Source organism: Brachyhypopomus gauderio, chromosome 6 (genome assembly GCF_052324685.1).
Source record: "Brachyhypopomus gauderio isolate BG-103 chromosome 6, BGAUD_0.2, whole genome shotgun sequence".
Taxonomy (NCBI): Eukaryota; Metazoa; Chordata; class Actinopteri; order Gymnotiformes; family Hypopomidae; genus Brachyhypopomus; species Brachyhypopomus gauderio.
Window position 1 is genome coordinate 31968837 of NC_135216.1, and position 288358 is coordinate 32257194.

Genomic DNA, 288358 nt, shown 5'->3' on the forward strand with positions numbered 1-288358 from the left:
ATTAAGAATGCCTTTCATAGTTACGCATGAACGCGCTTCTGTCTGGGTCAACCTACTCAGAGTTGAGCGACCCTGATTACTTTAACTCCGATCCGCCGTTTTGGAACCGAAAACTCTGAGTATGTCAGATCGGGGTAAGACAACTCCGAGTTCAGGGTTAAGTTTAGAGTTTGTTAACCCCGCTTCTTGGAATACCCCCCAGGTGGAGTCCACTGCTCAAGACACCACAAGGTACAGCTTCTTGAACCAGATGACCTTTTAACTTCTCGTGACACTGGCACCTGATGTCAATTACGTTGTTGCGCCCTCTTCTGGAGAACCTGCAAACACACCAGACAAAACAAAAAGAAAACACAGAAACCCCTGACCGTAACATTATGGACTTGTAGATCTTGATGTATTCTGGGATGGACTTCAAGACACACTACCCATACTCAGTGGCCTGGCCACAAGATATAAATCAGTCATTGTGAGCTCAGCAGATGCTGAGCGCAGCAACAGCATTTACAAGCTGGTGTTATCCAGCCGAAGAAGATCTGTCACAAATGACAATCTCAAAGCCCTGGTCTTTCTGTACCACTACCAGAGGCTTACCAGTTTCCTTCGTTTGAGGACGAAGACTTTGAGGAGACCTTTGATGAGTCCTAAGTGTTTTACATTGTTACCTTTGTATGTTGTGTTGACGTTATAAATGTATTGACCAGTGATGTCAGTAACGCGTTACTCTAATCTTACCACTTTTTTCGGTAACGAGTAATATAACGCGCTACTATTTACAGTCCAGTAATCAGATTAAAGTTACTTATCCAAATAACTGCGTTACTATTTATATTTTCCCTAGTAAAATATATATTTTTGCTTTCTTCTTGGCTCAGTTCTACTTTTGCGTCTGACCGTAGCGCTCGACTCCGCACGCTGCGCGCGACCCTGTGAGAGCGCGAGCCCGTTTTACAAGTCATTCTGTGCAGTGTCCTCCCGTAACGATATGTGATAGTGTAAAGAAACACCCCTCAAAAACAGAGGAAGGAACATTTACCTGACCAATTTTAATGTTGCACTGTGTTCCACGTTTGAAAAGTGCTGGAATTTTGACTAACGTCGCCTACTTTAAAATGCTTGAAATTGTAATGGTATTTCGTTTCACAAGCTGTCTGACTGAACTGGGGTGGGTTTCCCGAAACGTTCGTAGCGCTAAGTACTTCTTAACCTCGTACGTTTCATACGAGGTTACGAAGTACTTGGCGCTACGAACGTTTCGGGAAACCCACCCCAGTTCGCTTGTATTACGTTTACAAATAAATTTACAAATAATACCGCGCAGCTACACAAACGTAATGTCAGCAGATACTGTAGCGACTCCTACTCCTCACGGTGAGTCTTGCCCTTTAAGTGACACTGGGGGGCGGAGCCTGCGCGCGCCAGGGTTGCGTTATCAATAAAGTTTCCCTCCTCGGGATTTTTGGATTAAGCAGTTTCTGCCTCGGTTACCGAACCTGCTTCAATACATTGTTACTGTTAAAAATGCACTGCCAATAAAGTGAGTATTGGAAAAATTTATTTTGCTGCTGAATGTAACTACTAAAGTAACTTGTAATCTAACGTAGTTACTTTTAAAATCAAGTAATATGTAACGTAACTTAGTTACTTTTAAAAGGAGTAATCAGTAATCAGTAATCGGATTACTTTCTCAAGGTAACTTAGCCATCACTGGTATTGACACTTTTGAAATTGAAGTCAGTGTTTATATAGGCTTAAATTCTGTTACTGAAAGTGTGTTATGTTTACAGTTAAGGACTTTACATTTTTAATTATTTTATTTTATTATTAAACAAGAAATGAATGGATGCTAAAAATGTAAACAATTTTTTTTATTTAATGTAGTCTTCAGGAGAGACTGCCTGCACTCAGGACTAGTATTAATAGGTTTTTTTTTTTTGTCGTTCTTATATGAAGGCTATATGAGTCATGTATAGTTTACAGAGGTATCAATTCCCTAGAATAGTACTGAAGTTTTCTCATTTTAACAGTTAAGAACTGTGTGCACTTTATTACTAATGGATGCCAAAATTAAGCCAACTGTACTGTATTTTCTAGGCAGCTTCAGACACTTACTGTGAGATAATGTTCAAATTTTGAACTGATATTTTTTTCTTTCTTTCTATGAAACCAGCTATTTCATTAGTTCATAATTATTATTTAATGTATTTAGCAGTCAGGATTGATTGTCTATTAAATACATTAAATAATAATTATGAACTAACGAAATAGCTGGTACCTATGTAAACTATACATGTCTCATGTCTCAAAAGCACATAGCTTTTTTTTTATTATATGTAGGCAGTTTTTGTCTTTTCTTATATGAATGCTGAGGCATTTCCTTTTGAATTCATTTCATTTAAATCATTAAGTCATTGTTTATGCCTGTATAGGTTTAAGTTTTCTATGGTGTTCATGACAATGTGCGATGTTTGCAGTGAAGGATTGTGTGCACTTTACATCATTTTTTACAGGTTTATTTGGGTAAATAAAGCCTATTTTTCAGATTTCTTGGAGGCCTGATAAAGTTGTGTGTATGACTAATTCTCAGTGTCTCTTCTTTTAATCAAGTTTTTCAGTAATAACTTTTATTACTTACATTTAACACTCAATTTAAATCACAAAAAGAGAAAATCAAAACAATTTCTCACAACTTTTACTCCCTAGTGCAATGTAAGCACAACAAAAACACACCGCAACTTGCATCGCAATTTTTTTTGAAAAACACCCGCAACATCAAACATTTTAGCCCACAACAATCACAAAAAAGGCCCACGAAATCCTGGTAGGACTGTCTAGTGACACATCGATTTCATGCAACATATGCACCAGCCACCAGAGGGCAACCTCTCCCAATTACTAACAAACAGAGTTTTTATGTTCTTTATGTAAGTTCGGAGCAATGTTTAATCCAACATAATTTGGCTATGTGACAGACTGTCATTCAGTAAGGTGGAGAGAAGCTCTGGCTGCTGTCAGAGTTGATTCTTTGGGCTGGTTGTTGGTACTCATATTTACCACCCGTAAGACCTGGGTTTGACCTGAGTTTTACCAGGCGTGGTTCTGGCCTATGTGATATTTTCTTTCAAATCCCCAGTGTTGGTTTCACTGTCTCATCAACCACTTAAATTTTGACACACTGTATTCCCCCATATCTCTTTGTCTTATGGAGTTTTGTTCTCTATTACACATCTATGTTTTACCTGTTATCACTTAAACCTTAACTCCTCTTTTATCTGTGTCTGTTAGATTGAAATACACTCAGTGTAAAGTTAAACATTTTAATTATTATTATTAGTAGTAGCATAAGTATCATTCTTAGATCTACTAGTTTGACAGGATTTTTTTGGTTTAAAAAAACTGAACATGCCATCACATAGTTGTGGCAAGTACATTAACCTCAAGGTAATAAATGTGAACAATTAATAACTTCAGCAGCAGTGTTAGTAATCGTGTGAGAGTGTGTTCAATGAGAGATCACAGTTTGATCACAGTGGGGCACAGATTTAGAATGATCTAGATGCAACATTTTATTTATTTATTTAACCTTTATTTAACCAAGAAGTCCCATTGAGATTCAAAATCTCTTTTACAAGAGAGACCTGGCCAAGGTAGCAGCCAAACCACAGATACAATATAAAAATACAAAATACAATACAATACAATATAAAAATACAAAACGTCTCAAGAAGAACAAGCACAAGTCTCCATCATTACATTCTTTAAGGCAGCTTTAAATCTATTTAAGGACATGAGTGTTCCTATTTTAAGCACTTTTTGTAGATTATTCCATCCCCAAGCTGCTGAGTAGGAGAATGCAGTTTTCCTAATTCAGTTGACACTCGTGGTACATTAAAAATCAACCACTTATTAGAGCGAAGCTGATATGGACCAGAGCTAACCGACAGAAGATTACAAAGGTACATTGGAAGTTTGCCAAGATAAAGATATACCAATGTTGTTGCCTACGAATTGTGAGAGATGTCCAACCAACTAAATTATAAAGAATACAATAGTGAGACTTGGAATTTGTTATAAAGCGTAATGAGGCATGATACACTGAATCCACCTGTCGCAGTATGTGGGATGCTGCATGCATATACAATATATCACCATAATCAATCACAGACAGAAAAGTAGCTTCTACAAGTTTCTTTTTAGCACTGTATGTAAAACAGGAGTTATTTTTAAATTAAAAACAGAGTTTAGCTTTAAGCTTTTTAACTAAATTCGTAATATGTACATTAAAAGACAGCTTGTCATCTATCCATATTCCTAAGTACTTATAAGACGACACTCTCTCAATGAATTTCCCTTCTAAGGACAAGATTCTGTAATTATCCAACTGCTGTGTTCTAGCTTTTGTAAAGACCATGAACTTTGTTTTCTGTGTATTTAAAGCTAGTTTTAGATTCAGAAGTGTGTTTTGCAAAACCTGCAATGCAGCCTGTAATTCGTGTACTGCTCCTGAAATGCTTGGAGCGCTAGTATACACTACTGTATCATCAGCATATAAATGTAATTTTGCTTGAATGTCTTTAGCTAAATCATTTATGAAAATTGAAAACAGAATGGGCCCCAAGATTGACCCTTGATGGACACCAAGAGTTAATTCAAATTCATGCACTTAAATACATGGAGTTTTGAACAAGATATCTATACATGCGATCTCACAAAGTCCAGTCCTTTATGGATAAAACTAGTGAAGGACAGCTGTCTTGCTTGCCTATGCCATTGTTGTACAAAGGCTATTTGTAGGATTACAAACATATTGTTTTGTGATGCAAAACTAGGCCAGCATTCTCTTCACTCATATCTCCAACCACACCCTTATATAATTATACTTGAGAGAAAAGATGGAAAACGTTCTACTCATTTCTAAACCTAATGTATTAATGTATTTTATGATGTGTCAGTATGGAATGTTGACGGGTAAGTGTGCTTTCATTAAACTATTCAAACTATGAACTGATCTGGATTATGTTTAAATGTGAATGTGTGCGCTGTATTTTCATATCTATACAAGTATAATTCAGCACTATCAAATGTGTACAGTGTATATCAAAGAAGGAAAGACCACCATATTTAAAATTCCACAACATTCAAGTGTTCTTTCACCAATCAGTATAATCTGGGATTATTATCAAATTCAATATGACAGATCATCACTTTCTTGTTCCAGTTATCAACAAATAGATTATATAAAAGCTGTTTCTGTACAACAACTTAAAGGCAAATATCAGAATTAAAGATTGTTGTAAAGATTGTCATCAGGAAAAGGATCAGAGTAGTTAGGAGATCCCAGTGGCCCTGTAATCTGCTCAAAATCACACTACATTCTTGTTTGTTACTGCCCTCTTTCTGTAAAGTGCTAATGCAGCTGGAATAAAAGCATCAGTAAAGCTGCATTTTATTTAAGGCCTTTATTTTGAGAGTTGCAGGAGACTACTGAAGAGCACAAAATGTGAATAGTTAAGTAAAGTTAAACATAGCATATTTAAGTTAGTTAGATGTACTGTAGCTATATTTGCTAAATAGTGATCTCTGAGGCACACCTGTGGTAGCACTTTCACTACTCAGGTCACTCCAGGAGGCCCTAGAAAATGAAATATGAGAAAGCGTGGAGAGCCATGGAGAGCAGGGTGACTGTTCATCTTGTGCTTGTGGTAATGGAGATAAAAGGCCCAATGGAGATGAGGGAGGTAGCATTGATGTCTATAGACCTGACAGCTCTGGGATGTTTAGGGTTGGGCTTGTAGTGGTGTCCAGTGTAGCAGTGCTGTAAAAAGTATACACAAATTATTATATAGAAGTTGTGTTTGAAATGATAAATCAGTCAGCAAAAAAAGGAGATCTAGACTGGTTTGATCTGATAGAAAGTAACAGCACAACAGGCATACACAGGGCTCTCAAGTTTTGGATTCATGTCAGAGTGTGAGATTTGTTGACGGGGACGGGGGGGGGGGGTGGAGAATGTTAATTGTAGAGTGGGGAGGGGGGGGGGTGGCGAACGTAAGTTCTTGAGCGGGGGGGGTTTTGTATTTTGCGATCACTCGCCAGTGGAGGGCGACATAGATATGGATCGGTAAATAAACTAGATTTTTTTTTTCTCGCCGTGTGAAATCGGAAGTGTGGCGTGTGAGCATGTGAAGATGGTCAAATGCGTGTGTCACACGCTCAATGCGTGAGACTTGAGAGCCCTGGGCATACAGGTGGTGGCGGTTGTGGTAGTAATGTATTGTTGTTATTATTATTAAGTAGTATTATTACTATTAGTAGTTCTATGATGTACTAATAAAAGTATTTTTTATTCTATAATGTGTTTTCTTGGTATTTCTCTGGCTTATTCTCTACTCCTCATGGAACTGTGTGACTCACTGACAGATGTCAGAACTCACCGCTGCACAGTTGTTGCTCTGCAGAAGGCAAAGGTGAATGGAGCAGTGAAGGAAGACCTTGGGGTAGTCATTAAAGGCAAACATTTTGAAGGAGAATTGGGAGGTTGCGGAGACACCACTCTGAAGGACTTGTACCGTTTTATCTTCTGGATTAGGACACCTGGAGATATTTGGCATAATTGAAATTATATTGCGATTTATATCCAGTTAGATTGAACAAGAATGGACAATATGCATGAAATGAAAAACATGAAAAGGATAAGTGTTCCTTCTTGTCTTTGGGTGTGCTAACTTGTATGCTAATTTATGCTATATGTTATGTGAAGCAGTTGGTTCAGCCTCTGATTCTGGGATCTGTCATCATGCAGAGCATAGTTCCAGGTTCACAGTAACAGGCCTGACTTTATCAAGGCTTTCAGAAGCTCCTGAATATTAGAGACAGGTGTGTTGGAGCTAATCTCTGCACCCTGTAAGTTTCTAAGAACCACACTTGGCAACCCCTGCTATGGACACAGAAAGTCAAAGTGTCTTACTGTTTAACAATCAGGTCCCAGCGGACACCATAGTCGGGGTCATTCTCAGGGGTGGCCCAACATGAATCAATCACTGTAGCAATCTGACGACTGTCCACCCCCTGGACGAACACTCCCACATAGACCCGCTGGTCCACCTCTACATATGCACTGCCATTATAAGGATGGGAGAAACCAGGATCCTGATAGGGAATCATCTTGACCTGGTACATCCCCAAAACACCTGGAAGGTTCTTGTGCACTATGCTGTAGAAGAGTACAACCACAGACTGATTAGATTTACATTGACATCAACATAAATTCTTGTGAGTTTACTTTGTTAAAGCTATTCAACAGTTTACATCAGTTCGATTTCAGGACACATTTATGAGAGAGCCAGACAGTGGTCCATCTCACCTCTGCAGAGGGTTGAGGTCTTTTACCATGTTGACGGTTTGAGTGAGTTGGTAAATGCAGGAGAACTGTAATACCAGAAATCTTTTCTCTCTGTTAATGGGTATTCTAGATGGTTCCATTCCACCCATGATTTTGTTCTCATAGATCAAGTGGGTACCATTGGCCTGTAGAGATTTGAATTTTAGATATTGTTAATACTTAAATATGTAGTAATTTTCCATAAAGGATATTCAAAGTTTTTACATTTATGAATTTCAAATCTCTGTTATTCTAAGACTGTATATAATATTCAAAGTCTATCTGAAACAGCATAACTAGTGTTTAATGTACCGTGAGGTTTGTGCCACAGATGTGATCATCATTATCAAAATGGAACACCAGTCTGCCATTCTGGACTGTTCCTCTGCAGCTGGGGTCACTCAGGTGTAAACTGTAACCAGGGAAACCATCTTCAAAGAGCTGACAGATGGAAAGTGATATGGAGCCAGAGCTGCCATCACACACTTCAACAGCGTCTGCAACGCAGAGACCAGAGAAATGTATGTAAGAAATTCTGATCAAATGTTGACAAACAGTACTTTGAGCATGTTTCCACATCAGTGCTTTTACCATAAGACTCTGGGTGGGGTCTAGGATGATGTTCATTACAGAAGCAGCCGTAGACACCGTGTATGTCCCCACACCACTCATGCTCAGTGCAGTTCAGCTCATCACAGGGGTCCACCTTCACTAAATGGAGCGAAGATAGAATGTAGAGTCAAGAGAAGCAGGACTGGGCATTGTGTGTGTGTGTGTGTGTGTGCATGTGTGTGTGCGTGTGTGTGTGTGTGTGTGTGTGATGCATCCAGGCCCTGGAAACTCCAATACCCATGATTCTGCAGCCTGGCTTACCAGATTCACCTCCCCTGATTACTGAATGCACACCTGTTCCACATTTCACCTATCCATATATACCGGGATTCAGTCTTTGAAACTTTGTGAAGTATTGCTGAACTTGTGTTAGCATACAAAGTAGTGCTGGGTGGTATGACCAAAATTCTAGTAAAACCTAGCAAAACCTTTTATTTAATACATTTTTCAGACAACATAAAAACTGTAGGTTTATACAACTTATGTGAACCAGCTACACACAATATTATAAATTGCACACCAGTTTGTTAATAACCAATAAGAGTTATTTAGACATGAAGCAGACCGGGCTGTTTGTCAATGGTTGTATTGTACTGAAAAGTCCCAAAAATATTACCTTTAATTAAATAACAATATTTAAACAAATAAATAATAACAGTGATCGAATACTGAGACAGTACCATCTCTTTTAATGTGATAAAAAGCTAATTATTTTGAATCATTTCGACCATATGTGTATTTGTATAAATATGTAACTTAATTACCATATTTTCCGGACTATAAGCCTCTACTTTTTTCCCCATGATTTGATCCAACGTGTTGTGCCAAATTCCGAGTCCCCTCATTTGCACACACTTAAAGACACTACAGATGATATTAGGGAGTTACAGTAACTATAACTTAGTTCATTGAGCACTCTAGTTTTGTCCTAACTAGATATTTAGACATAATACTGCTGTAATACTGCGAAGTCGTGGTCAGAGGTAAACTTAGGTATAGCTAGTGTGTATTTTATTTAAAATAATTAACACCCTTGAGCCAGTGTGGCTTTGGACATAGATAATGCCGTGCTGTTTGCTCTGATGGATAATTAAAGTCTAGCTCTTATTTATGCATAGAAACATAAATCGACAATATAATCTGTAGTGTCTTTATGCGGATAAATGAGGGGAGTCGGAATTCGACACAACACCGGCTGAAAGCCAAAACTGTATTACATGAAATGCTAAAGGCACTGTTCAGAAACTGATCAGTTCAGTTAAATGTACAGTCAGTCCCCGCTTAACAGATACTGAAAAGTCTGTCATAAAGCAGTTTTCGTCGTTAAGCATGACCCTAGATTTAGATATGCTTTGATCGTAAATACAGTTTAGAAAAATATTAACAATGTTCTTGTGCATGCGTACAGCGTGAAAAAGAATGATTGCGTTGCTGAGATGGGCTGCGGTGGAGGCTCCGCTGTACTGCCACTGCTCCTCCGCGCACCGCGCAAAATTTAAAAAAGTCGGTCATAACTCCAGTCCGTCGTTAACCAGACTCGTTAAGCGGGGACTCTCTTTATTCAGTTTAGTAGATATATGCGGCTTATAGCCCGGTGCGGCTTATACAACATTTTCCATTAAAAAAAACAACTTTGTAGGTGCGGCTTATATTTTCCTTATATTTAAACTGAGGAAAATATGGTAAGCTTAATTTAAATATTGCAAATATAACAGCGCTAAACATAGCGTTGAAGAGCGGAACTCACAAAGTTACAAAAATCGAGAGGTGCACAACCTCGTGATGCGACAGCGAAGCCACCGCAATTGCATAATTTTTGCCGTGTAGACCCTCACGCCAGTTGCGACGCATCAAGTATAAGCTAGCTTTATGGGTGGTGCAGCAGATTGCTCCTCTTACCACCAGTCGTGACAACATTTGCAGTAAGTGACTGTTTGGTCCAAGTCCGACCTATAAAACCCTATGTACTTCCTGACAACAGACATGGCTTCTTTCTTTGGCAAAAGTTCCTTTTGGTCATTATCTTTTGCTTCAATGTTTGGTAGAATTTCTGTTTCAGAACGTCCCTCGTTTTCAGCAAGCTAGACTTGCGCTCTATTGCTTAGCGGCGCACTTATAAAAAGTGTCTCTTGAGAAACAATTAATGACCGTGCTGCGTTCCAGACACGTTTAGGCTATTTAAAGTGGTGTGGCCGGTATATGAAAAATTATTATCATAACAAAAATAAACACCGGTGTGAACCGCTATATCACCTAGCATTAATATGAAGCATTATTGAATATTATTGGATTCTCTTGTGTATTTGTCCCACTCTACTTGTTTACCCTTGCTGTGTATTTGAACTTTGAGTGCTGTTGGCTCTGTCTCTGGATAATGTTTTGCTGGTCTGCCTGTTCTCTGGTTTTTAGCCCTGACTTGTCCTGACGTCTCATAATATGCTTCCTTGATCCTTGTGTTATGTCCAACACCTCACTGTGTGTGTATACCTGTAGTTGTTGTCTCTGTAGTGGTCGGTGGAGTAGTTGTGGTCGGTGAAGTAGTTGTGGTTGGAGTAGTTGTGGTTGGTGGAGTAGTTGTGGTCGGTGGAGTAGTTGTGGGTGGTGGAGTAGTTGTGGTCGGTGGAGTAGTTGTGGTCGGTGGAGTAGTTGTGGTTGGTGGAATAGTCGTGGTCGGTGGAGTAGTTGTGGGTGGTGGAGTAGTGGTTGGTGGAGTAGTGGGTGGTGGAGTAGTTGTGGTCGGTGGAGTAGTTGTGATCGGTGGAGTAGTTGTGGTCGGTGGAGTAGTTGTGGTCGGTGGAGTTGTGGTCGGTGGAGTAGTTGTGGGTGGTGGAGTAGTGGTTGGTGAAGTAGTTGTGGTAGGTGGAGTATTTGTGGTTGGTGAAGTAGTTGTGGTTGGTGAAGTAGTTGTGGTCAGTGGAGTAGTTGTCGTCAGTGCAGTAGTTGTGGTCGGTGCAGTAGTTGTGGTCGGTGAAGTAGTTGTGGTCAGTAGAGTGGGTGGTAAAGTAGTTGTGGTCGCTGGAGTAGTTGTGGTTGGTGGAGTGGTCGGTGAAGTAGTTGTGGTCGGTGGAGTGGTCGTTGAAGTAGTTGTGGTCGGTGAAGTAGTTGTGGTTGGTGGAATAGTTGTGGTCAGTGAAGTAGTTGTGGTCGGTGAAGTGGTCGGTGGAGTAGTTGTGGTTGGTGGAGTAGTGGTGGTCGGTGGAGTAGTTGTTGCCAGTGGAGTTGTCGGTGGAGTAGTTGTAGTTGGTGGAGTAGTTGTGGTTGGTGGAGTAGTTGTGGTTGGTGAAGTAGTTGTGATTGGAGTAGTTGTTGTGGTCGGTGAAGTATTTGTGGGCGGTGGAGTGGGTGGTGAAGTAGTTGTGGTCGGTGGAGTGGTCATTGAAGTAGTTGTGGTCGGTGAAGTAGTTGTGGTCAGTAGAGTGGGTGGTAAAGTAGTTGTGGTCGGTGGAGTAGTTGTGGTTGGTGGAGTGGTCGGTGAAGTAGTTGTGGTCAGTGGAGTAGTTGTGGTCGGTGGAGTGGTTGGTGGAGTAGTTGTGGTTGGTGGAGTAGTTGTGGTTGGTGGAGTAGTTGTGGTCGGTGGAGTATTTGTGGTCCGTGAAGTAGTTATGGTTGGTGAAGTAGTTGTGGTCGGTGGAGTGGTCGCTGAAGTAGTTGTGGTCGGTGGAGTAGTTGTGGTCGGTGGAGTGGTTGGTGGAGTAGTTGTGGTTGGTGGAGTAGTTGTGGTTGGTGGAGTAGTTGTGGTTGGTGGAGTAGTTGTGGTCGGTGGAGTGGTCGTTGAAGTAGTTGTTGTCGGTGAAGTAGTTGTGGTTGGTGGAATAGTTGTGGTTGGTGGAATAGTTGTGGTCGGTGGAGTAGTTGTGGTCGGTGGAGTGGTCAGTGGAGTAGTTGTGGTCGGTGGAGTAGTTGTGGTTAGAGTAGTTGTGGTCGGTGGAGTAGTTGTGGTCGGTGAAGTAGTTATGGTCGTTGAAGTAGTTATGGTCGTTGAAGTAGTTGTGGTCGGTGGAGTAGTTGTGGTCGGTGGAGTGGGTGGTGGAGTAGTTGTGGTTGGTGAAGTAGTTGTGCTTGGAGTAGTTGTGGTCGGTGGAGTAGTTGTGGTCAGTGGAGTATTTGTGGTCGGTGAAGTAGTTATGGTTGGTGAAGTAGTTGTGGTCGGTGGAGTGGTCCGTGAAGTAGTTGTGGTCAGTGGAGTAGTTGTGGTCGGTGGAGTGGTTGGTGGAGTAGTTGTGGTTGGTGGAGTAGTTGTGGTTGGTGAAGTAGTTGTGGTAGGTGGAGTGGTCGTTGAAGTAGTTGTTGTCGGTGAAGTAGTTGTGGTTGGTGGAATAGTTGTGGTCAGTGGAGTAGTTGTGGTCGGTGGAGTAGTTGTGATCGGTGGAGTGGTCGGTGGAGTAGTTGTGGTCGGTGAAGTAGTTGTGGTTGGAGTTGTTGTGGTTGGTGAAGTAGTTGTGGTCGGTGGAGTAGTTGTGGTTGGTGGAGAGGTCGGTGAAGTAGTTGTGGTCGGTGGAGTGGTTGTTGAAGTAGTTGTGGTCGGTGAAGTAGTTGTGGTTGGTGGAATAGTTGTGGTCAGTGGAGTAGTTGTAATCGGTGAAGTGGTCGGTGGAGTAGTTGTGGTTGGTGGAGTAGTGGTGGTCGGTGGAGTAGTTGTTGCCGGTGGAGTTGTCGGTGGAGTAGTTGTAGTTGGTGGAGTAGTTCTGATTGGAGTAGTTGTTGTGGTCGGTGAAGTATTTGTGGGCGGTGGAGTGGGTGGTGAAGTAGTTGTGGTCGGTGGAGTGGTCGGTGAAGTAGTTGTGGTCGGTGGAATAGTTGTGGTCAGTGGAGTAGTTGTGGTCGGTGGAGTAGTTGTGGTCGGTGAAGTAGTTGTGGTCGGTGAAGTAGTTGTGGTTGGAGTTGTTGTGGTTGGTGGAGTAGTTGTGGTCGGTGAAGTAGTTGTGGTTGGAGTAGTTGTGGTAGGTGGAGTATTTGTGGTTGGTGAAGTAGTTGTGGTCGGTGGAGTGGGTGGTGGAGTAGTTGTGGTTGGTGAAGTAGTTGTGCTTGGAGTAGTTGTGGTTAGTGGAATAGTTGTGGTCAGTGGAGTAGTTGTGGTCGGTGGAGTAGTTGTGGTTAGAGTAGTTGTGGTCGGTGGAGTAGTTGTGGTCGGTGGAGTATTTGTGGTCGGTGAAGTAGTTATGGTTGGTGAAGTAGTTGTGGTCGGTGGAGTAGTTGTGGTCGGTGGAGTAGTTGTGGTCGGTGAAGTAGTTGTGGTCGGTGGAGTAGTTGTGGTTGTTGGAGTGGTCGGTGGAGTAGTTGTGATTGGTGGAGTAGTTGTGGTTGGTGGAGTAGTTGTGGTCGGTGAAGTAGTTGTGGTCAGTGGAGTAGTTGTGGTCGGTGCAGTAGTTGTGGTCGGTGCAGTAGTTGTGGTCGGTGAAGTAGTTGTGGTCAGTAGAGTGGGTGGTAAAGTAGTTGTGGTCAGTGGAGTAGTTGTGGTTGGTGGAGTGGTCGGTGAAGTAGTTGTGGTCGGTGGAGTGGTCGTTGAAGTAGTTGTGGTCGGTGAAGTAGTTGTGGTTGGTGGAATAGTTGTGGTCAGTGGAGTAGTTGTGGTCGGTGAAGTAGTTGTGGTCAGTAGAGTGGGTGGTAAAGTAGTTGTGGTCAGTGGAGTAGTTGTGGTTGGTGGAGTGGTCGGTGAAGTAGTTGTGGTCGGTGGAGTGGTCGTTGAAGTAGTTGTGGTCGGTGAAGTAGTTGTGGTTGGTGGAATAGTTGTGGTCAGTGGAGTAGTTGTGGTCGGTGAAGTGGTCGGTGGAGTAGTTGTGGTTGGTGGAGTAGTGGTGGTCGGTGGAGTAGTTGTTGCCGGTGGAGTTGTCGGTGGAGTAGATGTAGTTGGTGGAGTAGTTGTGGTTGGTGGAGTAGTTGTGGTTGGTGAAGTAGTTGTGATTGGAGTAGTTGTTGTGGTCGGTAAAGTATTTGTGGGCGGTGGAGTGGGTGGTGAAGTAGTTGTGGTTGGTGGAGTGGTCATTGAAGTAGTTGTGGTCGGTGAAGTAGTTGTGGTTGGTGGAATAGTTGTGGTCAGTGGAGTAGTTGTGGTCAGTGGAGTGGTCATTGAAGTAGTTGTGGTCGGTGAAGTAGTTGTGGTCAGTAGAGTGGGTCGTAAAGTAGTTGTGGTCGGTGGAGTAGTTGTGGTTGGTGGAGTGGTCGGTGGAGTAGTTGTGGTCGGTGGAGTAGTTGTGGTCGGTGAAGTAGTTGTGGTTGGAGTTGTTGTGGTAGGTGGAGTATTTGTGGTTGGTGAAGTAGTTGTGGTTGGTGAAGTAGTTGTGGTCGGTGGAATAGTTGTGGTTGGTGAAGTAGTTGTGGTCGGTGGAATAGTTGTGGTCGGTGGAGTAGTTGTGATTGGTGGAGTAGTTGTGGTTGGTGGAGTAGTTGTGGTCGGTGAAGTAGTTGTGGTCAGTGGAGTAGTTGTGGTCGGTGCAGTAGTTGTGGTCGGTGAAGTAGTTGTGGTCAGTAGAGTGGGTGGTAAAGTAGTTGTGGTCGGTGGAGTAGTTGTGGTCGGTGCAGTAGTTGTGGTCGGTGCAGTAGTTGTGGTTGGTGAAGTAGTTGTGGTTGGTGGAATAGTTGTGGTCAGTGGAGTAGTTGTGGTCGGTGAAGTGGTCGGTGGAGTAGTTGTGGTTGGTGGAGTAGTGGTGGTCGGTGGAGTAGTTGTTGCCGGTGGAGTTGTCGGTGGAGTAGCTGTAGTTGGTGGAGTAGTTGTGGTTGGTGGAGTAGTTGTGATTGGAATAGTTGTTGTGGTCGGTGATGTATTTGTGGGCGGTGGAGTGGGTGGTGAAGTAGTTGTGGTCGGTGGAGTGGTCATTGAAGTAGTTGTGGTCGGTGAAGTAGTTGTGGTCGGTGGAATAGTTGTGGTCAGTGGAGTAGTTGTGGTTGGTGGAGTAGTTGTGGTTGGTGAAGTAGTTGTGATTGGAGTAGTTGTGGTCGGTGATGTATTTGTGGGCGGTGGAGTGGGTGGTGAAGTAGTTGTGGTCGGTGGAGTGGTCATTGAAGTAGTTGTGGTCCGTGAAGTAGTTGTGGTCGGTGGAATAGTTGTGGTCAGTGGAGTAGTTGTGGTTGGTGGAGTAGTTGTGGTTGGTGGAGTAGTTGTGGTTGGTGAAGTAGTTGTGATTGGAGTAGTTGTGATTGGAGTAGTTGTTGTGGTCGGTGAAGTATTTGTGGGCGGTGGAGTGGTCATTGAAGTAGTTATGGTCGTTGAAGTAGTTGTGGTCGGTGGAGTAGTTGTGGTCGGTGGAGTGGGTGGTGGAGTAGTTGTGGTTGGTGAAGTAGTTGTGCTTGGAGTAGTTGTGGTTAGTGGAATAGTTGTGGTCAGTGGAGTAGTTGTGGTCGGTGGAGTAGTTGTGGTTAGAGTAGTTGTGGTCGGTGGAGTAGTTGTGGTTAGAGTAGTTGTGGTCGGTGGAGTAGTTGTGGTCGGTGGAGTATTTGTGGTCAGTGAAGTAGTTATGGTTGGTGAAGTAGTTGTGGTCGGTGGAGTAGTTGTGGTCGGTGGAGTGGGTGGTGGAGTAGTTGTGGTCGGTGAAGTAGTTGTGGTCGGTGGAGTAGTTGTGGTTGTTGGAGTGGTCGGTGGAATAGTTGTGGTCGGTGGAGTAGTTGTGATTGGTGGAGTAGTTGTGGTTGGTGGAGTAGTTGTGGTCGGTGAAGTAGTTGTGGTCAGTGGAGTAGTTGTGGTCGGTGCAGTAGTTGTGGTCGGTGCAGTAGTTGTGGTCGGTGAAGTAGTTGTGGTCAGTAGAGTGGGTGGTAAAGTAGTTGTGGTCGGTGGAGTAGTTGTGGTTGGTGGAATAGTTGTGGTCAGTGGAGTAGTTGTGGTCGGTGAAGTGGTCGGTGGAGTAGTTGTGGTTTGTGGAGTAGTGGTGGTCGGTGGAGTAGTTGTTGCCGGTGGAGTTGTCGGTGGAGTAGATGTAGTTGGTGGAGTAGTTGTGGTTGGTGGAGTAGTTGTGGTTGGTGAAGTAGTTGTGATTGGAGTAGTTGTTGTGGTCGGTAAAGTATTTGTGGGCGGTGGAGTGGGTGGTGAAGTAGGGCTGGTCGGTGGAGTGGTCATTGAAGTAGTTGTGGTCGGTGAAGTAGTTGTGGTTGGTGGAATAGTTGTGGTCAGTGGAGTAGTTGTGGTCGGTGGAGTGGTCGGTGGAGTAGTTGTGGTCGGTGGAGTAGTTGTGGTCGGTGAAGTAGTTGTGGTTGGAGTTGTTGTGGTTGGTGAAGTAGTTGTGGTTGGTGGAGTAGTTGTGGTCGGTGAAGTAGTTGTGGTTGGAGTAGTTGTGGTAGGTGGAGTATTTGTGGTTGGTGAAGTAGTTGTGGTTGGTGAAGTAGTTGGGGTAGGTGGAATAGTTGTGGTCGGTGGAGTAGTTGTGATTGGTGGAGTAGTTGTGGTTGGTGGAGTGGTTGTGGTCGGTGAAGTAGTTGTGGTCAGTGGAGTAGTTGTGGTTGGTGGAGTAGTTGTGGTTGGTGAAGTAGTTGTGATTGGAGTAGTTGTTGTGGTCGGTGAAGTATTTGTGGGCGGTGGAGTGGGTGGTGAAGTAGTTGTGGTCGGTGGAGTGGTCATTGAAGTAGTTGTGGTCGGTGGAGTAGTTGTGGTCGGTGAAGTAGTTGTGGTCAGTAGAGTGGGTGGTAAAGTAGTTGTGGTCGGTGGAGTAGTTGTGGTTGGTGGAGTGGTCGGTGAAGTAGTTGTGGTCAGTGGAGTAGTTGTGGTCGGTGGAGTGGTTGGTGGAGTAGTTGTGGTCGGTGGAATAGTTGTGGTCGGTGGAGTAGTTGTGATTGGTGGAGTAGTTGTGGTTGGTGGAGTAGTTGTGGTCGGTGAAGTAGTTGTGGTCAGTGGAGTAGTTGTGGTCGGTGCAGTAGTTGTGGTCGGTGAAGTAGTTGTGGTCAGTAGAGTGGGTGGTAAAGTAATTGTGGTCGGTGGAGTAGTTGTGGTCGGTGGAGTAGTTGTGTTCGGTGCAGTAGTTGTGGTTGGTGAAGTAGTTGTGGTTGGTGGAATAGTTGTGGTCAGTGAAGTAGTTGTGGTCGGTGGAGTGGTCCGTGAAGTAGTTGTGGTCAGTGGAGTAGTTGTGGTCGGTGGAGTGGTTGGTGGAGTAGTTGTGGTTGGTGGAGTAGTTGTGGTTGGTGAAGTAGTTGTGGTAGGTGGAGTGGTCGTTGAAGTAGTTGTTGTCGGTGAAGTAGTTGTGGTTGGTGGAATAGTTGTGGTCAGTGGAGTAGTTGTGGTCGGTGGAGTAGTTGTGATCGGTGGAGTGGTCGGTGGAGTAGTTGTGGTCGGTGAAGTAGTTGTGGTTGGTGAAGTAGTTGTGGTCGGTGGAGTAGTTGTGGTTGGTGGAGTGGTCGGTGAAGTAGTTGTGGTCGGTGGAGTGGTTGTTGAAGTAGTTGTGGTCGGTGAAGTAGTTGTGGTTGGTGGAATAGTTGTGGTCAGTGGAGTAGTTGTAATCGGTGAAGTGGTCGGTGGAGTAGTTGTGGTTGGTGGAGTAGTGGTGGTCGGTGGAGTAGTTGTTGCCGGTGGAGTTGTCGGTGGAGTAGTTGTAGTTGGTGGAGTAGTTCTGATTGGAGTAGTTGTTGTGGTCGGTGAAGTATTTGTGGGCGGTGGAGTGGGTGGTGAAGTAGTTGTGGTCAGTGGAGTGGTCGGTGAAGTAGTTGTGGTCGGTGGAATAGTTGTGGTCAGTGGAGTAGTTGTGGTCGGTGGAGTAGTTGTGGTCGGTGAAGTAGTTGTGGTCGGTGAAGTAGTTGTGGTTGGAGTTGTTGTGGTTGGTGGAGTAGTTGTGGTTGGTGAAGTAGTTGTGCTTGGAGTAGTTGTGGTTAGTGGAATAGTTGTGGTCAGTGGAGTAGTTGTGGTCGGTGGAGTAGTTGTGGTTAGAGTAGTTGTGGTCGGTGGAGTAGTTGTGGTCGGTGGAGTATTTGTGGTCGGTGAAGTAGTTATGGTTGGTGAAGTAGTTGTGGTCGGTGGAGTAGTTGTGGTCGGTGGAGTAGTTGTGGTCGGTGAAGTAGTTGTGGTCGGTGCAGTAGTTGTGGTCGGTGCAGTAGTTGTGGTCGGTGAAGTAGTTGTGGTCAGTAGAGTGGGTGGTAAAGTAGTTGTGGTCGGTGGAGTAGTTGTGGTTGGTGGAGTGGTCGGTGAAGTAGTTGTGGTCGGTGGAGTGGTCGTTGAAGTAGTTGTGGTCGGTGAAGTAGTTGTGGTTGGTGGAATAGTTGTGGTCAGTGGAGTAGTTGTGGTCGGTGAAGTGGTCGGTGGAGTAGTTGTGGTTGGTGGAGTAGTGGTGGTCGGTGGAGTAGTTGTTGCCGGTGGAGTTGTCGGTGGAGTAGATGTAGTTGGTGGAGTAGTTGTGGTTGGTGGAGTAGTTGTGGTTGGTGAAGTAGTTGTGATTGGAGTAGTTGTTGTGGTCGGTAAAGTATTTGTGGGCGGTGGAGTGGGTGGTGAAGTAGTTGTGGTTGGTGGAGTGGTCATTGAAGTAGTTGTGGTCGGTGAAGTAGTTGTGGTTGGTGGAATAGTTGTGGTCGGTGGAGTAGTTGTGGTTGGTGGAGTGGTCATTGAAGTAGTTGTGGTCGGTGAAGTAGTTGTGGTTGGTGGAATAGTTGTGGTTGGTGAAGTAGTTGTGCTTGGAGTAGTTGTGGTTAGTGGAATAGTTGTGGTCAGTGGAGTAGTTGTGGTCGGTGGAGTAGTTGTGGTTAGAGTAGTTGTGGTCGGTGGAGTAGTTGTGGTCGGTGGAGTATTTGTGGTCGGTGAAGTAGTTATGGTTGGTGAAGTAGTTGTGGTCGGTGGAGTAGTTGTGGTCGGTGAAGTAGTTGTGGTCGGTGCAGTAGTTGTGGTCGGTGCAGTAGTTGTGGTCGGTGAAGTAGTTGTGGTCAGTAGAGTGGGTGGTAAAGTAGTTGTGGTCGGTGGAGTAGTTGTGGTTGGTGGAGTGGTCGGTGAAGTAGTTGTGGTCGGTGGAGTGGTCGTTGAAGTAGTTGTGGTCGGTGAAGTAGTTGTGGTTGGTGGAATAGTTGTGGTCAGTGGAGTAGTTGTGGTCGGTGAAGTGGTCGGTGGAGTAGTTGTGGTTGGTGGAGTAGTGGTGGTCGGTGGAGTAGTTGTTGCCGGTGGAGTTGTCGGTGGAGTAGATGTAGTTGGTGGAGTAGTTGTGGTTGGTGGAGTAGTTGTGGTTGGTGAAGTAGTTGTGATTGGAGTAGTTGTTGTGGTCGGTAAAGTATTTGTGGGCGGTGGAGTGGGTGGTGAAGTAGTTGTGGTTGGTGGAGTGGTCATTGAAGTAGTTGTGGTCGGTGAAGTAGTTGTGGTTGGTGGAATAGTTGTGGTCGGTGGAGTAGTTGTGGTCGGTGGAGTAGTTGTGGTCGGTGAAGTAGTTGTGGTCGGTGGAGTAGTTGTGGTTGTTGGAGTGGTCGGTGGAGTAGTTGTGATTGGTGGAGTAGTTGTGGTTGGTGGAGTAGTTGTGGTCGGTGAAGTAGTTGTGGTCAGTGGAGTAGTTGTGGTCGGTGCAGTAGTTGTGGTCGGTGCAGTAGTTGTGGTCGGTGAAGTAGTTGTGGTCAGTAGAGTGGGTGGTAAAGTAGTTGTGGTCGGTGGAGTAGTTGTGGTTGGTGGAGTGGTCGGTGAAGTAGTTGTGGTCGGTGGAGTGGTCGTTGAAGTAGTTGTGGTCGGTGAAGTAGTTGTGGTTGGTGGAATAGTTGTGGTCAGTGGAGTAGTTGTGGTCGGTGAAGTGGTCGGTGGAGTAGTTGTGGTTGGTGGAGTAGTGGTGGTCGGTGGAGTAGTTGTTGCCGGTGGAGTTGTTGGTGGAGTAGATGTAGTTGGTGGAGTAGTTGTGGTTGGTGGAGTAGTTGTGGTTGGTGAAGTAGTTGTGATTGGAGTAGTTGTTGTGGTCGGTAAAGTATTTGTGGGCGGTGGAGTGGGTGGTGAAGTAGTTGTGGTTGGTGGAGTGGTCATTGAAGTAGTTGTGGTCGGTGAAGTAGTTGTGGTTGGTGGAATAGTTGTGGTCAGTGGAGTAGTTGTGGTCGGTGGAGTGGTCATTGAAGTAGTTGTGGTCGGTGAAGTAGTTGTGGTCAGTAGAGTGGGTGGTAAAGTAGTTGTGGTCGGTGGAGTAGTTGTGGTTGGTGGAGTGGTCGGTGGAGTAGTTGTGGTCGGTGGAGTAGTTGTGGTCGGTGAAGTAGTTGTGGTTGGAGTTGTTGTGGTAGGTGGAGTATTTGTGGTTGGTGAAGTAGTTGTGGTTGGTGAAGTAGTTGTGGTCGGTGGAATAGTTGTGGTTGGTGAAGTAGTTGTGGTCGGTGGAATAGTTGTGGTCGGTGGAGTAGTTGTGATTGGTGGAGTAGTTGTGGTTGGTGGAGTAGTTGTGGTCGGTGAAGTAGTTGTGGTCAGTGGAGTAGTTGTGGTCGGTGCAGTAGTTGTGGTCGGTGAAGTAGTTGTGGTCAGTAGAGTGGGTGGTAAAGTAGTTGTGGTCAGTGGAGTAGTTGTGGTCGGTGAAGTGGTCGGTGGAGTAGTTGTGGTTTGTGGAGTAGTGGTGGTCGGTGGAGTAGTTGTTGCCGGTGGAGTTGTCGGTGGAGTAGATGTAGTTGGTGGAGTAGTTGTGGTTGGTGGAGTAGTTGTGGTTGGTGAAGTAGTTGTGATTGGAGTAGTTGTTGTGGTCGGTAAAGTATTTGTGGGCGGTGGAGTGGGTGGTGAAGTAGGGCTGGTCGGTGGAGTGGTCATTGAAGTAGTTGTGGTCGGTGAAGTAGTTGTGGTTGGTGGAATAGTTGTGGTCAGTGGAGTAGTTGTGGTCGGTGGAGTGGTCGGTGGAGTAGTTGTGGTCGGTGGAGTAGTTGTGGTCGGTGAAGTAGTTGTGGTTGGAGTTGTTGTGGTTGGTGAAGTAGTTGTGGTTGGTGGAGTAGTTGTGGTCGGTGAAGTAGTTGTGGTTGGAGTAGTTGTGGTAGGTGGAGTATTTGTGGTTGGTGAAGTAGTTGTGGTTGGTGAAGTAGTTGGGGTAGGTGGAATAGTTGTGGTCGGTGGAGTAGTTGTGATTGGTGGAGTAGTTGTGGTTGGTGGAGTAGTTGTGGTCGGTGAAGTAGTTGTGGTCAGTGGAGTAGTTGTGGTTGGTGGAGTAGTTGTGGTTGGTGAAGTAGTTGTGATTGGAGTAGTTGTTGTGGTCGGTGAAGTATTTGTGGGCGGTGGAGTGGGTGGTGAAGTAGTTGTGGTCGGTGGAGTGGTCATTGAAGTAGTTGTGGTCGGTGGAGTAGTTGTGGTCGGTGAAGTAGTTGTGGTCAGTAGAGTGGGTGGTAAAGTAGTTGTGGTCGGTGGAGTAGTTGTGGTTGGTGGAGTGGTCGGTGGAGTAGTTGTGGTCGGTGGAGTAGTTGTGGTTGGAGTTGTTGTGGTTGGTGAAGTAGTTGTTGTTGGTGGAGTAGTTGTGGTCGGTGAAGTAGTTGTGGTCAGTAGAGTGGGTGGTAAAGTAGTTGTGGTCGGTGGAGTAGTTGTGGTTGGTGGAGTGGTCGGTGGAGTAGTTGTGGTCGGTGGAGTAGTTGTGGTTGGAGTTGTTGTGGTTGGTGAAGTAGTTGTGGTTGGTGGAGTAGTTGTGGTCGGTGAAGTAGTTGTGGTTGGAGTAGTTGTGGTAGGTGGAGTATTTGTGGTTGGTGAAGTAGTTGTGGTTGGTGAAGTAGTTGGGGTAGGTGGAATAGTTGTGGTCGGTGGAGTAGTTGTGATTGGTGGAGTAGTTGTGGTTGGTGGAGTAGTTGTGGTCGGTGAAGTAGTTGTGGTCAGTGGAGTAGTTGTGGTTGGTGGAGTAGTTGTGGTTGGTAAAGTAGTTGTGATTGGAGTAGTTGTTGTGGTCGGTGAAGTATTTGTGGGCGGTGGAGTGGGTGGTGAAGTAGTTGTGGTCGGTGGAGTGGTCATTGAAGTAGTTGTGGTCGGTGAAGTAGTTGTGGTCAGTAGAGTGGGTGGTAAAGTAGTTGTGGTCGGTGGAGTAGTTGTGGTTGGTGGAGTGGTCGGTGGAGTAGTTGTGGTTGGTGGAGTAGTTGTGGTTGGTGAAGTAGTTGTGGTCGGTGAAGTAGTTGTGGTTGGTGAAGTAGTTGTTGTTGGTGGAGTAGTTGTGGTCGGTGAAGTAGTTGTGGTTGGAGTAGTTGTGGTAGGTGGAGTATTTGTGGTTGGTGAAGTAGTTGTGGTCGGTGGAATAGTTGTGGTCGGTGGAGTAGTTGTGATTGGTGGAGTAGTTGTGGTTGGTGGAGTAGTTGTGGTCGGTGAAGTAGTTGTGGTCAGTGGAGTAGTTGTGGTCGGTGCAGTAGTTGTGGTCGGTGCAGTAGTTGTGGTCGGTGAAGTAGTTGTGGTCAGTAGAGTGGGTGGTAAAGTAATTGTGGTCGGTGGAGTAGTTGTGGTCGGTGCAGTAGTTGTGGTCGGTGCAGTAGTTGTGGTTGGTGAAGTAGTTGTGGTTGGTGGAATAGTTGTGGTCAGTGGAGTAGTTGTGGTCGGTGAAGTGGTCGGTGGAGTAGTTGTGGTTGGTGGAGTAGTGGTGGTCGGTGGAGTAGTTGTTGCCGGTGGAGTTGTCGGTGGAGTAGCTGTAGTTGGTGGAGTAGTTGTGGTTGGTGGAGTAGTTGTGGTTGGTGGAGTAGTTGTGATTGGAGTAGTTGTTGTGGTCGGTGATGTATTTGTGGGCGGTGGAGTGGGTGGTGAAGTAGTTGTGGTCGGTGGAGTGGTCATTGAAGTAGTTGTGGTCGGTGAAGTAGTTGTGGTCGGTGGAATAGTTGTGGTCAGTGGAGTAGTTGTGGTTGGTGGAGTAGTTGTGGTTGGTGGAGTAGTTGTGATTGGAGTAGTTGTTGTGGTCGGTGAAGTATTTGTGGGCGGTGGAGTGGGTGGTGAAGTAGTTGTGGTCGGTGGAGTGGTCATTGAAGTAGTTGTGGTCGGTGAAGTAGTTGTGGTCAGTAGAGTGGGTGGTAAAGTAGTTGTGGTCGGTGGAGTAGTTGTGGTTGGTGGAGTGGTCGGTGGAGTAGTTGTGGTCGGTGAAGTAGTTGTGGTTGGAGTTGTTGTGGTTGGTGAAGTAGTTGTTGTTGGTGGAGTAGTTGTGGTCGGTGAAGTAGTTGTGGTTGGAGTAGTTGTGGTAGGTGGAGTATTTGTGGTTGGTGAAGTAGTTGTGGTCGGTGGAATAGTTGTGGTCGGTGGAGTAGTTGTGATTGGTGGAGTAGTTGTGGTTGGTGGAGTAGTTGTGGTCGGTGAAGTAGTTGTGGTCGGTGCAGTAGTTGTGGTCGGTGCAGTAGTTGTGGTCGGTGCAGTAGTTGTGGTCAGTAGAGTGGGTGGTAAAGTAATTGTGGTCGGTGGAGTAGTTGTGGTCGGTGGAGTAGTTGTGGTCGGTGCAGTAGTTGTGGTTGGTGAAGTAGTTGTGGTTGGTGGAATAGTTGTGGTCAGTGGAGTAGTTGTGGTCGGTGAAGTGGTCGGTGGAGTAGTTGTGGTTGGTGGAGTAGTGGTGGTCGGTGGAGTAGTTGTTGCCGGTGGAGTTGTCGGTGGAGTAGCTGTAGTTGGTGGAGTAGTTGTGGTTGGTGGAGTAGTTGTGATTGGAGTAGTTGTTGTGGTCGGTGAAGTATTTGTGGGCGGTGGAGTGGGTGGTGAAGTAGTTGTGGTCGGTGGAGTGGTCATTGAAGTAGTTGTGGTCGGTGAAGTAGTTGTGGTCAGTAGAGTGGGTGGTAAAGTAGTTGTGGTCGGTGGAGTAGTTGTGGTTGGTGGAGTGGTCGGTGGAGTAGTTGTGGTCGGTGAAGTAGTTGTGGTTGGAGTTGTTGTGGTTGGTGAAGTAGTTGTTGTTGGTGGAGTAGTTGTGGTCGGTGAAGTAGTTGTGGTTGGAGTAGTTGTGGTAGGTGGAGTATTTGTGGTTGGTGAAGTAGTTGTGGTCGGTGGAATAGTTGTGGTCGGTGGAGTAGTTGTGATTGGTGGAGTAGTTGTGGTTGGTGGAGTAGTTGTGGTCGGTGAAGTAGTTGTGGTCGGTGCAGTAGTTGTGGTCGGTGCAGTAGTTGTGGTCGGTGCAGTAGTTGTGGTCAGTAGAGTGGGTGGTAAAGTAATTGTGGTCGGTGGAGTAGTTGTGGTCGGTGGAGTAGTTGTGGTCGGTGCAGTAGTTGTGGTTGGTGAAGTAGTTGTGGTTGGTGGAATAGTTGTGGTCAGTGGAGTAGTTGTGGTCGGTGAAGTGGTCGGTGGAGTAGTTGTGGTTGGTGGAGTAGTGGTGGTCGGTGGAGTAGTTGTTGCCGGTGGAGTTGTCGGTGGAGTAGCTGTAGTTGGTGGAGTAGTTGTGGTTGGTGGAGTAGTTGTGGTTGGTGAAGTAGTTGTGGTTGGTGAAGTAGTTGTGATTGGAGTAGTTGTTGTGGTCGGTGATGTATTTGTGGGCGGTGGAGTGGGTGGTGAAGTAGTTGTGGTCGGTGGAGTGGTCATTGAAGTAGTTGTGGTCGGTGAAGTAGTTGTGGTCGGTGGAATAGTTGTGGTCAGTGGAGTAGTTGTGGTCGGTGGAGTGGTCGGTGGAGTAGTTGTGGTCGGTGAAGTAGTTGTGGTTGGAGTTGTTGTGGTTGGTGAAGTAGTTGTGGTTGGAGTAGTTGTGGTCGGTGGAGTGGGTGGTGGAGTAGTTGTGGTTGGTGAAGTAGTTGTGGTGGGTGGAGTAGTTGTGGTTGTTGGAGGGGTCGGTGGAGTAGTTGTGGTTGGTGGAGTAGTTGTGGTCGGTGAAGTAGTTGTGGTCAGTGGAGTAGTTGTGGTAGGTGGAGTATTTGTGGTTGGTGAAGTAGTTGTGGTCAGTGGAGTAGTTGTGGTTGGTGCAGTAGTTGTGGTCGGTGGAGTAGTTGTGGTCGGTGGAGTAGTTGTGGTCGGTGGAGTAGTTGTGGTTGGAGTTGTTGTGGTCAGTGAAGTAGTTGTGGTTGGAGTAGTTGTGGTTGGTGGAGTAGTTGTGGTCAGTGGAGTGGGTGGTGGAGTAGTTGTGGTCGGTGAAGTAGTTGTGGTCGGTTTAGTAGTTGTGGTTGTTGGAGTGGTCGGTGGAGTATTTGTGGTCGGTGAAGTAGGTATGGTCGGTAAAGTAGTTGTGGTTGGAGTAGTTGTGGTTGGTGAAGTAGTTGTGGTTGGTGGAGTAGTTGTGGTTGGTGAAGTAGTGGGTGGTGGAGTAGTTGTGGTTGTTGGAGTAGTTGTGGTCAGTGGAGTGGGTGGTGGAGTAGTTGTGGTCGATGAAGTAGTTGTGGTCGGTTTAGTAGTTGTGGTTGTTGGAGTGGTCGGTGGAGTAGTTGTGGTTGGAGTAGTTGTGGTTGTTGGAGTAGTTGTGGTTGGTGAAGTAGTTGTGGTTGGTAGAATAGTTGTGGTTGGAGTAGTTGTGGTTGGTGGAATAGTTGTGGTTGGTGAAGTAGTTGTGGTTGGTGGAGTAGTTGTGGTCAGTGAAGTAGTTGTGGTTGGAGTAGTAGTTGTGGTCGGTGGAGTAGTTGTGGTTGTTGGAGTGGTCGGTCGAGTAGTTGTGGTCGGTGGAGTAGTTGTGGTTGGAGTAGTTGTGGTTGGTGGAGTTGTGGTTGCTGGAGTAGTTGTGGTCGGTGGAGTGGGTGGTGGAGTAGTTGTGGTTGGTGGAGTAGTTGTGGTTGGAGTAGTTGTGGTTGGTGGAGTACTTGTGGTTGGAGTAGTTGTGGTCAGTGAAGTAGTTGTGGTTGGAGTAGTTGTGGTTGGTGGAGTAGTTGTGGTTGGTGAAGTTGTGGTTGTTGGAGTAGTTGTGGTCAGTGGAGTGGGTGGTGGAGTAGTTGTGGTCGGTGAAGTAGTTGTGGTCGGTTTAGTAGTTGTGGTTGTTGGAGTGGTCGTTGGAGTAGTTGTGGTTGTTGGAGTAGTTGTGGTTGGTGAAGTAGTTGTGGTCGGTGGAGTAGTTGTGGTTGGTGGAATAGTTGTGGTTGGAGTAGTTGTGGTTGGTGGAATAGTTGTGGTTGGTGGAGTAGTTGTGGTTGGTGAAGTAGTTGTGGTTGGAGTAGTTGTGGTTGGTGGAATAGTTGTGGTTGGTGAAGTAGTTGTGTTCCGTGAAGTACTTGTGGTTGGAGTAGTTGTGGTCGGTGGAGTAGTTGTGGTCGGTAAAGTAGTTGTGGTTGGAGTAGTTGTGGTTGGAGTAGTTGTGGTCGGTGGAGTAGTTGTGGTTGGTGGAGTACTTGTGGTCGGTGAAGTAGTTGTGGTTGGAGTAGTTGTGGTTGGTGGAGCAGTTGTGGTTGGTGGAGTAGTTGTGGTTGGTGAAGTAGTTGTGGTCGGTGGAGTAGTTGTGGTCGGTGGAGTGGGTGGTGGAGTAGTTGTGATCGGTGAAGTAGTTGTGGTCGGTTTAGTAGTTGTGGTTGTTGGAGTGGTCGGTGGAGTAGTTGTGGTTGTTGGAGTAGTGGTCGGTGGAGTAGTTGTGGTCAGTAAAGTAGTTGTGGTTGGAGTAGTTGTGGTTGGTGGAGTAGTTGTGGTTGGAGTAGTTGTGCTTGGTGCAGTAGTTGTGGTCGGTGAAGTAGTTGTGGTCGGTTTAGTAGTTGTGGTTGTTGGAGTGGTCGGTGGAGTAGTTGTGGTCGGTGGAGTAGTTGTGGTTGGTGAAGTAGTTGTGATTGGAGTAGTTGTGGGTGGCATAGTTGTCGTTGGTGCAGTAGTTGTGGTCAGTGAAGTAGTTGTGGTCGGTGGAGTAGTTGTGGTTGGTGGAGTAGTTGTGGTCAGTGGAGTGGGTGGTGGAGTAGTTGTGGTCGGTGAAGTAGTTGTGGTCGGTTTAGTAGTTGTGGTCGGTTTAGTAGTTGTTGTTGTTGGAGTGGTCGGTGGAGTAGTTGTGGTCGGTGGAGTAGTTGTGGTTGGAGTAGTTGTGGTTGTTGGAGTAGTTGTGGTTGGTGAAGTAGTTGTGGTCGGTGGAGTAGTTGTGGTTGGTGGAATAGTTGTGGTTGGAGTAGTTGTGGTTGGTGGAATAGTTGTGGTTGGTGAAGTACTTGTGGTCCGTGAAGTACTTGTGGTTGGAGTAGTTGTGGTCGGTGGAGTAGTTGTGGTCGGTAAAGTAGTTGTGGTTGGAGTAGTTGTTGTCGGTGGAGTAGTTGTGGTCGGTGAAGTAGTTGTGGTCGGTTTAGTAGTTGTGGTTGTTGGAGTGGTCGGTGGAGTAGTTGTGGTCGGTGGAGTGGTCGGTGGAGTAGTTGTGGTTGGTGAAGTAGTTGTGGTCGGTGAAGTAGTTGTGGTTGGTGGAGTTGTGGTTGCTGGAGTAGTTGTGGTCGGTGGAGTGGGTGGTGGAGTAGTTGTGGTTGGTGGAGTAGTTGTGGTTGGAGTAGTTGTGGTTGGTGGAGTACTTGTGGTTGGAGTAGTTGTGGTCGGTGAAGTAGTTGTGGTTGGAGTAGTTGTGGTTGGTGGAGTAGTTGTGGTTGGTGGAGTAGTTGTGGTCGGTGCAGTAGTTGTGGTCGGTGGAGTGGGTGGTGGAGTAGTTGTGGTCGGTGAAGTAGTTGTGGTCGGTGGAGTAGTTGTGGTCGGTGGAGTAGTTGTGGTTGGTGAAGTAGTTGTGTTCGGTGGAGTAGTTGTGGTCGGTGGAGTAGTTGTGGTCGGTGGAGTGGTTGGTGGAGTAGTTGTGGTCGGTGGAGTAGTTGTGGTCAGTGAAGTAGTTGTGGTCCGTGCAGTAGTTGTGGTTGGTGAAGTAGTGGTCGGTGGAGTAATTGTGGTTGGAGTAATTGTGGTCGGTGGGGTAGTTGTGGTTGGAGTAGTTGTGGTTGGTGGAGTAGTTGTGGTTGGCGTAGTTGTGGTTGGTGGAGTAGTTGTGGTCGGTGAAGTAGTTGTGGTTGGTGAAGTTGTTGTGGTCGGTGGAGTAGTTGTGGTCGGTGGAGTGGTTGGTGAAGTACTTGTGGTTGGTGGAGTAGTTGTGGTCGGTGAAGTAGTTGTGGTTGGTGAAGTTGTTGTGGTCGGTGGAGTAGTTGTGGTCGGTGGAGTGGTTGGTGAAGTACTTGTGGTTGGTGAAGTAGTTGTGGTTGGTGGAGTTGTGGTTGGTGGAGTAGTTGTGGTCGGTGGAGTGGGTGGTGGACTAGTTGTGGTTGGTGAAGTTGTTGTGGTCGGTGGAGTAGTAGTTGTACTCTGTGTAGTTGTTGTCTTTGGAGTAGTAGTTGTACTCTGAGTAGTTGTTGTCTGTGTAGTAGTAGTTGTACTCTGAGTAGTTGTTGTCTTTGGAGTAGTAGTTGTACTCTGAGTAGTTGTTGTCTTTGGAGTAGTAGTTGTACTCTGAGTAGTTGTTGTCTGTGTAGTAGTAGTTGTACTCTGAGTAGTTGTTGTCTTTGGAGTAGTAGTTGTACTCTGAGTGGTTGTTGTCTTTGGAGTAGTAGTTGTACTCTGAGTAGTTGTACTAGTTGTACTCTGAGTAGTAGTTGTCGTAGGTTTAGCTTTAGAAATTAAAAAAGGGTTTTTTTCAGTTTCATTTTAACTCAGTCTTGATAATAAACTGAATTGCCCCAGTCCTGACTCTCTGACTCCATTCAGTGGATCTTCTACATAATGAATTCCTTTGGATGCTTTTATAGTCTGCCTAAGGTTAAGGTGATGTCTCTGCTGAATCTAACCTTGTGTCTGGCCTGACTACAATCTTTCATCTTAGAAACTTGATTAGCTCAGGAAACTCTGGCTTTATATATCTTAATGCAATCCTTAACCCCAAAGATAATCATGTATTTCCTAAAAAGACATTTTGTATTTGGTGATGCCATCAGTGAAATTATAGGATTACCACATAGCACTAATTTTAGAGCCTTTTTTCTTCATTACTTCTGTTACAACCAGCCTACCCTGGTCACAGCACACATCTGCATAACCATCTCAATATAGGCATATTACATTTTGAATTGCATATATTATGTTACGGATTTTGATGTAACATTACCAGTAGGCTGTTCGGCCTGATCCACACGGAAAGCCCATCTGCCTGGAATTTTCACATTGCTGCTCCCTGTGAAGTCTGTGCATGACCCAGGAATTAAAAAATAGTCCCAGCCATCTGTGTCATAACCTGCCTAGCAGTTCAGGAGAAAAATAGTTAAACCAATATTCTAAGTGTGTTTTAGATATTAGATTGAGATAAGTACCTTTAACCACTATAGTATGCTTACCTGTACTTTCATATTGGTTGAAGCAATGTGTCCATAGTTCATCAGAATAAAGGAGAGTTGACCATCTGAAATCAGAACTACTTGAAATGATGTTTCCTGAAAAATAGCCATTTACAAAAATGTGTGAGGCAACACGAAACTTATGACATTTGAATTCTGTTGAATATTATAACAGTAACATTTAAGTAAATTGTTTATTATTGTTTGCAGTTAAGAGAAAATCTACAGCTGTCCTGGTGTCCAAAGTTTTGAGAAAATTCTCTTACGGTGCCTTTGGTGCCATAGTAAGCTACTTTGTCCCACGTTGCAACAAAAACCCACGTTGATGTGAATGTCAGTTTAGGGAAGTAGCGATTGATGTCCTGGGTAGCCTCCTTGAGAGCATTGCCACTAGTGTACTGCCGATAGTAGATTTGTCCATTTATTTGATTATTAAAATTTGCCCACAAAGGAGCTATGATGTTCTGACCCCCATTATCAGAGAACAGGTAAGGAGTGTAGCTGGTCGATGCATGGTCAAAGGTCAAGAACCCATTGTTGTTGACCTAAAAACCAATTTTAAGATGGAGAAAAAAATGAAATTAGATTTCAGTTCACATTAAACAAAAACATGTTATTCATACCAAATAAAGTAATTTCTTTGGAGACAAATCCAATTTTCTTTGCATATAATTATGTCATTAAATTATGAATGTATTAGTTCATTGCCAAATATTGTTTTATTTGAGTGTTAATTTTTTTGTGTGGACCATCAAAGTACAGACAATTCTTAGTAGAAATGTACGTAATGTATATGAGGTACGAGACTGAAATGTCATCACCATGAAATCATAGTGAGAATAAACGAGTGATTGCACAATGAGTAGTGAGAATAAATAAGTAATAGTGATTAAAGCACAGCAAGTGTTTTCAGATCATATTGCATATAGGGATCACACACACTCAAATGAGTCACCACCCAAATGAAGAGTGGGACCATGTCTAGTCACACTGAGACTGACTCACATATATTTGGTTGTACTTTCCTCTAAAGTATATAAATGTTTTCATAAGAGGAATGGCGGGTGAACTTCCATCATCTGACTTTTCAGTCGTTTTGTCATCATTTCCAAATGGATAGAAAGGCACTAGAAACAGATGTAAGCACCATGAATCAAAGATATTTAAATTTAACAATTAAATTATGAAAATGTAAGAAGAGTGGGAGGACTGTAATGTTTTTAGTACCAGAAGTGGAGACTGGAGTCACTGCCCCTGATGTGTGAAAAAAAGCAGTTTCAGGATTAATGTTATTCATTCATTTTTTTGTGAGTTGTATTACACTGATATGTTGTTGTATTTAGTTTAAATATATTGGAGGCTAGCTACACAGCAAGCTAACAAGTTAGTGCAGTTTAACGCGCATGCATAAGGTGTCAAAATTGTCCAAGTGACTACTGTATGTCAATCAAAAGACAACCATCAGGGCAGATGGATGGTAGCCTGTCATTCATTTCTTTTTTGTCAATCATCCCCTAATTTTCAATGTCATGCGATCTACCCACTTCCTTCGTGTTCGATTAGTAGATCGCGATCGACGTATTGGGCACCCCTGCCCTAACCCATAAAATCCATTCTGGTCCATCCAGTGACTAAATCCCCACTAGCACAATTAATGCATTAATCATTATTGACTTTATGGACTTTAACTTTCATATTAGCTACAGTTGTGATCAAATTTATTCAACCCCCAATGCTGCGAAGGGTTTTATGGAATTCAGTGCACATTTGTAATTGTGTTCATAATGAAATCTTACAAGGACTTGTTAAAGAACTAAATGCAACTAAGATAGCATCAATTTTTTTTGTCATAAAGTATTAAATGGCCTTTTTGTGATTTCTTCATTGACACAATTATTCAACCCCTTTACGACTACCACTCCTAAGAACAGAGGTTCATTCCAGTGTTTTCCATCAGGTATTGAAAACATCTGTGGATGTCAACGAGCAGCAATCAAGCATGATAAGCACCAATTAGGCAGATTTAAAAGGACTGTGATACTCAGCTCCTTCTAGACATCTACTGGTGTGTTTCCAAGCATGGTGAAGGCAAGAGAATGGTCCCAGAAGACAAGAGAAGAGGTTATTGCTCTTCACAAGAATGGCAATGGATATAAAAAGATTGCGAAGTTGTTAAATATTCCAAGAGACACTATCGGAAGTATCATTCGCAAGTCCAAGTTAAAGGGCACAGTGGAAACGTTACCTGGTCGTGGCAGAAAGAAGATCCTGACCGCGACTGCTGTGCGCTACCTGAAGCGTAATGTGGAGAAAAATCCCTGCGTGACTGCTAAGGAACTGAAAAAAGACCTGTCAGATGTGGGCACTGAAGTTTCAGCTCAGACAATAAGGCGCGCACTGCATAACGAAGACCTCCATGCCAGAACGCCCAGACGCACCCCCTTGCTGACTCCAAAGAACAAGAAAAGTCGACTGCAGTATGCCAAAAGTCATGTGGACAAGCCACAAAGGTTTTGGAACAGTGTACTGTGGTCAGATGAAACTAAATTAGAACTGTTTGGGACAATGGACCAGCGCTATGTTTGGAGAAGGAAGAACCAGGCTTATGAACAAAAGAACACCTTGCCTACTGTGAAGCATGGCGGGGGGTCAATTATGCTTTGGGGCTGTTTTGCTTCTAATGGTACAGGAAAGCTTCAACGTGTGCAGGGTACCATGAATTCCCTTCAGTACCAGGAGATCTTGGAGGAAAATGTGATGGAGTCAGTCACAAACCTGCGGCTTGGGAGACGTTGGACCTTCCAACAGGACAATGATCCGAAGCACACATCCAAGTCCACTAGAGCATGGTTGAACATGAAAGGCTGGAACATTCTAGAGTGGCCATCGCAATCACCAGACTTAAATCCAATTGAGAACCTCTGGTGGGACCTAAAGAAGGCAGTTGCAGTGCGCAAGCCTAAGAATGTGACTGAACTGGAGGCTTTTGCCCATGAAGAATGGGCTAAGATACCCATAGGTCGCTGCAAGACACTTGTGTCAAGCTATGCTTCACGCTTGAAAGCTGTCATAACTGGAAAAGGATGTTGTACTAAGTACTAAAAAATAATGTCACTAGGGGGTTGAATAAAACTGATAATGATGTGAGCACAGTAAAGACATTTGTGGTTATTCCATCATAAATATTATGTTATGTTTGTCTAATTTATAAATGCCTCTTTGATATAATTGTAAATAAGATGACTGAAATGATCAAAATCAATGTCAAACTGGCCAAAACACTTTATTTCAGTGGGGGTTGAATAAATTTGATCACAACTGTATATAGCAGGGGTATGTCGATCGCGATTGAAGGAAGTGTAGGTCGATCGCGAAGGAAGTGTGGGTAGATTGCATGACATTAAAAAGTAGTGGATGAATGATAGGCTATCGTCCATCTGCACTGACGGTTATATTTTGATTGACATACATTTGCCACAGAACGTTGGTAATTGATTTGACGAAGAAAAAAAAAACATTTCTGCAATTGAAAATCATGATTATGCTCATTTTTATGATGACTACAGAATGAAGAGTGACTTCCTAATGTCAGTTCAGACATTAGATTTTTACATTGGCATATCTAAAGTAGGTAACTGTAGTCAGGCCCGTTGACAGTCTTGCTGGGGCCCGGGACAAGAAAGTTTCATGTGCCCCCCCCCGGCTTACGTCATTTGAATTTCCTCTGTAGCAGACAATCCTTCTGTTAGGTCATATAGTATATAATATAGCCACACATCAAAGCTGTTTCTGACAGCTGACTGGTTTATACTTGACGTGTCGCGAGCGGCGCGAGGGTTCGCGCGGCGAAAATGACGTAATCGCAGTGGCACCGCCCGTGCGCGAGGGCCTCACGCGCTGTCGATTTGCGAGGTCGTGCACCTCTTGAATTTTGTAACTTCGCGCGCGCGCGACGCTTCAGCGCGATGAACAGAGTCAGGGGCGCAGATGGAAATTCTGAAGTGAGGGGGACCAAGCTGTACAGTATATACGTTTATGCTTGTAGATCAGGGGTAATCAACTATATTTTTCTGAGCGCCAAATTTGGCAGATAGCTCCGACTTGGCGAATGTAATTTAATGTGTTGAGCGGGGGGGGTGGCGGCTAACGTAACTTGTTGAGCGGGGGGATTTAGCCTAAATTCCAGCACTTTTCAAACCTGGAACACAATGCAAATTTAAAATTCGTCAGGTAAATGTTTTTCCTTTCTTTTCTGCGCTCCAGATTTCTGTATTTACTTTAACTACCCACCACTGTATTTCCCGCTGTTGGGCGGGTACCAGCCGGTTACGGTCAGTGCTGGATCAAACCATTTTTCAGTGGGAGGCGGGGGTGTATGCACTTAATGGAAACTATGCAGATAGGTAAAAAACATATATATTTTAGCCATTGAGCTTATTTTGAATACATTATTTTATATTAATGAAAGATTTCAAGATTATTTAAAAATTATAGACTTTAAATAAAAATAAATTGCTGGGCTCTTTGACGGGCCCCCCTGGCCCTGGGCCCCGGGACAACAGACCCGGTTGTCCCCCCCTGTTGACGGGGCTGACTGTAGTAATGGCTGTAGGAGATTTCTGTTGATTGTTCCATCTCTATTGATGTCGGTTCTCATTTTAGTTCTTGTGCAGTCAATGGCAATAGAAAATGGCAGTTTGTTTGGGTGCTGGACTTTTAAAAGAAACATTTCTAAACACTGGGTCTATACTTGAACATAACCAAGGAAATAACCTGTAACACACTGAGAGACATATGAACTGATATACTGGTAGATGTACATTGTAATGGAACAGGCTTTTAAACTTTAAAATGTGTGTACCTATTGTTACACACTGGAATGAAAACAACTTGAACAACCAATTAAATATAAATGTTATCTCTATGCTAGGGGCATAAACGTGATTTGAGCTCAACGTGTTGCTTTTAACTATAATTGGTTAATCTGACTGTCATTCAGGAAACTGGCCAATGACAACTGTTCGCGCCTCTCAGGTCATGTTTGAAAATATTAGCGAGTGTGCTGACGATGGACATTATGGTTGGTCAGCCTACAAGCTCTGGTGGCTAGCTAGCCAGGGGTGGGTAGAGTATTCAACAATTTTACTCAAGTAAAAGTACTGTTACTTGAAACATGTTACTCAAGTAAAAGTATGCATCCAAAAAATTTACTTGAGTAAAAGTAAAAAAGTACTTTGATTAAAAGCTACTCAAGTAGTGAGTAAATGCATGAGTACTGTCTCGTGTCAATAAATTACATCATGGTGAAATTGAATTACTGGAAACAATGACTTTTAATGATAACAAAAATTATTTATTATAAATATAATATATAAATAATATGTATTTTAGTTTGGTCCTAATTATTAGGCCTGTGTAACTTTAATGTGTTCCACAAAGGCACTAACTGATGAGACTGTCAGCCAATACGTGTAGCTACAACTTGACGCCAACTGAATCAATTTATAGCAAACTTAATCATCATATATTGCTAGTGTGTACACTCAGAGTGTGAACTGGTTTTTAGTATTGCACTGCGTTACATTTAATAATTACATTATACAAACGTTATGCCTCAGAGATCAGTGGCGGTTCTAGGGGTGGGGCCACAGGGGCATTGGCCCCAGCTGAAATCTGATTGGCCCCCTGAAGTGCTCCTGTTCTGTCACTCATCTGTCCTTTGCCCGAGAGCGATGATCCTCAGATTATAGGTGGATGCAATTCCATACCCAAAGACTAGTGGAGCCAAATCGGAATGTCCAGCGTGAATAAAGCTTACAGAAGAAGACTTGCACGATCCCGTGGAGAAAGTTTTTCTATCCACAACCGATGGCACTTTTGAGGAGTTGGTTGGGAAGTCATAAATCCATGTTTACTCACAGCTGTCACGTAGCTTAACATTAAATTTAAGATGCAAAACTTAAGATGCAAACAGTAGTGTTAACTGAGGCCCTACTTGTGTTTAGACATGAATGTTAGCATTTCGCTAATAAATGTAATGCGAATTCACGTTCTTCTTTGTAACTTAACATTAAATATAATGTTTGGCAATGATAGAGAGTATAAAAAGAAAGGGTCAGTGTCAGACAAGAATTCAGCAGTTTTTGGCCAAAAGATTGAGCCAGCCAGACGCTGAAACAGCAGAGAGAGAGAGAGAGGGAGCAGCAGAAGACTGTAGAACAGAGGCTCGTCAGGAGCAGGGCAACAACAGTTAATGCTGTAATGTATGATATTGTAACTTGTGAACTGGCACATAAGTTCACTGAATTCGTACACCTCATAGTGATGATTTAATGTAATGGCTTAAATTTTTATTGATTCTTATATCACCACATCCACCACAACTCGCTTTATATTTTAAGCTTTCAAGTCATTCCTTCAGCTTTAAATAAATAGTAATGTGGTCTTGTAGACAACATGGTTTCTGCTGAATAGTTTGTGACATATATTTGTATTTTAGCCACAAACTGGGACAGGACTCTCTCTGATAAGGACAAGCAGAGTGAAGTTGATGACTTAACTCCCCATTCTACTGAGCCACCAGAGTCACCGATCAGTGCAGATCCTACAGGATCTGATGGTAAGAGGCTCTCTTGGAAAGTAATAACTGATTGCGTGTGTATTGTGACACTAGGCTTATGTTAAATACACTGCTCAAAAAAATAAAGGGAACACTTAAACAACACAATATAACTCCAAGTCAACCACACTTCTGTGAAACCAACCTGTTCAGTTAGGAAGCAACACTGATTGTGAATCAATTTCACCTGCTGTTGTGCAAATGGAATAGACAACAGGTAGAAATGAGAGGCAATTAGCAAGACCCCCCCTATAAAGGAGTGGTTCTGCAGGTAGGGACCACAGACCACTTCTCAGTACCTATGCTTTCTGGCTGATGTTTTGGTCACTTTTGAATGTTGGTGGTCCTTTCACACTCGTGGTAGCATGAGACGGACTCTACAACCCACACAAGTGGCTCAGGTAGTGCAGCTCATCCAGGATGGCACATCAATGCGAGCAGTGGCAAGAAGGTTTGCTGTGTCTGTCAGCGTAGTGTCCAGAGGCTGGAGGCGCTACCAGGAGACAGGCCAGTACACCAGGAGACGTGGAGGAGGCCGTAGGAGGGCAACAACCCAGCTGCAGGACCGCTACCTCCGCCTTTGTGCAAGAAGGAACAGGAGGAGCACTGCCAGAGCCCTGCAAAATGACCTCCAGCAGGCCACAAATGTGCATGTGTCTGCACAAACGGTTAGAAACCGACTCCATGAGGATGGTATGAGGGCCCGACGTCCACAGATGGGGGTTGTGCTCACAGCCCAACACCGTGCAGGACGCTTGGCATTTGCCAGAGAACACCAGGATTGGCAAATTCGCCACTGGCGCCTTGTGCTCTTCACAGATGAAAGCAGGTTTACACTGAGCACGTGACAGACGTGACAGAATCTGGAGACGCCGTGGAGAGCGATCTGCTGCCTGCAACATCCTTCAGCATGACCGGTTTGGCAGTGGGTCAGTAATGGTGTGGGGTGGCATTTCTTTGGAGGGCCGCACAGCCCTCCATGTGCTCACCAGAGGTAGCCTGACTGCCATTAGGTACCGAGATGAGATCCTCAGACCCCTTGTGAGACCATATGCTGGTGCGGTTGGCCCTGGGTTCCTCCTAATGCAGAACAATGCTAGACCTCATGTGGCTGGAGTGTGTCAGCAGTTCCTGCAAAATGAAGGCATTGAAGCTATGGACTGGCCCGCCCGTTCCCCAGACCTGAATCCGATTGAGCACATCTGGGACATCATGTCTCGCTCCATCCACCAACCACAGACTGTCCAGGAGTTGGCGGATGCTTTAGTCCAGGTCTGGGAGGAGATCCCTCAGGAGACCATCCGCCACCTCATCAGGAGCATGCCCAGGCGTTGTAGGGAGGTCATACAGGCACGTGGAGTCCACACACAATACTGAGCCTCATTTTGACTCATTTTGATTACATCAAGTTGGATCAGCCTGTAGTGTGTTTTTCCACTTTAATTTTGTGTGTGGCTCCAAATCTAGGCCTCCATTGGTTAATAAATTTGATTTCCATTGAATGTTTTTGTGTGATTTTGTTGTCAGCACATTCAACTTTGTACAGAACAAAGTATTCAATGAGAATATTTCATTCATTCAGATCTAGGATGTGTTATTTGAGTGTTCCCTTTATTTTTTTGAGCAGTGTAATTTGTCATTTGCTGCTTTTTAGACATCTTCCAGTGTGGTACACAGAATCCTGTGCAGACGTCAAATATTTGTTCTGCTACAGTAGAACCTGATGGTTTGCTTTTCATTCTGTAAATATAAGTCTTTAAATTTCAGTGAAATATGCGCTCATTCACTTACTGTTGCTGAATGCCATGAAAGTTAAAAGATGAGGGATATTAACAATTGACTGTGTGCTATTGTGTGCAAGGATGTTGGACAAATACTTGGCCCCTCTATGAATATTGTGGCCCCTTGATGGCCCCTTACTTAGAAAAATCCTAGATCCGCCACTGTCAGAGATATAGCATTACACAAAATTATACATACGGCAAACTTATCGCATCGCAGGGTTGCGAACTCTCACGCATTGAGCGTGAGACACACGCATTTGACTGTTTTCACATGCTCTCATGCCACACTTCCGATATCTCACGCCGAAAAAAAATCTAGTTTATTTACCTCTGATCCATATCTGATTCAATGAGTTACACTGGATCGTGATATAATACTTAATTTGTGTCCATTTTACAACGCCCCCCCCCCGCATCGTGTTTCCTCATATTTGTTCTTGTAGGCTGAAATGTCCACAAGTTTTGGCAGACACAACTGACAGCGCATTATATAACTGTCCTTTTTACACGTTTGTAATATAAACATTGGCTGTATGAGGTCAGGGATGCTCGGGAGGTTTTTCTGTCACTTTCTTGCTAACGGTTGAGAAAGTTTGCGTATGTGATCACGTGACTGACCGGCTTCATTTGACTGGTCACTCATACTCGGGTGACGAGACGTTGGTCAGTCTTCTCATTGAAAAGATGAATTATTTACAAAACGAAAGTAACGGTAGCGCGTGGCGCAAATCCGATTGTAACGGAGTAAAAGTCGCGTTTTTCTCAGCACATATTTACTCAAGTAAAAGTAGAAGTCGTTCATAATAAAACTACTCTTACAAGTACATTTTTGTCCAAAAAGCTACTCGAGTAAATGTAACGGAGTAAATGTAATGCGTTCCTACCCACCTCTGTAGCTAGCTACGAGGATTATTTTACATCTGCCTGCCAAATTATTATTTTGAGTGGATTATCGTTGGATGATTCTACAAAATAAGATGGAAACGGGGCACAGAGGAAGAAAATTTAAGTGAAGCATTATTGGTGACATCAGGTAAGAAAACATCCTTAATTTATGTAAGCCAATGTTAGCTAGTTAACTAGCTAGTTAGCCCAATCTAAAAACACATTTCACTTGAATGGTCTCATTTTGAATTGGTTTCAAAGTGAGGTGAACCTTGAAATAGTTGAGCATTTTTAACATTAAGTCTAATTTACTAGGAACGTCGCCGACTATTCTATCGCTAATGATTAATAGTCACAATGACTATTGTAATGTAAATGATGTACAAATCAATGTGCTTAACAGTTCAACTTTCTCCATATGCCACTGATGTCGCATTTTGTAGTTGACGTCATTTCTATCATTTTTAGCACTTTGGATCTGGATTTTGGGTGGCAGACATTAATGGGGTTTTTTTTTTTTATCCGCCTCTATCTAGTCCTGCGTGGCTGAATATTGTACCGTCTGCCAATGGGCAGCGTTGAGGGGTGGAGTCTACAGGCCTCCCAGCAGGCCCCGCAGTGAGTTCCCTGTTTCCCTGGATGTGTGTTGTATGTGCGTTAGTGTTCCCCCTCCCCTTTCCCCTTAGAATCAGTGTATTTGGCACTTGTTTATGCTTTTAGTGTGTTGCTTATAAAATAACAGTTCACTAACGTTGGTGTCATGGCTCGTTCTTGTCCTTCTGACTCGACGCCGTTACAATATGTAATGAATATGAATAGACTTAAAACTGCAGTATTTTTTGTGAAAACCTTTCCAGATTAATGGAGAAAATCCTATGCAATTAAAATTCATGTTGCAGCTGGACCACTTCTCAGTTAAGCTAATGCAGATCTGCACTGAAGAAAGAAAGGGTGAAGGAGACCATTGGGATCATTGTGAAGATTTTGTCCATAGCATTTTAACCGTTAGGGAATCAATATGCTTTCTCATATGTTAATGTAAAGCAAAAAAATAATATGCACAAAGTTTTGCCTACATTTTGTTTACTGTACAGAGCAGGAGCGCAACACAGCCCAGAGCAGGAGCGCAACACAGCCCAGAGCAGGAGCGCAACACAGCCCAGAGCAGGAGCGGCACAGCCCAGAGCAGGAGCGGCACAGCCCAGAGCAGGAGCGGCACAGCCCAGAGCAGGAGCGGCACAGCCCAGAACAGGAGCGTCACAGCCCAGAACAGGAGCGTCACAGCCCAGAACAGAGCAGGAGCGCCACAGAACAGAGCAGGAGCAACACAGAACAGAGCAGGAGCGCCACACAGCCCAGAGCAGGAGCACTAGCTCACAGTACAAATCAATCTGGCCATTATTTTGAGGTGAGTGACTCTCCCTGCCTCACCACTACACTGGATCTTCAGGATCTGCCACCTCCTGAATCCCTCTTCACTGTTTATATGTGTTTTCCCAGATTAAGATGTCATGATTCAACATAACAGAGAAGTCTGATCCCTTTTTGAAATGGCTTTGCAGTTTTCATTCTTGGATGAAAACTGATGTCCAGATGTATAAGCCTAACAAAGCTCTGTAGGTTTTCAAAGGGACTCAGATAAGGTGAATGTATAACATTTTTGTCTCTTTGAAAAAGAGTTTTGTTAACCTGCACACTTGTGCCACTAGACATCAATTGTTTTCCAAAGATGAACTTTGAGTAGTAATTTCAATATCAATAAATTTTCTACCTGCAAAGATTCAGAATCTAACCAAGTAAATGATGATTCAAAGACTTATCATTTATACCAAATCACGGTAAATATTTCAGCTCATAAGAACTATATTTGTAATGTTATTGGCACAAAATTAACAGCAGCTAACTTTGGATTTTGACTGCAAGGCAGACTTCTGCTTTTCACTTCTGAGAGGCCAATGACCAGATCCTGCAGATTTCTTCTCTGCATCATACGGAGAATATGACCCTTTCTTTCACAGGAAGCTACCCAGGTGCTTGTACAGTCTCTCATCATCTCAAAGCTGGACTACTGCAACTGCTTACTTACGGATCTTTCTCTATGGGTCATCAGACCTCTACAATTGATCCAGAATGCAGCAGCACGACTGGTCTTCAATCTCCCCAAGTTCACATGTCACTCCAGTGCTGCATTCTCTTTACTGCCTTCCAGTAGCTGAAACAAGCAAGAGGCAAGGTGGCGTGACACCAAGCAGAGACAATAGAGAGATGGCTTGATGTTGACAACATGAAGCAGACAACTCAGCGGTGAGGCACTGCGTCTGTCGTCCTTATAACCACAGGAAGACAGGTGCGTGCCATCACCGTTGATTAGCCTGAGGTCTGACTCACGGGCTCCTCCTGGTGGCGACTGGAGGAGCCGCCCTGGGACCAGCCCTGACAAAAACGCCATGTTTAAAGTCTCACGGAAAACAAACTTCAAGACCTGTCCTGGCTGCGAGATAGTGGAATGAGCTTCCATTGGCTGTCCAGACTGCAGAGTCCCTAGCAGTCTTCAAATGTAGACTGATTGTTTAACAGACTAAAACTCTAGCACTTGTCATAATACTTTCCATCAGAGGTGGGACCAAGTCAGTGTTTTGCAAGTCTCAAGTAAGTCCAAGTCTTTATCCTCAAGTCCCGAGTCAAGTCTCAAGCAAAGACAGTCAACTCAAGTCAAGTCTCGAGTCAAGACAAGCAACCGTCAAGTCAAGTCCCAAGTCTGAAACTTGGAATTTCAAGTCCTTTCGAGTCTTTTTTTTTTTTACAGGCACCCACGCTTTACGAATGCTACGCTGATGCGATTCTTTACTCGTTTTGTTGGTGTTGGTGTCCACCAGCCAAAAGATGACAGATCATTTACATTTTATCTTCTCTTAATTACATAAATGTACTTAAACAAGAATGTTTTGTTACATCATTTTACACGAAAATAGCAAGCTTCATCGTAAGCAAAATGCTGTCATTACGACAGCATCTTGCTGTCAATGTTATTCTAAACATTTGGATAAAATGTATAAATATAGACTAATAAAAGGTTAGGGTTATTTTTTCATTGTTTTCTGTTATTGTGGGGTCACGGTGTACTATTGTTACCTGGAGATTCAGTGGGGTCACATATTCTGATGGCTGCCATCAGAATTGGTGACCCCAGTTAAAAAGGCTCACCTGTACATCCCATTCATGATTTCTTTGTTGGCTGCAATGGTGAGGGGATGGTAAATCTTGTTTAAGTACATTTATGTAATTAAGAGACGATAAATGTAAATATAAACATCTGTCATATTTTGGCTCGTGGACACCAACAAAACGAGTAAAGAAAGTGCATCAGCGTAGTTTACGTAGCATTCGTAAAGCGTTTGTGCCTCTGAACAGAAACTGTGAAATAGCGCCCCCTGTGGTCACAAAACTCGACGGTCACAGAATCTGGTGTAACGCCGGTCTGCGTCAGAAGGATGGAAATTAAATTAATGCGGCGCACTTTATAAATATTAATATGCGTTTTAAAATTTAGATTTGGGGTAAAAAAAGTCTTTGCAAGTAAACAGGTTCAAGTCCAATTCAAATCCCAAGTTATTGGTGTAAAAGTCCAAGTCAAGTCTAAGTCTCTGAATATTTTTTCAAGTCAAGTCAAAAGTCTTAATATTAATGACTCGAGTCTGACTCGAGTCCAAGTCACGTGACTCGAGTCCCCACCTCTGCTTTCCATTGTATGATACCTATGTGAATTTGCATTTCTTGTAGGTATCCATTTTAATTTCTGTAGTTTTGCAATAATCAGCCTATGTTTTTGTGTACTTCTAGGTATTTGCATTGATTTCTGTAGTTTAGTATTATTCTGGTTTGAGGGTATCTTGAATTCTGACCTATCTATATACTATTTAGAATTAATTCTGTGAACAGATGGCAAAGCACTTCGTAAGTTGCTCTGGACAAGAGCGTCTGCTAAATGCCCTACATGTAAATGATAATGAGTGTATCTTTCATTTCACATCAGTGTTATGTGTTTGTAGTTGTGTTCAGGCTACTGATATTGGTGATAGAGAAAGACACTGAGTACAGTCCTGGGGATTTAAATGATTAAAAGTGATGATGGAGGACATTGAGGTGCTCAACATTGGTATAATATACGTTTTCCATTTGTATAAAATAACTTTGCAATTTGCATTGCACATTTGAGTTTGTCCTGGAAGTCATGATGAATATGGACAGGAAAAATCTGTAAAATTACGGTATTTCTCTGCAGAACTTTTTGTGCTGTCACTCTATTGAAAGTGCTTATTTGAACAGCTGTGGTGAACGGAGTGAGAATGGCCCGCGGTGAGGTGCAGCGATCCCCGTGGCGGAGTGAGAACGGCCCGCGGTGAGTTGCAGTGATCCTCGTGGTGGAGTGAGAACGGCCCGCGGTGAGTTGCAGCGATCCCCGTGGCGGAGTGAGAACGGCCCGCGGTGAGTTGCAGCGATCCCCGTGGCGGAGTGTGAACGGCCCGCGGTGAGGTGCAGCGATCCCCGTGGCGGAGTGTGAACGGCCTGCGGTGAGGTGCAGCGACCCCCGTGGTGGAGTGAGAGCGGCCCGCGGTGAGGTGCAGCGATCCTCGTGGCAGAGTGTGAATGGCCCGCGGTGAGGTACAGCGATCCCCGTGGCGGAATGAGAACCGCCCGCGGTGAGGTGCAGTGATCCCCGTGGTGTAGTGAGAACGGCCCGCGGTGAGGTGCAGCGATCCCCGTGGCGGAGTGTGAATGGCCCGCGGTGAGGTACAGCGATCCCCGTGGCGGAGTGAGAACGGCCCGCGGTGAAGTGCAGCGATCCCCGTGGCGGAGTGAGAACGGCCCGCGGTGAAGTGCAGCGATCCCCGTGGTGGAGTGTGAACGGCCCGCGGTGAGGTACAGCGATCCTCATGGTGGAGTGTGAACGGCCCGCGGTGAGGTACAGCGATCCTTGTGGCGGAGGAGAGAGATCATGGCTATGAAAGTAATACAAAAATATATAGAGGAACTAAAAGACTCCATGAACATGATGTCCGGTGAGTTGGCTACACTGACTAAACAACAGACAACTATAACTGAACTATGAAATCAAGCAGCTTAAAATGCTAAACATGCAGCAATCTAAAATAATAGAGTCTTTGGAAAACAGAGTAGCTGATTTGGAGCAGTATTCCCGATTGAATGATGTCATGATAACAGGACTAGTAATAAAACCACGGAACTATTCACAGGCTGTGAGAAGGAGCAGGACTGACAACATTTCAGAACATGAAAGTACAACAGAGGAGCAGGTAGTCACATTCCTGCAGAGTAAAGATATTGACATTGAAATTGAGAATATTGAAGCCTGTCATACTCTATCAATCAAAAGTCAGAGAGGAAAGTCTGCTGTATCACCAATAATCATTCGATTTAATAACAGAAAACATAAGATTGATTTGCTGAAGCAGGGAAGAAATCTGAAAGGTACAAATGTATATATTAATAAACATCTCACCAAAAAGAATGCAGACATTGCTAAGAAAGCCAGATTACTAAAGAAACAGAATAAAATCCAGGCAACTTTGACAACAAACTAAAGTTTTTATAAAAACAAAAAATGCGTATAAGGGTCTATGGATTAGATCCTTAGTGCAACTAGAAAGGTTAGAAGATGATAAGTAGTTGGAAACACAACCATTCATTTTTCTTTTTTAAAATTAAATATGGTACTGTGTTATTGGACTTAGATAAATATAAAAATGAAATAAAATATGAATACTCATTGAGAATCAGAGTATAAAATATATGATGCTGATATTATGGGTGAATCAGATTTTTTTCCAGTGATTGAAGATTGTCAATATTATAATGAAGAGCAATTCAATGACAAGGAAATGGTAAATGGGGGTTTCTCAATTATTCATTTTAACAGTAGAAGTATGAATTCAAATTTTTCAAAAATATCAGACTATTTAAAACATTTAAACAGACACTTCAGTATAATAGCAATATCAGAGACCTGTTTCAATGAAGAAAATATAAATAATTATGAAATAGAAGGATATACACTATATTATATGAATAGGAGCAATAAAAGAGGTGGGGGGGTTGCGTTATATATTGATATTGAATTTAAGTGTAAAATTAGAAAAAAAATGTCAATAAGTGTTGATGGTATAATGGAAATGATTACAGTTGAAATAATAAATGACAATTCCAAAAATATAATAATTAGTTGTGTGTACAGGTCAACCGGTTCTAATATTGACGTATTTACAGACAAAATCACTGAGCTCCTGGAAAGTAGTTATAATAAAACACTTTTTCTGTGTGGGGATTTTAACATTGATCTAAGAAGTCAAAACGATTCAAATAATATTAGTATGTTTATCAATACAACGTATAGCTTAGGACTCTATCTTTTAATAACCAAATCAACAAGAATTACAACTCACAGTGATACAGTGATTGACAACATCTTTATAAATATAAGAAATGAAGAGGTGCTAAGTGGGATCTTGATAGCTGACATAAGTGATCATTTGCCAGTGTTTACAATTTGTAAAAAAAATCAGCACAGCAAAGAGACAGTTTTAATAAAAAAACAAATGATAAATAGATCAAAAAAAGCTATGGATAAACTAAAAGATTATTTAAAAAACAAAATTGGAAAAATGTGTATGTAAATGATGTAAATAGAGCATATGATGTGTGAATATTTTGGAAACACTATATGAAAAAATTGTATGCAAAAAATTTGTGTTAAGAGAAATGTTGATGATAAGCCATGGATGACGAAGGAGAAAAGAAATGCCTGTAGGAAAAAGAATTATTTGTATTCAAGCTTCTTGAAATTGAGAACAAAAGAAGCAGAAGAGAGATACAAGAAGTATAAAAATAAGTTGTCATGGATTTTAAGAAAACATAAGAAGGAACATTATAGTGCCTTACTACATAAAAGTAAGGGTAACATGAAAGCAGCATGGGGAGTAATGAATAGTGTTTTGAAAAATCATAAAACAACTTCAGGTGTTTCACAGTATTTTGTAAAAGATGATAAAGAAATATTTGATCAAAGTGAAATTGTGAATGAATTTAATCAATACTATGCGAATGTTGGACCAAGTCTTGCAGATAAAATACCAAAAGATGATAATAATACAAGCCATACACGCATGGGTTGTGTCAACAGCATCTTTCTTGGTGAAACTGATAAAGAGGAAATACTAAGCATGGTATTTACAGATTACAAAATTTACAGATAAAAGATCAAAATATTGGGCTAACATGGATATGATGTTAGTGAAGGATATAATTGATTGTGTTGTATATATATATATATGTAATTTATCATTTTCAACTGGAATATTTCCTGATAATATGAAGTTAGCTAAGATAGTTCCTCTCTATAAGAATGGTGACAAATCTCTCTTTAAAAACTATAGACCAATATCATTGTTGCCACAGTTTTCAAAAATTTTAGAGAAATTATTTGTGAAAAGATTAGATCAATTTATTGTTAAACAAAATATTTTAAGTAGCAGTCAGTATGGGTTTAGAACAAATAATTCAACATCAATGGCCCTCATTGAGCTGATGGAACAGATAACAATGGCTGTTGATCAAAAACAGTACTGTGTTAGCATATTTGTAGACTTAAAGAAAGCATTTGTCACCATTGACCATAATATTCTTCTTGGAAAACTGAATAAATATGGGATTAGAGGAACAGCACTACAGTGGGTATCTAGCTATCTGGAAAATAGAAAACAATTTGTACTTGTACTTGGTGTACTTGGTCCAAAGCTATTTATTTTATATGTGAATGATTTGGTGAATGTATCAAGACTGTTCACATGTATATTATTTGCAGATGATACCACATTTTCGTGTTCGGGGAATGATATAGAACGCATGCTGGATATGACACAGAAAGAATTTGTAAAAATACAAACTTGGTTTCAACTTAATAAATTATCATTGAATCTGGATAAAACAAATTATATGATTTTCAGTAATAGAAAGAAAACTATAGATATTCCATTTAGAGTTGATAGTGTTGAGGTACGTCGAGTCAGTGAGGTAAAGTTTTTGGGTGTCATCATTGATGAAAAGCTGACATGGAGACCACACATAAATCATATAAGAACAAAAATTGCCAAATCTATTTCACTGATGTACAAAGTAAGGGATTTAGTTAATGATAAAGCTCTGTATATGCTATATAATTCCATAATTGCTCCACACCTGAACTATTGTATTGAAGTCTGGGGTAAAGCATGCAAAACAATTATCAATCCTATTATAACATTACAGAAAATGACTGTACGACTAATCACCAGAAAACATTACAGTCACCCATCAAATACACTGTTTTATCAGTTAAAATTATTGAAGTTAAATGATTTGGTTGATCTGAATATTTTATTGTTAATGTATAAAGCACATAAAACCATATTACCATCAAACATCCAATTAAAATTTGTAAAGAGAAAGAGCTGTTATAACCTAAAAGGGATAGAATTGTTTGAAAAACCTAAAATTTGAACTAGCTTAAAGGAGCGGTGTACTGTAATACAAGGAATAAGATTATGGAATAATTTGAATAGTGATGTTAAAAATGCTAGATCCATATGTATGTTTAAAAGAATGGTAAAAGTGTATTTGTTTAAAAAATATGAAATAGTGTAATGAGCTGTTGTTAGAGAAGGATTTGATTTTGGTTTGTTTTTTGTTTAGTTTAGTTATGTTTTGTTGTTTTTTTTGTTTTTACAAAATATAGTTGTAACTATTCTTGGGAAATAAGGGGCAGATATAAGATTTTTTTCTTCTTTCTGCTGCCTTTCATTTCATGTGTGAATTGTATACTTTTTTCTTTTGTGCATAAGTTTTAATTTGTTTATAATGAAATGAATAAATCTAATAATTAAATAAAATAAATAAATAAATTGTAATAATTCAGGGAAAATTTGTAAAAAATTTTCTGTAAATTTATAGTTTTTCCACTTAATTTAAATCAGGGTTTTTTACTTTAAAATTAAAGTTTTTGTTTGGCAGCCGCTGCTGCCAGTCGTTGACCGTTTTTTTAAGATTTCTTTTTTTTTTTACAATGTATATCAGGGGTCGGCAACCTATGGCACGCGTGCCACCGTTGCTACGCCGAGGCATAATCACTGGCACGCACCACGCTGGACCAGCATCAGCAAAAAATAATTCTAAATATATATTATTATATTAATGGATTATACTTTTGCGAGTGACCGTAGCGCGCAACTCCGCACACCTCGCGCAAACCTGCGCGAGCGGCGGAGGCGTTTATACTTTGCGATCACAATATAATACTTAATTTGTGTCCATTTACACCCCCCGTCAACAACTTAAACTTGCCAACCCCCCCCCCCCCCCCCCCCCCCCCCCCCCCCCCATTTTATTTGTTGATAGTGGCACACTCATTGTCTAGACGTTAAAGTTGGCACTCCATGTCTCAAAGGTTTCCCACCCCTGGTGTATATAATAGTTATGTAATGGCTATTACATAGCTATATAACATGTTTCAGGTAGATATGATTTCTCAGTACTTTTAATAGCCTTCATCAATTCCATCTTTAATCCCATGACCTTTTTTATCATTTACTGCTGCACAGTAATAACTACCGAACTCTTAGGTGGTTGATTAAAAAAGTAAATAAAAATAGGGGAAATGTTTCCAAATGTCATTTTATTAACAATCAAATAGTAACTGCAGAGGTATTAAATACACATCTATAATGGGTACATTTATCTAGGAGAAATGGTAACAAATATCACAAGTAATATTATTCATCCACAAATTTAACTACAGCCTGCTGAAACATGTGCAATCTGTTGAATGATCTGTGATTTGGGTATTTTAGGTATACCATTATTTAGATAAAGGATATTTTTCCTCTAGTATTTCCATATATTAGTTACTGTCTCACAAGTACTTACCATTGAATGTCATCAGAAGTGGCAGTAGAATTAGGAAACGCATTGTGATGATCTGCTCTTAACACTATCTGCAAGACACACACCAAAATATGCCTGATACATTAGGATTAGGGACTACAGACCAAAACATGTCTGGAAAAAGTAAATGTCACATTTCAAAAGGTTTTACAAACAAAAGGTTTTACAAGGTTTTACATCTCATGAAATATCGACTTTTGAAGAACAATTTTTTGCAGGTCCATAATTCCATAAATCCTTAATATTAATAGGTTCACAAAAGCACATTTGTGGTTAATGTAAATTCTTTATATTTGGGTTGAATATTTAATTTCAATAAAATATAATACATGATTTGTATTAGTTAAAGCTTATTGTGCATTCATAGTTTTTGTGGGAAGTTGCAGTGTGATTATTAAGAAGCTCCAGTGTGAAAGATAACTAAATGAGTGGTGCTTACCAGAGAAATGTCTGCAGGGTCGTCAGTGGCCTCTTCTCTCTCACTCTGTCTCACTCTCTTCAGCAGTCATGTGTGTGTAGTAATGACTCTACTGCACCTGCATCTACTGATTCATTAATACGATTCCCTGTCACATTTATACCTCTGAACAGGTGATGACTGTATTATAAGGAATGTTTATATAGGGCTCCAAGGCAGTTCAGAGAACATTTCATTTTCATTTTGAACATTACAACCAGGAAACATACATGCATTTGTGACGGGCAGGGTGAGTGAAAATAAATGGAAGCGATCACGCCGAGTCTCAGGGAAAAAGGATGGTTTAATTGAGAAAGTGCACAAACGAATTAAGAATTAAGGATATAATAACCAGCGGTCAACTGGTACAAAGACAAGACATATATAGACAAACAAACAACCCTCAGGTGAGACGGATCGCGGGCTCCGCCCACCTGAGGGACAGTATTCAGTCCTTCAGTGAGTACATCTGTCAATCACTTATTCAAATGGTTGGCCAGTCATTATTCCAGTTATTTAGTCTTTCATTTAATCTGAACAGTTATGTTGGGATATTGTGGTAGCATTGTAGGCATTCCACAAAATGAATGAATTTCAACTGGCTAAAATCCACAACGGTGATGCACCAACTATTAATGACAATCTTTAAGTAAGTGTACTGCTTCAGGGGAAGGTGTAGGACAGTATCCTGTGAAAGGTTTAGATGTGGTGGAATTGTTTTAATATTACAGCATTGCAGCCCTGAGACAAGCAGAAGAGTCTCTGCTGCCATTTGCTAGGAGAACCACTGCATCTCCTACACTGATCCACACAATACTTCTCCACACAATACTGATCCACACAATACTGATCCACACAATACTGCTCCACTCTATACTGCTCCACTCAATGTTGCTCCACTCAATACTGCTCCACACAATACTGCTCCACACAATACTGCTCCACACAATACTGCTCCACTCAATGTTGCTCCACTCAATGTTGCTCCACACAATACTGCTCCACACAATACTGCTCCACACAATACTGCTCCACACAATACTGCTCCACTCAATGTTGCTCCACTCAATGTTGCTCCACTCAATACTGCTCCACACAATACTGCTCCACTCAATGTTGCTCCACTCAATGTTGCTCCACACAATACTGCTCCACACAATACTGCTCCACACAATACTGCTCCACACAATACTGATCACACAATACTGCTCCACACAATACTGCTCCACACAATACTGATCCACACAATACTGCTCCACTCAATACTGCTCCACTCAATACTGCTCCACACAATACTGCTCCACACAATACTGATCCACACAATACTGCTCCATACAATACTGCTCCACTCAATACTGCTCCACTCAATGTTGCTCCACTCAAGGTTGCTCCACGCGGTGCTGACCCCCCTCTGTGTTTCTTCACTCTGTGCTGATCCACTCTGTTTCTTCACTTGGTGTTACTCCACTCTGTGTTTCTCCAGCTCCACAGTGAGAATGCAGCTTTGTTTTCTTTGCCTTTCTCACTCGCAGCTGTGATTAGTGATCTAAATGGAGCTTCAAGGCTCTCCTTAAGCGCACACGCCTCTCGTGTCTTGCCACGGTCACAGGGGCTTTTCTCACATACACTGTGCAGATATCATCAGGGCATTTGACTTCTACCATATTGCCACATATGAGCATCGGCCTCAACACCAAATGTATGTTTGATTGATGACTCACCAATCTTATTATTTTCTGAATGCAACAAAGACATGTATCAAAGTTTTTGGTAGACGTGGCCCATAAATGGGTATAAAAGGTTAAGTGGATGGTTTGTTTTGGTCAGTTTAGGTTTTCAACTTGTTTTGTCATGCCGAAGACATTGCTCCGATTCAATTGACATAAACATCAATACAGGCGGTCTCCGGGTTACGAGGTTCCCGAGTTACGATTTTTTGTGGTTCGACACATCTCCCATTTACTGTATAAAGCCTTGTTTGGACGTAAGTGGTTCTGCGTCGTAAACGGAACTTGGTGTTTGGTGTGCACGGCGGACGAATACATGGTTACGCGGCTCGGGACAGAGGAGGACGGCGTCAGGATAGGCTAATATAGAAGTTATCGTTATTTATATTGAATAATCTCTCCACCGATCACAGACTTTTCTTCATTTAGTTTTAATACAGTCAAAGAAAAAAGGCTAATTTTTCTTCCATTTAAAATGTCATTACTTTTTTATTTCTAAACCAATGTTAACATGGATGGTGTTGTTCTGTTTGTATAAAGGCTCTATCCAGTGGTGTGAATTTGTGTTACGAATTGACCAGGCAGAGAGGGATCCAAATGCGGAAGAACACCGCTTTTATTGAAATGAGACGCTGGTACAGAAACAGGCAGGGGAATCACGAGTACTAGGATAAGTAACAGCTTTTTCTTGGCGTGGTCAGGACGGTCCAGGGTCATACCGGGGGAGCAGAAGTCAGGAGGTACAGAGGGACTAGGCAGGGGACAAGGTCGGGGACGTAAGCGAGGGTCAGAACACAGGAGAGCAGACAGGTAATAGAACGGCTTGGTACGCGGCATGAGTCGGCAATACTTCGCGACTGAGACGTGCTGGGGAAGGTGTATAAGTGTGACTGAAAGGGGGCGTGGTAATGAGGGGCAGGTGAGGCTGGTTAGGGAAGATCAGGTGGCATTCCTTACAGTACCCCCCCTCAAAGGAGCGGCACCTGACGCTCTACGACGTGCCGGGGGGCGACCGCGGCGCCGGGGGGCGACCGCGGCGCCGGGGGGCAGGAAAGTTGGGGTGCGTTGCGTGGAAATCAGCGATCATAGTGGGGCAGAGGACATCCCTCGCTGGAATCCAGGCCCGTTCCTCGGGCCCATATCCTTCCCAATCCACCAGATATTGGAGATCACCTCGCCGACGTCGGGACTCCAAGAGCTCTCGGACGATGTATGCCGGACGACCGTCGATCTCCAGAGGGTCAGGAGGTTTATCAGACACAGGGGGTACGGTGAACGGGCTGTAGTGAACCGGCTTCAGGAGAGAGACGTGGAAGACAGTGTTTATACGGTAATGTGATGGTAAAAGGAGTTTATAGGTAACTGCATTAACTCTGCTGAGGACTTTAAACGGACCAATATATCGTGGACTAAGTTTTTTGCTCCGTTGCTTTAGGTTGAGATTCTGTGTCGACAGCCATACTCTCTGTCCTGGGTGGTAAATCAACGCTGGGAGACGACGACGGTTCGCGTTGAGCCTGCGTGTGTGTAGAGCACATCGCAAATGTACATGTGCTAGTTCCCAGGTGCGGGCACTGTGTTTAAACCACTCGTCTAGGGCTGGGACATCAGCTGGTGTTTTGTCCCACGGGAAAAACGCAGGTTGGTAACCATATACACATTGAAAAGGCGTGAGTTTGGTAGCGGTGTGTACAATAGAATTCCGAGCATACTCTGCCCACGGGAGGTATTTGTGCCAGTCGTGCTGAGAAACGTAATATTGTCTGAGAAACCTCCCTAACTCCTGATTGTAATGCTCAACCTCTCCGTTAGACTGGGGGTGGTAGCCTGACGTCAGGCTGACAGTAATACCAAGAAGTTTGCAGAATTGTTTCCAAACCCGAGATGTAAACTGCGTGCCCCTATCGGAGACGATTTCTTCGGGCAAGCCATAAATCCGGAATACGTACTGGAAGAGGTCAAGAGCTGTCTCCATGGCAGTGGGTAGCTTGGGGCGAGGAACGAGACGGCACATTTTCGAGAACCGATCCACAATTACTATAACAACAGTATTCCCTCCAGATGTGGGCAAATCCTTGACGAAGTCGATCGCGAGGTGCGTCCATGGCCGAAGAGGAACAAGTAAGGGAAGGAGTTCTCCTGCTGGTAGCGTCCGGGGAGTACGTGACTGGGCACAAACGGAACATGCTAGAACATAATCACGAATATCGTCCTCCCAGGATGGCCACCAGTAACGTTGCGAAACGAGATGTTGTGTGCGTGTAATACCGGGGTGGTCTGTGCCCGCTGTGTCGTGTGCAAGCTGTAGGATACGCCCCCGAAGGGATACGGGTACATATTGTTTCCCCTCCGGGCATTCTACCGGACTGGGATCGTTGCGCAAAGCCTCGTCCAATTCTTTTTGTACGTCCCATCGGATAGCCGCGAGGAAACAGGACTCCGGCAGAATATGTCCAGGTTCGTGGGTTGCTTCGTCCTTTTCGTGGATCCGTGATAGGGCATCGGCTTTGATGTTCTTTGACCCAGGTCTGTAAGAGACAGTGAAACGAAACCGGGAGAAAAACAGTGCCCATCTGGCTTGTCGCGGGTTCAGGCGTCTGGCTGACTTCAGGTATTCGAGGTTCTTGTGATCTGTATATACAATGAATGGGTGCTCCGCTCCCTCCAACCAATGACGCCACTGCTCGAGCGCGAGTTTGATGGCCAGGAGTTCCCGATCTCCGACGTCATAGTTCATTTCAGCGGTTGTCAGTTTTTTGGAGAAGTAGGTGCAGGGATACAGTTTCGGCGGGTTTCCCTGCCTCTGAGAAAGAACAGCGCCCACTCCCACCTCCGAAGCGTCGACCTCTACGATGAACTGGAGTTGGGGGTCAGGAAGGTACAGTACGGGGGCCGACGTGAATGCCTTCTTAAGGAGTGAGAACGCTCGTTCCTCTTCAGCGGTCCAGGCGAATTTCCGAGTGCTCCCTCCCTTTAAGAGATTAGTGAGAGGGGTAGCCAACTCACCGAAGCCTCGGATGAAACGGCGACAGAAGTTGGCGAATCCCAGGAATCGCTGCAGCTCCTTTGTGGAACGAGGGGTCGGCCAGTTCGTGACTGCTTCCACCTTCTGTGTATCCATGGAGATCTGGCCAGGGGACAGCGTACATCCCAGAAATGTCACCGAGGAGCGATGAAATTCACACTTTTCCGCCTTCACATAAAGACTATGCTCCCGAAGGCGCTGTAACACAGCAGAGACGTGTTTGACGTGTTCTGAAACGGACGGGGAGTAAACCAGGATATCATCAATGTAAACGAATACGAAATCATCTATCAGATCACGGAAAATGTCATCCTTAAATGCTTGGAATACGGCGGGGCTGTTAGTTAGTCCATATGGCATGACAAGATACTCATAGTGCCCTCTGGCAGTAACAAAGGCAGTTTTCCACTCATCGCCCTCCCGAATACGGACCAAGTTGTAAGCGCTGCGTAAATCTAGCTTGGTGAAGATGTTCGCTCCCATCAAGCGCTCTTGTGAAGCAGTGATAAAGGGGAGAGGGTAGGCATATTTCGATGTGACTGCGTTTAGGGCACGATAATCTATACAAGGGCGTAATCCCCCATCCTTTTTCTCTACGAAGAAGAAACCAGCAGCAACCGGGGAGGTGGATGGTCGAATGAACCCCTTCTGCAGAGCTTCGGTGACGTAGGACTCCATCGCCAGATCTTCAGGGCGTGATAGAGGGTAAGGTTTCGTTTTACGAGGTAAGGGGGCTCCAGGCAGGAGGTTGATTGCGCAATCACAGGGACGATGAGGAGGCAGACAACAGGCACTGTCCTTGTTGAAGACGTCCGCAAACGCACGATACTGAGTGGGGATGACGTCAGAGAGAGGTGTGTCTGGGCTTTCCACCGAGGATGACCGGAGGGGTAGGTGAATGCACTTGCTAAGACAACTGTCCTTCCACCGTACGAGTTCTCGTTTTTTCCAGGAGATTTCAGGGTCGTGCATGGACAGCCATGGAAACCCGAGTATGATGGGGTCTCGGGGCGTGGATATGAGGAAGAACTCTCTCGTTTCACTGTGGAACAGACCTACACGTAGCTCCACGGGGCAGGTACGGAGTGTAATCACACCCTCTCCTATAGGCTGCCCATTCAGTGAATTTATTCTCAAGGGAGGATCTACAGGTACAGTGGGGAGGTGTAAGTGGTAGGCGAGGTCCTGATCTATGAAATCGCCTGCTGCTCCCGAATCCACTAAAGCAGACAGGTTTGTATCTATGCCGCCCCAAGATATTAGTACGGGTAAGCTAACTTGACTATATTTTTTAATAGGCAGGAATGGCTGACATGTTAGTGGGGACCTGCCAAGCTGCACAAACTCGTCTGTCATCTGAAGACTCGGATCACGTACATGGGAAGGTGGCGCACAGGACACAATGACAGGGATGTCGGTATTACTGGAGCGGTAGGTCAATAACAATTTGTCAACGTTAATGGACGCTTGAATGAACTCAGACAAGGTGAGGGCTTCACTTCGGCAAGCGAGTTCAACCTGAATGTCATTTCGCAGACCGCGGCGGAACACTGTTTTCAAGGCCGAGTCACTCCAACCGCTTCCTGCAGCCAGCGTACGAAACTCTCTCGCATACTCGGCAGCACTACGTTGTTCCTGTTTAATCTCGTAGAGCCGGTCTCCCACATCATGTCCGTCTGCGGGATGATCGAAAACAGCCCTGAGTACTGCGGTGAACTGACTCTCCGACTGGAGGGCAGGGTCTTGGCTTTCCCACAACGCTGTACCCCAGGCACCTGCTACTCCCGTGAGGAACGAAAGGATAAAGTGGACTCTCTGTAACTCGGCCTGGAACCGGGCTGGATGATGCGTGAAGTATATGGAACATTGCATGAGGAAATTTCGACAGCGATCAGGAGATCCATCGTAGCGCTCAGGTTCTGCTGCTGGAACACTCACGGAGGTAGAAGCAGAGGCTGTGACCAGGCGGACAGCTTCCTGGAGGGCAGCGGTGTTGATTCCTTGACTCCGTATGATATCCGTGAGCTGGCGGACCGTTTCGGTGAGAGTCGCGATTGTTACTTCTGCTGGATCCATGTCAAGGCGAAGTATTTCTGTTACGAATTGACCAGGCAGAGAGGGATCCAAATGCGGAAGAACACCGCTTTTATTGAAATGAGACGCTGGTACAGAAACAGGCAGGGGAATCACGAGTACTAGGATAAGTAACAGTGTTTTCTTGGCGTGGTCAGGACGGTCCAGGGTCATACCGGGGGAGCAGAAGTCAGGAGGTACAGAGGGACTAGGCAGGGGACAAGGTCGGGGACGTAAGCGAGGGTCAGAACACAGGAGAGCAGACAGGTAATAGAACGGCTTGGTACGCGGCATGAGTCGGCAATACTTCGCGACTGAGACGTGCTGGGGAAGGTGTATAAGTGACTGAAAGGGGGCGTGGTAATGAGGGGCAGGTGAGGCTGGTTAGGGAAGATCAGGTGGCATTCCTTACAATTTGCCATTTTTGGACTTAATTCTTTTGTAACAACTTGAAGCAGGTAATCTTATTGCTTATGTTTTTGCAATAGTGAATCTGATAAAAAAACAAGAGAGCTTCATACCTTTTAAAACTCACCAGTATTCTAAGGACTTAAACCAAGCAACAGAGGGTTTGTTTCTGATTAGTGAGAATAAATTGTTGATTCATTGTAATGGTAGCGACTTTCCCCATGAGTGGTGATAGGTAAAGCGTTCCAACGTGTGAGATCATCATCTATTGTTTTTATTAGAGGGATATGATTTAACTGCACTAAATCTAAAAGTCTAACAGAGATATGTATGCCTAAATATCTAATATTACCTGACTGTAGTGGAGGGTGATAGTGGGCAGCCCTACCTGGTCCCCCTCTGCAGTGTGAAGCTTTGTGAAGTGATATCGTTCGTCCTAACATGTGCATTAGGAGAGCTATGTAAGGTTTTGAACCCAGTTTATGAAAGATGAGACAAACCCAAATGTGTGTAGAACTGCTAATAAATATTTCCAGTTTACCCGGTCAAATGCTTTTTCTGCGTCTAAAGATACAACGGTAGTCTCTAATTTGTTAATTGTGCAGTAATTTATTATGTTTATTAGTCTGCGTGTATTGTTGACTGATTGTCTACCCTTGATAAAACTTGTTGGTCTGGATGTATTATAAGTGAGGTGATTTTCTCTAATCTTCTGGCAAGAGCTTTGCAAATAATTTATTATATTTAGTTATATTATTATATAATTATATTATATTTAGTTTATGAGTGAAATGGGGCGATAGCTAGAAGGAAGTGTAGGGTCTTTGCCTGTGTTACGATTGAAGGAAAATCAACACTAGGGTATAACGCTCGGTATGCAACATTGTTGGCAATACTTCGCATCTAGGAAGTGGGACAGAAGGGTATAAGTATTTTAGGAATGTGGGCGTGGTGATGGGGAACAGCTGAGCAGAGTGGCAATCAGGTGACATTCCTGACAGCTTGGCTTAAGAAGTAGGCTAATGTTAGCAGAATTCATGTCTGGGGATATTATGTGATCATTTTGAATTTGAGTTACCATTCTAAAAAAGGTTGGTTCTAGCACAGACCATAATTCTTTGTAGAATTCTACCGGAAATCCATCTGGGAGCTTTGTTATTTGGTAGATGCTGTAGGTGTCACGGTGACAGCTCCAGACCTCACCTTGTGTGCATGTCATTATGTCGTCTGCGTGCAGTTATGTCCATGTTTGTAGTTCGGTGGGTGTGGGTTGTTTGTGAGAGTGTTCGTAGTCTCACCTGTGCCTTGTCTCGTGATCACTGGGGAATGTGTTCAACACCTATTTAATGTGCGTTCGCGCAATGTCTCGTGCTCGTCTTGAGTTTGTGCCTGCGTGAGTGTCCGTGTCTGTGTGCTCACGTCACCGTGCTGAACTGCACTTTCGTCTGAATAAACGTTCTATGTTTCACCATTATTGTTTCGTCATGCCTGCCTCCTCCGACCCATCTCAGTAGGGCTTCGTGTAATTCGGGCAAAGCAAGTGGTGAATCCAGGGCAACAACTTTTTTCAGCTTTGGGAGATTTATATTATTAATACAATTCATCAATAGCTGCATCAGATGGATTAATCTGCGATGAATATAAAGCTTTATAAAACTCCTTAAATCTTTATTTGTTGTGGATCATGAATAATGTTCCCTGTTGAGTCCTATTCTGCAGAAGCGCCCCCTAATGGGACCGCCGGCGGGCCCAGCTCCTTTATGGCCTTATAAAACATATTAAACATTAATGAATCTCCGAACAAAAGCAATAAATTCAAAATTTCCTATCCTATCTACATGCCTACCGAGTTTCAGCCGTCTACGTGCAGTCGATCGCGAGATATCCGGCTTTGAAGTTGGCGACAAAAGTGCACCCGGGGGGGGGGGGGGGGGGGGTCTCCCAACATATCCATTTAAAAAACATATTTATGATGTGAGGTGTCTTAATGTTTTGTCACCTAAAAATCGTTTACTAATAAGGCTTTAATTTAAGACCTTAACATCGTATTTCTGTGTGGATAAATACCTTAAAAAGCTTGCTCACCTCACTGCAAAATTTTGCGTAATCCACTTCCTGGATGAGACGCTCCGACAAATCTGCCCCCTACGCGTCACCGAAGCGTTTTGAAAGCTGATTTGACCTCTTATTACAAAGCTGCAGCGGTTCTGCTTTGATTTGAGTGGTTTTTATTGGTCAGAAGTGGTGGAGTGACTGAGTGACAGGTTTTACAACCTCTCCCCGGCGAGGTGTGAAGGGGCGGGGGAGGTGGGGGTGGGCTCACCAATCAGCCTACTGAGACAATCTGGCGCCTTAGAAGTGATTGAAAGCTGTTCTAACCAATAGATAACTTCCTTCTGAAGCTAACCAGCCCTCGTTTGCCATGATTGGTCAATTATATTTTTAAATTGAGCCCTCGGAAAGTCGCAGTTCATTTCCAATGTGGGTCCGCTAGCATAGCAACATAAGCTTACCTTTGCTAACCTAAGCTAAGCTCCCCAGAACACACTGTTCGGCGAAACTGAAGCAGTCGTGGATTATTTTGTTCGTTTTTATTCTGATCGTGGATACTTTTGAACATCACAGAAAATAAAAGGATTACTTTTGGTGGAATATATGAGCAATTTTCAGAATTTTCGCCAACCCGGAAGTGGGAATGAACACCGGCTACGACGCGATTCAACGTACTCGTGAGTAAAAATGGATAATTTTACATAAGCGATTTTGTACAAAATATATAATATAATACTAAACATGATATTATAAACAGTATTGGAGCTTTTGAGTGCTGGAGTACTCGGTATCATGTCGGATGCTACCGGAGTTGGCGACGTAAGCTTACCTTAGCCTGTCGGACTATATTAGACATAAATATCATAATGTACAGTTCATAATTGGACATGGAATTTATTAATTGGATTTTTCTCGTCTTTCTGTAATATGTGCTTCGTTGTTGTTTGAAATAGCTCCTCAGTTTCGTGTATGGAATTTGTTAGCATGTTAGCTTGGTTGGCTATGGGTGTGTATCGGGTGTGTCGCATACTTAGCAAACTTGGACATTGGAATGTTGAACTTGACATACATTGGGACAAAGTGGAATAACTTTGCAATGCTTGCATGGATTTGCTCGATTTTTTCTGTGTTATTAGAAAATACCATAGCGAAATATATTGCAAATTTATAGACAGATTGGAATAACTATGTGAATATACATACTGGTCAATTTCAAGTTCAAGCTCAAGTTCAAGTTTTTTGGCCATGTTCTTCTGTAATATAAGCTCTCAAATAAAACCACAATTATGGAAATATAAGCCTAGAAATGAATCAATATGTTGGCCTAACTGTATTCTTCAGTTTGAGCCCTGAATGATCATTTTCCTATATGTACATATATGTACAGATATCTAATGTTGAAGTGTACTAGTACCATTCGCTCAGAAATGCAACCATTGGGCTGTAAAGCGTTAAAGGGGGTCATGCGATTTATCTGAATAGCAAGGAATTTTCCGGATTTATTGCTATGTTCAAAGTTCTGCCAACCCAGCCTTTGCAGTAAAATTTTTGTTTTTACAAAAATTTATTTCTATTATTTATTTTATAATCTATTATTTCATTTAATTCCAGTTTGAGTTTTCTCAGCTTGTTCAGTGTGTGTTCTTGTGGTGAAGCAGCATGGGCAGCTTCTAAAGATTTGATTTTTTCTCCCAATTCTAATACCAGTGTGTTTTCTTTATTTTTCTTATGTGTGCAGTAGGATATTAATTTCCCCCTCATTGCTGCCTTCCCTGCTTCCCAAAGAACACATGGTGAGGTTCCTGGCAAATCATTATTTTCTAAATATGTTGTCTATTCCTTTCTGAAGTAATTCATGAAATCTAGTTCTTTAAGTAATAATGTATTCTAATCTCCAGTTCCTAGTTGCTGGTGTAGTTCTTTTCTGTGTCAAAGAGAGACAAACCGGTGCATGATCACTGATAGTGATAGGATGAATCTGGGTGTCTGTGACATCTATCATAATAGAATTGCTAACTAAGAAGTTGTCTAAACGAGAATGTGAGTGGTGTACTGCTGAAAAGAAGGTGTAATCCTGGAGAGTGCAGGCACAGACACACACACAGACATATAGCGCAGATACATACACAAAACATACAGCACAGGCATACAACAGAGATGTGCAACACACACATCTTTAGCAAACATCCAACACTCAAACAAGTAGTTTCAACATGAGTTCACTGAAGTTTGTTACATGGAATGTATGTGGAACTGGTTCGAGAAAAATTGTGCTGAGATTGTGCTGTATGTCTATGTGTGTGTCTGGTATGCCTGCATGTATGTGTGTGTGTGTGTGCACATACAACACATTGCAGTCTTGAAAATGAGTGAACAAATCGCTGGATGAGTGCAGAAAGAAAAGGAGAGGGAAAGGGAAAAGGTGATATATATGCACTTTCAGTTTACGTAACAAAAAAAGGATAAACAATTAAGACTTAAGAAGGAGAATATTTCGATTACGCGGTACTATGCTATTTAGACCAGCATTAGTTATTTTATCTTAGACATGTCTTATTGTACTAGGCGAAAAGTGATACATCATAAAGAGTTTGAGTAAAGGCGTCAATGTAGATAAAGATCACCTGATTAGAACAGCCATGGTGTGATGCTTGTGTCCCGGTACAGTTGACCGTTAACGTAGAGTTTGTCTACTGATATTACAGCCCGGGAGCCTCCTTGAAAAAAACTCTTTTGGATGGGAAACAGGACCTTGCGTCACTCCAGGATCTCTTTGGGGAACTGGTCATTAATATTAAAGTCTGTTCCTTTCAGCTCCCGGCCACAGCTCTTTTGCAGCTCTTTATGTTTGTAGTGTTCAAACTTAGCCACGATTGGTCTGGGTTTTCGCGCATCCAGCCGTTTCCCCAGGCGGTGAATGCAGTGAAAACTGATGTCTTTAATGGTGTCCTCTGGGATCTTCAGGTGAGTTTGTATGAATGATTTTACTGTAATCTCGGGGTCTTCTCCAGACTACCTGAAAATATAAAATTGTCTCTGTAACACGTAGTGCACTGCGGAGCGATGAGGCGGACACAAACGCAGAGGAGAGTGAGATTTAATAAGGGGAATTCCATAGTCAAAGTCAAAATCACAGGCAGGGGTCAAAACGGGTGAGCCATCCAGATTGGATAGATACATTGGCATGACGAACACAGAACATTACGAAACCAGGCACGGTAACACAGAACAGAGAGTAAAACAACAGAGAATGCAAATACCAGGAGCAGCGATGACAAAACACAGATCCACAAAAACACCAAACCACAAAATAATCCAAAGGGCATAAAGGTCCTAGGGAATAAAAGGCCTGCCATAAGAACAAAACATCCATAACACCAGAAGACCAAGATAGAACCCCATTATTACCAGCAACTCTTACGCGAGCGCAGACGCATATACATGGCCAAGACGCAATTACAGACAACTATGGAGAAAAGCAAGAGGACTAAATAGAAGAACAATAAATTAAATGCAACACAGGCAGCAAAAAGAAAGCAATAACAAACCAAATTAAACGAAAGGTGTGGAAAACCAAGAAACAAACACACATACAAGGAAAAACACAAAGGAGGCAGACCCAAGGAGGGGCTACTCATTACATAGCCTCCCTTCTTCGCGGGCACTCCGGGGCGCACAACAATAGAGCACCTTACCCATACATCATGGAAAACATGATGTAATTTAGAAAACAATTACTTTTAATGATAACGAAAATAATTTATTATAAATAAATATAATATATAAATATTATTTATTATAAAAATCTGTATTTTTGTTTGTTCCTAGTTATTAGGCCTGTGACAACTTGGTTCAAATTAATCATCATATATTGCTAGTGTGTACACTCACAGTTTGAACTGGTTTTTAGTATTGCACTGTTAATAATTACATCATACAAAATTATGATAGCATAGAGATAATGATAGAGATAGCATTACACAAAGAAGTCAAAATTATACATATGGCAAACTTATCGCAACGTGTTTCCTCAAATTTGATGTTGAGTTCTTGTAGGCTGAAATGTCCACATGTTCTGGCAGACACAACTGACAGCGCATTATATAACTGTCCCTTTTACACGTTTGTAATATAAACATTGGCTGTATGTGAGGTCAGGGATGCTCGGTAGGTTTTTCTGTCACCATACTGTCTTGCTACTGGTGGAGAAAGTTTACGTATGCGATCACGTGTCTGACCGGCGTCATTTGAAAGGTCACACATAATCAGGTGACAAGACATTGGGCAGTCTTCTCACTGAAAAGACAAATTATTTACAAAACTAAAGTAACGGTAGCGCATGGCACAAATCCGATTGTAACGGAGTAAAAGTTGCGTTTTTCACACCACATATTTACTCAAGTAAAAGCAGTGCTTAATTTGTAAATCAAACGATGCCGGAACACAAACAGCGGCATGAGACAAGGGGTCACTGAGGCCAACAATGTCACCGGATCGCACACAAAACGCAACGCTTAGGCGCACAAATGTCAAAATAACAAGCCAATTTGTATATATAAATTACTTTTAAATGATTTACGTGTGTTTTATAAGTGTTTTAAGTGCAGAAGTGCATTTTAAGTGCATTTTCAAGTACTTTCGCCTAAATTCCAGCACTTTTCAAATCTGAAACATAAAGCAACATTAAAATTGGTCAGGTAAATGTTCCTTCTCCTGTTTTTGAGGGATTTCTTTATACTACCACATATCGTTCCGCCGTTCGCGGATGTTCGTGCGAGGTGGGCGGAGTCGCAAGCTACGGTCACTCGCGAAAGTATAACTAGCTTTATAGGGGAGACGCCAAAAGGCATTGCTAAAAAGGAGAGCTCTTATGTGATTTAGGAAGCCTGAATGTGGATCTAGTGTTTTATTTTAGTCTTTTATAGAATTATTTGTTCAATTAATTGGTTCAAGGCGGACAGATTTCTTCATAACTTATAATTAGTAGGCTTGAAAGTTACCGGATCGAGGCAGACAGTTCCCGGAACGCACCCTTCAAAATGAAAGAGTTCCCGGATCCTGTTCCTGGCTCAAATTAAGCCCTGAGTACAAGTAGAAGTCTTTCATATTAAAACTACTCTCACAAGTAATTTTTTTTTTCAAAAAAGCTACTTGAGTAAATGTAACAGAGTAAATGTAACGCGTTCCTACCCACCTCTCATGATAACTGTCAAAGCAATCATCTATATAAGTGAATGCTCCAGAGTGGTTGAGTTCGTTGAGACTTATTAGATTACAAAAAAAAAAAACTCCTACAAATAATTATTTACTTTTAGGTTGTCTAAAACTAATCTAGCGGGATATAAAGAATTTAGCCAATAAGCAGTGGCCTGCCGCCATGTTCAAAAGCTCCAGTCTGCTGTCATTTCCCATTGAAACTCTTACTCTAATGAGGACAAACTGATATGGTAATGTCATTGTAATTGTAGTTATACGTATCATGGCCTTCCCCCTACTCCTCCCTTGGGGGTGTGTCATGTGGATGTCGTGTCGAGTTCAAGAAACCAGAGATGATTCGCGCTTTATGACATGGTGCATTATCCTGCTGGAAGTAGCCATTAGAAGATGTGTACACTGTGGTCATAAAGGGATGGACATGGTCAACAACAATACTCCGGTAGGGTGTGGCATTGATACGATGCTCAATTGGTATTAAAGGGCCCAAAGTGTGTCAGGAAAATATCCTACACATTATTGCACCACCACCACCAGCCTGAACCATTGAGACAAGGCAGGATTGATTCATGCTTTCATGTTGTTGACACCAAATTCTGACCCTACCATCCAAATGTCGCTACAGAAATTCAGAGTCATCAGACCAGGCAATGTTTTTCCAACCTTCTATTGTCTAATTTTGGTGAGCCTGTGCGAATTGTAGCCTCAGTTTGCTGTTCTTAGCTGACAGGAGTGGCAACCTGTGTGGCCTTCTGTTGCTGTAGCCCATCTGCCTCCAGGTCTGACGTGTTGTGCGTTCAGAGATGCTCTTCTGCATGCCTCGGTTGTAACGATGGGTTACTGTTACTGTTGCTGTTTTATCAGCTCAAACTAGTCTCCTTTTACCTCTGGCATCAACAAGGTATTTGCGCCCACAGAACTGCCGCTCACTTGATATTTTCTCTTTTTTTTGACCATTCTCTGTAATCCTAGGGATGGTTGTGCATGAAAATCCCACTAGATCAGCAGTTTCTGAAATGCTCAGACCAGGCCATCTGGCACCAACAACCAGACGCTGGGGGGCTGGGGGACTCGGGGGCTGGGGGACTGCCCAAAGAGCTAACTGAGTTACCCAGGTGATATACTCCAAGGCACCATGTTGTGCGGCTAAGGCATGCTTCCCAGTGGGTCCCAAGGTTGGTGCGTGCTCTCTAGGTGAACCACCGAATGGTGAGCACATCACAACTGCTACGGAGTGGACTGAGTATCACCCAGGAACCTTAACCTTGGTGCATCCCCCTCACACTGGGCTTCAAACTCCAAGAGCTTCTTCCCATGGCCGCACTCCCAGGACTGCCACCCCAACTGAATGTTATTTATTTAATCTTGAATATTGAATGCAATACCACTGAAACAAGATTGTGAAATATGACATGACATCCTTCACTATATATCCAAATAACATTATATTCTTGTGTCTCTGGCTAATATTTTCACCTCACAACTCCTTTCGGACATATAACTAAGTTATAAGACATGTAACTAAGTAAGTTGCCATCTCCAGCAGCCAAAGGCCTACGCTAGAGCCCTTTTTGTAGATTTTAGTGCGGCATTTAATACAATGAAAACATATATTTTATTACAGCGTTTGGTAGAACTAGAGGTAAATGGTGGTATCATCTTATGGATTAAAGACTTCTTGACTGACCGCCCTCAACGTGTGAGCTTGAATGGGTCAGTATCAGATTGGATGGTTGTAAATAGTGGTGCACCTCAGGGATGTGTTTTATCCCCAGTGTTGTTTTCTATTTATACAAATGGGTTTGGAATTTGTGAATCTGGTTTTTACTTATTTAAATACGCAGATGACATGGCACTCCTCGGTTTATTTAATGGGAAGGAAGGCCATGATGGGGGACGGTTTCAGGAGCATGTTAGTGCTTTTCAGGAGTGGTGTGAGTTGAGTAGGCTGGAAATTAATGAGGAGAAGACAAAGGAGATGATTTTTCATAGGAGAGGCCACAGTGAATCCCAGCCTCTGGTGAGTATCAATGGGAAGGCAATAGAAGTAGTCAGTTGTTTTAAATATCTGGGCACAGTTTTGGACAGTGGTTTGGCCTTTGAGGGAAACTGTGAGTTTATTTATAAGAAAGCTCTGCAGCGTATTTATCTCATCAAAAAACTATGCGAGTTTGAGGTTAGTCCAAATATTGTGGAACTAGCATATCGCTCTTTGGTCGAAAGTGTATTGTGTTATAATGTTACAGTCTGGTTTGGGAACCTGAGCTGTAAGGGCAAAGGGAAGCTTATGAGAATAGTAAAATTAGGTAGTAAACTAGTAGGAAGAGGACAGAGACTTATGAAGGATCTTTATAGGGATCGTGTGCAAAGGAAGACATTTAAGATTATAAAGGATCCTCTACACCCAATGAACTCACAATTTGAACTGCTGCCATCAGGTAGACGGTATAGAGTGCCAAAAGCTACTAGGAATTTATAAGCGAGCTTTTTTATCAAATGCTGTAGAAATTATGAATGAATTAATTTTTTTTTTTTCTGTTGTTATATGTTAAATGTTATATGTTGTGGGGTGTATGCCATGAGTGATCAAAGATGAATTTCCACACTGTGGACAATAAATGTTATTCTATTCTATTCTATTCTAACTGGCTCAGTACACACTTTAGTGAGGGATTCCTGGCAAACAGGTGCTATCTTTAACAACTGTTTGTAATAGTGGAATATTAAAATAATTGGACATTACTGTACATCAGATACAGATACAAAGTATACAAAATCATCTCAACCAATTAACACCTAATCTTCTGTCTGTAGTGTAGTTGACGTAAAGCAAGAGATCTTCATCTTTCGTAATTTCACTCTGGATTTATCTTAGCATAATGTATTGTGAATATCCTGTCTTGGCAGGTCGCACCCTGGTGGTGTCTCATAGAGTGAAGCTTCAGTTGTTGATACTGGTCAGGGCCTGCTGTAGCGTATGGCTGACCCAACCCCATTCCATAATCAAGTGAGGGTGTGTTCAAAGCGAGATGTAATAATATGTTTACAGGAATAAGATGTTTATACAAATGAGACATTATGTTGCTTCCTTATCATGGCTTAGATGATAGAGAGATGTGGTATCTTGTTTATTGCTCACTAATTTCTGTACCAGATGTACTAATGTATGTTATGATGTGTTAGTATGGAATGTTGACGGGTAAGTGTGCTTTCATTAAACTATGAACTGATCTGGATTATGTTTAAATCTGAATGTATGCAGTGTATTTTCATATCTATGCAAGTATAACTCAGCACAATCAAATATGTACAGTGTATATCAAAGAAGGAAAGACCACCATATCCAAAACACAACACACCTCAACATTCAAATATTCTGTCACCAGTTAGTGTAATCTGGGATTATGATCAATCTTTATAACAAATGATCACTTTATTATTCCAGTTAACAACAATTAATAGATTAGAAATATCTCAGTAGAACAATTTTAACCAGTTAACCAGAAGGATTATCATAAATAACATTTGTAATCAGAGAGAGACACTAGCGGTGTGACACAAGATATGTTCTCTAACAGCAGACTGGACTATAGTTCTGTTATTCAATGTTTCTGCTCAGATTGTCACGAGAAAAGGACCTGGGTGGTCTGGTGGGATCAAGGACATGGGTAGTCTACTGGGATTAAGGATCTGGGTAGTCTACTGGGATCAAGGATCTGGGTAGTCTACTGGGATAAAGGATCTGGGTGGTCTGGTGGGATCAAGGACATGGGTAGTCTACTGGGATTAAGGATCTGGGTAGTCTACTGGGATAAAGGATCTGGGTAGTCTACTGGGATAAAGGATCTGGGTAGTCTACTGGGATAAAGGATCTGGGTGGTCTGGTGGGATCAAGGATCTGTGTAGTCTACTGGGATTAAGGATCTGTATGGTCTGGTGGGATCAAGGATCTGGGTAGTTACTCGGATTAAGGATCTGTATGGTCTGGTAAAATCTAGGATCTGGGTAGTCAGTGACTACTGAGGAGCCAAACAACGCAAGAAATATAGGAAGATGGTGACATCATCAAGGACAATATGTAATAGTACTATATCATGTGTCACTGACCTATTACTGCAAAGTGTTATGGGAATATAAGCACCAGCAAAGCTGCATTTCATGTTATAATCAAGAATTATAATGAAGAATTTTTTCTCCTTAGATGCTTATTCTCAATACTGCATGAAGCTAATGAAGAGCACAGAGTTTATAGTTAAATGAGAGAAGAATGTAGATGTGTTTAACACAGTGAACTCCGGGGTGCACATGTTATAGCACCATTGTGATGGTTCATCTTGTACTTCTGGAAGTCCTGATAAAAGGCCCTATAGAGATGGAGGAGGTAGCATAGATGTCCATAGGTCTGTGTTGGTATCCAGGATAGCAGAGCTGTAGAAAGCATATACAAATTATTATTTATAAATTGTTTTTGAAATTATGAAAGTCAGTCAGATCCTTTCCAAGAACTTTCACACCACTTATAAAAGACCTACATGCAATACGATTCATATTGATTTAACTGATAAAGCTGTCCAAAATGCCTCATATGCTAGCGTTACCCTATATCCATGTACCTTGATATACTACATTTGATATACTACTATATATTACGACTTTGAGAGACATATCAGAGACGTAGATTACAGAAATACTCTACAGACAGGAGCACTGTACATGTGTTTTTATTAAGAATACAAATGTATACAGTATAATAAGTTAAACCATGGCAATCATGTCAAGTATGTTTTGTTTATTTAGCCATGTGCGTATTCTGTCATTCATAATCGCTACTCGTGTTTAGTAACCAGGCCTTCTCATCATTGGTTTCATGTGTAGCTTGTTTAGTGTTTCTATATTTACTTTTTTTGTTTGCCCGTTCGTGTCTTCAGTGTCATATTACGATTTGCGCTTGTTTGTCTCAGTATGTCTATGTTAGTTTTGTGTCATGTTAGAACTTTCTTATGGATTTGACCAATGCCTGCCTTTAGGAACCAGTGCTTGGAATGCTGTTTCTATAAATGTCCTCTCAGCGCTTGTGTCTGCCTTCTTGCTCCCAGATGCCTGTCACGTCACAACTGGTCTCTTTATTAGGTAGACCTGTTCAACTGCTTATTAACACAAATATCTAATCAGGCAATGACATCTATCAATGTACAACACGCTGAACCTTGAAGCAGAGGGACTACGGCAGCAGACCACACGGGGTGCGGTTCCTGTCAGCTATAAACAGGCAGATGAGGCTATAATTTGCATGAGATCACAAAAATTATATGTTGCCTCGTGTGATGAGTCTCAATTTCAGCTGTGACACTTCAATAGTAGGTTCAAAATTTGGCATAAATAGCAATAGAAATCATCACAACACGACAATCACTGCAGCAACAGTGCAGACTGCTGGTGGAGGTGTAATGGTGTGGGGTTATTGTCACACATTGGGCCCCATAAAATCAACTGAGAATAGTTTATTACACCAAAGCCTACCTGACTGATGCTGCTGATCTGTCAGAATACTATGTCAAAAATACTGTGTCACAGGTATAATCACAGTACAACACAATACAATATACAATCAGACAGATCTTCTGGGGCTTCCAACAGGATAATAATGCACCATGTCACAAAGCTGAAATCGTCTCAGACTTGTTTATAGAACATTATAATGACTTCATTGTATTGAAATGGCCTCTGCAGTCATCAGATATCAATCCAGTAGAGCATGTTTGGGATGCCGCAGGTGTTTCAGTTCATTGATGGGCAGAAGGCAAGGCTGCAGCAAATACGTGGTGCCATCATGTCAATATGTCAACCAAAACATCTGAGCACCATGATAAATCACTGCCACGAAGAATTAAGGCAGTTCTGAAGTCAACAAAGGGGGGTACCTAATATGGTGAATATAAATCTGGCACAAACATAAGAATACATAAAGAAGAAAAGAATACATAAAAAGAATAAATTATTTTACATTAAGTACCTTTAAACCTTTCCTTTTAAAACATAATTGCAGTTTTTGATTGTGTGACTGTGCAAGGTATGCGGACTGACAGGCCCTGCCCTCATCAGAGAGGATGCTGGGTAATGTGTGGAGACTAGTTATTAACATTACTGTTAATGTGTTAATTGATGTGCAGTTATTCTGTTATTGAAAGTTATGGGGACATGGGAAACACGCTCGGGGGTGCTGAAGTGTCTGATATGTATAAATTGACACCATCACCGTGATGTGAATGTGGCTGAGTGAGGTGGCTGTCAGCACGAGCAGGGAGTGAAATTGAGTGGTGTATTGTAAATAAAAGACATTTGCTGTCGAGAATGAGCTCCTCTCGTCAGACTCCTTTCTTCACGGACATGACAATTGGTGTCAGAAGTGGGCCTCAGGTTGATCTGCACGAACTGATGGACCAGATCAACGAGGTGGACAGACAGCGTGAGGAAGAGTTGCTGCGACAGGAGCTGCGGGACCGCGCTGACGGTCACAGCACGGCGAGACCGGAGTGGTGGGAAGACGGCCTGCGGTTAACTGATCGTCAGGATGAACCGCGCAGCATCGTGCGGGTCGGAGACGCCCGGCCGGCGACGGCACAAGAGGCGGCGATAAACGGCAGACCCAAAACCGGCCGGCTCGCGGGTCTACCTTTGCCTGAACGCCACGACACCGCGACGTGGAACCCGGACCGGATTGCACTAAACTCGCCACTGACTCTGCCCCAGTTTGACGGGTCCGCCGACTGGGCTAAATTCGACGCGCAGTTGAGGGTCGCAGCGAGAACGCTGGGATGGTCGGAAAGAGAGACGGCGGCGCAACTATGCATGTCACTGCGTGGGCGAGCCAGACGGGTCCTCATCGAGTTGAGAGACGAGGACTTAGAGGAGCTGTTTGCTTTGCGTGGCGCACTGAGTGCGCGGTTCGGCGAGCAACCCTCGGGAGGCGCGGCTCGGCAGAGACTGATACAAAGGTGTCGCGCGCGGGGAGAACGTATTGTGGACCTGGAAGCAGACCTCTCACTGCTGGTGCGCCAAGTGTACCCCACTTTCCCCGAGGCAGTTAGGCGGAGCCTGGCGTTGGACCGGTTCGTAGAGGCCCTGGAACCTTTTGAACTACGACAGTACATGCTCCTGAAGGACCCAGCGTCGCTGGATGCGGCAGTGGAGGAAGCGGTGAGGGCGGAACTTGGGTTGCGGCGGAGCAGCAACACAGCCATCGCATCCCACCAGACCAGGATGGAGCCAACGGTACGGCGGGCTAGATCATGCTGGAGTTGTGGGTCACCAAACCACAAAGCGTCGGATTGCACGATCGGGACACTACCCTCCTCGCGCCGGCTGGGTTTCAACGGATTCTACACCCCCCTGGTCATAAACGGACGGCAGGTGAGTGCCTTAATTGATACGGGGTCAGCTGTGTCTGTACTACGTTATGGTACGTGGGTTATTGGGCCTGAGACGAGAATTATCACCGGGGAACGTCTAGACCTAGTTACGGTATCGGGAGAAAGAGTTGTGTTGAATGACCATACTATGGCGAGGGTGGACTTCGGACGGGGTGCATTCACACATAAGAAATCTAGACCTAAAATACATTTGTCACAGGTGTGGCCCAACCAAAACTTAAGATGGGCAGGGGCAACCATGCACTGTGGTTCCGGGACTGTGCTGTTCGATAGTGAACTGCCAGGGAAATACATGGAGTGTGAGCGGAACAAGCCAACGGCACAGGTTACTGGGTCGCCAATGTCCGGTTAAACCGTTCTACCAGGCCGTCCCCCTGCGGGTGCAGCGGGGTGGTCCTGGTCTTCTTCACCCCCAGCAGCTTGCACACCTCCCCCATTATTTCGGACACGAAATTCCGACCCTGGTCGCTATGCAGCATCTCAGGTACTCCAAAACGGCAAAAGAACTCATTCAACAGTACCGACGCAGTTGTGGTCGCGCTCTGATCCGCGATAGCATACGCCTCAGGCCACTTCGTAAAATAGTCCATGGCCACGAGGACGTACCTATTACCTGCCTCCGTAACTGGAAACGGCCCCATTACATCGACAATGACCCTCTCCATCGGCGAGCCTGACTGCATAGGGACCAACGGTGCTCTGGACCGCAGTGCTGGCCCTTTCTTTGCGGCGCACGTGTCACAGCAGTGCACAAACAGCTCTATGTCGCGTCTACACCCCGGCCACCAGAACCTTTGTCGTAGCCGACGGAGCTTCTTGGTAATGCCAAAGTGCCCACTGCCCAGTGCACCATGCATTGAGCTCAGGACGTCATTTCTCAACCCCACTGGTACCACATTCTGTAGGATCGACCTAACCGCGGATGGTTCTGCCCACTCGCCGCACAGTACCCCCTGTACTATCCGCAAGCCAGCCCAGTTTGACTTCAATGCTTTCGCCGTTGGACCTCGTCGGCATGCGTCTTCCCAGGCAGGCACAGACGCCGCCTCTAAGTGTCCCATGCACCAACCAATTTCCGGATCAGCTAGCTGGGCAGCCCTGAATTGTTTGGCATCGCAGGGCTCGAGGACCGGAATGAGCGGTACGTCAGGTCGTCTGAGCGCCGCAGCACTCTGGTTCAGTGTCGCGCGAATCGATTTTTATGCAGTGTCTGCATACGCGGATGGCCGCAGTAACCTGTGCCTAAAAGCAATGCCTGATTATATCAAAACAATACTGGTCTTCAAACTTTATTTGGATTATGTCACGGGTTTTGCGTTGGTGCACTTTATTCATTAACTCCTTCATTTTCAATGAGACTGGTGTGATCGCGTCCTTCTTTTACTTGAACACCATTACTGGTCACATCTGAACTTAATTTCTACAATAGATTTAATATTCAAAGGCTCTACACCAGGGGTCGGCAACCTATGGCACGCGGGCCAACGTTGGCACGCCGAGGCATAATCACTGGCACGCGACACGCTGGACCAGCATCAGCAAAAAAATTAATAATAAAAAATAGAGCACGATCCTCCAATCAAAATCGGTCCTCAACGCTCTGCTCGGCGGAGGTGTTTATACTTGTCGATCGATCGCGATATAATACTTAATTTGTGTCCATTTACACCTCCCCTCCACTATATATATATATATATTATGTACAAATGATGCAATACGTGCAATAAAGGAAAAAAAAACATTAAAGTGCCATTCCAGAATAACAAGTGATAAGTATTTTAAACTTTGATTAAAAATGTCTAAAGTCATGGCTTTTCTAATGTTTTTATTCAGCTACTTTTGTGTAAGAGCGGCATATACTTCTGTTTAAAGAGCTTCTCCGTGCAGTTTCCGCCTTCTTTTGGCAGATCTGTTCAGATGATTGGCTGCAGTAAAAAATGATTGACAGCTAACTCTGGCTGATAATTGGCTTAATAAAAATTGATTGACAACGAAAAGTCTAGTATCTGATTGGCTGCAGTCGAAAATGATTGACACATGCTGTGCCTTTTACCTACGCCCACCGGGGCTCCGGCATGCAGCATTACATATATGGAATTATGTGCAGTTTTGTTTATATATTGTGTGGTGTTTTATATATTTTAGATGTATTGTGTATATGTAAAGCACTTTGTGGCCTTTGTCTGTGAAAAGTGCTATATAAATAAATAAATTTTACTTACTTACTTAAAGCGCGACTTGGGCGGTCAAAAGACCACTGAGTCTTTACACAGGGAAGCTGGTACTGACACATAATTAACACTAGATGGCTTTTTGCAGAAAAGGAAGAATGAGCCGCCCAAACAAAATATTCGTAATGGTGACATTTGCACGTAACGTCAATATGTTAACAAATTAATGTGACTAAACCTTTTAGAATCAGTGCCTTGTGACCTTGTTCTCAGTAGCCCCCATTGTCAGTTTTGTTTAGTTTCATATTGCATTTCCTGGTTTGTGCGAAAACGTAAATGCAAAATATAGTTTCAGTTTTGTTTCTTGGTTAGCGTAATAGTTTGCTTGGTTAGTGTAATAGTTTGCTTATTTGTCTGTGTGTTATTCTGTTGGCATATATGTCACTATATTATCATGTACGTTCGCCACACCACTAACCCACTGGCCCGCACCCCCCACTGTGATGCGTTCAAGTCTTTTGTCTTGCTAATGCAACAGACTGCGCTGCAGCCTTCCACCCCCACGTCCACAGAAAGCTTGTTCGATACTCAAAGTAGCAAAGTGAAGCCCGCAGACCGAGCCAAAGCAAGTTTATTTGTATACTCAGTTAATGTTACGCCATTTCAAGTTTTAATGTCTAAACGTTGTGTATGTTAGTGAATTGCAGGCTATGGTGAACATAACAAATCTACAAATAAATGTCTATAATTTATTTATACTCAAATAAATAAATAAATAATTTATACTCAATTTATACTCAACTTTATATTTTGCTAGAACCTAAAGCCCTAAAATCAATTTGCTCACTGTTTGACTGCATAGATGATATACAGACATGGATGTCTGACAATTTCCTGCAGTTAAATAAACAGAAGACAGAGGTTCTTGTTCTTGGCAGTGATTCACAAAGGAATGATGTCCAGACTTATTTAAATCAAATGAATTCTGAATGCCAGACAATGTGTTAAGAACCTGGGCGTCACCTTTGATAATGAGCTCAGCTTCAAATCACACATCATGACAGCTTACTTTCACCTTCGAAACATCGCTAAGGTCCGAGATATGCTCTATCCTGCTGACAGTGAAAAACTTGTCCATGCATTTATCACATCAAGGCTAGATTATTGTAACGGTGTTCCATCTGCTCTTCCAAAGAGCTCTATTTCGCACCTACAGCGAGTTCAGAACGCGGCTGCAAGGGTTCTGACCCGCAGGAGAAAGAGAGATCATATTACACCTGCACTCCACTCACTGCACTGGTTACCTGTCAGCTTTAGAATAGATTTTAAGGTTCTAGTCATGGTCTTTAAATGTCTTCATGGTCTTGCCCCTCTTTACCTCAGTGAAATGATGGTTAGATATGTTCCAGTCAGGTCTCTCAGGTCTTCAAACAGTAATCTACTGGTGATTCCTAAAAGCCGATTAAAGATTGGCGAGGGTGCTTTTAGCCACTATGGCCCAAAGCTCTGGAATTCTTTTCCTGAAGAGCTCCGAGGCATTTCATCCCTGCATAGTTTTAAGAGCAGTCTCAAAACATTCCTGTTTAGATCCGCTTTTAGTTAAGAAACTCTCAATCTTATTTACTTTATTACATTATGTTGCCTATTATTTTCTAAATCTAATTATCTTAATAGTTTTATCTTATTTACTTTACTTTTATTATCTTTTTTTACTTCATTTTTTTACTTTTTATATTATTTTAATATTTTTATCTTTAATTTCTTTTAACATTTTCTTTTTGTCTTTTTGTCATATCGCCTTTTAATGTTTCTTTTTATTTATACTGTAAAGCACTTTGCATGTATGTATGAAAGGTGCTATACAAATAAAGATTATTATTATTATTATTATTATTATTATTATTATTATTATGTTTTGTGTTAGACAAAGAACAAAAAGCACAAATAGGCTAAATTAATTACAAAAATATCATTATAAAAGGTAGGCTATGTACCTTTGCGTAACAAAACGCAAAATTAGTAAAATGATACTTTTGATTGCTTCACGAATATAGTTGCCTCTCTCCTCAAGTCCTAACGACCGTGTCACCAGTTGTTTGAAGATGGAGGTTCACAAGCAGCGTTATCACCATTCGGCGATTTACATTTAGCTTATATTGCATAAATTTCGTTCCCCACCTAAAATTAAGTTCCATTTATGTAGTGAATTGTGAACTTGAGAATAAACCTCCGCTGCTGTGGTTAATGTTAATGCTCTGTTTGAACCGGCCTGCTTTCATCTTTCCCTAGATAGGGAATGGCGTTCAACATATATTTTGTTTCCACATCAGCGGCCACCCAGAACCTAATCCCAAATTTATCGGGTTTATTGGCCATGTACTGAGTGAAACGACAACGAGCTTTAGTTGGGAACAATTGCTCATCAACAGTTATGTTCTCACCGGGCGTGTAAGAAGCAATACTGTTTTTCACAAATTTATCAAATATCTCCGAGATCATAGCAAATTTATCAGTCGCAAGGCGGGCAGCCCTTGTGCTCTTGTCATCAAAGCGCAGATAGCGCATGATATCTGAATGTCTGTCTAGACTAGGGTTGCCACCTTTCACCAATGAAAATAAGGGACGCCCACCACAGGCCGTGACCAACATGGCCCAAGTTGCCAAACTCGCATTTTATGTTGTTTTTTTGTAAAGGGGTGATCAGGAAAGCAATTAGCCATGAATAAAATTAAATACTTTTTAATTTTTTACTTTAAAATAAATAACAAAGTCAATATACTAATACTATTGTATAGTACAGGGGTCACCAACATGATCACATAGATGAATATCATCAATATTAATAACAACATATAATTAAAGGTAAATTGAGCAAATTTGTGATTTTACAAGTGTGTATCCAACTGGTAGCCCTCCGCATTAATTGGTCCCCAAGAAGTAGCTCTCGGTTTCAAAAAGGTTGGTGACCCCTGGTATAGTAGTTTCAATAGGAAACTGAATCAATAATAACATAATGTTCTGTACCACATCAGTGTCTGATGACTGTGGTATGAAGAACTGTTTCACTGATGCCTGGCTTTTCTCAGCTTTTACATTTTTGCCGTGTTGCTCTCCTGATCCATGCTGCCTGATATCAGTCAGCCCGCCGTGCGACACTGAAAATACTCGCCGACAAACCTTACAATTTGCTTTAAATTCATCCCCAATAACGCTATTCAGCCATGGATGCGCCTCTTCCCAGTCACGTTTGTATCTCTGCAAGCGCTTTCGTTTCTGGGGACGTGGTGGCGTGTCGGGTGTAGCAGAAGACATTTTTTCAGAGGCGCGGGACGGGCGTGTGGCTTGACGCCTGCTAGGAAACGGTGACAGTAGCGCCAGCAGCAGGTAACACTGGTCCGTAGCAGGCCGGGGGTCCTAAGAGGATCCATGACCATTTTGCTGGCCTTAGTATTTCCTGTATTTTATTTTATGCATAATTGTTACATTTATTGTTGATGTGTGTGTGTGACAGAGATGAGCATTGGACACTTTTGAAAATATGGAACAAATCGCGTCCCGTATCGGTTCAATACGGGACGCAACATTTAACTGCCAAATACGGGACGATTCCGTATTTTACGGGACGGGTGGCTACCATTGTCTCTTTGAAAATGGAATTTCCCAAGTCAGCAGACCAGTATTTCAAGCTTTTACCGGCTGTTATAACTCTCAAATAAATGAGACCCACAAATGCTGTCAGTTCGTCAGCTGTTAGTTTGAACTGAACATTATTTTGTTCAGCCTCTGCCTCTGTGTCAAACACAATAAGCTGGTCAGTGGACTTTTAATTTTGTCCTTGGCATAACACGTAGGCCCTGGGGTTTCTCTCACAATATTGCACTCTTGTGTTCTACCCCGAGGCTTGCCAGCAGTTTGTTCAAGCCATACCGTACCGTCTTTGGCCTGAAATGAGTCACCACCACACTCAGTTTCAGAGTTCGATTCCAAACCGAGGAGTCACACAAACTGTGTTGCTGTTTGATCACCCAAACCGAGATTTCAAGCAAACTACGTTGCTGTTTGATCGCCCAAGCTATCTTTACTCAAACTGTGTAGCTGCCAGACAAATTTATAATTCACGTTGCCTCATGAATGCTATTGTGAATAAAGTGTTCATAACAGCACCGCCCATGCTATCATCTCAGTTTTACATCGCTCGCAATGTTATGCATTCATATATGTAACTTGCATTCTAATTCATTCATTTGTAATGCCAGTGTGTCAAAAGCAGCCATACATAATGTATGTATCTAACAGCTAGCCCTGGCAAAGAGGGATTAAACCCGAGAGATTATTTCTTTGAGATATTGACTTGATAAGTAGGTTACCATTCGCAGAATTCCTGCAAACTACTAAAGCATTTATTAGGCAAAGCAAGACTCACTCACGGTTTGAAAACCGTTGATGTAAACTTATATACAGTATATATTAAATCATATTAATAAATAAGGTATATATTTTAAGACTTTGGAAAGTGAAACACTTTCACTTTCGTTCAACAGATGAATTCCGTTTTTTTCTTTACACATAATCAGTTTGAACTTTGTGATTAATTTAGTTTTGAAAACTATTGATCTTTATTTAGTTATACTAAATATTAAATGACATACAAATCTTTGCGACACCCGCTGGTAGAAAAGAGAATCACAGTCTTGAAGTGTAGGCGACGACGACAATATTACAGAGATATGAGCAAAATCGATTTAAACTAGCCTGTACAGGTTTTCTTTTAACAATGTAAAAATACTAGTTTATTAAAAGGACAATTCTGGGAAAAGTCATGAAAGGAGGGTTCTGAAATTGGATCCAGTGCAAAGATATTATTTTTGTGCTGCTGCAGTCAAGTGACCGGTGCTCTGCGCTTCTAGGTATAATTAGGTCAACCAGAGGCGGCGCTTCTAGTAGACGTCACAGCGGTCAAATGACCGGAGCTTTGGCGCTTCTAGTGGTAAAAACTCACAGCCTGGTTCATTACTCAAAACCACAATCATGGATAAGACTGCCGACCTGACTGCTGTCTAGAAGGCCATCATTGACACCCTCAAGCAAGAGGGAAAGACACAGAAAGATATTTCTGAATCAATAGGCTGTTCCCAGAGTGCTGCATCAAGGCACCTCAGTGGGAAGTCTGTGGGAAGGAAAAAGTATGGCAGAAAATGCTGCACAATGAGAAGAGGTGACTGGAACCTGAAGAAGATTCTGGAGAAGGGCCGATTCCAGACCTTGGGGGACCTGCAGAAGCAGTGGACTGAGTCTGGAGTAGAAACATCCAGAGTCACCGTGCACAGGCATGTGCAGGAAATGGGCTACAGGTGCCACCTTCCCCAGGTCAAGCCACTTGAACCAGAAACAGCAGCAGAAGCGCCTGACCTGGGCTACAGAGAAGCAGCACTGGACTGTTGCTCAGTGATCCAAAGTACTTACATGTCATTCGTAAATCAAGGTGCCAGAGTCTGGAGGAAGACTGGGGAGAAGGAAATGCCAAAATGAAGTCCAGTGTCAAGTACACACAGTGAGTGATGGTCTGGGGTGCCATGTCAGCTGCTGGTGTTAATCCACTGTGTTTTATCAAGGGGGGGGGGGGGGGGGGGGGGGGGGTCAATGCAGCTAGCTATCAGGAGATTTTGGAGCACTTCATGCTTCCATCTGCTGTAAAGCTTTATGAAGATGAAGATTTAATTTTTCAGCACTACCTGGCACCTGCTCACAGTGCCAAAACCACTGGTAAATGGTTTACTGACCATGGTATTACTGTGCTCAATTGGCCTGCCAACTCTCCTGACCTGAAACCCATAGATGATCTGTGGGATATTGTGAAGAGAAAGTTGAGAGACGCAAAATCCAACACTCTGGATGAGCTTAAAGCCGCTATCGAAGCATCCTGGGCCACCATAACACCTCAGCAGTGCCACAGGCTGTTTGCCTTCATGCCACGTCGCATTGAAGCAGTCATTTCTGCAAAAGGATTCCCGACCAAGTATTGATTGCATAACTGAACATAATTATTTGAAGGTTGACTTTTTTTGTATTAAAAACACTTCTTTTATTGGTCGGATGAAATATAGTACATTTTTTTTGCCAAAATCATCAATATTAAAACAATAAAAGGCTTGAACTACTTCAGTTGTGTGTAATGAATCTAAAATATATGAAAGTCTAATGTTTTTCAGTACTGTCACGGTGAGGACCCTGGCCCCTCCCTTTTGGGCATGTGTTTACGTTGTCCACATGTATCGTCTGCGTCTGTGGATCTTCATGGTTGTGGTTACGTCTTGTGATAATCTGTCTCACCTGAGGCTCGTCTCGTAATCACGTGGGGCTAATGTGGTTTGTCTATTTAATGTGCGCTCGCGCAGTGTCCTGTGCTCGTCGTTGTCTGAGTCTGAACGTTTCATGTTTATGTTAATGTTTTTACGTGCGCATATGGCGCTATTCGTTGTCTCAATAAAAGTGACGTCCGTGACCAAGCCTGGATTTGTGTCTCGTCCTTCAAGCTGCACCCGACGTCACAGAACGACGAGCCTTCTGAGACACCAAAGAATGCCAGGCTACACGACGCAGCCAAAGAAGGGCCAGCGCCCCAGCAAGCGGCATCACTGTGCCTCTTCCTCGCCTGCATGCAGTACGTGACACATATGCAAATCACGTTTTTAAAGCAGGACGCAGTATTTATTTTAATCTATTGATTACAGGACACACGATTATAAAGGAGTGCGTGTATAAAACATAGTGTGTGTATAAAACACATATAGTATATACAGGCATGAAAATCTGTCACCTTTCGGCGAAATTCGCCGTTTTGAAGTTGAAAAGGGTGACCTACGTGAATCGTGTAGATCCGATGAGATTTTTATTTAGGGGGGGGTCGGGAGATTATATGTACATATTTTAATTATCATATTGACTTAAAGCAAACAGCACTTCCGAAATTGGCAATTTCAATGACAGTGGCCAGCAGTTTCCGCCCAGAACCTTCATAGAGGCCAAATAGCGTTTCAATCATACAAACGTTCTTCATTCATGTTATTCACTTACTGCTAAGCGGGACGAGAAGCAGGACCTAGTGCTACACCGGGGACAAGTCAGAAGAGCGTACATTTACCAGATCGTACATTTACCACTACATTTACCAGATCGTACATTTACCACTACATTTACCAGATCGTACATTTACCACTACATTTACCAGATCGTACATTTTTAAGTGGGTGGATTTAATTGGGATATTAATGGTTTCAATCGTTTTCATATTTTGCGGTAAAACAAAGTTACTGCCGTTCGCTACAGCGTTGAACACTGTCAGATCTAACCACAAGCTCTTGTGATAAATAGGTAGATAGATGGGCCTATTAAGTTCGCGTCAACCCCGTGTAGTTAACGGTGACATAAAATAAGAAACAAGATTTTTTTTCTAGTGTGTCTGTAGTTGTAACTGGTGAATCCAGGGACGTGTGAGGATCACATTCGCACCAGGGCTGAAAAGGTTGAAGATGAAGTTGTAAATGCTTGTCGTTTGAGTCTACCCTGTGCTTTAGCCCAGGTTAGAAAATAAAAACACGTGAACCTGGTATTTTTACACTCATTTTCGCCGCTGATGTATTTATTGGTTCATTAAGACGTAATGGTTTTGACTGAGCCATCCGGAATGGCGAAAGCGGCTTCTTGCGTTTACGGATTGCGTTTACATTGAATCCATTGACATGACAGTCAAAAAAAATTTTTTTAATGGATTTTACTATATTTTACGGAGCCCGTAAGGTGACATCATGTAAAAAATAAATAAATAACGCGTGGCCACGACTTATTAACGCGTGGGAACGAGATACTAACATCGCCTTTCACACATGGCAACAAAGTTTATTTTTTCACAGCAAAGCAAGCAGATCCCAGGGATGTTCGCGAACTGACTGCCCAAGGAAGATAAACCTGGCTTTATATAAAGTAATACTTAATTATCTTGTTCGCACGCGTTAGTAAGTCGTTCGCATGCGTTAGTAAGTCGTGGCCACGCGTTATTATATTTTTTACATGATGTCACCTTACGAGCAATATTTGGCATCACCTGTCGCTGTATCCCCTATCCCCGTACAGCAGCAGCCACCTCCCCCCCCCGTCGCAGTATACCCATGACGTCACATATCAAACCCCCCCCCCCCCCCCCCCCCCCCCCCCCCACATGTCAACGCCCCGTCGCCGTATCACCATGACGGCACATGCCCCCCCCCCCCCGGTCTTGTCACCTTTTTAACCCCTGACCCATTTTCATGCCTGTATATAAACCTAAAATATTTATGTAATTTTTTTACTTTTTACCCCAGACCCGAAGATCAAACAGGAATTTAAAAAATCATAACCAATAATAGGGTAAACGCTAATTTATTGCAGATGTTTTTTAACAAATGAACAGTATTCCCTCCAAAAATAAACATCTTAAAGTGCGGGACATCCAGAGACAGCCACTATTAATCTCTCCTCCATTTTGCAATCGGAACAAATAATCAGTAGGAACCAAAGTCAGAGGTGCAGTTTCGGAGGAGGGTGCAAACATACTTTCTGATTGGTAGTCGCCGCCGCGCATCACTGCTCATTTGCATAAAGTTGAGCCAAGCTCAACTTGTTCGCGTCGCTCGAATCGCTTATGCACAGTAAGTAGGTTGAACAGAGGCGGCGCTTCTAGTAGACGTCACAGCGGTCAAATGACCGGCGCTTTGGCGCTTCTAGTGTTAACATTACTGTTAATGTGTTAATTGATGTGCAGTTATTCTGTTTTTGAAAGTTATGGGGACATGGGAAACACGCTCGGGGGTGCTGAAGTGTCTGATATGTATAAAGTGACACCATCACCGTGATGTGAATGTGGCTGAGTGAGGTGGCTGTCAGCACGAGCAGGGAGGGGAATTGAGTGGTGTATTGTAAATAAAAGACATTTGCTGTTGAGAATGAGCTCCTCTCGTCAGACTCCTTTCTTCATGGACGCGACAATATTATTATTATTATTGCTAGAAAAATGTGTGATGTTGGTTTTGTTATTGTAACCTACAGTATAACCCCTCCCCTCCTGTCAATCATGTGTTTTACTTCCTGGTTTTTAGTTTTGTTTTCCCGTATGTGGAAACCCCTTGTTGGCCTATAGCCATTACTCCTGTCACCTGTGTCTTCAAATTAGTTCAAATTCCTCAGTGTAGTTTTACCTTGTGTATGCATCCTTTGTTGTTGGCCATGGCCCTGTTCTTGTGATCATCGCATATGTCTTGTGCTCCGGTTTCATGTGTTTTGAGTTTACATTGTGTTGTTGTAACTTTGAGGTTTCTTAGTTTGATGTTCTGATCCTATTTAATTGTGTTATTGCTACCTTTGTACTCTCTTCCCGGTTGTTGCTGTAACTTTTGGGTTTCTTAGTTTTATATTTCTAATCCCATTTTGTCTATTGTGTATCAACAGGAAAAAAGTTGAAAGTCTCACACTTGTGGTTCTGACTGTTCCAAAAAGTAATTGTAATAAAACACACCACTCTATGCAATTGTGTCCACCTTCTCTGCTTTGCAAACCTATTGTTACAGTTATATGCTGTTATTATTAATAGTAGTAGTAGTAGTAGTAATATAGTATTATTTAATTTTAATATCAGTAATGGTAGTATTAATAGTTTTATGAGGTAGTACTACTATTAGAATTTTTATTTCTGTAATATATATGGCTTATATGGCTTATTTTCTACTCCTCATGGAACTGTGTGACTCACTGACAGATGTCAGAACTCACCACTGCACAGTTGTTACTCTGCAGAAGGCAAAGGTGAATGGAGCAGTGAAGGAAGACCTTGGGGTAATCGTTCATCTCGAAGGAGAATTGGGAGGTTGTGGAGACACCACTCTGAAGGACTTGTACCATTTTATCTTCTGGATTAGGACACCTGGAAATATTTGGCATAATTCAAATGACATGCAGAGACTTTTTTGTCCAGTTCAGTTGAATAAGTGTATAGGCAAAGGAAAACAAAACAGAATAAGAAGAGTTTGTGGGATGTTGATTATATTGACTATATGCTAACCTGCACTATGTGCAGTGTGATGTAGAGTTATTTCATCTTCTGGTTCTGGATTTGGTATGCAGAGTTTCAAAGAATCTTACCGTTCAACAATAAGGTCCCAGCGGACATAATAGTCAGGATCGCTCTCAGGGGTGGCCCAACATGAATCAGTCACTGTAGCAATCTGACTACTGTCAACCCCTTGGACAAACACTGACACATATACCCGCTGGTCCACCTCTACATATGCACTGCCATAGTAAGGTTGGGAGAAACCAGGATCCTTATAGGGAATCATCTTGACCTGGTACATCCCCACACCACCTGGAATGTTCTTGTATATTATACTGTAGAAGGGTACAACCATATATTAATTAGTATGAATGAAACTTTAAAGTTCACGTTACAGTTTACACAGTTACAAACTTTTACAAGCATTCATAAACTGGCAAGAAGTAGCAGCCAGTTGCACACAGCGTACTCTCCGCCAGAAACCTCAACACTTACATGGCGTACTCTCTACAGGAAACCTCAACACGCACACATCGTACTCTCCACCAGAAACCTCAAAACACACAGCATACACTCTACAGAAAACCTCAACACTCACACCGTAGTCTCCACCAGAAACCTCAACACTCATACAGCATACACTCTACAGGAAACCTCAACACTCAAACAGTGTACTCTCCACTGGAAAATTCCACCCGCTGGTGGACCCGATTCAGAGAGAGGACAATACCCAAGACAGAGCACTATGCACCACTGGGCATACAGACACACATTCACGCACGCACACTCAGACAACTGTTTATTAGAAATATTAAGAGAAACACACAGTCACACTGAGAGAATTTAGTAGGGACAGCAAACAGATAGATAGATAAATACTTTATTGATCCCAGAGGGAAATTCTTGGGAAATTTACCTATCCATCATTTTTCGGACTGTGGGAGGAAACTGGAGACCCCAGAGTAGACCCAAGAGGAAACCCATAGTGACACAGGGAGAACATGGAAACACCACTCATATAGGAACTTGAACCCAAGACTCAAGACCCTTGTACTAAGAGGCAAACATGTTAACCACCATGTTGCCCAAACTGGAAACATGATATATATAAAAGCTATTTTTCACATATGAGAGATGTCACAGACCTCAAATAACTGTCCATCTCACCTCTGCAGATGTTTGTGTTCTGTTGCTATATTGACGGTTTCGGTGAGTTGGTAAGTGCAGAAGACCCGTAATTCCAGAATTTTCTCTCTGTTAATGGGTATTCTAGATGGGTCAGTTCCACCCAGGATCAAGTTCTCATAGATCACGTGGGTCCCATTGGCCTGTAGAGATGTTTAGATATTGTTAATCCTTAAATATTTAATAAGGATATTCAGTAGAGTATATTATTTCCATTCATGAAGAAATCTATCTGTGGGTTGTAGCACTGTATATGATATTCAAATTGTATCTGAAACAGTCTGCATAACTAGGGTTTAATGTACCATGAGGTTTGTGCCACAGATGTGATCATCATTATAAAAATAGAACACTAGTCTGCCATTCTGGACTGTTCCTCTGCAGCTTGGGTCACTCAGGTGTAAAGTGTCGACAGAGAAACCATCTTCAAAGAGCTGACAGCGTGACAGAGTTATGCGCCCAGATCGGCCCCCACACACTTCAGCAGCATCTGGAACACCAAGATGGGAGGTGAAGGAATGGAGGGGAATGAGAACTAATTTTGATACAATGGTGTCAAACACAGTATGTTGCGCATGTTTCCACCTCACTGTATTAAAATGTGCTTTTACCATAAAACTCTGGGTATGGTGTACGATGATTCTCATTACAACGGCAGCCATAGACACCATCCATTTCCCCACACCACTCATCCTCAGTGCATTTCAGCTCCCCACAGGGGCCAACTATTTCTGTAAAGAGGAATAATTAAGCTTAAATAGAATGTAGTCTCATTTTTCTTTTCTAAAATACATCACAATGAAAATGTTTATTATACTGTATATAATACATTCCCTTACTTTATTTCAGATTTTTTAATGAAAGTACATGAAACAAACATTTTAACAGAGATAATCAAGTCATAGTAAATGGTTTTATAGCCTGACATCTATCACTTCAAGAATGTTTGTAACATAAACGGAGAGGGATCCTTGGGCAAAAGCACAATCCTTTTATGTTGAAATATTGGTACAATGTTAGTGCACGAGTTGGCAATGGAGGAATGAAGGTTAGCTTGTATAACTATACGGGAGTAGTCAATCCGGTCCAACGTCGTAACGAGATGGCAGAGTCAGAGAGGCACCAGAGAGCTAGGCAGGACACAAGGTCTAGAGAACAAGCAGAGGTCGGTACACAGGAGAATCACCAGGCAGAGAGAACGCTCGGTACGCAACATAGTTGGCAATACTTCGCAAGGAAGGAAGTGAAGTGCAGGTGTATAAGTATAGCTGGGAAACTGGGCATGATAAAGAGAAACAGGTGAGACTACTTAGGCTATCAGGTGTTATTCCTAACAATGTTTTTGAGGATAAGAGAAGCAACCGTACGTATGCATCCATAAACACCGTCTGTCTCTCCACTAGTGTTGCCACCTGTCCCGGTTTTCACGTGCCTGTCCCGGTTTTCCCGGGCTGTCCCGGTTTGTCCCGGTTTTTCTTCATTTTAATATTCGGTCCCGGCAAAAAAACTAGGTTAGTTCAAACCACGATTCAGACTGTTTCTGCACACTGTTTGTTTCATGTTTTTTTTTTCTCACTGTGTCCATTTTAAACCCCTCCGGTAATATTTTACGTTCGCCGCCCCCCCAGGTGGCAACCCTACTCCACACCACTCATCCTCAGTGCATCTCAGCTCTTCACAGGGGTCCACCATTGCTATGAAGAGGACAAATATTAACTACAATGTGGAGGGAATTTTTTTTTCGTTTTATAAAAAACCCAACAATGAAAAAGATAAAAATGTAAAACCAATTAAGTTATTATCTAAATAAGAGCAGCAAGACTGCGCAACTTGTGTCTACCTGAAGTAAAGACTGTTGTCTCTGGAGTTGAGATCATTTCAGTGGTAGCTGATGACTCTGTAATGGTATTCAGTAGTGTGTTAGGTGTTGTCGAAGTAGTGACGTATTAGATATGTTTGTAAGATGGCTTTTACCGTAAGGTTCTGGTTGTGTTGTAGCATGAGTTTCATTATCAAAGCAGCCATAAACACCATCTGTCTGCCTACACCACTCAAGATCAGTGCAGTTCAGCTCCTCACAGGCATCCACCCACGCTAAATATATTAATAGAAATACAATAATTAAATATTGTTCAGGAAGGTTTTATAGTTCAGGAGGGTTTGAGGATAAGAAAAGCCACCGTACGTAAGCAGCCATAGACACCGTCTGTCTCTCCACACCACTCATCCTCAGTGCAGTTCAGCTCCTCACAGGGGTCCACCATTGCTATAAAAACGAAAAGGTAAGACTCTTAATCCAATTAAATTATTATCCAAATTTAATAAGAGCAGCAGGACTGGAAATGTTGCATTTACATGTAGTGGCAATTGTTGTCTCTGGAGTGGAGGTAATTATAATGGAAGGTGTTGTCTCTGTAGTGATCATTCGAGTGGTAGATGGTATCTCTTTAATGGAGGTTGTTGTCTCTGAAGTTGTACCTGTTGTCTGTATATTGGGGGTCTTTATGGTGATATCTGTCATCTCGGGAATGGGGGCCAATGTCTGTGCATCAGTAGCTGATGTCTTTTCAGTGGAGGTTTTTGTTTGTGGAGTAATAACTGTTGCCTTTGTAGTGGAGATTATTAAAGTGGTATATGTTTTTTTTGGAAGGGTACCAACTGTTTCTGGAATGGGGGTCACTGAAGCTGTAGTGGATGGTGGTAGAAAGGTAATTCTTGTTTCTAAAGTGGATGCAGTTGTCCCTGGAATATAGGTTTTTATAGCAGCGGTCATTGTCTCTGGTCTGGAGATTATTTTCTCTGGAGTGGTATCTGTTGTCTTTGATATGGACGTCATTGGAGTTTTAGCTTTTGTATTTGAATTGGAGATCAATGGCTCTGAAGATGTAGCTGTTCTCTCTGTAGTGGATATCATGTGAATGGCATTCATCTCTGGAGTGGTTGTCCCTAGAATGGAGGTTGATGTATGTGGAGTGGTAAATGTTGTATTTGTAGTGGGGGTCGTTACAGTGAGAGCTGTTGTCTCTGGTTTGGTACCAATTGTCTCTGGTGTGGAGGTCAACAGATTGTTAGCTGTTGTGTCTACACTGTTGTTAACTGGAGTGACTAATGTTGGTTCTATAGTGGAGCTGATAAGAATGGTAGCTGAAAGGGAGATCGGTGTCTTAGGGGTGGTAGCTGTTGAATCTTTAGTGGAGATTGTTGTTTCTGGAGTGGAGGCTGTTCTCATTGTAGTGGAGGTAACTAAAGTGGGAGCTGTTGTCTCTGGAGTGGAAGTAATCAGAGTGTCAGATACTGATGATGTATTGTTAATTAGAGTGGCTACTGTAATTTTTTTAGTGGAAGTCATTAGAGATGTATCTTTTGTCACTGTATTGGAGATTGCAGTTTCTGGAATCATAGCTGTTGTTTCTAGAGTATAGGTTAATAAAGTGGTAGTTATTGTCTCTGGAGAGGAGATTGCTATTCCTAGAGTGGAAGCTATTGTTTCTGGAATGTAAGTTGATGTCTCTGGAGTGGTAGCTGTTTTCTTTCTTGGGGAAGTCATTATAGTGGAAGCTGTTGTATTGGGATCGGTACCATTTATGTCTCTGGTGTAGTTTATCAAAGTGTTAAATGTTGTGACTGCACTGTTTGTCACAAGAGTTGATATTGTTGTGTTTGTAGTGGAGGAAATTATAGAGGTAGCTGATGTCTCTGGTGTAGAGATTGTTGCCTCTGCAGTAGTAGTTCTGTTTGTAGTTGAGTTGGTTGGAATGGTAGCTCTTATCTCTGGACTGTCTGTTGGTAGAGTGGTAGTTATTGTGTCTGGAGAGGAGACTGTTGTCCTGAGAGTGGTAACTATTGTTCCTGGAATAGAGGTTGATGTCTCTGGAGTGGCAGCTGTTTTCTTTGTAGTAGAAGCCATTATAGTGGAAGTTGTTGTATTTGCATCGGTACTGTTTGTGTCTCTGGTGTAGATCTTCAAAGTGTTAACTTTTGTGTCTGCATTGTTTGTCCCAAGAGTGGATGCTGTTGTGTTTTTAGTGGAGGTCCTTATAGAGGTAGTTGTTGTCTCTGGAGTAGAGATTGTTTCCTCTTCAGTGGTAGCTATTCTGTTTGTAGTTGAGTTGGTTGGAATGGTACTTTTTATCTCTGGACTGTAGGTTGTTAGAGTGGTAGCTATTGTTTCTGGAGTGGAAGTTGATGGCTCTGGAGTGGCAGCTGATTTCTTTGTAGTGGAAGTCATTATAGTGGAATCTGTTGTATTTGGATCGGTACCATTTGTGTCTCTGGTGTGGGTTGTCAAATTGTTAACTGTTGTGTCTGCATTGTTTGTCCAAAGAGTGGCTACTGTTGTGTTTGTAGTAGAGGACATTATATAGGTTGTTGATGTCTCTGGAATAGACATGGTAGCTTCTTCAGTGGTAGCTGTTTTATTTGTTGTTGAGTTGGTTGGAATGGTACCTCTTATCTCTGGACTGTCGGTTGGTAAATTGGTAGTTATTGTGTCTGGAGAGGAGAGTGTTGTCCTGAGAGTGGTAGCTATTGTTTCTGGAATGGAAGTTGATGTCACTGGAATGGCAGCTGTTTTCCTTGTAGTGGAGGTTATTATAGAGGGAGCTGTTGTACTTGTACTGGAACCATTTGTGTCTCTTGTGGAGGTCGTCAGATTGTGAACTTTTGTGTCTACATTGTTGGTAGCTAGAGTAGTGTAGAGTAGAGTTCTCTTTGTAATGGTACCTCTTACCTCTGGAATATAGGTCATTAGAGTCATAGGTCTTGTCTTTGTAGTGGAGATCTTTGTTTCTAGAGAGTTAGCTGTTATATTTGTAGAATTTATTAGAATGCAAAATGTGTCTGGATTGTCACCAGTTTTCTCTGGACAGGAGGTTTCTTGAGTCTTGGCAGACTCGTTGTTTGTTAGAGTCACTACTGTATTTTTTGTAATGGAGGTCATTAGAGGGCTACCTATTTTATCTTTAGTGGAGATTCCTGATTCTGAAGTGGCAGCTGTTGACTCTGGTATGTAGGTTGTTAGAGAGGTAGTTGTGTTCTCTAAACTTGAGATTGCTTTCACTGGAGTGTTATCTGATGTCTTTTTCTGTGTGGCCATTATGGTGGGTACCGTTGTTTCTGTACTCAACGTTGTTAGATAAGTAGCAGTTGCCTTTATATTAGAAATGTTTGTCTCTGAAGTGGTATATGTACTATTTGAAATGGAGAGTGGTGTTTGTGGAGTGGTAGCTGTTTTGTGTGCATCGGTTGTTAGAGTGACTACAGTTGTATTTATAGTGGATTGTGTTAGATATGTAGTTTTGTCTTTAGTGGAGATCATTAGAGAGACAGAGATTTTTGTTGGATTGAAGGTTGTTGCTTCTGGAGTGGTAGCTGTTCTCTCTGTAGTGTATGCTGTCAGAGTTGTAGGTTTTATCTCTGGAATGGCGGTTGATGTCACTGGAGTGGTAGGTCTCCTTACTGTAGTTGAGTTTATTGGAGTGGGAGTTGTTGTCTCTAGATTTGTATCATTTATTTTTAGACTGGAGGACATCAAAATGTTAGCTGTTGTGTCTGAATTATTGGTTGATTTATTGGTTGCTGTTGATGCTGTAGTAGAGTTAGTTTGATAAGCAGCTGATGTCCCTTTAATAGAGACTGCTGTTTCTGGAATGGAAGCTGTTTTCATCTTTGGAGTGGACATTGTCTCTGGACTGGAAGCTATGCTTCTTCTAGTTGAGGTTGTTAGAGTGGTACCTTTTGTCTCAGATGTGATGCCCGTTGTGTCTTGAGCGGGGGACTTTAGAATGGTAGCTATTGTGTCTGCATTCAAGGTAATTAGAGAGGTAGATGTTGGCTGTACAGTTGATGTTTCTGGAGATGTAGATGTAGTCTTTGAAGTGTGGGTCATTACACTGGTAGGTTTTATATTTGGAGTGGACATTGACTCTGGACGGGAAGCTGTTCTTCTTCTTGTAGAGGTTGGTAGGATGGGAGGCGTTACCTCTGATGTTGTACCTGTTGTCTCTTGCGTATGGGAATTTAGAGTGGAAATTATTGTTTCTGGAGTGGTAGTTGATGTCCTTGTAAGTGAGGTGATAACAATGGTAGCTGTTGTCTTTGGTTTGGTACCCGTTCTTTCTGATGTGGTGCTCTTCAGAGCAGTAGCTGTTGTATCTTTAGTGGACATTATAGTTTCATCAGGGTTAGCTGATGTCTTTGTATTGGAAATCATAATAGCGGTAGCTGTTGTGTCCAGTTTGTTTCCAATTATCTCTGGAGTGGAGGTTTTCAGACTGCTAACTAAAGTGTCTGCATTAGGTGTCATTAGATGGGTAGTTGTTGGCTTTAGAGTTGATGTTGTTTCTGGAATTGTAGAAGTAGTCTTTGTAGTGGGGGTAATTAGACTTGTAGGTTTTATATGTGGAGTGTACATTGTCTCTGGATTGGAAGCTATTTTCACAGTATAGGTTGTTAAAGTGATAGCTGTTGTCTCTGAGGTGGTCCCTGTTGTGTCTTGAGTGTTGGAATTTAGAGTGGTAGCTGTTGTCTCTTCAGTGGAAATTGTTTCTGGAGTAGTAGCTGATGTCTTTGTATGTGAGGTGATAAAAATTGTAGCAGTTGTGTTCAGTTTGCTACCAGTTGTTTCTGATGTAGAGGTCTTCAGAGAGGTAGCTGTTTTATCTTTAGTGGACATTTCATCAGTGTTAGCTGATGTCATTGTATTGGAAGTCATAGTGGTAGCCGGTGTGTCCAGTTTGATTCCTATTGTCTCTTGAGTAGAGGTCTTCAGACTTGTAGGGGTAGTTATTGCCTGTACATTTGTCTCTGGACTGGAAGGTATGCTTCTTGTAGTATAGGTTGTTAGAGTGATAGGAGTTGCCTCTGAAGTGGTGCCTGTTGTGTCTTGAGTGTTGGAATTTAGATGTGTTGCTCTTGGCTCTTTTGTGGAAAACATTACTAGAGTGGTAGCTAATATCTTTGTAAGTGAGGTGATAATGGTAGCTGTTGTCTCTGCTTTGGTACCAGTTCCTTCTGATGTCAAGGTCTTCAAAGTGGTAGCTGTTGTATCTTTAGTGGATATTGTTGTTTCTGGAGTGTTAGCTGATATCATTGTTTTGTAAGTCATAATAGTTGTAGCTGTTGTATCCAGTTTGGTTCCAATTGTGTCTGGAGTGGAGGTCTTTAGGCTATTTCCTGTTGTCTCTACATTGGAGGTCATTAGAGAGAAAGTTGTTGGCTGTGCAGTTAATATTGTTGTTTGTGGATATGTAGATGTTGTCTTTGTAGTTGGCGTAATTTGACTGGTAGGGTTTATCTTTGGAGTGGATATTGTCTCTGTACTGGAAGGTATTCGTCTGGTTGTAGATGTTGTTAGAGTGGTAGGTGTTGTCTCAGAAGTTGTACCTGTTGTCTGTTTCAGGGAGGACTTTAGAGTGGTGGATGTTGTCTCTTTAATGGAGAACATTGTCTGAGGAGTGCTATACATTTTTCCAAGGGAAATTGTTGTTTCATGAGTAGAACCTGTTGTGTTTGTACATGAATTCATGAATTCATGAGTTTGTACTGTCGTCACTTGTTTGGTATCAGTTGTTTCTGATTTGGAGGTCTTTAGATTGGTAGCTGTTATGTCTTTATTGGAGATTGTTGTTTCTGGAGTACTAGCTGATGTCTTTGTATTAGAGGTCATAAAAGTGGTAGCTTTTGCCTCCTCTTTTGTACCAGTTGTCTCTGCAGTGGAGGTCTTTACAGTGGCAGTTCTTGGCTCTTTTGTTGTTTCTGGAGTATTAGCTGATGTTTTTGTACTTGAGGACATAGCAATGTTAGATGTTGTCTCTGGTTTGGTACCAGTTGTTTCTGATTTCGAGGTCTTCAGAGGTGTAATGGTTGGATACTTAGTGGAGATTGTAACTGGACTGGAAGCTGTTCTTCTTGCAGTAGAAGTTTGTGTATTGGAGATTGTTTGGTCTGCTGAAGTAGCTGTTGTTGCTTTATTGGAGATTGTTGGAGTGGTAGCTGTTATCTTTATAGTTAAGCATTTGATGTGATGTTGGTTATATGGGTTAGAACTGTAATTTGTTGGAAGATTCTCATTATTAAAGCAGCCATAGAGTCCGTCGGTCTGATAACACCACTCATGCTTAGTGCAATTCAGGTCTTCACAAGGTTCCACCCATGCAAAATAGAGGAAAAATCAAGAAAGTTAAATAAAGGTGGAATGCTTTAAAATATATTTATAATAAACATCTTTTCTCAACTTATATTTCTTTAATAAAGTGATTCACATAAAAAATTCAATATTGATTGAAATCAAAATTGTAAATACTAATTTTTTTCATAACCTGACATCTACAATTTTTGGAAGGCTTTATAGACAGGTTCTTCTAAAAAAAATTAGCATATTTTGATAAAGTTCATAATGTTTTTCTATAATGGAATGATAAAAATTTTTCTGATTCACTGTACACCAACTGAAATATTTCAGGTCTTTTATTGTTTTAATACTGATGATTTTGGCATAGCCTACAGCTCATGAAAACCCAAAATCCTATCTCACAAAATTAGCATAATCATGAAAAGGTTCTCTAAACGAGCTATTAACCTAATCATCTGAATCAACGAATTAACTCTAAACACTTGCAAAAGATTCTTGAGGTTTTTAACACTAGAAGCGCCGCGCCTCATTTACATACTTATACCTAGAAGCGCGGAGGGCCGGTCATCTGACCGCTTTCACCACCTCCTACTAGCGCTGTGTTGTTTTCACCTACTTAAAGCGCACCTCGAGCAGTCAAAAGACCGCTGAGTCTTTACACAGGGGAGCTGGTACTGACACATAATTAACGCTAGATGGCGTTTTGCACAAAAGGAAGAATGAGCCCAAACAAAATATTCGTAATGGTGCACGTAACGTCAATATGGTAACAAATTAATGTGACTAAACCTTTTAGAATCAGTGCCTTGTGACCTTGTTCTCAGTAGCTACCCCATTGCCAGTTTTGTTTAGTTTAATATTGCATTTCCTGGTTTGTGCGAAAATGTAAATGCTAAATATAGTTTCAGTTTTGTTTCTTGGTTAGTGTAATAGTTTGCTTGGTTAGTGTAATAGTTTGCTTATTTGTCTGTGTGTTATTCTGTTGGCATATATGTCACTAGATTATCATGTTCGTTCGCCACACCACTAACCCACTGGCCCGCACCCCCACTGTGAAGCATTCACGTCTTTTGTCTTGCTAATTCAACAGACTGCGCTGCAGCCTTCCACCCCCACATCCACAGAAAGCTTGTTCAGTAATCAGAGTAGCAAAGTGAAGCCCGCAGACCGAGCTAAAGCAAGTTTGTTTGTATACTCAATGTTACGCCATTTCAAGTTTTAATGTCTAAAAGTTGTGTATGTTAGTGAATTGTAGGCTATGGTGAACATAACAAATCTACAAATAAATGTATATAATGTTTTGTGTTAGACAAAGAACAAAAAGCATAAATAGGCTAAATTAATTACAAAAATATCATTATAAAAGGTAGGCTATGTACCTTTGCGTAACAAAACGCAAAATTATTAAAATGATACGGATGGCTTCACGAATATAGTTGCCTCTCTCCTCTCTAATGTTCACTTTTTTATCTCGCCGTATTGTGTTGCCGTTTCAAATGAGGTGTTTGATCGGTGAATAGCCGATGTCGATGTGTGATCCCACGTCCTAACGACCGTGTTATCACCGAGCGTTATCATCATTCGGTGATTTACATGTAGCTTATATTGCATAAGTTTCGTTCCCCACCTCAAATTAAGTTCCATTTATGTAGGGAATTGTGAACTTGAGAATAAACCTCCACCGCTGTGGTTAATGTTCATGCACTGTTTGAACAATATTTATTAATTACAGCCAGGTTTTAGAGGTTGTAGAACACAGCTACAGGCCAACAACGGGTGCATCCCGTCTCTCTTTAGCGTATATTGAATAAGTTTCGTTCCCCACCTCAAATTAAGTTCCATTTATGTAGTGAATTGTGAACTTGAGAATAAACCTCCACCGCTGTAGTTAATGTTCATGCACTGTTTGAACAATATTTATTAATTACAGCCAGGTTTTGGAGGTTGTAGAACACAGCTACAGGCCAACAACGGGTGCATCCCGTCTCTCTTTAGCGTATATTGAATAAGTTTCGTTCCCCACCTCAAATTAAGTTCCATTTATGTAGTGAATTGTGAACTTGAGAATAAACCTCCACCGCTGTAGTTAATGTTCATGCACTGTTTGAACAATATTTATTAATTACAGCCAGGTTTTGGAGGTTGTAGAACACAGCTACAGGCCAACAACGGTTGCATCCCGTCTCTCTTTAGCGTATATTGAATAAGTTTCGTTCCCCACCTCAAATTAAGTTCCATTTATGTAGTGAATTGTGAACTTGAGAATAAACCTCCACCGCTGTGGTTAATGTTCATGCACTGTTTGAACAATATTTATTAATTACAGCCAGGTTTTGGAGGTTGTAGAACACAGCTACAGGCCAACAACGGGTGCATCCCGTCTCTCTTTAGCGTATATTGCACAAGTTTCGTTCCCCACCTCAAATTAAGTTCCATTTATGTATTGAATTGCACTATGCAACCTTTCAAATGCCCAAACCGAGGAGTCACGCAAACTGTGTTGCTGTTCGATCACCCAAACCGAGCTTTCAAGCAAACTGTGTTGCTGTTCGATCACCCAAACCGAGCTTTCAAGCAAACTGTGTAGCCGCGTGCTGACGAATTTATAGCTTGCGTTGCCTCATGAATGCTATTGTGAATAAAGTGTTCATAACAGCACCGCCCATGCCATCATCTCAGTTTCGCTCGCAAAGGTATGCATTTACATATGTAACTTGCATTCTGCTTAATTCTTTTGTAATGCCATACAGCCATACATAATGTATGTGTCTAACAGCTAGCCCTGGCAAAGAGGGATTATACCCGAGAGATCATTTCTTTGAGATATTGACTTGATAAGTAGGCTAATTACCATTTGCAGAATTCCTGCAAACTACTAAAGCATTTATTAGGCAAAGCAAGACTCTCTCATGGTTTGAAAACCATTGATGTAAACTTGTATATAGTATATATTAAATAATATTAATAAATAAAGTATATATTTTAAGACTTTGGAAAGTGAAACACTTTCACTTTCGTTCAACGGACGAATTCCGTTTTGTCTTTACACAATAATCAGTTTGAACTTTGTGAATAATTTAGTTTTGAAAACTATTGATCTTTATTTAGTTATACTAAATATTAAATGACATACGAATCTTTGCGACACCCGCTGGCAGAAAAGAGAATCACAGTCTTGAAGTGTAGGCGACGACGACAATATTACAGAGATATGAGCGAAATCGATTGAAACTAGCATGTGCAGGGTTTCTTTTAACAATGTAAAAATACTAGTTTATTAAAAGGACAATTCTGGGGAAAGTCATGAAAGGAGGGTTCTGAAATTGGATCCGGTGCAAAGATATTATTTTTTTTGTGCTGCTGCGGTCAAGTGACCGGTGCTCTGCGCTTCTAGGTATAATTAGGTCAACCAGAGGCGGCGCTTCTAGTAGACGTCACAGCGGTCAAATGACCGGAGCTTTGGCGCTTCTAGTGTTAAAAACTCACAGCCTGGTTCATTACTCAAAACCACAATCATGGATAAGACTGCCGACCTGACTGCTGTCTAGAAGGCCATCATTGACACCCTCAAGCAAGAGGGTAAGACACAGAAAGAAATTTCTTAATCAATAGGCTGTTCCCAGAGTGCTGCATCAAGGCACCTCAGTGGGAAGTCTGTGGGAAGGAAAAAGTATGGCAGAAAATGCTGCACAATGAGAAGAGGTGACTGGAACCTGAAGAAGATTCTGGAGAAGGGCCGATTCCAGACCTTGGTGGACCTGCAGAAGCAGTGGACTGAGTCTGGAGTAGAAACATCCAGAGTCACCATGCACAGGCATGTGCAGGAAATGGGCTACAGGTGCCACCCAGGTCAAGCCACTTGAACCAGAAACAGCAGCAGAAGCGCCTGACCTGGGCTACAGAGAAGCAGCACTGGACTGTTGCTCAGTGATCCAAAGTACTTACATGTCATTCGTAAATCAAGGTGCCAGAGTCTGGAGGAAGACTGGGGAGAAGGAAATGCCAAAATGAAGTCCAGTGTCAAGTACACACAGTGAGTGATGGTCTGGGGTGCCATGTCAGCTGCTGGTGTTAATCCACTGTGTTTTATCAAGGGGGGGGGGGGGGGTCAATGCAGCTAGCTATCAAGAGATTTTGGAGCACTTCATGCTTCCATCTGCTGTAAAGCTTTATGAAGATGAAGATTAAATTTTTCAGCACGACCTGGCACCTGCTCACAGTGCCAAAACCACTGGTAAATGGTTTACTGACCATGGTATTACTGTGCTCAATTGGCCTGCCAACTCTCCTGACCTGAAACCCATAGATGATCTGTGGGATATTGTGAAGAGAAAGTTGAGAGACGCAAAATCCAACACTCTGGATGAGCTTAAGGCCGCTATCGAAGCATCCTGGGCCACCATAACACCTCAGCAGTGCCACAGGCTGTTTGCCTTCATGCCACGTCGCATTGAAGCAGTCATTTCTGCAAAAGGATTCCCGACCAAGTATTGATTGCATAACTGAACATAATTATTTGAAGGTTGACTTTTTTTATATTAAAAACACTTTTCTTTTATTGGTCGGATGAAATATAGTACTTTTTTTTTGCCAAAATCATCAATATTAAAACAATAAAAGGCTTGAACTACTTCAGTTGTGTGTAATGAATCTAAAATATATGAAAGTCTAATGTTTTTCAGTACTGTCACGGTGAGGACCCCGGCCCCTCCCTTTTGGGCATGTGTTTACGTTGTCCACATGTATCGTCTGCGTCTGTGGATCTTCATGGTTGTGGTTACGTCTTGTGATAATCTGTCTCACCTGTGGCTCGTCTCGTAATCACGTGGGGCTAATGTGGTTTGTCTATTTAATGTGCGCTCGCGCAGTGTCCTGTGCTCGTCGTTGTCTGAGTCTGAACGTTTCACGTTTATGTTAATGTTTATACGTGCGCATACGGCGCTATTCGTTGTCTCAATAAAAGTGACGTCCGTGACCAAGCCTGGATTTGTGTCTCTTCCTTCAAGCTGCACCCGACGTCACAGAACGACGAGCCTTCTGAGACACCAAAGAATGCCAGGCTACACGACGCAGCCAAAGAAGGGCCAGCGCCCCAGCAAGCGGCATCACTGTGCCTCTTCCTAACCCCCACGCCGCAAAGCCACACCGTCTCTAGCGCAGCTGGAGCAGGACCCGTTCTGCAGGGCCATGCTGCATCAGGCGTGAGAAGCCTGCAATGCTAAGCAGGCAGAGAGCTTTCGCGAAGCCGCGGAACGGTGGTGGAGAGAGCAGCACCTCTCTCCATCCCGAGACCTCTCGCGCCTGAGGGTGGGTTGCCTCAAACTCTGCTCTACAGAGAAGACCCCCGAGAGCGAGTTCGAGGCGGAGGAGGCGGAGGAGTCGGAGGGCGAGGAGGAAGAGGAGGGCGAAGAACCTGCTCCCTCGGTCTGTTCCGCGCCTACCATGGACTACTGTGAGGGAGAGGAGGAAGACTACCCTCCGTCGGTGTGCGACGCCTCCACCGTGAACTACGATGAGGAGGAGGAGGAAGATTACCCTCCGTCGGAGGGCTCCTACACCGAGGAGGAAGAGGAGAGCCCCTTCCCCCCTCGGAGCTATCTGCCAGGACTGTGAAACGGAGGTGGACTCCAGAGGTGGGCCCATCCTCCGATCGCTCCGGAGGAGAGGAGATGGACTACTCCCGGGGTGGCAGCCCGGAGCAGCCCATGAGTTGGAGCCAGGGCAGCGAGGCGATGGAGATGGAGGGGAAGGACCACACTGTCGGCTCCAGAGGGCGGTTGCGAGGAGAAGGGGGAATGCCCTACGGCTCACCGAGGAGAAAGACCGGCTGCGCTGCACCAGACGCGTCCGCCAGTCGTGCTGCACCAGGTGGAGGGTTCGCAGCGAAGGCTGGAGGAGGACCGTCCCCCACAGCACCTGCAGCTCCCGGTTACTCTCCCCTCCTAGCTCTCCTCCTGGTGCGCAGCCTGGCGCCTGTTTCATGTTTGTCTGTCCCTGTTTTCGTGTTTGTTCCCGTATGTTTGCCTAACCCCCTTTTCCCGTTCGTGCCTATGTGTGTGAATGTGCCTGTGTGTGTATTCGTGTCTGTTCCATTGTGTTTGTCTAACGTCTTTTCCCCCGTCTTCCCAGGGAGGGTGTTCTAGGTGGTTCGTAGAGGACGCTTCGCCGAGGGCGGTCACGTCCCAGACGCAGGACTGAGCGTGTCGGATCCGCCCATTGACGTGGGTTCGGGGCACTTAGTCCTGTTGGCACCCGGGGACGGGTAGTGCCCTTGGAGGGGGCGTCTGTCACGGTCAGGACCCCGGCCCCTCCCTTATGGGCATGTGTTTACGTTGTCCACGTGTATCGTCTGCGTCTGTGGATCTTCGTGGTTGTGGTTACGTCTTGTGATAATCTGTCTCACCTGTGGCTTGTCTCGTAATCACGTGGGGCTAATGTGGTTTGTCTATTTAATGTGCGCTTGCGCAGTGTCCTGTGCTTGTCGTTGTCTGAGTCTGAACGTTTCACGTTTGTTAATGTTTATACGTGCGCATACGGCACTATTCGTTGTCTCAATAAAAGTGACGTCCGTGACCAAGCCTGGATTTGTGTCTCGTCCTTCAAGCTGCAGCCGACGTCATAAGTACATTACAGAAAATAATGAACTTTATCACAATATGCTAATTTTTTGAGAAGGTATACTGTGTGTATATATATATATATATATATATATATAGATATATATATATACACACACACACACACACACACAGGGGGTACGTCAGTACCGAGGTACCGAGTTACGATGATTCGTGGTTACAACACATCTTGTTTTTTTTTTGGCCCACCTCCACACCCCCCCATCTTTGGAGGACAACTATGTTTTTATGTATGGATCAAATGAAAACAATTCTGTATAATACAGTACAATAGTGATAACAATAATAATAATTACTTATATAAGTAAATTAGACAGTCACTGATATATAAAAATATAAAACAATATACAAAGTTATAATACTTTGGAATAATACAAATAAATACCATCCACTTACATAGATAAAGAAAAAAATGTACCGCTCAAAAAATAAATAAAAAGCAAACTTACAGCAGGATAAGTCAGAATGCCAGTCTGAGATCTGTAGTTGTAGCATGGAACAAGCAGCCTTATAGGCCTCCAAGGCTGAACACAGCATGTGATTGATTGATGGGTAGGCACACAGGTCATACACACAGGAAGTGAAGTAAGGGGCAGGGTTGACATGGCCATGGCAGAGGTGGAAGGGTCCAGTGGTGTTAGTGATGATGCTGCAGATGTCCGAGTACTCCTCTCTGTGGTGACACTCATTTATATCTTGTGTCTGATTTTTTGCACCACATCTGTAAAAGATGAGATGTTCAGGAGTTTAAAATAGGAAGTTTATCAAGATGCTTAAACAGGTATGGTAGAATATAGGTACTTAAAAATAAGCCCTTTGAAATAAGCCCTTTCTGTCAAATGTAAAAATAGCCATCTACCGTGGGCTGCTGGAATTTGATTTCCAACTGTTTCCAAAAACAGTGTCGTTGGAGGCCAGAGCTCCACTGGGCAAAGTCTTGTCATCTGATGGGTCTCCATTATTGTTTCCACACATTCCACACACAGATCCATGGAAACTTGGGCCCAGTCTCACTGAAAGTGTAGAACTACCATCAAAGTGGACCAGGAGCTCACGAGATACATTCACAACCACAAAATTTAGCTCCTGGTGAACATCAGCAAGACGGCCTATTTGAAAAGCAGATGAATTCACAATATTGCCGTCAACCTGCAAAATTGAAAAAGTCAGTAAGAATAGAAAGATGGAAAAATGTCATTTTATAAGCAGGGGAATACAATGCATAATATTAATGAATACCTTCACTCTCCCATTTTGCCCAATGGAGATCTGTGTGTGCTGAGCTCCTTGATTTAGCCACACATCCACTACAGACACAGATGACATGTCCATGTCCCCATGGTTTATGTTAGTGGCCACCACACGAAATCCCAGGTCACTGTTACCCACAAACCCACAGGTGTGGGAAATCTCATATGAACAAGTGCCCTGGAAGAATAATTTCAGGATGTTTTAGAGGTGAACAGCTTTCTATTCAAAAGTTATCACGTGATATCCAAAGAAGAAGCTAAATTTCAGGGCACATTGAGATCATATTACTTTAAGGCACAGGACTTTATGTTTGTAATTTTATCATCCATTTATGTGTATTTTTCATTGTTTTTTTCAGCATTTAATGCACCTGTTTGTAAATATGCCATATTGTAATATTAGCAGTTTCTCCAAAGTAAACTCCGAGCAATGAAATGGCCCGTTCTTGCCTGAAAGGTGGTGAGAGCTCCATCAAAGGTGAGGTAATGGGAGTCTCCCCACACCATGCAGGAGGACATTTGGCTGTAGCAGCCACGCTGCCCATTCCTGACTGCACACTCCTCAGAGGGAGAGCAGGAGGTGGAGACGCAGTTCAGCTCATTGGGCGCAGAACACTCACAGTGCTGGGAACATCCTGGAGTCCAGAACTGCTCACCTAGCTGCAAGAAATAAATCCTGATGCCATGCTAATGAAAATACTGTAGGTTTTTACTATAATACCAATGTGTCCCCACTGTAAGATGGTGTGAAGCAAAGGAGGTTGTTTAAGGTTTCACATTGGGGTCACACTTAAGATGCCCCTTGTGACTTTATAACCATTCTGAGGCAGAGAAAACCATTTAGATCTGTCAGGCCTAGCTCGGATGCGGCTCCTCCGGTCACCACAGGAGGGAGCTCATGAGTCAGCACTAGACGGAGTCAGCACAATCAGCTGTGATCTGTCACACCCAGAGGCGGTCTTTGCATAAAGGCGTGCCTTGGGCCCCTCCCACTGTAACCCACTGTAGGGGCCTCCTGATTAGCTGACTTATTTCTCCCATATTAATGTTGATGGGCCCCCTAGCTAATTTCGCCTTGAGCCCCCATATTGCTAAGGCCGCCACTGGTCACACCTGCTCTCCTCCCTACTTAAGGAAGTGAGTGACAGATCACTGCTGAATCGTTTTGGTATTATGCCTTTGTGCTCTCAGCCTTCTCTTGCTCTTTGTCATTGCGTTGCATTTCAAGGTGTCTCGCCACCTCCCTCTCTCACTCTCTCTTTCGTACCTCTCTCATTTATTCGGGTCTCTATCTGCTGTGCCGCGGCTCGGCCCATCTCAAGTTTTACTACCACTGTTCCATTCCTATCTGTTCTACTTTTAGTTTGGGAAGGTATGTATGGGCAGTCATGGCCTGGTGGTAGGGAACTGGTCTTGTGACCGGAGGGTCACAGGTTTGATTCCCAGACCTGAGGCCATGACTGAGGTGCCCCTGAGCAAGGCCCTAACCCTCAATTGCTCACTTGTATAAAAATGAGATAAAAATGTAAGTCGCACTGGATAAGGGCATCTGCTAAATGCCATAAATGTAAATGGAAGGGTTTTTTGTTTCTTGCGACATTTGCCAGCCAGCCAGTTACTTCCACTGTTGTCTTTGGTTTGTTTTACACGCATTGAGTTTTCCACGTCTTTTGAGTTCTTATTATTATCTCCCATGTTTCTTCTTCTTCTTTCTTTCTTCTTCTTCTATCACAGATCAATCAATCAATCAAATTTTATTTATATAGCGCTTTTTACAACAGTTGTTGTCACAAAGCAGCTTTACAAGTGCCGAGTCCTAGCCCCCAGTGAGCAAGCCAAGGGCGACAGTGGCAAAGAAAAACTCCCTAGTTCACCCCAGACACTTTATGCTATCCACCCCACCCTGCCTGCACTCTCTTCCACTTCCTCCATTACTCTGTATCCTCGACCCTAAGTAGGTAAACTCGTCAACCTTCACCAAATCAACTCCTTGTAACTGGACCAGTCCACTGTCTGCCCTCTCATTCACACACATGTACTCTGTTTTACTCCTGCTCACTCATTCCCCTGCTCTCCAAAGCATATCTCCATCTTTCCAAGCTCACCTCCACCTGCTTCCTACTCTCACTACAGATCACAATGTCATCAGCAAACATCATAGTCCAAGGGGATTCCTGCCTAACCTTGTCCGTCCGTCTGTTCATGACAATTGCGAACAGGAAGAGACTCAGTGCTGATCCCTGATGTAGTCCTACCCCCGTCTGTCATTCCTACCTCACTGCTGTCACACTGTTCTCATACATATCCTGCACCACCCTCCCATACTTTTCTGCTACTCCTGACTTCCTCATACAATACCACAGCTCCTGTCTCGGTACTCTATCATAAGCTTTGTTCTGTCCTTCCCTATACTTTTACACTCTCAAAGCAAACATAGCATCTGTGGTGCACTTAGCTGGCATGAAACCATACTGCTGCTCACAAATCTCTACCTCTCCTCTAAGCCTAGCTTCCACTACTCTTTCCCAGATTTTCAGGCTGTGACTGATCAACTTTATTCCCCTGTAATTACTAGAGCTCTGAATGTCGCCCTTATTGTTGAAATTCGGCACAATTATGCTTCATCTCCACTCCTCAGGCATTCTCTGACCTTCCAAGATTCTTTTAAATAACCCAGTCAAAAACTTCACTGCTGTCTCTCCCAAACATTTCCATCCCTCCACTGGAATATCATCCGGTCCAACTGCCTTACCACACTTCATTCTCCGAATTACCTCTGTCTACTTTCTTCATCTCGCTGAAAATCCCAATTCTTTTTAACAAACCACTTTCCTCTCAAACTTTCCTGAGCTTCCTCATTCCACTACCACGACTCCTTGTCTATCTTCCTCTGTCCAGAGGTCACACCAAGTACCTTCCTAGCCACATCCCTCACTGCATTTGAAGTCTCATCCCAGGTATCCAGACCACCACCACAATTACCCAGTACCTGTCTCACCTCATCCCTGAATTTTACACCACAGTCCTCATCCTTTAACTTTCACCACCTGATCTTAGGTTCCGCTCTCACTCTCTTCCTCTTCTTCACCTCCAAAACCATCCTACATATCACCATCCTATGCTGTTTAGCTACACTCTCCCCTGGTAAAACCTTGCAGTCACTAACCTCTTTCAGGTTTCGTCTCCTACAGAGGATATAGTTAACCTGTGTGCATCTTCCCCCACTCTTATACGTTACCCTGTGCTCTTCCTTTTTCTTAAAGTAAGTGTTAACTACAGCCATCTTTATCCTTTTAGCAAAATCTACCACCATTTGTCCTTCCGTATTCCTTACATTAACACCATATCTACCCAACACCACCTCATCACCACTGTTCCCTACACCAACATGTCCATTTAAATCTGCTCCAATAACCACTCTCTCTTCTTTAGGAACTTGCAAAACAACTTTGTCTATCTCTCTCCAGAATTCTTATTTCTACTCCACATCACAACCTACCTGAGGAGCATAAGCACTGATGACATTCATCATCACCCCATCAATCTCTAACTTTACACAGATCACCCTGTCACTTACTCGCTTTACCTCCACTACAGTCTTACTAAACTCATCCTTCAGGATTACCCCTACTCCATTTCTCTTCCTGTCTACACCATGGTAGAAGAGTTTGAAGCCACCACCAATGCTCCTGGCCTTCCTCTCCTTCCACTTGGTCTCCTGTACACACAGTATATCTATCTTCTCCTCTTCATCTCAGCTAGCTCTCTCCCTTTACCTGTCATAGAGCCCACATTCAACGTACCAACTCTAACCTCCACCTTCCTGCTCTGCCTCCTCTCCTTCAGCTTCAGAACCCTCTTCCCCCCTCTCCTCCTCCTCCTTGTCCCAACAGTAGTCCAATTTCCACTAATGCCCTGTTGGACAACAGCACCAGTGGCGGTCGTTGTTAACCCAGGCCACGACCGATCCGGTATGGAATTTCTATTTTTGATCCGCATCATTTGATTTGGCGGTTTTTACACCGGATGCCCTTCCTGACGCAACCCTCCCTATTTATCCGGGCTTGGGACCGGCACTAAAATACACTGGTGTGTGCACCCTAGTGGCTAGATTAATCACCCGTGTTTCTACGGTTGAGTTTATTTTATTATGGACACATTAATTGTTATATGTTTATTTGGGGGGGGGGGGGTGTCATCAAATGGACACATTAATTATTATATGTTTTTAGGTTTCCTCTATGCTGTGCCTAAAGCGATCAATCACCAGTGGTTGGCACCAGAGCGAACTTGTAACACATTGAATCATAGATGTAGATCAGAGATAAATAAACTTTTTTTTTTCAGCGTGAGAAATCGGATGAATGGCGTGTGAAGACGTATGTCTCATGCTCATTGCGTGAGAGTTGGCAACCCTGTGTCTGTGTCCATTGGTGTTTGTCTGCCTCACTATCTCACTGACTAGTGGCTATAGTCATTTATTTATCAGCTTCGACCAGCACTTGGGTCCACCTCTCTCTCTGTTTTCATGCGGTGTGTGCGTTCACGTACTCATCGCATTATAAGATCAAGTTACTGACAGCCTTTTCATGCACATCTTAATAATACAGTTGTCGAAGAGAAATCACATTTTTATCAAATTTAAGATTTAATTGTCCAAAGGTTTTCCAAAACTAAACATTTGATCTCTGAATTTAATATCTTCTTACATAGAAGAAGGACAAAGATGATGACAATGATAAGTTTATGACCTGGAAAATAAAATAATCACATGAAAATTAAATAGCTGTTCATAATGTTATGCTAACTGTAAATATTAGCACATAAAGCTCTGTCTATACTATTGTAACCCCATCACAGAAATCAACAATTGAAAGCTTCCAGAATCAGAAATACTTTATTGGATTAGGCAGGCATGTAAAAATTTTATCTCCTTAGGTGAGAAAAATCATTTCAGCTAAGACATTAGTAACTCATGTTCTTTCAAATATCTAAAGTTATAGCAGGGCACTGTACCTTAAAGCAAGTTAAAAATATGTAGAAGTCACCTGAAAGTAGAGTCCTCTGTAGAGGCAACCACACTGGTCCACTGATACACACAGACCTCCACTCTTCATGAAGCCTTCATCACAGAAACAGCCCTCTGAACACGTCCTCTCACATACAGCCTCAGTGCTGCTGGCACAGGTGTGCCCACAGTCTGTGCCACACAGCTCATAGTGACTGTTCACAGGACAATCCATGCCTGAGAAATAAAAAATCAGAATTACAAAACTCACATACAATGCTTCTGTATAGATGTTTGTTTAGCTACCATGAGCCTGGGAGAATGACCATGAATCATCGTTGCATGGAAAGCCCTGCCCTACCTACAATCTTTTTGGTTCCTTATCTACTACTCCAATCCTGGATACATGCCAACATTTTACATTCTCATTGATATATGCAGGCTGGGATACACTGTATAGGAACCTCTCTAAGTTCTCATAACCTCTAAGTTACTTACAGCAGGTTGTCTTCTCTCTCCAGGGGTAGATAATTGCATTAACAGACTGGCAGGCACTGACATAGGTCTGGATGGAACGGCACAGTACATCGTTACTGTACTCAGACAGGCAAACATCAAATACGCAGTCATTGAAGTAGGCTTGATGGTCCACATAGTCATGGCAGAAGCTGAAGGGACCCTGTCTGTCCCTGATGATCTCACACTGAGTTTGTGCCCTAGTTTGGTCTGGGCATGATGAACATGAGTCTCCACACCCATCACTGCACACTGTGTCATTCTCGACTCTCCAGCTGGCTCCAAACTGGGAAGCTGAAGTCTCCAGTGCACCTGAGCTTGTGAGGAAGTCGTCACTCGTCTGACCGTTATAGTTACCACACAGACCACACGTGGTTCCACTGTAATTTCGTGGGACAGTGATCCGTGCCACCCAAGAGCCGTCGTAACTCACACTAAGGCCAAAGTCAGTTGTAATGAAAGTGTTCAGTCCACTGGAGTAAATGGACACTCGGCCAGAGTCGAGCAGGACAGGAAGGTTCCTGGTCTCATTATCAACCTGATGAAAACAAAAGGAAAACTTTCAGTTTATTATAGAATTGGCATTTATTTCAATATTTAGCTCTTATGCAGAGTGACACATTAGTCAGTTTGAAGTACATGTACAGATCAACTTCAATGACATTTACTTTTTTTGACTGAACTACCCAATTTCACAAAACATTTTTTCACAAGAAGAGGCAGGATGCATGAGTCCAACATCTAAATCAGAGAACACGTGGAATATATACAGCCCAGGATTGAAAATGGAAGGAAAATGAACACACCAAAGAGTAATGGCAGGTGGAGGAAGAACACATAGCGACATAGAAAAGAATGTAAACAAAAAGCAGATGGAGACACTAACACAAATTAAAACCAACATGATAACACATGGAGTCACATGGATGAGGAGATAGAAAATGTCCATGTGACAGACTATATTTGAAAAAGGTCACACTAATAAAATTTTATATTTAATATTGCTAACCTCAATTATGCCACGCATGTTGTCTGAGATGTATACCAGATGCCCAGTGATATTGACGTACATGTCAACAGTGAATGAATCTAGAAGTCTGTTGCATGCTTCACTTCTTATTGAAACTTGGAAGTACGGTAGCTGTTGAATATCATTGCATACAGTTGCCAGAATATATTGGCAGCTGCCCTGGAAGTCAAATTTGTGGCCATCAAAAGAGATGTAGTGCAGGTGCCCTAAAACAGAACACGTGGCACAGAGTTCAGGATGGCAGGAGAATTCTTCCTCGACAATATCACAGGTCTCTGGAGTAGTTGTACTCTGAGTGGTAGGAGCCTGTGGAATTGTTTTCGGTGGAGTAGCTTTCAGTGAAGTCCTTTCCTGTGGAGTAGATGCTTGTTGACTAGTTGTCTTTAAAGAAAATGTCTGTGGAGTACTTGCTTGTGGAGTAGATATCTGTGGAGTTGGTGTATGTGGAGTAGTTTCATATGGAGTAATTACCTGATTAGTAGGTGCTTGAGCTGTAATAGTTGTCTGTGGAGGATGTTTTTGAGTAGTTCTCTGGGTAAAGGCTGTACTTTGAGGAGTACCTGCCTGCAGTGTCATTGTCTGTGGAGTAGTATTTTTTTGTTGAGCATAGGTCAGTGGAGTAATGGTCTGTGTAGCAGTTGTCTGTGGTGTAGTAACTAGGTGTGGAGAAGTAGTTACCTGTGCAGTAGTAGTTTTTTGTGGAATAGTTGTGTGTGATGTGTTTGTTGTCTGTGAAGTATTTGTGTTTGGAGATGTTTTTTGTGGAGCAGATGGCTGTGTAGTAGTTGACTGAGGAGTAGAAGTTGCATGTGGAGTAGATATTGGCTGTCTAGTAAGTGTCTGTAGAGTAGAAGTTTTCTTTGGGGCAGTTGTCTGTGGAACAGTTGTATGTGGACTAGTTGTATGTCCAATATTTGCCCTTGAAGTAATTGTATGAGCAATGATGTGTACATTAGTTGTCTGTAGATTAGTAGTTTGAGCAGTAGTTTCCTCTGGAATAGTTGACTGTGCAGCAGTATTTATGTGTGGAGCAGTATACGTCTGTGTAGTAGTTGCCTGTCTAGTTATTTTCTGTGATGTAGTTGTCCATGGAGATGTTGCTTGTGGACTCATTGAAAATGTACTTTGAATGTTAGTGGTATCTGGAGTTGTAGGATAGGTTTGAGGAGTAGTCTTCTTTGAATTAGCTTTACTTTGATAAGTAGCAGTTCTTTGAGTAGTTGTAGTGTCTGGAGTAGTAGTTGTACTTCGAGTAGTCTCTGCATTAGCTTCACTTTGAGTAGCAATTGTAGTTCGAATTGTTGTAGTCTCTGCAGTAGTTTTATTTAGAGTCACAAGTCTTGCCCTTAGTGACGCTGTTGTCATTGTAGTTATAGCTTCATAAATGTAAAAAAAAGAAAATACATTTTTATTTCACTTATTTATTTGTTAACGTGATCATCTGAATTTTGCACCTCTGGAAGGTTCACAAATAAGGTCTAACATCCTAGAACAGCCTCCTCCATGCTCACATTTTAAACCACAGATTTACTGTTTTATCATTCCCAGTGATGTCAGTAAGGCATTAATTCTAATGTTAGCACTTTTTCCTTAGCGAGTAATATAACTGTAACACTCGAGGGAGGAGGCACGACGAGTGTTGATTGGTGCAACATTGAACGTTTAATGGACAGAAAGACACTGCAAGCTCCGTGCGAAGTGCAAATACATGTGAACGAATCTCACACAGGCACGAAACTTTAGACAAAGATGAGCACAAGACATTGCGCGAACGCACATTAAATAGGTGAATAACACATTCCCTCGTGATCTCGAGACAAGGCACAGGTGCGACTACGAACATGTTCACAAACGACCCACACCCACGGAACTACAAACATGGACATAACTGCACGCAGACGACATAGCGACACGCCCAAAGGGAAGGGTCCGGAGCCGTGACCGTGAGAATAACAAGTTACTATTTCCATTCCAGTAATCAGATTAAAGTTACTTATCCAAGTAACTGTGTGTTACTATTTTTATTTTCCTTAGTAAAAATATATATTTTTGCTTTCTTCTTGGCTCAGTTATAGGCCTACTTAGCGCTCGACTCCACACACTGCGCGCGAACCAGTAAGAGCAGCGAACGCATTTTACACGTCATTCTGTGCAGTGTTCTCCGTAACGTTATATGGTAGTGTAAAGAAATATCCCTCAAAAATAAATTTTGCATTGTGTTCCTGGTTTGAAAAGTGCTGGAATTTTGGCTAACGTACTTAAAAATGCTTGAAATTGTAATAGTATACTATAAAACTATAAAAGTGAACTGTACAGAAGAGAGAATAACTTCTCTTAATAAAAATAAAATAAAGCTTTCCTTTTCCTTTCACCCTGAGCCTCATGTTAATTGTTTATTGTCTAACAATCACATCTCTCAGGAGTGAAACTGCTAATTGTTTTAAGGCTAATTATGAGAAGATCAGGGTGAAAATACAAGATGGGATCAATACAACATCAGTAAATAAACGTGGAAACATTTTACTGTCACAGTATTGCCGTGTGTTTATTTAAGCATGTGTCTCTTCTTTGTTCTTTGTCAATTGACTCTGTGAGTGTTGTCTGTTCTTGAGTCAATTAGCGCTTAGCGCTATTCTCTCTATAAAAAAAGATTCGAAGCTCTCTTGACGGTATCCTACCTCACCCCCTACAGGTTCCAGTTTCCAACTGTGCCCCTTTAGTACTATTTCACTCTGGGTTAAGACAAGGACTATGTTAACAAACCAATAATATCTGTAGTATTACAGTATTTAAAACACACATATAATAGCTATATTTTGCAAGAGACTGTTGCAAAAATCAAAAGCAATATTATTTATCTACAGTTGTAACTTGATTGTCATGTGATTTTGGTATTGTAGGTATTCCATCATTGTTTAGAGGAAAAAAAAAAAACATTTGCATACGGTAGTTACTGTTTCATAAAAACTTACTCATTACTGTTGGCAGAAGTGCCATGCACAGCAGGATTAGACACCTCATTGTGATGATCTGCTCCCAAACCTATCCGTAGGATCAGGGATATGATAAATATGAGATGATATTTATCAAATAAGAGTTTATACAAAATTTCTATACAACATAATAAAACACAAGACATACTGAATGTCTATTAAACTATCTATTGAATGACTCAATATTGACTGCAAAGATCCTTAATTCCTTAACATTTCACAGGTATATAAAAGCAAATTTGTTGCTAATATCTGTAAATACTGTTTGAGTTATCCAAAGTAGTTATACTTCTAATGAATTATTTGAATTAAATGTGTTAAGAACATTGAATATTTATTGTTGTAAATTATTAACATAAATTATATTAACCATTAATTATGCATTTATATGCTCTATGGAAAATTGCAGTATGAAAATCAAAAAGATTAATGATCCTTACCAGAGGAACCTCTGCAGTGAGACCTCAGTGTGATAATATCTATCTATCTATCTATCTATCTATCTATCTATCTATCTATCTATCTATCTTCAGTAGTGTCTTCTGAGTATAATGATGATGTCACCAGAGCCCTGTCACATTTATATCCCTGAGCAGGATTGGATTCTGAAGAATTTTTAAATTGGCCTTCAAGCCAGTTTTTTCATTTTAGAGATGTCATCACTTGAATAGTTCACATCTACAACAAAGATTTTGAATAAAAGGGTTATTAATTGCATATCACTGTAATGTAGTATACATTTTAATTTTGAACATTTATACATGCAAACTAGAAAAAACATGCATTCTCTCTCCATTTCTCCCCCCCTTTCTCTCTCTCTCTCTCTCTCTCTCTCTCTTTCTCTCTCTCTACCTCTCTCCTATCCCTGTGTATCTCAAATTCTCACTCACTATGTTTCCATGGCTACTTGGAGTGACACTGGTCAACAATTATTTTGCTTTTTGTAAAAAAGAATTGTTAAATTTTTGTATGCTAAAATCCAAACATTATAAATATAACAATAGAAATAGATATGTACATATAACAAGATAATTTACGAATACATAATATATTTCATGTACCATATATTTGTCATGTATCTTTTAAACCATGCATGAGAAAAACTAAATACTAATTCAAATTCAGCATTAAAAGTATTATAAAATCCCCCTACCTTAGATTGTTAAGCCAACCATTTTGTTGTCAGTGTAGTAAGAATAAGAATAATACCTACTTAAATAATTAATAAAGGCATTATTACTGTTGTGAGGTTGTGGTAATTAATAATAATTATTATAATAATGAATAAGAAGAAGACCTCGTCTCAGCTGGAGTTACTGCTCTCACTGCTTTGAGCTCCCTGTAGTCTGATCAGGCTCATCTCTCTCTCCTCAATAGAGGGAGGGACCTTCAACTTACTGAAGCAGCAGTTTCATGTCTTTAGGTCTTACCGTTCTGTACCTAGAGACCTAGGGACATGAAACCACCGTCAGGCAAGGGAGTCCGTTAGTATGTCGGTCATTCACTCAGATGTACTTCAGTAGTTAAGTAATCCAGTAATTCAGTCAGTGGGTCAGTCACTTGGTCAGTCATTCAGTCAATTGATCTGTTTTTTCTTTATTTAGATGGTTGGTCAGTCAAGTGGTCAGTTATTCGGGACAGTTCTGCTGGGGTAGTGTGGTAACATTGTAAGCACAATGAAAAGAAAGAAAAAGAAAGAAAGAAAGGAATTTCAACCATCGAAGTGGTTAAGACCTACAATGGTGATGCGTCAACTAGGCAGTGACGACCTGTAAGTAAATGTACTGCTTCAGGGGCAGGTGTAGGGCAGTTATTGCTTCAGGGGCAGGTGCAGAGCAGTTCACTGTGAAAGGGGAAGATTTAGGACAGTTAACTGTGAAACATTCAGCTGTGATGGAATTGTATTGTTTTCAAAGTGGATATTTTGCAGCCTGAGTTAAAAGGTGTTTGGCAAACTGTAATAATCTCAGCTCTGAAGCTCTGAACAAGCCAGTGTGAGAGGTCTAAGACGAAGAATATTAGTGAACAGTTAACGTCTAAGACTGAACTGAAGCTGCTTTGACATCCATCGTTCTAAGAATAAGGAGAATATTAGTGCAGTTTTAATCAGAGGAAGAAAAGGTTTCAACTGTTCAACTCATACATTGTGTTATTAGAGAGCATACCCTGGAGAATGGTACCATCAGGGCAATAATTTGCCTTCTACCATAATCCCACATATGAGCATCGACCTCAACACCAAATGTCTGTGTTAGCTGCAGTGGACGTTGTTTGTGATGAAGTCACAGCAGGACGCTGCAGGGGTGGCTGTGGTCTGAAGGAAGAATTACAGGCCAAACTATCAGATGTGATGCTGATGAAAATCTCTGAAGCCAGTTAATAGGAGTCTTCAGTACATCAGTAGTTTTACCGTGTAACATGTTTTTTTCTTTTACAGAAAAATTACACTTTAGTAAAGCCTTAATTGTCAATAATAAAGCAGAAATTCACTCAAAGTAACAACACCTAAAATTTAATACCTATGTAATGCCAAAGGACATCTATTGTGGTCGCATTGATGTATTTGCTAAAACATTAAATACTTCATAATAAAATGCCTTAAGTGTGGCTGAGCTAAGTTAGCTGAGCAGTTTATGTTGTAAAGTTGAAATGTAAATGCCCATGGAGACTGTTCAAATCCTAGTTCAGGAGGTCTTGTTCTCTCAGGAGGTCTTGTTGTATAATTGTGCAGAACCGTAGAACGCCAAAAAGAAAAAAAAAACCCCATTATTATATATATATATATATATATATATATATATATATATATATATATATAATGCAATACACATGTGTACACACACACACACACAAACACACATTTACAACAATTTTTTAGTCCCTGCTCTGTTTTTGTCTTTAAAACACGCACTGAGGGCCAAACATTTTTGATCTTTTGTAGTCTCAAGTCTTTCTCTGTCTCTCTCTCTCTCTCTCTCTCTCTCTCTCTCAGCCACACACACGTTCTCTCCACCTCTCCTTTAGGTCAAAGTCAACCTCTCTCGACCCCTCCCACCCTTGTTGGAAAACATCATCCACCAAAATGACTGACGTCTGACGCCTTCTTTTAATTTTTCCTTCTGACAAACTGATGATCACTTTAGGCCATAAAGATCAAAACTAACCATTACCTGCTCTTTCCTTTAAACCAACCCTGGTACATGAGAGGATGTAAGATTTTTTTAGTTGAGAAATAATGAGGCATATTATCACTGGCCTATTTGAAAGCCAGTCTGATTGCAAGTGGTAAGCTGTATGATATTAGTGTCATATGCCCCAGTAGAAAGGACACTGTTCCTGAGGCAAAACAGCGTCCTTTCGCAACACACCCCATATAGGTCATACAGAAGTCTATAAAATCATCTAGTTAATTTACATTTGTTTGTAAATTTTGCAAAGACGATAACATTTTATAGAATCTCACTGACAAAACTAGCCTGGCTCAATATGGTTAAGATAATTCACCAGTATAGAGCATGTTCATTGGAGTTTGATGGTGTAGATGGTCAACTAACATGACTTGCTTAACCACGTTAGACTGCTAGTTTACCTAGTAGACCATCAAAGGGAATGTTTTTGTGTAGTCCAGCTGTAAATCCAACTGGTCCATCAACTTGATCATGAACAACAAAGACTGAAACTAGATACTAAACAAAAGCCAGTCTTATCTGGATTTTTCAGATGAGATTAACAGCTGATCCTCATTATACTTGTTCATGTCATGTTCAGAGAGGCATTAACATTGTGACAGATGAGTGGAGATCTCTTCAGGGGAGTTCAGAAGAAAGCTACAGACTTCTTTAGAAAGAGCTTGCCAGATGTTTAGTTTGATATTTGGCACATTCAAGAAAAAGAAAACCATTCCGCACATATCTTAAAAGAGCATCTAAGAAATATAGAATGGGATTAATGTTAATTTAATGGGAGTACTGTTTACAGAATGGGATTAATGTTAATTCAATGGGAGTAATGTTTATAGAATGGGATTAATGTCAATTGAATGGGAAAACTGCTTATAGAATGGGAGTAATGTTTATAGAATGGGAGAACTGCGTGTTCTTGAGTGCCTCATAAGAAAATATAATGCACAAAAGTGTCTAAACATATTTTAAGACTGAGCTGTTTCTACATTTGAATGATAAGTATGTTGAATACTTTATGATGTAGGCTTAATTAGGTATCACATATGTGTTTTGTTCATATGGACAAAAATGTAACACTTGAGGGAGGAGGCATGACGAGTGTTGAACGGTGCAACATAGAACGATTTATTAACACAAACACGGTAAGCTCCGTGCGGAGAACAAGAACAGGCAGACCACTCTCGCACAGGCACGAAACTTTAGACAAAGACGATCACAAGACGTTGCGCGAACGCACATTAAATAGGTGGTTAACACATACCCTCGTGATCTCGAGACATGGCACAGGTGAGACTACGAACACGCTCACAGACAACCCACACCCACGGAAGTACATACATGGACATAACGACACGCAGACGACATAACAACACACCCACAGGGAAGGGTCCGGAGCTGTCACCGTGACAAAAAAGCTGTTAAAAACAAGTGTGTGCAAATGTTTTTAACTTGAAACAATGTGTCTGTGATGTTATTCTTATATATATTAGTTGGAAATTAAATGTTTTTGACAGAAATGTAAAATCAAATGCGATGAATATATGAATGCCATGAATAAATATAATTGATTCAATTTCAAGGAAAATCTATCCCAGGGTATGATGCTGTAAAGCATACATCAGATATATTACAGTAATACATTTCAGTAAGGCATCTAATAACTGGAAGCAGTTGGAAAATACTGCATAACCAGAACAATTTTATTCTGTTGGTTATGCTGTACTGGCAAAATGTATCTCAACCACTTCATCTTCCATCTTCCATCTGTAGTTTATGGGCTGATGGAGTTGATGTTAAGAAAGAGATCTTCAGCTTTGATAATTTCACTCTGGATTTCTCCCAGCCTTATGGCAGTGTCTGCCATCACTGTATTGTGAATCTCCTCTTTGGTCAGACCCTCTGGTGGCATCTCATGGAGTGACAGCATGGTTAAGAAGGCATAGTTGTAGGTGTGGATCAGAGCCTGGAGCACTGTACTGCTGGACTGTACAGTGGGGCAAGACGGGGCAGGAACACGTGGAGGAACAGAATCCCGGCACAGTCAACTTGGATGAGACCCTGTGAAACTTCCTGGAAGGGAGAGATTACTGTCACAACCCTTGAGCTGTAATCTGGACTGGAACAGTAAATCATAATACGAAGTGATTTCATAATCATAACATAAATCTGAAATGGGTAAAGTTTTAACATCAGATTTATAAACACGAAAAATGGATTTGAGCCGCATTGTGGATGAAAGTGTTGGGCAAATGTAATCTGATCCCCCCCCAAACTGAATTTTTTATGCTTCTGGATTGTGGTACAAAACTAAACTGGAAAGTTCTTGTCAACTGTGACTTGACCCTGCTTGGTTTATTATTATACTTGTTTGAACATGAGTTCTGTCTTGATCCATTGGATTACTTAACCATTTACTTGAGGAATGATTTTAGAGTCAATCAGAAGAATTTATTAGTGGTGATACAATGGTTACTTGCAACATTTTCACGAGCTACCAGAGGGCAGCCTCTCCCAAATTCTAACATAAGAAGTCTTTGTGTTATTTATGATATCTGTCAGTTTTGAGCATTATATACTGTATTCCTTCCATATCACCTTTTTCATTCTGAAGGTTTTAGATACTTTTCCTCTATAGAAGTGCTCCACCTGCAGGATTCCCAGTGAATAACTGAACAACATGGGTGTGTGAGATACTCCCCTATCCTGATATGTCAGCTGTGTAAAGGAGTTTGCAGGTATCACATGGGCCCCAACTTCACTCCAAGTACATCCTCAAGTCTACTTAGCAGCCACAGTGTCTGGCAACAGTACTGTGTTCACTTTACCCAATATTTGGACACACAGTAAGTAGGCTTAAATTGAGAGAGTATATATATATATATATATATACAGTGTATATATATAAAAGTGATGGTTGGAGGAGGCAGGCACTACGAAGTAAGTAGTGGTGATACACACAAACTTCTCTAGAACACCCTCCCTGGGAAAACAGGAAAACACATTAAACACGGGCACGGTTACGAACACACACACGGGCACATGAATCACAAAAGGCACAAGAGGGAAAAGGGGATTAGGGAGAAACATTGGGATTGACACACACACAGGCACAGGCAGCCACGAAATCGCTCTCCCCGCCTGCAAGAGCGCAGCCAGCGGCGCAAACCCTCCTAGGGTCGCAGGACAGACAGGAGGCAGAGTCCCTCCCGTCTTCGGGTGCGATCCCCCAGCGTGTGCAGTGCTGGTTGTCTCCCCAGGCCAATGTGTGCCCTCTTGCTTTGCTCGAGGCACTTCTGCCGCTCTTCTGGGCACCACCGGAGGATTTGCCTTTCGCTGCTTACTGGCTGCTTTACGAGGCGCCTCTATGGCCAGGCTATGCATCCAGCGCAAAGAAGGGGAAGAGAGCCAGCAAACACCATCACGCCTCTTCCCCTGTACACCGCCGCGATGCCCCCATGACTGTCGTAGATATGCTGCAGGACCCCGTTTTTGCGAGCCTGCTGCCTCAAGCTCAGGAGGCCGAAACGGAGTCGAGTGTGGAATGCTTCCGGCTTGCCGCACAGAGGGTATGGAGTGAGAGGCACTGCACTCCGACCAGAAACTCCACCCCCCCGAGAAGGAGTTCGAGGGACAGGAGTCTGAAGAGGAGGAGAGCTCCCCTCAGTGTACTCTGCCCCCACAGGAGGGTTTGCAGCAAGGGTAGGAGGAGGACCGCCCACTGCACCACCTGCAGCTTCTGAAGGGTTTCCCCTCTTGATAGCCCTCCTACAGGCGCGAAGCCTGGCTCCGTTTGTGTGTGTGTCTGTGCCGGTGTTTGTGTCCATCCCTGTGTTTCTCCCGAATCCCCTTTTCCCTTTTGTGCCTCTGTGTCTTAATGTTCCTGTTTGTATTTTCGTGAACATGCTGTTTTGTGTGTTTGTGGCGGACTCTCCACCGAGGGCGGTCACCTCCCAGACCTAGGACCGAGGGCTCCAGACCTGCCCATCGGTGTGGGTTCGGGGCATTCATCTGTAGGGGTTTTAGTTATGAGATTTAACTAACCTACCCGCTTGCCTACAACCAAGGACAGAAATAGGTACAGAAGAAGGATTGACGTGCATAAAACATAAAATATCTGACTCCAAATTATAGTAAGAATCTAAAAGAACTCACTCCTCAAATATATCAGATAGATAGATAGATAGATAGATACATACTTTATTGATCCCGAAGGAAATTTAGCAGCCAGTAGCAGTTACACCAAACAGTTAAGGAGACACACAGCAATTTCACAAAAACGTATATGACATTCACAAACAATACAAAGACTATACAATACAAGTGTACAATTATCCAGTATCCCGACCAGATTGGTAAAACTGGAAAAAAATGTGCAATGACCAGTAGTGCAATGAATGGCATGTGCTTAAAAGTGTCAAAGTGTCGAAAGTATAAAAGTGTAAAAGTGTCAAAGTGTCGAAGTGTCGAAGTGACCATGATGGAGTGTCATCTGTCCCCCTCCCTCTTCCGACTCCACTGGGAGGAGTTGAAGAGTCTAATCGCTCTCGGGACAAATGATTTTCTGAGTCTGTCTGTGGAGCTGCTCTGTGACAGGAACCTGCCACTGAACTTGCTCCTCTGGTCCATAATGATGGTGTGCAGTGGGTGACCATCATCCTCCATGATGGAGAGCAGTTTGCGCATTGATCTCCTCTCCACCACCATAACCACAGAGTCCAGCTCCACACCAACTACAGACCCTGCACGCCTGACCAGCTTGTCCAATCGCATCTCGTCCCTCTTCTTGATGCTCCCTCCCCAGCACACCACAGCGTAGAAGAGGCAGCTGGACACTACAGTCTGATAGAACATCTGCAGGAGCTTCCTACAGATGTTGAATGACCCCAGCCTCCTCAGAAAGTAGAGCCGGCTCTGCCCCTTTCTGTACAGGAAGTCTGTGTTGGTAGACCAGTCCAGCCTATCATCCAGGTGTAGACCGAGATACCTGTAGGTCTTCACCATCTCCACATCAACCCCCTCAATAGAGACAGGCTGTGTGGGTGGTCTGGTCCTGCGGAAGTCCACCACCATCTCCTTGGTCTTGGAGGTGTTAAGCAGCAGGTTGTTCCTGTTGCACCATGCTGCAAAGTCACCCACCAGGTGTCTGTACTCCTCCTCCTGTCCTCCTCGTACACAGGCCACAATGGCAGTATCGTCCGAAAACTTCTGCATGTGGCACGTCTCAGAGTTGTACTGAAAGTCTGAGGTGTAGAGTGTAAAGAGGAATGGAGAGAGTACAGTCCCCTGTGGAGCTCCTGTGCTGCTGACCACAGTCTCAGATGTACAGTCCTTCAGCCTGACGTACTGAGGTCTGCCAGTGAGGTAGTCGGTGATCCAGGAGACTAGGTGCGGATCCACCTTCATCCTCACCAGCTTGTCTCTTAGTAGGAGGGGCTGTATGGTGTTGAAGCCGCTGGAGAAGTCAAAAAACATGACTCTCACAGCACTGCCCCCCCTGTCCAGGTGAGAGTGGGTCCGGTGGAGAAAGTACAGTACGGCATCCTCCACCCCCACTTTTTCTCTATAGGCAAACTGCAGAGGGTCCATTGCATGTTGGACCTTGGGTCTGAGCTGGTGTAGAAGCAGACGTTCCAGGGTCTTCATGACGTGTGATGTAAGTGCGACTGGCCTGAAGTCATTGAGCTCACTGGGGTGCGGTTTCTTTGGTACTGGAACCAAGCAAGATGTCTTCCACAGTGTGGGGACCCTCCGCAAGCGCAGACTCAGGTTGAAGATGTGCTGTAGGGGGGCCCCAAGCTCAGCAGCACAGGACTTCAGTAGTCTGGGACACACCCTATCTGGTCCAGCTGCCTTCCTAGAGTGGAGTCTCCTCAGCTCACCTCTGACCTGTTCTGTAGTGAAGATGAGTGGAGGGGGAGACAGGGGGGCTGCAATGGTCTGCTGGGTGTGAAGAAGGTGAGAAGAGGGGGGAGTGGGGGCTGTCCTGTCTCTGTTGTCTGCCCATGGGGGGGGTGCATGAATAACAATAGGAGAAGGTGAGGTGTTGATGTCCAGGCAGTCAGAGACTGAAGTAGCAGGAGAAAAGATGAGGGGGGAAGTGGAGGAAGTGTCAGCTGGAGCCATAGGGTCTTGAGCAGGGCAGTCAAACCGGTTATAGAAGGTGTTGAACTCGTTGGCTCTCTCACCGTCACCATCTGTGGCACTGTTCACCCTCTGCTTGCAGCCTGTGATGGTCTTCATACCATTCCATACCTCCCTCATGTTATTTTCCCTCAGCTTCTGCTCCACCTTCTTCCTGTAGGAGTCCTTGGCCTCTCGCAAGTGGACTTTGAGCTCCCTCTGTACACTCCTAAGCTCCTCCTGGTTGTTGTCTTTAAAGGCCCTCTTCTTTTTGTTCAGAAGGCCTTTAACACTGCTGGTTATCCAGGGCTTGTTGTTGGCAAAGCAGCGTACAGTTTTCACAGGAACAACCACGTCCATGCAAAAGTTCATGTAGTCAGTCATGCAGTGTGTCATCCCCTCGATGTCCTCTCCGTATGGCTCCTGCAGAACACTCCATTCAGTGGACTCGAAGCAGTCCCTGAGAGCCTCTTCAGCACCAGGAGACCATTTCCTGAAGGAGCGTGTTGATGCAGGTTGTCTACGGACCTGGGGCGTGTACTGGGGCTGCAGGTAGACCAGGTTGTGGTCAGATTTTCCAAGAGGGGGGAGGGGTGTGGCAGTGTAAGCTTCCTTTACATTAGAGTACAGGAGATCAATGGTTCTGTTTTTCCTAGTGGGACAGTCAACATACTGGTGGAAAGCAGTGAGTACTGAGTCCAGCGTGATGTTGTTAAAGTCCCCGGAAATTGCTATGTAGGCCTGCGGATAGCGAGTCTGTAGTCTTGCGATGGATGAGTGAATGACGTCACAAGCGATCTCAGCGTCAGCACGAGGAGGAACGTAAACACAAACAACAATGGCGTGCGATAGCTCTCTGGGCATGTAGTAGGGCCGTAGACTCACCGCCAACAGTTCAACATCTCGGCAGCAGATGATCTCCTTTACAGTCACATGCCCCGGGTTACACCATCTGTTGTTCACATACAGCACGAGCCCCCCGCCTTTGGATTTGCCGCTCTGTTTTGCGTCCCTATCCGCTCTCACGGTGGTGAAGCCGGGAATGTCCACGTTAGCATCGGGAATGTTGCTGGTTAGCCACGTTTCCGTAAAGCACAGAATGCTACACTCCCGGTACAGCCGCTGGCTACTCACCAGCGCCGCCAGTTCGTCCGTCTTGTTGGTCAGTGAGTTCACATTCCCCATCACCACGGAGGGAATCGATGGTTTAAACCTCCAGCGTTTCTCAATGCGCTTAGCCTTTAGCTTAGCTCCAGCTCTACACCCGCGGTAGGGTCTGCGTAGCTCCGCCGGGATTTGATGCATCTGGCCGGTGCGTCCCTTTGTTCTAAGCGCCAGGAGCTCGTCCCTCTTGTACACAAACCTTGTTCTTGACGTGGTCGCGATAGTAGATTCCATGTCCATAGGACACACTAACTTATCACTAAACTAGCGATAACACCAATCAAAGATTGAAAAGTGAAGAAAAGTGGCTAAAAAAGTTCACGAAGACGGAGCTACTGGAGTAGGCAGCCGCTCCTCACGGCGCCGGAAACTAGATAACCAGTGCAGGTTATAGAATATACCTAACCAACTTTATAAAGTACCTTGCTATAAACAATAGCCTGCTTTGTCAGAGGTTTATCATAAACATGCGTAGCAGATGGGATACTTTAGAGGGAATTGGTATTAGCCTTGATTTACCTTTTAACTGATACTAATAATGAGCTCATCTGGCCCAGTATAGCTATAACCAAGGAAGACCGTGGCTACACAATTAACCAGATTTATTCAATATCTAACAAAATATAAAACAATAATAGATTAAAGTAACAATAATACCTAATGGAAACAGAGATTCCAACCGGTGCAGGCTGCTTCACGGAGAAGAACCCAGAAAAGGAAGAAGAGCCACGAAGAGGAAGAAAGAAGAGACCCCTGCACCTACAAACCTCTGCTTTTACACCCCCCTAGCATCTCAAAGGGACAGCAGTCACAAAAACCAGGTTAACCAATGGGAGTCAGGTTGCTGGTAAAGACATCAGAGAACATTTGCATACAGAGTGCATTCCATACAGTACTGCCATCTTTGAGGTGAAGTCTACAAACCTTCTCAGGGAGTGATGGAACTCTTACCCTGTTAGCATAACCTTTACCCAGTACACAACAAGCTGCAAAATGAGACTAAACATGCCACACAAACACACTGATATAACTAAAATACAAATGGTCAGTTTTATCACATTTCTATGGGAACCTCTTGAGGTAAACCACCATTTGTTGCCCCCCATGGTTTTATGGAGGAACACCAGATCCTGCATCACACACAGGAACACATCTGATCACTCCTACACCTTCACCATCTCCATCCCCCACAGGAACACATCTGATCACTCCTACACCTTCACCATCTCCATCCCCCACAGGAACACATCTGATCACTTCTACACCTTCACCATCTCCATCCCCCACAGGAACACATCCACCACTCCTACACCTACACCATCTCCATCCCCCACAGGAACACATCTGATCACTCCTACACCTTCACCATCTCCATCCCCCACAGGAACACATCTGATCACTCCTACACCTTCAACATCTCCATCCCCCACAGGAACACATCTGATCACTCCTACACCTTCACCATCTCCATCCCCCACAGGAACACATCTGATCACTCCTACACCTTCACCATCTCCATCCCCCACAGGAACACATCTGGGCACTCCTACACCTTCACCATCTCCATCCCCCACAGGAACACATCTGATCACTCCTACACCTTCACCATCTCCATCCCCCACAGGAACACATCTGGGCACTCCTACACATCTCTGCTGACACCCCGGGATGGGTAGTGCCCTTGGTGGGGGGCTCTGTCACGCTACAGCCCCTGACCCTCCCCTTTGGGCACGAGTTTATGTTGTCTATGTCTAGTCGTCTGCATCTGTAGATCTTCGTGGGTGTGGTTGTGTCTGAGTGTGTTCATCAGTCTCACCTGTGGCTCATCTCGTGATCACGCGGGGCTTATGTGGTTTATCTATTTAATGTGCGTTCGTACAGTGTCCCGTGCTCGTCTTTGTCAGTCATATACGTTGTGCGTTGGATGTTCTACGTGCGCTGTGCAGCTTTTGTTTGACATGCACTCGGCGTCACAGTCATCATCCAGTAGAACCGAAATATTTTCATCCTTATACCTGTTTACAGTCCACATGGTGAGTGTCTATGTTTATTGTGCTTCTAAATTTGAAAACAAAAAACAGCATTTTCACTGCATTACTGTGATTCACATCACACTAAAAACTAAAACACTAATCTCCACACACTGCTTTCCCCATTGGCTCTCTGCTTATAATCACAATGTCCATGCAGCTGAATGTATTTTTGGGCTATCCCAAGTTTATCTGGCATAAATACATTTTGAAAAAACATTCTAAAATGTTCGTCCTTTATTTATGTTAGATTGTGTTTGAGCAGCAGACATTATTTTTATTAGCACTAGTAGTCATAGTAGTATATGTAGTAGAAGTAGTTTTTTTGTTGTTTTTTTTAGTTTTTTTGTTATTTATTTATTAAGTAGTTGTTTATTTAGTTTTCTGAATGGCTTTATATGTTTGATTCATTGGGTTGACAGTCGGGGAAGTTTTATTTCATACCTGTAGCTTTTTTTAAACCTAACATGCCATTGACTAATCATGGCAACGACATTAACCTCAATGGGTTGGTAATGGATGTGAACAATTAATATGTCATGGAGCAGTGTAAGTAATCATGTGAGGGTGTGTTCAAAGTGAGATCACAGGTTATAATATATTATATAACTCCCTTATTATGGCTCAGATGGTAGGGAGAGGTTTGGTGTCTGGCTTGACATGTTTTAACCTTGTTGGGGGAGGGGGTGCTGGGGATCAGAAGAAGTGAGGATGTGTGTGTGTGTGTGTGTGTGTGTGTGTGTATGTGTGTTTGAAGCCTTAAATGGTGACATCACACATCTTAGAATGATCTAGATTCAACCAAATTTCTACAAAAGTAACAGATATGACATTTATGACATTTGCACAAGACACCTAGACATCTAGTGTAACAAAGTCCAGTGTTTTATGCAAAGATTAGTGTAGGACAGCTGTCTTGCACACCCATGCCATGGTTGTACAAAGGCTGTAGGATTTAAAACATGTTTTTGTTTTATGAGCCAAAACTAGGACAGCATTCTCATCTCTCCAACCACACCCTTATATAATTATACTTCAGAAAAAAGATTAAATAGTTCCAATCATTTCTGTACCAAATATGTTAATGTACAGTATTTTATGATGTGTCAGTATGGAATGTTGACGGGTAAGTGTGCTGTCATTAAACTATTCAAACTATGAACTGATCTGGATTATGTTTAAATGTGAATGTGTGCACTGTATTTTCATATAGAATAATTATAATATTATAATTCAGCCTTATCAAATATGCACAGTGCATAACAAAGAAGGAAAGATCACCATATGCAAAACATCACACATCACAACAGTTAAGTTTTCTTTCACCAGTTAGTGTAATCTGGGATTATGATCAACTTCAATATGACAAATGATCACTTTCTTGTTCCAGTTAACAACAACTAATGCATTAGAAATGTCTTAATTTAAAGGCAACTATCAGAGAAATAAGACTGAGTTAACCAGAAAGATATATAGTAAATAACATTTTGTAATCAGAAAGAGACACTGGTGGTGTGACACTAGATATGTTCTCTAACAGCAGACAAGACTGTAATTCTGTTACTCAGTGTTTCTGCTCAGATTGTCAGGTGCTATTGGAATAAAAGCACCAGTAAAGCAGCATTTTTTTTTATAATTAAGAATTGTTGCTACTCACATCCTTATTCTCAATACTGCATGAAACTACTGAAGATAACATAGTTAAATTAAAGTTAAACACAGTACATTTATCTCTGAGATGCACCTGAAAATAAAGAACATAAAGACCAAGAAAAGATGGAGATGAGCTAAACATGGTTATCCTGAGCTTCTCTCAGTCCTGATGAACGGCCCCATGGAGATGGTGGACGAGTCAGGGATGTCCACAGACCTCACAGCTTTATGGTGGTGTCCAGTGTAGCAGTGCTGTAAAAAGCATATATAAAATCATTATGTAGCCCTGGTATAGGTCTTCCTTTTTTTTCCCCTGACAATTTGTTGGTATGGGAGGAGTCTGCAGTGTTCCTGTAATCAGGCATGTTACAAGGGCACCTTGGGGTCCTTAGAGAAACAGCGTGGCTAAGCATCACAACGGAATGACGTTTGGAGCGTGAGGCTTACGTGAGGAGCGTGACTTTACTGAGTGTTCGCTGTTGTAAGGTATGTTGCATTTTCAGCTATGTATTCTGCTTTTAAATTTAAGTACTAAGTGTTTTGTACTGCTCTTATAGCGAGGGACAGGCACAGACGAGGTGCCTGGATTCCTGGGCGCAGAACTATTTTTGGAGCAAAACTGAACTTTTAGTTTGGTTTTGATTTTGGATTATGGTGAGGATATTACAACTCGCGTTTTTCTCATAATTTAAGTCCACAGCTGTGTGTTGTCCCATGAGCCTGATATTTTCTTAACCCTTTGAGTTGGTATATTTTGATAGTTTGTCAATCTTGATGTTAATGTTTTGATGTATGGTGAATATGTATACTGTAGAAGGTAACCTGCCCTCTTTTTGTATGTATTTTAGATTGATCCAGCAACTGGGTCGCTGGCTGCTTTTCTCCATTTTGATCAATTTTACTTTTTATTATTATTGTTCAACTCTAATGCTGCTATTTGAGTGTGATTTTAATTTTAGTGGTCGGCTTCATGGGCAGGTAACTGTGGCCCTTGTTGTAAAGTTTGAATAAGCTGACTCGCTAGCTAGAAGCGCTGAGGTTTGTGCTTTTATATATTTTGTTTATTTTAATATTCATGTTTGTTGAATTTGTGAAGTTGGTGTACAATTGGAGTTGGGAATTTGGTTTGTGGGTGTTCACTAGTGTGTCCTGTGTGCAGTGTATTATAGTGTGGGATTGCTGTGGTGAGATTCTATTTTAATGAGAGGATAATCACGTGTGTAACTGAATGTCCCGAGTTGGTCTCCCAGGTTTCATAATTGAACAAGTCCTTTAAGGGATCTCATTTTAATTAAAAGTAAAACCAACAGCGTTTCCTGTTTTATTGCAACTTTCAGAAACCTTAAAGCTTTCCTAAACCCTCTGAGCTCGTCTTTGCTCTAGGTGTAAAACAAGGGGTGGCGTAGTCTGGGGCCACAATTATAAATTGTGTTTTTAGTTATGAAAGTCAGTCAGATCCTATCACATTACTTACAACACACCCACATTATGTCATAAGAGTCGTGATCTAGATCTGAAGATTGATTCAACTGAGCTTTCCAAAATGCCTTATATTCAAGATCTCACTATGTCCCACATCCATATACACTGATATATAACTAAGACATATCAAAGGCTTAGCTGGCAGAAACCCTCTATATCCAGAACAATGTACATCTGTTTAAAGAAACTGCAGTGGAAGAATAACGTTTGTAATTACCATACAATTTAAACCATGTACAATGTACCCTTACAGGTCAATATATTAGGTTCAAAGATACAATCATGTGGCACCAACTTAATGTATTTTGTCATGTAGACATGGTAAAGAAGATCTGCTGACCTTCAAGCTAAGCACTGGAATGAGGATGAAAGTGATTTAAGTGACTTTGAACATGGTTGTTGATACACGGGCTGGTCTAAATGTTTCAGAAACTGCTGATATAGAGGCATATCAGTTATTTTACAGAGAATGATTCAGAAAAGAAATCTATGCCATGAAGAATTAATGATGGGAATCCAAGTGAATTTGATGGGGTACAGGCTTAAAGATAAAAGAGCTTAAAGAAAAGATTTCCCAAAAATAAATAAACAAACAATCCCAAACCATCGTTGGCAGGATATCAGAGAATATTTCATTTTGAAAACATATAATTGCAGTTTTTACTATTATTAGTACCATTAGTATTTTTAATTCTACAGTGTGTTTTCTTTGCATTTCTCTGGCTTATTCTCTACTCCTCATGTAACTGTGTGAATCACTGACAGATGTCAGAACTCACCGCTTCACAGTTGTTGCTCTGCAGAAGGCAAAGGTGAATGGAGCAGTGAAGGTAGACCTTGGGGTAGTCGTTAAAGGCAAACATCTCAAAGGAGTATTGGGCGGTTGTGGAGACACCACTCTGAAGAACTCGTACTGTTTTATCTTCTTGATTAGGACACCTGGAAATATTTGGCATAATTGAAATGTGTGACACATTGAAATGACGTGCAGATTTCTATCCAGTTAGGCTGAACAAGAATGGACAATGTGCAGGAAATGGAAAAACATGAAAAGATAAAAGTGTTCTTTGTTATCTTTGGGTGTGCTAACTTAAATGCTAATTGATGCTATATGTTCTGCAAATCAGTTGTTTCAGCTTCTGGCTCTGGATCTGTCATCATGCAGAGTTTAGATCGAGGTTCACTTTAACAGGCCTGAGTTAATCAAGGCTTTCAGAAGCTCCTGAATATTAGAGACAGGTGTGTTGGAGCTAATCTCTGCACCTTATAGGTTTCCAAGAACCAGACTTGGCAACCCCTGCTATAGGTACAGAAAGTGAAAGTGTCTTACTGTTTAATAATCAAGTCCCAGCGGACAGCATAGTCGGGGTCATTCTCAGGGGTGGCCCAACATGAATCAATCACTGTAGCAATCTGACGACTGTCCACCCCCTGGACATACACTCCCACATAGACCCGCTGGTCCACCTTTACATATGCATTGCCAATATAAGGGTGGGAGAAACCAGGATCCTGATAGGCAATCATCTTGACCTGGTACATCCCCAAAACTGGAAGGTTCTTGTGCACTATGCTGTAGAAGAGTTCAACCACAAACAGATTAGTAGCTGGCAAACACAATATACAATGACATCAAAATAAATACGTATAAGTTTTGTTTTGTAAAAGCTGTTCAATAGTTCACTTCTGTGAGATTTTAGAGGACATTCATGAGGGACCCTAGGAGATGGTCCATCTCACCTCTGCAGAGGAAAGAGTTCTGTTGCCATGTTGACGGTTTGAGTGAGTTGGTAAATGCAGGAGAACCGTAATTCCAGAAATCTTTTCTCTCTATTAATGGGTATTCTAGATGGTTCAATTCCACTCAGGATCAAGTTCTCATAGATCAAGTGGGTCCCATTGGCCTGTAGAGATTTTTTTTTCCAGATATTTAATTAGGATATTAAGTACAGCATAAGAGTTTTTACATGTATGAATTTCAAATCGATATGTGGAGTCTAGCACTGCATATATTCAAAGTGTATCTGAAACAGCATAATTAGTGTTTATTGTACCGTGAGGTTTGTGCCACAGATGTGATCATCATTATCAAAATGGAACACCAGTCTGCCATTCTGGACTGTTCCTCTGCAACTGGGGTCACTCAGGTGTAAAGTGTGGACAGAGAAACCAGCTTCAAAGAGCTGACAGCGTGACAGAGACAAGGAGGCGGAGCTGCCATCACACACTTCAACAGCGTCTAGAGGAGGTGAACAGAGAGGGGAGGTGAGAACTTATTTTGATAAAATAGTGTCAAATGTTGGTGGAATGGTGAAAAATGATGAAATGAAATGATGTCAGATTAACTACTTTGGGCATTGTATTAAAACGTGCTTTTACCATAAGACTTTGATTGTAGTGGATTATTATCAATACAGAAGCAGCCATAGCGATCATGTTTGTCCCCACACCACTCATTATCAGTACAGTTCAGCTCCTCACAGGGGTCCATCCAGGCTACACAGAAATAAACAAGGATGTTGTATAGCATGTGGTGTGAATGTGTTGGGTTTTCCCATTAACAATGTTTAACATTTATTTCAGATTTGTAAAATGAAAAAAAAAAAAAACAAAAAAAACATTTTGATAGAAATGAAATAATTCAGTGACATAGATTTTTATAGCCTGACAGCTATCAGTTCAGGAAGCAACCGTACGTATGCATCCATAAACACCGTCTGTCTCTTCACACCACTCATCCTCAGTGCAGTTCAGCTCCTCACAGTGGTCCACCAGTGCTATAAAAAGGGATACATTAAAATGTTAATCCAATAACCAGTAAAAAAAAAAAAAAAGAACTTGCAGTGAGAATATTCAATATTTACTCAGCGGAAATGTTCGTAGTTTACCATTAATAGTAGTGGTGGACATGGTGGTGGGCATTTGGGTGGAGGACATTTGGCTGTAGCAGCCACGCTGCCCATTCCTGACTGCACACTCCTCAGAGGGAGAGCAGGAGGTGGAGACGCAGTTCAGGTCATTGGTAGCAGAACACTCACAGTGCTGGGAACATTCTGGAGTCCAGAACTGCTCACCTAGCTGCAAGAAAAAGACACTGCAATTAGTTCCATCAAAGTTCGATCAAAGCACACAAATGATCTTTTAGTATACATTTATAATTGTACCTCAACTGCACAACATTCATTGCAAAATATAAGAACGTACATGAAAGTAGAGTCCATTGTAGAGGCAGCCACACTGGTCCACTGGTACACAGAGACCTCCACTCCTCATGAAGCCTTCATCACAGAAACAGCCCTCTGAACACGTGCTCTCACATACAGCATCAGTGCTGCTGGCACAGGTGTGCCCACAGTCTGTGCCACACAGCTCATAGTGACTGTTCACAGGACAATCCATGGCTAAGGATTTAAAAAAGAGAATTTGTAAACTCACAAATGTTGCCTCAGTACAGACATTTGTTATCTAACATGATCCTGTGAGGAAAACAATGAATTAAACATTATTGTATGACAAACTACCTACAGCCTACTTTCTTGTTCCTTATCTATCTGCCACCATGGTAATTTTTCACTGATGTATGTACATTAGGCTCTATTGTTTAGGAACTCAAGTGTGCAAATAGCCTCTATAGGTGACTTACTGCAGGTTGCGTCCTTTCTCCAGGGACAGACAGTTGCCTCAGCAAACTGGCAGGCACTGGCATAGGATTGGATTGAACGGCACAGTACATCGTTACTGTACCCAGACAGGCAAAAATGAAATACGCAGTCATTGAAGTAGGCTTGAGGGTCCACGTAGTCATGGCAGAGACTGAAGGGACCCTCTCTGTCCCTGATGATCTCACACTGAGTCTGTGCACTTGTTTGGTCTGGGCATGATGAACATGAGTCTCCACACCCATATCTGCACAGTTTGTTATCTGGGACTCTCCAGCTGGCTCCAAACTGGGAAGCTGAAGTCTCCAGTGCACCTGAGCGTGTGAGGAAGTCGTCACTCGTCTGGCCGTTGTAGTTACCACACAGACCACACGTGGTTCCACTGTACTTTACAGGAACAGTGATCCGCGCCACCCAAGAGCCATCGTAAGTCACATTAAGGCCAAAGTCAGTTCTAATGAAAGTGTGCATTCCTCTGGAGTAAATGGACACTCGGCCAGAGTCGAGCAGGACAGGAAGGTTCCTGGACTCATCATCAACCTGATGACAAAAGAAAAACCTTCACGATTTTACACCATGGGCATTCATTTAATAATTTAGCTCATTTATTTCTTTGTACATTCTGTGTTTGTGTACATGTTTGTCAGTATGAAGAACATGTGCTTCCTTGGTAGCACTAGAACTCTGGTCTATCAGCTCTACCTATTCAGATACAGGAGTCTTTACCTATTCAGAAACAAAACAATCCTGAAAGCATTTTAAAACACATTTCCCATTACGCCCTTTCTTAACTTCCTTTGTGGTCTCAGCTTTTAAAGTAATTGAATAATTTTAATCAAACAGGATCAAGATAGATAGATAGATAGATAGATAGATAGATAGATAGATAGATACTTTATTGATCCCAAAGGAAATTTGGCTTTTTTTTTTTTTAGATAGATAGGATCAAAGTGGGAGATAGGGTGTGACACTGTGTGGTCACACGAAGAATCAGGAAGCAGGTGCAAGTTCAAAAAGAAAAAAGCATTATTTTAATTTGGAAAACAAAAGTAACAAACAATGTGAAGTACACTGTAGTTCACTCAAGGTAGACAGTAGACATCATATACATTTGACAATGTATACGGGACGATAAAAGAAAGGAAAGGAAAACAGTGAGACATAATGGACTGTCTATCACATGGATGAGGAGATAGAAGATTACACTATGAGAGGGGTCATGTTTAAAAAATGCTGAAACTTATTATTATATATTAAAGCTATTGCTTACCTTAACAATGCCACGCATGTTACGTGAGATGTGCACCATGTGCCTTGAAACATTGACATAAACGTCAGCTGTGATGGAAACTGAGAGTCCATTCAATGCTTCATTTTTTGCGGAGACCTGGAAATACGGTAGTTGTTGAGTATTTTTGCATACAGTTGCTAGTACATATTGGCAGGTGCCCTGGAAGTCAAATTTGTGCCCATCAAAAGAGGTGTAATGGGGGAACCCTGAAGCAGAGCACGTGGCAGGGGGCTGTGGCAGGGGGCTAGAGGGGCCGTCGTTAGTTATTGTTAGAATAGTTGTTTGTGGAGTTGTGGTCGGTAGAGGAGCGGGCGGTGGGGCACTTGTGGTCGGTAGAGGAGCGGGCGGTGGGGCACTTGTGGTCGGTAGAGGAGCGGGCGGTGGGGCACTTGTGGTCGGTAGAGGAGCGGGCGGTGGGGCACTTGTGGTCGGTAGAGGAGCGGGCGGTGGGGCACTTGTGGTCGGTGGAGCAGCGGGCGGTGGGGCACTTGTGGTCGGTGGAGCAGCGGGCGGTGGGGCACTTGTGGTCGGTGGAGCAGCGGGCGGTGGGGCACTTGTGGTCGGTGGAGCGGGCGGTGGGGCACTTGTGGTCGGTGGAGCGGGCGGTGGGGCACTTGTGGTCGGTGGAGCGGGCGGTGGGGCACTTGTGGTCGGTGGAGCGGGCGGTGGGGCACTTGTGGTCGGTGGAGCGGGCGGTGGGGCACTTGTGGTCGGTGGAGCGGGCGGTGGGGCACTTGTGGTCGGTGGAGCGGGCGGTGGGGCACTTGTGGTCGGTGGAGCGGGCGGTGGGGCACTTGTGGTCGGTGGAGCGGGCGGTGGGGCACTTGTGGTCGGTGGGGCACTTGTGGTCGGTGGAGCGGGCGGTGGGGCACTTGTGGTCGGTGGAGCGGGCGGTGGGGCACTTGTGGTCGGTGGAGCGGGCGGTGGGGCACTTGTGGTCGGTGGAGCGGGCGGTGGGGCACTTGTGGTCGGTGGAGCGGGCGGTGGGGCACTTGTGGTCGGTGGAGCGGGCGGTGGGGCACTTGTGGTCGGTGGAGCGGGCGGTGGGGCACTTGTGGTCGGTGGAGCGGGCGGTGGGGCACTTGTGGTCGGTGGAGCGGGCGGTGGGGCACTTGTGGTCGGTGGAGCGGGCGGTGGGGCACTTGTGGTCGGTGGAGCGGGCGGTGGGGCACTTGTAGTCGGTGGAGTGGTCGGTGGAGTGGTCGGTGGAGCGGTCGGTGGAGCGGTCGGTGGGGCGGTCGGTGGGGCACTTGTGGTCGGTGGAGCGGGCGGTGGGGCACTTGTGGTCGGTGGAGCGGGCGGTGGGGCACTTGTGGTCGGTGGAGCGGGCGGTGGGGCACTTGTGGTCGGTGGAGCGGGCGGTGGAGCGGTCGGTGGAGCGGTCGGTGGAGCGGTCGGTGGAGCGGTCGGTGGGGCACTTGTGGTCGGTGGAGCGGTCGGTGGGGCACTTGTGGTCGGTGGAGCGGGCGGTGGGGCACTTGTGGTCGGTGGAGCGGGCGGTGGGGCACTTGTGGTCGGTGGAGCGGGCGGTGGAGTGGTCGGTGGAGCGGGCGGTGGGGCACTTGTGGTCGGTGGAGCGGGCGGTGGGGCACTTGTGGTCGGTGGAGCGGGCGGTGGGGCACTTGTGGTCGGTGGAGCGGGCGGTGGGGCACTTGTGGTCGGTGGAGCGGGCGGTGGGGCACTTGTGGTCGGTGGAGCGGTCGGTGGAGCGGTCGGTGGGGCACTTGTGGTCGGTGGAGCGGGCGGTGGGGCACTTGTGGTCGGTGGAGTGGTCGGTGGAGCGGGCGGTGGGGCACTTGTGGTCGGTGGAGCGGGCGGTGGGGCACTTGTGGTCGGTGGAGCGGGCGGTGGGGCACTTGTGGTCGGTGGAGCGGGCGGTGGGGCACTTGTGGTCGGTGGAGCGGGCGGTGGGGCACTTGTGGTCGGTGGAGCGGGCGGTGGGGCACTTGTGGTCGGTGGAGCGGGCGGTGGGGCACTTGTAGTCGGTGGAGCGGTCGGTGGAGCGGTCGGTGGGGCACTTGTGGTCGGTGGAGCGGGCGGTGGGGCACTTGTGGTCGGTGGAGCGGGCGGTGGGGCACTTGTGGTCGGTGGGGCACTTGTGGTCGGTGGAGCGGGCGGTGGAGTGGTCGGTGGAGCGGGCGGTGGGGCACTTGTGGTCGGTGGAGCGGGCGGTGGGGCACTTGTGGTCGGTGGAGCGGGCGGTGGGGCACTTGTGGTCGGTGGAGCGGGCGGTGGGGCACTTGTGGTCGGTGGAGCGGGCGGTGGGGCACTTGTGGTCGGTGGAGCGGGCGGTGGGGCACTTGTGGTCGGTGGAGCGGTCGGTGGAGCGGTCGGTGGGGCACTTGTGGTCGGTGGAGCGGGCGGTGGGGCACTTGTGGTCGGTGGAGTGGTCGGTGGAGCGGGCGGTGGGGCACTTGTGGTCGGTGGAGCGGGCGGTGGGGCACTTGTGGTCGGTGGAGCGGGCGGTGGGGCACTTGTGGTCGGTGGAGCGGGCGGTGGGGCACTTGTGGTCGGTGGAGCGGGCGGTGGGGCACTTGTGGTCGGTGGAGCGGGCGGTGGGGCACTTGTAGTCGGTGGAGCGGTCGGTGGAGCGGTCGGTGGGGCACTTGTAGTCGGTGGAGCGGTCGGTGGAGCGGGCGGTGGGGCACTTGTGGTCGGTGGAGCGGGCGGTGGGGCACTTGTGGTCGGTGGAGCGGGCGGTGGAGTGGTCGGTGGAGCGGGCGGTGGGGCACTTGTGGTCGGTGGAGCGGGCGGTGGGGCACTTGTGGTCGGTGGAGCGGGCGGTGGGGCACTTGTGGTCGGTGGAGCGGGCGGTGGGGCACTTGTGGTCGGTGGAGCGGGCGGTGGGGCACTTGTGGTCGGTGGAGCGGTCGGTGGGGCACTTGTGGTCGGTGGGGCACTTGTGGTCGGTGGAGCGGGCGGTGGGGCACTTGTGGTCGGTGGAGCGGGCGGTGGGGCACTTGTGGTCGGTGGAGCGGGCGGTGGGGCACTTGTGGTCGGTGGAGCGGGCGGTGGGGCACTTGTGGTCGGTGGAGCGGTCGGTGGAGCGGTCGGTGGGGCACTTGTGGTCGGTGGAGCGGGCGGTGGGGCACTTGTGGTCGGTGGAGTGGTCGGTGGAGCGGGCGGTGGGGCACTTGTGGTCGGTGGAGCGGGCGGTGGGGCACTTGTGGTCGGTGGAGCGGGCGGTGGGGCACTTGTGGTCGGTGGAGCGGGCGGTGGGGCACTTGTGGTCGGTGGAGCGGGCGGTGGGGCACTTGTGGTCGGTGGAGCGGGCGGTGGGGCACTTGTGGTCGGTGGAGCGGGCGGTGGGGCACTTGTAGTCGGTGGAGCGGTCGGTGGAGCGGTCGGTGGGGCACTTGTGGTCGGTGGAGCGGGCGGTGGGGCACTTGTGGTCGGTGGAGCGGGCGGTGGGGCACTTGTGGTCGGTGGGGCACTTGTGGTCGGTGGAGCGGGCGGTGGAGTGGTCGGTGGAGCGGGCGGTGGGGCACTTGTGGTCGGTGGAGCGGGCGGTGGGGCACTTGTGGTCGGTGGAGCGGGCGGTGGGGCACTTGTGGTCGGTGGAGCGGGCGGTGGGGCACTTGTGGTCGGTGGAGCGGGCGGTGGGGCACTTGTGGTCGGTGGAGCGGGCGGTGGGGCACTTGTGGTCGGTGGAGCGGTCGGTGGAGCGGTCGGTGGGGCACTTGTGGTCGGTGGAGCGGGCGGTGGGGCACTTGTGGTCGGTGGAGTGGTCGGTGGAGCGGGCGGTGGGGCACTTGTGGTCGGTGGAGCGGGCGGTGGGGCACTTGTGGTCGGTGGAGCGGGCGGTGGGGCACTTGTGGTCGGTGGAGCGGGCGGTGGGGCACTTGTGGTCGGTGGAGCGGGCGGTGGGGCACTTGTGGTCGGTGGAGCGGGCGGTGGGGCACTTGTAGTCGGTGGAGCGGTCGGTGGAGCGGTCGGTGGGGCACTTGTAGTCGGTGGAGCGGTCGGTGGAGCGGGCGGTGGGGCACTTGTGGTCGGTGGAGCGGGCGGTGGGGCACTTGTGGTCGGTGGAGCGGGCGGTGGAGTGGTCGGTGGAGCGGGCGGTGGGGCACTTGTGGTCGGTGGAGCGGGCGGTGGGGCACTTGTGGTCGGTGGAGCGGGCGGTGGGGCACTTGTGGTCGGTGGAGCGGGCGGTGGGGCACTTGTGGTCGGTGGAGCGGGCGGTGGGGCACTTGTGGTCGGTGGAGCGGTCGGTGGGGCACTTGTGGTCGGTGGGGCACTTGTGGTCGGTGGAGCGGGCGGTGGGGCACTTGTGGTCGGTGGAGCGGGCGGTGGGGCACTTGTGGTCGGTGGAGCGGGCGGTGGGGCACTTGTGGTCGGTGGAGCGGGCGGTGGGGCACTTGTGGTCGGTGGAGCGGTCGGTGGAGCGGTCGGTGGAGCGGTCGGTGGAGCGGTCGGTGGAGCGGTCGGTGGAGCGGGCGGTGGGGCACTTGTGGTCGGTGGAGCGGGCGGTGGGGCACTTGTGGTCGGTGGAGCGGGCGGTGGGGCACTTGTGGTCGGTGGAGCGGGCGGTGGGGCACTTGTGGTCGGTGGAGCGGGCGGTGGGGCACTTGTGGTCGGTGGAGCGGGCGGTGGGGCACTTGTGGTCGGTGGAGTGGGTGGTGGAGCGGTTGTGGTCGGTGGAGCGGGCGGTGGGGCACTTGTGGTCGGTGGAGTGGGTGGTGGAGCGGTTGTGGTCGGTGGAGGAGTTGTGGTCGGTGGAGTGGGTGGTGGAGTCGTTGTGGTCGGTGGAGTGGGTGGTGGAGTGGTTGTGGTCAGTGGAGTAGTTGTGGTTGGTGGAGTAGTTGTGGTCGGTGGAGTGGGTGGTGGAGCGGTTGTGGTCGGTGGAGCGGGCGGTGGGGCACTTGTGGTCGGTGGAGCGGGCGGTGGGGCACTTGTGGTCGGTGGAGCGGGCGGTGGGGCACTTGTGGTCGGTGGAGCGGGCGGTGGGGCACTTGTGGTCGGTGGAGCGGGCGGTGGGGCACTTGTGGTCGGTGGAGCGGGCGGTGGGGCACTTGTGGTCGGTGGAGCGGGCGGTGGGGCACTTGTGGTCGGTGGAGTGGTCGGTGGAGCGGTCGGTGGAGCGGTCGGTGGAGCGGTCGGTGGGGCACTTGTGGTCGGTGGAGCGGTCGGTGGGGCACTTGTGGTCGGTGGAGCGGTCGGTGGGGCACTTGTGGTCGGTGGAGCGGTCGGTGGGGCACTTGTGGTCGGTGGAGCGGGCGGTGGGGCACTTGTGGTCGGTGGAGCGGGCGGTGGAGTGGTCGGTGGAGCGGGCGGTGGGGTACTTGTGGTCGGTGGAGCGGGCGGTGGGGCACTTGTGGTCGGTGGAGCGGGCGGTGGGGCACTTGTGGTCGGTGGAGCGGGCGGTGGGGCACTTGTGGTCGGTGGAGCGGGCGGTGGGGCACTTGTGGTCGGTGGAGCGGGCGGTGGGGCACTTGTGGTCGGTGGAGCGGGCGGTGGGGCACTTGTGGTCGGTGGAGTGGTCGGTGGAGTGGTCGGTGGGGCACTTGTGGTCGGTGGAGCGGGCGGTGGGGCACTTGTGGTCGGTGGAGCGGGCGGTGGGGCACTTGTGGTCGGTGGAGCGGGCGGTGGGGCACTTGTGGTCGGTGGAGCGGGCGGTGGGGCACTTGTAGTCGGTGGAGTGGTCGGTGGAGCGGTCGGTGGAGCGGTCGGTGGAGCGGTCGGTGGGGCACTTGTGGTCGGTGGAGCGGGCGGTGGGGCACTTGTGGTCGGTGGAGCGGGCGGTGGGGCACTTGTGGTCGGTGGAGCGGGCGGTGGAGTGGTCGGTGGAGCGGGCGGTGGGGCACTTGTGGTCGGTGGAGCGGGCGGTGGGGCACTTGTGGTCGGTGGAGCGGGCGGTGGGGCACTTGTGGTCGGTGGAGCGGGCGGTGGGGCACTTGTGGTCGGTGGAGCGGGCGGTGGAGTGGTCGGTGGGGCACTTGTGGTCGGTGGAGCGGGCGGTGGGGCACTTGTGGTCGGTGGAGCGGGCGGTGGGGCACTTGTGGTCGGTGGAGCGGGCGGTGGGGCACTTGTGGTCGGTGGAGCGGTCGGTGGAGCGGTCGGTGGAGCGGTCGGTGGAGCGGTCGGTGGAGCGGGCGGTGGAGCGGTCGGTGGAGCGGGCGGTGGAGCGGTCGGTGGAGCGGGCGGTGGGGCACTTGTGGTCGGTGGAGCGGGCGGTGGGGCACTTGTGGTCGGTGGAGCGGGCGGTGGGGCACTTGTGGTCGGTGGAGCGGGCGGTGGGGCACTTGTGGTCGGTGGAGCGGGCGGTGGGGCACTTGTGGTCGGTGGAGCGGGTGGTGGGGCACTTGTGGTCGGTGGAGCGGGCGGTGGGGCACTTGTGGTCGGTGGAGCGGGTGGTGGAGCGGTTGTGGTCGGTGGAGCGGGCGGTGGGGCACTTGTGGTCGGTGGAGTGGGTGGTGGAGCGGTTGTGGTCGGTGGAGGAGTTGTGGTCGGTGGAGGAGTTGTGGTCGGTGGAGTGGGTGGTAGAGTCGTTGTGGTCGGTGGAGCAGTTGTGGTCGGTGGAGTGGGTGGTGGAGTGGTTGTGGTCAGTGGAGTAGTTGTGGTTGGTGGAGTAGTTGTGGTCGGTGGAGTGGGTGGTGGAGCGGTTGTGGTCGGTGGAGTGGTCGGTGGAGCAGTTGTGGTCGGTGGAGTGGTCGGTGAAGCAGTTGTGGTCGGTGGAGCAGTTGTGGTCGGTGGAGTGGGTGGTGGAGTAATTGTGGTCAGTGGAGTAATTGTGGTCGGAGGAGTAATTGTGGTCGGTGAAATAGTTGTGGTCGGTGAAATAGTTGTGGTCGGTGGAGCAGTTGTGGTCGGTGGAGCAGTTGTGGTCGGTGGAGCAGTTGTGGTCGGTGGAGTGGGTGGTAGAGTAGTTGTGGTTGGTGGAGTGGGTGGTGTAGTTGTGGTCGGTGGAGTGGTTGAGGTCGGTGAAGTTGTTGTGGTCGGTGGAGTAGTAGTTGTACTCCGAGTAGTTGTTGTCTTTGGAGTAGTAGTTGTACTCTGAGTGGTTGTGGTCGGTGGAGTAGTAGTTGTACTCTGAGTAGTTGTTGTCTTTGGAGTAGTAGTTGTACTCTGAGTAGTTGTTGTCTTTGGAGTAGTAGTTGTACTCTGTGTAGTTGTTGTCTTTGGAGTAGTAGTTGTACTCTGAGTGGTTGTTGTCTGTGGAGTAGTAGTTGTACTCTGAGTAGTTGTTGTCTTTGGAGTAGTAGTTGTACTCTGAGTGGTTGTTGTCTTTGGAGTAGTAGTTGTACTCTGAGTAGTTGTCCGTGTAGTACTAGTTGTACTTTGAGTAGTAGTTGTCGTAGGTTTAGCTTTAGAAATTAAAAAAGGGTTTTTTTTTTCAGTTTCATTTTTTAACTCAGTCTTGATAATAAATTGAATTGCCCCAGTCCTGACTCTCTGTCTCCATTCAGTGGATATTCTACATAATGAATTCCTATGGATGTTTTTATAGTCTGCCTAAGGTTAAGGTGATGTCTCTGCTGAATCTAACCTTGTGTCTGGCCTGACTACAATCTTTCATCTTAGAAATCAAATCAAATCAAATCAAATATATTTGTATAGCACTTTTCACAACACATGTTGTCACAAAGTGCTTTACAGGATTTACAAGTTTAAAAAACTTGATTAGCTCAGGAAACTCTGGCTTTATATATCTTATTGCAATCCTTAAACCCCAAAGATAATCATGTATTTCCTAAAAAGACATTTTGTATTTGGTGATGCCATCAGTGGAATTATAGGATTACCACATAGCACTAATTTTAGAGCCTTTTTTCTTCATTACTTCTGTTACAACCAGCCTACCCTGGTCACAGCACACATCTGCATAACAATCTCAATATAGGCATATTACATTTTGAATGGCATATATTATGTTACGGATTTTGAAGTAACATTACCAGTAGTCTGTTCGGCCTGATCCACACGGAAAGCCCATCTGCCTGGAATTTTCACATTGCTGCTCTCTGTGAAGTCTGTGCATGACCCAGGAATTAAAAAATAGTCCAAGCCATCTGTGTCATAACCTGCCTAGCAGTTCAGGAGAAAAATAGTTAAACTAATATTTTAAGTGTGTTTTAGATATTAGATTGAGATAAGTACCTTTAACCACATGCTTACCTGTACTTTCATATTGGTTGAAGCAATGTGTCCATAGTTCATAAGAATAAAGGAGAGTTGACCATCTGAAATCAGAACTACTTGAAATGATGTTTCCTGAAAAATAGCCATTTACAAAAATGTGAGGCAACAAAACTTATGACATTTAAAATTCTGTTGAATATTATAACAGTAACATTTAAGTAAATTGTTTATTATTGTTTGCAGTTAAGAGAAAATCTACAGCTGTCCTGGTGTCCAAAGTTTTGAGAAAATTCTCTTACGGTGCCTTTGGTGCCATAGTAAGCTACTTTGTCCCACGTTGCAACAAAAACCCATGTTGACGTGAATGTCAGTTTAGGGAAGTAGCGATTGATGTCTTGGGTAGCCTCCTTGAGAACATTGCCACTAGTGTACTGCCGATAGTAGATTTGTCCATTTATTTGATTATTAAAATTTGCCCACAAAGGAGCGATGATGTTTTGACCCCCATTATCAGAGAACAGGTAAGGAGTGTAGCTGCTCGATGCATGGTCAAAGGTCAAGAACCCATTGTTGTTGACCTGAAAACCAATTTTAAGATGGAGAAAAAAAATGAAATTAAATTTCAGTTCACATTAAACAAAAGCATTATATTATGAATATTTATATACCAAACATACAATTTCATATATTAGTTAATTGCCAAATATTGTTTTATTTGAGGGGTAATGTTTTTTTTGTGGACCATCAAAGTACAGATAATTCCTAGTAGAAATGTACGTAATGTATATGAGGTACAAGACTGAAATGTTATCACCATGAAATCATGGTGAGAATAACCGAGTGATTGCACAATGAGTAGTGAGAATAAATAAGTAATAGTGATTAAAGCACAGCAAGTGTTTTCAGATCATATTGCATATAGGGATCACACACACTCAAATGAGTCACCACCCAAATGATGAAGAGTGGGACCATGTCTAGTCACACTGAGACTGACTCACATATATTTGGTTGTACTTTCCTCTAAAGTATTTAAATGTTTTCATAAGAGGAATGGCGGGTGAACCTCCATCATCTGACTTTTTAGTCGTTTTGTCATCATCCCCAAATGGATAGAAAGGCGCTAGAAACAGATTATGTAAACAACATAAATCAAAGATAATCCAGTTAAATTATTATGAAAATGTAAGAAGAGTGGCAGGATTGGAACGTTGTTTGTACCGGAAGAGGAGATTGTTTTCACTGGAGTTGCAGTCACTGCCCCTGATGTGTGAAAAAAAGCAGTTTCAGGAATTTTAATAAAAGTTAGATTTATTTCATTTAAATTATTAGTATTTATACTAATTATGTGTGATAGTACACTGGTATCTCCCTATTATGACTCTCATTGGTTCCATTTAACGCCTGAAATGTGCCATATTTGTCAATTGTGAATTTTCACCGCAATCGAAATTTGTCCTCTGCATTTACCCATCTGTGCAATTAGAACACACACACAAACACACTAGTGATTACTAGGGGGCTGTGGATCACAGATACCCAGAGCGGTGGGCAGCCCTAGCCCGGTACCCGGGGAGCAGTTGTGGTTAGTCATGGCCACAAGCCTGGGAATTGAACCCACGATCTGTGACAGTCTGCCACTGCTTTGCGTCTGGCTTCACAACATTCATGTGCCCCAGAACCTTGATTAGCTCATGTAAATCTGTTTTTATTTAACTTAAAGCAATGCTAAAACTCAATGTTAATTGAGCTGGCAATGAATGTCCTTTCAAATTTACTAAGTGTTAACATAAGAACTGCATTCTTAGACCAAAGCAAAACCATCTCCATTCGACTTAGACCCTGTCAAAACTGTCCCCACTCACCATACAAAGTAATCTCTACTCACCTTAGACCCTATCAAAAAAATTCCCCACTCACCATAGATCCTAACACAACCATCCCTACGTGGAATGAGATCATTGCGAAAACAGAAAACCAAACCAAATAGAAACCAAGGACGCCAGAGGAAGTAACTGGCTGGCTGGCAAACGCCGCAAAGAACAAAAAACCCTTCCCAAAAACCAAAACCAAACGAATAGGAAAAATGACAGTGGGAGGAAAACGAGAGAGCCCAGGGAGCGGCACAGGAGGTAAGTACTCGAAAAGACAGTATACAGAAAAACAAAAAACTCAACCAAGACTGAGACAGGGTGGCGAGACACCTTGCCGCAACACAACACAGAGAGAGAATTCTACATCTGTACTGCATCTGTCTTCCTTATAAACCTGGGAGAACAGGTGCAGGCCATCACCGCTGATTGGCCTGAGGTCTGGCTCGTGGGCTCCTCCTGGTGGCGACAGAAGGACCTGCCCTGGAGCCGACCTGACAAAAAAAAATCTCTACTCACCTTAGAACCTGATAAAACCATCTCTACTCATCTTGGACCCTAACACAACCATCTGTACTCACCATAGATCCTAACAAAACCAACTCTACTCACCTTAGAACCTAACAAAACCATCTGTACTCACCTTAGACTCTAACAAAACCAACTCTACTCACATTAGAACTTAACAAAACCATCTGTACTCACCTTAGACCCTAACAAAATCATCTCGACACACCTTAGACCCCCCATACTCAAATAGCGGCCCGCGGGCTATCTATTTCTGGCCCGCGAGCTGTTTTGAAAAGTGTTTTTTTTTTAGGAGTCTTTTTTTTCAATCGCGCTATCCGCTCTTATTTTGAAATCACGCACCGCGATCTCAAGACGATGCCGGGGATTGCCTTTATGGCAACAACAAACAGGTAGCAGACGCCCAAATTCGTTCACCCCCAGCCCCGTCGACAGTTTACGTTCGCCATCCCCCGTAACCGGCCCCGTCAGTGATTGAAAAAATAAAATGTGGCCCGTCATCATTTCTTTTTGAGTACCCCTGCCTTAGACCCTAACACAACCATCTCTACTCACCTTAGACCATAACAAAATAACCTCGACACACCTTAGACCCTAACACAAACATCTCTACTCACCTTAGTACATTTTAATTCCTCAAACATTCCCGCTGTAGATCCAGGACTCCTCTCTTACTTTGTCACACATGCCTCACTTCCTTAAAGCCTCATTCATAATCCTCTCTAGCCCCTCTACTTACTGCAACCTCATAAACCCATACAATATACAGTAATGCATCCCTTGTCTGAGTGAAGACACATTTGCTGATTGTTTTTTAGACTAAGTATGACAAGATCAGGGTTATAATAAGATTCAACGTCAGTGAAGATATACAGTAGCTAAACGTGTTGTTTTAGGACTAAAAGTGTTCCGTTAGGACTATTTCACTCAGAGTTAAGACCATTAACAAACCAATAATAACTGCAGAAGTATTTAAACACACATGTATAATAGATGCATTAATCCAAAAGAATTTTATTTAAAAATCTTAATTTTAGATATTAAATAATTACATAATATTACATACATAGAAAAGGAAAAACAGTTAAAACATTTTCCCTCATTGGCCCATATTGTTACATTCTCACAAGAACTTACCATTCATTATTAGCAGTAGTGGCATGGACAGTAGGATTAGAGACCTCATTGTGATTATTTACTCCCAGATTTACCTGCAGGATTACACACCAAAACACATTTGGTAAATATAACATTCAGTGCTGTTTGAAAGTTTGTGAACAACCAAAACATGGTCATTGTAAAAAACAAAATGTAATTAATCTGATGATATGAACATCCAAGTCTCAATTTGTAAAGCAAATAAGGGTTACAGAAAAGTCAAATAGAGAAAAATAAACATTTCTATATCAAAAAACTGATCTATTTTAGTTCATAGCTTGTAGCATCTCCTATTACAGCCATTGCTTCTACCAAATGTCTTCTGCAACCACAAACTAGTGTCTAACATCTGCTTTTTGGGATTGTTGCCCACTCCTCCTTGCAGAACCACGCAATTTGAGAGATGTTGGAGGGACATCTGGCATGTACCACCTGCTTCAGATCTTACCCTAGCACTTCTATGGGATTCGAAGTTTAACTGGACAAATCCAGAGTGCAAATCTTTGTTTTAAGCCATTCCTTGGTCATTTTCCTGGAAAGCTTTGGGTCATTGTCTTGTTGCATAATCTATTTCTGTCCCAGATGAAGCTGGAATCTTTTGGACATGGTCTTGTAGCTTTTCCCCAGACTGATGGGCAGTCACCACCTTCTTCCTGATGTCCTCAGAGGTCTCCTTTCCTCTGAGCTCTGAGTAGATCGGTGTGCTTTACGCCTTGGCACCACAGTGGTCTGTTTGGTTTCCTTTCCCTTTTAGTGAATGTGGCTAAAATCTTCTCCCAAAAATGTCTCGTTTGAGTGATATGCTTCATTGGTTACTTGAGCACTGACAAGTGTTTCACCTTTTACCTTTTCACCTTTTAACTTTTATTTAGTCCTTTTCCTAATTAACTTTACCAATGTCACTTTTACACATGCTCTGATTCCATGTTTCATGTGTGCTGGCAAATATTTCCCTCAAAACAAGTAAATGTAATTGATGAACATTAACCTGATTAATTGATGAACATAAACCTGACATTTCATATACAAAAACTGGTGACTGTTCATGCTGCATTGTATATGTAGTTCAAATGACTTATACAACTTAATTTAAAAAATAGTCAGTAAATTCTGCATGTTTGAGTTATCCAAAGTATTTGTAATTTCATTAACCATTTCAATTAAATGTGAAAAAAAAATATTTGTATTAAGAACTGGAAATTAATAATAAAATTATTTCCATTATTTCAAATTGAACTTAAATTGTGCATTCATATTTTTTGTGGGAAGTTGCAGTGTGATTATTAAGAAGCTCCAGTGTGAAAGATAACTAAATGAGTGGTGCTTACCAGAGAAATGTCTGCAGGGTCCTCAGTGGCCTCTTCTCTCTCACTCTGTCTCACTCTCTTCAGCAGTCGTGTGTGTGTAGTGATGATGCTACTGCACCTGCATCTACTGATTCATTAATACGTTTCCGTCACATTTATACCTCTGAACAGGTGATATTATAAGGAATTTTTATATTGGGCTCCAAGCCAGTTCAGAGAACATTTCATTTTCATTTTGAACATTAATACATGACAACCAGGAAACGTAAATGCATTCAGTCCTTCAGTCAGTACATCTGTCAATCACTTATTCAAATGGTTGGCCAGTCATTATTCCAGATAGTCTTTCATTCAGTATGGACAGTTCTGTTGGAGTAGTGTGGTAGCATTGTAGGCATTCCACAAAAGGAATGAATTTCAACTGGCTAAAACCCACAACGATGATGCACCAACTATTAATGACGATCTGTAAGTGAGTGTACTGCTTCAGGGGAAGGTGTAGGACAGTATCCTGTGAAAGGTTTAGATGTGGTGGAATTGTTTTAATATTACAGCATTGCAGCCCTGAGACAAGCAGAAGAGTCTCTGCTGCCATTTGCTAGGAGAACCACTGCATCTCCTACACTGATCCACACAATACTGCTCCACACAATACTGCTCCACACAATACTGCTCCACACAATACTGATCCACACAATACTGATCCACACAATACTGCTCCACACAATACTGATCCACACAATACTGCTTCACACAATACTGATCCACACAATACTGCTCCACACTATACTGATCCACACTATACTGATCCACACTATACTGATCCACACTATACTGATCCACACTATACTGATCCACACAATACTGATCCACACAATACTGCTCCACACAATACTGATCCACACTATACTGATCCACACAATACTGATCCACACAATACTGCTCCACACAATACTGCTCCACACAATACTGCTCCACACAATACTGATCCACACTATACTGATCCACACAATACTGATCCACACAATACTGCTCCACACAATACTGCTCCACACAATACTGCTCCACACAATACTGATCCACACAATACTGCTCCACACAATACTGATCCACACAATACTGATCCACACAATACTGCTCCACACAATACTGATCCACACAATACTGCTCCACACAATACTGATCCACACAATACTGATCCACACAATACTGCTCCACACAATACTGATCCATACAATACTGATCCACACAATACTGCTCCACACAATACTGCTCCACACAATACTGATCCACACAATACTGATCCACACAATACTGCTCCACACAAAACTGCTCCACACAATACTGCTCCACACAAAACTGCTCCACACAATACTGCTCCACACAATACTGCTCCACACAATACTGCTCCACTCAATGTTGCTCCACACAATACTGCTCCACACAATACTGCTCCACACAATACTGCTCCACTCAATGTTGCTCCACACAATACTGCTCCACACAATACTGCTCCACTCAATGTTGCTCCACACAATACTGCTCCACTCAATGTTGCTCCACACAATACTGCTCCACACAATACTGATCCACACAATACTGCTCCACACAAAACTGCTCCACACAATACTGCTCCACACAAAACTGCTCCACACAATACTGCTCCACTCAATGTTGCTCCACACAATACTGCTCCACACAATACTGCTCCACACAATACTGCTCCACTCAATGTTGCTCCACACAATACTGCTCCACACAATACTGCTCCACTCAATGTTGCTCCACACAATACTGCTCCACTCAATGTTGCTCCACACAATACTGCTCCACTTGATGCTTCCCCGTTTCTGTTTCTCCACTCTGTGTTTCTCCACTCTGTGTTTCTCCACTCTGTGCTTCTCCACTCTGTGTTTCTCCACTCTGTGTTTCTCCACTCTGTGTTTCTTCACTCTGTGTTTCTCCACTCTGTGTTTCTCCACTCTGTGTTTCTTCACTCTGTGTTTCTTCACTCTGTGTTTCTCCACTCTGTGTTTCTTCACTCTGTGTTTCTCCACTTTGTGTTTCTCCACTCTGTGTTTCTCCACTCTGTGTTTCTCCACTCTGTGTTTCTCCAGCTCCACAGAGTGAATGCTGCTTTTCTTCTCACCCGCTACTATGCTTAGTGTCTAACAGGAGCATAAAGACTCTCCATAAGTGCCCACACTTGTCCATGCCACCATTACAGGGGCATGTCTCACATCAACCAAACACACATGGAATCAATCAGTGAATTAAAGTTTTTGAGAAAGCCTAATATTTTCCCACATATGAGCATCGGCCTCAACACCAAATGTCTGTGTTAGCTGCAGTGGACGTTGTTTGTGATGCAGGGATGGCTGTGGTCTGTGATGCTGATGAAAATCTCTACTACTACTCCAGTTTTATTGCATTACAGTATTGCACATAACTGTTTTAGTGATGTAGATTACTGTAGCTTTTGAATATTCAGGTTTTTTCTGCTTTTGCAGAACAATTAAACTCTTGTAGAGTAAAGCCTTCAGTATCAATAATAAAGCAGAAAAAGTGACAAAATCTCAACATTTGATTATTAATACCTATGCAAATAAAAATAATTCTGTTTTTGAGAACTGTACTTGTGTGACTGTTCCGTATTAACTTATTGTTGGCAAAAGTCCAGCACAAACTCAACTCAAGAGTTGTGGCTGGTTATGTGTAAGGGAGCATTTACACAAGAAACAAAACCTAATGCTTCCTTCTAATGCTTGTGGTTCCTGATTTATGTCCTATGGCGAGAGTGATTGCAATGGTGGAAAACTTATTGGTGTTGATGTTAGTCAAGATAAGACTAAAGGAATTCTGAGCCCAGGGTGTGTGTGTGTGTGTGTGTGTGTGTGTGTGTGTGTGTGTGTGAGAGAGAGAGAGAGAGAGAGAGAGAGAGAAAGCGAGAGAGAAAGTAGAGCTAAAAGCTACTCTCTTACTCACTCTCTCTCTCTCTCTCTCTCTCTCTCTAACACACACACACACACACACACTATGAACCACCTATCTTTCTCCCTCACACACACACTATGGACCACCTCTCCTTTACTCTCTCTCTCTCTCTGTCTCTTGCCAAGAGTGTGCAAAGCAGTAATCAGAGCAAAGGGTGGCAATTTTGAAGAAACTAGAATATAAAACATGTTTTCAGTTATTTCACCTTTGTTAAGTACATAACTCCACATGCGTTCATTGATAGTTTTGATGCTTTCTACATGAAAACACATTGAATGAGAAGGTGTGTCCAATCATTTGGCCTGTACTTTATATCTGGTATTTCCAGTATCGTTTGTTTATTAACATGACAATACCTATCCACATGTTTAACTATTTGACTTATGCTAAATGATCCTGTGAAAAGTTCAGCTCTTTAAATAGCATTACATAATATAAAGGTTTAGGTATTCAGAAATTCCTCTGTGCGAAGCATCCTTTGTGTTAAGTTGTCCAATTTGCATGAATAGCGTCGGGGCAAAACTGATGTAATTAGAACACATGGAGGACACGGCAGTTACCAAACCAGACAGAATAAATCAGACGATCTGTTCACTAGAATCTCCAGTCAAAGCTGTCAGTCTCTTCAGTAAGGTGAGCATCAGTGGCACGTACAGGTGACCCCATTGTAGTGACCAACACCACCCACATGGACATCTGATGATAGATGAGCATGTGACCCATTTCATCATTTAGTTTTTTACAACTGCCAACATCCTTTTGTCCAATCTGTAGTCACTTTTTCAAAACTCTAAACAGTGAACACATCATCAGTCTTCAGTGGCTATACTATTAGTACAATTCATGTTGTTTTTGCACAAAATGCAGTCATTTTACAAGATTCTACAATGCTTACATTTTCTATACTCACAAGGTTACCCAATAACAAAATTCTGGATAATTCTTGTCTTATTTACAAAGGCTTGCACACAGCATGTCAAAAATTTAAACCTAAGGTTCAAAAGTTCTGCAAAAACAAAGTCAGGTGAAAAGCTATTACTGTAATACACATTTTTTGCACATGCAGTACAGTAATGTATCAGGTCAGAGAGAAGCAAATTTCACAATTTGTCCTGCAATCTCAAGTGTTGTTTTGGTCCTTTACAAATAGTAAGTAAGTAAGTAAGTAACATTTATTTATATAGCATTTTTCACAGACAAAGGCCACAAAGTGCTTTACATATACACACAATACATCCAAAATATATAAAACAACACACAATATATTAAACAACACATAAATTCATGAAGACAGAAGGCATTTCTGCCTGGTCCATTTATCCAAATTCCTGTTTAAACAGGTAGGTCTTTAATTGCTTTTTAAAAGATTCCACAGACACAGCCAATCTTAAAAACAGGGGCAGTGCATTCCATTGTTTGGGAGCAATGAACACAAAAGCTTGATCTCCACGAGTCTTTAGACGAGAACGTGGAACGGTCAGTGAATTCAAATCACTCGACCTAAGAGAACGAGCTGGCACATATGGGTGAAGCAAATCAACCAAATACCTTGGGGCCTGGCCATGCAGTGCACTATAAGTAAGTGTTAATATACAGTATTAACCTGGATCCTGTATTCAACAGGAAGCCAGTGTAAAGATATTAAAAGAGGAGTGATATGCGAGCGTCTGTTAGATTTAGTAAGTAGTCTTGCTGCGGCGTTTTCATTTCATTTAATTTCATTTCATTTTCATTTCATTTCATTTCATTGAATCATCTGCAAACGGTCATGGGCTGATATTGTAAGTGAAGAGAAAAGAGCGTTACAGTAATCAATGCGAGTTGAGATAAATGCATGCACAAGCACTCCTCAATTTACTGATGTTTCTTAAATGGAAGAAACAAGATCTTGACAGCTGTTTAACATGCGCATCCAACAACAGCGACTGATCAAATACAACTCCCAAATTTCTCAGGTTTGAGTGGACTGCAGGGGACAGCGACCCAAGATTTACCTTATTTAATGGAATAATTTTTTCAGGAGCAACAATCAAAACTTCAGTTTATTCAGCATTAAGCTGCAGGAAGTTTTTTGTTGTTGTCACGTCCGGCTCCGCCCTCCTCCCTGGCCCCGTCTAGTTTTCCCCGTTTCCTTGGTTTCCCTTCTGTCTGTCACGCCCCTGTCTTCAATGCCCACACCTGTGTCTCGTTCGCTCCCCTGTTTTAGTGTATATAATCCCCTCAGTTTTACTCCCCTGTGTCGGTCATTGTGTTTGCTACGTTCCCAGTCTCCCCTGTGCTTATTCCTCTCCTCGTTCAGTAGCCTGTGCCTTCCCCTAACTTCTCCCTCATGCTGGTCGGGTTAGTTCTGGTTTGTCTTCCCTGTTTTAGTTCTTGTTACCCTTTGTTTAATTATATAGTCTTTCCTTTCGTACTCTTAGAGATATTGTTCACCTCCCTGTTTCCCGTGTGTGTCTCCTACGATAGTTTAACTCCCTGTCAGTTTGTTTCCCCGGTAGTTTTGGTTTGTTGTAGCGTGACTCTCATGCTCCTTGCTTCGTGTGTATGTATGCGTGTATGTATCTGTGTTCGCTAGTCTATTCTGTCTGGTTTCAACATGTGTGAGCTTAATGTTTGTATCGATTGTGTTTGATGCTTCTGTGTACTGGTCTGTATTTACGTGCGGTGTTCCACGGTATTAAAAGCTGAACTAAGGTCAAGTAACACTAATACTGAGCATTCACCTGCGTCAGCTGACATTAACAGATCATTAGAGACCCTCAGAAGACATGTTTCCATAGAGTACCACTTTCGAAATCCTGACTGGAAATAATCTTTTTTTTGTGTGTGTGCCATATTTTGTCAATTGTGATTTTTCACCCCAATCAAAATTTGTCCTCCGCTTTTTACCCATCTTTGCAATTAGAACACACACACACACACACACTAGTGATTACTAGGGAGCTGTGGATCACACGTACCCAGAGCGGTGCGCAGCCCTAGCAGGGAGCCCGGGGAGCAGTTGGGGTTAGGTGCCTTGCTCAAGGGCACCTCAGTCATGGCCTCAGGCCTGGGAATCGAACCCATGACCCTCCGGTCACAAGACCAGTTCCCTACCACAGGACCATGACTGCTTAATATATAATCATATTTATTGTTATTTTCTAGTGCATCTATGAATTGATTAGACACTACCTTCTCTAAAATTTTAGCTAAAAAAGGATTCTTTTTTTTGTGTGTGTGTGTGTAATTCTTTACCACATCTGAGTTTAAATTTGGTGCCAGATTGGTCCCTATAACAGTGACCCCCCCCCCATAACAGTGACCTTCTTTCGTTTTTTAATGAACCCTACCAACAACTGGCTCCAGAAGCAGAAAGGAAACAGGTGGGAGAAAACATGAGGACATTTGTGATGGGACAATGTAGCATTTCTCCATTCTCATGTCATGACAAACTGGTTTATAGACCATCCAAGAGTGATGTCCCTTTTCCTCCCGCCCTCCTCAGCTTTCCTCAAACCCACTGAGGAACCTTTTTTAGTCTGGAGGTGGAAGGTGTATGATCATTGGCCCAATGACCAAATGTCCCTCCTGGATGCAATGAATCCCGGGTGCAGAGACATTTCAGCTGAAGGCTGCCAGGGGTGAATAAGGTATACCAAGCTTTTCTTTCCCAGGTGCATGGCAAGGGTTAACATCAGATGTGATGTGGATGAAAACATGTGGCCAACTGCTGAAGATCATTTAGATTACACGTAACAAGACTGTTCAGTTTTGTATCCAGTTTTTTCCCCCTTGTGTGGCTTTTTTGTATATGTGTATTTTTACACATATGGGACCATGGCTAATTATGTTTACAATTACAGTAATGCTTTTTTGGGTTAGGCTACAATTTACAGTAATGTCCCTAATACAGTAAAATATACCCTTTACTGCAAAACTGTTACAGACTCCATTTTGTCTAATCTATATTCTATACAATACATTACTGGAAATATCAGTCATTGTGTAGACAGTATGTTGCCAAAAATTTACACATTTGAAAAAAAAGCGGAATAAAATATTACGTCATACTGTTTCTGTAATGCCTTCAACGTGCAGTGATCTTCCTCTCGAATAGAGAATCTGTGCTAGTGTTTGAAAGAATGATTGTATACTGAACCAGGTTTGCTGTGTTTTAACAAAATTGGTGTATAAAGAGAGAAAAATGTTTGCATTGTGAAATGCAGAGTTGGTATTTAGTTAAGAAAATGCGCATTTAAATAGGATATTAACTATTTGTCTATTTGTATGAGTATTTGTACTCACATACAAATACAAACACATTTGTATGTGTTGCTGTGTTTAGAGTTTTGAAAATGTATCTCAAGTATTGGGAAACGCATGTTAGCAGTTGTAAAAAACTAAATAAAACTATGGTCAAGACAAGGACCAGGCATAGAGATCCCTATGCTTATTGGGTGCGTGGCTGTCCATAGAAGGTGTTCTAGAAGGAATATAACAAAATTTTGCTTAGATTATGTCTTGATAAAAAAAAATAAAAAAAACTACAAGAAACATGCCATGGCAATTTTCAATATGCCAAGTAAATCAATCAACATGAAAAAACATGTATTGGTCTATTTAGCCTATTTTCATAATTTTGTAGAAGAGTGTTTGTCTTTAACCTAAGAAAATGCAGTTAATCTGGTGATGTCTTGAGTATGGAATTGTGATGCAAAATGTTTTCATTTTCATGCTCTAGACTTTGATTTATGACTCACCAATGTTATTATTTTCTGAATGCGACAAAGTCTGTTTTTGATAGACAGGCCAATGCATGGGTGTAAAATGTTAATTGGACTCCTGGCATCATGTGGTGTTCGTGCATATGAATGTTGTGCTGGCAACATTCTATGGAATATTTAGCAATCATATCAAAGAGAATGCTGGCAGCTGAGGTTTTATGGCTTTGTGAAACATTATTACATAATTGAAACCAGTATTTAGTGAGATTATTTAATATAATACTTGATTTCTGTGCAATCCATATACTGCAGAGCATGTTAAATCATAATATTTTAAAAGCATTTGGATCCTAAAAGTAAAGTTTTGTTATGTAACCCATTGTTACAGAACCGGAAGTAAACAGAGTCTGACCATGGGAAATCAATGCATATTGGAAATGTATTTAATTTCCTAACAGTCCAGTAAGGTCAATTTGCCATAATGAGCTCAAAGATCATTAAATAAACTATGCAGCAAAACACAAACAAAAATTATGTCAAATGAACTCCATCAAAGTAAATAAAAATTCTCAAATCACTCACTAATGGCACTTAGTTAGAAAGTGCTCATGGCAGGCCCTAAACCCACTTCAACCATTCTCCCTAATTCAGATTCCTGCAGTGTTACTCCATCACACACACCTTTACCATCACCATCCTTCCCATCATCCCAAATGTAATTAAAGTACAAATTTATTAAAATACATTCCTGTGTAATGACAAAGGAAGACCCCCTGAATTTGTGTAATGGTCTGATCCTATGACTGACATTCACATCCTACCAATCTGTCTCTACTGGCTACCCCAGGTTAGTGTACTAAACAGGTACACCTACATTAATCCAAATAAAAACATTCCTACATACGGTTACAATCATATATTTGTTCTCTTTTCTTTTGCAGAGTACATGAATGGGTTATTCTCTTCCTTATCTACATGTTTTATTTATTATCACTGTTCTTCCCATGAAACAGGCCCTGTAACACCCACCAAAGATGATCCAATCATATATAATGAGATCCACAGGTTAGTATTTATTCTGTTAATAAAAATGAAAAGAAGACAAAAGAAGGAATATTGTAGAGAAATGTTCATAACCAAATTAAAAAGTATTTTGGAAATCCAGATACATACTGTAGCATTCAAGGTATTTTGTGTGTTCCACCAAATATGGACCACCTATCAAAATAGATCTTATGATACATTCTGTAGGACTTGTAGTTGGTGCTAAATTGCATGACACGTAGGAGCACAATAAAGGAATGAATCCTCCCGTATATGATTAAATGGCAAAAGGTTATGAAAGAATATTTATTCCTAAGAGTTATTAATAAACCAGAAAATCTGACCTGACAGTGTTCTCTGTGTTATGATTGGCGAATATGTCTTAAGATGTTGTCAACATGACGTTAATCTGATTGAACACCTTGTGTTTACAGGAATCCGGTTAACATTTTACGCCCATATGTGGGCCCTGTCTGTCAACATCCAGAAACAAAGCCTGTTAGTCTTTGCAACATTCATTAAATATTACAGTTTTTTACGACTGCTAACATGCATTTGTCCAATCTGTAGTCACATTTTCAAAACTCTAAACACAGTGAACACAACATCAGTCTTCAGTGGCTATACAATTAGTACAATTCATGTTGTAAATTGACTGTATTTTGTGCAAAAACATGTTTCTATAATGCTTACATTTTCTATACACACAAAGTTATTCAATAACAAAATTCTGGATTATTTTTGTATTATTTACAAATGCTTGCACACAGCATGTCAAAAATGAAAGCCTAAGGTTCAAAACCTGAAATATTGTATAAAATGCAAAGTTCTGCAAAAACAAAGGCAGCTGAAAAGCTATTACTGTAATACACATTTTTGCACATATAGATCAAATAAATAAAATGAAGTACAGTAATGTACCGTGTCAGAGAGGAGCAAATATCACAATTTGTATTGCAATCTCAACTGCTGAAGACCATTTAGATTACACGTAACAAGACTGTTCAGTTTTGTATCCTGTTTTTTCCCCCTTGTGTGGCTTTTTGTATATGTGTATTTTTACACATATGGGACCATGGCTAAATATGTTTACAATTATGGTAATTATTTTTTGGGTTAGGCCACAATTTACAGTAATGTCCCTAATACAGTAAAATATAACCTTTACTGCAAAACTGTTACTGACTCCTTTTTTGTCTAATCTACATTCCATATAGTACCTAACAGTAAATATCACTCATTGTGTATGACAGTATGTTGCCAAAAATGCACACATTTGAAAAAAAAGTCCAAATGAAGCGGATTAAAGTAAAAATTTACGGACTAAGAAAACAACAAATGTTACTGTAAAATGTTTGTTGTTTGCTGAGAGAGAGTAAAATATTACACGTAATACTGATTCTGTATTGCCATCAAATGTTAGGTTTTTTTTTTACAGTGGTTGTGCAGTGATTGACTATGTTCATCTCAAATAGAGAATCTGTGCTAGTGTTTGAAAGAATGATTGGATACTAAACCAGGTTTGCTGTGTTTTAACAAAGTTGGTGTATAAAGAGAAAACTGCGTTGTGAAATGCAGAGTTGGTATTTAGTTAAGAAAATGCACTTTTGAACAGGATATTACTATTTGACTATTTGTATGAGGTAAATGTGTTGCTGTGTTTAGAGTTTTAAAAATGTATCTCAAGATTGGGAAACGCATGTTAGCAGTCGTAAAAAACTAATATTGGTGTGTCATCTATCAAAGTCTATTGAACTGAAGACTTGATTTATTACAGTTTTTTACAACTGCTAAAATGCATTTCCCAATACTTGTGATACAGTTTTGCAGTAAAGGTTATATTTTATGGTATTAGGGACATTACTGTAAATTGTGGCCTAACCCAAAAAATTATTACTGTGACGCTGGGACAGAGGCAGCAGGAGGCAGAGGTGAAGGATGCTCAGGTTTATTATCCATAGAATAATACAACGAAAAGACTCAGGCTCAAAGGCAAAAATGATAGCAACAGAAAGGCGAACACTGAAGTAAAGCTCTTTAGAAGTTATAGCAGGACTCTCCCACGTAGCGAGGCGCTGTGGCAGGTGAATGAGCAGCGCTGGAAGGAGCGACCTGTGGGAATATAAAGGGGAAAGCCTAACACGAAACAGGTGTCAGGACACAGGTGATTGGGAGCGTGGGAGTGTCCTGCGATGTGAGGGTGTGTGCTGTGAGACGGTGGGCGTGTTGGTGCGTGTGCGGGTCGCTCGGGGTGCCCTCTGGTGGCGTCCGGGCCGACTCACCGTGACAATTACCATAATTGTAAACATAATTAGCCATGGTCCCATATGTGTAAAAATACACATATACAAAAAAAGCCACACAAGGGGAAAAAAAACAGAATACAAAACTGAACAGTCTTGTTGCGTGTAATCTAAAGGGTCTTCAACAGTTGGACACATTTTTTTCATCCACATCACATCTGATGTTGGCCCTTGCCATGCACCTGGGATTGAAAAGCTTGGTATACCTTATTCACCCCTGGCAGTCTTCAGCTGAAATGTCTCTGCAGCCGGGATCCATTGCATCCAGGAGGGACATTTGGTAATGCTACTGATGATCATACACCTTGCACCTCCAGACTGAAAAAAGTTCCTTAGTGGGGTTGAGGAAAGGCGAGTAGGGCAGGAGGAAAAGGGACATCACTCTTGGATGGTCTATAAACCAGTTTGTGATGACAAGAGAATTACAGAATGCTACAATATCCCATCACAAATGTCCTCGTGCTCAGCCCAAATCAGCTAGGTTCACTCTTCCATAGGCCAACCACCTGTATTAGCAGCTGGAGTAGGGGTCCTGTGCAGTGTGGATTGGGTAGTGGCCAAATGCTTGGTTACTGAAACTACACAGTGGGTTTAGTTAATGATCTTCATCAGCATGGAGTGATACAGTAATGCACATGAGTAGCCACAAGTGACATACCTGACCCTCAGGAGACGTGAGGGTTGCTTCCCTGCACCTTCAGGTTGGGGAACGAGGTCTGACCTTTTGTTTGTACCCCTGCACCAAACAGCAGTACAGAGTACCTAGCCTTCATGGAGTTCTTGGAGCAGACACTGGGGAATCTGTTGTTCCACTGGAGGTCTTCAGTGGCCATGTGGACAAAATCTTGGAGCTAGAAGGGGGGGGGGGGGGTAGGGAGGAACTGCCTCACAGATCAGAATCAAAGTGGCATTTTGTTATTGGATTGTTATTGTCAGAAGGGCTTGTCAACGTTTGTCCATAACAAGCACAATGTTCAAACACAAAGGTGTCCATAAGTCCACATAGCACCAGAACACCTTAGGCCACAGTTCAATTATCGACTTTGTAGTCTTATCTACTGTGTTTTGTGGATGTGGAGAAGGCATTCAACTGTGTCCTTTGGGGTATCCTGTGGGGTGTGCTTCAGGGGTACGGTGTACTGGGCCCACTGCTACAGGCCACCTAGTCCCTGTTCAAACTGTGCAGAAGCTTGGTTTGCATGGCTGGCAGTAAGTCAGACTGGGTTCCAGTTGGGCTTGGACTCCATTAGGACTGCCTCTTGTCACAGATTTAGTTCCCAACTTTTATGGACAGTGTAGTGGTGGAGGGAGTCCAGTTTGGTGTCCTCAGCTTCCACGACTGCTTTTTACAGACGATGCGTCATCAGGCTGGGAGCTCCAACTCTCACTGGACCAGTTTGCAACCATGTGAATCAGCTGGGAGGAGAATCAGTAACTTTAAATATGAGACCATAAATGGAATGTCCTCTTTGGGTCAGGAATGAGTTCTTGCCTCGAGTAGAGGAGTATCTTGTTCACAAGGATGAGATGAGAGGTTGACAGATTGATCGGTGTTGAACTATGGTGGATTCTGTGCTGGACCATTGTGGTAAAGAGAGAGCTGAGTCAAAATGCAATGTTATCAAGTTCCTTATCAAGGTCAATCTACGTTACAAACCTCACAAGATCTGAGTAGTGACCAAAATAATAACATTTTGGAAATATCTGCTGAAATTAGTTTCCTCTACAGCAGGGGTATTCAAATAAATTTGCCCGCGGTCCAATTTTGGCAGATACTTGTGACCTGAGGTCTGGTGCGGTGGGGGTGGCGAACGTAAGTTGTTGAGCGGGGGTGGCAAACGTAACACTCGTGACGGAGTGTTTTTTTAATAGCCCTGAAATAAATGCTCCGGGTTTTTTTTTTTTTGTCCGTATCCTGTTAATCAAGAATGAGATTGGGTCCGGACAGGACTGCGTTCGGGTCCAGATCCGGACCGCGGTCCGCCAGTTGAGTACCCCTGCTCTACAGGGTGTCCAGGCTCTCCCATAGAGATAAGGTAAGGAGTTCAGTCACCTGGGATAGACTCAGATTAGAATTGCTGCTGATGAGCTAGCTGAAATAGTTCGGGCACCTTGTCTGGAGGTCCCCAGAGTGCCAGGGCGTTCCGGGGATGTCTAACTGGGAGGAGATCAGAAGCCTATATGCCCCCCCCCCCATCCCCAAGGCAACACCTCCCACGGGCACAGCTCATAGTACAGTAGAGCTCAGGGGCTTAAAGGAGAGCTTTGGGTTTGGTTTTTCTGAACAATGTCCAGACACACCATGGGGATCCACAGCGGCACATCTGGGTGGGCCCATCGCATTTGTACCTAATCTTCTGTCTACAGTTGATGGGCTGACAAAGCTGATGTTAAGAAAGAAATATTTATCTTTGATCATTTGAGTCTGAATTTCTTTTTTGCCTGTCATCACTGTATTGTGAAGCTTCTCTTTGGTCAGCTCGCCCTCTGGTGGCAGCTCATGGACTCAAAGGTATCGATGTGGGGCAGCGCATGGAGCAGTCAGTGTACTGCTGAACTGATCCCAGGAGGTCAAAGACAGTTCAGACACAACCCACTGTACTTTATGAACATGTGTTAAATAGAGATGAAGACGAACTGGGCCTGTCTGCTTGCTGTGGCTGGTCCATTGAGGTACTGTTTTGAATGAAAGCAAAGGAAATACGACACAATAACCTGACATTTACTGAATCATCTGAATCATCAACACTGCTCATTTCTTGCTTACATGTATTTTGTGTTATAAAAGGGCTTCAAAAAATAAATATTCTGTCCACATAATCAGTTCATTTTTTCAGTAGATGAAACTCAAAATCCATTTGGACTGAGCTCAATGCTACATGCAGTGCTAAAATTCATGCTGGAGATCTTGATATAAATGATACTGTTAGTTAAGCTGTTCAGATGGACAGCAGTTCAGTGGAGCAAGATGGGGCAGGAACTCGTGGAGGAACCGAATCCCTGCACAGTCAACTTGGATGAGACCCTGTGAAACTTCCTGGAAGTGAGAGATTCAGATTAGATTAATTTTCTAACATTAACATATCTTTAAATCATGGTCATTTCTGTAATCCCAAGGTATTGGTGACCTAAGTAATCTAAATGACTAATGTACATTTTCTGACAGAAGGAAAATTTTCTTTGACTTCATTGTGCAGAAATATGCTTTAAAAGGGTACATTAAAACACATTACATTTACATCTAGACAGTATATGACATATTAAAATACATTGATAAATTATATATATATCTTGTCTTTTTAATACACACTTATTTACAGCAATTAATTCATTAAATAAATCTCTAATAATCTCAAATATGAATATCATGTCAAGCAGTTTTTCTGGGTCCTTTCCTCCGTGTTGTTTGTGTAGTGTCCACCATGGTTTGCTGTGTTGCATGTGGATGCTCCAATCGAGCAAAAATGTATGGTTTCCCCACTGATACTGAGAGGAGAAAAAAATGGTTGTCTCAACTAAGCAGGAGCAATCTTACCCTCACTAAAGACTACAACAGCAAATATATATGTGAGGTAATCATCAAACACTGCATTTGCACTTTTCACAATAAACACACTATTGGAAAGCTTAATGCATGATTTATTAAAATACAGAATAGTGAACAAAAAAAATCAAAGACTCCAGACAGACTCGGGTGCAGGGTGAGTGTGCTATCTAGTTGCAGGCTCCATTGAATCCCCTATGGTTCTTTGGCTTAAAGAGAGAGAGGAGAAAAAGACAGGAGAAAATGATTATTATGAGTATTGATGTGATATGAATTTGAACTTGTTGCACATCCTTGGTTGTTTTTTTATACGTGTAATGAGTGTATACGTATCCAGTAAGTGTTCTCTAATACTGTGTATTCACCCACTATGGGATATGTATATGGGTAGACAAAACTGAGTTGTCATGTGAGGAGTAAACTCACATCACTCTGCAGGCACATTTTGAGGCAGACCAGTTCATCAAAACCAAACAGGGCAAGACTAGGCTGAGAGCAGATGCTGTTCCCACCATTTTTGTGCATCGCCCCGCACTCAGAAAGAGGAAGCCCCCTGCACTACGATGCACCACTGGACCTGTAAAGACAGGGCCCATAGCTGCTGATCACAGCTATAGTGTTGACACAGGTATAATAAGTATGAACTCCTAATAATTATATTATTTCTTTAAGTGATAGAATATTTAAAACTTAATCACACTAAATAGTATTTACTAAATAGTATAAACTAATACGTTTATAAAATAAAATAAATACAACGAAATAAAAAGGAAAATAAAGTAAATAAAAGGATAAATAAATAAAATAAAAGGAAATAAAACATTAGCTGGTACTCCAAAATGGATATCCTCATTTGAGCTCCTCGACCCAACACACTCTACAATCACACTCAAATGTTATATTTAACCAATACTAGCTACCCCGTAAAAACATTGCGTTTAGGTGAAATGGCATTAAGAGAGGAATTTACAATTAATAGTCTGTCGGTCGTTAATGTGAAATCTCGCTAACCGTATTCGCGTCGTCTTAGCATAGATTTAGTTCCCTAAATCTGCTTATTAAGAGGTGGATAATTCACTAAAATGCTTTAATTCACATTTTAATGCACATGCCAATTTGATTCTGATGTATTTATAATACACAATATGATTTTTTAACACTAGGACTACCAGCATTTTCACTCCAAAATTTTGTACCTGGTCTCCACCAGGGGGCAGTTCTGGGGACATTTGCATTCCATTAGGCCACCCTTTGTTATGTACATGCAACCACTTAGGGGGGGTGATGGTGTCAGTTCATTGTTCTGCTGGATGTGTTCACTGACTCAGATAGAGAAGAAAAAAACCCTGGCCTCCCCCATTGCAGTGGTCATTTGAGCTGTGTTTTTTTTCTGCCCTTCCCTTTTTATAATAAATAATAATAATAATAACCTTTATTTGTATAGCACCTTTCATACATACATGCAACTCAAAGTGCTAAAAACTACTGAAAATAATGTTTGTGGGTGTGTGTGTGTGAGGCTGTATATGTGTTTGGGTGAATATGTATGAAAAGAGAGGTCACATGGAGACACACAAGCAGCTGATCTCTTCTGGTAAGATTTACTAAATGTCCTTTTTTGTTTACTGGTTATGGCTGTTGTGTTTTTGGAAGGAGACACACTGTAAAAAGTACCATCTTGATAAGTTAAAATAGCTCAAGATTATTATTCTATTTCAAGAAGCTAAGGGGTTTTTTTTGTATAAATTAATGTAAAAATATCTTTACCTAGTGGCAGTTTTTCAAAAGACGAAAACTATTTCAAAAAAGGTAAAACAAATCAGAGCTATTTTGACTAATAAAATGCTACTTTTTGCAGTGTGAGAACAATCCTACATAAGTACAAAAGAGGCTTACTTGAAATGTTTTGGAATTATAATTCAAATATTATGTTTGTGTCAATTTCACATTATTTCAACCTTTCACTAATCAAATCTCAAACCTATGTTCCTGTGGATCATGAGACTTCATCACCTCCAGAAAAGAGAGGTCACATGGAGTCACACGAGCAGCTGACAGAGATGGCAAACGACGGCACAGTGTGGCGTGAGGAAGAGATTGGTAGACATTATGGAAGGCATCACAGCCCAATTGAATGCCATCCCATGAATGGAGAGCCAACTGCTTTTGCCAGAAGTGAAGTGTCTAGTCGCTTACAGAGTTTCCTCTGTTTCATCTCTCTGAAAATGCTTCGGACCATACAGGAGTGGACTGTTCAGCATGCACACCAGACGACACAGCATGAAAACTGGTTCATGGCCCTCCCTGAACTAATGGCTTTCATTGCCATCCTCATCCAGCAATGCAGCAACCCTCCATCATGAAGATTATGCAGCGATACCGGTTCCAGGACACACGCATGTGTGTACAGCATGGACACACACAGTGAACGAGCTGCAACTGACCCGTTTGCTGCAGTCTCTAATGTTTGGGGGTCTCGTTGCCAAATGCTTCAATGCTTACAACCCAGGAAGGCATATCACAATAGATGAGCAACAACATGCACAGGTGTAAAAGAGAGATGGGCAGACTTCTTGGTGAAGCTTGCAGGAGAGCTTGGACAGGCTCATATGGCAGCCAAGGAGGTGGCCAAGGAAAAGGTTCAGCAGCAACCACCCACACCTGACACAGGGAAAAGGGCATTGTGCCAAGTCAAGTGTGGCTGCAAGAATAATCATGCCACTAAGCGTTGTATTTCTTGTACTTAGTTTACATGTGGCAAGTGCAGAAAAGAGATGATGTGGCAGTGCCAGGTGTGTGCAGAGTAACACGTTTCGTTACTGTGCGAATATCAATAAAGCTAACTTGAATCAAAATTTCTGGCAATGTTGACTTTTTTTGGGGGGGGGGGGGGGGGGTTGGCTGAACAGGCTACTCTCTGCAGTGGGGCTGGTGGGACACCACATTTTAGGCTGTTATAGTAGGTGATTGTGTAAGGCACCTCTTCCTGTACTCTTTACTGTATTTTAGACATTGAGGGCTTTTGAGGGGACGTTGTGGATGAACACTGACAAGTGACTGACCATGAACACTGAACACTGACCCTCTTTTCTCTCCTTCTCTTTTCTCTGTATGTCCCACCAATTATTTTTATTACTATTGTACTGTATTTTACAGAATTGTTTTCTTTTTATTCTTACATAAAAATAAAGTTGTCCTCCAAAGATGGGGGGGGCAAAAAAAAGAGAGTAGTGACTCTGAAATCTCTTCTGGTAAGATTGTTGTTGTGTTTTTGGAAGAGACACACTAAAAAGTACCATCTTGATAAGTTAAAATTGCTCAAGATTATTATTCTATTTCAAGTAGCTGAGGGTTTTTTGTATAAATGTATGTAAAAATATCTTTACCTACGGGCAGTTTTTCAAAAGACTAAATACTGAAAATAAGGTTAAAAAAATCAGTGCCATTTTGAATAATCAATATGCCACTTATATGTCACTATAATTCAAATATTATGTTTGTGACTTCTGACTTCTTCTCACTTTGTGACTTCTTGCAAGAGAGCTTGCAGTCTCTTGTGGCAGGCAGCCAAAGGTGTGTGTTGAAGCAGCAACCACCCACACCTGAGACACGCCTCATTTACATAACACTGGAGGTAAGAAGGGCTTATCACACCTCCCAACCCTAGCCTTCTGGCTAAGCTCTGGTACGTGGCAGGGATGATAGCCTTTTGGCTAAGGTATGGCCACCCCAGTGTTAAGCGTACTAACCTGTAAAAGTGTATCACAGATGGTCCACTGCTCCAGTTTGACTGCGCTGCTCGTATTTGCTGCTAACTTCCGGGAACTATTGACAGGCTCCACAATCCGCCATTGCTGTAAAAAACTGCTCCATTGGACTGAACGGAGTTGACGCGACTCTCTCTCTATTGGCGCATTTCCACTAGGGCCTGCTTGGCGCAGTACGGTTCGATTCGCGACGGTTTGTGAGTGTTTCCATTAGTACCAGGCCCCTGTGAGCCGGCCCCTTCGGGTACTTTTTTCATACCGACTCGCTCGAGGTTCTAACCGTTCCGAAGCGGTACAGTTCTGTGACGTGGAGGAACAGCATGACACTGATTGGCCAGGGAGTGTCGTCACAGGTTGCGTCAGGAGAGCGACTCCTCCGCTATGCTATGGACTCCTCAGCCATTTTTAAAACCCAAGGAGCGAAGTCTGTTCCCTGGTCAAACGCCGAGGTACAAACCTTTCTGTTAATAATCAGCGATCAAAAAATCCAGGGCGAACTGGACGGGGCCACTAGAAATGTAAAGGTTTTTAGCGAGGTTTCCGCGCTAATGGCCACTCATGGCTACCAGCGGTCCATTCAGCAGTGCCGGTCGGTCCAAGCTAAAAAAGCTTAACGCAATTACCGGGCGGTGAAGGACCATAACGGACGCAGCGGAGCAAACCGCAAAGACTGGAAATGGTTCCAGCAAATGGATGTCATATACGGTCACCGGCCAGCCAGTAACGGAAGAGAAAATGTGCCGGACAATGTCGGTGCTGGAGGCCACGGAGAATGGTGAGTGTATTGTGATTTCAGTTTTACTACTAGGCTCGTAAAAGATGTAATATGAACGTAATATGAACGCATCTATTGTAAACGCAGGAATTTAGAGCTGTGTTTGTAGTTAATGTTACCACCACAGTCACTACTGTACAATAGCTAGCTCTTAGCCTTGCTAGTTGCTAGTTAGCTGTAGCCATAAACAAAGCACGAGCAGCGATGACGTGCTACACATTTTGTGCAGTTACACTATATCGTTGTTGCTTTCACGGGAATACTTGTGTTTAATATTTGTTATTTTTTACGTTCAAGATTCCCCTTCCACTGACGAGGGGAGCGGAGTTGGCGGGAAATGTTTCCTTCAACCGGGCTTTCCTCGGGGTCCTTGGCGAACTTGTGAACACCATGCGAGACAGACGCCAGTAAAAGCACACAAAATGTTGCTTGTAGTACTATAAATATTTAATTTCATATAAAGCTATACGTTATTTTTAGGTAATTTGCTTTTTGCACTTTTTTAAACTATAACTATATTATTTACATATGTTGTACTTTAAATATCTATATTTCATAATAAAGTTTGATTTCATTTGATTGTATGACTGATGCTTTTTATGCAGGGTGTGTTCAGCCTGTTTGAGTAATACCAAATTATCAATAATTAGAGCAACCACATACAATAATGAAGATAAATATAAATAAGATACAATAATGCTATGTGTTATGGGGCATCGACCGGTGTTGTGGTCGCATACAAATGATGTCACGACACTACAACCCGCACGCCAACAGCGACTCCACCCACATTGGGGTGGTTCACCATTGTAATGGAAACACAACGCGACCGTACCGTTCCGTTGCGAATCGACCCGTATCGAACCGTACCGCGCCAAGCAGGACCTAGTGGAAATGCGGCATATAGGGCTCTGGACGGCTTTCTCTTTCTACGGCTCTGGGGTGGCCAACCCATGCGGCTCTTTGCCTGGTCTCGTGCGGCTCCCCAGCCGGTCCGCTCTCACCTGCACTAACGGGGCGACACACCGCTACATGTCCGTGGTGCGCTGTTTGTTTACACGCCTAGCGAGCCGCTAATACTTTTAAAACCCGCTTAGTGGAAAACACGCATTTGACTGTCTTCACAGCTAACAGATTACACTCGCCACCCCCCCCCCCCCGTTCTAACCAATAGTTTACTTCCTTCTGAAGCTAACCAGCCCTCATTTGCCATGATTGGTCAATTATATTTTTTTATTGAGCCCTCGGAAAGTCGCGCTTCATTTCCAATGTGGGTCCGCTAGCATAGCAACATAAGCTAACCTTTGCTAAGCTAAGCTAAACTCCACCAGAACACACTGTTTGGCGAAACTGAAGCAGTCGTGGATCATTTTGTTCGTTTTTATTCTGATTGTGGATACTTTTGAACATCACAGAAAATAAAAGGATTACTTTTATGGAATATATGAGAAATTTTCGGAATTTTCGCCAACCCGGAAGTGGTTATGAACACCGGCTACGACGCGATTCAACGTCGTGCGTAAAAATTGATAATTTTTCATAAGGGACTTTGTACAAAATATATAATCTAATACTAAACATGAGATTATAAACAGTATTGGAGCTTTTGAGTGCTGGAGTACTCTGTATCGTGTCGGATGCTACCGGAGTTGGCGACGTAAGCTTAGCTTAGCCTGTCAGACTATACTCATACCTGTCAAGTTTTGTATTTAAAAATACGGGACATTTCCCGTATATGACGTCATCGCCTAATTTGCATAATTAAACGAAAACATCTTTGGAGTGGCAAAAAGTGAAGAAAAAACACCCCAAATATGTTTTGAACTACAAATGAATAAAAAAATTAATTTTCTAGTGGTATTTCTAGCTACAAATGGGGACATCTCCTGGGCATATTTCTGTGCCTTTAGCCCGCGTTTGTGCTTGGCAGATTGTTCGTGCTGACGGACATCGTTCCTTCCCCCATGAGAGGCACTAAAATCACAGCTACATATCTTACAGAATGAGTAGCTATGCCCCTTCATGTTCCTCTTTAGGAAAGTAAATTCCCTGTCCCATTCGTCAAGGTACTTACACGTACGCTTAGCTTTTTAGGCAGGACTGCCTTCTCTCATTAAATCCATCTCTGATTTGTTGTTCCAGGTTTGCTCCCACTGTCGACACTAAACACGCGAGTTTTAATTTTTATTTTTTTAAAGCATTAATGTGTCGCTCCAAACAGAATTCTGTCACTAGCCTCGCGAGAACTGTCATCTGCAGTAGTCTGGGTGGCAGTGCTCGCGAGGCTAGTGACAGAATTCTGTTTGGAGCGGCACATGAATGCTTTAAAAAAAGAAAAATTGAAAACTGAAAATACGGGACAAATACGGGAAAATAAAAATACGGGACGACGCCGGGACAGAGCGGTAAAATACGGGACTGTCCCGGCCAAAACGGGACACTCGACAGCAGAGACTATATTGGACATAAATATCATATCATAACGTTCATAATAGGACATGGAATTTATTCATTGGATTTTTCTGGTCTTTCTGTAATGTGTGCTTCGTTGTTGTTTGAAATAGCTCATCGGTTTTGTGTATGGAATTTGTTAGCATGTTAACTTAGTTGGCTATGGGTGTGTACAGGGTGTGGCATACTTGGACATTGGAATGTTGGACTGGACATATCTTGGACAAAGTGGAATAACTTTGCAATGCTTTCATGGATTTGCTCAATTTTTTCTGTGTTGTTAGAAAAGACCCTAGCGAAATGTATTGTAATTTCGGATAACAGATTTGAATAACTATGTGAATATACATTCCTGGCATATTAGCATCTGTAATAGAGGCTCTAAAATAAACCAAATTACGTGAATATGATATTGAAGTGAATCAATATGTTCCTCCAACTGTCTACTTCAGTTTGAGCCATGAATGATAATTTTCCTATATGTACAACTTGAGATATCTAGTTTTAAAGTGAACTATGTAAAAAATGTTAAAAATGGCCACCGGGCGTGCGAATCTGCAGTATAGAGTTAAATGTAGTTTACGATGTGTCAGTATGGAGTGTTGATAGGTACGTGTGCTTTCATTAAACTATACAAACTATGAACTGATCTGGATTGTTTAATATGTATGTAAATATGTACACCATATTTTCATGTCTGTACATGTCTGTGTCAAAATCATTGGAATTTCAGCACTATCAAATGTGTACATTGCATACACAAAGACAAAAGAACACCATATGTTTGTGGCAATAGTGTTATTAATTATTAGCAAATGTTTAATACAATGCACAAAGATCATTGTAAAATCATTCTGACATGTGCAATAATTAATTCATACCAATATTCATATGTTTCTTTCACCATTCAGTGTAATCTGGAATTATAATCACTGACTCATTCGAGACAACAAAAACAACTTATTATACATGCTTTTGCAAATCAGAGAATTAAAGATTATTGATTCAATCAGAAGGATTGGAGTACGTAAGTCTGGTAATCAGAGAGGGATGCTAGTGGTGTGATAGGAAGAGCAGTTCTCTAAATAGATTTATGTAGTCAGGAGATCCCCTTAATGTGAACTAGAACCCAACAACCTAAACAAATACAGGAAAGTGATGACCTTTTAAAGCCAAGGACAAATTCCCTCAAATATGTCAGAGTACTTTACTGTGTTGCTGTCCTGATTATGTAAAGTGTTCATGGAGTTTCAATAGAAGCAGCATAAAAGCATAATTTCATTTGCCCTGTAATCAAGGTCTGTTCCTTAAATCCTCATTCTGAGATAATAACATAAGAAAACATAAGAAAACATGAGAACCATGGAGAGCAGTGTGTTGGTTCATCTTCTGCTTCTTTCAGTCCTGATGAACGGCCCCATGGAGATGGAGGAGGTGTCATGGATGTCCACAGACCTTTTGGAGTGGTGTCCAGTGTAGCATTGCTAGAAAAAAAAAGGTTAAAAATAATGAAAATCATTCGGTTCCTTTCCAAGAACTTTCACACCAGTTACAATTCACTTACTGTATAAATGTGAGTGGCTTATAGGATTGAATTACTATTGATCAGAGACTAGGATTGATCAGAGACTTGGGTGACAATAAACCTCCAGAGACAGGAGACATTTACACGTATTTGAAGAAAACAAAATGTAATTTTGCATGATGTTTTCTGACATTTGCAGAACTTACATGGCATAAACAAACTTTAATATATATAGAAAACAAATATGAACTCCAAACGTTTATTTACAGGAAGATCAATTATTTCATTTTGAAAACATTGCCGTTTTTTACTATTGTGGTTGTAGTAGTAGTAGTAGTTTCTACAATGTTGTCTTGTATTTCTCTGGCTTATTCTCTCTCCTCATGGACAGATGTAAGAACTCACCGCTGCACAGTTGTTGCTCTGCAGAAGGCAAAGGTGAATGGTGCAGTGAAGGTAGAACTTGGGGGAATTGTTAAAGGCAAACATCTTGAAGGAGAATAGAGCGGTTGTGGAGACACCATTCTGAAGGATTTGTACCGTTTTATCTTCTGGATTAGGACACCTAAAAAAAATTGGGATAATCCAAATTACATGTGGAGACAGATATATATATATATTAGTTAAATTGACTATTGTGGATCTATGCAATATGATAATGTATTAAATGTACACATTCAAGTCTCGTTCTGGGATCTGCCATCATGCAGAGTTTAGTTGCAGGTTCACAGTAACAGACATGACTTAATCAAGGCTTTCAGAAGCTCCTGAATATTAGAGACAGGTGTGTTGGAGCTAATCTCTGCAACCTGTAAGTTTCTAAGAACCACACTTGGCAACCCCTGCTATGGACACAGAAAGTGAAAGTGTCTTACTGTTTAACAATCAGATCCCAGCGGACAGCATAGTCGGGGTCATTTTCAGGGGTGGCCCAACATGAATAAATCACTGTAGCAATCTGACGACTGTCCACCCCCTGGACATACACTGCCACATAGACCCGCTGGTCCACCTCTACATATGCACTGCCATTATAAGGATGGGAGAAACCAGGATCCTGATAGGCAATCATCTTGACCTGGTACATCCCCAAAACACCTGGAAGGTTATTGTGCACTATGCTGTAGAAGAGTACAACCACAGATCAATTAGTAACTGGCAAACATGATTTACATTGACATCCACATAAACACTTGCAAGTTTACTTTGTAAAAGCTGTTCAACAATCTGTTGGGTTTCAGGACACATTAATGAGAGACCCAGTCAGTGGTCTCACCTCTGTAGAGGGTTGAAGTCTGTTTCCATGGTGAGGGTTTGACTGATCTGGTAAATGCAGGAGAAAGACAAATCCAGAGTTCTTTTCTCTCTGTTAATGGGGCTTCTAGATGGGTCCATTCCACCCAGGATCATGTTTTGATAGATCAAGTGGGTTCCATTGGCCTGTAGAGATGGTTTATTTTAGATATTTTTAATCCTTAAATATTTAGACATTCAGTTCAATAAGAATTTACATTTATGAAGTTCAAATCTATCTGTGGGTTCCAGAACTGAATATAATGTCCGAAGTGTTTCTGAAACAGCATAACTAGTGTTTAATGTACCGTGAGGTTTGTGCCACAGATGTGATCATCATTATCAAAATGGAACACCACTCTGTCATTCTGGACTGTTCCTCTGCAGCTGGGGTCACTCAGGTGTAAATCGTAGAAAGAGAAACCAGCTTCAAAGAGCTGACAGCGTGACAGAGACATGAAGGCAGAGCTGCCATTACACACTTCAACAGCGTCTGGAACAGGGAGGGGAGGGGAAAGAAGGGAGCGTGAGCATAACCTTTGATTAAATAATGTCAAAGTACACTTCCACATATTTCCACCTCTGTTTATAAAAACCTGCTTTTACCATAAGTCTCTGGGTGGGGTCTAGAATGATTTGCTTTACAGAAGCAGCCATAGAAACCATCTATCTCTCCACACCACTCATCCGTAGTGCAGTGCAGCATCTCACAGAAGTCTATAAGATATATAAAGAGGAATAAAATATTAATACAATAAAATAGTTATCCAAATATATGAAAAGTTGCAGGATTGGACATTCTGTGAATATTGTCTGTGGAGCAGTAGATGTTGATCATACCGGTATTTGTTGACGGGGTATATGTTGTTGATGTGGTATATGTTGTTGACATAGTCGTACTGGTACTGAGCGTCGTACTGGTAGTTGTTGACAGGGTAGTGGGCGTCGTACTGGTAGCTATTGACAGGGTAGTGGGCGTTGTACTGGTAGTTGTTGACTCTGTAGTGGGCGTCGTACTGGTAGTTGTTGATTCTGTAGTGGGCGTCATACTGGTAGTTGTTGACAGGGTAGTGGGCGTCGTACTGGTAGTTGTTGACTCTGTAGTGGGCGTTGTACTGGTAGTTGTTGACTCTGTAGTGGGCATCGTACTGGTAGCTGTTGACGTTGTAGTGGGCGTCATACTGGTAGCTGTTGACTCTGTAGTGGGCGTCGTACTGGTAGTTGTTGACAGGGTAGTGGGCGTCGTACTGGTAGTTGTTGATTCTGTAGTGGGCGTCATACTGGTAGTTGTTGACAGGGTAGTGGGCGTCGTACTGGTAGTTGTTGACTCTGTAGTGGGCGTTGTACTGGTAGTTGTTGACTCTGTAGTGGGCATCGTACTGGTAGCTGTTGACGATGTAGTGGGCGTCATACTGGTAGCTGTTGACTCTGTAGTGGGTGTCGTACTGGTAGTTGTTGACAGGGTAGTGGGCGTCGTACTGGTAGTTGTTGACTCTGTAGTGGGCGTCGTACTGGTAGTTGTTGACTCTGTAGTGGGCGTCGTACTGGTAGCTGTTGACTCTGTAGTGGGCGTCGTACTGGTAGCTGTTGACTCTGTAGTGGGCGTCGTACTGGTAGTTGTTGACAGGGTAGTGGGCGTCGTACTGGTAGCTGTTGACTCTGTAGTCGGCGTCGTACTGGTAGCTGTTGACTCTGTAGTCGGCGTTGTACTGGTAGCTGTTGACACTGTAGTGAGAATTGATGAGATTGACTTGCGGGGCTACAAGGACTAGGGATGCACCGAAATGAAAATTCTTAGCCGAAACCGAAAACCGAAAATGAGGACATTATGACAATTATTAGTAACATTGGATTTATGGCTAACCTCACTAAAATCAAGGCATTGCTATTCAAAGAATAAATCAACTACAAAATTTGATTTGAAAATATTTATTTAGCTCTGACATTACAGTAATGCATTTTATAAAATAAAATTAGTGGTGGGCCGTTAACGGCGATAACGCTGACAATGGCCTACCACTGATTAAATTTAACTCGCTTGCAGACCGTTTTTATCTGAGAGGATAAATATATGTATTTAAATTTAATTATAACTGACTGGCCTGAAAGATAAATATAAATTCTCTCATAAAAACGTGACGTGAGTTGCAACAACATTAAACAGCTCAGGTAAACACACTTCTGAGAAATGTCGTCTGCTCGGCAAAACATAATGGGGCTCAATGTGCTCCATTAGCCTACAAAATTCCACATCCTCTACGACAGAGAACGGCTGATCGTCTAAGGCAACGAGTTCCATAATTTTTGGTGTAATGTCCTTTGCCTCAGCGCCATCACTGGAAAACTTTTTTGCTAGTTTTATCCAAATAAGCGCGTGCAGGTGGCGATTTTTGCTTGCGTCATCACAACACATTGTTTCGGCCGTGTTGTTTCGGTGATGAAAGTATTTTTCGGTGGCCCAATAAAATTTTCGGTGGCCGAATTTTCGGTGCATCCCTAACAAGGACTGCAAATCTTAGCATGCATGTATACGTCCTAAGGCGTAGCTACTTCTAATCTCTGCAATACAATTAGTAGAAGTGGTCAACTTTATGTAATTTTGATTTTATGTAGATGTATCTCTTTTGTAGCCTTTAGCCTCTCAGATTTCTCCTTAACATATAAGGAATAAACAAACATAATTTGACTCCTAATGAAGGTGGCTATGTCACTCTTCCTCCTCCTCTTACTCAAAACCTATGCTCTCCAGGAGCCAATTATTATTGTATTATTATTAATTTATTATAATTATTCTGCACATATATATATTAATATGAAGTAATCCATTTGCTCTTCCTTGTAAAAGCATTTGCACGTAAAAGGCACTTGCAAAAAACCAATTTGTAAAATGTTTTTATGGAACTGCTGAACAAATGTCTCCTCAGTATTGCTTTTTTTAAAAACGTTATAGATCCGTTTCCACATTTCAAATATTGTATTTATTAAAGCCGGGCAGGCAATGATTTGGACGATTTAAAAAGCATCCAACATTTACTCAACGGAAATGTTTGTAGTTTACCATTATTAGATGTGGTGAACATGGTGGTGGGCATTTGGGTGGAGGACATTTGGCTGTAGCAGCCACGCTGCCCATTCCTGACTGCACACTCCTCAGAGGGAGAGCAGGAGGTGGAGACGCAGGTCAGGTCATTGGGAGCAGAACACTCACAGTGCTGGGAACATTCTGGAGCCCAGAACTGCTCACCTAGCTGCAAGAAAAAGACACTGCAATTAGTTCCATCAAAGTTCCATCAAAGCACACAAATGATCTTTTAGTATAAATTTATGATTGTACCTCAACTGCACAACATTCATTGCAAAATATAAGAACGTACATGAAAGTAGAGTCCATCGTAGAGGCAGCCGCACTGGTCCACTGATACACAGAGACCTCCACTCCTCATGAAGCCTTTATCACAGAAACAGCCCTCTGAACACGTCCTCTCACATACAGCATCAGTGCTGTTGGTACAGGTGTGCCCACAGTCTGTGTCACACAGCTCATAGTGACTGTTCACAGGACAATCCATGCCTGACAAAGTAAGACAAAGAATTAGGACGTGCAATGTACTAAATCTCTCTACTGAGCAATAGTAGATGTATTTCAAGTACATGAGTATAACCTCTCCCATACTGTGAGGACAACAAACCATTTGAAATGGGTTTGTTTCAAATGACTTACGGCAGGTGGAGTTCTGTCTCCAGGGATAGACCGTTGCATTGGCAGAATGGCAGGCACTGACATAGGTCTGGATGGAACGGCACAGTACATCGTTACTGTACTCAGTCAGGCAAACATCAAATACGCAGTCATTGAAGTAGGCTTGAGGGTCCACGTAGTCATGGCAGAAGCTGAAGGGACCCTGTCTGTCCCTGATGATCTCACACTGAGTTTGTGCCCTAGTTTGGTCTGGGCATGATGGACATGAGTCTCCACACCCATCACTGCACACTGTGTCATTCTCAACTCTCCAGCTGGCTCCAAACTGGGAAGCTGAAGTCACCAGTGCACCTGAGCGTGTGAGGAAGTCGTCACTCGTCTGGCCGTTGTAGTTACCACACAGACCACACGTGGTTCCATTGTAATTTCGTGGGACAGTGATCCGCGCCACCCAAGAGCCATCGTAACTCACACTAAGGCCAAAGTCAGTCGTAATGAAAGTGTTCATTCCACTGGAGTAAATGGACACTCGGCCAGAGTCGAGCAGGACAGGAAGGTTCCTGGTCTCATCATCAACCTGATGAAGACAAAAATCAATCTTGTCTTTGAAACATTCCCCCGTGTATAACAGGGCTGTCACCACATAACTGCTTTTTAAAAAATGTCTCCCTTTGGCAATTTCTTATATTTTGTTTAAGGTAAAATAGTTCAAGCTGCTACCTATAATTCCTCCTTACCTTGACAGCACCATTCATGTTACGTGACATGTGTATCATGTATCCTGAGACATTGACATAAACATCAACAGGTATGGAAACTGGGAGTCCTTTCCATGCTTCATTTCTTGCTGAGACCTGGAAATACGGTAGTCCTTGAGTATCATTGCATATGGTTGCCAGAATGTATTGACAAGTGCCCTGGAAGTCAAAATTGCGCCCATCAAAAGTGGTGTAGTGGGGGTCCCCTGAAGTAGAGCATGTGGCACGGGGCTGTAGCAGTGGAGAAGCAGTTGTTTCTGGAGTGGTAGTTGTTTCTGGAGTGGTAGTAGTAGTTGTTTCTGGAGTGGTTGTTGTTTCTGGAGTGGTAGTGGTAGTTGTTTCTGGAGTGGTAGTGGTAGTTGTTTCTGGAGTAGTAGTTGTTGACTCTGTAGTGGGCGTCGTACTGGTAGCTGTTGACTCTGTAGTGGGCGTCGTACTGGTAGCTGTTGACAGGGTAGTGGGTGTCGTACTGGTAGTTGTTGACAGGGTAGTGGGCATCGTACTGGTAGTTGTTGACTCTGTAGTGGGCGTCGTACTGGTAGTTGTTGACAGGGTAGTGGGCGTCGTACTGGTAGTTGTTGACTCTGTAGTGGGCGTCGTACTGGTAGTTGTTGACAGGGTAGTGGGCATCGTACTGGTAGTTGTTGACTCTGTAGTGGGCGTCGTAGTGGTAGTTGTTGACTCTGTAGTGGGCGTCGTAGTGGTAGTTGTTGACTCTGTAGTGGGCATCGTACTGGTAGTTGTTGACAGGGTAGTGGGCGTCGTACTGGTAGTTGTTGACAGGGTAGTGGGCGTCGTACTGGTAGTTGTTGACTCTGTAGCGGGCGTCGTACTGGTAGTTGTTGACAGGGTAGTGGGCGTCGTACTGGTAGTTGTTGACAGGGTAGTGGGCGTCGTACTGGTAGTTGTTGACTCTGTAGTGGGCGTTGTACTGGTAGTTGTTGACTCTGTAGTGGGCATCGTACTGGTAGCTGTTGACGTTGTAGTGGGCGTCATACTGGTAGCTGTTGACTCTGTAGTCGGCGTCGTACTGGTAGCTGTTGACTCTGTAGTGGGCGTTGTACTGGTAGCTGTTGACACTGTAGTGAGAATTTATGAGATTGACTTGCAGGGCTACAAGGACTGCAAATCTTAGCATGCATGTATACGTCCTAAGGCGTAGCTACATCTAATCTCTGCAATACAATTAGTAGAAGTGGTCAACTTAACGTAATTTTGATTTTATGTAGATGTATCTCTTTTGTAGCTTTTAGCCTCTCAGATTTCTCCTTAACATATAAGAAATAAACAAACATAATTTGACTCCTAACGAAGGTGGCTATGTCACTCTTCCTCCTCCTCTTACTCAAAACCTATGCTCTCCAGGAGCCAATTATTATTGTATTATTATTAATTTATTATAATTATTCTGCACATATATATATATATATATATATATATATATATATATATATATATATATATATATATATATATATTAATATGAAGTAATCCATTTGCTCTTCCTTGTAAAAGCATTTGCATGAAAAAGGCACTTGCAAAAAATCAATTTGTATCTCTTTTGTAGCCTTTAGCCTCTCAGATTTCTCCTTAACATATAAGGAATAAACAAACATAATTTGACTCCTAATGAAGGTGGCTATGTCACTCTTCCTCCTCCTCTTACTCAAAACCTATGCTCTCCAGGAGCCAATTATTATTGTATTATTATTAATTTATTATAATTATTCTGCACATATATATATTAATATGAAGTAATCCATTTGCTCTTCCTTGTAAAAGCATTTGCACGTAAAAGGCACTTGCAAAAAACCAATTTGTAAAATGTTTTTATGGAACTGCTGAACAAATGTCTCCTCAGTATTGCTTTTTTTAAAAACGTTATAGATCTGTTTCCACATTTCAAATATTGTATTTATTAAAGCCGGGCAGGCAATGATTTGGACGATTTAAAAAGCATCCAACATTTACTCAACGGAAATGTTTGTAGTTTACCATTATTAGATGTGGTGAACATGGTGGTGGGCATTTGGGTGGAGGACATTTGGCTGTAGCAGCCACGCTGCCCATTCCTGACTGCACACTCCTCAGAGGGAGAGCAGGAGGTGGAGACGCAGGTCAGGTCATTGGGAGCAGAACACTCACAGTGCTGGGAACATTCTGGAGTCCAGAACTGCTCACCTAGCTGCAAGAAAAAGACACTGCAATTAGTTCCATCAAAGTTCCATCAAAGCACACAAATGATCTTTTAGTATAAATTTATGATTGTACCTCAACTGCACAACATTCATTGCAAAATATAAGAACGTACATGAAAGTAGAGTCCATCGTAGAGGCAGCCGCACTGGTCCACTGATACACAGAGACCTCCACTCCTCATGAAGCCTTTATCACAGAAACAGCCCTCTGAACACGTCCTCTCACATACAGCATCAGTGCTGTTGGTACAGGTGTGCCCACAGTCTGTGTCACACAGCTCATAGTGACTGTTCACAGGACAATCCATGCCTGACAAAGTAAGACAAAGAATTAGGACGTGCAATGTACTAAATCTCTCTACTGAGCAATAGTAGATGTATTTCAAGTACATGAGTATAACCTCTCCCATACTGTGAGGACAACAAACCATTTGAAATGGGTTTGTTTCAAATGACTTACGGCAGGTGGAGTTCTGTCTCCAGGGATAGACCGTTGCATTAGCAGAATGGCAGGCACTGACATAGGTCTGGATGGAACGGCACAGTACATCGTTACTGTACTCAGTCAGGCAAACATCAAATACGCAGTCATTGAAGTAGGATTGAGGGTCCACGTAGTCATGGCAGAAGCTGAAGGGACCCTGTCTGTCCCTGATGATCTCACACTGAGTTTGTGCCCTAGTTTGGTCTGGGCATGATGGACATGAGTCTCCACACCCATCACTGCACACTGTGTCATTATCAACTCTCCAGCTGGCTCCAAACTGGGAAGCTGAAGTCACCAGTGCACCTGAGCGTGTGAGGAAGTCGTCACTCGTCTGGCCGTTGTAGTTACCACACAGACCACACGTGGTTCCATTGTAATTTCGTGGGACAGTGATCCGCGCCACCCAAGAGCCATCGTAACTCACACTAAGGCCAAAGTCAGTCGTAATGAAAGTGTTCATTCCACTGGAGTAAATGGACACTCGGCCAGAGTCGAGCAGGACAGGAAGGTTCCTGGTCTCATCATCAACCTGATGAAGACAAAAATCAATCTTGTCTTTAAAACATTCCCCCGTGTATAACAGGGCTGTCACCACATAACTGCTTTTTAAAAAATGTCCCCCTTTGGCAATTTCTTATATTTTGTTTAAGGTAAAATAGTTCAAGCTGCTACCTATAATTCCTCCTTACCTTGACAGCACCATTCATGTTACGTGACATGTGTATCATGTATCCTGAGACATTCACATAAACATCAACAGGTATGGAAACTGGGAGTCCTTTCCATGCTTCATTTCTTGCTGAGACCTGGAAATACGGTAGTCCTTGAGTATCATTGCATATGGTTGCCAGAATGTATTGACAAGTGCCCTGGAAGTCAAAATTGCGCCCATCAAAAGAGGTGTAGTGGGGGTCCCCTGAAGTAGAGCATGTGGCACGGGGCTGTAGCAGTGGAGAAGCAGTTGTTTCTGGAGTGGTAGTTGTTTCTGGAGTGGTAGTAGTAGTTGTTTCTGGAGTGGTTGTTGTTTCTGGAGTGGTAGTGGTAGTTGTTTCTGGAGTGGTAGTGGTAGTTGTTTCTGGAGTAGTAGTTGTTGACTCTGTAGTGGGCGTCGTACTGGTAGCTGTTGACTCTGTAGTGGGCGTCGTACTGGTAGCTGTTGACAGGGTAGTGGGTGTCGTACTGGTAGTTGTTGACAGGGTAGTGGGCATCGTACTGGTAGTTGTTGACTCTGTAGTGGGCGTCGTACTGGTAGTTGTTGACAGGGTAGTGGGCGTCGTACTGGTAGTTGTTGACTCTGTAGTGGGCGTCGTACTGGTAGTTGTTGACAGGGTAGTGGGCATCGTACTGGTAGTTGTTGACTCTGTAGTGGGCGTCGTAGTGGTAGTTGTTGACTCTGTAGTGGGCGTCGTAGTGGTAGTTGTTGACTCTGTAGTGGGCATCGTACTGGTAGTTGTTGACAGGGTAGTGGGCGTCGTACTGGTAGTTGTTGACAGGGTAGTGGGCGTCGTACTGGTAGTTGTTGACTCTGTAGCGGGCGTCGTACTGGTAGTTGTTGACAGGGTAGTGGGCGTCGTACTGGTAGTTGTTGACAGGGTAGTGGGCGTCGTACTGGTAGTTGTTGACTCTGTAGTGGGCGTTGTACTGGTAGTTGTTGACTCTGTAGTGGGCATCGTACTGGTAGCTGTTGACTCTGTAATGGGCATCGTACTGGTAGCTGTTGACGTTGTAGTGGGCGTCATACTGGTAGCTGTTGACTCTGTAGTCGGCGTCGTACTGGTAGCTGTTGACTCTGTAGTGGGCGTTGTACTGGTAGCTGTTGACACTGTAGTGAGAATTGATGAGATTGACTTGCGGGGCTACAAGGACTGCAAATCTTAGCATGCATGTATACGTCCTAAGGCGTAGCTACATCTAATCTCTGCAATACAATTAGTAGAAGTGGTCAACTTAACGTAATTTTGATTTTATGTAGATGTATCTCTTTTGTAGCTTTTAGCCTCTCAGATTTCTCCTTAACATATAAGAAATAAACAAACATAATTTGACTCCTAACGAAGGTGGCTATGTCACTCTTCCTCCTCCTCTTACTCAAAACCTATGCTCTCCAGGAGCCAATTATTATTGTATTATTATTAATTTATTATAATTATTCTGCACATATATATATATATATATATATATATATATATATATATATATATATATATATATATATATTAATATGAAGTAATCCATTTGCTCTTCCTTGTAAAAGCATTTGCATGTAAAAGGCACTTGCAAAAAATCAATTTGTATCTCTTTTGTAGCCTTTAGCCTCTCAGATTTCTCCTTAACATATAAGGAATAAACAAACATAATTTGACTCCTAATGAAGGTGGCTATGTCACTCTTCCTCCTCCTCTTACTCAAAACCTATGCTCTCCAGGAGCCAATTATTATTGTATTATTATTAATTTATTATAATTATTCTGCACATATATATATTAATATGAAGTAATCCATTTGCTCTTCCTTGTAAAAGCATTTGCACGTAAAAGGCACTTGCAAAAAACCAATTTGTAAAATGTTTTTATGGAACTGCTGAACAAATGTCTCCTCAGTATTGCTTTTTTTAAAAACGTTATAGATCTGTTTCCACATTTCAAATATTGTATTTATTAAAGCCGGGCAGGCAATGATTTGGACGATTTAAAAAGCATCCAACATTTACTCAACGGAAATGTTTGTAGTTTACCATTATTAGATGTGGTGAACATGGTGGTGGGCATTTGGGTGGAGGACATTTGGCTGTAGCAGCCACGCTGCCCATTCCTGACTGCACACTCCTCAGAGGGAGAGCAGGAGGTGGAGACGCAGGTCAGGTCATTGGGAGCAGAACACTCACAGTGCTGGGAACATTCTGGAGTCCAGAACTGCTCACCTAGCTGCAAGAAAAAGACACTGCAATTAGTTCCATCAAAGTTCCATCAAAGCACACAAATGATCTTTTAGTATAAATTTATGATTGTACCTCAACTGCACAACATTCATTGCAAAATATAAGAACGTACATGAAAGTAGAGTCCATCGTAGAGGCAGCCGCACTGGTCCACTGATACACAGAGACCTCCACTCCTCATGAAGCCTTTATCACAGAAACAGCCCTCTGAACACGTCCTCTCACATACAGCATCAGTGCTGTTGGTACAGGTGTGCCCACAGTCTGTGTCACACAGCTCATAGTGACTGTTCACAGGACAATCCATGCCTGACAAAGTAAGACAAAGAATTAGGACGTGCAATGTACTAAATCTCTCTACTGAGCAATAGTAGATGTATTTCAAGTACATGAGTATAACCTCTCCCATACTGTGAGGACAACAAACCATTTGAAATGGGTTTGTTTCAAATGACTTACGGCAGGTGGAGTTCTGTCTCCAGGGATAGACCGTTGCATTAGCAGAATGGCAGGCACTGACATAGGTCTGGATGGAACGGCACAGTACATCGTTACTGTACTCAGTCAGGCAAACATCAAATACGCAGTCATTGAAGTAGGATTGAGGGTCCACGTAGTCATGGCAGAAGCTGAAGGGACCCTGTCTGTCCCTGATGATCTCACACTGAGTTTGTGCCCTAGTTTGGTCTGGGCATGATGGACATGAGTCTCCACACCCATCACTGCACACTGTGTCATTATCAACTCTCCAGCTGGCTCCAAACTGGGAAGCTGAAGTCACCAGTGCACCTGAGCGTGTGAGGAAGTCGTCACTCGTCTGGCCGTTGTAGTTACCACACAGACCACACGTGGTTCCATTGTAATTTCGTGGGACAGTGATCCGCGCCACCCAAGAGCCATCGTAACTCACACTAAGGCCAAAGTCAGTCGTAATGAAAGTGTTCATTCCACTGGAGTAAATGGACACTCGGCCAGAGTCGAGCAGGACAGGAAGGTTCCTGGTCTCATCATCAACCTGATGAAGACAAAAATCAATCTTGTCTTTAAAACATTCCCCCGTGTATAACAGGGCTGTCACCACATAACTGCTTTTTAAAAAATGTCCCCCTTTGGCAATTTCTTATATTTTGTTTAAGGTAAAATAGTTCAAGCTGCTACCTATAATTCCTCCTTACCTTGACAGCACCATTCATGTTACGTGACATGTGTATCATGTATCCTGAGACATTCACATAAACATCAACAGGTATGGAAACTGGGAGTCCTTTCCATGCTTCATTTCTTGCTGAGACCTGGAAATACGGTAGTCCTTGAGTATCATTGCATATGGTTGCCAGAATGTATTGACAAGTGCCCTGGAAGTCAAAATTGCGCCCATCAAAAGAGGTGTAGTGGGGGTCCCCTGAAGTAGAGCATGTGGCACGGGGCTGTAGCAGTGGAGAAGCAGTTGTTTCTGGAGTGGTAGTTGTTTCTGGAGTGGTAGTAGTAGTTGTTTCTGGAGTGGTTGTTGTTTCTGGAGTGGTAGTGGTAGTTGTTTCTGGAGTGGTAGTGGTAGTTGTTTCTGGAGTAGTAGTTGTTGACTCTGTAGTGGGCGTCGTACTGGTAGCTGTTGACTCTGTAGTGGGCGTCGTACTGGTAGCTGTTGACAGGGTAGTGGGTGTCGTACTGGTAGTTGTTGACAGGGTAGTGGGCATCGTACTGGTAGTTGTTGACTCTGTAGTGGGCGTCGTACTGGTAGTTGTTGACAGGGTAGTGGGCGTCGTACTGGTAGTTGTTGACTCTGTAGTGGGCGTCGTACTGGTAGTTGTTGACAGGGTAGTGGGCATCGTACTGGTAGTTGTTGACTCTGTAGTGGGCGTCGTAGTGGTAGTTGTTGACTCTGTAGTGGGCATCGTACTGGTAGTTGTTGACAGGGTAGTGGGCGTCGTACTGGTAGTTGTTGACAGGGTAGTGGGCGTCGTACTGGTAGTTGTTGACTCTGTAGCGGGCGTCGTACTGGTAGTTGTTGACAGGGTAGTGGGCGTCGTACTGGTAGTTGTTGACAGGGTAGTGGGCGTCGTACTGGTAGTTGTTGACTCTGTAGTGGGCGTTGTACTGGTAGTTGTTGACTCTGTAGTGGGCATCGTACTGGTAGCTGTTGACTCTGTAATGGGCATCGTACTGGTAGCTGTTGACGTTGTAGTGGGCGTCATACTGGTAGCTGTTGACTCTGTAGTCGGCGTCGTACTGGTAGCTGTTGACTCTGTAGTGGGCGTTGTACTGGTAGCTGTTGACACTGTAGTGAGAATTGATGAGATTGACTTGCGGGGCTACAAGGACTGCAAATCTTAGCATGCATGTATACGTCCTAAGGCGTAGCTACATCTAATCTCTGCAATACAATTAGTAGAAGTGGTCAACTTAACGTAATTTTGATTTTATGTAGATGTATCTCTTTTGTAGCTTTTAGCCTCTCAGATTTCTCCTTAACATATAAGAAATAAACAAACATAATTTGACTCCTAACGAAGGTGGCTATGTCACTCTTCCTCCTCCTCTTACTCAAAACCTATGCTCTCCAGGAGCCAATTATTATTGTATTATTATTAATTTATTATAATTATTCTGCACATATATATATATATATATATTAATATGAAGTAATCCATTTGCTCTTCCTTGTAAAAGCATTTGCATGTAAAAGGCACTTGCAAAAAATCTATTTGTTAAATGATTTCATGGAACTGCTGAACAAATGTCTCCTCAGTATTGCTTTTTTTAAACACGTTATAGATCTGTTTCCATATTTCAAATATTGTATTTATTAAAGCCGGGCAGGCAATGATTTGGACGATTTAAAAAGCATCCAACATTTACTCAACGGAAATGTTTGTAGTTTACCATTAATAGATGTGGTGAACATGGTGGTGGGCATTTGGGTGGAGGACATTTGGCTGTAGCAGCCACGCTGCCCATTCCTGACTGCACACTCCTCAGAGGGAGAGCAGGAGGTGGAGACGCAGGTCAGGTCATTGGGAGCAGAACACTCACAGTGCTGGGAACATTCTGGAGTCCAGAACTGCTCACCTAGCTGCAAGAAAAAAACACTGCAATTAGTTCCATCAATGTTCCATCAAAGCACACAAATGATCTTTTAGTATAAATTTATGATTGTACCTCAACTGCACAACATTCATTGCAAAATATAAGAACGTACATGAAAGTAGAGTCCATCGTAGAGGCAGCCGCACTGGTCCACTGATACACAGAGACCTCCACTCCTCATGAAGCCTTTATCACAGAAACAGCCCTCTGAACACGTCCTCTCACATACAGCATCAGTGCTGCTGGTACAGGTGTGCCCACAATCTGTGTCACACAGCTCATAGTGACTGTTCACAGGACAATCTATGCCTGACAAAGTAAGACAAAGAATTAGGATGTGCAATGTACTAAATCTCTCTACTGAGCAATAGTAGATGTATTTCAAGTACATGAGTATAACCTCTCCCATACTGTGAGGACAACAGACCATTTGAAATGGGTTTGTTTCAAATGACTTACGGCAGGTGGAGTTCTGTCTCCAGGGATAGACCGTTGCATTGGCAGAATGGCAGGCACTGACATAGGTCTGGATGGAACGGCACAGTACATCGTTACTGTACTCAGTCAGGCAAACATCAAATACGCAGTCATTGAAGTAGGATTGAGGGTCCACGTAGGCTTGGCAGAAGCTGAAGGGACCCTGTCTGTCCCTGATGATCTCACACTTAGTTTGTGCCCTAGTTTGGTCTGGGCATGATGGACATGAGTCTCCACACCCATCACTGCACACTGTGTCATTCTCGACTCTCCAGCTGGCTCCAAACTGGGAAGCTGAAGTCACCAGTGCACCTGAGCGTGTGAGGAAGTCGTCACTCGTCTGACCGTTGTAGTTACCACACAGACCACACGTGGTTCCACTGTAATTTTGTGGGACAGTGATCCGCACCACCCAAGAGCCATCGTAACTCACACTAAGGCCAAAGTCAGTCGTAATTAAAGTGTTCATTCCACTGGAGTAAATGGACACTCGGCCAGAGTCGAGCAGGATAGGAAGGTTCCTGGTCTCATCATCAACCTGATGAAGACAAAAATCAATCTTGTCTTTAAAACATTCCCCCGTGTATAACAGGGCTGTCACCACATAACTGCTTTTTTAAAAATGTCCCCCTTTGGCAATTTCTTATATTTTGTTTAAGGTAAAATAGTTCAAGCTGCTACCTATAATTCATCCTTACCTTGACAGCACCATTCATGTTATGTGACATGTGTATCATGTATCCTGAGACATTGACATAAACATCAACAGGTATGGAAACTGGGAGTCCTTTCCATGCTTCATTTCTTGCTGAGACCTGGAAATACGGTAGTCCTTGAGTATCATTGCATATGGTTGCCAGAATGTATTGACAAGTGCCCTGGAAGTCAAAATTGCGCCCATCAAAAGAGGTGTAGTGGGGGTCCCCTGAAGTAGAGCATGTGGCACTGGGCTGTAGTGGTGGAGAAGCAGTTGTTTCTGGAGTGGTAGTTGTTTCTGGAGTGGTAGTGGTAGTAGTTTCTGGAGTGGTAGTGGTAGTAGTTTTTGGTGTGGTAGTAGTTTCTGGAGTGGTAGTTGTGTCTGGAGTGGTAGTTGTTTCTGGAGTGGTAGTGGTAGTTGTTTCTGGAGTGGTAGTTGTATCTGGGATGGTAGTATTTTCTGGAGTGGTAGTGGTAGTTGTTTCTGGAATGGTAGTTGTATCTGGGATGGTAGTTGTTTCTGGAGTGGTAGTGGTAGTAGTTTCTGGAGTGGTAGTAGTTTTTGGAGTGGTAGTGGTAGTTGTGTCTGGAGTGGTAGTTGTATCTGGGATGGTAGTTGTTTCTGGAGTGGTAGTGGTAGTTGTTTCTGGAGTGGTAGTAGTTTCTGGAGTGGTAGTGGTAGTTGTGTCTGGAGTGGTAGTTGTATCTGGGATGGTAGTTGTTTCTGGAGTGGTAGTGGTAGTTGTTTCTGGAATGGTAGTTGTATCTGGGATGGTAGTGGTTTCTGGAGTGGTAGTGGTAGTAGTTTCTGGAGTGGTAGTAGTTTCTGGAGTGGTAGTGGTAGTTGTGTCTGGAGTGGTAGTTGTATCTAGGATGGTAGTTGTTTCTGGAGTGGTAGTGGTAGTTGTTTCAACCATTAGAGTGGTAGGCATTGTTGTTGCTTCTGGCATGGAAATAATATATTCACAGTTTAAATGCTTTACTTAATTTTTGAATGAAATTTGAAATGAAATTTGGACATTTTGTAAAACATTAAAAAAACAGAATATGGTTATTAGCAGATCCTTTTGAACCTATATGGAGGTTAAGTTTGAAATCTCAAATTCAAATTTGGCAGTCCCTGACAAATTTTCCCTGAGTGTGTGTCTGTGATTCTCTGTTCAATAAAAGCAGTTGACTGAGTGTCTGTGCAGGAATGTGTGTGTGCTTGTAAGCCCAGTGGTGGATGGTGCTCTGTCACTATGGTCTGTCCTCTTTCCCCTTCCTGCACCCCATTCAGTCCCCCAAGGGGCTGTGGATCCCAGTAGAGAGTCCGCTGTGTTATATTATATCCAATCGAATACACTACACAGAACAATGTTTAATGTTCAAACAATAAACTTTATCGTTTTTTTTCAAATATTCACTCATTTGGAATTTGATGCCTGAAACATGTTCCAAAGAAATTGGAAGAGGGGCAACAAAGACTGGGATAGTTGAGGAATGCTCCAAAACCCCTGTTTGTAACATTCCACAGGTGAACAGGTTAATTGGAAACAGGTAAGTGTCATGATTGGGTATAAAGGGCGTATCCCCTAAAGGGTCAGTCGTTCACAAGCAAGAATGTGACAAGGCTCACCCAATGATCAAGTGCATGAGCAAATTGTCCAACAGTTTTAAAATGTTTTTCAACGTGCAATTGCAAGAAATCCATCATCTATGCAGATTTGATCATCTACGGTCCATAATATCAAAAGATTCAGAGAAATTGGAGAAGTAAGCAGCAAGGCCAAAACCCAACAACGAATGTCCATGTCCTTCAACCCCTCAGGCGCCACGGCATTAAAAACAAACCAAAAAAGAATGTGTGTAAATTTGGATGAGTGCATGTTTTGGAATTTGGCGTTGTCTCTTTTTGTATAGATGGGTGAATGTGTATGTGTTGGGGGGGAGGGGGGATGTATATATGGGTGTGTGTGTAAATATTGGCGTGAATGTGTACGTACATTTGTGGGTGTATATATATCCGTAAGAGTGTATATGGGTGTGGGTGAATGTGTGTGGGAGTGTATATGTTTGTGTGGATGTACATGTGCATGTAGGTGTATATATGTGTGAGGGTTAGGGTTGCAACGGTATGAGATTTTCACGGTATGATAACCGTCTCAGAAAATACCGCGGTATAACGGTTATCATGGTATCACAGTTAGTTTGTATATTATTAAAAAATACACTGACCCTTAAAGAAATTACAACAAGTTTTTTTGTTCAATTAACTATTTATTGTAGAAACCTGCAACTATTGTATACAAAATGTCTCCTTTAAAAAAATAAGCTGTAAACATGTTTATATAAATACTGCAAAATTAGAGAAACCTAAATCATGGATTTCAGTACAATTATGGCAAGACTGAAATTTCAGGATCTCCAGGACATCACCCCTCCTTCTTGCCAGCAATTATCCTTCCTTTTATTATGCAAATGCGGAGCACTGAGGCAGCAGGTCAAACACTAATATGGCTAAAAGTACGAGGAGTTTCGCAGGCAAACCGCGCTGACCCCCGCTCTCCTTTCCACAGAAAACCAGCTCATCTGTATATCACAGCTTCAAGAAGCAATTCAAAATTACTACCATGAATCTATCTTTCTTTATAGCGCGAAGGTAATTATTCCTATGCTGAATATGAATGAATCCTTTGGTTTGAATCGCGCTAAACAATCTAGCTGAAATAAATCCCCGCACTAAAGAATAAACGTTTATTTGAAGTAGGCGTACGTGCTGTGCGATTTTCACAAGGCAAACCAGACACTGACTAGCCCATTTTATACGTTTCATACGCATTTCATGCTTACTTCATCGCACTAAAGAATAAACAATGCGTTTGCGGTCCATGTAGTGCGATGGCAAATTCACAGAATTCACAGAATCTTGCTGCAGAGAAAACAAATATACATTTTGAATCCACCTCGCTACAAACTTAAAATTTAGAAGTTATTTGTTCTAAATTAATCTCAGAAATATCATAAAAATTATATATTCTATCTGTATTTAGAGAAAATCAAATGTAGTCATTGTATATGTTATTTATGTTATTCTGCTTTTATAAAACAGCACTACTACTTATATAAGAATTCTAACCATATCTATTTTGTTTTTTTTTACCTAATTAGTATAGAACAATTAAATTTGATTAGAGACTGACTGACTATTCAACCATTCATACTTCTATTCATCCATCTGATATAAAGAAATGGAAATGCGGTAGTATCGGTTAGCGTGTGATTAGCGGGTATCGATATGCATGTCATTAGTGCCTTTGCATCAGCCAACGTGAAGGTCCACAATTTACACTTGTTGAAGATGGGTGGGGTGTGGTCTTCTCCCAGCTGGGTTAAAAATGGACACACAAACACAGGAATGAATCATTTCATATATTTTTCCTGTTCAGCGAGGAAGACACGGACACTACGATAGCACACAAGAGGACTTACACTGCTTTGCAAGCTTTGGCTCTTCTGAACGAAATGGATGACTATGAATCCGATGGAGGAGAGGAACATTCTGTTACTGCTGAAGACTCCGATCTGGCAGTTTCATCTGGCGCAGATACAAGTGGACAATCGGATGAAGAAAACCGTAGCCCTCCACAAAAGAAGCGTTCTGTTGCTAAGGATGTCAGTAGGCCTGAACATAACATAAACGCAAAAGATGGAACCGCTTGGGGAAAAAACAGATGTTGTTCGCATTCGTGGACACGCCAGCACCACTTTTACGTTCAGTGAGACCGCAGGACCTACAGAGCATGCCAAGGTAACATAAAAACTTTTCATAGATGTATACAAGAAAAGTAGTGGTGAATTTTGCCAGCTATATTTTCTCTTTTTCTAGACGTGTATAGGACGTGTATTTTATAAATATATTTATATTATATTTCCTCTTTTTTTACATGTAAGTAATGTTATCACGGATGTGCATAGGAAAAAGCATTGAACTGAATTTGGCCAGTTATATTTCCTCCTTATTATATTTTATAAATATAGTTATTATATTTCCTCTTTTTTTTACTTGTAAGTAATGATATGTCCTCTTTGTTATATTTTATAAATATTTTTATGTATGATGTAAAGATGTATTATTTTATATTTCCTATTTTTTTAAAACATATAAGTAATGTGATTTTTATTTTACTTCTACAGCGCAGAATCACAAGCAGCTTGCAGAGCTTTCTGTGTTTGATCGACATAGAGATGCTGAGGACAATCACACACTGCACGGTCCATGAAGCCCACAGAGCAGATCAGAGCTGGAACCTGTCTGTCAGCGAGTTGATGGCTTTCATCGCAGTGCTTTTTCTGCGGGCAATACTCTGTCCGGTTGGAGCCATTGCCGATTGTTGGTCTAAGAATTACGCTGTGCCCGCAATCAAGGACACGATGTCGCGTGACCGCTACAAAGAAATCATGCGGTACTTGCGCTTCGATGACGAGGACACCCGTGCGGAACGTGTAAAGAGTGACAGATTTGCTGCAATCTCGGACATCTGGCAATGTTTTGTACGTAACTGCACTCTGTGTTACACGCCAGGACAACACATCACCGTTGATGAGCAGCTTTTTCCAACCAAGGTCCGCTGTCCTTTCCTGCAATACATCGCTACAAAACCTGACAAGTTTGGCATAAAGTTTTGGATTGCTGCTGATTTGAAGACCAAGTATATGTGTAATGCTCTTCCATATTTGGGAAAGGACCCCAGTCGTCCCAAGGGAGAAAGACTGTCAGAGAACGTTGTCATGAGACTCATGGAACCATATCTGGACAAGGGCAGAACCGTCACCACCGACAACTACTTCACATCCCTGTCTCTGGCCAACAGACTGCTTGCACGCAACACAGCTCTGCTTGGGACAATCAACAAGATCAGAAGAGAAATTCCTCCTCCAGCAAAAAACACCAAGGGACGTGAGGAATTCTCCACACACGTGTACAAATCAAGAAGTGCCTACTGACAGCGTATGCTTCAAAAAAAAACAAGGCAGTCTGCATTCTCAGCACAATGCACAAACAAGTCACGATCTCCGAAGGCCACAAAAGGAAACCAAACACGATCATGGATTACAACAGCATGAAGGTATGTGTATATTATAAATAATGTCACATTATTGAATTTTTATGTCAGACAAAATGTTTATAATGTAACATAACCTTTTTATGTTTCTTCTTTGCAGTGCGGTGTGGATATCATGGACCAGAAGGTGCGTGGGTATACGGTCCGCGCAGGAACACGCAGGTGGCCTGTTGCAGTGTTCTACAACATGCTAGACTTGGCAGCGATGAACGCACATGTTTTGTATACAACATGCACGAGGTCCACGGAGAGCAGAAGAAACTTTTTATGTGTTCTTGCTGAGGAACTTCGGCATCGATTCTTACAGGAAAAGACAATGGCGAAAAAACAACGACCTCCACCTGCTCCTGGAAAGACGACGCAGTGCCAGGTGCAGATACACTGCAACAGGAATCGGAGCGGTGTGCTGTGTGCGCCAAGTACACCTGTCAAAAATGTAGAAAGGATGGGCCATGGATATGTAGCAACTGTTAGATTGCGGGATGCTCATAGCGGACTTGGCTGTATTTCAAATGAGATTTCTATTTTTCTAATAAAAATAATATTGTTCTGCATCACACATTTGTTTTACTCTGTCATTGCTAAGGCAAGAATATCTTTATTGTTGTTATTACTGCGTGTGTGTGTGTGTGTGTGTGTGTGTAAAAGTTTTACAACAGCGGTTCTATTACCGGCGTTATTTCTGTAAATCGCGCATATACTCAAACTAACACGATGTGCAACTATTTTACATTACAAAAAATATAGGTACACAGATTGACTGGTATCTTACAAGTTTGTAGTGGATTCAAAATGTATATTTGTTTACTCTGCACGATTCTGTGAATTTTACATCGCACTACACGTACCGCAAACACATTGTTTATTCTTTATTGTAAGCATAAAATACGTATGAAACACATACAAAATCGCACAACACGTATGCCTACTACATGCACATTATTGTAGTTTATTCTTTAGTGCGATGAAGTAAGCATAAAATGCGAATGAAACATATAAAACTGGATAGTCTGTGTCTGGTTTGCCTTGAGAAAATCGCACAGCACGTACGCCTAATACAAAAACAACGCGAGGATTTATTTCAGTTAGATTGTTTAGCGCGATTCAAACCAAAGGATTCATTCCTATTCTGCATAGGAATAATTACCTTCGCACTATAAAGAAAGATAGATTGTAACTTTTGAATTGCTTTTTGGAGCTGTGATATACAGGAGCTGGCCAGGCTGTATTTCCTTGGAAAGAAGAGCGGGGGTCTGCGCTTCAAACGCGCACCATGTCATTAGCAAGACAAAGGGCACTAATCTCTTCACAGCGGGGAAGTGGGCTACTCGGAGGCTGATTTTCCACGCGACTGTTTTCGTGGCAAAATTCTGCCCAGTGTTAAGTTTAAATTATTTAATATCTGATAAACTCAGCCTGGGTCAGTGTCTGATCAACAACTGTTGTAAACGTCTGTTGTACTGCCAAGTTAGAATATAACCAGATACTGCAGAAAGAGGATTTATTTCTGACATGACCCTCACAATAGAGATTTCTGTTTTAAGGCTTTCACACTGAGTCTGGTTTTAACATATGAAAAACAGGCACGTTAGAATATGAAAATGAACGCATGTAAATTAATGGCGTCTTTCACATCCAGTGAAAGCAAGGACCATAAAAAGCTAGGTTTATTCTTTTCACTAGTGACCGTAGCGCGCGACTCCGCACAGTTCTTTTGTATTACGTTAACAAATACGAGCCGCTTGTAATTCCAGGATGAAACATGAGAGAACGTGAAGACGTTAAGATTGGGCGTTTTGAAAATAAACAACCATTAAATAATGTGATGAAAACTTTATTAAGTTATTATTAAGTGCTGGGAAATATTGAAACGGACCTTTAAAGTGACGTACAAGTGCTTTAATTCCACCTTATAAAGGTGTATGAACCCTGCAAATATGACTTTGTTCATTGCGCTGAGGCGCGGCGCGCACAAAGTTACAAAATTCGAGAGGTGCACGACCTCGCTAATCGACAGCGCGTGAGACCCTCGCGCATGGGCGGAGCCACCGCGATTACGTCATTTTTGCCGCTGACTTTAGTTTAGCTTTTTTTTTGTTAAAAAATTTGTTAAGTCTGATGCACTTTCTGCCATTCTCACCGCTGTGTGCTGAGTAGCTGAACCGGAGCGGAGTTGCGCATGCGCGGGTCACTTTCTCCGCTAGCTTGCCTTTTAACAGTAATAAGCAAACGCACACGGTATGATAACCGTGCATTTTAATACCATGATATACCGTGAAACCGGTTACCGCTGCAACCCTAGTGAGGGTCTATATACAGTGGGGAAAATAAGTATTTAGTCAGTCACCAATTGTGCAAGTTCTCCCACTTAAAAAGATGAGAGAGGCCTGTAATTGACATCATAGGTAGACATCAACTATGAGAGACAAAATGTGAAAAAAAATTGAGAAAATCATTTTGTCTGACTTTTAAAGAATTTATTTGCAAATAATGGTGGAAAATAATTATTTGGTCACCTACAAACAAGCAAGATTTCTGGCTGTCACAGACCTGTAACTTCTTTTTTAAGAGGCTCCTCTTTCCCCGACTCATTACCTGTATTAATGGCACCTATTTGAAGTTGTTAACAGTATAAAAGATACCTGCCCACAACCTCAAACAGTCACACTCCAAACTCCACTATGGTGAAGACGAAAGAGCTGTCGGAGGACACCAGAAACCGAATTGTAGACCTGCACCAGGCTGGGAAGACTGAATCTGCAATAGGCAAGCAGCTTGGTGTGAAGTAATCTACTGTGGGAGCAATAATCAGAAAATGGAAGACCTACAAGACCACTACTAATCTCCCTCGATCTGGGGCTCCACGCAAGATCTCAGCCCGTGGGGTCAAAATGATCACAAGAACGGTGAGGAAAAATCCCAGAACCACAAGGGGGGATCTAGTGAATGACCTGCAGAAAGCTGGGACCAACGTTACAAAGGCTACCATCAGCAACACACTACGACGCCAGGGACTCAGATCTTGCAGTCAGATATGGTCAGATGAAACCAAAGTAGAACTATTTGGTAAAAACTAGGGGTGGGCATAGATTAATTTTTTTAATCTAAATTAATCTCACTGAAATCTTGAAATTAATCTAGATTAATCTAGATTAATCTATATTAAAATGGCTCATATGCGTGCTACCCAAGTAATGACTAAAAGTCAGTTTTTGAGATAGGGGTTTCTTAATACAGAGGGTGCATTAGACCAGGGGCTCATCTCCTGTTTCCAAAATGCATCAGAGGGTTTTCCATCCACCAAGTTTTTGCGCATTTTCAAAATGCGCATGAAAAAAGCTGGATGGAAAAAGTCTAAAATTTGAAAAAAGCCCCAAATATCGCTAAAAGATTTTTACGCTAAGAGGAGGTGGAAAAGTTAGACTATCGCATTGCCAAAATTCGGCAAAACTGGATGGAAAAGGGTTTTTCGCATAAACGATGACGTATCATGCATCAAGTCATGTGGTTCTGTACATGATCGCAATGTAAAGATGGCAAATACATACAAAAACAGTTCTGGAGAGAGCAAAAATTGAATTTAACTTATCCATGTATAGAAAAGAAAAAGAAAAAAAAATTTCAAAACCTCAACGTGCAAAAATGCCAGATGGATGTAAAAACCACTATTGTTTTAGGTACGTCTTAGGTACACTTTCTGCTCTTCTTTTAGTAGCAGCAATTGGTGAACCATTGCAGTGGTCATTTGAGCTAGGGTTTTTTCTGCCCTTCTGTCTCTTCCCTTTTAACTTTCTCTCCCATCCTTTTCTCTCCTCCTCTTTTCCATCTTCTCCTATCTTCTTGTTGTCCACTTAACTCCAATTATTATCACTATTGTACTGTATTATACAGAATTGTTTTCATTTGATCTGTACATAAAAAGTAAGTTGTCCACCAAAGATGGGGGGGTGGAGGTGGGCCAAAAAAAAAATCCATGTTATTCTGTAATGGATATTAACATATGGGCTCAGACACACTTCAGAAAACCACTGACGGTGAACACAGTTCATCGCTCCATCTACAATGTTCAAAAGCCAGAATCTCTGATGATGGTATAGGAGTGTATTGGTGTCCATGGCATGAGTAACTTGCACATTTGTAAAGGCACCATTAATGCTGAAAAGTATATACACGTTTTGGAGCAACTTGTGCTGCTATCCAAGTAAGGTCTTCTTCAGGGACATCCCTGCTTATTTCAGCAAGACAATGCCAATCCACATTTTGCATATGTTACAGTGTGGCTTCCTAATAAAAGTGTGGAGACTAGACTGTCTCCCAGTCTAGACCTGTCTCCCTGTCCAGACCTGTCTCCCAGTGACTGAAGTTAAATGGAGCACCTACAGAGCTTCAATGATTACTGTCCTAAGTTCCCAAATGCTTATTAAGTGATGTTAAAAGGGAAGGTGATGTAAAACAGTGGTAAACAGGCCCCTGCAGGCATCAAATCAGGCATCAAATTCAAACAATGAAGTTTAGGTGAACATTAAATATTTTTTAATCGTGTATTGAACGTAGGTTGAAAAGGCATTGCAAATCTTAATATTCTGTATGTATTTGTTTTACACAATGTCCCAACTCTATTGGAATTGGGGTTGTATGTTGTCTCTGCTGAGTCTCACTGGTTCTACTCAGTGGTTCTAACAACACCAGAAGCAGTGGACTCAAATTTCATGATTTGATTGGGGTCACATTTCGGTAAATATGCAGAGAACTGGTAAAGGATTTATGAGATTGACCTGCAGAGCCACACAGGACTGCAAACTTTAGTATGCATCTATGGGTTCTAAGGTGTAGCTACATCTGGTCTCTGGAATACAATGAGTAGAATTGGTCTACTTCACATAATTTTGCTTTTAGACAGTTGTATCTCATTTTTTCCGTGGCCTTGTTGGTTCTGTGACAAATGTCTTGCAACAGCAATTGTCTGCCGGGTTAACACGTGATTTGTGTTTTCTCAAATGTATTACCAAAAGATTTGACTAGTTCTGACAAACTCCTTTCAAGTAACATGTGAAATGTTATGAAGTAAACCATTTGCACTTAAAAGGTTTGCATTACACTATCATTTGTCAAAGGATTTCAAATAGCATGATTATTAATAGCAATAAATGAGACAAGTTATCAGACTAAATTAGCAAAAATTCTCATATGTCTTTGGCATTTTCAATAAACCAAAATCCCAGCATTATTTAGAAAAGTTGAATGTTAAATCACATTTTTTCCCTTTATTGTTTCAAATACTATAAATAGTCTCATAAGAACTTACCATTTATTATCAGCAGAAGTGCTGTGAACAGTAGGATTCGAGACTTCATTGTGATGATCTACTCCCAAACCTGTGAGCAAGATTAGGGATGCAATTCAACCCATATCTGGTAATACATAAAATAATTATAATATTTTAAATGGTTATGCAACTTAATAAAGCACAAGAGATATATCTACTTAATTATCTAATGAAGTTGCTGACAACTTTCTGCAACAGTAATTACAAAAAATTATAATTAGTCACAACAAATATGCTGAGACTAATTAATAATTTGATTAATTATTACAAATTATTTGAGTATTTATATAATCTATGGGAAAGTGCAGTATGATTATTAAGCTCCAATATGAAAGATGAGTAAATATGAGTGGTGCTTACCAGAGAAACGTCTGCAGAATCCTCAGGGTATCTCTCTCTCTCTCCCTCTCTCTCTCCCTCTCTCTCAAATTCAAATTTCTCTCTCTCTCTCTCTTTCTCTCTCTTCAGCAGTGGTGTTTGTGTGTTGTTGTGCTGCTACTGTTCATGCACTGATTGAGGTGTCCTGTGCCACATTTATACCTGAGCTGATGTATCTGTGCACGTGTCAGAGGACTGAACAAAAGGGGCATTTTAAACTGAGTTCCAAACCAGTTCTTCTCTGGATTCTTTAGGCCTGTCATCACTTCACCAGTTTACTTCCTTTTACCATAAGAAATAAATATCAAAGATAAAACAGCAAGAGAGCAGGAATGCAGGGTCATTCATAGCATGTTTCAGTAAGGAAATCTTTCTAATGAACATTCAGACGTGCACACCAGCAAAACACACTTATTTTATAGCTTGTTTGTATTCATAACAATAAATGCCAATAATGTCACATGCAAAAATGCAAAAAAAAAATGAATAACATGTCAGAAAGTATGTCAATGTGCAGCATTACAGCAGAGAGCACATTTCTGAATTACATACATGTTTTCATTATGAAATGTTTGAACGATTGAAGTCACAGTTGTTCTTCCAATATTCGGCTGCACCCAGCAACCAGCTTCAGCCATTGTGAGACCATGACTTACATGTAAAACATGGTCCACAATTGTTGCCCTTACTGTATTTCACTGTTTTGTCCCCTCAGGCTTACACCACACAGTCTTACCCCTCTACACCACACAGTCTTACTTCTCCTATTGGCTGTTCACCCTATACATGGCCTTGTCTTTCCATTATGAGACTTTGTGATACTGCCGTGTTTAGCGTCTATAAATGTTTGCCAATTATGGTAAAGGTTCATGAGATGCACCTCTAACCTATGGTTGAGACCATTGGTTGATCTAAGCCTTCATCAATTCCCTTTCTTACTGTAACTGAATGTTCACTTGTAAACAATTTAATCAAATTAGGATAAATTACCAAAATGTAACAAAAAAATTAACTAAATAAATAAATATAAAATGATGCCTTAGAGATTATGACAACATGTTCAGCACTTGTCCATATAATGACCTAGGCGATGACCCAAAGACAGTGTTTGGGAGGGTAAGACAATGCAACAGACAATCCGTACAAGACATTTTGTTAAACACGTCATAAGCAACTGATAATGTAAAAAACAACAGACAACTGTCCATGTCCATTTGCAATATGTACAAAAGCATTTGCAAAATGTTAAACACAAGGAGAAATGCAATAATGATGTGCACAAGTGACAAGGAGATGTGGAGACTGAATGAACAGTTTTGAGAATTTCAATTCTGATCTGAGAAATGAACCGAATCGACTGAGAAAAACTGTAATAACTTTGTTAAGATAACTACAAAATTCCTGTTCAGAAAATTACTGTTTTTGAGTTCACAAGACAAAAAAAAATCTATTTGCAGAACAAAAAATGCTAAGTTGAAAGAACTCAACATTTTAAGGCAACATTATGCATTAGTATTTTTCTGTTGCCCTTACTAAACTTCTATTGTTTAGCTAACTTAACTTACTGACTGGCAGTTCTACTTGCCAAAACCAATCCTAAATGACCACATCATTCACAAACTGTACTACATATTTAGCACATGGTATACAAACTTACATTATTTTATTCCAACCAGTAACTGACATAGAACCAACATACGTGGTGTAGGAAGGAGAAGCAGCAAACCGATCCATTACAACGCAACAAGGATCTTTTATTTAAATTGCCTCAGCAGCATAATCACACAAGAAGCCGTGATCACGCAAAACAGACTTAATTTAGATACGAAACATGAGGGAAGGGCAATAGCATGACAACACTACACAAACATGGCATGAAATAATTCACACAGTACAACTACATAAACAGATGAAGGGAGACCTAAACCAGGTAACGCACATAATTAAGTACACCATCAATCAATACATGCACAGCATCACATTAACGGTGAATAATACCAGAGCCGCAGGGGCTCATGGGAAGTAGCGCCGTCCCCCAGTGGACAGACGCTACAACACATATCCTGACTATCACTCCACATTACACATTCAGTATGTAAATGTAATAAAATCCTTAATGAATACTCTCAAATCTCACTAATCCAAAACAAAAGACCTTCAGATGCTCAATTCTCAAAACAAATTCCAGTGGAGAAGGCCACCTTTCTGAAACTGTATGTAGAGCACTGTGCAAAGCCCCTGGTGTGCAGGCTGAGAAACCCCACGTTCCTCATTGTGCCTTTGTGCACATGGGCACAAAGCCTAATGACCTCAGACAAATTGTGTAACAGCAAATTGATTTTTCTGGTAATTCAAAGAATTGTGTAGGCACAATATCAGAAATCTGTTGGCCTGACATGTTTTTGCTTGCTAAGTAATCCACATTTCTTTGTTTAAGTAACTCAAAATCTCACACCAGATGAACGAAACGATGCTTTTTCTTACAGTGCATACACACACACACCCACACACACACACACACACAGTCCCTATGGACCACCTCTCTCTGTCTCCTCTCTGTCTCTTTCTCTCTTTCTCACTCTTAATCTCTCTTTTTTTAGGTAACATTCAGGTGCTTTCCCTATGTACCTGTTTCTACAGCAAGTTAAATCTTGTGCAACTTGTTGATATTCAGGTTGTAGTTTCTTTGCTGCATAACTGGTGTTTCCCGTATCCAATATCTATTTATAATGTGTCAACAAATTGACTTGTATCATATTACAGTTTTTGACGACTGCTAACATGCTAACACATTGACCTCACACAAATAGCCAAATAGTTAACATTGTGTTCATAAGCACATTTTCTTAACTAAATAACAACTCTGCATTTCACAATGCAAAGTTTTCTCTTTATACACCAACTTTGTTACAACACAGCAAACCTGGTTCAGTATCCAATCATTCTTTCAAACACTAGCACAGATTCTATATTCGAGATAAACATAGTCAATCACTGCACAACCACTGTAAAAAAACATGGCAAAAACGTTTGATGGCAATACAGAAACAGTACTACATGTAATATTTTACTCTCTCCCAGCAAACAGACATTTTACAGTAACATCTGTTGTTTTCTGAGTTCATTTTTACTGTAATCCGCTTCATTTGGACTTTTTTTTCAAATGTGTGCATTTTTGGCAACATACTGTCTACACAATGAGTGATATTTACTGTTAGGTACTATATGGAATGTAGATTAGACAAAAAAGGAGTCATTAACAGTTTTGCAGTAAAGGGTATATTTTACTGTATTAGGGACATTACTGTAAATTGTGGCCTAACCCAAAAAATCATTACCGTAATTGTAAACATAATTAGCCATGGTCCCATATGTGTAAAAATACACATATACAAAAAAAGCCACACAAGGGGGAAAAACAGATTCCAAAACTGAACAGTCTTGATATGTGTAATGTAAGTAGTCTTCAGCAGTTGGCCACATGTTTTCATCCTCATCACATCTGATGTTGGCCCTTGCCATGCACCTGGGATAGAAAAGCTTGGTATGCCTTATTCACCTCTGACATTCTTCAGCTGAAATGTCTCTGCGGCCGGGATCCATTGCATCCAGGAGGGACATTTGGTCATGGGGCCGATGATCATACACCTTCCACCTCCAGAATGAAAAAAGTTCCTTAGTGGGGTTGAGGAAAGGCGAGTAGTATGGGAGAAAAAGGGACATCACTCTTGGATGTTCTATAAACCAGTTTGTGATGACATGAGAATGACAGAATGCTACACTGTCCCATCACAAATGTCCTTGTGTTTCCTCCCACCTGTTCCCTTTCTGCTTCTGGAACCAGTTGTTGGTAGATTTCATTCAAAAACTAAAGAAGGAGGTCACTGTTATAGGGACCAATCTGGCATTTGTGAAGGACCAAACCAGCACTTGAGATTGCAGGATAAATTGTTATATTTGCTCCTCTCTGGCCCGGTACATTACTGTACTTCATTTTATTTCATTGATCTATATATACAAAAAATATGTATTACTGCATTTTGTGCCATTACAACATGAATTGAACTAATAGTATAGCCCAGGGGTCACCAACCTTTTTGAAACTGGGAGCTACTTCTTGGAGACCAATTATTGCGGAGGGCTACCAGATGAATTCGCATCAATCTAACGAAAAGTTGTTGAGCGGGGGGGGGGGGGGGGGGGGGGTGCGAGTGCGAGTGTTAATTGCTAAGCGGGGAGACCGCTAGCAACCGCGGACAATCTATAATAGTAGCAAAAACATAAACGATGCAGCGCTTTGGTGCATGGCACTATAGTGAGCTATTTTTAAAACAAGCCCGCGGGCGACTCGTGACGTCCTCGCGGGCACCACGTTGGTGACCCCTGGTATAGCCACTGAAGACTGATGTTGTGTTGAATGTGTTTAGAGTTTTGAAAATGTGACTACAGATTGGACAAACTCACATTAGCAGTCATCAAAAACTGCCATATTTTGTCAATTGTGATTTTCACCTCAATCGAAATTTGTTTTCCACATTTACCCATCTGTGGAGTTAACACACACAAACTAGTGATCACTAGGGTGTGTTAAGGTTTCCGAAATCATCTCTAGATGTAGATCATAGCTTTCTGGGTTCATAGACAGGATTATAAATTTGTACAGCCCTCAGTATTCCGTAGCCCATCGCTGGGAGAACAGATTCACAACACACAGGTGTCAGGAAAGAGTTCCAGAGTTTAATGATAATACATGTAGTTAAATACAGAATAAAGATGATTTGTCTTAACACAATTGGGTAAGAATAATAAAACATGTATGATTGGTGTTCTTATCAGGAGAGGAGGCACAGTAGACTGGATTTAGGGGTAGTAGAAAAGTACAGGGGGAGAGAGGTAGACAGAAAGGTTCTAACCGAGGAGCAGACACACAGATAAGGGAGTGAACTGAATATCAGAGTGTTCTGTCTGAGGGTCACAGACAGTAAATCACAAATTCCCTTACAGGGGGCTGTGGTGCACATGTGCCCAGAGCAGTGGCCAGCCCTAGCCCGGTGCCTGGGGAGCAGTTGGGGCCGGGTGCTATGCTCAAGGGCACCTCAGTCATGGCCTCAGGCCTGGGAATCGAACCCACAACCCTCTCCTGACAAGACCTGTTCCCTAACCACCAGACCATGACTGCCCCATCTAAAAGAAAATAGGTACTTCATATATACATTAAGTAGCTTTCTCTAACACAATTTAAGGTTCAACTGCATAGACATTGGCATGATTTAGGTGGAGGTGAAGTCATCAGTTCTGAGGAGATGGGAGTCTGTGTGCAGAGTGTTGGACGTCTGCTGGAGTTGAATGAACCACAGATGAGAGATGTGAAGGGAATTAAAGGGTTCAGCGGCATCTTAGTTATGGAGCTGACGTGACAGCTGACATTACGAGACAGAGAGATGACAGCTGGGCTCACAGAGGAGGGTGGAGGAGAAACCACATCATGACAATAGTTACTGTAATGATTGTTTGCAAATGTCATTGGAAAAACCAATGTATTGCAACACAGAATAAATGCTACTTTTTTCATTCACTTGTATTATCTGTGCTGTTTCTTCTGACATTCACCAATCGCACCAATTTACAGTAAAATGTTTTCGTTACATTTTGGTAATTAATCTTAAATTGGTTAAACTGTTCTTAGGTGAATCTTGGCTTTCAGTTAAGAAAGGGAATTTGTGAAGGTTTAGATCAGGGGTGCCCACCCCTTTTCAGCTTGCGTGCTACTTATAAGATGGCCAAGTCAAAATGATCTACCTACAATAAAAATGCTAAACAAATGTATTTCTTCTATATTATGATTATTTAAGTTATTATTATTTAATATTGTGTATTTTTTTCTTTCCTTTTCCTTTTAGGATAAATAAAGTATTTTATTTATTTATTAAAGTAGCGCTAAATATAGCGAGAAACAATCACAGTCCGCAATATCCTTCCAAAGTTGCTGGGTCAAATCCTCGGTCGTGGCTTCAGAGCGCCATGTGACAGTATTCCTCGATAGCTGGACAGCTTTGATTGAAGATAATATTTCAGATTTGTTTTTAAAGTCTCGGAACAAGGAATCAGTGGCTTAAAATAAAATGCCTTTTATCATCTCTCCGTCTTGGAAGGACTTCTTGTGCTTAACAATTAAGTGACTCAGCCGAAATGATGCTTCCTTAGCTTTTGTGGTCAGATGTGAGAAAAATAACTGCTGTTCGGACAACTGGAATGTTAGTTCTTTCACCTTTCTACTTCACCTTTAAAGTCAGTCATAGTTTTCATGAACAGTCCGAAAATGCCGCTTGAAATTCCCTTGTTTGGAATAGCAACGGCACATTGACAGATGAGGAAAACGCACTTAGATTCTGTATGAAGTGGTAGGTTTTAGGCTACTTACTCGGACCAGCTACGGCACTCATTTTTATACTCTTTGTTGTATTTAGTTTAAATAAATTGGAGGCTAGCTACGCAGCAAGGTAACTGAACAAGTTAGCGCAGTTTAACGCTCATGCGTAGGTTGTCAAAAGTTCAGACGTCAGATTGGCTATCCTGTATGTCAATCAAAATACAGCCGTCAGTGCAGATGGATGATAGCCTGTCATTCATCCCCTACTTTTTAATGTCATGCGATCTACCCACACCTCCTTTGCGATCGACCAGTAGATCGCAATCGGCGTATTGGGCACCCCTGGTTTAGATCAACTAATGGTCTCAAATTATAGATCAGAGGTGCGTCTTTACTGAATTTGGCAAACATATGTAGACACTAAACACTGCAGTATTACAAAGTCTCATAATGGAAAGACAAGGATGTTTACAGAGTGAACAGCCAAGAAGAGTAGGACAAAACAGAGGAAGAGGAGTAAGACAAACAGAGGAAGAGGAGTAGAACAAAACAGAGGAACAGGAGTAGGACAAAACAGAGGAAGAGGAGTAGGACAAAACAGAGGAAGAGGAGTAAGACAAACAGAGGAAGAGGAGTAGAACAAAACAGGAACAGGAGTAGGACAAAACAGAGGAAGAGGAGTAGAACAAAACAGAGGAAGAGGAGTAAGACAAAACAGAGGAAGAGGAGTAAGACAGTACAGAGGAAGAGGAGTAAGACTGTGTGATGAAGAGGAGTAAGGTTGTGTGGTGGAAGGCTGAAGGGGCAAAAAGGAAGAAGAGGCAGGAGGGTCCATGCCCATATGTTTGTCTAAATGAAATAAGGGCATCAATTTTGGACCATGATTTACCTGGTCGGTGGGTGCAGCCGAACACTGGGAGAACAATCATTCTCATTCTCAATCATTCAAACATTTCGTAGAGAAAACCTGTAATTCAGAAATGTGCGCTCTGCTGTAGCATGGACATGAATTCTGAAGAAAATGTGGCCCAGCAGAGAGGAGTATCAGGATATACAGAACAGAAAACACTATAATTCCTTAAGTTGTTGTCTCGGGTTTGGATGTGTAGATTAAGTATCTAATTGTGTAGTATCTCCTTTGTGTTATATTGCAGCCAAAGGGCAGTCATGGCCTGGTGGTTAGGGAACTGGTCTTGTGACCAGAGGGTCGTGGGTTCGATTCCCATGACTGAAGTGCCCCTGAGCAAGGCCCTTAACCCTCAATTGCTCATAAAAATGAGATAAAAATGTAAGTCATTGTGAATAAGGGCGTCTGACAAATGCCATAAATGTAGAGTTCCTGTATTTCCTGAAATTCGGTTTGATTTTTTTGGCAAAAATTTCAGTGTGAACAATACAGTAAACCAATATTACTGTATACATTTCAGTTTTGAGAAATAAACTTGTGATGTAAATCATTACGGTGGACTACTGGACTACTGTAATGCTCTACTTGATACGTCTTCCTCTATGGTCCATCAGACCTCTACAACTGATCCAGAATGCTGCAGCACGACTGGTCTTCAATCTCCCCAAGTTCTCACATGTGTCTCCTCTGCTGTGCTCTCTTCACTGGGTTCCAGTAGCAGCACACATGAGATATAAAACCTTGATGCTTGCCTACGAAGTCAAAAATGGACCAGCCTCTCCATATACTAGTGAAAAAGATTAGGGGGCCTGGTGAACCGGAAGAGTGGAGATTTGTTCAGGACCTCCAGGCAGTAAACTCAGCACCTTTGGTGCCTAACCCACACACACTTTTGTCTCAGGTCCCACCTGACAGTAAGTGGTTTTCAGTCGTTGATTTGGCCAATGCATTTTTCCTATGTCAAGGCTACTGTGAGTCTCCAACCATATACAATGAAGCACTGTGACGCAGCCTACAGTCATTGAAACAAGATTTGGACACTATGTACACTATGTGTTCTGATAATGCTGATGTTTCCACCACAGAAGAGATAGGCAAGCTCCAGTCAACAGCAGAAGCCTCTGCGCTGTCGGCATGGAAGCAGGCGGGAGCAGTAAAGAGGGAGAGGGGATTTGGATGGGGCCAAATGACAAACCATGCCTTCTTCACAGCATGTTTCCTTTGTATGCAAAATTGACACATGCAAAAAGGCCATGTGTCAAAAGGAGGGATGTATGATAGCATTGTACAGCAATGGTTTACAAAATTACTCCCAAAAATTTGGCAGACCGCCAAATACATGCGGAGTTATTGTGCAAACTTGTCTTCTGTCTTGTCACAAGTTCACAGGTCGGTGTAAGAAGCCTTGCCTAAGCCACGGGAAGGTCTGCAGCACAACCTGAAACCAGGAGACTTGGTGGTCGTGAAGGGTTTTAGGAGGAAGAGCTGGAGAGCACAGAGGCAGAGTGCACGAAGTAGGTTGCATCCCAGCTCCTATAGGGTGAAAGGAGGGTGTTCAGGGTGCCTCAGGTGAGTCCCCGCACTCCAAGCACAACAACTGTCAAGAAAGGTCAACGATCATCCACCATGAACCCTATACTCCTGCTCATCCTGTGGAGGGTGTTGACACTTCCCCAGGAGGGGAGAGCAGGGAAACAGGACACCTTAACCTGGTGGGAGGGGGCTAGTAACAGGTTTGGATGCTGTGGTTGAAATTCTGAAACCCTTAAATGGTAAGCACAATAAAAGTCAGAAGCAGTTGGGTAAGATAATAAAGTACAACGATTTATTTAACAAAGTATGGATTTATTAAGCAAGTATGGATTAGTTCCAGAGCCCCCTGTTACAAATGCACAAGGCGTCTGAAAAAGAGAGCTAACTCCCCTCTCCGAACTCTCATCTTTTATACTTTAATCATAAGCACACACGGTGTCCACGAGGTGAACATGAGGTGATTAACTAAATGTGATTGGACAATACATGAAATAATTAACACTGATTTGACAGATGTATATTGGCCTCTCCCCTCACATGCCCCCTCCACGCTCAGCATACTCGTGATGTCATGATGGAATGAGTGTCGCCGTGGTCCCTTCCAAGTGGAGATTAGGGGGGACCGGCCGGCGCCTCCAGCGAGATCAGGTTAGGAACAGCAGAGGAACATCAGATTAGGAGTGAGCCGAGGCCGTCCAGAGAGAACGCAAACACATCTGAGGCCTACTGAAGCCATTATTAACACACATATATGCAAAGAGCCCTAACATGTACATCTAATGTGTTTAATATATTCTTAGAAATCTTTAAGGACAAATTTCATCAACTACAGATCACTTCATTGCAGGCTTTCGATCGTAGCGTCACTTACAGGAATTCCATAGGTGGCCAAACAAATTACATCATTACAACACTGTTTGAAATATTAGTTACTTATTTAACTGAAACAACATCAAACAAATCATAAGAATCAACATCAGAACATTGTAGCATGATGTCATCCTTGACGTCTGTCACCATGAGGTTCTTAGGTGTAAGCGTTGCGCCTACAACCTGCAAGACACAACTCCTCAAGAGAGACAACAGGACGAATACACAGAATAAAATCAACAATAATCAACATAATTCTAAAATGTCAGAGATGTTATCACGTGAATCGTTAACGGCATTGTGCTCCATCACACGATGAGCAGGAGTATAGGGTTCATGGTGGGTGATCGTTGACACCCACTCTGCACTTCTCCCTCCCAACTGAGGCACCCCGAACACCCTCCTTTCACCCCGGCTTCAGGTTGTGCTGCAGACCTTCCCATGGCTTAGGCTAGGCCTCTTACATTGACCTGTGAACTAGTGACAAGACAGAAGACAGGTTTGCACAATAACTCAGCATGCATTTGGAGGCCTGCAAATTATTTGCAGTAATACCCCCTCCCTGTGTACTTCTCAAGGCCCGCTCTGACAGCTCAGAGGCGTCTGCTGTCGACAGGAGCTCGCGTATCTCTGCTATGGGAAAACATCAGCGTTATCAGCACACAGAGTGCATATGGTGTTCAAGTGTGTTAATATTTCTCTTCACATGGCAAATCACATGGAAAAACATATTTATTAGGCAAAACTTCAGTAGCAGGTTTAGTCACTTTATCTACGTATGCATAGGCAAAGCATTTCTTCATTGCAAAGCATTTAATCATTATCAACAGTATCAGCATGTGTTAGCAAAAGCATTTCTTCATTGCAAAGCATTTAATCATTATCAACAGTATCAGCATGTGTTAGCAAAAGCATTTCTTCATTGCAAAGCATGGGAACAGTTTGTGTCTTACCTGACTCTTCTGGATCGTCACCAGTCGACCCCTCCGACCGTCAGTCCCCACCTTGACTTTGCCAAACTTGCTTGTTGTGTTTATCCTTCTTCTGCCACTTCCAGCCTTTTCTTCCGTTACCTTTTCCATCGCCCGTCATCATTTGAACCATGGCTAGGTATGTTTGATGCGCTTCTTTTTCTTGCTTCTGTGTCCTCTGTTTACTCACCCTCTTTAGCTGGATTTCTGCATGTGTCCACTTTGTGTTGGTCAGCCGTCTGTTTTCAGCTGGCCAGTCCATCCGGATCTTTGCCACATCTATTCCCAGCTTCAGGCACAGAAGACGTGGCAACTCATGTGATGTTGGTCTGAACTCAAAGCAAAACAACTCCAGTTCATTCGCAAACCTGCAACCCCCCCCCCCCCCCACGTCCATGGGGTGTCCGGATTGCTTAAAAACTTCCTGTGAGTCTGTTAAAGTCCATGTTCTCATAACCAGCATAGGCTTATCCTGCCCCGCCACCCCCACCATAGGGCACGTCACCTGATCGTTGGTTGTTGCCGGAACCTTTGGAGGCGGGGGCAGGGACCATTCGCTGTCACAGACCATCAGTTCTCGGCTTGGTCCGTCTGTCGCATCCTGCACGTCACGTGATCTCGTGTGTGATGCCACTGGGCTGACCGGGCACTGAGGAGGAGGAAGAGGAGGTTTCACTGGTCTTGGGGTTGCATCATCGGAGGGAGGAGGTGGGGCTGTCGGGACAGGTCAGGGTTGCCTGGGACGTCCATCTAGGTCTGGATCTGCAACACACTTAACAGACTTGAGATTTTGAAATTCATGTTGAATCTCATATTTGGTCTTTAATTTTAACTTATATTCCGCCTTTTTGCTTCCCTCTCCCACATGTCAAATGCTTCCCAGTTGACTTTTAACCCATTAAATTGTTCTCTTATCAAATTTTGTTTCAATGCTGCCACCCAGTTCATGTTAGAACTCCCTTCCCCTGGAAAATCACACTTTGAAACCCATACTTGAAATTGACTCAAACTCTCGGACCCATACATTCCTTTCATGTATTTTATTCTAAGATAGTGACTCAGTGCCTTATTGGCTTCACCGTCAGTATGACAACCGTAACATCCGCCCATCTTACTTTTGTGTCTTACTGTGCTACTGTGTAGGATGTTTTCTGTGAACAGATGGCAAAGCACTTTGTACGTCGCCCTGGATTAGAGCATCTGATAAACACCCTAAATGTAAATGATGTGAGTACCAAAGTGACTAATAAAAACTGTTAATTACTCATATATGAAAACATTATTGGCCAATAAACATATTTTACAACTGATGGTCACATCTCAAGGAAACTGTTAAGTGAACCTATAAATCAGGCTGGGACTCATGTTCAAGCAATTCTCTGTAATAGAAAAAGAATGCCACACAAGTTACAGCTGACAATGTACTAATCTATATGCACTACTATAGGTGCACTAATCTAGATGCATCACTTTAGATGCACCAATCTAGATGCCTAGAAAGATACCTAGCCATGGTTCAAATGATTACGGGCGGTGGAAAAGCTAATGGAAGAAAAGACTGGAAGGGGCAGAAGAAGAATAAAAAAGGGAAGAACCACAGAAAAGATGATGATGACAAAACATTTTACCATTGGGAAATACGGGCACTGGTCATGGGCATGCCCACAAAGGCAGGATAAACATGCAAAGCAAGTTTGGCAAAGCCAAGATGGGGACTGCTGGTCGAGGGGGTCGACTGGTGACGATCCAGAAGAGTCAGGTAAGACACAAACTGTTCCCATGCTTTGCAATGAAGAAATGCTTTCGCTAACACATGCTGATACTGTTGATAATGATAAAATGCTTTGCAATTAATAAAATGCTTTTGCCTTTACACGCTGACCCCATGGGTACTGAGTTCATGAATCCGTGTATGTTGTATTGAACAGCTCACACATGAGGGAGGACCAGATGTAGAATATGAGAAAAAATTGTTCAGAAAACATGAGCAGAGTGAAATGCTGGTGTTAAAACGGATGTTTTGGGGTCAACACGTGGGGGTAGTAGAGGTCGATTTGGTAGAGCAGAGCAGGCTATGTTTCAAATGGTAAGCAGTGTGGCACGTTTCTTTTGCCAAACCCACTGATTGGCAGTGGCTAGATGTATGGGCGTGGCTGAAGCGAGTGTTGTGTGTACATGACTGGGAAAGTGGGCAGTGCTGGTATGAGGTGCAATCCAGCATTGCAGGTCTAATTTAAAACACTGAACTGGGTAGTCAGAGTGGGGGGGTTGCATCTGGGCAAGCTGCCAACACTTCATTGTCCAAAGATAGAAGGTGTGTGTGTGTGGGCCTGGAGCAGGTCCCTGAGGCACTGTTGTCTAAAGACAAGCATGGCGAGGGCCTCATCAGAGGATGTGAACCTGTGAGCATCACGCCAAAATCAGACTTCAGGCCTTGTAAACCACAGTATCTCTTGAAGCCGGAATCTGTCAAGGGGACACGACCAGTCTTTGAGGCATTGTTGAAGGTGGGGGTAATTGTTTCATGTTATACTTCACCAGTGTGAACCCCTATTTTTCCTGTGAAAAAGATTAGGGGGCCTGGTGAACAGGAAGAGTGGAGATTTGTTGAGGGCCTCCAGGCAGTAAACGCAGCAGTGATACCCAGGCCACCTTTGGTGCCTAACCCACACACACTTTTGTCTCAGGTCCCACCTGACAGTAAGTGGTTTTTTAGTCGTTGATTTGGCCAATGCATTTTTCCTATGTCAAGGCTACTGTGAGTCTCCATCCATATACAATGAACCACTGTGACGCAGCCTACAGTCATTAAAACAAGACTTGGACACTATGTACACTATGTGTTCTGATAATGCTGATGTTTCCACCACAGCAGAGATAGGCAAGCTCCAGTCAACAGCAGAAGCCTCTGCGCTGTCGGCATGGAAGCAGGCGGGAGCAGTAAAGAGGGAGGGGGGATTTGGATGGGGCCAAATGACAAACCATGCCTTCTTCACAGCATGTTTCCTTTGTATGCAAAATTGACACATGCAACAAGGCCATGTGTCAAAAGGAGGGATGTATGATAGCATTGCACAGCAATGGTTTACAAAATTACTCCCAAAAATTTGGCAGACTGCCAAGTACATGCTGAGTTATTGTGCAAACTTGTCTTCTGTCTTGTCACAAGTTCACAGGTCGGTGTAAGAGGCCTTGCCTAAGCCACGGGAAGGTCTGCAGCACAACCTGAAACCAGGAGACTTGGTGGTCGTGAAGGGTTTTAGGAGGAAGCTGGAGAGCACAGAGGCAGAGTGCACGAAGTAGGTTGCATCCCAGCTCCTATAGGGTGAAAGGAGGGTGTTCAGGGTGCCTCAGGTGAGTCCCCGCACTCCAAGCACAACAACTCTCAAGAAAGGTCAACGATCACCCACCATGAACCCTATACTCCAGCTCATCCTGTGGGGGATGTTGACACTTCCCCAGGAGGGGAGAGCAGGGAAACAGGACACCATAACCTGGTGGGAGGGGGCTAGTAACAGGTTTAGATGCTGTGGTTGAAATTCTGAAACCCTTAAATGGTAAGCACAATAAAAGTCAGAAGCAGTTGGGTAAGATAATAAAGTACAATGATTTATTTAACAAAGTATGGATTTATTAAGCAAGTATGGATTAGTTCCAGAGCCCCCTGTTACAAATGCACAAGGTGTCTGAAAACGAGAGCGAACTCCCCTCTCCGAACTCACATCTTTTATACTTTAATCATAAGCACACACGGTGTCCACGAGGTGAACATGAGGTGATTAACTAAATGTGATTGGACAATACACATTGTCCATACACATTGTTTAGTGAGAATCTTGTGAAACTAACAATTACAACGAAACGTTTCAATCATAACCCATAGGCCACTGGTTTCTCTTCAGCATCCTTCAAAAGCACTACATCCCCTTCTTGGAGACTCGGCCGTTTCTTTTGCCACTTATGTCTAAGCTGCAGCGTCTTAAGGTATTCCCGCCTCCACCTATACCAAAAGGAGTCTGCTAAACCTTGAACTCACTTCCACTCCTCCCGAAAGAGAGCTGCGCTGGGGTGAGTGAGTGGCGACTCCAGATCTGATGACACTGGGACGAGAGGTCTCGCATTCATGATCGCCGCTACCTCTGCCATGAGGGTAACCAAGACCTCGTGCGTCAAGGGAAACCTCTTCTGTTCGAGCAGCATGCAGTCCAGTATGTGACGGGCGATGCCAATCATTCGTGTCCAAGCCCCAGCCATATGGGACGCGTGGGGTGGGTTGAAAACCCAGGTGCAATTTTGAGTCTCCAAGAATTTCTCCATGCTGTGGAAGTCTGGACTCTGTCTGTCCATGCTCAACTCTCGAGAAGCGCCGACAAAGTTGGTTCCGCAGTCCGAGCGTATCTGCCTTGCAGGCCCCCTGATTGCAAAAAACCTCCTCAAAGCATTGATGAAGCTGCTGGAACTCATTGCTTTGATCAGCTCAATGTGAACTGCTCTTGAGCACATGCACGAGAACATCACAGCCCAACGTTTGGTGTTGGCAGTTCCTCCTCTCGTGCGGCGTGCGATGATGTCCCACGGTCCAAAGACGTCCACACCTACGTAGGTGAAAGGGGGTGCAACTTGTAGGCGTTCCGCTGGCAGAGTTGCCATCTGCTGGCATTCGGTCTTCCCTCTCAACTTCCTACAAGTGACGCATTTGTAGAGCAGACTGCTGATGCGGCGTTTAGCGCCTACCAGCCAGAACCCTGCCGCTCGGATGGCACCTTCGGTCATATGCCTCCCTTGGTGTTTCACCGCTTCATGATAATGCAACACAAGCAGGGTTGCAAGATGATGCTGGCCAGGTATGATAATAGGATGACACTCGCTCGATCCGGCCTCCTACCCTGAGAAGTTGGACTTGATCCAATGTGGGGTGCAGCTTCCACAGACTGCTGGAAGTTTGGATATTGGTTCCTGAACCAATGCGGGTCAGTTCTTCCGCATAGTACTCGCTTTGGACACTCCTCACGATACACACCTTGGCTCTCAGCAGCTCTTCTTCTGAAGGACGACAGATGTGCCACCCTCGGCATCCATCCTGGGCTGAATGAGCAAAGGAACGTGCCACATGAACGAGATGTGCTATGGCCATAAGAAGAGCTCCAAAGTCGGAAAAGCGTTCAAACCGCTGTGGGCGTATCACATTTCTAACGACGTGTGTGAAGCTTGTGAGCACTTGGGGTCGCACTTCTGAGTCAAGGTCAGGCTCAACCATCTCGTATGTCTCCTGAGAATCAGACAAGCATGAAGCTGCGCTATGAAGAAAGATTGGTCCCTTGAGCCAAACTGTGCTGCTCAGTAAGGCCGGCGTTGTCGTTCTTGACCCGATGTCAGCTGGGTTGAGGTGCGTTGGGACGTACCTCCACTGACCAAAACAAGGAGATTGGTGGGTACACTGGACCCTGTTGTGCATGTAGACATAGAATCTCCTAGATTGGTTGTAAATGTATCCTAGCACGACCTTGCTATCTGTGTAGTAGATGATGCTGTCAAAACGTGATATCCATCTCCGCGACTATCATCTCAACAATCTCGACCGTAAGCACAGCGGCACAGAGCTCGAGTCTTGGAACGGTCGCTCCAGCTGGAGGAGCTAACTTTGTCTTCCCGAAGACGAATCCGATTCCACTCTGTCCTTGGTGACTCGTTATCCTGATGTAGGCCACAGCTGCTATTGCTTTTGTTGATGCGTCTGCAAAAACACAAAGTTCTCTACTCAACGCACCCGTAGTAGAAAGGGGTGTGTAAGGACGTGGTATCTGCAGACCTTCTAAGTCCCGAAGCGACTGTTTCCATTCAGTCCACTCTACCTCTTTGTCTCCTTGCTTGGTGAGTTCTCTAAGCATCAACCTCCCGTTGACTGTGATAGGTGCAAGGAACCCCAGAGGGTCATAAAGACTATTCACAGTCAAAAGCACTCCCCTGCAAGTGAACGGCTTCTGATCATCCTCAATTCGGAACATGAAGGTGTCTGCGAGCATGTTCCAAAGCAATCCAAGACTGCGTTGGATGGGTGTGTCATCTGCAAAGAGACTGAGACTGTCTACTTCCTTAGAGCAATCTTCAAGCAGAAAGATGACTTTGATGACTGCTGGTCTGTTCCATGTGATCTTGTGCAGCCTGAGATTGGATGCTGCAAGCATCTTCTGAGCCCGTCGAAGAACACTGATCGCTTCTTCTTCTCTGGCAAAAGATTTTAAGGCGTCGTCCACGTAGAATTCACGTTCAACAAACCTTCTTGCGTCGCTGCCATAATCGGCTTCTGCTTCCTTAGCTGCCCTCCTCAACCCGTACACTGCAACGGCAGGCAAGAGGCTATTGCCAAAGAGGTGAACTCTCATCCTGTAGTCCACGATGTCAGCGTTAGGGTTGTTATCCTTAAACCACAGGAAACGAAGTAAGTCTCGGTGGTCTTCCCGGACAATGAAGCAATGGAACATGTGTTCAATGTCAGCAGTGACCGCTACCTGTTCCTTCCTGAACCTCATGAGAACGCCCAGCAGGCTATTGTTGAGCGACACTCCTTCACTTGACGCGCTGCTGTCGAAGACCACACGGATCTTACACGCCATCCGCGGATGGTACACGCCAAACAAAGGCAGGTACCAGCACTCTTGTCCCGGCCTCACTGGTGGAGCAACTTCTGCATGTGCTTTCTTGAGCATCTTTTCCATAAACGTCAAGAAATCCACTTTCATTTGTGGCCGCTTCTCCAGTGAGCGCTGAAGTGAGATGAGGCGGTCAAGAGCCTGCTGTCTATTGTTAGGCAGCTGCCATCTCGGAGTCTGGAAAGGTAGAGGCGCAACCCAACTATTTGAGCTGTCCTGATAGCATTTGGCTTCCATCAGCTCAAAGAACTCTAAATCCTCTCTGGACGGAGCAAGTCTATGATCGTCGGATGTTTGAGCAAAGACGGTCTGCCCCAGGCGGTCTCCAACTGATGAGCTTAAGCTACGCGCAAAGGTAGCCGCTGAGTCACGCTGCTGAGAATGTCCCAGATGAAACTTCTCTTTCACACTGACCTTGTTACTGCATGGCTGAAGGCAGTGGCGTGCACAGACATTTTGGGGGGCAAGTGCTCGGGGGGGTGAAGGGCACTTTTTAGCGCACATGGAACACTTCATTATATAAAAAATTACAAGCACATGTTGAATGAAATTTGACATTTTATTTGTAACATTCTCTAAACGGGAGTTTTCAATGGAGAAAAGTCACGCAGCGAACTGATAAAATTTAAAATTCATATCCAATATTAAGTATAGTAAGTAAGTAAGTAAGTAAGTTTATTTATAAAGCACATTTTATATGACTGAGTCAACCAAAGTGCTGTACAGAGGCTAAAAAGTACAATATATGCCCAACTCATATAAAAAAAAAAAAAAAACACGTAGAATATTACATAGCATAAAACATTTAAAATACATACAAATACACCATGTAAGATAAATATACAGGTTTTAAAAGGCCAAGGTAAAAATATGTGTTTTAAGTCTCGACTTGAAGGTTGTAAGAGATGGAGCAGCTCTAACCTCGAAGGGGAGACTATTCCATAATCTCGGAGCTGCAACTGAAAAAGCTCGATCACCTTTCAGCTTCAGACGAGAACGCGGAATAGTCAACAATAGTTGGTCAGAGGACCTCAGAGACCGTGGGGCAGAATAAGGGCAGAGCAGGTCCTTAATATATGATGGCGCTTGCCCATGTAAGGCTTTAAAAACAAATAGAAGAATCTTAAAATGAATTCTATGGTAAACAGGAAGCCAGTGCAAAGAGGCTAAAACAGGGGTGATGTGGTCCCTTTTCTTTGTGCCTGTCAACATTCTAGCTGCTGCATTTTGTACCAGTTGGAGTCGAGCCAGCAAGGTTCCATTTATGCCCAGGTACAGAGAATTACAATAATCCAAACGATTTGATATAAAAGCATGAATGACTTGTTCCTGTGCTTGATACGAGAGAAAAGGCTTAATTTTGGCGATTTCTCGTAGTTGGAAGAAGCTATTCCTCACAACACAATTTATTTGTTTGTCAAATTTGAATTGTGAATCAAAAATGACCCCGAGGTTTTTAACAGTATTCTTCACACAGTTGGATAATTTGCTCAAACTTTCTGAAGCTGTTTCAACAGCTTTAGCTGGGCCAAATAAAAGCATTTCTGATTTTTGTTCATTTAGTTGGAGATAATTAATAGCCATCCATGAATTTATCTCCTTTAAGCATTCACTTAGCCGAGTTACGGCTGTGAGATCATTGGGCTTGAAGGGCATGTAAAGCTGGGTATCATCAGCATAACAATGGAATGCTATATTATATTTCCTAATAATACTGCCAAGAGGGAGCATATACAGTGAAAAAAGGGAAGGCCCCAAAATAGAACCCTGTGGAACCCCGCATCTCAGACTGGCGGTAGATGAATAACAATTTCCCACATTTATCCTAAAAGTCCTATTGCTCAGGTAAGATCTAAACCAATCTAGGACGGTTCCCTGAAAGCCAACCATATGCTCAATGCGTTTAAGCAACAGGCTATGGTCGACAGTATCAAACGCAGCACTGAGGTCTAAAAGAAACAAAACTGCACAATTTCCTGAATCGGTTGCTAACAATAAGTCATTTGTCACCCTTAGCAACGCAGACTCTGTACTATGAAGTGCTTTAAAACCAGACTGAAATTCCTCAAAGATGTCATTCTCTAATAGGTATGAGGTTATTTGCTGAAAGACTGATTTTTCAAGTAATTTAGACATAAAACTTAATTTGGAGATTGGCCGAAAATTACTGAGGATGTTTGGATTGAGGTTTTGTTTTTTCAAAATTGGCTGAATGACAGCTTGCTTACAACAGGCTGGAACAATGCCCGAAGATAAGCTTGCATTTAGGATTACTGCAATACCTGGCCCTATTATATCAAAAGCCTCTTTAATAAGGCGGGTAGGAATAATATCACATGGAGATGCTGAGGGTTTCATCTGAGAGACCATATCTTTAATATCCAAAAGAGAGACAGGTTCAAACTGATTGAAAACAGCAGAACCTACTACCTCTACTGGTTTCTCATTTCCGAGGGGGGGGCTTATATTAGCCCTGATGCTATCAATCTTATCAATAAAGACTTGCATGAAATCCTCACAAATTTCAGGTGATTCCACAAGCGTGACTGGTGGTGCCTTTAGGACAGCATTTAAGGTATTAAACAAAACTTTAGGTCTATAGTGATTTTTTGCTATAACTCAGTCAGACAGTGTTTTAAAATTTAAAAACCCGAACGCAGTCCTGTCCGGACCCAATCTCATTCCTGATAACTGGATACGGACCAAAACAAAACCGGAGCATTTATTTCAGGGCTATTGACAAAACACTCCGTCACGAGTGTTACGTTTGCCACCCCCGCTCAACAACTTACGTTCGCCACCCCCTCAACAACTTAAAATAAAGCCTGGTTTATACTTTCGCGAGCGACCGTAGCGCGCGACTCCGCCCACCTCGCTCGACCCTGCGAGAGCGGTGTAGGCGTTTATACTTTCGCGAGCGTCGCTGCAGTGTTCTCCGAAACGATAGGTGGCAATAGGTGGCAGTGGAGAATAAAAAACCTCTGCAAAACCGGGGAAAGAACATTTTTACCTGACCAGAGACCGTATATATACACCAGGCATCAAACAAATATGGCTTTGCAATGTTGTCCGAAATGATATGTGGTAGTATAAAGAAACACCCCTCAAAAAAAGGGGAATGGACATTTACCTGACGCATTTTAATGTTGCTTTGTGTTTCAGGTTTGAAAAGTGCTGGAATTTAGGCTAAAGTACATTAAAATGTTGAAATTACGTTAACAAATACGAGCCTCTTGTAATTCCAGGACGAAACATGAGAGAACGTGAAAACGTTAAGATTGGGCGTTTTGAAAATAAACCACCATTAAATAATGTGATGAAAAAGCTAGTTATTTCGAATCATTTCGAGTATATGTATTAATATTTAACTTAATTATGTTTATCATGCTGGAAAATATTGAAATGGACCTTTAAAGTGCCGTACAAGTGCTTTAATTCCACCTTGTAAAGGTGTATGAACCCGGCAAACATGACTTTGTCCATTGCGCTGTAAGCCTGCCTGGTTGACGCTTCGCGAGGGTCCGCGCGGCGAAAATGACGTAATCGCTGTGGCTCCGCGTGTGCGCGAGTGCCTCGCGCGCTGTCGGTTCGCGAGGTCGTGCACCTCTCGAATTTTGTAACTTCGCGCGCGCCGCGCTTCAGCGCAATGAACAAAGTCACGTTCTCAGGGTTCATACACCTTTATAAGGTGGAATTCAAGCACTTGTACGTCACTTTCAAGGTCCATTTCAATATTTCCCAGCATGTTAAACATAATTAAGTTAAATATTTATACATATACTCGAAATAATTCGCTTTTTATCACATTATTTAATGGTTGTTTATTTAAAAAACGCCCAATCTTCACGTCTTCACGTTCTCTCATGTTTCGTCCTGGAATTACAAGAGGCTCGTATTTGTTAACCTAATACAAGAGAACTATTCAGTCAGACAGATATTTGTTGTGAAACCAAGTAGTTACAATTTCAAGCATTTTAAAGTACTTTAACCTAAATTCCAGCTCTTTTCAAACCTGAAACACATAGCAACATAAAAATTGGTCAGGTAAATGTTCATTCCCCTGTTTTGAGGGGTGTTTCTACCACATATCGTTTCGGACAAAACACCTATCGTTTCGGAGAACACTGCAGTGACGCTCGCGAAAGTATAAAAAATAAACGCCTCCACCGTTCGCGCAGGGTCGCGCGAGGTGGGTGGAGTCATGCGCTACAGTCACTCGTGAAAGTACCAGGCTTTACGTTTACGCTCAACAACTTACGTTCGCCACCCCCGCAACCGACCTCAGGTCACAGGTATCTGCCAAAATTGGACCGCGGACAAATTTAGTTGAGTACGCCTGCCTTATACACTACATATATACACTTTTTATTTGTAACAAATCCAAAATGCTGACAATCCGTAGCAGTGGTGTTTTTCTTTGAAACCAGTTCGCTTGACTCATAACTAGCACTTGGCTTTTTCCCCTCTATGATCTTGGTGAAAACTGCCACTCCATAACCAGTCTGAGCTCCAACTGCTGACCCCGTCCACATATCTTTTTAATAAATGCATAAAATGTCTTAAATGTCCCATTTTTCAAAGTACAGATTTGGCACGTTGCATCACGTCACGTGGTTAATATACTGCCACAATTTTACAATACTGTCATCATACTGCCCAATCCTAGTAGGTGCTATTATTAGCTTAGCTCAGCAATTAAAAAAAAATATATATATTACTCTGTTCATTTCAGATGCACTATTGAAATAATAACAATGTTGTAGTAGGCATATTGCACTGATTTGCGCTGGTGATAGTGGTTTTTTTTATTTTATTTTTTTTTATTAATAATTAAAATTTGTTCTCTGCCCTACTTTATGTAAAATAGTTTCAAAATATTTTTTGTGTAACACCTTTATATTTATTTCTTGTTATACGGTAATATTTATAATTCATTTGCTTTTTATTTGTTTCTTTAATACTGATACTGTGACGGGCAGGTGTGAGCAACAAAAAGGAAGCGATCACGCCAAGTCTCAGGGAAAAAGGGTGGTTTAATATAAAGTGTGCAAACCTAAAACCCGTGCAATAGATCCGAATTAAGGATATAATGACCAGCGGTCAACTGGTACAAAGACAAGACATATATAGGCAAACAAACGACCCTCAGGTGAGACGGATCACGGGCTCTGCCCACCTGAGGGACGCACATGACGTCACCAGACAATAACAACAACAGCCGCTGTGGACAGAGGCGGCCGGTAGGGGGCCGCCTCACCGTGACAGATACAATCAACCCGATGATTGATGATGGCCCACCAATCCTCATACTCATTTTAAGTTGTAAAGTTACTTTTCACTTGTTTTCAGTATCCAGGGTGATTACAGTGAAGTCATATCCTGGGTGAAAGCTGGAAACATTTTCAGTCAGCAATATCTTTTCATGTGTCAACATGTGAATGGGTAAGTATCAGAGTTCATTCTGGAAAACAACTACACATAAACTACAAGTGGAGTGGATTTTAGTCAGTAAGGCTATATCAAAATATTTACTAGAAATAAACACTAACCCTAGTTTTTAACTTTAATCGTGGTGTAGAATGCTTGCTTGAGGTTTGGGTGCTCCTCTGTTTTGACTGGAATTTTAACAGAAACCACTGGAGGCTGCTGATTATTTGCTTTCCAGGACTGGACCCTCTTGATTAAAAACAAGGCAAGGTGATGTGATGTGCTTCAGGTTTTTAAAACCAATTTTAATGTGGTTGCTATACTGAACACCTACTCGATATATAGCAACATTTTACCGTTAATTATGGTGCCACTTTTGTCTTCTCAGATCCTGTATCCTTATCCTGGACTCCCTCATAGCACATATGTCATAGTCACGCCTGTGTCTCGGAAACTTATGAGATCTCTCCTAGACTATTTAAATGACCACTAACTCAGCAGATATCAACTGGTCCTCATTATCAAATTGTATCTTTATCTTTCTATAGGTAATTGTGCTTAAAAGTTTTTATTCATGTTTAAGTGAGCATGTCATCTGGCTCAAGGGGATCTTGAATTCTGACCTACCTGTGCTACTATGTAGGATGTTTTCTGTGAACAGATGGCAAAGCACTTTGTATGTCGCCCTGGATTAGAGCATCTGATAAACACCCTAAATGTAAATGATGTGAGTACCAAAGGGACTAATAAAAACTGTTAATTACTCATATATGAAAACATTATTGGTCAATAAACACATTTTAAAACTGATAGTCACATCACATGGAACTCAAGCAATTCTCTGTAATAGTAAAGGAACCCCACCCAAGTTACAGCTGACAAGATGCACTACTAGAGATGCACTAATATAGATACACTAATCTAGATGTTTCTGCACTGTAAAAATGTATGCTTGAGCTGAACTGAAGGTTACACAGCATATATTAGTATAATACAAGTCAATCAGTTAGATATAATTGATAAAGACAGACTAAAGGAAAGGTCGTCCATAGTGTGTGTGTGTGTGTGTGTGCGCGTGTATAAGAGAACGGCACTTGGAGAGACTGTGTGTGTGTGTGTGTGTGTTTGTGTGTGTTTGTTTATAAGGGCCCTGACTATATGCCAAAACAACATCAACACCCTTTGAAGCCTGAGGCGCTCGAGGGAAATTAGGCCAGTTTTTCCAATCACTTAGGCAAGCTGGAGTGATCGTACTGTGCCCTAACTCAGCCGTGTACACTCCAATGTTTCCAGTTAATAAACCAGGGCAGGAAGAATGGCAATGTGTGCAGGATTAGCAGGATGTCCATGCAGCAGGGCCCCAGAAGTGCCAAATCCTCACACCATTCTCTCCCAGATTCCTCTGGATAGTCAGTGCTTCAGTGTAGTGGTCCTAGCAAATGCATTTTTCAGTGCATCCAGATAGCCAGTACTGGTTTGCATTTTCTTTCGAAGGAAAAAAAACATACACATTTACTCGCTTATGCGAAGGCTATTGTGAGTCACCCACCATTTACAATGCAGCGCTGCAAGACAGTCTGGCCTCTCTGAAACTTCCAGAGGGCATTGCACTGTTGCACTACATAGATGTTCTGATACTCTGTGTAAACACATGAGAAGTATGCAAAGAGGGCCATAGTGGCATTGCTACATCACCTAGCAAGGGAAGGCCACAAGGTTCCTAAGCAAAATTGCAATATTGCTGACAAAAAGTGCACTTCCTGGGTCATGACGTAGTATGTATTGAAATTCTGACACAACAAACGGAGATAAAAATAACATTTGTTAAAGAGAATAAGCCCGCTTGAACAAATGAGTCTTAAGAACAGTTTTGAATTCTGAAATAAAAGTTCAGAATTGATGTGTGTGTTCAGTGTTCGTATGTGTGTGGGGAGTGTTGACGTTAAAGGACCAGTGTTTTGACTCAAGCCCACAGTGACAGACAGAGGTCAGCAGCCTACTTCTCAGGAAAACTAGACCCCGGGGCAGCCGGGCTGCAGCGATAGCAGCTGCAGAAAAGGCACTGGAAGCATTCAGAGATATAGTGGGGTACGCTCAACTCACACTTCGGGTCAAACATGGTGTTTCTCAAATTTTACAGGACCAGAAAAAAAGCACATTTATCCACACCGAGGTTTTGGAAACAATATCACTCCTGCCACATTATTCTGCCCAAGCAGCTGAGCTCACCGTTCCTTATCAGCTCAAGGTCAAAGATAAACCACCAACTAATCTCACAACTGTTGAAGGCCGTGCTACTGCCATCACAAATTACAAAAAAAAGGCAATGCTTTCACAGATGCCACAGCCCAACACACAGCTTCGAAGGCTCCACACACACAAATGATGCTGACGGATCATAGTAACAGAGAAGACACACCCTTAACAACCAGAGCAATACAAACACAAGCCACAATGTAAGACAAACAGAGATGGGCAAAAGGAGGGTGCACAACAGTAGGGGGAGTCTGTATACACACAGTGGCAGGTAAGCCATGTCTCCCTACAGCCTACATGAGAAGACTGATTGAAATTGCTCATGGGAGGAGTCAAAATGAGCAAAGGGGGGATAGTAGCATGCACTATCATGCACTAAGAATAACCACACTCACCCAAAATTTTTGTTCACGATGTCTGTGTCAGGGCTGGGTCCAGGACCATCCCTCCTGTCGCCACTAGAGGGAACCCGCGAGCTGATTCTCGTGGGAGACGCAATCAGCGGTGAAGACCTGCAGCTGTGCCTTCTCCTATTTAACTGGCACGGTTGCAGTGCCTCACTGCTGAGTTGTTTGATGCGTCTCGCTCTTGCAGCCAGCATCCCAGTTACCGAGCGTTTTGTGACTCTTACGTCTCTCTACTCTGTTTTTCGAGGTCTCTTCTCCTGTGCCCTTACCGGCCTTTCTCAAGTTTTCCCCCACGCTGTTTTTTCTCTATTTTTGTTTTTTTTTTTTTTTTTTTTTTTTTTTAATATATATTTTTATTATTTTCAGAACCTTACAACAAGCAAAACGACAGGACTTAAAACATACATAATATAGAAAAAAGAAAAACTTGAAACAATTAACCAAGATAATGTTGATTCATTTGTTAATTACAAATAACAATCGTAGCTAATAAGTGAAGGGCAATAATATTAATGTAATGTACACATACATATACATATACATATTAATAATAATAATAATAAAATAAAATATAAAGAGAGTGGGAAAAAAAGGGGAAAAGAAAAAAGAAAAAGGAAAGGAATAGGAGAAAGGATATATATTAGGGGATGGAATTATTCAAGTCCTCCTCAGGCATTTGTGGGAAAGACTCAAAGTAATTTATAAAGGGTTTCCAGTACCTATAGAAATTGTCTGTTGAGCCTCTCAATCCAAATTTTATTTTTTCCAGGTGCAAGAAAAACATGACATCCTTAAACCAGATTGAATAAGAAGGGGGGGAGATTGACTTCCAACTTATAAGAATTCGTCTTCTTGCCAGCAAAAGAGTAAATGCTATGTTGTCTAGCTCCTGGGTGCTCCAACTCGTTCTATCAGAGGGAACCCCAAAGATGGCTAGTAAGGGGCAATTAGTTACCCGTTTATTAAATACTGCAGAAAGGGAGGAAAACACAAAGTCCCAGAAATTTGCGAGCTTATGACAAGACCAGAACATATGACAGAGCGTTGCTTGATCCTCACTGCACCGGGGGCAATTTGACTTCGTTCCTGGGTATATTTGGGCTAATTTTGAATTGCACAGGTAGGCTCTGTGTACAACTTTTAATTGCATTAAATTCAATCTAGGGCAGGAAGATGAGGAGTTAATTCTGGCAAGAGCCTCCATCCACCAATTGTCTTGTATTTCCAGGTCCAGTTCCCTCTCCCATTTAGCCTTAACATCCAAGCATCCAGCATCAATGAGAGAAAGAATCCCATGATACAGGGTAGAGATATTGTCCTTACTTATAGGAGAGATAAGAAGGTCTTCCCAAGGAAGTGTAGGAGGACAATTTGGAAATGTGTGAAATAGAGCCTCCGCACAGTGGCGCACCTGAAAGAAGCGAAATAAATCTGTTTTAGGAAGTTTAAACTTTAAAGCAATGGTATCAAAGCTACAAAAAACCTTATCGTAAAGGTCTCTAAATGTACCAATTCCCATTTCTTCCCAAGTTCTAAACCTAGGATCCATAGCTGCCGGCTTAAATAAGTGATTCTCACAAATAGGTATTAGTGATGACGCTTCTTTAAAATTAAACATTCTACGAAATTGAGTCCAGATTTTTAGAGATGATGCAACCATTGGATTGTTGGTGAACCGAAATGGAGAGATAGGAAGGGGGGAGTATGTCAATGCACGTATTGAGGTAGAATGACAGGAAAGGGATTCCATACTACACCAGCCTGTTAGTGGATGCTTAATCCAGAGTGCGATTTTCTGTATATTGGCTGCAAAGTAGTAATACATGAGGTTAGGGAGTGCTAACCCACCCAGTGATTGTGAGCGTTGAAGGACCCCTCTCCTTATGCGTGGGACTTTACTCCCCCAAATAAAACCGGTAATAAATTTGTCCAAAGTTGTAAAAAAAGATTTAGGTAAAAAAATTGGGAGACATTGAAATAGGAATAAGAACTTAGGAAGAACATTCATTTTAATACATTGGACTCTACCAGCCAATGATAAAGGGAGGTTATTCCATCTCTGAAAGTCTTTTTTCATGTTCACAACCAAGGGAGATAGATTAGTTTCTTGAATCTGGGACATTTTACGAGTAACCTTTACACCTAAATATTTGAAGCCATTCTGGGCTAACTTAAATGGAATCTCTTCTTGTGTTATTGAGAGAGCTGCTGTATTGATTGGGTAGAATTCACTTTTAGAGAGATTTAATTTATAACCGGAGAAAAAACCAAATGTATTCAAAATATCTGTAATGTAAGGGATAATTGCTATTGGGTCATTAAGATAAATCAATAAGTCATCCGCATATAGAGATATTTTGTTGCTGATTCCATATCGAGTTATACCTTTTATAATGGGTGATGATTTAATAGCAATAGAGAGGGGTTCTATAGCTAAGGAAAATAGTAGTGGGGATAATGGGCATCCTTGACGTGTTCCTCTGTATAGTGGAAAGTAATCTGAATAATTTGAGTTAGTATGAACCCGGGCTGTCGGGGTTGCGTATAGCAGTTTGATCCATGAGGTAAAATTCTCTCCCAACCCAAACTTCCCTAGAACAAAGAATAGATATTCCCATTCGATGCGATCAAAGGCCTTCTCGGCATCTAGTGAAATAACTGCTTCAGGTATTCGTGTATTAGCTGGAGCATATATTATATTAAAGAGTTTACGTATATTGGAGGACATTTGTCTCCCCTTGATGAATCCGGTCTGGTCCTCTGAGATCACTGAGGGAAGTGCGAGTTCGATCCTTTTAGCTAGGATCTTTGCTAGAATTTTATGTTCGTTACAGAGCAGACTTATGGGACGGTAAGAGCTGCGTAAATTGGGATCCTTGTCTTTTTTAGGTATGAGTGAAATAGTGGCCTGAGAGAAGGAGGGAGGCAGACTGCCTCTGACCAAGGATTCGTTGAAGACCTCTAGTAGTATCGGTGACAACCAATTATTGAACATTTTGAAAAATTCTATCCCATATCCATCAGGACCCGGAGATTTTCCACTATTTAGAGATTTAATTGCCTCGGATACTTCATCCAAGGTGATGGGACGATTCAGTACTTTAGTTTTATTTGGCTCCAATGAGGGAATTTCAATTCCGTCCAAGAAGGAGTGCATAGCAACATTATCGGTAGGACTCTCTGAGCTATAAAGTAAAGAATAATAGTCCTTAAAAGCCTTATTGATCTCTCTAGGTTGAGTTACTAAATTACCAAGGGTGTCTTTAATTTGAATAATAAGTCTAGAAGCAGCCTGTCTCCTCAATTGATGGGCCAACAGCCGCCCGCTTTTTTCCCCATATTCGTATAAAAACCCCTGAGATTTAAGTATTGATGCTTCTGCATGGTTAGTAGAGATTAAGTTAAATTCCGCTTGAAGATTGAGTCGTTTTTTAACTAGTTCAGAAGTAGGGTTAGTGGACATCTGATCATCCAGAGAGAGTATGGATTTAGAGAGTTCGTCAAGTTTTCTTGTTTTAGACTTCCTTATGTGGGAAGAGTAAGAAATAATTTCTCCCCCAATCACTACCTTCAGTGTTTCCCAAAGCACCGAGTAAGTGATCGAGTCTGATTTATTAGTATCTAAGAAAAAATTGATAGACTCTGATATTTTAGTGCAGAAATGCTCATCTGTAAGTAATGTTGGGTTAAATCGCCACTGCGGAGGCTCTACCCGGCAGTTTGTGAGCATCAATTCCATCAACAGAGGAGCATGATCTGAAATGACAATCGCTAAATATTCAATTTGTTTAAGTTGTTGAGCAAGCTCATGACTGATGAAAAAATAGTCAATTCGAGAAAAAGAATGATGAATCTGAGACAAAAAAGAAAAGGACCTTGACTGGGGATGAAGCTCCCGCCAAGGGTCAATACAACCATTTTCTTCGGTAAAGAGAGACAGTGAAAGGGCCATATTAGTAGGTTTAACAGGTTTTTGGTTTGAGCGGTCCAGTGAGGGGTTAATTACACAATTAATATCCCCCCCCCAAAATTAATTTATGCGTATTAAGATTAGGGATCATTGATAACAGTCTATCCATGAAACTACCATCGTCCCAATTTGGCGCGTAGATATTTACAAGCACGACTTGTGTTTGAAAAAGTCTACCCACCACTATAATATATCCCATTTTGGTCAGAGATAATATTAGATGGAATAAAAGTAATTCTCTTATTAACTAGTATTGCCACCCCTCTTGCTCTACTATTATAATTTGAATGGAACACTTGGTTAATCCAAGATTTACAAAGTTTGGTATGTTCCAGTTTAGTAAGGTGGGTTTCCTGGAGAAAAAGTATGTCGGCTTCCAAGGATCTAATGTGATTAAATACTCTAGTGGCTTTTTTCCTAGATTGTAAGCCCTTAACATTCCAGGAAATAAATTTCACTGATTTATCCATATTTTGTGCCATAGCTTGAAAAGGTAGCATAGTAAGTAATTGCGGGCATAATTTGATGGTGCTGCAAGAGTGCCAGAGTAGGACAGAATGAAAAATTGAAGAGGAAAAGTAAAAGAGGAAGGGAGAAAGGAGACAGGAAAAAAAAAATAAAAAAAATAAATGAATAACTAAATAACAAGTGTAAAGGCACAAACAAAACCCATACATATACACCCCCCACCCACATTCTTGAAAAAACCCACCATGAACGTACTTCCAGTTAACCGACGCATAAACCAACCCGTACACCTCAATTGGATTTAAACCCGAGTGTACTACCGCTCCCGAACACGAGTAAACAAGTAAATTGTCCATCGCCCAAAACAAATGATCTATACTCACTAGTGCCATTGTCAAAAGAATTATTCCAGATGTAGCAGTAGAAGAAGTCAATGTTTGAAATGCTCGTTAAAGAAAACTTGTACATCCTCTGGGGAATCAAAGAGTTTAACACCGTCTTTATAGGACACTCGCAGACGTGCTGGGTAAATGAGATTAAATCGAACCCCCTCTTTATAAAGCGCGGCTTTCACTGTACGAAAGGCAGCCCGACGCCGAGATAGCTCTGCACTAAAGTCCTGGAAAAGTCTTATCTTGTTACCTCGATAAGTTACTTCATCTCTGCTCTTCTCGAGAACAGACATCTTGTCCTGAAACGAGTGGAACAGCATAATAAACGGCCTTGGTCTGTTGGTGATTGTTCCCCCCGCAGCTATAGGGTTAGGGTCTATTTTTGGTTTTTGTTCTTTTGTCTTCAGCCAGCTCCTTTCCTTGGCTTATATTTATTTTGTTCGTTTGTGCTCATTTTTGATTGCTGACACGTTGAATGGTTTTCCGTCAGGTGCAGCGCGCCCGGCGGATGTGCCAGGCGCAGTGCGCCCGGCGTAGGCGCCTGGAGCAGCGCGGTCGGCGTAGGCGCCTGGAGCTGCGCGGCCGGTGTACTCCCCATACGGGCCGCTTGAGGAGACCCCTTCGGTCTCTCTCCTCGTCCTCACTCCGGGTTCTCTCCATGAACTGCTCCGGGCTGCCACCCCGGGAGCACTCCATCTTCACCTCTCCGGAGCGTTCGGAGGATGGACTCGCCTCTGGTCTCCAACTCCCCTTCACAGTCCCCGCAGAACACTCCGAGGGGGGCGGACTACCCTCCTCCCCTGAGTACAGTTCGCTGTCCGTGCACTCAGAAATGCCTGAGTGCACGGACAGAGGACGATCTTCCTCTTCAAGCTCCTCCTCCTCCTCACCGTAGTCAGAGGGGTATGCGGAGCGCTCCGACGGCGGGTAGTCCTCGTCGTCGTCCTCCTCCCCCTCCTCAACGATGGAAGCGGGACCTACAGGCGGAGGGAGGTAGTCCTCTTCCTCGGACTCCTCCTCCTCTCCCCCGTAGTCAATAGTGGACACGTCGTCCAGCGACGGGGGGTAGGCCTCCTCCCCCTCCCCACCGTAGTCAACGGTGGAGGCTTCGCCTATTGACGGAGGATATGCCTCCACCTCCTCGTCCTGCTCCTCCTCCTCGGAGTCCCCCTCCCCAAACTCGTTCTCCGGGGTGGACTCGGTGGCTCCGTAACCCAGGAGTCCACCCTCAGCGGCGAGAGGGCGCGGGATGGAGGGGAGTATCGCTCCCTCCAAATTCTCACCGCGCCCTGGCGGAAGATCTCCGCCAGCTCGGGGTCCCTCTCCTCTACCTTCCGAGCTGAGGCCTGCTGGAGGGCGCACACCGGGTCCCTCTCCAACTGCTCCTGCGTGGGCGAGGTTACGTGGCGCGGGGGAGAGGAGGAAGAGCGGTGGTGTCGCTTACTTGGCTTCTTGCCCTTCCTTGGCTTTGCTTTGTGGCCTGGCATAGTCCTGGTGTCTCCAACGGCTCGTCGTTCTGTGACGCGCGGGTCGTGGCGAGGAACGAGACACGGAATCCCTCTTGCAACTGACGTCACTTTTATTTTGACACGTATTATAGCGCTATGAAGCGCACAGAAAACATAAACAGGCACACAACGTGCAGACTTAGACAACAACGAGCACAGGACACTGCGCGAGCGCACATTAAATAGACAGACCACATTAGCCCCACGTGATTACGAGACGATTCACAGGTGAGACACATTATTCACACAACATAGCCATCACCGCGGAGTTCCGCTGACGCAGACAGAGCACGTGGACAACGTTTACACACGCCCAAAAGGGAGGGGCCGGGGTCCTCAACGTGACAGTATGTGTGTATTTGTGTGTGTATTTGTGTGTATATATGTGTGTGTGTGTGTGTGTATTTGTGTGTATTTGTGAATATGTGTGTGTGTATTTGTGTGTATTTGTGAATATGTGTGTGTATTTGTGTATGTATTATGTATATATGTGTGTGTGTGTGTGTATTTGTGTATATATGTGTGTATTTGTGTGCATATGTGTATTTATTCATGAGGCTGAATTCTTAAATGTAATAGAGTATTATTTCTCAAACAAAGAATAAATAAAAGTCAAGAAATCAATAAATGAACCTGTTATAATCGTTGTTTTATAATATCTTCTAACATGGTGGGGAGGTGCAGGGTTGATTTTGACCTAATTGGGGATGGTTTGAGGGGAGGGGCTTAGCTTTGGGAAGACAGCTGTCATTTTGATGGGAGGAGTATGTACTCCATATCTCACTGGTGCTGGTAATCTACGCACTAGCAATTCTTCACTGTAGAGTACCTAAACATTAATGATAAACAGCTGAACTTTGAAAGTAACTCAGGATCTATTAGTTTTTGACGACTGCTAACATGCATTTGTCCAATCTGTAGTCACATTTTTCAAAACTAAACACAGTGAACACAACATCAGTCTTCAGTGGCCATACTATTAGTTCAGTTCATGTTGTTATGGCACAAAATTCAGTCATTTTACATGTTTTTATAATGCTTACATTTTCTATACACACAAGGTTATCCAATAACAAAATTCTGGATCATTTTTGCCTTATTTACAATAGCTTGCATACAGCATGTCAAAAATAAAAACCTAAGGTTCAAAACCTTAAATACTGTATAAAATGCAAAGGTTCTGCAAAAACAAAGGCAGCTGAAAAGCTATTACTGTAATACATATTTTTTGCACATATAGATCAAATAAATAAAATGAAGTACAGTAATGTACCGGGTCAGACAGGAGCAAATATAACAATTTGTCCTGCAATCTCAAGTGCTGGTTTGGTCCTTCACAAATGCCTGATTGGTCCCTATAACAGTAACCTCCTTCTTTAGTTTTTGAATGAAATCTACCAACAACTGGTTCCATAAGCAGAAATGGAACAGGTGGGAGGAAACACGAGGACATTTGTGATGGGACAATGTAGCATTCTGTCATTCTCATGTCATCACAAACTGGTTTATAGACCATCCAAGAGTGATGTCCCTTTTCCTCCCGCCCTACTCGCCTTTCCTCAACCCCACTAAGGAACTTTTTTCAGTCTGAAGGTGGAAGGTGTATGATCATTGGCCCCATGACCAAATGTCCCTCCTGGATGCAATGGATCCCGGCTGCAGAGACATTTCAGCTGAAGACTGCCAGGGGTGAATAAGGCATACCAAGCTTTTCTATCCTAGGTGCATGGCAAGGGCCAACATCAGATGTGATGAGGATGAAAACATGTGGCCAACTGCTGAAGACTACTTACATTACACATAACAAGAATGTTCAGTTTTGTATTCTGTTTTTCCCTCTTGTGTGGCTTTTTATGTATATGTGTATTTTTACACATATGGGACCATAGCTAATTATGTTTACAATTACAGTAATAATTTTTTGGGTTAGGCCATAATTTACAGTAATGTCCCTAATACAGTAAAATATACCCTTTACTGCAAAATTGTTACTGACTCCTTTTTTGTCTAATCTACATTCTATATAGTACCTAACAGTAAATATGACTCATTGTGTAGACAGTATGTTGCCAAAAATGCACACATTTGAAAAAAGTCCAAATGAAGCAGATTACAGTAAAAATGAACTGACTAAGAAAACAACAGATGTTACTGTAAAATGTCTGTTGTTTGCTGGGAGAGAGTAAATAATACATGTAATGGTGTTCCTGTATTGCCATCAAATGTTAGTTATTTTACAGTGGTTGTGCAGTGATTGACTATGTTCATCTCGAATAGAGAATATGTGCTAGTGTTTGAAAGAATGATTGGATACTGAACCAGGTTTGCTGTGTTGTAACAAAGTTGGTGTATAAAGAGAAAACTTTGTTTGCGTTGTGAAATGCAGAGTTGTTATTTAGTTAATAAAATGTGCTTTTGAACACGATGTTAACTATTTGGCTATTTGTGTGAGGTCAATGTGTTGCTGTGTTTAGAGTTTTGACAATGTATCACAACTATTGGGAAACGCATGTTAGCAGTCGTCAAAAACTAATAAATCAAGTGTTCAGTTCAATAGACTTTGATAGATGACACACCAATATTAATATTTAATGAATGTTGCAAAGACTAACAGGTTTTGTTTCTGGATGTTGACAGACAGAGCCCACATATGGGCGTAAAATGTTAACTGGATTCCTGTAAACACAAGGTGTTCAATCAGATTAACGTCATGTTGGTGGCAACATCTTAACACATATTCACCAGTCATAACACAGAGAACACTGTCAGGTCAGATTTTCTGGTTTATTAATAACTCTTAGGAATATTCTTTCATAACCTTTTGCCATTTAATCATATATGGGATGATTCATTCCTTTATTGTGCTCCTACGTGTCATGCAATTTAGCACCAACTACAAGTCCTACAGAATGTATCATAAGATCTATTTTGATAGGTGGTCCGTATTTGGTGCAACACATAAAATGCCTATTGAATGCTACAGTATGTATCTGGATTTCCAAAATATTTTTTAATTTGGTTATGAACGTTTCTCTACAATGTCCCTTCTTTTATCTTCTTTTAGTTTTTATTAACAGAATAAATACTAACCTGTGGATCTCATTATATATGATTGGATCATCTTTGATGGGTGTTACAGGGCTTGTTTCATGGGAAGAACAGTGATAATAAATAAAACATGTAGATAAGGAAGAGAATAACCCATTCATGTACTCTGCAAAAGAAAAGAGAACAAATATATGATTGTAACTGTATGTAGGAATGTTTTTATTTGGATTAATGTAGGTGTACCTGTTTAGTACACTAACCTGGGGTAGCCAGTAGAGACAGATTGGTAGGATGTGAATGTCAGTCATAGGATCAGACCATTACACAAATTCAGGGGGTCTTCCTTTGTCATTACACAGGAATGTATTTTAATAAATTTGTACTTTAATTACATTTGGGATGATGGGAAGGATGGTGATGGTAAAGGTGTGTGTGATGGAGTAACACTGCAGGAATCTGAATTAGGGAGAATGGTTGAAGTAGGGTTTAGGGCCTGCCTTGAGCACTTTCTAACTAAGTGCCATTAGTGAGTGATTTGAGAATTTTTATTTACTTTGATGGAGTTCATTTGACATACTTTTTGTTTGTCTTGCTGCATAGTTTATTTACAGTTGTTGACGACTGCTAACGTGCATTTCCCAATACTTGTGATACATTGTCAAAACTCTAAACACAGCAACACAATGACCTCACACAAATAACCAAATAGTTAATATCGTGTTCAAAAGCGCATTTTCTTAACTAAATAACAACTCTGCATTTCACAACGCAAACAAAGTTTTTTCTTTATACACCAACTTTGTTAAAACACAGTATCCAATCCTGGTTCAGTATCCAATCATTCTTTCAAACACTAGCACACATTCTCTATTTAAGATGAACATAGACAATCGCTGCACAACCACTGTAAAAACACTAACATTTGATGGCAATACAGAAACAGTATTACATGTAATATTTTACACTCTCTCAGCAAACAACAGACATTTTACTGTAACATCTGTTGTTTTCTTAGTTTTTACTGTAATCCGCTTCATTTGGACTTTTTTTCAAATGTGTGCATTTTTGGCAACATACTATCTACACAATGAGTGATATTTACTGTTAGCTACTATATGGAATGTAGATTAGACAAAAAAGGAGTCAGTAACAATTTTGCAGTAAAGGGTATATTTTACTGTATTAGGGACATTACTGTAAATTGTGGCCTAACCCAAAAAATTATTACCGTAATTGTAAACATAATTAGCCATGTTCCCATACATGTAAAAATACACATATACAGAAAAAGCCACACAAGGGGGAAAAAACTGAATACAAAACTGAACAGTCTTGTTATGTGTAATGTAAGTGGTCTTCAGCAGTTGGCCTTGGGGCTGTAATGTTTTCATCCTCATTACCTCTGATGGCTCTTGCCATGCACCTGGAATAGTAAAGCTTGGTATGCCTTATTCACCCCTGGCAGTCTTCAGCTGAAATGTCTCTGCAGCCGGGATCTATTGCATGCAGCAGGGACATTTGGTCAAGGGGGCGATGATCATACTCCTTCCACCTCTTTGAGGAAAGGCGAGTAGGGCGGGAGGAAAAGGGACATCACTCTTGGGTGGTCTATAAACCAGTTTGTGATGACATGAGAATGACAAAATGCTACATCGTCCCATCACAAATGTCCTCGTGTTTCCTCCCACCTGTTCCATTTCTGCTTCTGGAACCAGTTGTTGGTAGATTTCATTCAAAAACTAAAGAAGGAGGTCACTGTTATAGGGACCAATCTGGCATTTGTGAAGGACCAAACCAGCACTTGAGATTACAGGACAAATTGTTATATTTGCTCCTCTCTGACCTGGTACATTACTGTAGGCCTACTTCATTTTATTTCATTGATCTATATGTGCAAAAAATATGTATTACAGTAATAGCTTTTCAGCTGCCTTTGTTTTGCAGAACTTTTTTTCTTTTTGCATTTTATACTGTCACGGTGAGGAAGCCGGGTCGCCACCAGAGGGCGCATGCACCCACACAAACCCACACTGCACACTCCCCCTAGCACTAAGCCACTCCCTAGGTCTCAATCACCGCACTACTAACACTTGTGCCTTATTACGTGTTTCACCTTTTTAAGCCCACAGGTCGCGTTGTCCAGTGCTGCACATTCATCCGAGAGAGCTGCGCACCACTGGACCCGCTCTACGTCATTTGTGTGCTAAGAACCTGCTAATCTGGTGCTCTTGTTTATACTAGAGCCCTTTGTTGGTTGTTTTGGTTGTCAATTATGGACAATAAAGAACACAACGTGCCACCTCCGCCTCCGGGCACCTCTATCCCCGTGTTACATATACAGTATTTAAGGTTTTGAACTTTAGGTTTTCATTTTTTACATGCTGTGTGCAAGCAATTGTAAATAAGGCAAAAATGATCCAGAATTTTGTTATTGGATAACCTTGTGTGTATAGAAAATTTAAGCATTATCAAAACGTAAAAATGACTGCATTTTGTGCCATAACAACATGAATTGAACACCCAGGACCGCCAGAGGGCGCCGTTGCCGGAATACTGATCAGTGCACCTGAAATCTATTAGAAATCAACCTTATTTAAGGACTCACTGAACTGCACTTCATTGCGAAAAATCATTACATTTTTATTAAGTGAAGTACTTAACAAAAAACAGAATAGACTAGAACAACCAGGCAGAGGTACACAAGGACTGCATACAGGAGAGAATACTTCGCAATGAAGTGCTGTTCATTGGTTGACTTCACCCTCTACTTGGATCATCACCACCTTACGGTGGTGGAGGGGTTTATGATCCTGTATACCTACATGATCCTAGGACTTATGTTGCCAGGGGCAAATCCCCTAGTGGGATTTTCCAAATCAAGTAGGTCCTAAGTGATAGGCCAGACAAGGAGTGATCCATAAATATACCTATGAATCAGTGAGACAGCAGGACCCAGTTTGTCTCGTCTGGATAAAGGTTACTGGTGCCTAACCCTAGAGCCAGGCATGGGCTAGGGGCTCCTTGGATAGTGTCTGGAGGTTGGGTCCCATGTGGCCCAGCCGGGCTCAGCCCAAACCAGCTGGTTCCCCTCTTCCATAGGCCCACCACCTGTAGTAGCAGCTGGAGTAGGGGTCCTGTGCAGTGTGGATTGGGTAGTGGCCAAATGCTCGGTTATTGAAACTGGCTCTTGGAACGTGGAATGTGACCTCTCTGGTTGTAAAGGGGCATGAGCTGGTGTGTGAGGCTGAAAGATACCAAGCATATATAGTTGGCCACTTCAGCCAACGTCAGGAGGGTGCTTAATCATAGCTCTCCAGCTTGCTGCCTGTGTTAGGGTTTTCGCCGTGTTAAGTATTTGATACTTCACAAACTTATATTGACAGAACAATAATCAAACGAGAAGCATAGATGCAAAGACTTACACAGTGGGTTTAGTTAATGATCTTCATCAGCATGGAGTGATACAGTAATGCACATGAGTAGCCACAAGTGACATACCTGACCCTCAGGAGACGTGAGGGTTGCTTCCCTGCACCTTCAGGTTGGGGAATGGGGTCTGTTGTTTATACCCCTGCACCAAACAGCAGTACAGAGTACCAAGCCTTTATGGAGTTCTTGGAGCAGACACTGGGGGATCTGTTGTTCCACTGGAGGTCTTCAGTGGCCATGTGGACAAAATCTAGAAGGGGGGGGGGGGTAGGGAGGAACTGCCTCACAGATCAGAACCAACGTGGCATTTTGTTATTGGATTGTTATTGTCATAAGGGCTTGTCAACGTTTGTCCATAACAAGCACAATGTTCAAACACAAAGGTGTACATAAGTCCACATAGCACCAGAACACCTTAGGTCACAGTTCAATTATTGACTCTGTAGTCTTATCTTCTGTGTTTTGTGGATGTGGAGAAGGCATTCAACTGTGTCCTTTGGGGTATCCTGTGGGGTGTGCTTCAGGGGTACGGTGTACTGGGCCCACTTTTACAGGCCACCTAGTCCCTGTTCAAACTGTGCAGAAGATTGGTTTGCATGGCTGGCAGTAAGTCAGACTGGGTTCCAGTTGGGCCTGGACTCCATTAGGACTGCCTCTTGTCACAGATTTAGTTCCCAACTTTTATGGACAGTGTAGTGGTGGAGGGAGTCCAGTTTGGTGTCCTCAGCTTCCACGACTGCGTTTTACAGATCATGTGGTCCTGTTGGCGTCATCAGGCTGGGCGCTCCAGCTCTCACTGGACCAGTTTGCAACCGTGTGAAAAAGGGTGGGTATGTATGTATGTATCTATCTATCTATCTATCACCATGACTCTGAAGAACACACCCACAGCAGCTCATACTAACTGCTGCCTCAGTCTTGCTCTGTGAATTAACATAATAAAGGGTGATGTTGTGATGTTTGGTCCTGCTAATTGCTGGCAAGAAGGAGTTGTGATGTCCTCAGAATCCTGAAATCTCAGGAAGAGTAGTGTTAAAGGAGAGCTTTGGGGTTGGTTCGGCTGCACAATGTCCAGACAAGCCATTTGGATCCACAGCGGCAGATCCGGGTAGGCCCATCGCATTTGTACCTAATCTTCTGTCTACAGTTGATGGGCTGACAAAGCTGATTTATATACCATTCTGATACTTTGTATGATCTCTATACCACACAAGACTGTGAACGATCGCCATTGCCTTGCGATATTACCTTCCAGCGAAACAGACAGTATTGCCCTGTATGATAGAGACTTGGACGCTTGGATAATTGCAAATGTGTTCAAACTCGTGTTAATTGTGTCTTTTAATATGCTGCCTATGTGGTCATCATACGCCTTGAATCAGTTTTACAATATGTCCTGTTTATCATTTCAACATGTTAATTCCCGGAACGCGCACAAAGAAAAATTTTGTAGTTTTTCTTGTGCTCTCTCTCGTTCATTGATTTTGTTGTTACTTCTGGTGTCTGGCAATGTCCATGTAGACCCTGGTCCCCCTATTAATATTGCCACTTCAGTTACCGAGCCAAATCTAAACGGCATAAGCTTCATTGATTTCTGCGAACGCAAAAACTTTGGTTTTTTACACATCAACGCAAGAAGTTTACTCCCTAAAATCGATCATGTGAGAGCATGGGTCGAAAGTTCTAATCCCGAGGTCTTAGTGGTCACTGAAACCTGGTTACGTCCTTCTTTCTCTTATACTGATTTAAATATACCTGGTTACAACTTGTTTCGACAAGATAGATCATCTAAGGGTGGAGGAGTTGCATTATTTGTTAAAGAACACCTTCTGTGCTCTGTTTCACTAGCCAAGTCTATTCCCAAGCAGTTCGATTTACTCGTTCTTAATATTAGGCTTTCCACGAATTTTTCATTGTCAGTGGCTGGGTGCTATCGCCCTCCCTCAGCCCCTGCATGTACACTGTTGGCCTTAAGCAATGCCCTGGTCCCATTTCTAAAGTCTGAACTGGTTTTATTAGGGGATTTAAACTGGGATATGTTAAAAACTCCAGAGAAACTAATTCAACAGCTTGATTCTCTTAATCTTCATCAGCTAATATCCCAACCCACTAGGTTTAATCCTAAAACTCCTGAAAGAGCCTCTTTGATTGATATTATTTTAACTAATTCCCCACATCGTTACCTTTCTGGCGTATTCTGTAATGACATTAGTGACCATTGTTTCATAGCCTGTGTCCGTAAAGGTCACTCTGTTAAACTACCTGCCCTCATTAGTAAAAAACGGATTCTTAAACATTTTAACATTCAAGCTTTTTTACGTGACATAGTTGAGGTCAACTGGAGCAGAGTCAGCCTGATCCCTACGGTAAATGATGCTTGGAATCTATTCTTAGACCTTTTTAACTCAGTTGTTGACAAGCATGCACCTATCAAACGTTTACGATTAAAGAATCGTAATAGCCCTTGGTTTTCCCGAGACTTAGCTGTACTATTACAGCAAAAAAATGCTGCTTGGCGCAAAGCACGCTTGACTGGGTCCCCCCTAGACTGGCTTCTGTTCCGACAGATTCGGAATAAATCTACACAAGCAGTGCGTCAGTCTAAATCTAATTATTACAAGGAGCAATTTAAACGTTGTGGTTCTGATTCTCGTCTGTTCTGGAAAACTGTCAGAGAGTTGGAACATAAACCAGTCGGCACGCCGTCGGCACTAAGATCTGGCGATATTTTAGTCTCTGATAAAAAACGTATGGCGGATATTTTTAATCAACATTTTAGCAATCCTGGTCAGTTTTATGAACCCTTAAATTCTGCTGGGCTGACAAATAGTTTACTGGACTCTCTCCCTATTTCCCCTCCCTTTGCAGCTTCTTCTTTTACCAGGCCCAGTTCTACGTTTACAATTCAGCCCTTTTCAGTATGTGAGGTTTTAACTGAACTGTTGGCACTGGACCCCAAAAAGTCCCCAGGGTTAGATGAGCTAGCACCATTTTTTCTAAATTCTGCAGCTCGTTTTATTGCAGCCCCTGTCACAGATCTTTTTAACTTATCTGTTTGTTCATCTGAATTACCCGCTGATTGGAAAACAGCTATTATCCGTCCTCTTTTTAAAGGTGGTGATCAGGCTGATCCAAACTCGTACAGGCCTATCTCTATTCTGCCATGCTTATCTAAAGTTTTAGAGAAACTCGTAAATAGGCAGCTCACTAAGTATCTCGATGAAAATAATATTCTTTGTCCGATGCAATCTGGTTTTCGCCCAGGCTATGGCTGTGTCACTGCCACCATGAAGGTCCTTAATGATATTACTCATGCATTAGATGCAAAACAATATTGCGCCGCAATATTCATAGACTTAGCTAAAGCCTTTGATTCTGTAGACCATTCCATTCTTCTAAGTAGGTTGGTCAGTGTCGGAGTTTCAGATCATTCTTTGGCCTGGTTTTCTCATTATCTTTCTGATAGGACACAGCAGGTTAGGCTAGATAATTGCCTTTCTCACCCTTTCTCTGTACTTAAAGGTGTTCCACAGGGCTCAATACTAGGACCTACATTGTTCTCTATATACATTAACAACATCTTTCATGCTGCACAAAATTCATTTATTCACCTGTATGCTGATGACACAATCTTGTATGCCACTGGCCCCTCCCCTGCTTCTGTGGAAAAAGGTCTCCAGGACAGTTTTATTCAAATTCAACAGGCTTTTTGTACCCTCAATCTAACGCTAAACTCCTCTAAGACCAAAGTTATGTGGTTTAGTCGAAAAGGGATGGAATCCTCTCCTCCTCTAAAGATCTCATCCATCGAGGGTAAGGTTCTGGAATTGGTCAACACTTATAAATATTTAGGCATTTGGTTAGACAGTTCACTATCATTTTCCCATCATATCTCCATGTTACAATTAAAGATTAAGGCAAAACTCAGTTTTTTATACAGAAATCGTTCTTCATTTACTATAGCGGTCAAACTTATGCTCATTCAAATGACTATACTTCCTCTGTTTGATTATGGTGACATTATCTATCAATCAGCTTCCAAATCCTTGCTTCATAAGTTGGACACTCTCTATCATTCTGCCATACGGTTTGCAACAAACGCTCCATTTAGAACTCATCATTGTACGCTCTACTCATCTGTTAACTGGCCCTCTCTGTTCACTCGACGTAAAATTCACTGGTTTACCTTTATCTACAAAACTCTACTTGGTCATTCACCTCCTTATCTATGTAATTTACTGCAAATAGATTCAGCTACGTATAACACAAGGTCTTCATCATATATTAAGCTAAAACCTTCTAAAACATCTACTGCTCTAGGCTGTACTGCATTTCAACATGCTGCTGCCAACGACTGGAACAAACTGCAAGAAACCCTAAAATTGGACACTTTTATTTCATTAACTGCCTTCAAGGACTGCATTAAGAAATTACTTATTGATGCTTGTAATTGTTCTTAAATTTTTTATCTTCTTTACTTCTCTTTTTCTTTTTTCCGTTTCTCTTTTCTTCTCAAGTGTCCTGTGGCGCTTGTCAGGCCGCCATTGTAAATAAGAATATTGTTCTTACTGGCTTGCCTGGTTAAATTAAAGGTTAATAAATAAATAAATTAATTAAGAAAGAAATATTTATCTTTGATCATTTCAGTGTGAATTTCTTTTTTGCCTGTCATCACTGTATTGTCAATCTTCTCTTTGGTCAGCTCGCCCTCTGGTGGCAGCTCATGGAGTGACAGTGTAGGTATCGATGTGGGGCAGCACACGGAGCAGTCAGTGTACTGCTGAACTGATCCCAGGAGGTCAAAGACAGTTCAGACACAACCCACTGTACTTTATGAACATGTGTTAAATAGAGATGAAGACGAACTGGGCCTGTCTGCTTGCTGTGGCTGGTCCATTGAGGTACTGTTTTGAATGAAAGCAAAGGAAATACGACACAATAACCTGACATTAACTGAATCATCTGAATCATCAACACTGCTCATTTCTTGACTGTAGGTGCTGGCCAAATTTATTTAGTAATCAGTCTCATAAAATTACCTACAAAATGGTGGGAGTTCAGACAGTGTTAAACAGAATACGGTTTAACATGAACATAAACACAGATGTAAACAAGCATTCACATTCGCCAAGCACAAAATATCGATCTAAGTCTGCCCAGATGCACAGTCTTACTTTGAGTTGTTCGTCCGTGGCCCGCGCAGTAGGAGGACTCCTTCGTGCGCTTTCTTGAAGAAGATTCCGCTGGATCGCGTTGCTCCGTCCAGGGGAAGCTGTGGTGGCCGTTCGATCGGCGGTCCCTCGGTGGTCAGTGTGTGGTGTCCCAGGTAAGTGATCGCTGTCGACTTTAAGATGAATTCGTGGGGGTCCGGCCGTCGCGCGAATGTTCAAACAGTTCTTAATCGTTGGCTAGCTGAAGCGATTGGGTTTAGCGAACTAGTTACTTCTGGCGACGATCGCGTGTTGCACGGGCCCGAGTACAGAACCAATACTGCTTTGTTCTCGAAGGTGTGCGCGCTCTTCGTCTCTAGGTAGCTACTTTGATGCAGCCAGGTAGAGAGAACGAACAAAGGGGGATTCCCCTTTTAAAGGGGATTCGTCTGATGATGTAGTTCCACATCCGTCCTGACGTGGGCCATGCACCTAGGGGGAGCACCCCCCTTCATTTGTCTGTGGAGGCATGGTACCTACAATGCTTACATGTATTTTGTGTTATAAAAGGACTTCAAAAAATAAATATTCTGTCCACATAATCAGTTCATTTTTTCAGTAGATGAAACTCAAAATCCATTTGGACTGAGCTCAATGCTACATGCAGTGCTAAAATCCATGCTGGAGATATTGATATAAGTGATACTGTTAGTTAAGCTGTTCAGATGGGACAGCAGTTCAGTGGAGCAAGATGGGGCAGGAACTCGTGGAGGAACCGAATCCCTGCACAGTCAACTTGGATGAGACCCTGTGAAACTTCCTGGAAGTAAGAGTTTTCCTGGAAGTGAGGGCTGTAATCTGGGCAGTAACATTACTGTAAACTGTGGTCCATAAACAATCTGTGGTTCATAATCACAACCTGAATGTTTAGTTAGAATATGACATTTGCAGATTTTTGACTCACACCTGTTCTGTGTGAGAGTGTCAGGCAGCTGTAGTTGAGATGCAGAGCGTGTGAAATTCATTTCTAAACTTCTAGATCCCCCATACTCAAATAGCGGCACGCGGGCCATCTATTTCTGGCCCGCAAGCTGTTTTGAAAAGTTTTTTTTTATATATATATTTTTTTTCAGTCGCGCTATCCGCTCTTATTTTGAAATCGTGCACCGCGATCTCAAGACGATGCTGGGGATTGCCTCTATGGCAACAACAAACAGATAGCAGACACCCAAATGTATTCGCCACCCCCCCACCCCGTCAACAATCTACGGTCATGCTTCTCTGGAATGTTTTTGCAATGTTTTTAGAATGCTGCCTCCAATGGACACATTCTATTTATTTATTTACTTGGTTCAAACAGTCCATGAAGGGAGTTATCAGTGTCATGTTGAATGTGCTTCTAAACCATCTGAACACAGAGATCAGCATTCTCACTGCAGTACTGTGCTTCACATCACTGAATAGAATTCCTTATTTCTGCAGTGGGAAAGATTACAAATATCTCTTGTTGTATTGATTACTGGTTCAGCAACTCTCCAGCTTCTAGAGTGGTTGTGTAGGGTTGTAGCTTGAAGTTCAATTGAAGCGTGAAGTGTGAAGTGAAAAGGGGACAGTTTCCTGTGGTGCTCCTGTGCTGCTAATGACCGTTTCTGATGCGCAGCTCCCCAGCCTGACATACTGTGGTCTTAGTGAGGTCGTCCGTAGTCCAGGTTGCCAGGTGTGAGTCCACATTCATTGCCATCAGTTTGTCTCTATGCAAAAGGGGCTGTATGGTGTTAAACACACTGGAGAAGTCAAAAAACACAATTCTGGCAGAACAGCCTCCTTGATCCAGATGAGCGTGGGTCCTGTGGAGGAGGTGTGAGATGGTGTCTTCAATCTTTCCACTCCCACCTTTCCTTGGTTGGCAAACTGTAGTGGATCCACTGCATGCTGAACTTGAGGCAGTGGCTCCATGGTCTTGGTGATGCATGATGTTTTCCAGAGTGTGGAGACCCTTCACAGATGCAGACTTAGATTAAAGATGTATTGAAGAGGTTCTCCCACCTCATCATCACAGGCTCTCAAAGAGAGAGAGAGAGAGAGAGAGAGAGAGAGAGAGAGAGCAATATATGAGAGCACTGTCTGACTTTTTCATTCACAATCACAGTGCAGAGAAGTGAGTAACAGGGGAGACAGACAGAAAGACAGAGAGACAGGCAGACAGACAGTTTACAGTAGCATTACAGGCATTTCACACAAGGATGGAATTTCAACTGTAACAGTCAAAGTGGCTAAAAACCACAATGTTGATGCATCAAGCATTAGGCAACCCTGACTGTACGTGAATGTACTGCCTCAGGGGCAGGTGTGGGGCAGCCAATTGCTTCAGGGGCAGGAGTGGGGCAGTTAAGTGTGAAAGGCAGGTGTAGGACATGTCATCTTTACAATCCACACTTTCCATCTTGAAATAAAAGGTGTTTATCAAATTGTAATCACTTCAGTTCTGAAGGTGTTGCTATATAAATTCTTTTAACTTTGACTTCTGTGGTCCTGCTAGATGGGAGGACATTCTGGATTGGAAAAATGGGGAATACAATCTCTAGAAACTGCAGCAAATATTTATGAATATTATGGTATTGGAGAGCCCACATGTAAAAATAGAAGCTTTTACACTTTTTTACGCTTTTACACAACACTCACAATCAATTACTAAATAACAATGAATCATTTGAATACATAAGTGTGTGGCGACGTGATGACATCACAGCAGACCACTGCAGGGAATGGTTACGACATGACGTGTTACGCCACCACGTCTCCATACTTGTTTGCGTCTCCCTGGTTCCGCCCCCTTATCGTCTATTTCCTTCCCAACTCCTTCCACCTGTTTCCACCTGTCTCGCGTCATTGTTTTAAATTTATTTAAATATATTCCCTTCTGTTCCGGGTCGGCGAGTTTCGGCATTATTTGTTTTGTTTGAATTCCTCTGTACGACTGCATTCTTGGTGTTTAATTTTTGTTTCGTTCTTATACGATTTTTGTCAGATGACGTCAACGTTTTGAAGTTTATTGCCATTTTGAAGCATTTTTGTATTAGTGAAATGGTGTGATTTTAATAACGGAACTGTCACGTTACGGTCCCCGAACCCTCCCTTTGGGGCGTGTGTTAACGTTGTCTGCGTCTACTCGTCTGCGTCAGTGTATCTCCGTGGGTGCGGGTGCGTCTTGTCATTATCTGTCTCTGTGGCTCGTCTCGTCATCACGTGGGGTTGATGTGGTCTGTTAATTTAATGTGCGTTCACGCAGTGTCTTGTGCTCGTCGTTGTCTATAGTCTGCACGTTGTGTGCTTTGTGTTTGTTCTTCGCAATATACGTAAATAAAACGTGTCGTTTGGATAGGAGACCTGGACTCGTGTCTCGTCCTTTCTCCAGCGCCACAGCGTCACAGGAACCATGTTTTTTTATTTTATTAGACATTATTAGAGAAACTAACGAGGCTCTAATTTTAATTCATGTTTGTTTGTTCGCGGCATTTTCTTAAACAATATTTCAGAGTTCAGTTTCATAACTGTTTCAGAGAAAGTCTGAAAGATGTTAACTTGGCAATGGAATCAAACTTCTAATGAGTTCACCAAAACCACCAAAATGAAATGGCCCTTTATTATTAGGCCAAAATTAAACACGTGGAAGTAAACTCTTAGTGAGTTTTCCATATAGGCCTACTGTTTACTATGATCGTATTGTTTCATTTCTCACTTGATTTGTAATATAACAAATCAAAAGCCATCCAGCTAATTTTAGAAAAAACTTGGTTTTCTTTCAAGAAAAAAAATATTCCAGTGGGTGTTCTTTTGTTTTTATTTTGTTTGTTTGCATTCTCAATTGGCTTGACAGCATAGTATTTAAATAAAACAAATGCATGGCACATATGGCATGAATGATGCATAAAATTTATACAATTCAATAATGCATGTAACATTCATTTAGCGTATGACATTCCAGATTGAACTGGAATCTTGTTCAACTGGGACTAGGCTCATCTTGCTCAGCTCTGTGGAAACATGACCACCAACCTGACGTTGTTTAGTTAAGAGTTTGCTTGAGATCTGAGATCACTCACTAGAATTAATTTGGGCAGTCATGGCCTGGCGGGTAGGGAACTGGTCTTGTGACCGGAGGGTTGTGGGTTCGATTCCCAGACCTGAGGCCATGACTGAGGTGCCCCTGAGCAAGGCCCTTAACCCTCAATTGCTCACTTGTATAAAAAAATGAGATAAAAATGTAAGTCGCTCTGGATAAGGGCGTCTGCCAAATGCCATAAATGTAAATTTAATTCATTCATTTATACAACATATTCCGGCCACCAGAAGGCAGCATCTCCCAAATGCTAACATATCGTGATCTGTGTAAGTTATGTGTATTGTTTTCCAACTGATGCACCATTGGTGTACACTTGTACACATCTAGGGTTGTGTTTATTTTGTTCTCATTCTTATTTAAGACTTTGGTCCTCTGAAGTGTAATATTAGAAGTGCTTCCTCCCATTGACACGTGTAATTTGTATTTATTTGCCTAAGCCTTGGTGTCATTTCTGATCAGTCACTTAGTTTTAGCCGTTAAACTTTCTGCAAAGTGTCTGCGATTTATATAAAAGACTAAAGACATACCTGGACTTGGCTAGCAAGACATACCTGGAATTGGACTTGGCTAGCATTTTTATGTATGTGGTTGTTATGATGTCTTATTTTTTTGTTTTTATGTAGTATTTTTGCTTGTATCTTTTGTTAGGCACTTTGGACGCCCACTTGGAAAAGTGCTATATAAATAAACATTTACTTACTTATTGTAAAGTCGGGTGCATGGAGAAGGATGAGGCACGAAGTCTGATGCAATCTCAACGTTACATTTTTTGAGACACACAAATATAGTGCAGATAGCGCACATATAACAAAATACACACTTACGTGTGAGACTCAGACAAAGAGGAGCACGGGACGAGCCACAGGTGAGACCGATGAACACACTCAGACACAACCACACCCACGGAGATCCACAGACACAGACGACTAGACGTAGACAACATAAACACACGCCCAAAGGGGAGGGGTCAGGGGCTGTAGCGTGACACGTCTTTGTCCAATTTCATTCTTTTAATTACAATTAAAAGCCGATCTTCACAACGCATTCTCTCCATTAATGTTAAATTTATCATCACAATGTAATTTAATGTTTTTTTATTATTTTTCAGTAGCAGTATTGGTAAATGCACAACGTTATCTTAGATCCACTGGTTTGATAGTTATGGAGTTTGTGTGTGTGTGTCTGTGTGTTTTATATGAACATGCCATCAAATAATTATGGCATTAACACCCATTCTCTTCTTCCATGTGGCTTTAGATGTGTTTTGTATTGATGGGTCACCATGTGCAGTTGTGCACCGCCCCTACACATGTTGCCTTGTTAGCTGTTTCCTGGTTTCTTTCTTGTTCTCTGTGTGTATATACTCCATTGTCTAATGCAGGGGAGGGCTCTCAGAGACCAAGAGCCACTTTTTTTTTACTGTGTTACAGCAAAGAGCCACATCATACACATGGGCATGCTTGAACATCAATTGAACATCACCCATCCCTTCCCATCTCTCTCACACAGAGAGACCTCTGTTCAGATTTATTGTAAATGTCACACACAAAAAATGTGGGGGCAGTCATGGTCTGGTGGTAGGGAACCGGTCTTGTGACCAGAGGGTCATGGGTTCGGTTCCCAGGCCTGAGGCGATGACTAACCCCAACTGCTCCCCGGGCTAGGGCTGCCTACTGCAGAAGCGCCCCCTAGTGGGCGCGCCGGCGGGCACAGCTCCTTTAGGGCCTTATAAAACATATTAAACATTAATGAATCTCCGAACAAAAGCGATAAGTTCAAAATTTCCTATGCCATCTACATGCCTACCGAGTTTTAGACGTCTACGTGCAACCGATCGCGAGATATCCGGCTTTGAAGTTGGCGACAAAAGTGCACCTCGCGGGGGGGGTCTCCCGACATATCTGTTTAAAAAACATATTTATGATGTGAGATGTCTTAATGTTTTGTCACCTAAAAATCGTTTACTAATCTTAACATCGTATATCCGTTGTGGTTAAGTACCTTAACAAGCTTGCTCACCTCACTGCAAAATTTTGCATAATCCACTTCCTGGATGAGACGCTCCGACAAATCTGCCCCCTAAGCGTCACCGAAGCATTTTGAAAGCTGATTTGTCCTCTTATTACAAAGCTGCAGCGGTTCTGCTTTGATTTGAGTGTTTTTTATTGGTCAGAAGGTATGGAGTCAAATTAGGGTCTTTAATGGTGACGAAAAAATAATAATATCGCAAATATAAGATTAGCATTTTGCATTTTACGTTCCTAATTTGTTTCTGCAATACTTTCCCTCTTTTGCGTTTCTTTCTTTTCTTTGCGTTTCACATTTTATGTTGCTGCTTTTTTTTGCAATACTTTCTCCCTTTTGCGTTTCTTTCTTTTGTTTGCGCGTCACTGCTTTTCTTTGCGTCTCGCATTTTACGTTCATAATTTTTTTTGCGCTTCTCTCTTTTCTTTGCTCCGGTTTTACCCTCTGTGTGGGGGCCGGGAAAGAGGCGTGGCCAAGAGCGAAAGGCGTGCTGTGAACGTTCAGCGTCATCAGTTGAACCGTCACACAGCGTGGCAATTTGGTTACTGGTATCATGGCAGACGGTCGCCCAGCTGGACCACAGGTACATGCGTGCAGACATAGACATCAGGTGCTAAAGCACCACCAACTCTGCCCTTTATCAACGGAAGTGCCCTTTTAAAACTTCGTTTAAAAATATATATATTTTTATTATTATTATTAACATTTTACTGAGGTCGGTTTGAAATGATCTTTTGAAAACCTGAGCGAATAAAAACAATGCCCTGAAATGCGCCACCACCTCGCACACACCCGACCTCTCTCTTCCTTTAACACCAGATGCGCTGCAGCAGCAGTTCAGTTCAGCGAGTGGAAGGAAGCTGAACTAACGCTGAACGTTCACAGCACGCCTTTCGCTCTTGGCCACGCCTCTTTCCCGGCCCCCACACAGAGGGTAAAATCGGAGCAAAGAAAAGAGAGAAGCGCAAAAAAAAAATTATGAACGTAAAATGCGAGACGCAAAGAAAAGCAGTGACGCACAAACAAAAGAAAGAAACGCAAAAGGGAGAAAGTATTGCAAAAAAAAGCAGCAACATAAAATGTGAAACGCAAAGAAAAGAAAGAAACGCAAAAGAGGGAAAGTATTGCAGAAACAAATTAGGAACGTAAAATGCAAAATGCTAATCTTATATTTGTGATATTATTTTTTTTTTCGTCACCATTAAAGACCCTAATTTGACTCCATAAGAAGGGGGTAATGACTTTGAATGACAGCTTTTACAACCTCTCCCCGGCGAGGTGCGAAGGGGGAGGGGGGGTGGGCTCACCAATCAGCCTACAATCTAGTGCCTTAGAAGTGATTGAAAGCTGTTCTAACCAATAGTTTACTTCCTTCTCAAGCTAACCAGCCCTCGTTTGCCATGATTGGTGGATGATTTATTTTAAAAGACGCTTCGCAAAATCCCGGTTCATTTCCAATGTGGGTCCGCTAGCATAGCAACATAAGCTAACCTTTGCTAACCTAAGCTAAGCTCCCCAGAACACACTGTTCGGCGAAACTGACGCAGCCGTGGATTATTTTGTTCGTTTTTATTCTGATTGTGGATACTTTAGAACATCACAGAAAATAAAAGGATTACTTTTGGTGGAATATATGAGCAATTTTCGGAATTTTCGCCTACCCGGAAGTGGCAATGAACACCGGCAACGACGCGATTCTACGTACTTGTGAGTAAAAATTGATAATTTTTCATAAGCGATTTTTTGTACAAAATATATATTCTAATACTAAACATTAGATTATAGACAGTATTGGAGCTTTTGAGTGCTGGACTACTCTGTATCGTGTCGGATGCTACCGGAGTTGGCGATGTAAGCTTAGCTTAGCCTGTCGGACTATATTGGACATAAATATCATATCATAACTAGGGATGGGGCCGATCCGATCCAGTATCGGTATCGGGTTCCGATATCAACGTAATTCACGTATCGGAAATTTCCGATCCACCCTGTTAAGATTTCCGATCCACACAAGCTAGCAGTCGAACGTTCAGCATACGGGCTCTAGTTGGGTAGTTAGTGCGAACAGTCATTTCGTCTCAAGATGTCTGCTGTGTGGAAGTACTATTTACTTGATTCACCACAAAGCGATACAGCAAAGTGTAATGTTTGCAAAGCTGTTGTACCCAGAGGTGGACGCTCCGTTGCAACATACAATACTACGAACCTAATAAAACATCTGCAGAAGCACCACCCTAAAGAGCACGATGAGTTCTTAGCCACGAAGGGGCTGAAAGCACAGACTAGCCGTCAGGAGTCACTTCTGCAGTCATTCGAAAGACAAGGTAAACTCTCACCAGACAATGTGAAAGCGAAAGAGATCACTGAGAAGGTACTGAACTTCATCGTACTCGATGACCAACCATTATCAGTTGTCGAAAATGAAGGCTTTCGCAGCCTGATCGAATACTTGCAGCCAAGATATAGTTTACCATCGAGGAGATATTTGTCAGAGACTGCGCTACCTGAACTTTACAACCAAGTGTCAACCAAGTTAGCCGACAAGTTAAAGGGAGTCCCAAATCTGAGTTTTACCACAGACATTTGGACGTCAGATGTCTGCCCGATGTCACTGATCAGTCTTACAGCGCACTGGATTGACCGCGACACATACGGGCTCTGTTGTGCCGTGCTCCAAGTTAAAAAGTGCAGAGGCTCCCACAACCGTGCAACAATCGCAGCATCCATTACAGAAATGCTAAATCACTGGGGGATATCACTAGCAAAGGTGCATGTCATTATATGGGACAACGCGAGTAACATGAAGGCTGCGATGCAAGACATGTCAGTTTCTAACCTCGGCTGTTTTGCTCATTCGCTGCAGCTCGTTGTGAACGAGGGGCTAATATCACAGCGCAGCGTTAGCGATGCCTTAGCAAACAGCAGAAAGATCGTAGCACACTTCAAGCATTCACAACTTGCACAGTCTCGTTTGGAAGACCTGCAGCGTGAAATGCAAGGTGCGGGAACAACGACGAGCCCTTCTCGCCTGGTTCAAGATGTGCAAACTAGATGGAATAGTTCCTTCTATATGATCAAGAGCATCCTGAAAGAGAAACGAGCCCTCTGTGCCTATGCTGCCGACCACAACTTACCAGCAACACTGTCAGCCAACGACTGGGCTTTGCTTGAAAAAACAGCGGCTGTGCTGGAGCCCTTCGAGGAGTTAACCAGGAAAATCAGCTCGGCGACCTCCAGTGCAGCCGAAGTAATTCCAGCCGTCACAATTTTACAACGCCTGCTCACAGAGAACACCAGTACCGACAGCGGCATCAAAACAATGAAAAGCACGCTCCTCCAAGCTGTCAACCGGCGTTTCAGCGACATCGAAAGTCAGCCACTCTATGCTGTTGCCACTTTAGTGGACGCTCGATACAAGGACAGGTGGGTTATTTTTGTAACAATTTAATCAAAATTAAATCCTGCTGAATCAAGGGTTAACCTATTCCTAATTATAACGTGAATATTTCTTAATGACATTAACTTTATGTAAACTAAAAATAATTGGATAAGGGGGATGTGTGTGTGTGTGTGTGTGTGTGTGTGTGTGTGTGTGTGTGTGTGCCTGTCAGCTGTATAAATTGTACTCAATGTTTCTTCTTGTGTGTGTGTCTGTCAGATTCTTTACAAGTGGAGAAGCTGCCAGGAGGGGGAAGGCTCTCCTGATTCAAGAGCTGGAGAAGGTGGAGCAAACACTCACTGATGAAGCTGGGACAACGGTGGCTGAGCCAGCTAAGAAGATTGCTTGCATGGAAGCTGGACCAAGCACTGGTGTTCCTCCAGGCTCAACGAAAAGCAGCTTCAGCAGTCTATATGACAAAATTTTGGAGGAGCATGATGAACCTGCAGGAGGTACCCAGGCTGTGGTCACACAAATGCAGATGTTCTTAAAGGAACCAACTATAGGTGAGGCAGACAGCCCTTTTCAGTACTGGGCAAACCACCATGCTCGGTTTCCCCTCCTTGCTGCAGTTGCCACAAAGTTCCTGAGTGCCCCAGCAACCAGTGTGGAAAGCGAAAGACTTTTCAGCACAGCATCCAATATCGTGGATGAAAAGAGAAATCGTCTGACAGCAGAGCGGGCAGAAATGCTAATCTTCCTCAAAAAGAACCTGCTAATGTTTAAGTGAAAGTAGTTGGTCACTGTTATGTTATCTCAGATAGTGCTGCTGCACTTCATTTGTTTGTTTTGTTAAGATAATGTTTTACCCATTATAGGTTGCTGAGGTGAATAAATATTGAAGGCCAACTTGAAATCCTGCTTGCGTGTAGTTTGTTAACAGTAATGATGATGATAATGTATGTCCTCATAAATGTAAGGGCTTTTTTTTAGGTTTAGTGCAACTTCTACTTAAGTGCTTCCTGTGCCAGTATACTTTGGTCCATCATCAAGTGGCTGGTATAATTTGAAAGAACAAGACTGTTACCAGAGGTATCGGAATAGTATCGGTATCGGCAGATATCCAAATTTAGTTATCGGAATCGGATCGGAAATGAAAATATGTGTATCGGTGCATCCCTAATCATAACGTTCATAATTGGACATGAAATTTCTTCGTTGTAGTTTTCTGGTCTTGCTGTAATATGTGCAACGTTGTTGTTTGTCGTAGCTCCTCGGTTTCGTGTAAGGAATTTGTTAGAATGTTAGCTTAGTTGGCTAATGGTGTGTATCGGGTGTGGCATATTTGGACATGGGTGTGGTGCACTGGACATACCTTGGAACAAAGTGGAATAACTTTGCAATGCTTGCATGGGTTTGCTCCATTTTTTTCTGTGTTGTTAGAAAAGACCCTAGCAAAATTTATTGTAATTTCTGATTGGAAGATTGGAATAACTATGTAAATATACATTCCAGTCATGTTCAAGTTCAAGTCAGCATTTTTGACATTCCTGGCATATTAGCATCTGCAATAGAGGCTCTAAAATAAACCAAATGATGTGAATATGATTTTGAAGTGAATCAATATGTTCCTCCAACTGTCTACTTCAGTTTGAGCCATGAATGATAATTTTCCTATATGTACAACTTGAGATATCTAGTTTTAAAGTGAACTATGTAAGAAATGTTAAAGATAGCCACCGGGCTAGTGAAAGTGCAGCATAGAGTTAAAATGTCCTCTTCATATTTTTGTTTTGCTGTGCATTTTTTCCCTGACATTTTGAGAGCAAACTTGACACAAATTGTTTATTGAAATGATCTTGTCCTGACTGGGAAGTGGTGTTTTCATCTTACGCACATGTGCGTTTAACGAAAATACTGGGATGAACTCGTGATATGCTTCAGGACTTTGACACGGTTTGAGGATGTGGGCCATGGCACGGCGAGGTTGCTCACGCACACTACGAGCTCTGTTATGTACGCAACTGTTGTTTTCTATATAAAAAGTGGATAAACTTCGTTATCAACACTTGTTATAACGCCACTGACCTGCGCTCACCTTTAGGAAGAAGAGAACAGACAGCAGAAGTAGTTTTGAAGCCTCCCTCTGTCATCTGCGGTGCCTTTGCTGCACCTCATATGTGGTTTATTAGCCTATATTAACGTGTGACAGAAGACCAACGAGACTCAAAACAGAATCAGAATAGCACTGATACTTCATGCTGTTAGTCTCATGTTTTCCACTATGCCGCTTTTTAAAAAGTATTAGCGGCTCGCTAGACTTGTAAACAAACCGCACACCACAAAGGTGTAGTAGTAGGTATGCTGACGAACCAACGTTCGATGCGAAAAATTCTGGCTCAGTAATGTGTTCCAAACTACGTTGTACTTTTGTAAGGGTGTCATATAACATCACTCCTCACCGCCTAGCAGGTGTGTGTTTTTTCCTGAATACTACTGTGACTTCGTCAAGCACAACCCAGCCAGTCATCAGGCACTGCTAATAGTCAACTCTGAGGCGATTTCAGGTCGGGAGACCAGCGAGAAGATATTTTGTTGTTTTCAAGCGGTCTGTGCGATCCGGTCAACGATCCGGACACCATCGAAATTAATGTGGACCTAAAAATACAGCTTTTATCTCAATTCTGACCAAATTTAATCGAAATCCGTGCAGGCGAAAGTATTTTACTAGACCGCGGAAAATAGGTAGTCATGATTGACATTTGTGTATCGAACGTCATGGTAGCTAGCAACTTTAGGCTAAAAGCGGCGTCTCTGCGTCTCGTTCCCACAGTGTTTTCTTGAAATCGCTACTGATACCAGTGTTGTGTAGTTTAATATCTCATTGTTTTCTGATATTACTTGTTGTTAACTGGTAATATAGTTAACATCACTTCGAATTAGATTATGATTATGATTAATTATTAATTATGATTAATTAGAATTAGATTATGTGAATTTCAGTCACATGACTTCTATTGTAATTAATGTATTATATTTTTATGTGATACATGATATTATAAATATCATAACTTTATCAATTCTCAACCAATTTTCAAAATCCAGGTATCATTTTAAAGGTATATTTCAGCTCCGTCTAGATATGTGATTCTTTTTAAGCTTGGGGTTGTTTGAAAATTTTGTCATCATACCTAGTATTAGTGTGTCGCCCTCAGAGTTGATGAGGTAACTGGGCCACGGCACAGACTGTTTGTGCAGGTGAGAGTGCGGGCCGGCTGGAGAGCCGAAACCAGGGAAAGAGCCGCATGTGACTCGCGAGCCGCAGGTTAGCCACTCCTGGGGGGTGTTCCAAGAAGCGGGTTAAGCGAGAAAACCGGGTAAGTTAACTCAGAGTTCACGGAAACTCTAGATTTTCCGTTCCAGAAACCGAGCTTAGAGAGAACCTGAGTCAGTTACTATAGCAACTTATGCTCTGAAGCTAACCTGCTCGCTGGCAGGTTAACTTGGACCTGACCCAGAGTTACAAACACGTCATCATGACGTGTCCTTTCCTCGAAGATCATGTGGATATTGAAGCTCAGTTTATTCGCCGAGCTCTTCGTCGGGAACGCCTTATAAAACCCCGAATAGACATAGGCCTACTATCATTTTCGGATTATTTTTTAATGAACGTTATCGTTTTCAGCACAATCCATTACTTACATCAATAACTTTATTATTATAATGACATTTCAAATATTACACATCGCGGATCAGCCCTAAATTCTCTCCAGATTGTTATATATCGGTCTTCGTTTTTTGCTAGCGGAAGTTTTTTTTATAGTGTAGGAGATGCTGAATCTGTCAGCAAAGCTACTGCATGTCGGTCTGTCCGAAAACTATGTCCGGCATTAAAATGACTGCCCGGTTTTGTGGTGTTTCCTGGGCTTAAGCCAGTTATGGACATCAAAGAGGAATTCCTCAGCATCATTGGTTTGTCTTTAATTCACACGGACAATAAAGAAATTAAGCAAAGGAGAAGCAATATATAACGAAATACATTCCATTTACATTTTAAGGATTCCCTAGAGTGATTGGCTGCATTGATGGAACCTACATATGCTACCTATTACAGCACCATTAAAACATGAAAATTCATCCATAGCATTAATGTACAGGTACTAACCTTTATAATCCTTAATGAATAATGTACTTATCTTTAATGGTAACAAAAATAACGTAGCTATTGTAACTGACCGTTCTCCCCATCAAGATCATATGTGATGCTTCCCACCTCATCACAAATGTTGAAGCCAGATGGCCAGGATCCGTGTATAATTCCACACTACAACAAATCTGAACAGAGTAGGCCTGCGGTAGTTTTGCTAGTTGTTCACATGCAGTGTAATAGTTAAATCATTGCAAACCCTAGTGTGATTATAGGACACTATGACGGCCTCCTTCATGGAGACAGAGGGTATCCCTGCCTGTCCTATACCTCATGACTCCCTATTCAGATCCTGCACCTGGACCACAGTCCCGCTACAATCAGGCCCACTGCAAAACCAGGGCAAGAATTTAAATGACCCTAGGAATCCTCCAGGCCAGGTTCCAGTGCCTGAAGACAGTCAAATTCACTGTTATGTTTCATTATTTCATTTTTCCTGTAAATAAAAATATTTTATAATGTATTTTAAGAATAAGATATAGTTATGTACAGCCATACCACTTTGTACAATATTCTTATACTTCATTTTTATCTGATGCCATGTGTGTTTCACACCACACAGATTAGACCTGGAATTAGTAAGTGTTCAATAAAAAAATATTTAAAAACTCAATACAGTATTATAAAGGTGGAGAAAATAATAATATAATCGCACCCTTCTGCTAAATATAAAAATATCATTTTCACTCACGCATTAACTCTGTTGGCAATTTTTTGACATGCTGACTGCCTTTCTCTAGCAGCTACCGCAGTATTACATTTACGTTTAATAATATCTAAATATTCTGCATACGCAGTCATTAATACTTCAAGCTACAGTGGTGTGAAATACGATGTTCGGCTGATTTTCGCGTTTAAGTCCATGATAAATCCTATTTATCTGCGTTCCATTAAGAATGCCTTTAATAGTTACGCGTGAATGCGCTTCTGTCTGGGTCAACCTACTCAGAGTTGAGCGACCTTGATTACTTTAACTCCGATCAGCCGTTTTGGAACCGAAAACTCTGAGTATGTCAGATCGGGGTAAGACAACTCCGAGTTCAGGGTTAAGTTTAGAGTTTGTTAAACCCGCTTCTTGGAATACCCCCCTGGTCTAATGCTTTGTTTAGTCTTTGTTTGTTACTCATTGTCTGCAGTGCTTTATTAAACAGGGTAATGGACTGGACAGCCAGTCACCGAGTCCCATTCTTTGGTAGGTTTTGTTTTTGTTTTTTTTTTGTTTTTCTGAGTCACGTGTCAACATCACAGAAGGTCCTGTGTGAGATGAAAACTTTTCACAAGCCTTTTTACAGTAATTGTGTGAGGGTGTGTTCAAAGTGAGGTATCATGGTTAATAATATGAGTACAGAAATCATATGGTTACTGTCACGGTGGGGAGGCCGGGCCGCCACCAGAGGGCGCAGAGTCATCGCATTATTAGCACCTGTCCCTGTTTATGTTGTGCACTTATTTATTTCCGCAGGTCGTTCGGTCCAGTGCTGCACATTGCCCCGCTGGAGCTCATCTCTGGACCGTCTCCCTGTGACGGCGCCACTTGATTGGACGCTCTTGGTGTTGGCTGTTTTGTTGCCTTTGGTGAATGGAGAATAAAGACCATTCGATGCAACCCTCGCCTTCGGCTGCCTGTGTTCCCCCGTTACAGTTACAGGAATAATGTTCCTTATTAATACCTCTGAACAGGCAGGCATGATAATCTGTCACCTTTCGGCGAAATTCGCCGTTTTGAAGTTGAAAAGGGTGACCTACGTGAATCGTGTAGATCCGATGAGTTTTTTGTTGGGGGGGGGGGGGTCGGGAGATTATATGTATATATTTTAATTATCATATTGACTTAATAAGCAAACAGAGCACTTCCGAAATCGGCCATTTCAATGACACAGTGGCCAGCAGTTTCCGCCCAGAACCATCATAGAGGCCAAATAGCGTTTCAATCATACGAACGTTCTTCATTTATGTTATTCATTTACTGCTAAGCGGGACGAGAAGCAGGACCTAGTGCTACACCGGGGACAAGTCAGAAGAGCGTACATTTACCACTACATTTACCACATCGTACATTTACCACTACATTTACCAGATCGTACATTTACCAGTGGATTTAATTGGGTTATTAATGGTTTCAATCGTTTTCATATTTTGCGGTAAAACAAAGTTACTGCCGTTCGCTACAGCGTTGAATACGGTCAGAGCCACAAGCTCTTGTGATAAATAGGTAGATAGGCCTATTAAGTTCGCGTCAACCCCGTGTAGTTAACGGTGACATAAAATAATAAACGAGATTTTTTTCCTAGTGTCTGTAGTTGTAACTGGTGAATCCAGGGACGGGTGAGGATAACATTCGCGACAGGGCTGAAAACGTTGAAGATGAAGTTGTAAACGCTTGTCGTTTGAGTCTACCCTGTGCTTTAGCCCATGTTAGAAAATAAAAACACGTGAACCTGGTATTTTTACACTCATTTTCGCCGCTGATATATTTATTGTTTCATTAAGACGTAATGGTTTTGACTGAGCCATCTGGAATGGCGAAAGCCGCTTCTCGCGTTTAAGGATCTGGCTTCATACATTGAATCCATTGACAAGACAGTCAAAAAAAAAAAAGTTAATAGATTTTACTATATTTTATGGAGCCCGTAAGGTGACATCATGTAAAAAAATAATAACGCGTGGTCACGACTTATTAACGCGTGGGAGATACTAATGTCGCCTTTCACATGCGGCAACAAAGTTTATTTTTTCACAGCAAAGCAAGCAGATCCCAGGGACGTTCGCGAACTGACTGTAGGTAAACCTGGCTTTATATAAAGTAATACTTAATTATCTTGTTCGCACGCGTTAGTAAGTCGTGGCCACTCGTTATTATATTTTTTACATGATGTCACCTTACGGGCTCCGTAATATTTGGCATCACCTGTGCTGTATCCCCGTACACCAACAACCCCCCCCCCCCCCCCCCCCCCCCGCCGTATACCCATGACGTCACATGTCAACGCCCCGTCGCCGTATCCCCATGACGTCACATGCCCCGCCCCCCGGTCTTCTCACCTTTTTAACCCCTGACCCATTTTCATGCCTGACAGGTGAAGACGGTATTATAATAATTTTTTTATATAGGACTCCAAGCCAGTTCTTCAGCGAATATTATATTTGTCATCATCTAATCAATTCAGCATAAGAAAATAACAAAGATTGATAGAAGGGTGAGAATGTTTGTTTGTTATGAGGAAGAGAACATTCATATGTGCAAACCAGTAAAACACACTTCTCTCTCTCTCTCACTCACTCTCTCTCTCTCTCTCTCTGTGTCTGTCTAACTCTCCTTCTCTCACTCATCAGGTATCCATCTCTTCCAGCGTTCTATCGAACGAATGAAACGTTCTATCTCCAGGAAGTGGATGAAGATATGTATCCACACTTCTGGTTTCAATTAGCTTACTTGGCTGCTCTAACTCAAAACAAAGAAAGTATTTAAAAGTTTAGGTTAGGGATGCATGAATACCATTTTTTCCAACCGAGTACGAGTACAAGTATGTGTATTTTTGTACTTGCCGATACCTATATTTACATAGAATTAAGCAGTCAGGAGCATTATTAATGTAAAATAGTGCAATGAAATCAATACAAAACCAACATAAAACAGTGCATGACCTATAATTTATTTGAGCTTGAGGGGTTTGTAACATATGGGGGCTCGTCCGGGATCTTTTATTGGTCCCATAGATGGTTGATGGCAGTAGGCGGATGGTGTTTGTGATTCAGTTTGTGATGTAGTTTTTCATCATGGCTCATTTTGATGTACAGGCATTTTTGAGTAACCCCAGTTTGGTGCAATTAGAAACCTTTCGTAAGGTGGACTTGCTGAACATTTGTGAGCATCTTGAGGTGGTGGCTACTAGACAATTAAGAAAAGATGTGATACGACAACTTGTTCTTGACAAATTGAGTTGGGTACTTTAAGTCATTCTGACCAGGAAACACCTACAGCTACTGTTGGTAGCACAGTCAAGGAGACATGCATACTCCAGTTGTGTCTGAGAGGGAGGCTGTCTGTGCATCTCCTACAGTGCAGGCACACATACATGACCGATCTAATCCTTAGTTACACGTAGATGTACACACATACATGACCGATCTAATCCTTAGTTACACATAGATGTACACACATACATGACCGATCTAATCTTTAGTTACACATAGATGTACACACATACATGACCGTTCTAATCCTTCATGACTGGTCTAATCCTTAGTTACACGTAATATATACTTGAGAATAAAGAGGAAGACAATATCTGTCGCAAATGTATTAATGTATTTTATGATGTGTCAGTATGGAATGTTGACGGGTAAGTGTGCTTTCATTAAACTATTCAAACTATGAACTGATCTGAATTATGTTTAATATGTATGTAAATATGTACACCATATTTTCATGTCTGTACATGTCTGTGGCATGTCAAAGTCATTGGAACTTCAGCACTATCAAATGTGTACATTGCATAATATCTAAAGACAAAAAAATACGCAACAGTGTTATTAATTATTTATGGCAACAGTGTTATTAATTATTAGCAAATGTTTAATACAATGCACAAAGATCATTGTAAAATCATTCTGACATGTGCAATGCATAATTCACACCAACATTCATGTTTCTTTCACCAGTCTGTGTAATCTGGAATTATAATCACTGACTCATTCCAGATAACAATAACAACTTATTATACATGCTTTTGCAAATATCAGAGAATTAAAGATTATTGATTCAATCAGAAGGATTGGAGTACGTAAGTCTGGTAATCAGAGGGATGCTAGTGGTGTGATAGGAAGAGCAGTTCTCTAAATAGATTTATGTAGTCAGGAGATCCCCTTAATGTGAACTAGAACCCAACAACCTAATAAATACAGGAAAGTGATGACCTTTTAAAGCCAAGGACAAATTCCCGCAAATATGTCAGAGTACTTTACTGTGTTGCTGTCCTGATTATGTAAAGTGTTCATGGAGTTTCAATAGAAGCAGCATAAAAGCATAATTTCATTTGCCCTGTAATCAAGGTCTGTTCCTTAAATCCTCATTCTGAGATAATAACATAAGAAAACATAAGAAAACATGAGAACCATGGAGAGCAGTGTGTTGGTTCATCTTCTGCTTCTCCCAGTCCTGATGAACGGCCCCATGGAGATGGAGGAGGTGTCATGGATGTCCACAGACCTCACATCTCTATGGTTGTGTCCAGTGTAGCATTGCTAGGAAAGAAAATATTAGAAATAATGAAAGTCATTCAGTTCCTTTCACACCAGTTACAATACACTTACTGTATAAATGTGAGTGGCTTATAGGATTGAATTACTGAACGCGATGTAAAGTTGCATGATGTTTTCTGACATTCGATATTTGCAGATCTTACATGGCATAAACAAACTTAAAGAAAACATATGAATTCCAAATGTTTATTTACAGGAAGATCAATTATTTCATTTTGAAAACATTGCCGTTTTTGCTATTTTGGTTGTAGTAGTAGTAGTAGTTTTTGTTTGTACAATGTGTTTTCTTGGTATTTCTCTGGCTTATTTTCTACTACTCATAGAACTGTGTGGCTCACTGACAGATGTCAGAACTCACCGCTGCACAGTTGTTGCTCTGCAGAAGGCAAAGGTGAATGGAGCAGTGAAGGAAGACCTTGGGGTAATTGTTAAAGGCGAGCATCTCGAAGGAGAATTTGGCAGTTGTGGAGACACCACTCTGAAGAACTTGTACCGTTTTATCTTCTCGATTAGGACACCTAAAAAAATTGGGATAATCCAAATTACATGTGGAGACAGATATCTATATAGTTAAATTGACTATTGTGGATCTATGCAATATGATAATGTATTAAATGTACACATTCGTTCTGGGATCTGCCATCATGCAGAGTTTAGTTGCAGGTTCACAGTAACAGACATGACTTAATCAAGGCTTTCAGAAGCTCCTGAATATTAGAGACAGGTGTGTTGGAGCTAATCTCTTCAGCCTGTAGGTTTCCAAGAACCAGACTTGGCAACCCCTGCTATGGGTACAGAAAGTGTCTTACTGTTTAACAATCAGGTCCCAGCGGACACCATAGTTGCGATCATTCACAGGGGTGGCCCAACATGAATCAATCACTGTAGCAATCTGACGTCTGTCCATTCCCTGGACATATACTGCCACATAGACCCGCTGGTCCACCTCTATATATGCACTGCCGTTGTAAGGGTGGGAGAAACGAGAATCCTGATAGGGAATCATCCTGACCTGGTACATCCCCAAAACACCCGGAAGGTTCTTGTATATTATACTGTAGAAGAGTACAACCATATATTAATTAGTAACTGGCAAACATGATTTACATTGACATCCACATAAACACTTGCAAGTTTATTTTGTAAAAGCTGTTCAACAATCTGTTGGGTTTCAGGACACATTCATGAGAGACCCAGTCAGTGGTCTCACCTCTGTAGAGGGTTGAAGTCTGTTTCCATGGTGAGGGTTTGACTGATCTGGTAAATGCAGGAGAAAGACAAATCCAGAGTTCTTTTCTCTCTGTTAATGGGGCTTCTAGATGGGTCCATTCCACCCAGGATCATGTTTTGATAGATCAAGTGGGTACCATTGGCCTGTAGAGATGGTTTATTTTAGATATTTTTAATCCCTAAATATTTAGACATTCAGTTCAATAAGAGTTTGTAAATTTATGAAGTTCAAATCTCTCTGTGGGTTCCAGCACTGAGTGTAATGTCTAAAGTGTTTCTGAAACAGCATAACTAGTGTTTAATGTACCGTGAGGTTTGTGCCAGATGTGATTATCATTATCAAAATGGAACACCAGTCTGCCATTCTGGACTGTTCCTCTGCAGCTGGGGTCACTCAGGTGTAAAGTGTGGACAGAGAAACCAGCTTCAAAGAGCTGACAGCGTGACAGAGACATGGTGCCTGAGCTGCCATCACACACTTCAACAGCATCTGGAACAGGGAGGGGAGGTGAAAGAAGGGAGCGTGAGCATAACCTTTGATTAAATAATGTCAAAGTACACTTCCACATATTTCCACATCTGTTTATAAAAACCTGCTTTTACCATAAGTCTCTGGGTGGGGTCTAGAATGATTTGCTTTACAGAAGCAGCCATAGAAACCATCTGTCTCTCCACACCACTCATCCATAGTGCAGTGCAGCATCTCACAGAAGTCTATAAGATATATAAAGGGGAATAAAATATTAATACAATAAAATAGTTATCCAAGTATATGAAAAGTTGCAGGATTGGACATTCTATGAATATTGTCTGTGGAGCAGTAGATGTTGACTCAGTAATGAGCATCATACCATAATTTGTTGATGGGGTATTTGTTGTTGACAGGGTAGATGTGGTTGACGGGGCATATGTTGTTGACGTGGTAGATGTTGTTGACGGGGCATATGTTGTTGACGTGGTAGATGTTGTTGACGGGGCATATGTTGTTGACGTGGTAGATGTTGTTGATGGGGCATATGTTGTTGACTGGGTAGATGTTGACGGGGCAGATGTTGTTGACGTGGTAGATGTTGTTGATGGGGCATATGTTGTTGACGTGGTAGATGTTGTTGATGGGGCATATGTTGTTGACGTGGTAGATGTTGTTGACGTGGTAGATGTTGTTGACAGGGTAGATGTGGTTGACAGGGTAGATGTTGTTGACGGGGCATATGTTGTTGACGTGGTAGATGTTGTTGACGGGGCATATGTTGTTGACGTGGTAGATGTTGTTGATGGGGCATATGTTGTTGACGTGGTAGATGTTGTTGATGGGGCATATGTTGTTGACTGGGTAGATGTTGACGGGGCAGATGTTGTTGACGTGGTAGATGTTGTTGATGGGGCATATGTTGTTGACGTGGTAGATGTTGTTGATGGGGCATATGTTGTTGACTGGGTAGATGTTGACGGGGCAGATGTTGTTGACGTGGTAGATGTTGTTGATGGGGCATATGTTGTTGACGTGGTAGATGTTGTTGACGGGGCATATGTTGTTGACGTGGTAGATGTTGTTGACGTGGTAGATGTTGTTGACGGGGCATATGTTGTTGACGTGGTAGATGTTGTTGACGTGGTAGATGTTGTTGACAGGGTAGATGTTGTTGACGGGGCATATGTTGTTGACGTGGTAGATGTTGTTGACGGGGCATATGTTGTTGACGTGGTAGATGTTGTTGACGGGGCATATGTTGTTGACGTGGTAGATGTTGTTGACGGGGCATATGTTGTTGACGTGGTAGATGTTGTTGATGGGGCATATGTTGTTGACTGGGTAGATGTTGACGGGGCAGATGTTGTTGACATGGTAGATGTTGTTGATGGGGCATATGTTGTTGACTGGGTATTTGTTGTTGACTGGGTATTTGTTGTTGACGGGGAAGATGTTGTTGACATGGTAGATGTTGTTGACGGGGTATATGTTGATGTGGTAGATGTTGTTGACGTAGATGTTGTTGACGGGGAAGATGTTGTTGATGCGGCATATGTTGTTGACGTGGTAGATGTTGTTGACGGGGCATATGTTGTTGACGTGGTAGATGTTGTTGACGTGGTAGATGTTGTTGACGTGGTAGATGTTGTTGACTGGGTAGATGTTGACGGGGCAGATGTTGTTGACATGGTAGATGTTGTTGATGGGGCATATGTTGTTGACTGGGTATTTGTTGTTGACTGGGTATTTGTTGTTGACGGGGAAGATGTTGTTGACATGGTAGATGTTGTTGACGGGGTATATGTTGATGTGGTAGATGTTGTTGACGTAGATGTTGTTGACGGGGAAGATGTTGTTGATGCGGCATATGTTGTTGACGTTGTTGACGGGGTATTTTTTGTTGACGGGGAAGATGTTGTTGACATGGTAGATGTTGTTGACGGGGTATATGTTGATGTGGTAGATGTTGTTGACGTAGATGTTGTTGACGGGGAAGATGTTGTTGATGCGGCATATGTTGTTGACGTTGTTGACGGGGTATTTTTTGTTGACGGGGAAGATGTTGTTGACATGGTAGATGTTGACATGGTAGCTGTTGACTCTGTAGTGGGCGTCGTACTGGTAATTGTTGACTCTGTAATGGGCATCGTACTGGTAGTTGTTGACAGGGTAGTGGGCGTCGTACTGGTAGTTGTTGACTCTGTAGTGGGCGTCATACTGGTAGTTGTTGACTCTGTAGTGGGCGTCGTACTGGTAGTTGTTGACATGGTAGATGTTGTTGTTGTTGTTGTATCTAGCATGAAATAAACACAATTTAAATGTTTTACTTAATTTTGTGCATGTCCCTCTGCTGAGTCTCACCGGTTCAAATTTCCTAACTTCCTAAAATATTGAAATGGACCTTGAAAGTGACGTTCAAGTGCTTTAATTCCACCTTGTAAAGATGTATAAACCCTGCAAACATGACTTTGTTCATCGACATGGCGCGAGGCCCTCGCACACGGGCGGAGTCACCGCAATTACGTCATTTTTGCCACGCGGACCCTCGCCCTACCAGGCTTAACCTAACTTGAAATCACTTCTACGGCACTTTCAAGGTCCATTTCAATATTTCCCAGCTGACTCAGGTTCTCTCTAAGCTCGGTTTCTGGAACGGAAAACCCTGAGCTTTCGTTAACTCTGAGTTTACTTACCCGGTTTCGTCACTAAATCCGCTTTCTGGAATTACCCCCCTGTTCAGTCAGCTATTTGTTGTGAATCGAAATACAGTCACAATTTCAAGCATTTTCAAGTACTTTAGCCTAAATTCCAGCACATTTCAAACCTGGAACACAATGCAACATTAAAATTTGTCACGTAAATGTTCCACTGTTCGCGGAGGTTCGCGCGCTACGTTCATTCGCGAAAGTATAAATTCAGCCTTATCTTGTCGCTGATCACCTACCTAACCCTACTGTTTCTCGCACAGCTCACAAACGCGCCCGTACGTCCATACAGAATTACCACAAACGTAGCGATTTCAAAATAAAAGCATCACAGTTGTATTGCACGCATGACATAGATATTTGTTTCATTTATGATTGGCCTCTCGCGGGCCGGGCAGGGATGCACAACGGGCCGGATGTGGCCCGCGAGCCGTTGTTTGCCCGGGTCTGCACTACAGTAATGTTCACCTATGTCCCTCTTTGCAATGTTGCACATTGCGACGCTCGTCGTGTCTCCTTCCTGCGAGCGTCACAGTTAAATGTTTTCATGGAACTGCTGAACAATTGTCTCCTCAGTATTGCTTTTTTAAAACACATTATAGATCTGTTTCCACATTTCAAATATTGGATTTATAAAAGCCGGGCAAAAAGCATCCAACATTTACTCAACGCAAATGTTTGTAGTTTACCATTAATAGTAGTGGTGGATGTGCTGGTGGGCATTTGGGTGGAGGACATTTGACTGTAGCAGCCACGCTGCCCATTCCTGACTGCACACTCCTCAGAGGGAGAGCAGGAGGTGGAGACGCAGCTCAGCTCATTGGGAGCAGAACACTCACAGTGCTGGGAACATTCTGGAGTCCAGAACTGCTCACCCAGCTGCAAGAAAAAGACACTGCAATTAGTTCCATCAAAGATCCATCAAAGTATAAATCTTTTAGTATAAATTTATGATTGTACCTCAACTGCACAACATTCATTGCAAAATTTAAGAACGTACATGAAAGTAGAATCCATCATAGAGGCAGCCGCACTGGTCCACTGATACACAGAGACCTCCACTCCTTATGAAGCCTTCATCACAGAAACAGCCCTCTGAACACGTGCTCTCACATACAGCATCAGTGCTGCTGGCACAGGTGTGCCCACAGTCTGTGCTACACAGCTCATAGTGACTGTTCACAGGACAATCCATGCCTGACAAAGTAAGACAAAGAATTAGGACGTGCAATGTACTATATCTCTCTACTGAGCGATAGTAGATGTATTTCCATTATATGAGTATAATCTCTCCCATACTGTGAGGACAACTAACCATTTGAAATGGGTTTGTTTCAAATGACTTACGGCAGGTGGAGTTCTGTCTCCAGGGATAGACCGTTGCATTGGCAGAATGGCAGGCACTGACATAGGTCTGGATGGAACGGCACAGTACATCGTTACTGTACCCAGACAGGCAAACATCAAATACGCAGTCATTGAAGTAGGCTTGAGGGTCCACGTAGGCTTGGCAGAAGCTGAAGGGACCCTGTCTGTCCCTGATGATCTCACACTGTGTCTGTGCCCTAGTTTGGTCTGGGCATGATGGACATGAGTCTCCACACCCATCACTGCACACTATGTCATTCTCGACTCTCCAGCTGGCTCCAAACTGGGAAGCTGAAGTCACCAGTGCACCTGAGCGTGTGAGGAAGTCGTCACTCTTCTGACCGTTGTAGTTACCACACAGACCACACGTGGCTCCACTGTAATTTCCTGGGACAGTGATCCGCGCCACCCAAGAGCCATCGTAACTCACTCTAAGGCCAAAGTTGGTTGTAATGAAAGTGTTCAGTCCACTGGAGTAAATGGACACTCGGCCAGAATCAAGCAGGACAGGAAGGTTCCTGGTCTCATCATCAACCTGATGAAGACAAAAATCGATCTTGTCTTTAATAAATTCCCCCATGTATAACAGGGCTGTCACCACATAACTGCTTTTAAAAAAATGTCTCCCTTTGACAATTTCTTATATTTTGTTTAAGGTAAAATAGTTCAAGCTACTACCTATAATTCCTCCTTACCTTGACAGCACCATTCATGTTACGTGACATGTGTATCATGTATCCTGAGACATTCACATAAACATCAACAGTGATGGAAACTGGGAGTCCATTCCATGCTTCATTTCTTGCTGAGACCTGGAAATACGGTAGTCCTTGAGTATTATTGCACACAGTTGCCAGAATGTATTGACAAGTGCCCTGGAAGTCAAAATTGCGCCCATCAAAAGTGGTGTAGTGGGGGTCCCCTGAAGCAGAGCATGTGGCACGGGGCTGTAGCAGTGGAGAAGCAGTTATTTCTGGAGTGGTAGTTGTTTCTGGAGTGGTAGTGGTAGTTGTTTCTGGAGTGGTAGTTGTTTCTGGAGTGGTAGTGGTTGTTGTTTCTGGAGTGGTAGTGGAAGTTGTTTCTGGAGTGGTAGTTGTTTCTGGAGTGGTAGTGGTAGTTGTTTCTGGAGTGGTTGTTGTTTCTGGAGTGGTAGTGGTAGTTGTTTCTGGAGTGGTTGTTGTTTCTGGAGTGGTAGTTGTTGACTCTGTAGTGGGCGTCGTACTGGTAGTTGTTGACAAGGTAGTGGGCGTCGTACTGGTAGCTGTTGACAGGGTAGTCGACGTCGTACTGGTAGCTGTTGACTCTGTAGTGGGCGTTGTACTGGTAGCTGTTGACAGGGTAGTCGACGTCGTACTGGTAGCTGTTGACTCTGTAGTGGGCGTTGTACTGGTAGCTGTTGACAGGGTAGTCGACGTCGTACTGGTAGTTGTTGACTCTGTAGTGGGCGTTGTACTGGTAGCTGTTGACAGGGTAGTCGACGTCGTACTGGTAGCTGTTGACTCTGTAATGGGCGTTGTACTGGTAGCTGTTGACTCTGTAGTCGGCGTCGTACTGGTAGCTGTTGACTCTGTAGTGGGCGTTGTACTGGTAGTTGTTGACTCTGTAGTGAGAATTGATGAGATTGACTTGCGGGGCTACAAGGACTGCAAATCTTAGCATGCATGTATACGTATGGTCCTGTAGATCCACACATGCATGTATACGTCCTGTAGATCCACACATGCAGTTTTGAGCCACATTCCAACTCGCGTTTTAGATTTCCAAACAAAAGTTTTATTTCTTCAAAAAAATACACAAGAAAACTGAACAAAACGATTAGAATGCTTATAAACTGAGAACTAGGTACTTATATTCATGTTTCATGTGAGGCTCCGTCACCTTGAACTGCATGTCTTGTCTCTTGAACGTGCCTATTGCTTACGAACCTCAAACACACACAGTAATTAACCAAATCTCAATCGCCACTGCCACCTGCAGGCGCCTAGTGGTAACACACATTTCAAATACCAATAATGTTATATTAAAATTGGCACTTACAGGTCCTAAGGTGTAGCTACATCTAATCTTTGGAATACAATGAGTAGAAGTGGTCAACTTTACGTAATTTTGATTTTATGTAGATATTGATTCGGTGGCAGATGTCTTGCAAAAGCTTTGTAGCTTTTAGCCTCTCAGATTTCTCATTAACATATAAGGAATAAACAAACATAATTTGACTCCTAACGAAGGTTGCTATGTCACTCTTCCTCCTCCTCTTCCTCAAAACCTCTGCTCTCCAGGTGCCAATCAGTGTATTATTATTGATTTATTATATTATATTTAATTGCTGGCAAGAAGGAGGAGCACAAGTGTTAATTGGTGTGTGTGTGTGTGTGTGTGTGTGTGTGTGTATATATATATATATATATATATATATATATATATATATATATATATATATATATATATATATATATATATATATTAGTGCTGTCAATTCCAGGTGCCGCGATTAAAAGTCCTCACCAGGATTTTGCTCAAGCTTGCTAGTTTTTCTAGTTAGCAATCCAGGTAAAATTAGTGGAATCAACACAATCCAGGAAGCCAGAGCAAAATCCTGGTGAGGACTTTTAATCGCGGTACCTGGAATTGACAGCACTAATATATATATATATATATATATATGAAGCAATCCATTTGCATTTGCACTTAAAAGGCTTGCAAAAAACGAATGCTCCCGCATTCTCTCCGTCCTTGCCCACGTCACTTTTAGAACACTAAAGTTTCCTTTTAGTTCTATTTAGCTAATACTATGTTTGCAACAAATGTTAAACTGCTGTAGTAGTTAAACATACATAATATAGGTACCTTTATCTAGGAGTAATTGTATGAAAAATCATAAGCAGTACTATTTATCTACAAATTTATCTATAGCATTTTCAAACTTGTGCAACCTATTGACTGTCATATGAAATTGGCATTTCAATTAACAAAAATCCCAACAATATTTAGAAACTGAGAATGTTAAATCATAATTGTTCCATATAGTTAGTCTCACAAAAACTTACCAACTATTATCAGAAGAAGTGCTGTGCACAATAATATTAGAAACCTCATTGTGATGATCTACTCCCAAACCTGTGAGCAAGATTAAGAGTTACAAGCCAAAACAGATTGGATAAATATAAAATAATATATAATATTTTAAATGTTTATGCAACTTAAAAGATGAGACTACTAAATTGGTACTACTAAATTAGCAGATCTACTGAATAGAAAGATATAATGTTCTACAGGAATTCCTGAACATTTTGCAGTACAGAAATGCATAATTGTTTGTGGCTAATATCAGCAAATATGTTTTCAGATATTGCAAAATATTTTGTAATTAGTCATTTACTAATTTACATGTTTTTATTTTTTATTTTTACATGAATTATAAGAAATGTTGCATTTATAGGCTCTATGGGAAATATGATATATGAAATAAGATGAGTAAAGATGAGTAATGATGAGTAAAGCTGAGGGGTCTTTACCAGAGAAACGTCTGCAGTGTTCTCAGTTCTCAGTATTTTCTCTCTTCTGTCTCTCGGTGTGTGTCTCTCTCTTCAGCAGTGGTGTTTGTGCCTTGTTGTGCTGATACTCTTCATGCACTGATTCAGTGTCCTGTGCCACATTTATACCTGAGCTGATGGATCTGGGCACGTGTGAGGGAACTAAAGGGACATTTTAAACCAGTTCTTCTGTGGATTCTTTAGGCCTGTCATCGCTTCATCAGTTTACTTCCTCGTACCATAAGAAAAAAATGTCTAAGTTAATAACAGCAAGAGAACAAGAATACAGGGTAATTCATAGCATGATTCAGTAAGGAAATCTTTCCGATGAACATTTAGACATGCACACCAGTAAAACACACTAATTTAATAGCTTGTTTGTATTCATAACAATAAATGCAAATGTGTCACATGACTAGTGAATTATAATGATTTCATAATGTAACATCGTGGTAGAGCACTAGAGTGATTATTCTAGACTACTGTATTAGTCATTGTGATTGAGCGCCACAGTGATTAGCAGAATAGATCTGTCCTGATGTCTTGGCAACAGCTTTGAACTCTGATTTAACAACAGATCACCTATATCTGATTATCCAGCAGAAATCATTGCCCTGTCTAATTATCCAGCAGCAGTCTGACCCTGTCTGAATATCCAGCAGCTGTGTGTGTGTGTGTGTGTGTGTGTGTGTGTGTGTGTGTGTGTGTGTGTGTGTGTGTGTGTGTGTGTGTGCGCTGATGGAGGAGTATGGGGAGTAATTATAATATAATAATTAATGGGGGATTAATGGATTTGAGAACAAGATCCCAGTATAAATTATTATTTTGGGAACGGAAAGATTCTGCTGGTCAGTCATTCAGTCAGTGATACGATCATTCAGTCAGTCATGTGGTCATTCAGTCCATCATGTGGTCATTCAGTCATGTGGTCATTCAGTCCATCATGTGATCATTCAATCAGTCATGTGGTCATTCAGTGATACGATTATTCAGTCAGTTGGTACATCTGTCAATCATTATGACCGGTCATCATAATTGGTTGGTCAGTAAGCTGGTCAGATATTCAGTTGATCAGATATTCATTGTTTCAGTCAGTTACTCTGGATTGTTCTACTGTGGTAATATGGTGGGATTGTTGTCATTCCACAGAAGCAAGGTGTGTCTGTATATCTGGTATGGAAGACACAGATAATACCTTTGAGAGTATTATAAACTGGGTGTCTGGTATTGACTACTGTGTATAAACTGGATATCTGGTATTGAAGGATGTGTATAAACTGGATATCTGGTATTGAAGGATGTGTATAAACTGGGTGTCTGGTATTGAAGGATGTGTATAAACTGGATATCTGGTATTGAAGGATGTGGATAAACTGGGTGTCTGGTATTGACTACTGTGTATAAACTGGATATCTGGTATTGACTGCTGTGTATAAACTGGATATCTGGTATTGACTGCTGTGTATAAACTGGATATCTGGTATTGACTGCTGTGTATAAACTGGGTGTCTGGTATTGACTACTGTGTATAAACTGGGTGTCTGGTATTGACTACTGTGTATAAACTGCATATCTGGTATTGGAGGCTGTTTATAAACTGGGTGTCTGGAGCTACACATGGTGTTACAGATGCAACACAATGTTAGAAAGAAGTGACCTCAGTGTGTTCAAACTAAACCACGGCTCAGGGAGACCAACACTCCTGTACACTCTCTCTCTCTCTCTTTCTCTTATACACACACACACACACACACCTGTTGACATTCAGGTTATAGTTTCTATGCTGCCTAACTGGTATTTCCAGGACAATCTGTTGATTAGTATTACAATAACTATGCATTTCTCATGTGTTAAAAACTGACTTGTATCATATTGTGACGTGCGGTGCGTCGAGAAGGACACTGACGTACGTTTATTAACATAAATAAGCACAGACATCACATGTGAAACCTCAACATTAACACACTTAAAGGACTCTGACATGAACATAGACGAGCACAGGACACTGCGCGAACGCACATTAAATAGACAAACCACATAAGCCCGAGTGATCAGGAGACAAGCAACAGGTGAGACCGATGAACACTCAGACACATCCACACCCACGAAGATCCACAGACACAAACGACTAGACGTAGACAACATAAACACACACACAAAGGGGAGGGGTCAGGGGCTGTAGTGTGACACATTAGTTTTTCTCAGTCAATTTGGTTCATTTCTCAGATCAGAATTCAATTCAATCTCCACATCTCCTTGTCACTTGTGCACATCATAATCACATTTCTTATTTTGTTTCACATTTTGCAAATGCTTTTGTACATTTTGCAAATGGTCATGGACAATTGTCTGTTATTTTTTACATTATCAATTGTTTGTCATGTTCATCAAAATTTGTTGTACGGAGTGTCTGTTGAATTGTCTTACCCCCCAGAACATTTAGTCTTAGTCTTAGGTCATCACGTGAACATATCATAATCTCTAAGCCATCATTTTACTTTTTTTTTTGTTGTTGCATTTTGGTAATTTTATTCTAACTTGATAAAATTATTCGCAGGTGAACATTCAGTTATAGAAAGAAAGGGAATTTGTGAAGGTTTAGATCAACCAATGGTTTACTGTAACTGGCAAACATTTATAGACACTAAGCGTATAATCGCCTACCTTCAACAACATGCTCGCGAGGCTGAGGAGGACGGACTGGCAGGCTACTACTGTAGACTCGCGGATGAAGACTGGTCGAACCGTGCCTGTCAGTCTGCGAGGGACTTCTCCCCCGTGGCAAGAGAGGTGCACATAGGCACGGAAGGAGACGTGATGCTCGCCACCGGAGAGGTGGTGCTTGCGCCACCAGAGGATGAATTTGGAGATGAAGACTCTGAGGAGGAGGCGTATACCCCCTCGGTGTATGGTTTCACAATGGCTGAAGCTGGTTGCTGGGTGCAGCAACCCTTCGGAGTGTGAGGCGGAAGAGGAGTATTCTCCATCAGTGTGCTCTAAAAGCACCGTTTATTACGAGGGAGAAGACGTCGCCCCCCCGTCAGAACACGCAGCTGATCCAGGGGAGTATGGAGAACATGTCAGGCCCCCTCCGTCCGAGTATGAGGAGGAGGACACCAGTTCCCATCGTCCTGAGGGCTCAGAGAGCGAAGTATGCTCTGAGGGGGAGGCGGAGAGCCTGCCCTCGTCGGAGTGCTCCGAGGGGACAGTGAAGTCGAGAGGGAGGAGCCACCAGGCCAAGGACACTCCACGATATTCCTCGGAGGAGAAGAAGATGGACTGTCCAGAAGGCAGTACACCAGAGGCCGCCAGCATGAGGAGCTGCTGCTCCTCAGAGGAGGAGATGGAGCTTGAAGAAGTAGGGCGAGAGCCGTCAACTTATGCCCCCCCTCCAGGAGCATTGCTAAGGCATGAACCTGCAAATCGCCCACACGAGGTGTTTCCCAGGCAGCCTCGTATCGGACAGCGCCCTCCAATGTCTGCCAGAGGGACTACACCCCGTCCAGCCCAGAAACTGGAGCCTGCGCAAGCTACTACGGATGCCAATGTGGGGGAAGACGGAAGGGAGAAGGATCGGGGTCGAAACCCAACACCCCAGGACTGCCCTTTTCCTCATTCACGCGGTTGCAGGTGTGGAAGCCTGGTCTTCTGTTTCCCCAGATTCACATGCCTGTGATTTTGTCTGTCCCGGTGTTTCTCCCCAATCCCTTGTTCCCCTTCGTGCCCTTCGTGTTACATGTACCTGTTTGTATTTTTGTGAACGTACCTGTGTTGTCTAACATGTTTTCCCCTGTCTTCGCAGGGAGGGTGTTCTAGGCTGGTGTGTGGCGGGCTTTCCAACGCGGGTTGACATCTCCACGCATGCACGCATGATTTTGGCGGCTCTGGATCCGCCCATCGTTGTGGGTCCAGGGCTTTGTTGCTGCAATAGGCACCCCCGGGACGTGTAGTGCCCTTGGTGGGGGGCTCTGTCACGCTACAGCCCCGAACCCCTCCCTTCAGGTGTGTGTTAATGTTGTCCATGTCTTTAGATGTACGTCCGTGGGTGTGGCTGAGTGTGTGTATGTTCACTTGTCTCATTAAGCTGGGCGTACACTGTACGATATTTTAAATTGTGTACTCAGCTCCAGCTCAAACTGTACGACTAAATCGCAGGGTTTAAAAGTTCACAGCTCATATACTCACACTATACGACCCGACGCTCTCATGCGATCTCACGAGGAGCGATTTGAATTTCAAACATGTTTGATATTCTTGCGACGCTGCAATTTCTGATCGGGAGTTGGTCGTGAGGTGTGAATCGCTCCTCGTTTACCTGTGTAAACTATACGATGCACGACACGCGATTGAGCCGAAACTCGACCCGATCGCAAAAATAGTCGCACGAGTGAAAAATTGGCTGAAAATGGGCCAAAAATTGCACAGTGTACGCCCAGCTTTAGACTAATGTGTTTCACGCGGTGCTTGTTAGGCTACATGTATATAGTGTGTGTGTTTGTATCATTTGGTGCTCGTATTTAATGTGACATTCGTTGTGTGTAGTAAACTGTTTCAGCACGCTGTGAGCGTGTACTTTTTAGCGTGTTCCACTGTTGTTTTGATACGCCGTGAGTGTATACTGTTCAGTGTGATTGACTGCTGTTACGATACGCCGTGAGCGTGTCCTTAAACCTTAAATGGTGAGCACAATAAAAGTCAGATTTTTATTCAAAATAAAAAACCTTCCCGTGGCTTAGGCAAGGCCTCTTTCACTGATCTGTGAACTTGTAACAAGTTTGCACAATAACTCAGCATGTATTTGGCAGCCTGCCAAATCTTTGGGAGTAATTTTGTAAACCATTGCTGTGAAATCATACATCCCTCCTTTTGACACATGGTCTTTTCCATGTGTCAATTTTGCATACAAAGGAAACATGCTGTGAAGAAGGCATGGTTTGTCATTTGGCCCCATCCAAATCCCCCCTCCCTCTTTACTGCTCCCGCCTGCTTCCATGCAGACAGCGCAGAGTCTTTTGCTGTTGACTGGAGCTTGCCTATCTCTGCTGTGGTGGAAACATCAGCATTATCAGAACACATAGTGTACATAGTGTCCAAGTCTTGTTTCAATGACTGTAGGCTGCGTCACAGTGCTTCATTGTATATGGTTGGAGACTCACAGTAGCCTTCACATAAGATAAATGCATTGGCCAAATCAACGACTGAAAACAAGGCCTGAAGTCTGATTTTGGTGTGATGCTCACAGGTTCACATCCTCTGATGAGGCCCTTGTCATGCTTGTCTTTAGACCACAGCGTCTCAAGGACCTGCTCCAGGCCCACACACACACACCAGGGTTGCCAACTTTTCAAGATCACTTGGAGTGAGGGGGGGTGGCGACTGCAATATTAATATTATATCACGACTGATCGATCACCAGTGGTTGGCACCAGAGCGAACTAGTAACTCATTGAATCATAGATCATAGATATGGATCAGAAGTAAATAAACTAGATTTTTTTTTTCGGCGTGAGAAATTGGAAGTGTGGCGTGTGAAGACGGTCAAATGTGTGTGTCTCACGCTCAATGCGTGAGAGTTGGCAACCCTGCACACACCCTCTATCTTTGGACAATGAAATGTTGGCAGCTTGCCCAGATGCAACCCCCCCCTCCCCTCGACTACCCAGTTCAGTGTTTTAAATTAGACCTGCAATGCTGGATTGCACCTCATACCAGCAATGCCCACTTTCCCAGTCATGCACACCCAACACTTGCTTCAGCCACGCCCATACATCTAGCCACTGCCAATCAGTGGGTTTGGCAAAAGAAACGTGCCACACTGCTTGCCATCTGAAACATAGCCTGCTCTGCTCTACCAAATCAACCTCTACTACCCCCATGTGTTGACCCCAAAACATCCGTTTTAACACCAGCATTTCACTCTGCTCATGTTTTCTGAACCATTTTTCCTCATATTCTACATCTGGTCCTCCCTCGTGTGTGAGCTGTTCAATGCAACATACATGGATCCATGAACTCAATACCCATGGGGTCAACGTGTAAAGGCAAAAGCATTTCTTAATTGCAAAGCATTTTATCATTATCAACAGTATCAGCATGTGTTAGCAGAAGCATTTCTTCATCGCAAAGCATGGGAACAGTTTGTGTCTAACCTGACTCTTCTAGATCGTCACCAGTCGACCCCCTCAACCGTCAGTCCCCATCTTGGCTTTGCCAAACTTGCTTCTCACGTTTATCCTGCCTTTGTGGGCATGCCCGCGACCAGTGCCCCTATTTTCCACTGGTAAAAGATGTATTGTCATCGTCATCTTTTCTGTGGTTCTTCTTTATTCTTAAAAAAAAAATTATTCTTCTTCTGCCCCTTCCAGTCTTTTCTTCCGTTACCTTTTCCATCGTCCGCCATTTGAACCATGGCTAGGTATGTTTGATGCGCTTCTGTGTCCTCTGGTTACTCACCCTTTTCAGCTGGTTTTCTACGTGGGTGGCGTGTTGCGCTATCGGCGCTAGCTTGGCTGTTTCCCAGGTTATGCATGTGTCTTTCAGTTTCTCCGATATCTCTGGATTCAGTCCGTTGATAAAGCTAACTTATATTGCTGTTTATGAACCCTGGTGGCTATGACATATGTCTAAAGACAATATCAAAACCTTTACACTGCATAACAACTCTTGTGAATAGCAATCTCCAAGTTTTAGCCAGAAACAAGTGTTGTGTTATAGTTGTATTCTGTGGTTGAAATTCTGTAAACCTTAAATGGTGAGCTCAATAAAAGTCAGAAACATTTGGGTAAGGTAATAAAGTTTAGGGGTGAAACGATTACTCGAGTAATTCGAGTTACCCGATTACAAAAAGTGATCGAGTAATGTTCTGTGCCTCGAAAAATCGTTTATTTTAAAATGGTATTTCGCACTGACTAATTTTTTATGTAGCGCAACACGCTTACGTCACCCACGCGGCGGAAGTTTTTAGTTGAGAAGCGAGAATATGGAAGCAGCGAGGGAAAAGAGCGACAACGTACGTGAAGAAAAGGGCTATAGGAAAAGACAGAAAATGTTGAAAGTATGGGAGCATTTTAGGTTCGAAAGCAAGAACAATACAGTGACATGTATTCGGTGTAACGTAGTCCTTGACTACCACAACAGCACATCTTCAATGCTGCACCATCTTGGCCGAAGACACCCGGAATGGAGCGGTGGAGCCGGGACAATGTAAATTTTATTTACAACAAATTAATGAGATTAACATTAATGTACCTTAATAACATAACGACAGCTCTGTGGAGTGCTGATTTTTAGCAATACTGTCGAATGTGTGGCTAGTTTAGTACAACGGAGACAAGTTCTTAATAACTTAATACAGGCATTATGTAACAGCACTGTGGAGTTAAGACGATAAACAATAAATAAATTAAAGATAGCTGAGCTACTTTACCTTAGCAGTTACTTTAGCAGGAAAGAATATGATACTGATATACTGTAGTTTTGATACTGTCACGGTGACAGCTCCGGACCCTTCCCTGTGGGCGTCATGACATCGTCTGCGTGCTGTTATGTCCATGTTTGTACTTCCGTGGGTGTGGGTTGTTTGTGAGCGTGTTCGTTTGTTACACCTGTGCCTTGTCTCGAGGTCACATGGGTCTGTGTAACTCACCTATTTAATGTGCGTTCGCGCAGTGTCGTGTGCTCGTCTTTGTCTAAGTTTCATGCCAGTGTGAGTGTTACATTGTTGTGCTTGCGCCTCCGCAGTGAAGCTGCGTCTTTATTGTCAAAGTAAAGTTCGTGTTTGCACCTATCTGCTACGTGTCGTGTCCGTTCCTCCGCACGTCACAGAAAGACGAGCCAAAGATAAAGAGGTATGCCTGGATACGCCACCCGGGCGCCTAAAGGGAAGAGAAAGAGCCGTCGCCACCACGGCTCTTCCCCGGTCCGTCACCACGAAGCCCCTGTCTCCGAGCAGGAGATGATGAGGAACCCGTTGTGCGCGTACATGCTCTGCGCGGCTCGGGAAGCGGAGGACGCGGAGATGGCAGAACACCTACGTCAATCCGCGGTCCGCATGTGGAGGGACCAGAACCTCGCCGCGTCCCTAGAACCCCCGCACGCGTCTTCTCCCGTGCCAGTGCCCGAGAGCGCAGAGCAGGGAGAGGATAGCGCACTGCTCTCGGTCTTCCTCGAGGAAGAAGAGACCGATGAGCCGTTTTGGGTGGGCATGGGCGCCTTTTCCCTCACCCCTCCCGAGGAGGAAGAGTCCTATCCCCCCTCAATGTGTTCGAAGAGCACGGTGGATTACGGAGGTGAGGAGGACAGTCTCCCACCGTCGGAGGGCGAGACGGAGGGGACGGACTCCGAGGAGGAGGAGTATTCCCCGTCAGTGTGCTCACGGAGCACGGTCTGCTACGGGGAGGAAGACGTCAGTGCTCCGCCATCTGAGAGTGAGGCGACAGAGGTGGACTCGGAGGCAGAGGGGTACTCCCCGTCGGTTTGCTCGGAGAGCACCGTTCGCTACGGAGGGGATGACGTCAGTCCCCTTCCCTCCGACTACGGCGAGGAGAGCGAGGGGGAGAGCCCTCCGTCGGTGTGTTCGCTCCCGACAGTATACAAGGGAGGCGGGAGCGGACCGGACAGTTCGATCGCATCGGAGAGTGGGGATTCCTGCGAGGAGGAGCCCATGGAACACTCCCGATGCGAGACCCCCGCTCGGTCCATGGACTGGAGCGTGGCCGAGGAGGAGGAGCCGGAGATGGACACCACCCCCGATACATGCTCCAGAGGGGGCTGGCCTGGCAACGGAGGGGGCCGCGGACCCAGGGGGTGGGTCGCCGCGAGCCCCGCCGGTTTCGCTGCATCCAAATGGGCCGCAAGCCGCGCTGCACCTCGCGCGTTCGCCCGAAACACGGCCCCCAAGCGGTCGGACAGTCACGCTGCACCTCGAGCGCCCGCCAGAGGGACCGCCCCCAAGCGGTCGGCCAGTCACGCTGCACCTCGAGCGCCCGCCAGAGGGACTGCCCCCAAGCGGTCGGACAGTCACGCTGCACCTCGAGCGCCCGCCAGAGGGACTGCCCCAAAGCGGTCGACCAGTCGCGCTCCACCCAGCGCGTCCGCTGGCCGTGCGGCACCTGGCGGCGAGCAGGCGCAACAGGCGGGAGGAGCACCGCCTGCTGCAGCGTCTCCAGCCCCCGGAGCCTTCGCGCCGCTACCGGCGTTGCCTCAGGCGGGAAGCCTGGCTTCGGGGCTGAATGTTTGTGTTCCGGTGTTTCTGTCTGTCCCCTTGTGTCTCCCTAACCCACTGTTCCCTTTTGTGCCATTGGTGTTTCATGTTCCAGTGTGTGTGTTTGTCAGCGTGCCATTGTTTAATGTTTTCTCCCCTGTCTTCCCAGGGAGGGTGTGCTAGAGCTGTTCGCGGCGGTTCCCGCCGTCGGGGGTGACGGCTCTTGGAGGCTCACGATCCCGGCGGCTCCGGACCTGCCCCGTCGGTGTTGGTTCGGGGCTTCCCGGCTACGCGGGACGCTCCGGGAGTAGCGAGCCCCTGGCGGAGGGTTCTGTCACGGTGACAGCTCCGGACCCTTCCCTGTGGGCGTCATGACGTCGTCTGCGTGCTGTTATGTCCATGTTTGTACTTCCGTGGGTGTGGGTTGTTTGTGAGCGTGTTCGTTTGTTACACCTGTGCCTTGTCTCGAGGTCACATGGGTCTGTGTAACTCACCTATTTAATGTGCGTTCGCGCAGTGTCGTGTGCTCGTCTTTGTCTAAGTTTCATGCCAGTGTGAGTGTTACATTGTTGTGCTTGCGCCTCCGCAATGAAGCTGCGTCTTTATTGTCAAAGTAAAGTTCGTGTTTGCACCTATCTGCTACGTGTCGTGTCCGTTCCTCCGCACGTCACAGATACAAGAAATTCTAAGTTGAAAGTAATTGAATTGAATTTATTTACTTGTGGTATTTAATTCTATTTCCATTTACAATTTGGAAATGTATGTTGTGAATTTAAAAATATAAATTATCTAAAAAAGGAAACCGATTGGTCAGTCATTATTAAGTGAAATGTCTTGTTTTCTCTTTTGTATTTTTAATTGCTCCTTAATTCTGTTTTATCCGATTACTCGATTAATCGAATCGATTTTTCAGTAGAGTACTCGATTACTGAAATGCTCGATAGCTGCAGCCCTAATAAAGTCAAATGAATTTATTAAGCAAGTATGGATTAATCCAGAGTTCTCATTTACATACACACACACACACATATATATATATATATATATATATATATATATATATATATATATATATATATATATATATATATATAATTTACAATCACTTTGTAGTCCCTGCTCTGTTGGTATCTCTGAAACTTGCATTTATGACCAAACATCTTTGCATTCTCAAGTATTTGTTTTCTCAGCCACAAACACATTCCCTCCACCTCTCCTTTAAGTAAGTCAACCTCTCTCAACCCTTGTTGGAAAACATTTTCCATCACGCCCTCCTCACCTCTCCCCTTCTTAGAATTTCCCTTCTGGCAAACTGATGATCACTGTAGGCCATTACCATCAAAACTAAACATTTCCTGCTTTTTTATTGAAAACAACCCTGGTACATGACAGGGTGTAAGATTTTTAGTTTAAAAACAGTGAGACAAAGAAAATATAAGAATTCAATCTCATATTAATGCATACACACATACACACACGCATACACACACACACACACACACACACACACACACACACACACACAACCACTCTGAGCTTTCTGTCTCTCCAAGTGCCTTAGTACTCACTTTCCAAGTGACATACACACACACACACACACACACACACACACACACTATGGACGACCTCTCCTTTAGTCTGTCTTTGTCAATCATATCTAACTAATTGACTTGTATTATACTAATATATCCTGTGTAACCTTCAATGTAAATATTTAACAGTGCAGAAACATCTATATTAGTGCATCTATCGTGATGCATCTAGATTGGTACATGTATAGTGACGCATCTAGATTAGTGCACCTATAGTCGTGCATCTATATTAGTGCAACTACAGTATTATCTCTAGTAGTGCATCTTGGCAGCTGTAACTTGTGTGGCGTTCTTTTTTTATTACAGAGAATTGCTTGAACATGAGTCCCAGCCTGTTTTATAGGTTCACTTAACAGTTTCCTTGAGATGTGACCATCAGCTTTAGAATGTTTATTGGCCAATAATGTTTTCATATATGAGTAATTAACAGTTTTTATTCACTTTGGTTCTCATTTACATTTAGGGCGTTTATCAGATGCTCTAATCCAGGGCGACGTACAAAGTGCTTTGCCATCTGTTCACAGAAAACATCCTACATAGTAGCACAGGTAGGTCAGAATTCAAGATCCCCTTGAGCCAGATGACTACTAAACTACAGGAATCAATGCCCTTACCTAGTCAATTAAACAGGCTCACTTAAATTAAATGCAATTAAAATGTATAAGCACAATTAACCAAAGAAAGATAAACATACAATTTAAGAATGAGGACAAGTGATATCTGCTGAGTTAGTGGTCATTTAAGTACTTAACAAACAAGTGAGTCATCAAATCAAATCAGATTTATTGTCACATCACCAGTGTACAGGTACACCGGTGAGTGAAAAACTTGTGTGCAAGTTCCACAATTTGCAGTAACAATATTTACAATAAGATGTATAAATTACAACAATTGGCTAGTGTATGTACATATAAGAACTTACTGTGTAGTGTCATGTAATAAAAATAAGTGTTGTTCTAATTTGTTTACAATATATTAAATATACATGTGATATTGCACAGTGAATGGAGATGAATGTAACAGGCTGTGGATTATATAATGCTGTATAGATGTGCAGAAGTACCAGTGATCACAGTGAGTGTTGATACTGTAGTAATGTCAGAGCAAGGTATGGAGTAAGTATATGGGAGCGCAGGGGTAGAGTATTGTCTCTGATTGGTATTTTTAAGTCCAATAGTCCAGCAGTGCAGAGGTGCAGTGTGAAATAAAGTGCAGATGTACTGTGGTGTTCATGCATGTAATGGTGGGTGTGGGCTGCCAGAACAGAGATTACTGGCTGTTCAGTAGCCTGGTCGCTTGGGGGAAGAAGCTGTCTCTGAGTCGACTGGTTCTGGCTTTGAAGCTTCTGAGTCTCCTACCACTCGGCAGCTGAGAGAACAGACAGTGGATGGGAGGGGTCCTTCATGATCCTTCTGGACTTCCTCAGGCAGCGGCTGGTGTATAAGTCCAGCAGGTTAGGGAGCTGAACCCCGGTGATGGACTGTGCTGTATGCACTACTCTCTGCAGAGATCTCCTCTCAAGAACAGTGCAGTTCCCATACCAGGTGGTAATGCTGCCAGTCAGGATGCTTTCCACAGTGCAGGTGTAGAAGGTCTTGAGGATGCTGGGGTTCAAATCAAACCTCCTCATCCTTCTGAGGAAGTAGAGGCGCTGGTGGGCCTTCTTCAGTACCTGTGTGGTGTGCACTGCCCATGTCAGGTCCTCACTGATGTTAACACCCAGAAACTTAAAGCTGCTGACCCTCTCTACCACAGTCCCATTGATATGGATCTCTGGCTGTGCTCTCTCCCGCCTCCTGAAGTCCACGATGAGCTCCTTTGTCTTGCTGACATTTAGAGAGAGGTTATTCTCCTGACACCAGACTTCCAGGATTTTTACCTCCTCCCTGTAGGCCGATTCATCATTATTGGAGATCAGACCCACAACCGTTGTGTCGTCAGCAAACTTGATGATTTTTTTTAAAAACTTTATGACGTTATGAAAACGTTGGAGCTGTGTCTAGCAATGCAGTCGTGGGTGTACAGGGAGTACAGGAGCGAGCTGAGCACACAACCCTGGGGGGCTCCGATGTTGGGTCAAAGAGGAGTATGTGATGCTGCCCATCCTAACCACCTGTCGTCGGTCCGTCAGGAAGTTCAGGATCCAACTGCACAGTGTGCTGTTCAGACCCAGATCCCGGAGCTTGCCATCGAGCTTTGAAGGTGTTGAATGCTGAACTGTAGTCTACAAACAGCATTCTCACATAAGTGTCCTTCTTGTCCAGGTGGGAGAGGGCAGTGTGCAGCGTCAGCGCGATTGCGTCGTCAGTGGATCTATTCCTCCTATATGCAAATTGCAGAGGGTCCAGGGTGGCAGGCAGTGAGGAACAGATGATGTCTTTGACCAGCTTCTCAAAGCATTTGCTCACGATGGAGGTCAGGGCAACAGGTCGCCAGTCATTCAGACTTTGGGACTGGCACAATGGTGGCTAGTTTGAAGCTAGCTGGTACGATAGAGAGAGACAGTGAGGTGTTGTAGATGTCTGCATAGACACCTGCTAATTCTCTGTAGCAGGCTTTCAGCACTCTCCCTGGTATGCCATCTGGTCCTGCTGCCTTGCGCGAATTCACCCGTCTGAAGGCTCTTCGTACATCAGCTACACAGATAGAAGGGGGGTTGGGATCAACGGTGGGCGGGGCGTTCTCCAGTGGGGCAGCGAGGTTATTATCAAAACGAGCGTAGAAGCGGTTTAGCTCGTCCGGTAAATCATTGCTGGTGTTGGGCAGAGTGTGAGAGGTGGATTTATAGTCTGTGATTGTGTTTAGTCCCCGCCATAAACTCAGTGTATTGTTGGTGCTAAACTGTGCTTCCACTTTCTCCCTGTACACCCGTTTAGCTGCTTTGATGGATTTTACGCAGAGCGTAGTTGGTTTTCTTGTACTCTTGCGTATTTCCAGATCTAAAAGCAGCACTACGTGCTCTAAGGGCGGAGCGGACCTCACAGTTCAGCCAGGGCTTCTAATTGGGGAATACGTGGACTTGTCTGCAGGGCACTACGTCATCCACACACTTGCGTATGAAGGCAGTGACTGTGTCTGCGTACTCGTCAACGCTGCTCGACGAATCACGGAACATTTCCCAATCCACATGCTCAAAACAGTCCTACAGTGTAGCGTCTGATTGGTCAGATCAACGGCGCACCTCCCTGGTAGTGACCGGCTCACGTTTCAATCTCTGTCTATAGGTGGGTAGGAGCAGGATGGAGGAGTGATCCGATTTGCCGAACGGAGGTCGGGGGAGGGATTTGTAAAAGTTCCGGATGTTCGAGTAAACATGGTCTAGCGTTCGGCTTCCCCGAGTGAGACATGTTACCTGCTGGAATAGAGATGGGCAGAAAGTTCTCAGGTTATTCCGATTAAAGTCCCCCGTGACAATAAGTGCAGCCTCCGGGCGCGCGGTCATCTGCTTGCTGATAGCCTCGTGTAGCTTCCCTAGCGCGAGATCTGAGTCTGCCTGCGGGCAGACACAGACCCGTTATCTCGCGCGGCAACCACGCCGGCAAAAAGTAGCATATATTCTGTGTTGCATAGCTGGTTTTTCCAATGTCATTTGCAAACGATCATTACAGTAACTATTGTCATGATGTGGTTCCTCCTCCACCCTCCTCTGTGAGCCCAGCTGTCATCTCTCTTCTGTTTTGTAATGTCAGCTGTCACGTCAGCTCCATAACTAAGATTCCACTGAATTCTTTAATTCCCTTCACATCTCTCATCTGTGGTTCATTCAACTGCAGCAAACATCAAACACTCCGCACACAGACTCCCATCTTCTCAGAACTGATGACTTCACCTCCACCTAACACACGCCAATGTCTATGCAGTTGAACCTTAAATTGTGTTAGAGAAAGCTTAAGATATATATGAAGTACCTATTTTTTTTTTTTTAGATAGGGCAGTCATGGTTTGTCATCAGAGGGTTGTGGGTTCGATTCCCAGGCCTGAGGCCATGAATGAGGTGCCCTTGAGCATGGCACCCGACCCCAACTGCTCCCCAGGCACCGGGCTAGGGCTGCACACTGCTCTGGGCACATGTGCACCACAGCCCCCTGTAAGAGAATTTGTGACTTACTGTCGGTGACCCTCAGACAGAACACTCTGACATTCAGTTTACTCCCTTATCTGTGTGTCTGCTCCTTGCTTAGAACCTCTCTCTCTCTGTCTACCTCTCTCTCCCTCTGTACTTTTCCACTACCCCAGTATGAATTAATGAATCTTCAACTTATATAGCGCCTTTCTATATACCCAAGGTCGCTTTACAATTTTAACACAAGTACAACCAATCACACTCCGGCGAGAAGCGGCAGCCAATTGCGCACAGCATACTCTCTACCGGGATCCACAGCCCCCTGGGGGACTGAATGGGGTGCAGGAAGGGGAGAGAGGACAGACCCTAGTGGCAGAGCACCATCCACTACTGGGCACACAAGCACACACACATTCATGCACACACACTCAGACAACTGCTTTTATTGAACATGAAGACACACAGACAGACTCAGGGATAATTTGTCAGGGAAACAGGGAGAGCCATTTTACCTAACCTCCATGTCTTTGGACTGTGGGAGGAAACCGGAGACCCCAGAGGAAACCCACGCAAACACAGGGAGAACATGGAAACTCCACTCAGATAGGGACTTGAACCCAAGACTCCAGTGCTGAGAGGCAAACGTGCTAACCACCAAGCCACCGTGTTGCCTTTAAGATAGGATCCTCACCTGATAAGGAGAACACCAGTCACACATGTTTTATTGTTCTTACTCAATTGTGTTAAGACACATTGTTCTGTCCTCTGTATATGTACGATACTCAACCTGACAGACAAACACTCTCCTGGCATCAGGACTCTGAAGACATTTAACCTTTATCCACAGGTTTATTGATGTCACAAGGAAAGGTGAAACAAACATATGGACAACAATCAGCACTACGTTGGTTATACGTACTGATATGCAGTAATTCAAATCAAATCAAATTTATTTGTATAGCGCTCTTCACAACACATGTCACAAAGCAGCTTTACAATCTTTACCGATTAACAATCTTATGGGTCCAAGTCCCTAATGAGCAAGCCAGAGGCGACAGTGGCGAGGAAAAACTCCATATGATGGTGGGGATTAGGAAGAAACCTCGGGAGAACCAAGACTCAAAAGGGAACCCATCCTCCATTGGGCGGCCCGTTAGTACAAGTCCGTGGTGCGCAGTTTTTGTTCCCCGGCCAAGTAGTCACAATTCCTTTGGTGCAGATGGTGAGCCTCTGACAGGAGCTAGCATCCGCACGACCTCTTGTGGCAATGGCACATCCAACCCCGGCATCAGTACATCCACCGGCAGGTGCTTGTATCCTGATAGGTGTGTGTATCCTGCAGGGACCCATCTCCTTCGGGTGGCCTGGTTAAATACACAAATCACACAAAAACACATAGATTACACAAAATCAAATTATACATACGAATATACAAGTCACACACATCACACAATCAGACTAAGTATAAGGTAACTAGAATGAAAATTCTGGGTGTTGATATTGTCAATGTAAGTGTCTTGTGATGAATGCCAGGTTTTCATTCCATGTCAGAGCAGTAATACTGGTATTGTAGGCTCCGACTGCAGTTTGTATTGTAGGTTTACTCCCCAGCTGAACCTCGGAGAAGAAAGATATGTGATGTGATAAATATGTAGCAGACTAATCAAAGGCCAAAGTAAACAGATAAGTCTTTAGTCGAGATTTGAACATTGAGATCGTGCCTGAGTCCCGAATAGAGGCAGGAAGATTATTCCACAATTGTGGAGCTTTATAAGAAAAGGCTCTTCCACCTGCTGTGACCTTTTGATCCTAGGAACAGTTAATAACCCTGCGTCCTGTGAACGAAGTGAACGTACTGGGCTGTAATGTTCAATAAGTTCACCAAGATACTCTGGAGCTAAGCCATGCAGTGTTTTATATGTTAATAAAAGTATTTTATAGTCAATACGGAATCAAACGGGCAGCCAGTGTAATGACGATAATACGGGACTAATGTGATCAAACTTTTTAGTTTTTGTTAAAACTCGAGCTGCTGCATTCTGAACCAGCTGGAATTTGTTTATCGATTTACCAGAACATCTAGCTAGAAGACTGTTGCAATAATCTAGACGAGAGGATATGAATGCATGGACAAGTTTTTCCGAGTCACTAGTATTTTATATGTTTCTAATTTTAGCAATGTTGCGTAGGTGAAAGAACGCTACCCTAGTTATATTATTAATGTGTGACTCGAACAAGAGATCTGAGTCTATTGTGATGCCTAAGTTCTTTACCTCTGCACTGGGGGTTATAGTGAAAGAATGTAGATTCAATGCTACATTATGTATCTTGTCTCTCGCTGCCCTAGACCCAACTATTATTAGCTGTTTTATCGGGATTTAGTGCTAGAAAGTTACACGCCATCCAATGTTTTATCTCTTCTACACATTTCTCGATTTTGCTGTTTACACCTAAATCATCGGGATTTGCCGATAAATATAGTTGAGTGTTGTCTGCGTAGGAGTGGAAACTGATGTCGTGCTTATGCATAATCTCGCATAAGGGTAACGTACAGTCAGTGACGGCTAAGTTACCTTAAAAAAGTAATCCGATTACTGATTACTCCTTTTAAAAGTAACTTAGTTACGTTACATATTACTTGATTCTAAAAGTAACTACGTTAGATTACAAGTTACTTTAGTAGTTATATTCAGCAGCAAAATAAAATTTTCCAATACTCACTTTATTGGAAGTGCATTTTTAACAGTAACAATGTATTGAAGCAGGTTCGGTAACCGAGGCAGAAGCTGCTTAATCCAAAAATTCAGAGGAGGGAAACTTTATTGATAACGCAACCCTGGCGCGCGCAGGCAACTCCACCCCCCCCCCCCCCCCCCCCCCAAAAGTGTCAATTAAAGGGCAAGACTCACTGTGAGGAGTAGTAGTTGCTACAGTATCTCCTGACATTACGTTTGTGTAGCTGCGCGGTATTATTTGTACATTTATTTGTACACGTAATACAAGCGAACTGTTCAGTCAGACAGCTTGTGAAACTAAATACCATTACAATTTCAAGCATTTTTAATTAGGCGACGTTAGTCAAAATTACAGCACTTTTCAAACGTGGAACACAAAGCAACATTAAAATTCTTCAGGTAATTGTTCCTTCCCCTGGTTTTGAGGGGTGTTTCTTTATACTACCACGTATCGTTTCAGGAGGACACTGCAAAAAATGACTTGTAAAACATGCTCGCGCTCTAACAGGGCGCAGCATGCGGAGTCGAGCGCTACGGTCAGACACAAAAGTAGAACTGAGCCAAGAAGAAAGAAAAATATATTTTTACTAGGGAAAATAAAAATAGTAACGCACAGTTATTTGGATAAGTAACTTTAATCTGATTACTGGACTGGAAATAGTAGCGCGTTATATTACTCGTTACCGAAAAAAGTGGTAAGATTAAAGTAACGCGTTACTGACATCACTGCGTACATTGTAAATAGAAGTGGTCCTATGACTGTGGTCCTAAATCATCGGGATTTGCCGATAAATATAGTTGAGTGTCGTCTGCGTAGGAGTGGAAACTGAAGTCGTGCTTATGCATAATCTCGCCTAAGGGTAACATGTACAGTGTAAATAGAAGTGTTTTAACCTGTGTTTAACCGTATTTAACCTGGACAGATTTAGAGGTTTTATTATTAACACTTACACATTGGAGGCAGTCTGTCAAATAAGACCTAAACCAGGAGAGTGCAACTCCTTTAATACCTATCGTGTTTTCTAGTCTATCCAGCAAAATGTTGTGATCTACAGTATCAAAAGCTGCACTAAGATCTAACAGTACAAGGAACGAGACGAGACCATTATCGGACGACATTAATAAATCATTCACTACCCTGAGTAAAGCTGTTTCAGTGCTGTGGTTCGATCTAAATCCTGATTGGAACTTTTCATGGATACTATTTGATTGGAGATAATGGCGTAACTGATTGGAAACTGCTTTTTCTAGAATTTTAGAGATAAATGGGAGATTAGAAATTGGCCTATAGTAGGCTAGAATCTGCGGATCGAGATTCTGTTAATCAAGGGTCATAATCATATTAATCATATTAAGTAAGGGCCCAGCAATGGCTGGGAGTAAGTCTTTAAACAGACTGGTTGGAACTGGGTCGAATATACATGATGTAGACTTAGACTAATTAACACTGGGAAGGCCAACGCTACGAAAAAAGTCGCAAGGAAAATCAGCCGCCGAGTAGCCCACTTCCCCGCTGTGAAGAGATTAGTGCCCTTTGTCTTGCTAAAGATATGTGCGTGTTTGAAGCGCCGACCCCCGCTCTCCTTTGCAAGGAAATTCAGCATGGCCAGTGCATCTGTATATCACAGCTCCAAGAAGCAATTCAAAAGTTACAATCTTTCTTTATAGCGCGAAGATAATTATTCATATGCTGAATAGGAGGAGTTTCGCAGGCAAACCGCGCAGACCCCCGCTCTCCTTTCCACAGAAAACCAGCTTATCTGTATATCACAGCTTCAAGAAGCAATTCGAAAGTTACAACCCGTGAAACTATCTTTTTTTTATAGCGCGAAGGTAATTATTCCTATGATGAATAGGAATTAATCTTTTGGTTTGAATCTCACTAAACATTCTAACTGAAATAAATCTTCGCGATAAAGAATAAACGTTGTATTTGTAGTAGGCGTACGTGCTGTGCAATTTTCTCAAGGCAAACCAGACAGAGACTAGCCAGTTTTATATGTTTCATTCGCACATAATTGCATTCGCATTTTATGCTTACTTCATCGCACTAAAGAATAAACTACAATAATGTGCTCGTTGTAGGCATACGTGTTGTGCGATTTTCACAAGGCAAACCAGACAATGACTAGTCCATTTTATGAGTGTCAAGCGCCGACCACCGCTCTCCTTTCCAAGGAAATTCAGCCTGGGCAGTTCATCTGTATATCACAGCTTCAAGAAGCAATTCAAACGTTACAATCTATATTTCTTTATAGCGCGAAGATAATTATTCATATGCTGAATAGGAATGAATCATTTGGTTTGAATCGCGCTAAACATTCTAAGTGAAATAAATCCTCGCGTTGTTTTTGTATTAGGCATACGTGCTGTGCAATTTTCTCAAAGCACACCAGACACAGACTAGCCAGTTTTATATGTTTCATTCGCATTTTATGCTTACTTCATCGCACTAAAGAATAAACTACAATAATGTGCATGTAGTAGGCATACGTGTTGTGCGATTTTCACAAGGCAAAAGCGCCGACCACCGCTCCATTTCCAAGGAAATTCAGCCTGGCCAGTTCATCTGTATATAACAGCTTCAAGAAGAATAAACAATCCATTTGTAGTAAGCATACGTGTTATGTGATTTTGTATGTGTTTCATATGTTTTTTATGCTTACACTAAAGAATAAACAATGCGTTGGCGGTACGTGTAGTGCGATGGCAAATTCACAGAATCGTGCTGCAGAGTAAACATATATACATTTTGAATCCACTACAAACTTGTAAGATACCAGTCAATCTGTGTACCTATATTTTTTGTAATGTAACATACTTGCACATTGTGTTAGAGTTTGAGTATATACACGATTTACAGAAATAATGCCGGTAATAGAACCGTTGTAAAAGTTTTATACACACACACACACACCCCACCCAGTAATAACAACAATAAAGATATTCTTGCCTTAGCAATGACAGGGTAAAACAAATGTGTGATGCAGAACAACAATATTTTTATTAGAAAAATAGAAATCTCATTTGAAATACAGCCAAGTGCGCTTTGAGCATCCCGCAAGCTAACAGTTGCTACATATCCATGGCCCATCCTTTCTACATTTTCGACAGGTGTACTTGGCGCACACAGCACACCGCTCCGAGCTGTGATTCCTGTTGCAGTGTATCTGCACCTGGCACTGCGTCGTCTTTCCAGGAGCAGGTGGAGGTCGTTGCTTTTTCGCCATTGTCTTTTCCTGTAAGAATCGACGCCGAAGTTCCTCAGCAAGAGCATGTAAAAAGTCTCTTCTGCTCTCCGTGGACCTCGTGCATGTCGTATACAAAACATGTGCATTCATCGCTGCCAAGTCCAGCATGTTGTAGAACACTGCAACAGGCCACCTGCGTGTTCCTGCGCGGACCGTATACCCACGCACCTTCTGGTCCATGATATCCACACCGCACTGCAAAGAAGAAACATAAAAAGGTTATGTTACATTATAAACATTATAATCATTTTGTCTGACATATATGACATAAAAATTCAATAATGTGACATTATTTATCATCATATACGCATACCTTCATGCTGTTGTAGTCCGTGATCGTGTTTGGTTTCCTTTTGCGGCCTTCGGAGATCGTGACTTGTTTGTGCATTGTGCTGAGAATGCAGACTGCCTTGTTTTTTTTTGGAGCATACGCTGTCAGTATGGCACTTCCTGATGTGTACACATGTGTGGAGAATTCCTCACGTCCCTTGGTGTTTTTTGCTGGAGGAGGAATTTCTCTTCTGATCTTGTTGATTGTCCCAAGCAGAGCTGTGTTGCATGCAAGCAGTCTGTTGGCCAGAGACAGGGATGTGAAGTAGTTGTCAGTGGTGACGGTTCTGCCCTTGTCCAGATATGGTTCCATGAGTCTCATGACAACGTTCTCTGACAGTCTTTCTCCCTTGGGACGACTGGGGTCCTTTCCCAAATATGGAAGAGCATTACACATATACTTGGTCTTCAAATCAGCAGCAATCCAAAACTTTATGCCAAACTTGTCAGGTTTTGTAGCGATGTATTGCAGGAAAGGACAGCGGACCTTGGTTGGAAAGAGCTGCTCATCAACGGTGATGTGTTGTCCTGGCGTGTAACACAGAGTGCAGTTACGTACAAAACATTGCCAGATGTCCGAGATTGCAGCAAATCTGTCGCTCTTTACACGTTCCGCACGGGTGTCCTTGTCATCGAAGCGCAAGTACCGCATGATTTCTTTGTAGCGGTCACGCGACATCGTGTCCTTGATTGCAGGCACAGCGTATTTCTTAGACCAACAATCGGCCACCGCTCCAACCGGGCAGAGTATTGCCCGCAGAAAAAGCACTGCGATGAAAGCCATCAACTCGCTGACAGACAGGTTCCAGCTCTGATCCGCTCTGTGGGCTTCATGGACCGTGCAGTGTGTGATTGTCCTCAGCATCTCTATGTCGATCAAACACAGAAAGCTCTGCAACCTGCTTGTGATTCTGCGCTGTAGAAGTAAAATAAAAATCATATCACTTGTATGTAAAAAAATAGGAAATATAAAATAATTATTTTTTTTCATCTTTACATCTACAAAAGAGGAAATATAGTTGGCCATCCGTGATAACATTACTTATATGTAAAAAAAGAAGAGGAAATATAATATAAATATATTTATAAAATATAACAAAGAGGAAATATAGCTGGCCAAATTCAGTTCAATGCTTTTTCCTATGTACATCCGTGATAACATTACTTATATGTAAAAAAAAAGAGGAAATATAATATAAATATATTTATAAAATATAACAAAGAGGAAATATAGCTGGCCAAATTCAATTCAATGTTTTTTCCTATGCACTACACTACAACATGCACTACAGTTTCATCTATACAAAAGAGGAAATATAGCTGGCAAAATTCACCTCTGTACTTTTCTTGTATACATCTACGAAAAGAGTTTTTTACATTACCTTGGCATGCTCTGTAGGTCCTGCGGTCTCACTGAACGTAAAAGTGGTGCTGCCGTGTCCAAGACTTCTTACAACATCAGTCTTTTCCCAAGCGGTTCCATCTTTTGCGTTTATGTTCGTTGCAGGCTTACTGACATCCTTAGCAACAGAACGCTTCTTTCGTGGAGGGCTACGGTTTTCTTCATCCGATTGTCCACTCGTATGTGCGCCAGTTGAAAGTGCCAGATCGGAGTCTTCAGCACTAAAACAAAGTTCCTCTCCTCCGTCGGAATCATAGTCATCCATTGCGTTCAGAAGAGCCAAAGCTTGCAAAGGAGTGTAAATCCTCTTGTGTGCCATCGTAGTGTCCGTGTCTTCCTCGCAGAACAAGAAAAATATATGAAATGACTCACCTGTGTTTGTGTGTCCGTTTTTATCCCAGCTTGGAGAAGACCACACCCCACCCATCTTCAACAAGTGTAAATTGTGAACCTTCACGGCGGCTGATGCAAAGGCGCTAATGACATGCGTATCGATACCCGCTAATCACTAACCGATACTTGCGCATTTCCATTTCTTTATATCTGATGGATGAATAGATGTATAGATGAATGGATAATCAGTCAGTCTCTGAGTTAAAATTTAATTTAATTGTTCTGTAATTATCTGGAATTAGGTGGAAAAACAAAATTGATATGGCTAGAATTTTTATATAAGTAGTGCTGTTTCATAAAAGCAGAACATAAATAACATGTAGGCTACAATGCCTATATTTGACTTTCTCTAAATATCTATATACAGATAGAATATATATCATTTTTATGATATTTCAGAGATTATTTTGTGGCATTTCCTGTCTATGTAGCAGTGCAAATTATATATATTCTCTACCTGTAAATTAGTGCTGTTTCGTAACGGACGAATTGCAGAAATAACATGCATACAATGTTTGATTCTGTCTAAATATCTAGATACGGATAGAATATATATAATTTGTACTGATTGATTTCGATTTTTACTTCATTTTAGATAATACTTGGATAGTATAAAACAAATAACTTCTAGCACATACGCCTACTACAAGTACAACGTTTATTCTTTAGCGCGAAGATTTATTTCAGTTAGAATGTTCAGCGCGGGGTCGGCGCTTCAAAGGAAGCGTAAAATACGTATGAAACACATATAAAATGGGCTAGTCATTGTCTGGTTTGCCTTGTGAAAATCACACAACACGTATGCCTACTACAAATACAACGTTTATTCTTTAGTGCGAAGAAGTAAGCATGAAATGTTTTTGAAACACATAAAATGGGCTAGTCAGTGTCTGGTTTGCCTTGTGAAAATCGCACAACACGTATGCCTACAACGAGCACATTATTGTAGTTTATTCTTTAGTGCGATGAAGTAAGCATACAATGCGTATGAAACACATAAAATTGGCTA

At 43.0% G+C, this 288358-nt stretch overlaps 5 protein-coding genes and 3 long non-coding RNA genes across 8 annotated transcripts; 1 reads left to right on the top strand and 7 right to left on the bottom strand.

The window, feature by feature from the left end:
• Positions 1–5642: 5642 nt before the first annotated feature.
• On the bottom strand, positions 5643–143300 carry LOC143516410 (uncharacterized). Its single transcript, XM_077007959.1, has 31 exons — positions 143194–143300; positions 141845–141918; positions 139530–139571; positions 139310–139431; positions 138608–138886; positions 138345–138440; positions 138125–138254; positions 136455–137533; positions 129253–129478; positions 129024–129150; positions 128484–128658; positions 128168–128357; positions 127976–128056; positions 126610–126886; positions 126059–126218; positions 117342–120378; positions 116876–116883; positions 116247–116381; positions 106635–106961; positions 105608–106163; positions 105150–105346; positions 100552–100761; positions 100091–100279; positions 99711–100000; positions 99301–99572; positions 7973–8092; positions 7694–7878; positions 7364–7527; positions 6968–7213; positions 6435–6594; positions 5643–5815 (listed from the first exon to the last, which is right to left on the bottom strand). Exons 2-31 carry the CDS (start codon positions 141891–141893, stop codon positions 5687–5689), a joined length of 9258 nt encoding a protein of 3085 aa, XP_076864074.1. The 5' UTR covers positions 141894–141918; positions 143194–143300; the 3' UTR covers positions 5643–5686.
• On the bottom strand, positions 10614–24215 carry LOC143516119 (uncharacterized; the record flags this gene model as incomplete). Its single annotated transcript, XM_077007714.1, has 7 exons — positions 10614–13884; positions 15166–15367; positions 15800–17344; positions 17900–19531; positions 20624–22213; positions 22304–23797; positions 23978–24215. Coding segments are annotated over 7 exons (9972 nt in total), but the record flags the coding sequence as incomplete, so codon positions are not given.
• On the bottom strand, positions 24831–28465 carry LOC143516120 (uncharacterized; the record flags this gene model as incomplete). The annotated part of the gene is made up of 3 exons (XM_077007715.1): positions 28436–28465; positions 27956–28221; positions 24831–27828 (listed from the first exon to the last, which is right to left on the bottom strand). Coding segments are annotated over exons 1-3 (3294 nt in total), but the record flags the coding sequence as incomplete, so codon positions are not given.
• Positions 28992–30079, bottom strand: LOC143517704 (uncharacterized). Its single transcript, XR_013132021.1, has 3 exons — positions 29984–30079; positions 29245–29523; positions 28992–29074 (listed from the first exon to the last, which is right to left on the bottom strand). It is a non-coding gene; the product is annotated as an uncharacterized LOC143517704 (long non-coding RNA).
• LOC143517703 (uncharacterized) lies at positions 124056–125139 on the top strand. Its single transcript, XR_013132020.1, has 3 exons — positions 124056–124283; positions 124355–124451; positions 124646–125139. It is a non-coding gene; the product is annotated as an uncharacterized LOC143517703 (long non-coding RNA).
• Positions 143301–165655: 22355 nt separating the features above from the next.
• Positions 165656–179989, bottom strand: LOC143516411 (alpha-tectorin-like). The gene is made up of 24 exons (XM_077007960.1): positions 179296–179989; positions 178831–179237; positions 178115–178670; positions 177768–177964; positions 177452–177641; positions 176440–176539; positions 175865–176407; positions 175407–175830; positions 174691–175246; positions 174344–174540; positions 174028–174217; positions 172979–173111; positions 172418–172946; positions 171296–171851; positions 170949–171145; positions 170633–170822; positions 168757–169342; positions 168415–168722; positions 168181–168291; positions 167883–168067; positions 167558–167721; positions 167157–167402; positions 166687–166846; positions 165656–166240 (listed from the first exon to the last, which is right to left on the bottom strand). The coding sequence occupies exons 1-24, from the start codon at positions 179987–179989 to the stop codon at positions 166139–166141; spliced, it is 7521 nt and encodes a 2506-aa protein (XP_076864075.1). The 3' UTR covers positions 165656–166138.
• A 2528-nt stretch (positions 179990–182517) lies between these two features.
• On the bottom strand, positions 182518–192823 carry LOC143517706 (uncharacterized). Its single transcript, XR_013132023.1, has 3 exons — positions 192704–192823; positions 192323–192392; positions 182518–182855 (listed from the first exon to the last, which is right to left on the bottom strand). It is a non-coding gene; the product is annotated as an uncharacterized LOC143517706 (long non-coding RNA).
• A 92082-nt stretch (positions 192824–284905) lies between these two features.
• LOC143517698 (uncharacterized) lies at positions 284906–285885 on the bottom strand. The gene is made up of 2 exons (XM_077010450.1): positions 285538–285885; positions 284906–285419 (listed from the first exon to the last, which is right to left on the bottom strand). The coding sequence occupies exons 1-2, from the start codon at positions 285874–285876 to the stop codon at positions 285039–285041; spliced, it is 720 nt and encodes a 239-aa protein (XP_076866565.1). The 5' UTR covers positions 285877–285885; the 3' UTR covers positions 284906–285038.
• Positions 285886–288358: the final 2473 nt, after the last annotated feature.

Bases quoted from the DNA above. Each gene is read 5' to 3' on its own strand.
- LOC143516411 (XM_077007960.1), bottom strand. From the start codon at position 179,989: ATGCTAAGATTTGCAGTCCTTGTAGCCCCGCAAGTCAATCTCATCAAT. The intron at 174,218-174,343 runs GTACGTTCTTAT...TTTTTCTTGCAG, and splicing joins ACGATGGACTCTACTTTCAT to CTAGGTGAGCAGTTCTGGAC. The intron at 171,146-171,295 runs GTAAGTCATTTG...TTACTTTGTCAG, and splicing joins GAGACAGAACTCCACCTGCC to GCATGGATTGTCCTGTGAAC.
- LOC143516410 (XM_077007959.1), bottom strand. From the start codon at position 141,893: ATGAGGTCTCTAATCCTACTGTCCATGCCACTACTGCTAATAATGAAT. The intron at 129,479-136,454 runs CCACCGACCACA...TTTTGTCATCAG, and splicing joins CAAGTGCCCCACCGCCCGCT to GTTGATGATGAGTCCAGGAA. The intron at 106,962-116,246 runs GTGTTTGCTGGC...ACAATTCCACAG, and splicing joins ACAGGGGAAGAGGCGTGATG to GCTCCTACCACTCAGAGTAC.
- LOC143517698 (XM_077010450.1), bottom strand. From the start codon at position 285,876: ATGAGACTCATGGAACCATATCTGGACAAGGGCAGAACCGTCACCACT. The intron at 285,420-285,537 runs GTATGCGTATAT...TCTTCTTTGCAG, and splicing joins CGGACTACAACAGCATGAAG to TGCGGTGTGGATATCATGGA.